This window comes from Papio anubis, chromosome 8, assembly GCF_008728515.1.
Source record: "Papio anubis isolate 15944 chromosome 8, Panubis1.0, whole genome shotgun sequence".
Classification (NCBI taxonomy): domain Eukaryota; kingdom Metazoa; phylum Chordata; class Mammalia; order Primates; family Cercopithecidae; genus Papio; species Papio anubis.
The window spans coordinates 50,223,147-50,511,504 of record NC_044983.1 but is presented as its reverse complement, the minus strand read 5'-3'; the positions used below and the strand labels follow the sequence as shown (position 1 = coordinate 50,511,504).

Below are 288,358 nucleotides of genomic sequence, written 5' to 3'. Positions count from 1 at the left end.
TAGAGAGAGGCTCAAAGGGGAGCAAAGAATCAAGCATTTAAACCCACCTGTTCAAGGCAAAATGACCAAGTAGGGCCAGTGATATAAAGAGAAAAACTTGGATGAAACAGTCAAAGTACTAGGCTGGTACCATGTGATGAAGTTCAAGGTAGGAGAGATACGTAATGATGATGATGATAGTAATGGTTAGTATTTCTTGTGGAATTATTGTATGCTAGGAACACTGCTGTATACCGTAAGTATGTCATCCTAAATATCATAAATGCATTATCTCATGTACTGAAAACAATCCTGTGGCATAAACACTATTTATCACCACTTTACGGACAAGGCATTGTTGGCTAAGGGAGGCTAGCTAATCACATCACCAAGCCAAGACTTGGTTCCAGAGCCTCTAAGAACCTGTGCCTCTTCAAATGAGACATGAACAGTATCAGTATCAAATACAGCAGAGAGGTTCAGGATACTAAGAACACACACACACACTCATACACACAGACTTTTTCACACATGCATACAGGAACATACACACACACATATACACATACACATAGTGTTACATGCATGCACGCACTCATACGCATATACCCACATGTATACGTTCTGTCAAACACATATATATAAGCATTCACACACATACACTCAAACACTCACATGCATACACACAAACACATACATGTACACATATACACACACATATACACAGTCATTTCATTCTGAACAAAGAGACTATCAGTATCCATTGGGAAATAACGTTTTCTCTCCAGTGGTGGAGGCAAAAAGAAGGTAGTTATTAGAGATACCGCGAATGCACAGAGAGAAAATTAAGACATTGGGTAAGTTCGCTTTCAAGCAAGAAAGAAAAAATACGCAGTAAGGGAATTCAGGTGCTACAAAGTTCATGATTGCTGACATCTGTTAACATAATTAGCTAAGAAGAAAGTCACATCTAAATGGTAGCAAAGCAGCTTAAAGAAAGATGAGCTGAACACACGCATCTATTCTTGGATATCCATGGTCACCTTTGAACAGACATACCGGTGTTAATCCTAAAGTCTAATATTCTAAATCGGGGGGGCAAACAACTTGAGGCCCGTGGGCCAAATCTGCCAGCCACTTGTTTTTGTACAGTCCAGGAGCTAGAATGCTTTTTATTTTTCTTAATGATTAAAAAAATCAAAACCAGAATACTATTTTTTAACAAATAAACATATGAAACGCCAATTTCAGAGTCTACACATAAAGTTTTATTGGCACACAGCCACGTCATTTGTTTCCATATTATCTATATCTGCCACCTCACTGCACTGGCAGAGTTGAGCAGTTTTCGCAGAGACTTTATAGCACACAGAGTGTGAGATATTTAGTATCTGGTCCTTTACAGAAAAAGGTGCCAGCCCCTATTCTAAATCATCTCAATTATTTTAATTTTCAATACACATCACAAAGGAAATGAAATGATATACCTGGCAAAGGTGCTTTCTTAGTTCCCATGATGGGTATTTCCTTCCATAGATCTCCATCATTTTCATTCTCAGCTATCCAGGAATCAACAGGTAAACAAAATAGCTCATTTGTGGCTATATTTTCAAGTCTAACTTCTTCCAGATACCACCTGGGATTCTTTCCAGTGTTGTCGTGTCCAATACGTATTTTATAGATTTCACCAATATCTTTGAGATTAATCTGCAACACAAAGGATAAAAGGGAACTAAAACTCCCTACATCTCCAATTTCCAAATTCATATTCCATTTTGAACTCAATACCTACTTTTCTTTTTTATCATAAATACTCCTTACTAATTTCCCTTAGAATCAGTTACTTCTAACACCATGAAATGCTGTTCTATATGGTGAAGCATGTATCCACTAACCATGGAGAAACGAATAAATTATATCCAGCTAGTTTTCATTACATCTTTTCTTTTAGCAACTCACCATTACCATCTTGCAATACACATATTTTATCGTAATTATTATTACACACTATTCATTCAGTGGTTAGACTTGAAGAATAAGACAATCTAATGCTCTGGTGTTACTAAGATTGAATTTTCCCATTAAAGTGAGATCCTGAGGAAGAGACCACATGTACACCTAGATTTAAACTAGGGTTCATGCTGTGATTCTACAAACGTGTTGGCAATGTGATTGTATTCCTTTGCACCCCCCCAAAACACATAATTATTCAGTATGACAAATATTCTAAGATATTATTCATTATTCAGAATAAGCAATATTTTTTGTCTTGAAAATTCCTACAGGGGTCATGTGAAAAAAAAATTGATCAATTATGTACTACATTAGTTTTCTATTTCTGTTGTAACAAATTACCACAGACTTAATTACTTAAAATACGACCCATTTATTGTCTTCCAATTCCGTGAGTCAAAAGTCCAGGCACCATATGGCTCAGCTGAACTTCCGCTTAAGACCACACAAGCTGAGATCAAGGTGCTGGGTGAGCTGGGCTCCTCTTTGGAGACTCTGGGGAAGCTTCTGCTTCCAAGCTTATTCACACTGTTGGCAGGATCCTGTTCCTTGTGGCTATAGGATTGAGTTCCCAGTTTCCTTGACATGTGGCCCTCTGAATCTCCAAGTTACCAAGGGCACATCAAACCCTTCTTATGCTTGGAATTTCTGCTACCATTGGGAGAAAAATGTTTGTTTTTAGAGTCATGTATAACTTAGAGTAGGCCCACCTGTATAAACCAGACTAATCTTCCTATTTTAAGGTCAGCTAATTAGTAACCTTAATTATGTCTGCAAAATCTATTTGCCATGGAACATAACGTAGTCATAAGAGTAACACCAGGGCCAAAAATCATGAGGCCAAAATTCTGACGGCCACATACTATAGTTAGAAACCATTTAATCTGCCTTCTAGTATTTCATCTGCCCTCACCCCCACAATGACCTACAACATCTTTTCTCCCTTTGGTATTACCATAAATGGTCACATCATCACAGAAGTTACACCTGTTATGCATACCTGCTACCTTTTTCTACTAAAATATTTTTCTTGATAATATAATCTTGGGTTGTCATATTGGTGATAATTGCTCTGAATGAATTCTGTCCTGTAGCCAAAATGCTCTCTCGTCTGGGTGCACAGAGACAGAATTCATCACAGGCAAGCTAAATAGTTGGTCCCCCTCCTATTATTTCTAGAACAATGTGATTATAGGAATTCTATCACATAGAAAAAATGTTAACATTGGTACTTAGTTCAGATAAGTACAGGACTCCTAACATCCTCCTCAAAGTTACTGATAGAAGGAAATATGATAGAAATCAGTAGCCAAGCTCCAACATGCACCCTAAGGCAAAATAACATGGTCTCTCCATAGAAATACGGAACCTCAGGTTTTGATATCAGACAGACCTGAGTCTGAAAGTTATTTCCTTGTTCCCTGGCTGGCTGTGTGAACTGCAGCAAGTTTTTCAACCTCTCTAAGTTTCAGTGCCCCCATCTGAATACTACAATAGTACCAATCTTACAAAGTATGATAGAAGTCAATAAATATAGCAGCTATTTTTTATGAGTCCGAATTTTGTACTAACATAAAAAGAAGTGGTCTAAATATATCTAATCTAAAGACAGGACAGAAAATGGGTCCAACGACTCACAGAAGGAAATTAAAACTATGGTTTGGCCATCATAAGTGAAATTAAAATTGATAAACCCTGTGTCTAATTCTGTTGGTAATTCACAAATATACTTGTAAATAATAACTGAATAGTGTCGTGGCATAGAAACTAAATTACCCATAGATTGTGCATGCCTGGGTTAGCCAATTAGAACCAGAACCAAAATGACTGAACTATAGCATGGCTAGTGCTGTAGACTGCTTTCTAATTGCTTCTAAGATATTAGTCAAATTAGTTTGGAACTGTTAGTTCTGGTTTAATAAATCAACCTGCGTCACTTCAGTTTTAATCAAATAAAAATGTAATATGCCTAGAAATTTTTCTTGCATATAACTGTTTTTAGTTTTCTACATTTAACTTCCTACATTTGAAAACACACAAAGAAGGACAGTGACTCCAAAATGTAGGATTTTGCTAACCAGGATACCCTAAACCCACATGAAAATTTAGTATTTTTTTAATAAATGGAAAATAAGTTATTTTTAAAACTTAAGTTCTAGAAGCAAATTTCATGTTGTGTAAAGTCTGTATCCTCTGTTTAAGACACTTTCATATGTTGGAAAAACACATTGAAACACAAATTAGCTTTGTGATCACTGAATTCCATCTGGGACATTTTATCTTAACTCAGCATCTCAAGTCATCTAGGACAGCTCATTTTACATACTGATTGCCCTTCAAGGAAATACTATAGCTTTCAACTCAGGGCAGGAATGTAGAAGTATAAACTAGAAACTTGAGTTCTAACAAGTTAGAAACACTAAAAATCATTCGGGTAAATTTTAAGAGGAAGTGACATCACAAAAAAAACAAACAAAAAAACCAAAACCAAAACAAAACAACAACAACAAAAAAAACACCTCCCAAAGCACAGACAATTTGTTATATTATACAACACGAAAAATATGATACTCTTCTCCTCTACACATCCTGGATAAAAATTCCTTATGAAAGAACTGGAAAATAAAACTTTCCTGGCTTAATGAGTAAATGATACTTAGATTTTTTTTAAAAGGGTACAGGGCTTTATGGTCTAGAGTATTCAGGCTTCCTTCTGAAACTAAACAGGGGTCCTTGGTTTAAAAAATGCTTTATTCTTTAGTCTTGGTGTCATTCACAAAGCTAAGTTCAAAAGCTCTTTCCTCAAAAATCTTAAGAAACTTCAAGAATCTAAGTGATCGCAGATTCTAGTGGGTTTTTCCCTGCACAGAGTAACATGTTCTCCTAGTCCCGAGTCCCTGACTCTGACCTTGACTTTCAGAGGGAACAGACTTCTCACGCATTTGATTATCTAGAGTTATGATGCCTCTGAAGATTTAGGAGCTACTAGCTGTAAACAATTCTGGGTACCTTAAATACCCTTGTCCTACTTTCTTGAGAAAATTTAAACTTAAGTCTTAAGTTTAAGTCTTATGTATTTAATCTTAAGTCCTTTGTCCATTTTTGGCATTCCCCCACTAGACCCTTAACTCCTTGAGGATCTGAGTTCTGTCTTTTTTTTCTCTACCCTTAGTATTTACACAAAATTTGGCAGAGAATAGACTGCTTTAATCATTTGTTAAATAAATCATATAGCTGTTGATTTTTTTTCATTTCATGTGTTTCCTTCATTCTCTTTGGCTTCTATCAAAATTTTAGTGGGCACACAAATCTGATAATAATTTGCAAAGTTTTGATGATTTGTTATAACAGTCTCCTTATAAGTATCTGAGCCCCAGTAACTGGGAAAATGTTCTTGTTAACACTTTGATGCTTGTGTTTCTTTCTTTTTTTTAATTTAACAATAACAGTTTGTAATCCAATTAGTTGCTATTTAAATGAATGAAAAATGTGGCTTATACTTTGTTATGCAGTCTGTATTTTCAACAGTGAATGATTTCTACTGGAAACAAAGTCCTGATATCTTTATGAAGGAGTTGTATGATTAAGGTTAAAGCCAATGTCCCCTAATATGGATCTTTAACTTTTTCTAACATAGCAGTCACATTTCTCCTGGATTTTGAAGTAAATCTTGATACATCTTGGCAACATATAAATGGATTATAATCAATTCTTTATGTAGGGTCCACTTTTATTATAGAAGGGTAACTTATCTTGACCTAACTTTCCAGCAACAACAATAATAAATTCTGCTTGAGGGCACTGTAAAACAAACAAAGCCGACAGCAAAGCCAGGGATTTGATCTTAAATGAGATAGAAAAGACCTTACCCTTGAAAAGAGCCGATATTTATATTTGTATAGATTTTGCCTGAGGACATTTCCAATTCTACAAGAAACAGCGAGGATAAAACTCAAGCAGAAACACATAGTCTAATCTGATGAAGAATGGGCAGAATGAATTTGGAACTAATTTGGAACTACCAGAGTAGCTGGAAATTAAGAAGGGAGATCCCAGAAAGGAGGGAACAAAAGTGGGTGATACAAATTTGTATGTAAATACCAGTCAAATCCTAGACCAATGACTACACTATTCACATGCAGGAATGACTGCAAGGAGTTCAGAGAGAAAACAAGTCAGAAGGCTAAAATAACTAAGTGGTAATTCTAGCTGTTACTTACCACAAGTGACTTTAGAAAAAGACTTTAAAGTTTGAGTTACACCAAGTTATAAAAGCATGATAAATTCCCAAGGCTTTCTATCAAATCCCCAGAAGTACCATGCATTAGAAATGACAACTACATCTCTTTACTAAAAAGATTCTCTCAAGACTAAGGATAAAGCTGAAATAGCCCTGTCCTAACAAGGCATAAAAACAAACCCCTACATTCAAAGTGATCCACGAATTAACAGCACTCAACATTCTTCAGAAGAATGTAACATAATCCAGAGTTACTGCACTATTATCCACAAGGTCTACTATGCAATCAAAATTACTAGACATATGAACAAACTGTAAAATGTCAATAAAAAAGGAGTTAATAAAAATAGACCTGCAAATAACATGGATGTTGGAATTAGCAGACAAGGATATTAAAATATAGTAAATATGCTGTATAATCTACAGGAAAGGAGGAATATAATGAGTAAAGAGATAAGCATTGTCAAGCAATATCTAGAAATTATATTTAAAAAAGTGAAAATCCTAGATCTAGGAAACACAATAAGTAAAATAATAATTAATGGAATAAAATAATCAATTAGACACAAAAAAGTCAGTAAACTTGAAGGCAGTTAATAGAAATTATCCATATTGAAATATACAATACAAAATTAGTAAAACAATTTAACAGCATCTCAGCAACCTGTGAGACAGTATCAATTAAACTAACATATATATAATTAGACTCCTGGAAGGAAAGAATAGATTGAATAGAGCAGAAAAATTACTTAAATATTTATTAAAATTTTTCAATTTTGGCCAAAAACAGCAACCCACAGAAAAAGCAATCATAGTGAATCTCAAGCAAAATATATATAAAGAAAATCACACCTAGACAGATCATAGTAACTAATGAAAAGGAAAGAAAAATTCTTAAAAGCAGCCAAAGAAAAATACTATTTTTATATAGGAGAATAGTAATAAGAATAGTGGCTATTTTTGCTTTAGAAATAATGCAGGTCAGAATACAATGAAGCGTCTTTTAAGTTCTAAGAACAAATTAACATTGTCAACCTAAAGTTTTATATCTAGCAAAAATATTCTTTAAAAATGAAGGTAAAATGAACATCTTTTCATTAAAAAAAACGCTAAGAAAATTTATAACTAGCCAACTTGTACTATAAAAAATGCAAAGAGAAGTTCTTCAGGCTGAAGAGAAATAATACAAGATGGATATGTAAATGTATACCAAAAAAGGAGAAGCATGGATATAGTAAATATACTATACATAAAAGGGTATACATAAACCACAATTTTTCTTCTTTTGTTAAATTTTATGCAAATCAATGGACTGTTTAAAGCAAATATAATGACAAATAGGATGTTTTACCTTTCATGGGGTTTGTAATATATGTAGAAATAAAATACATAATAATAGCACAAGGGTTTGATGGGATATGAATAGGATAGCACTCTTTAAAGTTTATTATAATATACATGTTAAAAATGCATATTTTAATGTGTACATAAACCACTAAAAACCAAAAAGAGGAACAGTTAATAAGCCAAAGGAGAAGATACTATTGAATGGTAAAAAAATAAAAAAAAAAATAAAAAAAAAAGAAACAATAGGTTATCCCAAAAAAGAGAAAGGAGAAACAAAATAATACAAGATTGAAATATCCAGAATATATAAAGAATTCTAAAACAACAATAAGGTGCAGCCACTATGGGAAAACATTTGGCAGTTCTCATGACATTAAATATAGCATTACCATATGACCCAACATTCCACTGCTGGGTATATACCCAAAAGAATTGAAAACAGGTATTCAGACAAATACTTGTACATAAATATTCGGAGCAACACAGTCTATGCACCCAAAATGTAGATACAAACCAAATGTCCAACAATTGACGAATGTATCAACAAATTGTGATATATACAAACAAAGGAATATTATTCAGCCATAAAAAGAAGTGAAGTACTGATATAGGCTTCAACATGGATAAACCTCAAAAATCATGATGCTAAGGGAAAGAAGTCAAACAAAAAAGACCATTTACTCAATGAGTCCATTGATATAAAAGTATCGAGAAATATTTGAAGAGGCAGAAAACAGATTACTGGTTGCCAGCTGAAAGGGAAGGGAGAATGGAAAGTAATGGCTGAATGTGTACAGAGTTTTCTTTTGGGGTGATGGAAATGTTTTGGAACTAGACAGGGTAGTGGCTGCATAACATGAACCACTAAATGTACTAAATGCCACTGAATGGTATGTTTCAAAATGGTTAATTGTATGCTATGTGAATTGCAACTCCATTTTTTATAAAAGTAAATTGATCAAATTTTTTATTTAAATGGCAGAGATTATCAGACTGGATTAAAAAAGTAACATCTAACAATATGCCATATATAAAAACTGTACTGTGTAAAGACACAGACAGCTAAAAAAGGAAAGGATGGAAAAATTAGATACCAAGAAAACACAAAGCAAAAGAAATCTGCATGTGTATATTAACATTAGATAATGGTGACTTTAAGAATAGGAGTATTACTAGAAATACAGATCATTTTATGACAAAAAGTCAACTCAGCAACTAGATATAATAATCCTAAGTGTGAAGGTACCTATTAATAGAGCTTAAAAACAGGAAGAAAAACTTGATAGAAATAAAAGGGATAAATTAATACACAATCATATTTGGAGATTTTAACACCCTTCTCTCAATAATTGACAGATATTTACAAAAAATAAGTAGGAATATAGAAGAGTATCAATACTATCAACCAACTTGCCCTAACTGACATTCAGAGTACGTTATATCCAAAAGCTTCAGAATACATACTCTTTTTTTTTATTCTGTCTAAAAACATCTAGATGTGTAGCTTTTCCAAATTAAACAGATATAAAATTTTAATTCAGATAAATTTATACTGGTTTATGGGAGCAAGTGCTGTCCTTTCCCCTCCCCCACCCAGAATCATTCCACAAGATCTATTCATACAATTAGTAAATTTTAGATCAAATAATTGAGAAATCCAGCGACTTTTCTCACCAGATAAGGGAAAAATCTAGTGAATCAAAGTCTCTCTGCTTATTCAAATGATTTTAAAATATTTACTGGGTTCAATCAGTTCTTAAGAACATGTACATTTGTTGGTCTTTCTGTATTATTTTTGGAATGATCATAGATATACTAGACGTAAAATGGTGTCAAATACCTATCCTGAACATCCAGAGAACCTCCTTATATTCATCTAGAACCCTGATTATGTAATTCCATCATAAATATATCAAAAGTTATATGTTCTCTCGATGTTCTGTCTCCTCCAAAAACATATTTGTGATTCTTCTGCTTTGTACACTTTATTAATATCATTAATATAAATTTCTATTGATTGTGTTTATAATGGATGCTTTTATTTTCTGGTTTCATCTGATTCTTTAATTTCTCAATAAACCATATTTTTAAAAATATATGCTCTATTCCCCAAAGTTCCCATGATGTTTTGGAAAACTTTTTATTGGGCCAAGAGCATATGGCATTAGCCATTGCCAGGAAGCAGAGGCAGGTTTACCATGAAGGTTTATATTTCAAGCCCAGCAAAACCAAATCCACCTCCTATCTAGAAATTACATATAGTCATGCACTGCATAACAACATTTGGGTCAATGATGGATTGCATATATGCCGTGGTCTTGTAAGATTATAATGGACCTGAGAGGAGTTTGGACTTGGGAGGAGGCTGAGGTGGGAGGATCACCTGAGCTTGGGAGGTGGAGGCTGCAGTAAGTCACGATTGTACCACTGCACTCCAGCCTGGGCAACAGAGTGAAATCTTATCTCAAAAAAAAAAAAGAAAAGAAGAAAGAAAGAAAGAAAGAAAGAAAAAAAAAAAAAAAAAGAAAGAAAGAAAGAAAGAAAGAAAGAAAGAAAGAAAGAAAGAAAGAGAAAGAAAGAAAGAAGAAAAATAAATAAAACACTTATAGAGTAAAAATATAAAGAAAATATTTTTGTACTGCTGTACAATGTGTTTGTGTTTCAAGCTGTGCTATTGCAGAAAAATCAAACAGTAAGCTAAGGTTACTTTGTTATTGATGAAAGAAAAATATTTTTTATAAATCTAGTATAGGCTTGGTGTCCAGTATTTACATAAATTGGTGTACAGTAATGTCCTAGGCCTTCACATTCACTCACCACTCACTCACTTCTTCATCCAGAGCTACTTCCAGTCCTGCAAGCTCCATTCATGGTAAGTGCCCTGTACAGGTATACCATTTTTATATTTCATATCATATTTTTACTGTACCTTTTCTATGCTTAGATACATAAGTCGTTATCACTGTGTTACAAGTGCCTACACTACTTAGTAGTACAGGTTCAAGGCCTAGAATCAATAGGCAATCCCATATAGCATAGGCGCGTAGCAGGCTAGACCATCTAGGTTTGTGCAAGTACACTCTATGATGTTTACACAATGACAAAATTACCTGCTGACACATCTGTCAGAGGTATCCCCATCATTAAGCAACGCATGGCTGTATTAAACTTTGAACATGAAGCAGGAAAAGTTTAATGCAGATCTTTTTAATGGCCTCTTTTGTAAATATTTTGTAGGGTTTGGATTGAGTGACACATATCACGAGGACTTGGTAATTTTCTTTAAGTTTGTAAAATATACATTAAATTGGAGACCGAATATATAATTGGATTATTTGATGTAACAAAATATTTCTGCAATTTTGATAGGAGTTTAAATTTTGTTGCTGTAATACTTAAGCAACTCATGTTTATATTGATGACAGAAATGCTTTATAATGGTTATTCTCTAAAAACTGAAACAACTTGTATCTTCAAAGAAATATCATGGAACAAGGAACTCCACAGTAGGCAAAGCTAACAATTTCAATTATGCATAGACTTTTGTGGTTAGACACAAGATAAATCAGTGCTACCCCTCAAAAGCATTCCTCCAGGAGGTGGCAATGATAATGCAGACAACGTGGGGGGCACAGTCATCTACATCACTCTCCAAGTACTGCATCAAGGACTTGTCCTTCTGTTCATGATACCCTTCCTTTACTTTTTTGCCTACAAAAGTTTTTCTCAGTCTTTAAGATTCTGCTCAAATGCCAGCTTCTCAGATGTGGTTGCTTATCCCATGTGTTTTAAACCTGAGTCAACTGTCAGGCTAAGTTGCCTTTTTCTCTAGTCAAACATCTCTTATTACATCTTTTTTTGTTTTTTGGTTTTGTTTTTTATTGTGAGTCAGGCTCACTCTGTCACGAAGGCTGGAGTGCAGTGGTTACAATCATGCTTCACTGCAGCCTCCAATTCCTGGGCTCAAATGATCCTACCGCCTCAGCCTCCCAAGTAACTAGGACTACAGGTGAAAGCCATTGCACCAGGCCGATTTTTATTTTTTTGTGAAGACAGGGTCTTGCCATGTTGCCCAGGCTGGTCTCAAGCTCCTGGCTTCAAGCACTTATCCTCTGCTCTGCCCCCCAAAATTGGGATTATAGGCATGAGCCATCTTATTATATCTCTTATATAGCTCAAGCAAAATATGTAAAGGAAAACTTGATACAACTCAAGAAAAATAAACATATCCACAAGATTGTTGGAAACCAGAACATCCATCTCTCAAAAATTGATGAAACAACTAGACAGAAAATCATGAAGGATATAGAACTAACACCAACAACCAACAGGGTCTAATAGACATGTATAGAACACTCCACCCAACAGATACGAGTTGTCTGTCATATACGTAGTTTGCAAATATTTTGTCCCATTTGAAGTGTGTCTTTTCATCCTTTTAACAAGGTTTTTCACATATAAAAGTTTTTAATTCTGATAAAGTCCAATTTATCACTTTTTTCTTTGATGGATCATGCTTTTTGTGTCTAAAAGCACAGTAATACATGCCCAAGAACTCTAATCCCTATGCTTTTTATTTCCTGAACTTTTACCACTGCATTGAATAAGAACGTTGAAGGCAGGCAGTTTTGCCTTGCAAAACTTTTCCCTTAGGAAAAAAGCATTCAGCTTTTTGCCACTAAGAATAGTGTTGGTCGGGCGTGGTGGCTCACGCCTGTAATCCCAGCACTTTGGGAGGCCGAGGCGGGCGGATCACAAGGTCAGGAGACTGAGACCGCGGTGAAACCCCATCTCTACTAAAAATACAAAAAATTAGCTGGGCGCGGTGGCAGGCGCCTGTAGTCCCATCTACTCAGGGAGGCTGAGGCAGGAGAATGGCGTGAACCCGGGAGGCGGAGCTTGCAGTGAGCTGAGATCGCGCCACTGCACTCCAGCCTGGGAGACAGAGCGAGACTCCCTCTCAAAAAAAAAAAAAAAAAAAAAAAAGGGAAAAAAAAAAAAAAGAATAGTGTTAGCTCTGAGTATTTATAGATGCTCTTTTCGAGTTGATAGTCGCATTTTTTCTGAGAGTTTAAAAAATTATGAATGGGTGTTGAATTTTGTCAAATGCTATTTCTGCATCAATTAACATGATCATACAATTTTTCTTTCTTAGCCTATTGATATAATAGGTTACAACTGACTCATTCTCAAACGTTTAACCAGACTTGTATGCCTGGATAAATCCTAATTGGTCATGGTATATAATTCTTTTTTTGTAGATTACTGAATTCTGTTTGGTAATATTTTGTTAAGGACTTTTGTATCTATATTCATGAGGAAAATTAGTCTGTGGTTTCCCATTTTTGGGGATGTCTTTATCTCGTTTTAGTGATCAAGGTAGTAATGGCTTCATAGAATGAGCTAGACAGTATTCCCACTTCTGATTTCCAGTAAGGATTGTGCAAAACTAATCATTCCTTAAATATTTGGTAGGATTCTCTAGTGAAACCATCTGTGGGCCTAGAGATTCTTCTCTGGGAGTTTCAAAATTAAAAATTCAATTTCCTTGCTGATTATAGGGCTATTCAAATTATCTACTTCAATCCATTTCATATTGGGTGAGTTGTACTCGTTTGTTTTTGTGAGGAAGCGATCCATTTTATCTAAGCTGGCAAACTATGGGTAGAACTGTTTGTGGTGTTCCCTTATTTTCTTTTCAACATCTGCAATATCTATAGTGATAACGTCTGTTTCATTTCTAATATTAGTAATTATCTTCTTTTTTTAATTTGTTAGTTTTACTAGAAGCTAAAAGCTCAATATTTAAAAAAAACAAAACACACACACACAAACAATCCAATTAGAAAATGGGCAAATGATATAAAAATATATTTTACCAAAGAGTATGTATGGATGGCAAACAAGCATATGAAAAGATGTTTTGAATTAGGGTAATGCAAATTAAGACCACAATGAGATATCACTGCACAACTATTAGGATAGCTAAAATAAAAGTTTAGTGACTGTCAAATGCTTGCAGGGATGAAAAAAAAAAATCCAGATCTCTCGTATGTTGTTGATGGAGATAAAATAGCACAATCTGGAAAATACTTTGACAGTTTCCATAATACACTACCATACAACCTAGCAATTGCATTCCTGGGAATTTATCCCAGAGAAATGGAAAATCAAGTCCACACAAAGTCTCATACATATTTATTTTAGCATCTTTATTTATAACGGCCCCAAACTGGAAATGAGCAAAATGTCCTTCAATAGGTGAATGGTTAGACAAACTGTGATACACCCATACCATAAAATATTACTCAGCAATAAAAAGGAGCAAACTGGCTGGGCGTGGTGGCTCATGCCTGTAATCCCAGTATTTTTGGAGGCCAAGGTGGGTGGACCACTTGAGCTCAGGAGTTCAAGACCAGCCTGGTCAACATGGTGAAACCCCATCTCTACTAAAAACACAAAAATTAGCTGGGTGTGGTTCCACATGCGTGTAATCCCAGGTACTCAGGAGGCTGAGGCACAAGAATTGCTTAAACCTGGGAGGCGGAGTTTGCAGTGACCCAAGATGGTGCTACTGCATTCCAGTCTGGGCAACAGAGGGAGACTCCATCTCAAAAAATAAAAAAAGAAAAACAAAAAGGAGTGCCAGTCTCAAAAGGTCATATGCTATATGATTCCAATTATACAACATTCTAAACATTATTGAGATATAAAACAGAAGCATGTTTGCCAGAGATGATGGTAGGTAGGGTGGAGGTGGGGGAGCTGTGACTGTAAAGGGGCAGCACCGGGGAGGGCTTTCTCAGGATGGAATAGTTACAGATCTTTACTGCAGTGTGTGTGGTGTGGGGGGAGTCACATGAGTGCTATACACCTGATAAAACAACATAGAACTATGCATGCACATTGTACTAAGGCTTAGATATTGAACTATTACTATGTGAGATGAAACCACTGTGGGAAAAATGGGTTAAGGGTACACAAGACCTCTCTATTATCTTTGCAACTTCTGAGGAATACATAATTATTTAAAAACAAAAGTTAAGAAATTTACTTATTACCATTTTGTTACAATTAGCAGAGCCACCTAGAAGTCCCATCCTAGGAGATGAGAGATTGCATGTGTGTAGTTAGCTCCCCTCTAGGTATTTGGCTAATTCACTATTTTGGGACACATGGTGAACTCTTCTTTAGTTGGCTAATGTTGATGCCTGCAGGTTTGAGGCAGTCCTTCCTCATCTTGGTGTAATACCTGCTTTTTCACGGACTACTTGGATTACTCTGCATAATTTTCTGTATTTTTCCCTTCCTTTCCACAGAAAAAGAAACAAGTTTGTTTTTTGTACTCATAAACAGATACATAATTAAAATGAGAAGCAAAATAATCATATATTCAAAATATCCATAAAATAAATGTGCAGTTTGAATTTTAATACATTTTTATCTATAGAAGATATAAACAATTTACAAAATGTAAAAGAGATCCCATCATTTAAACTAAATTGTTAATAATTTGTTTTTTCTAATTTCTTTCTTTCATATTCCAGGTAATAAAGAACTATGCTATACTGAATGACATCAGTAATATTATCCAAAATCATAGTAGATACACTGAAAGATAAAATTCCTACAATCAAATATGCTACTCTCTGGATAAATTTTCTCAGTAGCATTTTGCAGAATGTTTCAATCTTTTATAGAAGTGAATTTATTAAAATTTCAAATGGCACAGTGCTTTACAGGAATCTCTTTCCACAGAGGTACCAACATTTTATGTTTCTCCTTTATTTATTAAAACTAATAAATAATTAAACGTAAACTATTATGTATACCATTCTCTGCATTACAACTACATTTTGTACACTTTATATTCACTTTTCTCTTTCAAATATAGTTACTAATGCATTACTTTTCACAGTCTCAACTTGTTTCAATTAACTATTATGATTATTATCACTATTATGATGATGGTCTTTGCAGCTTAGCCAATGGAAGCCTTGTTAAGTTTGCTCTTCTGTCCTTTAGCACTGCTCCTGACACTTTTGAAGCAATAGTTGATTTCAGACAACAAAAGGATATTCCAGACCAATCCAGTTTTTTTCCTGCTTAAACGCTGGAATCAATTTTCCTCCCAGATACCCTGATTCTTTTTAGTGGTGTGCATTATCGGGGCAAATTTGGGGCAGTATAGGATGCAGAAGAACTGGTGGTAGATGAACGAACAGCTGCCGTTGGGATAATTAGCAGTGACAAATTAGAAAATAGGTATCTTTTTAAGGTCATGAGTTCATACTAATTTTTTTCCAATTTAACACATTAAGTTGTTCTTAGAGTGTGAGACTTCAGCAACCACTGAGGATGACTAACTGTTAATTTCATCTTCACAACCAACATAAGAGGTAAATGTCTGTGCCCGTTTTCTACATATCAGAGTACCCAAGTTTAGAAAGTACTAAATTGGACTCTGTTATGTAGAGTAAGGCAGAATGTGGAATCAAACCACCATAATTACTAGAATTTATTTTAAATAACATAAACCTATTGAAATCAGTGTAAATATGTTCATGTAAGTCATTTGTATGGTTTGTCAAGCATCTATTTTTTTTTTTTATTTTGATGTCCACCTGTGGGATTATTCTTAGCTTTCCAAAAAGCTATCAGGGTGTATCTGGATGTGTGCATCTCTTTCTACTCATTTCAAGCCATTTCATTTCTATATGATAGTCTTTCTAGAACTACCGAAGGTTGTTTCCATCATATTTTTGATGGTTATTACTGTATTTCCCCTTGTTTTTTTCTTCTAAAACACCTTATTTACCATCTGTTCTCTGTCTTCTACACCTACCTTCTCTTCTCTATTTTTCTATCTCTTTTTTTTCATTCTGGGAGGTAATTTCTGGTGTGCTCCTCATCACTGAGTCCACCTTTGGCAATGCTATTCTATACTCGTCTGCTTTAAATATGGCTTTTTATTCTGCTTTGTGTTTTTGTTTCTAAGCCATCTCCAGCTTCATCCCTCATCTTGCTGCTTCGCCTAAGGATATCCTCTCCTCCTGGATCCTCCTGCGGATTCCTGGAGGCCATGTCTTCTTTCACTTTTCTGAGGACGCCAATTTCCTGAGTGTGCTCCGGGGAGGAGGTGGAATTGGCCGGGCGCGGTGGCTCAAGCCTGTAATCCCAGCACTTTGGGAGGCCGAGACGGGCGGATCATGAGGTCAGGAGATCGAGACCATCCTGGCTAACAAGGTGAAACCCCATCTCTACTAAAAAATACAAAAAACTAGCCGGGCGAGGTGGCGGGCGCCTGTAGTCCCAGCTACTCGGGAGGCTGAGGCAGGAGAATGGTGTAAACCCGGGAGGCGGAGCTTGCAGTGAGCTGAGATCCGGCCACTGCACTCCAGCCTGGGCGACAGAGTGAGACTCCGTCTCAAAAAAAAAAAAAGAAAAAGAAAACACCATCATAAGAACCAAAAATCAGGTGAGTGATCGCAGTACCTGGTTTTAAGATCATATCAGGGAAAGGGGCACTGAAGACGGCCAAAAAGACAACCTTGCACTGCCCACACCAGCCCTCCACATCCTCCAGAGAATGCAGAGAACCCTTGTGTTTGAGGAAGGGACAGTGAAGTGACCATGAGACTCTGCCATGGAACTTATTGCTGCCCTGTCACAGCAGAACACAACACAGGGCAGAAATTCTTCCTGTGCCCATGGAGGGAGCATTTAGAGTAGTCCCAGCCAGAGGGGAATCCTCCACCCCAGCAGTAGAAACTCGATTTCCAGCTAACTCTACCACCAGCAGACTAAAGCAGTCTAGGGTCCTGTATAAATTTGAAACGCAGTCAGGCCACAAGGACTGCAATTCTGAGGCAAGTCCTGGTGCTTCACTGGCTTCGAAGCCAGTGAACTTGCAGTGTATACAACCCAGTGCAACACAAGCTGGAGTGGCCAAGGGAGTGCTTGCCTCACCCCTCCCCCAACCCCAGGCAGCGCAGCTCAAGAAGAAACTCCACTGCCTGGGGAAAGGAGAGGGAAGAGCACAGAGGATTTTTGTCTTGCAGCTTGGGTACCAGCTCAGCCACAATAAAATAAAACACCAAGCAGATTCCTAAAGACCCTGATTCCAGGTCCAAACTCCTGGATGGCATTTTTAGATCCATCCTTGACCAGAAAGGAAGTTACCCTGAAGGGATAGACCAGTCCTGGCAGGATTTACCACCTGTTGACTAACAGCCACTGGGCCCTGATAAAAATCAGTGGTACTCAGGCAGTAGTCACTATGGGTCTTGCGTGAGATCTAGTACTGTATCAAGTACTTCTTGCACATCCCCAGCTGAGAAGTTCTTGTGTCACCCCTCTGTCAATTCCACGCAGCCCTTCATGGAGAGAGAGGCTTCTTCTGTTTAGGGGAAAGTGAGAGAATAGAGTGAGAGACTCTGCCTGGTATTCCAGAGAAATTTTCTGGATCTTACCCAAGCCCACCATGGTGGTACCTCCATGAGTTTGCAAGAGTTGTAGCATTACTGGGCTTATGGTGCTCCCTAATGCAGATACTACCACAGTGCCCAAAGACTCAGATCACAACACTCAATTCCCTTTGAATATCTGGAGAGCCTTCTCTTAAAAAATAGGTACAGAGAAGCTCAGACTGTGAAGATTAGAATGAATATGTAATTATTCAATGCCGATACATCAACACACATCTACAAACATGAAGAACATCCAGCAGAATGTGACCTCACCAAGCAAACTAACAAGGTACCACGGACTAATCTTGGAGAGAGAGAGATATGTGACCTTTCAGACACAGAATTCAAAATAGCTGTTTCAAGGAAGCTCAACAAACTTCAAGATAACTGACAGAAGGACTTCAGAATCCTATCAGAGATATTTAACAAAGATATTGAAATAATAAAAAAGATCAAGCAGAAATTCTGGAGCTGAAAAATGCAAGTGGCATACTGAAAAATGCATCAGAGTCTCTTAACAGCTGAACTGATCAAGCAGAAGACAGAATTAGTGAGTGTGAAGAGAGGCTATATGAAAATACACAGAGGAGAAAAAAGAATAAAAACGAATGAAGCGTGCCTACAGGATCTGGAAAATAGCCTCAAAAGCACAATTCTAAGAGTTATTGGTCTTAAAAAGGAGGAATAGAGAAAAATGTGGGTAGAAAGTTTATAATGAATGTGTTCTGGGCCCTCCAGTGCATTTTACCTCCCCCTCGTCTTCCCAACCCCAGTCTCCACTGCTCCTCTGTAACATCCTGGCACTGGGAGAAATGCACACTGAGTTCTCTTCTCTGCCCCTGCTTAAGCCTTCAGATCTGAAGACTCTCCTCACATAATGCACTCCATCATTGCTGATTTCCTTCTTTTGCTCTGTGGTTTCTGGGATTTGCAGTATTTGCCTTGTTCTGAGATCCTGTCAGTAAGGTTTTCTCGCTTAAAGAAAATGCAGGGCAAACAGTAATTCGTCTCTCAAAGTAGATCCACAGGACAAAGACAGGGAGTTGCCTTTCTCCAGTGGACATAGACCCTAAGACTCAAGTTTCAAGAACTAAGGCAAGGACACTCTGACACCCCTTCTTGCCTTTCCTTAGACAGGCTGTCTCATTAAGTAAAGCTGAGCCCGACATCTTGACTGAGCTTCACTTAGAAGTCCTTCTGCATCAAGAGGTCTGTCATTAGCCTTAGTTTTCTATGTTGGAATTTTTCATTATTTCTGAATCTGTGTGTTTGCTGTGTTATAGCTGCTACTTTGAACAAAAAGTCTCAAGCTAAATAAATCTGATATGTTTTTATAAAATAGCACCTCTTAGGGTTGATGGAAGTGAGAGGACAGGAAATCTCCTGTCAGAACAGGCCATCATTAGCATAAGGGTTATTTCAGTTACAGTTTGCATTTTTGCAAAGACATTATTTATTGAATCCATTTCACAGTTGAGGAAATTGAGCTAAAGTAGCTAGTTTGAGGTTGCATAGGATGCATGCAAATGAAGAATGCAGGACTTCAGTGAACATTTGGTTTAAAACTGTCAGTCAAATTCATACCTAGCCAAGGCAGCATAAGATGACCTTGGCTTGAAAAATAGCCTAAGCAGTTGTTGTTAACATACCGCATCTTTGCAATGTTAAAAAGGGTTGAAGATTTTGGGGTTTTTTGCTGTTTTTCTCTAATTTTATAGAAAAATTCTGGTTGTGGGCATTTCATTTGGTCAAGTTTTGTGACAGGAAATACAAACTCTGTAAGAGACAGTCATATTTCCCAATTATGCTTTCATAGTTCCTTTGTGAAAATAAAATTAAATAGGCTACATATTAATTATGATTTTCTCTGCTCGTGGAACTTTGCAATACTACCACCCGAGTCTAATAAATTAAAATGAAGAGTGCATATTATTTTTAGAGAAAAATGCTTTCCTTTATGTATATCATACATGTGTGAACATTAATAGAATTAACAGATGGAATAATGAGGTGTTCTAGAGTCATTTAACAAAAAGAAAGTCTTCCTACATAAGTGAGGAAATTGTTTATTCCTCACCTATATTGTAACACATTTTCCTCTGTATTAAATATCGTTTTATTTTGCTCACAGAAATATACTCTTCTTTCCACAGAGGTACCAACATTTTCTGTCTAGTTTTCAAACACTCCCCACCATTACTCTGACTCCACCCATTCGGTTTCATTCCCTACCACTCTCTACCTTCTGGACAGGCTCATTTGTCACCATTGCCAACAGCTATGGGCTTTCCCCATCAGTATCTTCTCTCCTAACATTTCCCTGGCTCACAATGTGTGCCCAAGTCTCCCTCCCACCTTTCCAAGCCTTGGGCAGAGTCCAGCTTGATCCCATCTTCTCCAAAAGCATCCCCAAGACACCAAACCTAACCTGATCTTCTTTGTCTCAGTTCTCCCAGTTCTTAGCCATTTATTCAGTCTGTCTCTCAGTCATCTAAAAACGTGTATTGAGTGCTTGTAATCTAACCAATCATTGTTCTAGGGACTGGGAAGAGACAGCAATGAATAAAATACACAGGGTACCTATCCATATGGAGCATACTTATGGAGATGTCTAATGAGATGAGACAGACAATGAACACAAATGAGAAATAAAGCAATGACATGCTCAGTCCTCTGAAGAGACTGAAGGGGTGGTCATTCTAGACAGAGTGGCCAGGGAAAGGCTCTCCAAGAAAGTGATATTCAGGCTGAGATCTGAATGACAAAAAGATACTCTCCTAAGCTGGTGGATATCAGGGGAGAAAGCACTGCAAGCAGAGGGGCTCGCTACCATAACCATTTCAAGGTCCTACAGTGGAAATGAGTTTGGAGTGGTCAAGCTTGGAGCAGAGAGAAGCTCCCTGGGCTGTTGGGACCTGGGGGAAGCACAGAATGGATGAAGGATGAAAAGGTAGCTGGTTCCCTCAGGCAGGGATGTGAACCCATGTGGGGATTTAAAGCAGGAGATAACATGTTCCAGTTTATGTTTTTAAAAGATTTCCTTGACTGTTCTGCAAAAGAAGAATGGCAAGGAAGTAAAAGTAAAAGCCAGGAGAGACTATGTAAGAGACTAGTACATGAGTCTGGGCAAGAGAAGGTGGTGACCCTGATGGTAATGTTGGAAATGAAGGCAAGGAGAGTAATCCTAAATATTTGGGGTACATTCTATGCCACATATTTTATCTAACAGAATCCTCAGTTTCTTAGATCGAAATTCCACCTTATTTGGCTTTATATTTCCAAGTTAGAGACTTTTCATTAAAAGTCCAGTCAAAGTTTGGTAGTTCTATTTTTTCCTTGCTTTTTATATCTATTTGATCAAAGCAGGGGACTCCTTCCTTTGTCTTTGCTTTTAATGGCCATTAGCATTTTCCGTGTCTGCAGTAGTATGGAGCTTTTAGCCTTACAGAGACCTTTTTGGAAAGCTCCTGCTATTCATTTTTATGCCTTCTTAATTTTGCCCCTTTATGCATTTTAGAATGCAGCTTTCAAAATTCTAGTTCATCAAAGAAATCTCTATGTAGTCAGTAACTTTATTAAATACTTCTCCCTTTTCACTCATTGGGATTGTTTATAATTGGAGAGTGAGGGTTTTATTTTTAAGAATCTACCTTCCTTGTAAGCTGAATCCCCTAAGGCTTCACATTTACACCTGTGAAAGAACAGTTAGGACTCAGCAATCATCACAAAGCTAGTAGGTAAGAGATCTGTAAGGCTCAGAAAGTGTTATAGTCAAATTGGGATACATCAGTATGCTACAGGTTCATATTCATGGTGTATTAAAATTTTTCAAGTAATAATACCACTCAGAGCAAAGGCAAAATGTTCATGTCTAGACATAAGTTAATCCCTATTATAATAATTACTTCAGCTGAGCCAAATATGAACTCTCTTTCTGAAAATTATTAACATTAGCAAACAGAACAAATAGTCATCTATTTTTAAAATCTAAAATATTGGCCTGGTATTTTGCATTCTCTCTCTCTGCACACACACAAACACCACACACACACACACACACACACTCTTTTGTTTTTGTAAAAATGCTCTAAGAATTAAAGGGTTGGAAAGAAGTTTCTAATGCTATCCGACCCATCTGTCTGCCATTAAGAGGTTTTAAAGTGTGCCATGTTAGATTTTGAAGAAAATTCCAGCTATCTTAATATTCACATTTTATGTAAGGAATATTGTTACCAAGCTACATTGTCTGGAGTACAACAAATCAATATTAGTCCTATTCATAGTCTTGAATATTTAAAGTGTACTCTTTCCTTGAGTTGATGCCAATATTAAGTATTGGTTAATTGATTATTTTGGTATTTCATTTAAGAAAAGTATAAGAAGAGAGTTTTTAATTTATTTTATTTCTTTTAATAGCTTTATTGAGGTATAACTGATTTGCAAAAATTGTGTATATTTGATGTATACAATTTGAGGGGTTTGGACATGGTATGAGGCCACAACCATAATCCATGTAACAAACACATCCATTAACTCCAAAAGTTTATGCATGTCTCTTTGAAGAAGAGAGCTAAGGGTTGATTTTAACTTAAAAATGAAACCAATTTTTCTGTGACTAAGAGTTATTCAACAAGTACATTATAAAACTATTTCAAAAATAGTTATTAAACTACTTGACTTATAAAAGAATAGCTCAATCACAAAAGACAAAATTATTTTTTCATTAGTTTTTTGAGACGGAGTCTCACTTTGTCACCCAGGCTGGAGTGCAGTTGTGCAATCTCAGCTCACTGCAACCTCCACTTCCTGGGTTCAAGCCATGCTCACAAAGGACAAAATTCTATGGCAGTGGCCAGGTGGTGGCATTGGGTGGGGAGAGAGTGTGTGCATGTTGGTGGTTTCCAAAAACATACTGGACCTTTTTTTTTTTTTAAGGCAAAATTTGCACTCTTTAATGAGCCCATGGACACTGTCATTCTGTGATCAGCAGCAAATCTCTCCAAAGAGGGACAAAATAACTGAAGTGATGTGAGTGGCATCAAATGTCAGCTTAACAGAGTAAACAATTATGAAAGAGCATTAAGTAGCCAGCACACCTGAGAGAGAGCTTTGAAAACATAATAGTCAGGGGGAATTGGGAGACTAAATTCTATGTCCAGTGTTCCTTGCAGAGACGCTGAGTTCCATACCAGGACAAATTCTCTACAGAGTCTAATCAGTGAACTCTAAGAAAACACCAGATTTTATATGTTTCAATGATTATCCATTATGGCTTCTTGTTCTCTACAGAACAACCAGCAACCACTCCATGCTATATAATACTATGGTCTGAAATACTTTCAAGGGACAGTACAGTTACTTTGCATTATTTTTATTTTTGTTTGTTTTTTACTTTTGAGTGCTCATTCATTCTCTGCAGATATCACTTTAAGGCTCATATCTTGTGAACTTTGTGGAGATTTTCATGGGCCCATTCATTTTCAGAGTTACAACAAGAAAATGTCTTAAATATGTGCCTAACATATCTAATAATTTTGACTTTTTACTTAAAACTAACCCAATCTTACATCCAAAACCAAGTCAAAAGTCAAGAGTCAAAATTTGGGGGGCACCCAAGATGGCTGAATAGGAACAGCTCCAGCCTCCAGCTCCCAGTGTGAGTGACACAGATGATGGGTGATTTCTGCATTTTCAACTGAGGTACTGGGTTCATCTCACTGGGGCATGCATGTCAGACAGTTAATGCTGGTACACGGGTGCAGCCCAACCAGCGAGAGCTGAGGCAGGGCAAGGCTTCACCTCACCTGGGAAGAGTAAGGGGGAAGGGAATTCCTTTTCCTAGCCAAGGGAAACTGAGACACACAACACCTGGAAAATTGGGTAACTCCCACCCTAATATTGCGCTTTACCAAGGGTCTTAGCAAATGGCACACCAGGAGATTATATCCCACACCTGGCCCGGAGGGTCCCACGCCCACAGAGCCTCCCTCATTGCTAGCACAGCAGTCTGAGATCTAACTGCAAGGCAGCAGCAAGGCTGGGGGAGGGGCGCCCACCATCGCAGAGGCTTAAGTAGGTAAACAAGCTGCCGGGAAGCTTGAATTGGGTGGAGCCCACCACAGCTCAAGGAGGCCTGCCTGCCTCTGTAGACTGCACCTCTGGGGACAGGGCATAGGTAAACAAAAAGCTGCAGAAACCTCTGCAGATGTAAATGTCCCTGTCTGACAGCTTTGAAGAGAGCACTGGTTCTCCTGGCATGAAGGTTGGGATCTGAGAACGGACAGACTGCCTGCTCAAGTGGGTCCCTGACCCCTGAGTAGCCTAACTGGGAGACATCCCCACTAGGTGCAGACCGACACCCCACACCTCACACGGCTGAGTACACCCCTGAGACGAAGCTTCCAGAGCAAGAATCAGACAGCAACACTTGCTGTTCAGCAATATTCTATCTTCTGCAGCCTCTGCTACTGATACCCAGGCAAACAGGGTCTGGAGTGGACCTCAAGCAAACTCTAACAGAACTGCAGCTGAGGGTCCTGACTGTCAGAAGGAAAACTAACAAACAGAAAGGACACCCACACCAAAACCCCATCAGTATGTCACCATCATCAAAGACCAAAGGCAGATAAAACCACAAAGATGGGGGGAAAGCAGTGCAGAAAAGCTGGAAATTCAAAAAATCAGAGCGCATCTCCCCCTCCAGAGGAACGCAGCTCATCGCCAGCACTGGAACAAAGCTGGACAGAAGATGACTTTGATGAGATGAGAGAAGAAGGCTTCAGTCGATCAAACTTCTCAGAGCTAAAGGAGGAACTACGTACCCAGCACAAAGAAACTAAAAACCTTGAAAAAAGAATGGATGAATGGATAACTAGAATAATCAATGCAGAGAACACCTTAAAAGAACTGATAGAGATGAAAACCATGACACGAGAACTACGTGACAAATGCACAAGCTTCAGTAACTGACTCAATCAACTGGAAGAAACAGTATCAGTGATTGAAGATCAAATGAATGAACGGAAGTGAGAAGAGAAGTGTAGAGAAAAAAGAGTAAGAAGAAATGAACAAAGCCTCCAAGAAATATGGGATTATGTGAAAAGACCAAATCTACGTCTGATTTGTGTGCCTGAAAGTGACTGGGAAAATGGAACCAAGTTGGAAAACACTCTACAGGATATCATCCAGGAGAACTTCCCCAACCTAGTACGGCAGGCCAACATTCAAATTCAGCAAATACAGAGAACGCCACAAAGATACTCCTTGAGAAGAGCAACTCAAGACACATAATTGTCAGATTCACCAAAGTTGAAATGAAGGAAAAAATGTTAAGGGAAGCCAGAGAGAAAGGTTGGGTTATCCACAAAGGGAAGCCCATCAGACTAACAGCAGATCTCTCAGCAGAAACTCTACAAGCCAGAAGAGAGTGGGGACCAATGTTCAACATTCTTAAAGAAAAGAATTTTCAACCCAGAATTTCATATCCAGCCAAACTAAGTTTCATAAGTGAAGGAGAAATAAAATCCTTTACAGACAAGCAAATACTTAGAGATTTTGTCACCACCAGGCCTGCCCTACAAGATATCCTGAAGGAAGCACTAAACATGGAAAGGAAAAACCAGTATCAGCTATTGCAAAAACAGGCCAAAATGTAAAGTCCATCAATGCTAGCTAACAAGCAAAATAACCAGCTAATATCATAATGACAGGATCAACTTCACACATAACAATATTAACCTTAAAGGTAAATGGACTAAATGATCCAATTAAAAGACACAGACTGGCAAATTGGATAGAGTCAAGACCCGTCAGTTTGCTGTATTCAGGAGACCCATCTCACATGCAGAGACACACATATGCTCAAAATAAAGGGATGGAGGAATTCTACCAAGAAAATGGAAAACAAAAAAAAGCAGGGGTTGCAATCCTAGTCTCTGATAAAACAGACTTTAAACCATCAAAGATCAAAAGAGACAAAGAGGCCATTACATAATGGTAAAGGGATAAATTCATCAGGAAGAGCTAACTACCCTAAATATATATGCATCCAATACAGGAGCACCTAGATTCATAAAGCAAGTCTTTAGAGACTTACAAAGAGACTTAGACTCCCATACGATAATAATGGGAGACTTTAACACCCCACTATCAACATTAGACTGATCAACGAGACAGAAAGTTAACAGGGATATGCAGGAATCGAACTCAACTCTGTACCAAGTGGACCTAAAAGACACCTACAAAACTCTCCACCCCAAATCAACAGAATGTACGTTCTTCTCAGCACCACATCGCACTTATTCCAAAATCGACCACATAGCTGGAAGTAAAGCACTCCTCAGCAAATGTAAAAGAACAGAAATTATAACAAACTGTCTCTCAGACCACAGTGCAATCAAACTAGAACTCAGGACTAAGAAACTCAATCAAAACCACTCAACTACATGGAAAATGAACAACCTGCTCCTGAATGACTACTAGGTACATAACAAAATGAAGGCAGAAATAAAGATGTTCTTTGAAACCAATGAGAACAAAGATACAACATACCAGAATCTCTGGGACACATTTAAAGCAGTGTGTAGAGGGAAATTTATAGCACTAAATGCCCACAAGAGAAAGCTGGAAAGATCTAAAATTGACACTCTAACATCACAATTAAAAGAACTAGAGAAGCAAGACCAAACACATTCAAAAGCTAGCAGAAGGCAAGAAATAACTAAGATCAGAGCAGAACTGAAGGAGATAGAGACAGAAAAAACCCTCCAAAAAATCAATGAATCCAGGAGTTGGTTTTTTGAAAAGAACAACAAAATTGATAGACCATTAGCAAGACTAATAAAGAAGAAAAGAGAGAAGAATCAAATAGATGCAATAAAAAATGATAAAGGGGATATCACCACCGACCCCACAGAAATACAAACTACCATCAAAGAATACTATAAACACCTCTACGCAAATAAACTAGAAAACCTAGAAGAAATGGGCAATTTTCTGGACACTTACACTCTCCCAAGACTAAACCAGGAAGAAATTGAATCCCTGAATAGACCAATAGCAGGCTCTAAAATTGAGGCAATAATTAATAGCCTACCAACCAAAAAAAGTCCAGGACCAGACAGATTCACAGCCGAATTCTACCAGAGGTACAAGGAGGAGCTGGTACCATTCCTTCTGAAACTATTCCAATCAACAGAAAAAGAGGGAATCCTCCCTAACTCATTTTATGAGGCCAACATCATCCTGATACCAAAGCTTGGCAGAGAAACAACAAAAAAAGAGAATTTTAGACCAATATCCCTGATGAACATCGATGCAAAAATCCTCAATAAAATACTGGCAAACTGAATCCAGCAGCACATCAAAAAGCTTATCCACCATGATCAAGTTGGCTTCATCCCTGGGATGCAAGGCTGGTTCAACATACACAAATCAATAAACGTAATCCAGCATATAAACAGAAACAAAGACAAAAACCACATAATTATCTCAATAGATGCAGAAAAGGCCTTTGACAAAATTCAACAGCCCTTCATGCTAAAAACTCTCAATAACTTCGGTATTGATGGAACATATCTCAAAATAATAAAAGCTATTTATGACAAACCCACAGCCAATATCACACGGAATGGGCAAAAACTGGAAGCATTCCCTTTGAAAACTGGCACAAGACAGGGATGCCCTCTCTCACTACTCCTATTCAACATAGTGTTGGAAGTTCTGGCCAGGGCAATCAGGCAAGAGAAAGAAATAACGGGTATTCAGTTAGGAAAAGAAGTCAAATTGTCCCTCTTTGCAGATGACATGATTGTATATTTAGAAAGCCCCATCATCTCAGCCCAAAATCTCCTTAAGCTGATAAGCAACTTCGGAAAAGTCTCAGGATACAAAATCAATGTGCAAAAATCACAAGCCTTCTTATACATCAGTAACAGACAAACAGAAAGTCAAATCATAAATGAACTCCCATTCACAATAGCTTCAAAGAGAATAAAATACCTAGGAATCCAACTTACAAGGGATGTGAAGGACCTCTTCAAGGAGAACTACAAACCACTGCTCAATGTAATAAAAGAGGACACAAACAAATGGAACAGCATATCATGCTCATGGATAGGAAGAATCAATATTGTGAAAATGGCCACACTGCCCAAGGTAATTTGTAGATTCAATGCCATCCCCATTAAGCTACCAATGACTTTCTTCACAGAATTGGAAAAAACTGCTTTCAAGTTCATATGGAACCAAAAAAGACCCTGCATTGCCAAGACAATCCTAAGCCAAAAGAACAAAGCTGGAGGCATCACGCTACCTGACTTCAAACTATACTACAAGGCTACGGTAACCAAAACAGCATGGTACTGATACCAAAACAGAGACATAAACCAATGGAACAGAACAGAGTCCTCAGAAATAATACCACACATCTACAGCCATCTGATCTTTGACAAACCTCAGAAAAACAAGAAATGGGGAAAGGATTCCCTATTTAATAAATGGTGCTGGGAAAATTGACTAGCCATAAGTAGAAAGCTGAAACTGGATCCTTTCCTTACTCCTTATATGAAAATTAATTCAAGATGGATTAGAGACTTAAATGTTAGACCTAATACCATAAAAACACTAGAAGAAAACCTAGGTAATACCATTCAGGACATAGGCATGGGCAAGGACTTCATGTCTAAAACACCAAAAGCAATGGCAACAAAAGCCAAAATTGACAAATGGGATCTCATTAAACTAAAGAGCTTCTGCACAGCAAAAGAAACTACCATCAGAGTGAACACGCAACCTACAGAATGGGAGAAAATTTTTGCAATCTACTCATCTGACAAAGGGCTAATATCCACAACCTACAAAGAACTCAAACAAATTTACAAGAAAAAAAAAACAACTCCATCAAAAAGTGGGCAAAGGATACGAACAGACACTTCTCAAAAGAAGACATTCATACGGCCAACAGACACATGAAAAAAGGCTCATCATCACTGGCCATCAGAGAAATGCAAATCAAAACCACAATGAGATATCATCTCACACCAGTTAGAATGGCGATCATTAAAAAATCAGGAAACAACGGGTGCTGGAGAGGATGTGGAGAAATAGGAACACTTTTACACTGTTGGTGGGACTGTAAACTAGTTCAACCATTGTGGAAAACAGTGTGGCGATTCCTCAAGGATCTAGAACTAGAAATACCATTTGACCCAGCCATCCCATTACTGGGTGTATACCCAAAGGATTGTAAGTCATGCTGCTATAAAGACACATGCACATGTATGTTTACTGCAGCACTATTCACAATAGCAAAGACTTGGAATCAACCCAAATGTCCATCAGTGACAGACTGGATTAAGAAAATGTGCTCAAGCCTGTAATCCCAGCACTTTGGGAGGCCGAGACGGGTGGATCACAAGGTCAGGAGATCGAGACCATCTTGGCTAACACGGTGAAACCCCGTCTCTGCTAAAAAAATACAAAAAAACTAGCCGGGCGAGGTGGCGGGCGCCTGTAGTCCCAGCTACTCGGGAGGCTGAGGCAGGAGAGTGGCGTGAACCCGGGAGGCGGAGCTTGCAGTGAGCTGAGATCCGGCCACTGCACTCCAGCCTGGGCGGCAGAGCGAGACTCCGTCTCAAAAAAAAAAAAAAAAGAAAATGTGGCACATATACACCATTGAATACTATGCAGTCATAAAAATGGATGAGTTCGTGTCCTTTGTAGGGACATAGATGCAGCTGGAAACCACCATTCTCAGCAAACTATCACAAGAACAGAAAACCAAATACCACATGTTCTCACTCATAGGTGGGAATTGAACGATGAGATCACTTGGACACAGGAAGGGGAACATCACACACCGGGGCCTATTGTGGGGAGTGGGGAGTGGGGAGGGATAGTACTAGGAGATATACCTAATGTAAATGACGAGTTAATGGGTGCAGCACACCAATATGGCACATGTACACATATGTAGCAAACCTGCACGTTGTGCACATGTACCCTAGAACTTAAAGTATAATAATAAAAAAAAATAAAGGAAACGCTCAAGATTAGCTTAAAGAAAAATAAGAGTCAAAATTTACATGGTTTAATACTAAAAACATGGACAAGAACAACAGGTCTGTTTGTTGCGGTAAGGAGATTCTCTGCCAGACGCTTTCTGTAAGTTATTTTAAATCCTTACTGGAGCCATATGAGATACACATAATTCTCCCTATTTACAAAAGAGGACACTAAGATTCAGAGAGGTTATATCATTTGCTCAACTCCCCACAGCCTCTCAGATTCAGAGCAGGAAATTTTAATTCCAGATGACTGGATTTCATATGGCCTGTCCTTACCACCACACCACATGCTAAAACATTTGGACAATTCTATTCTGAGAGATAAACCTGATCCACATAGGAAAACAAAAAAATAGAAACAGCAAACATAATTTCAAATAGTTCCTTATCTTTCCAGCCCCTGCATTTTCTGCATAATCTCCCCCTGTGTAGACACAGCCTGTGCTTATCCAGTGCATGTGTGTAAATGCTGTGTGCACAGGGATGTCCATGTGACTGTACATATGAGGGCTGGCTCTCAAATATTTATAGAATATTTCCAGGGAATTAGATAATATCTTATTTGCAAGAGCAAATGATGAAGCAATGTTAAAACCAATTGATTTTAAATGTCCTTTATATCCATGGAGTGGAAAAGTTTTTCTCATTCTGCTGTAAGTTTCAGTAGGCCTGCAGTATCCATTCAACTACTCTCCTTTTTCTGGGCAATGGCCTGGTTTCACCATCACACGGATTTCTATTTGCATTCGGGGCAAAGGTTAACCACAGAGTAAAGGTGAGGCAAAGTGCTGAGTAGGTGCATCCCTGGGTGCGCGGGCAGGCTGTTCATGGAACTCTGTCCCCTAAGACAGTGTGACAAACCTGAAAGCCAGGATTCTTTTCCTAGCATGCTATCTTGCTGTCAGTTAATTCAGTTTCTGAGTCCAGGTAAAGGAGAGTGAAAAGTATCCCATGGGAAACATGTAGATGTTGATTTGATTGGCTACTGTTACTAGACTTAGGAAACTGCTCGAGACAATTTAGGTGTAATTAGAGTTCAATGCCTAAGGCTTCACTTTCTGCAAAGTATAAAAGTTGGACTGGGTTCCCTTTAACACCTCCTCACCATTACCCACAATAAGATTCTTACAGAAAATGAGAGCAGAAACTAAATTTTGACTTGTGGCACAGAAGTGTTAATACCAATAAAATCTGTTGGCCAGATGGATTAGTAAGAATGAGTTACCACAGGCATTTAAGAAACTGAAATAACTAGAGCAGTGAGCTGCTGGAATCTTCAGAGGAGTCTCAAGAATAACATTCCTGCTTCCTTTACTTTTTAATTCAATAGATAAAAGATAGAAGATGGATGGATGGATGGATAGATAGATAGATAGATAGATAGATACACACATACATACATGGATACATAGATACATAGAAAGAGGGAGAGATATCTCGAATCATGTGAATGAGAATCTGCTGTTATGCTTGAGACCCAGTAGAATTTTAGGAAGATAAAATTAACATGTGCTTATGAGGCAAAGGAAAACAGAATTGGAAGTGAATGCCTAAAATAAAATTAAATAACTTTACGGATCTTTCTAAGATTGGTTATTGAGAAGCCATGCATGAGGATGACATGTCTGAACCGAATCTATATATTACCATATCATAGGAACCAAAACACTGACAGAAAATGTTAATATATGCATTTTAAAAGCAAACAAAGGTCAAGCACAGTGGCTCACACCTGTAATCCTAGCACTTTAGGAGGCTGAGGTGGGCGGATCATTTGAAGCCAGGAGTTCAAGACCAGCCCAGTCAACATGGCAAAACCCTGTCTCTATTAAAAATACAAAAATCAGCCAGGCATGATGGCGTATGCCTATAATCCCAGCTACTCGGAAGGCTGAGACACAAGAACCGCTTGAGTCTGGGAGGCAGAAGTTGCAGTGGGCCGAGATTTCACCACTGCACTCCAGCCTGGGTGACAGAGTGAGATTCTGTGTCTACATAAATAAAAGCAAACAAAATTCTGACAAATGTACACATTTCTTATTGTATAGCTGACATCTATAGGTTTTTCTCTTGGTCTTGATATAGTATGGTTGTGCTCACTCTGTAATTTATAGACTAGTTTTAGAGAAGAAGATACAAACTGTTCTTGAAACTGAGTTGACAAACATTGTTCAATTATACAATGTTTTTATTTAATTATAACTGAGCTACCACCACAAGACCCCAAGTCAGAGCTTTGGTGAGGAACACCCAGAAACCAAGTCTTGCTGAATAGTGTGAAGGAAGGCAATATGCGGTAAGTGAGCTTTCAGTTTGAAATTATCTGTGCAATCCTGAGTTCAATGAAAAGCATCAAAATGTCAAGATCAAGATATGAACTTGAATCAGTTAAAACCTGGAATGTTAGTGAATGTTTCCCACACCGCAACTTTTGAATCCCTGATTCTACCAATTTTAAAAATGGCTGGGAATATCTAAACTTCGAAATATGTAATTTGAAGTCACACTTAACTTTATCCAATTCACATATATTTAAAGGCCTATGTCTGTCCGGTGCCATGTGCTGAGGAGGAAGTAGCATACCTGTGACACGACTTCTTCCCTCACGGAGCATACAGCTCAGAAATGGTTGCAGATCTTAAAATGTTAAATACTAATGTGATTAGTGCTGCAAGAGGAGGCTGTGCAGGTATAGAAAATGTTGACTTAAAATAGTTCAGGTTGGAGACTGATTTGAGCAATAATAAAATAGTCTAGGATGGCAGGAAATGTTACATTTTATTATTAAAATTACAAATAGTGTTGATGATAATTTGCTAAAGGTGGGTTTGGGGATAATCATTCCAGGAAACAGCCTGGCAGGAGGACCCTATAATAAGGATACTGGTGAAGTGCAGACATGGGAAGACAGGCCTGGCTTGAGTTGGCAGCAGTAACAATTCCAAGGAAAGCTGCAAAGCATACCACAGCAAAACAAAATGGACAGAACCTCATACTATGTACTTGTTCAAGATCAGGGGTTTCTCCCTTCTCTACACTAGGCTTTATTTTGTTTGTTTTAAAATAAGCAAAGATGAGGATGCTTTAGGGTAGCAAAAGACCTAGAAACAACCAACAAGGGTTTATTCTGTTATCTCTTAATTCTCTATACGAAACTATACTTCACAGCATTTAAAGATCACCACCCCGGGTTTGACCCTCTGTATGTGTGTCCCCTATTTTTCCATGCATTTGCACAGATTTGAACCTCTTACTACTTGGGGTGGCAAAAACAAAACTTGGCCTGCTAACAGGTTCTGCCTCAAAGCCAGCAGAATGGAATGGTGCCACCTTTTACGCCCTTTTCTATCATCGACAGTGGGGATCTGCAGTTGTGAATCTTCTGTGGCATGTTGGACCGAGCCTTCCCTCTTCTCCAGGAACAACATTAAACAGTAAGCGGGCACAGTGTTGGAACAGGGATTTTCCACAGAAACAGTGCAAACATTACATGTTTCATTTCTCGCCATAATGTGACATTTATCTTTCTGCAAAAGGAACACATGGACCTTGGTGGAACTTGCTTGGGAACAATAGTTAACAGTCAATTTATTTCCAGCTGTTTCCCAATAGAAGGAAAAAAATAATTCAATATATCGTGAGTTTCAAGAGACATCATGCCTATGAAGGGGATCTGAATGGTCTCCGGGAACAGCACTTTGACAATCAAATTCAATCATAACAAAGGCAAGAAGCAAAAGATAGAGTGATGGGACTTAAAAAATCTATTTACAAAGTGATCACCTGCCATGTGTAAGGAAATAAGTGCCCAAATAATAGGATTAAGTATTATGAATGTTCAGAAATACGCTTTCTAAAATCTTTAAGCTGGGATCAAAACAGCCTCCTGAGTTATCGTCTCTGGCTGATTGCCTTATGAGAAGCAGGGCACTCTAGAACCCCAGTCATTTTGAAACATTGTTTAGTATCTTTTTTATTCTAAAATAAGTTCATGCTGGTGCCCAATGTAATTATGTTTATTTTTTCTGAAAAGCCAGCAGGGATTGTAATGGCATTCACTAGAGCATATGGTCAGGCGTGTGCATCATTCTGAAAGGATTCTCATATATGTGCTCTAGACACACAGGCATACTGTTTCCAGTGGTGAAAGCGTTCATTGGCCTGAGCTTTCATCAATGTATTTCACTTTCAGATGAGCTTTTACCTGGACTCTCGGCAACACTGACTTATTAAAATGGTACCACTTGCCAACTGGCATACTGTCAAATGTTTTTCAACTCTCTTTCACATACTGCAATTCAGAGAAAAAAAATGCTTTCGCTATCACACAGCATCACAAATGACTTTCTTATTGCCACCTTAAGTAATACAGCTGAAGTCACCACTTACTTTTCAGCATCAACCTAACCATGGCAAATGGCATGCATGTAGTCCTTGGGATCAGACTATGTTGCAAAAAGTTGTTCTAGGAGAGAGTGCTATTTTTTCCCTAGCAAAGCCACCAAACAAAATAGAATTTTATTTTCTTTACAGTACAATGGCTGTGAAAGAAACAGTCATTTTTATGTACAGCATGTCTTTCTGGCATATGATTGAAATAAATACAGAGAATTTGTTTGAATTTAAGGCTTTTATGAACAACACAGTCTGCTACTACTAGCATACTGCATGAATCTAACTTTTATTAATACATAATTCAGGTGCCAGCAGTCGACTCCATCTCTGCCACTGAACCCCCATTGCTGATACTATCTCACTAGGCTATTTTGATATCCTGTGAGAATTTGGCCTCTTTTGGAAGCATATACATAACTCCCACAGATACCAATCCAAGTTTTGCATCACAGAATGAAGAAAGAGAATGTATGAGTAAGAATATGAGTTGTTTATTCATGATGGCATACGATGTTAGCAAGCTATGTACAACTAAACTTTAGAAAGAGCTCCAAGTTAATAAAAGCAAATTCAATCTTGTATAGAGCCACATTTCTTTCTAGGTAAAGGCAGTGAAGGAAGCAAAAGTTATTGCCCAGAGTATATAAAGACAGGAAAATATAGCTAAATTAAGGAATGTAGGTTGAAGTGCCAAGTGAAATAATTTGCATAAATACTACAACTATGCAAATATTTGGTAGAACTAGAGCTTTTAGCTTCACTGGTAGCTTATCTTCTTCATTAGCATTATAAAATTATATGTGCTAATTGTTTATGCTATGCAACAGATAATGTTGTTAAATATAAGGAACTTAACAAACCTCAGTGGACTCTGTGAAGCCGATCTAGGTAGAATGGGGTGTGACCATCAAGGGCTACTCTAGTAACACAATAGGCAGAGTTTCCAGTGAGAAAAGATGAACAAAGAGATAAGCAACTATACACCAATATCTGTTCATCAGTCCCTTCCAAATTCTATGGGATTATACCCATGTGAGAGTAACACTTTTCTTTTTATTTCTGACTTACAGTTGGAAGCAGAAGAAACATTTTTTAACAAAGAAAGGGTACAATAATGGTCAAGTGAAAAATGAGAGGAAGGGGAGATTTGCTCACATCTTCTAGAGTCATGCTCTGTAACAACTAGCCGGGTATTCCAATCCTATAACATAGACTAAGAGTTCTTAAGAAGATCAGGATTCTAACTCCCATTTCCTGTACCCCACATGCTAGCAACCTCAGTATTAAATCACAACTATTCAAAGCTCAGGCTGATGGCAAATCTGTGGAGAATGCCAGGGGATGCAAAGATGTCCACTTCCACACTCTGGGCACCTGAGGGATCCTGGACAGTGGGCTAAGGGAAGACCTTCTTCTTCCATTTGCTCCAGGCATTTTAAGACAGCTTCGTGCAGAGCCATGGGGAAGTCAGGTGGTTAGAGGGCAGTGGGCCTCCATGCAGTGGACTCCAGTTTACTGAGGGTAAAGGGCTTCTTGAAGGATCAGGGAGTAACCACCGTTTTCCTGCTCCTGATTCTGGGAGGAAAAAGACTTTCTTGCACCTCAGTGAACCCCATATTCTAAAAGCCCCTGTTCATTTGGTTGTTGAAAGAAGTTTCATGATATGATGGTTCCATGCTACGATGATTATGGCATGTGTCTACGTGACAGGGCCATGGGGCCCAAATATTTGGTCAAACAGTATTCTGAGTGTTCCCGAGAAGGTGTGTGGTTTTTTTGTGTGTTTTTTTTTTTTTTTTTTGGATAAGATCTGATTTGAATCTGTGGACTCTCAGGAAAGCAGATTGCCTTCCATAATGTGGGCGGGCCTCATCAAATCTGTTAAAGGCCTCAACAGAACAGACTGACCTCCCCAAGCAAGAAGTAATTCTACCAGCAGATGGCCTTTGGACTTGGACATGGACTGCAGCTTTTCTTTGGGTTCAAGCCTGCCAGTCCACACTGAAGGAATTTTGAGCCAATTCCTTAAAATAAATATCTCATGATTGATTGATTGATTGATTGATAAGATAGATAGATAAGATAGATAGAGATAGATAGATAGATAGATAGATAGATAGATAGATAGATAGATAGAGATAGCTAGATGATAGAGATGCACACACATTCTGGTGGTTCTGTATGGTTAGAGAACCATGACTAATACAGTGCCTACATCCAGGTACCTCTCTAAGTTAAAGGAAAAGCTCAAGTACAAACAAATAAACAGACAAGCATCAGAAACACACATTGAATACAGCATGCATTTACACATATGTGGTCAAAGGAGTGAAAGGATCTAGTGAGATGTCAACACAGGCTCTGGAATATTTTAGCGAGGTAAGATTCTAACCATGTAACTACCATGATTTCTTCTAACTAAAAAAAGGAAAATATAATTTCCAGTTCAGAAGAATTTGTTCTTTGAAGGACTAGTGATACCCTTCTTTCTGTTTTTTGTGATCTATGAGACTACTTCAGTCTCTAGTTCAAACATGATATAATGAAAGGCTGATGGAGCTTAACAGACCTGGCCTCAGAAAGCTGTGTGCCCATTTCTCCTTACAAGTCACCTGTCCTTTTGCATTCTACCTCATAACAGGTGGAGGAGATTTAATTATATGACACAAGTAGAATACCTCAAACAAACATTGCCCTTTGCAGGTGGTCAATAGATATTAATTTTGACATTCTCATACAAACAAGAATGAAACATTTCTGTCACCTAGAACGTGCTTGTTTTGTTCAATTTTTCTTTTAGAAATCTAATTTTGTGGCAAATAAGACTTTAAAGACAAACGTGACTTAAATTGATGCACTTTCAGCTTATTTTGGGGACAACATAGTTAGCATTTGGTAACCTTAACAATGGTATTATCTCAGGGTGAAGATAATTGTCCATCTCCCCTTGAGGTACTAAATGTTCCTCTTCACCCATTACAATTTGTTAAAAACAAATAATATTTTTCATAAAAATACAAAGAAAGAAATGAAGGCAAATATATGAGCCATTCCTTAAGTTTTTATGATGACCAATACTCCAATTCTGTCTTCAAAACTATCACCAAAAAAGTTGTACGCCTAATTATCTAAGTTGTGAGCTCTTAAAACACTTATGTTCACATGTAGCAAGGTATATAACTTTATGAACTGCATTCATGAAACAAATGTGGGCTTTGAAAAAAAATGACAATGCTGTGAAATTTCAAATGTAAAGCTAGTGCCACAATGCTTGCCAAAAAGCAGTTATGTCACTTTGCTAAGATGTAGACAGGGAAACCTTGTAAAGAGAGATGGGTTTTTAGTGTTTTAAATCGGCTCCAATTAAGATAAAAGTCCATGATTCCACACTGAAAGGCTGTCCATCATTAAGCTCTCCAGTTGACTCTATACTGAGGTTAAAGAAAAACCTGGCCAGATGCAATGGCTCACGCTTGTAATCCCAGTACTTTGAGAGGCCAAGACAGGTGGATCACGAGGTTAGGAGTTCGAGACCAGCATAGCCAACACAGTGAAACCCCATTTCTACTAAAAATACAAAAATTAGCTGGGCATGGTGGCAGTTGCCTATAATCTCAGCTACTCAGGAGGCTGAGGCAGGAGAATCGCTTGAACCTGGGAGGCGAAGGTTGCAGTGAGCCGAGATTGCACCACTGCACTCCAGCAGGGGTGACAGAGCGTGACTCTGTCTCAAAAAAAAAATTAAATTAAATTAAAATTAAAATAAAAAAAAACCACTGACAGTAAATTTATTACCTTGGTCTCTGGTATTAGATACAAACATTCTGCAAAAGAGAAGGTGGACTCACTCAGAGGAATCAAAGTTTAACTTTTAGCACCTAACACATCCTGAAGGCTGCTGGGAAACACACTTGATCACTAGCCATAAGGAGCCGTCATTCACAAAGCTTCAGATGCCATATATAATGGCTGGATTCTCTAATAGCCTGGAAATCACCAACAGCATTCATTTGCCTTCCATGGCACCTTCAGAAAATGAAAAAAAGTCTACAGAAATGGAAAACATTTCCACTCCATGAGCATGCACCTGGTGCTATCGCCAGAATGTTTTAACTAATGTACCAACAAAACATCCAGGGTCCAACCAGGTCGCTTGCATTTTCCAGTTGTATAAACTCAGTCACTTTTTGGAACAAGCTCCAATCAACATGGCATAGTTTCACGGGGTATAATATATAACTGGTAAGCCATTTAGAATAATAGGATTCAAGTCATGGGTGTGAACTATGCCACTGTTTATTTTGCATTATTTTATTTTATTGTGGTATCTCTATTTCTGTGGACAAGTTGAGAGCACAAATTTTATTTACTGTGATGCTAGAGACCAATATTCAAACTTGGTGCAGAATGTTAATAATTCTGCCATAATATACATATTTCATCTGAAAGATAGCTTCGAGATAGAAATAAATAACTAGCCAGGCATAACTAATATGTACTATATAACTAGTAAATGAGCATATTTATTGAAACGATATTCAAAAAACAGTTAAATGGTCTTGGCAGAGAAAAATCAGGGATGTTTATAAAAACTCTCTGTCCAGGATGACCTCAAGCAATCTCAGTATCAAATATTTTGTTCAGATTTCTCTCAAAATTCAGGCACTGCCAATGTTGTTGATTCTGTCTCCTTTGTCAGTGACTTCAGATGCTGATGAAAGTCAGAATAACATGAGCAGCTTTTCAGACCTTGGAATCGTATGATCCCAGGTGAAACCCAAGCATCTGTATTTGAAAGCTACACCAATATTTACATTGTCATCCAAATTTGAAAAGAGAAAATATTCTCCACTATTAGGGTATAATGTATACAAACAAAAGAGCTACCTTATTGGTTATACTGCTTAGACTTTTAAAAATATAATTGCTTACTTTTGGAACACTTGACCTGTCTTGAATTAAGAGTCATGTTTTAAAGTCTCTTATATGACTAGGTTTCTACCCAAATCCTTGCATCTATGTAGTTTTTGTTTCACATGAGTGCTGTGTTATTTAATGTATTGGTGTTGCATCAAATGTAGCTTTTAACATTACAAAGTGTCCTTTATCTCATCTTATACTTTTCGATTTTGATGTTTTGTTGTTGTCAGAATTGTAACTCTTGCTTTTCTTACTGCTTCTTTTTGCCAGGTAAATTTTTGTCCATATCATTTTTTGTTAGCCTTTTTGAAATCACTGAGAAAAAAAAAGTGGTTCTCAATTACAGTTGTGTGATTTTTCGTGTGCTTTATCCCACATTACACAAACAACAGTCTCAGGTTATCCATATCAAAACTAGCACCAGCTAAATGATGAATGTCTACCCTATAAGGGTTATGGAGTCAAACCTTAATGCTGGCCCTTAACGTCATTTGGAATAGTTCAAGGTTGTGTGTGCTTACATCATCTGGTTATTACAGGTCTGGCCTTTGCTCACTTCCTACTTGAAGTTGTCTTTAAACTGCTACGCTAATCCTCGCTATATAGAACTACAAACCAGCTGCCTGCGAAATAAAAAGAGATTGGCCAAACAAATGGAGAACATACCATGCCTGATCTGTAGCCAACCATTATCGTGAAATGGCTACCGTCGCAGTAATTTATAGATCTTCAATGCTTACCTCTATCAAGTTTTCAATACCATAATGATTTTCACAGAATTGAAAACCGTTTTAAAGTTCAAGCATGGAACCAAAGTGCTAACTCACATTTCAAGACACAACTTGTGTCAAAAGAATAAAGCTGGAGGCATCACACCACCTGACTTCAAACCATACTACAAGACTACAGTAACTAAAACAGTAAGGAAAATTGGTACCAAAACAGAGATATAGACCAATGGAACAGAACAGCGAGTCCCTCAGAAATAATACCACACATCTACAGCCATCTGATCTCTTTGACAAACCTCAGAAAACAAGAAATGGGGAAAGGATTCCCTCATTTTTAATAAATGGTGCTGGAAAAATTGACTTCAGCCATAAGCAGAAAGTTTGAAACTGGATCCTTTCCTTACTCCTATACTAAACAATTAAGATGGATTAGAGACTTGGGAAATGTTAGACCTACTACCATAAAAACCTAGAAGAAAAACCTAGGTACCACCATTCAAGTTGTGACATAGGCATTGGAAGCAAGGACTTCGTCTAAAAAACACCAAAAAAAAGTAAATGGCAACAAAAGCCAAAATTGGCCAAATGGGATCCCATTAAACTAAAGAGCCGCACAGCAAAAAGAAACTACTATCAGAGTAACAAAAGCAACCTACAGAATGTAGAAAAAATTTTAAATCTACTCATCTGACAAAAGGGGGCTAATATCCAGAACCTACAAAGAACTCAAACAACCCATAAGAAAACAAACAACCCCATCAAAAAGTGGGCAAAGGATATGAACAGACACTTCAAAAGAAGACATTCACAGCCAACATGACGGTGAAAAATGCTCATCACTGGCCATCAGAGTAAAATGCAAATCAAAAACCACAATGAGATATCATCTCACACCAGTTAGAATGGTATAACCATTAAAAAATCAGGAAACAACAGGTGGTGCTGAGAGAGGATGCGGGAGAAATAGGAACACTTTTACACTGTTGGTGGATTGTAAACTAAGTTCAACCATTATGGAAAACAGCGCAGCGCCATTCCTCAAGGATTCAGAACTAGAAAATAACTATGACCCAGCCATCCCACATTGGGTATATACCCAAAGGATTATGTAAATCATGCTGCTATAAAGACACATGTATTAATGCATGCTATTTATGCACTATTCATACTGTAGAAGTAAAGATCCTTGAATCAACCCAAATGTCCATCAGTGACAGACTGGATTAAGAAAATGTGGCACATATACACCATGGAATACTATGCGCCATAAAATGGATGAGTTTGTGTCCTTTGTAGGGACATGGATGCAGCTGGAACCATCAGCCTCAGCAAACCATCGCAAGCATCAGAAAACCAGCTAATCGGGCATGTTCACCATAGGTGGGAACTGAACAATGAGATCACTCTGGACTGGGAAGCGAAACACGCCACACCGGGGCCCATCAAGGGGAGGGGGAGGGGGAGGGGGGAGGGATTGCATTGGGAGTTATACCTGAGGTAAATGACGAAGTTGATGGGTGCTGATCGTTTATGTATGCAGCACACCAACATGGCACACAAGAAGGATAAGCATATGTAACAAACCTGCACGTTATGCACATGTACCCTAGAACTTAAAGTATAATAATAATAAAAAAATTATATAAATGATTATATGTTTTAAATCAAAGTTGCAAAACAAAGTGTATTCAAAGAAGCTTAGTTTTTCTTACTAACCCCTCTAACCTAGCCCCTCTCTCTCACATATGTAGTCACTTATCTTATAGTTTACCTTCCATTGTTTATTATTATTTTTTATTCTTTTATTTTTTTGAGACAGAGTCTTGCTCTGTTGCCCAGGCTGGAGTGCAGTGGTGCGATCTCAGCTCACTGTAACCTCCGCCTCCCGGGTTCAAGCGATTCTCCTGCCTCAGCCTCCTGCGTAGCTGAGATTATGGGCGTGTGCCACCACACCCAGCTAATTTTTGTATTTTAAGTAGAGATGGGGTTTCACCACGTTGGTCAGGCTGGTCTCAAACTCCTGACCTCGTGATCTGCCCACCTCAGCCTCCCAAAGTGCTGGGATTATAGATGTGAGCCACTGAACCCAGTCCATTTTTTATTTTTAAATTAAAAACCATGTGTACATGCAATATTTATGTATATATAAATATGTGTATGCATATATTCCCATAACACTTCTTTTCTTAAATAAATTGTAGCATACACGTTTTTACCTTTTTTCACTACATAATATATCCTGGAAATCTTTTGTAATGGTAGATAAAGACATACCTCACTCATTTATACAATAAGCAATTCTTTTAAGGAAATCATTCAACAACATTGTTCCCTGAATAGCATCTGAAGGATGATAGTGTAATACCATTATTTGTTATACATTTTCCTGGACCCTCAGTTTTCTTAGGGAAGTCTTCACAGTTATTTCAAGCCCATTAACTGTTACAAGAGTCAAAATAATTTTCATGGTCCTCAGGAGATACGTCATAATCCCTCATGTTACAAGATAGTGTTCATCATTTTTCCCCTATGTTCATCTGTGACATCTAATTGTATTATCAACAGCTCCAAAATTCTGTCCATGTGTCTCTCTCCGGTCCTATCCATGACACAGTGAGGAACATGTTCATACAGAGTCCCAGTCCATTTATCACATAGACTCCAAAGTACCTATGAAAATTAATTTGAAAAACAAACTGATTAGACTGAAAAATAAGACAAAGTTTTTAATGAGATTTTAAAAATAATATTTTGTAGTCTTGGTTTCCAGGCAAGTTGAGAAGATGTAGAAAATACTCACAAAAGGGGTAAATGTTGCTGTGACTGAGTTTGAGAATTTTATGTGGGAAGCACAAAGACACATAGAAGAAATAAAGCTATGAATCCTAAGAAAGACAAAGCTTTTTTCTCCCTTGAGCTTAGTAAGCTACCTTGCTTCTACAGAACACACTTCCAGCACACCCTGATCCCAGCTGAAAGGTCCACTAGTCAACAGCTATAGAAGATTTTGTTTCATCCAGTCCCAAGAGTGAACTGTAGATGCTTTCTGTGAGCCCATAAAGCTTTTTGCATCTATCCTGCTTAATGGGGCACTAACTCGTAACACTTCTGGCATCTTGCCTGTGTCACGCGCATATGTCCTTTCTCTTAGTGGGATTTTTTCTCATTTCATAGCTCTGTACCCTTCAGAGACCTCAGCACAGTGTTAAACTTATTGCGTGTACTGTAGAAGTACTTGCTGAACGACATTGAAATGAATAGCAGCCTTTGAAGACCTTACCTTTCAGAAAGAAATAACAATTTGGTTTTCCTAAAATGGTTTTTGAGAAAGTGGATAACACATTTTATTTAGATTTCATCATATCTTTCCTAAGAACTTTGATAGAGGTTTTCTTGTCTCTTCACATCAAATTGAAATTTGAAGGTATTTCTCATTTTGTTTTGCTCTATCCTCACTAAAAAGCCGATATTCTCAAGCATTTAACATTTTCTATTGAATGCCATGATTAAACAGTCTTTTATGGATCTGTTCTCTTACTTACAGGTTGTATTCATCTGAATCAGGACATACAGAAAATGCCTCAGTTGTTGTTTAATATTGTCACATGAAAAGAATCTATAATAAATAAATTACAAGGCTATTTTTACCTTTACTATTTAGAAGGTCTTTCTTAAATATGTCTTTAAGTTGCCTTTTTTACAGTCTATATTATTTATTTTCTTCTCAGAGAAAATGGAGAACAGTGGACTTATAGCATCTAAATAACATCTTATTTACTGGATTATTGAGCCTTTATACATTTTTAAATTTTATATATTATCTGCAGCTCTTTAGTGACTACAATTCTATAGAAATCTAATAAAAAGAAAATAAATAAATCCAACTACACATCTAAATATTCATAGTTTGAGCTCAGAGATATAGAGAGTTGGAAGAGAGAGTCACTTTTACAACAAAGAAAAACCTGGAAAAACTGCAAATCAATGACTTTCCTGGAGAACTAGATTACAGGGTAAAAATCTAACCAAACTCTGGGGAGAGAGAGGTTTCCTCAGGGAGAAACAGGACCTACGCATGTGCTCACCTGGAGTGGATGCCTACAGATGTCCTGTATACCAATAAAGAATGCACCTAGAAATTTCCAACAAATTGCTTAAGGCTGGATGTGGGAAGCGTAAGAGTTCGCACTCTCTTGCAGACTTTTCCTCCAAGAACCCCACCAGGCACTTGCAGGGAAGATTGGGGTGAACAGTGAGAAAGAGTCCTTCCTCGTGCTGGCTGGGGGTAGGAACAGCAGCCAAGGCTGAAGCCCTGAATCTGTCTCCTCTATCTCACCTATGGAACAAAAGATGTAATTTGCAGAGGGAAGAGAAACAAAAACTGTTATCTGAGGGGCACTGATGGAAATACATTGCAACTGGGAAAGGGCAACATGAAAAAAAAGTCTGTGATTCTGAGGGGAGTGGCAGAAACACATCCGAGGCCCACTACGCCTGGAGGAGAAGCAGGAACACCTGTGAAGGTTCACAACACCTGACTGAGACTGAAGCTTAATCAGAACCTCTGAGAACATACACCTGCCCCACCCTCTCAACACTAGAGGAAAAATAATAGTGGAATACAGCTGTGAGCTGCAACAGACAAACCAGAAGAGCCAAAGCCAGGTAGACAGACCCAAGCCAACTGGGAAGCAAATATTGAGAAAAACTCTCTAATTAGACTATATCCTAAACATAAGGTGTTACTAAAGGAACCTGAAGTTACACTGAAGGTTACCATAGCAACAACAGACTTTAAACTCAGCTCAAGTAATGGTTACATTAGTACAAATTCCTCCACTAAATGCAGAGCAAAAGGAAAGTGTGCTTATCTCCAAGTATTAACAGTATTTATTTCACTATCTACCGTTCTATACAACACATCCAGCTTCTAACAACAACAAAACCTACAAGACTTGGGAAAAGGCAAGAAAACTACAATCTGAAGAGTCAAAACAATAATCAAAATCAGACTCAGATATGACACAAATGTTAAAACTATCACATAAGAAATTTAATATAACTATGATTAAATGTTTAAACCGCTAATGGAAGATGTGGACAACATAAAAAAACAGATGAGTACTTTCAGTAAAACAATTGGAAGCTATAAGAAAGAACCAAAGAAATCTCTAGAAATCGAAAACACATTACAAAGATGGAGAATTCCTTTGACAGCCTCATTGACAGATTCAACATGGCCAAGGGAAGAATGAATGAATATTTAGATTGGTTAATTGAAACACAAAGATTTTGTTAATGGGAAAATATTAGAACAGAGCATCTGAGAACATGGGACAATATCAAATGTGTAGTCTTGTATACGTACAGTTGGAATCTTGAAAAAAGAAGAAAGAGAACAGGGTATGAGAAATATTTTCAAAAGATAATGGTCAAAAATTTTCAAAATTAGATACAGAAACCAAATCAGCTAAGAAGCTCACCAACCAGGATAAATACTAATACACACACACCCACCCACCCACACACACACAGAGGCAAATTATATACAAATTGCTATAAACCAAAGACAAAGAGAAAATCTTGAAGGTGGTTAGAGAAAAAGATACATTATGAGGAGAGGGAAGAATAAGAATTACATCAGCGTTCTTGTTGGAATAAATGCAAACAGAAGACAATTAACTGACTTCTTCAAAGTACTAAAGAACAAAAGAACTGGCAATCCAGAATTTCATGTCCAGTAAAAACACCATTTAAAAATGAAGGATAAATAAAGACATTCTCACACAAACACAAACTGAGGAAATATATTTCTAACAGATCTATTCAACAAAAAATATTGAAGGGAATTCTTCATACAGAGGTTTGTGGCATAGGCCAGAAACCTTGGTCTACACAAAGAAATAAAGAATGTTGTAAATGGAATAAAAGTAAAATAAATATTATTTTTCTCATTTTTAATTCTCTAAAATATAACTGACTATTTAAAATAAAATCAGTTATTATATATTGTATGATTACCCATAAATAAAGGTGAAATATATGACAACAATGCTATAAGAAATGGGAAGTAGAAATTTGGATTATTCTAAGACCCTTATACTGCACATGGGGTATTATATTATTTGAAAGGAGACTCAGGTTATTTTAAAATAGACACCCTAAACCATGGGGAAACCAGTAGAATGTTTTTGATAAAAGAAAAAAAGTATAAATAATTTCAAAAAAGGAGATAACACTGATGCATTTACAAAGTTCAGTTAAATCCTGAGAAGGCAGAAAAAGGGGAGAAAAAGGAAAGAAGGAATAAATAGAACAAATAGAAAACAACTAGCAAGATGGTAGATCTTATTCTAGTTATATAATAATCACTTTAAGTGAGAATGGTCTAAACATAGTGAAATGACAGATTGCCAGGTAGGATAAAAAGCAAGACCCAACTCCGTACTGTCTATAAGAAACCCATTAACTATAAAGATACAGAGAAGTCAAAAGTATCCATAAATTTTAAAGAAAGTAAAAGCTGTTGTCATGGTATTTGGTAAAGAATAGATCGCAGTAAATGTTTTTTGAACGAATATATTTGGATTTGTGGGAGATTTATTTCTTTTTAAGTTAAAATGGAAAATTATTACAAAATTTGTAGAGTATGAAGTTTAATCACATATAGCTTTCTATTATTTTGCTTTTATATTATAGTAGCAAATAACATCACCAAGATATTTCAGGGTTTCATCTTTAAAACGAAAAGCTTTTCTAATTAATTAACATAGTCTCAAAATGCATAGACATTTATTTTCACTATATTACTTACATATTATGCTGTAGGAAAAACCAAATCCAAAAAAAAGTTGAATATAATAATTGTATATAAAATATTAACATTTTTGCTATCACAGTTCTATAGAAAAAGAAATGTAACAAATATTGTATATGTTAACATTACATATGTTAAGAGAAGATGAAGATAAAAATAGAGACTAATATAGATGTACAAGTATATGTGATATTGTCAAGCCAGGATAAGAACAACTTTATAATTTACTTTTTCTTCCTTAAGTGGCAACTAAAAAGATGAAGAATGTTTCCTGTATACGTTACAATAATTGAAATATTCTGAGGACAAATCACTTCAAATTTATGTGGCTCAACATGCAATAAGAACACTAATGCCCTCAAAATAAATCATCTGAGGATAATGATCTTTTGCCTCTATTGTCTTATGCCTGAAAGTTACTTGAGCCATAAGCTCAATTTATTAATTGACAACCTACATGATACAATTTGTGAATTTTTTGATAATTAAGTTTCAGGGAACAAGTAGATAATGGAACCAACAAAATTAAGACAATGTGAAGACTTCAGTTTCCCTTGTTTCCTTAATGTATTTCTGGAGTCTTCATAGACTTTCTAGTCTATCACTCTCTTTGTTCATTACCTTGGGGAAATGAAATTCCACTCATAGAAATATTGCTGGCTTCTTCTATATTTTACAAATCGAACCACCGGCTGGGTGCGGTGGCTCATGCCTGTAATCCCAGCACTTTGGGAGGCCGAAGCAGGCAGATCGCCTGAGCTCAGGAGTTTGAGACCACATGGTGAAACCCCCTCTCTACTAAAATACAAAAAACTTGTAAAAATACAAAAAACTGGGGCATGGTGGCGTGTGACTGTAGTCCCACCTACTCGGGAGGCTGAGGCATGAGAATTGCTTGAACCCAGGAGGCGGAGGTTGCAGTGAGCCAAGATCACACAACTGCATTACAGCTTGGGCTACAGAGTGAGACTCTGTCTCAAGTAAAAAAAACAAAATGAAAGGGAAATCAGATCATCCAGGAGGAGCTCCTGCTATATGTATAACCAGTTCTATAATGTGACATGTGTCCCTAAAATCACCACACTGAAAAATATTACAATAAAAACCATAGGATTATGGTAAAAAAAAAAAAATAAGTTTGGAAACAACACTTGGAAACTTCATCAATGACATCAGAAAAAAGATAGGAACCTAATAAAAATGGTAGCACAGTTATATACATGTTAATGGTTAAGAAATACATAAATACTATGATAAATATGATATTTTATTTTGAAAAGATACAAAGTTTTCTCCTGGAAGGGGTGTGGAAACAATTGTAGCTTGTAAGTTATTGTCAGGTTGTGGAAGAAGGGGTATTTGAAATTGGAGGGATAGTTTTAACATCAGATGTGAATAAGTATGGTTCCTAACACATGCAGTGAACTGAGGTAGCTGGTAGGTGTTTGAGGTGTGTGTGCGCGCGTGTGTGTGTGTGTATAGTCCTATGTGACTCAGTTCAGCTAGTGGTTCTTATGGATAAAATGTGCATAAGCAAATGTGAAATTCCACTTATGCTCACTGTTCTTTAATATATTGATTATGTTGGAACAAATTCAAATTTCCAAAGCAACTATTACAGCCAAACTGATTGTACTTTATTTCCACCTTAACGTCTATTATTACAACTATTTCCTAGCTTAATTTCTAGTCTCAAAGATGATGAAGAGGTGCCGTCCTCCTCTATAAAACCTATTCTTCCAACCGCATCCTTGGTAGCTGTTACGAGAGTAGATCTCTTGACTTTTGAAGGATCTGACTCTAACACTTACTCCAACTGTCTTCAGCAGTCTTACATACAAAAATGTCTCTCCACTGCCACCTTCTTCTCATGCAAAACTGGATAATTTTTATATTCCTAAAAAGGGTCCTACTCTTTACACTGTTGTGCTCTAATACCTGTTTCCCTCTCACAAATGTAATGGGCAAGTGGCTCTACATCCAGAACCACCATTTCTCTTCACCCCATGATAGATTCTATCATTCCCTATAATATCTCTCAGCAAGATTAGTAAAACGGCTCTTTTGAAAGGCACTAATATCCTCTTTGTTGGCAAATTTATCCATTTTCTTTCCATTTTTGTTCTTCATTTCTGTGAAGCATCTGACTGTTGGATTCTATATTCATTTCCTAGGGTTTTCATAACAAATTGGTGGCTTAAAACAACAGATACTTATTCTCTCACCATTCTGGAGGCTGGAAGTCTGAAATCAAGAGGTCAGTGAGGCCATACTCCCTCTGAGACTCTGGGTGGAATCCTTCCTTGCCTCTTTCTAGCTCCTGGTGGTGACTGTCAATCCTTGGCATCCCTTGGCTTGCAGTTCACCAATCTAATCTCTGCCTCTGTCACTAAATAGTGTTCTCTCTCGATGCTTCTCTTCTCTCTCATAACACCAGTCATATTGAATCAAGGCCCTGTCTACTCTAGTATGACCTCATGTTAACTTATATCATAATTAAATCTGTAAAGAGCCTATTTCCAAATAAGGTCATATTCATAGGTATCAAGGATTTCAACATATCTTTTAGAGGAACACAATTCAACCTATAACTGTCACCTACAGTTTCCTAAAACATTTTTGTCTCTTTGCTTCCCAAACATAATAAAAATACTTTTAAAAATTTTTAGTGTTGACTACATGCCCTTTTATATGCTGAAAATTTTATGTTGATTTTATATATCCACATAATCCTCACAACAGTCCTCTTAGGTACTATTATTTTTAATAATTTTACAGAGAATAAAATGGTAAATAATTGTGCACAAACACACAGGTGGTCAAGAAGCTAAAATCTGAACCCAGGATATCTGGTTCCAATACTCACATCTATCACTGCACTATCTGTTCACCCAATAATTCCTTGGCTACCAATTGAGAAAAATAGTTGAGGAAGAATCAGAACCTCACTGCTGATCCTAGAAAATGTGGTTTAAATAGAGTGATGAGATAATATTCCAAATTGCAAGATTAGGAGAGAATGGAAAGAGAAAGAGGTAAAGGAATGAGTATGGGTTAGTACTTTGAAGATCTGCAAAGAGAAGGAAAACTGTAACTTAAGAGTAGAGTAAGGGTCATATTTAGAACAGGAAAAACAAGCCTGCTGCCAGGTTGAAGGCAAGGGTTAAACAGAATTATCCTGAAGATGCAAGAAAAAATAAGGATGGCTAATGGCACACAATCTTGAGAGATAGAGGAGGATATTATCAAGTCCACAAATAAAGACGTTAGTCTTTCAAAAGAAGATGTCAACAGAGAGAGTTTAGAGAAAGACATTTTTTCTTTCATGTTTCAGTTTTGCTAAATATCTGTCATCCAGCTCAGAGCAGACAGCAGCAAACAACCTTAATCTTCCCTCTCCACAAAGGCTTTTGGCTTCTTAAGGAGTAGGCCATGCCATATTCTTTCAGTTATCTTCCAATAAATAAAAAATGATTGATATCTGAAGCCAATAATATTTTTGTTCTAAAATTTAGCCTGTCTGAGAAAATTTAACCCTTCTGAAAATCAATGATATGTTTTTCCATAATATATTCTGCACCTGTATTAGGGTTTTTAGGTCTTTTTTGGCTTTATGTTTATTCATTCAATGATGGAGAAATAAGTTGTTTTCATGTCTTGGCTATTATGAATGACTCTGCGATGACCACAGGGGTGCAGATATCTCTTCAAGATACTGATTTTGTTTCCTTCAGATATATACACAGAAGCAGATCATATGGTAGCTCTATTTTTAATTTTATAGGCCTCTCCTTACTGTTTTCCATAATGTCTATAACGATACATTCCCACAAACAGTATACAAGCATTCCCTTTTCTCCACATCTTCACCAAAACTTATTATCTCTTATTTTTTTGATGATAGCCACGCTAACAGGTTAAATGTGGTATCTCATTGTGGTTTCAATTTACATTTCCCTGAAGATTCGTTATTTTGAGCACTTTTGGTGTACATGTTGGCCATTTCTATGTCTTCTTTGGGAAAATGTCTACTGAGATCTTTTTACATTTTTAAATTATATTATTTGGGTTTTTCTACTATTAAGCTGAACGAGTTCCTGATATATTTGGGATATTAATCCCTCATCAGACATTTGGTTGGCAAATATTTTCTCCCATTCCCATTTCATTTCCACTCATTACCTTTTTATTTTGTTGATTGTTTTCATTTCTGTGCAGAAGCGTTTTAGTTTAATACAGCCCATTTGTGTATTTTTGCTTGTGTTGCCTGTGCTTCTGGTGTCATAGCCAAAAACATCATTGCCAAAACATGGGGAAAAGTGGGTTTTTCCTATGGTTTCTTTCTCTTCTAGAAGTTTTAAGTATTTAATCCATTTCTAATCAATTTTTGTGAAAGGTGTAAGACATAGGTCCAATTTCATCCTTTTGCTCGTGGATATCCAGTTTTCCCAATACCACTTATTGAAAAAGGTAATATTTCCCCATTATGTATTCTTGGTGCCCTTGTCAAATATTGACAAATATTGTCAAATATTGACAAACAGTTGGCTGTATATGCATGGGTTTGTTTCTGGGCTCTTGATTCTCTTCCATTTGTCTTTGTGTCTCTTTTTATGCCAATAAAATAAAAATACTGTTTTAGTTATTATGGTTTTAGAATATAATGTGAAATGAGGTAATGTGATGCATCCAGCTTTGTTCTTTTTTCTCAAGAATGCTTTGACTATTTAGAGTTTTTTGTGGTTTCATATAAAATTTTGGATTGTATTTTATATTTCTGTGAAAAATGCTATTGGAATTGTGATAGAAATTTCACTGAATCTGTAAACTGCTTTGGGTAATATGTACATTTTAATAATATTAATTTTTCTGATCCATGAACATGGAATATCTTCCCATTTAATTGTGCATATTTAATTTCTTTCAACAATGGCTTATTGTTTTAAGTGTAGAGATGTTTCACCTCCTTGGTTAAATTTATTCCTAATTATTTTATTGTTTCCATGGTATTACAAATGGGATTAAACTTTTTTTTTCAGATAGTTTATTGTTAATGTATGAAAATGCAACAGATTTTTTAAACGTTGATTTTGTAGCCTGCAACTTTACTGAGTTTGTTTATTCTAACTGCTTTTTGGGGGAATTTTTAGAATTTTCTATATATATGATTATGTCATCTGCAAACAGATGATTTTACTTCCTTCTCTCTGATTTGGATGCCCTATTTTTTTCTCGCCTAATTAGTCTAACTAGCACTTCCAGTACTATGCTGAATCGAAGTAGCAAGAGTAGGCACCCTTATCTTGTTCCTCATGTTTGAGAAAAAGCATTCAGTTTTTCACCATTGAGTATAATGTTTGCTGTGGTATTATAATATTTGGTCTTTATTAGGTTGAGATACATTCCTTCTATATTAAATATGCTGAGAGTTTTTATCATAAAACCATGTTGAAGTTTTTCAAATGCTTTTTCTGTATCTGTTGAGATGATCATATTATTTTTATCCTTCCTTCTGTTAATATGGTGTATCACAATTATTGATTTGTACATATTGAACCATCCTTGCACCCCAGGGATAAATCCAATTGATTATGCTAAAAGATACTTTAATCTGCTTTTGAATTGTGTTTGCCAGTATTTTGTTGAGGAGTTTTGCCTCTATGTTCATCAGGAATATTGTCCTGTAATTTTTTTTTCTTCTAATATCCTGTCTGGCTTCGGTATCAGGGTAATGCTGGCTTCATAAAATGAGTTTGGAATTATTCTCTCCACTTGAAATTTTTTAGAAGAGTTTGAGATGGTTTGGCATTAATTCTTCTTTAAATGTTTGGTAGAACTCAGAATGAAGACTAAAGGTCTTGGTTTTTTCCTTGCTGGGAGACTACTGATTCAATCTCCTTACTCATTACTGGTGTATTCAGACTTTCTATTTCTTTATGTTTCAATATTTTTAGGTTATATGTTTTTATACATTTCTACATTTTCTCTAAGTTATTCAATTTATTGACACATAATTGTTCATAGTAGTCTCTTATGATCCTATGTGTTTCTGTGGTATGAGTTGTGATGTCTTCTTTTTCATTGAAAATTTTTTTATTTGAGTTTTCTCACTTTTTCTCTTGATTAGCCTAGCTAGAGACTTGCTAATTTTATCTTTTCCAAAAACTAATTTTTGGTTTTATTGATCTTTTCTATTGTTCTTCTACTCTCTATTTCATTTTTTTCCTACTCTAATCTTTATTGTTTCCTTCTTTCTGCTAACTTTGGACTTATTTTGTTCTATTTTTCTAATTCCTCGAAGTGTATAGTTAGCTTGTTTATTTGAGATCTTTATTGTTTCATTAAGTAGCCATTTACAGCTATAAACTTTCCTCTCAGCACTGCTTTTGTATCACATAAGTTTTGGTATGTTCTATTTTCATTTGTGTTTGTCTCAAGTTATTTTCTGATTTATTCTATGACTCCTTAATTATTGAGGAGTATGTTTAATCTCCACGTATTTGTAAATCTCCCAATTTCCCTCCTGTCATTTACTTTAAGTTTCATACTATTGTAGTGAGAAAAGATACTTGATGTAATTTCAATCTTCTTGAATTTGTTAAGACTTGTTTTCTGTCCTAACATGTGATCTATCCTGAATATTTTATGTGCCCTTGAGAACAGTGTGTATTCTGCTGCTGTTGGATGAAATGTTCTGTATATGTCTGTTAGGTTCACTGGGTTTACAGTATTGTTCAAACCCATGGTTTCTTCATCAATTTTCTATCTGGATGATCTCTCCATCATTGAGGGTTTAATACCAAAGACTCTTACTATTATAATATTGCTGCTTATTTCTCCTTTCACTTCTATTGTTGTAAATGTACTCACTTTATATATTTAGCTGCTCAGTGTTGGGTACATAAATATTTATAATTGCTCTACCTTCTTGATAAATTGATCCCTTTATCATTAAGTAATAATCTTCTTGTCTCTTGTGACAGTCTTTGGCTTAAAGTCAATTTGTATGATATAATTATAGTCACCCATGCCAATATTTGATTATCATTTCATGGAAAGTCTTTTCTATCCCTAACTACAGCCTATGTGTGTCTTTAAAGCTAAAGTGAATCCCTTGTAGGCAGCATATTATTGGATCTTGTTTTTGAATCCATTCAAATGCTGCACATCTTTTCATCAAAGAGTTTAATCCATTTATATTTAAAGTAATTATTGATAATTAAAAACATATCCTTGCCATTTGGTTAATTTTCTGATTCTTTATATTTCCTTTACTCCTTTCTTTCTTGCTTACTGTCTTCTTTTGTAATTGATGACTTTTGTGTTGGTATTCTTTGATCTCTGTCTCTTAATCTTTTGTGTATCTACTGCAGGTTTATTCTTTGTGGTTACCATAAGACTTGCATAAAATATCTTACAACCAGATAATTTAAATTTAATTGTCTATAAAATGATACTTTTAACTTATATCTAATATTTTATGTTATTGATATTACAATTTATATTTTATGTATTCCATTTCTAATAGCAAGTTATTGTTGTTATAGTTATTTTTAATACATTTTTAACTTCTCTACTAGAATTGAAATGAGTTATGCATCACCATAATAAAAATTTAGAGAATTCTGCCTTTGACTATATATGTTTATTTTTATAGCCAGTTTCACACATTCATATATTTTAGGTTGTTAATTAGTGTCCTTTCATTTCAACTTGATGAACTTCCTTTAGCACTTCTTGTAAGGAAGGTAAAGTGATGAACTTCTTCATCACTTTGGGATGGAAAATCTTTATCTCTCCATTTCTGAAGGACAAGTTTGGTGGGTACAGTATTCTTGGTCGGCAGTTTTTTTTCTTAGTATTTTGAATATCTGATCACAGTCTTTCCTGGCCTGCTAGTGTTCTGCTAGAGATCCACTGATAGTCTTGTGGAGGTTCCATCGTATATAATGAATCATTTTTCTTTCATTGCTTTCAAAATTCTCTTTGTCTTTGACTTTTGACAATTTATTTATAATTTGCTTTGTGTTTAACATTTCAGATTCAACACGTCCAGTGACCCTTGGGGTTCACAAATCAGAATGTCTATTTCTCTCTCCAAATTTGCAAGGTTTTCAGTAATCATTTCTTTAAGTAGGCTTTTTGTCCCCATCTTTCCTTCTTCTCCTTCTGGAATTTTCATAATGCATGTATTGTTTCACTTGATGGTATCCCATTAACTAATAACCTTTCTTTGCTTTGAAAAATTATTTTGTTTCCTTTTTGCTCCACCGACTGGATATTTTCAAATGACCTGTCTTCAAATTCACTGATTCTTTCTTCTTCTTTATTGAGTCAAATGTTGAAGCTCTCTACTGGATTTTTCATTTCATTCATTGTATTCTTCAGCTTTAGAATTTTAATTTTGTTTAATGGTTTCTATGTCCTTGTTGAACTTCTATAATAGTTTTGATCATGTGTTGCTTATCTAACTTCATTTAGTTGTCTACCTGTTTTGTTCTTGAAGTTCACTGAACTTGTCTAAAGGGATTATTCTCAATTTCTTGTCAAACAGTTCCTAGATCTCCATTTCTCTAGGATCAACTATTGCAGCTTTATTAGTTTTCTTTGGTAGTTTCATGTTACCATGACTCTTTGTGATCCTTATATTCTTGCATTGGTGACTGTGCATTTAAGGAAGCAGTCAGGTCTTCTAGCCTTTACAGGTTCACATCGGCAGGGAAAGACCTTCGCCCATCAGCCCAGCCTGGGGTTTTAGACAGACCAGCTGGTAGCATTCACAGGTAGGTGATGCTTTCTGTTAAGGTCTCCAACTGGGCAAGACATCTGTCCATGCTCTGATGTTGGGTGGAGCTGCAAGGTGGTCTCTGCAACCAGTAGGTCTGCTGACCTGGCTGTGGTCAGGCAGAACTTCTGATTGGGCTCCTGGCAACGTGGGGCCACTGGTTGGGCTCCACAACTGCCTCTGGTTGGGCAGAGTTATAGGCTGCTTTCCCTGGCCAAGCAGTGCTGCTGCTTGGACTTATGATTAGGCAGGGCTATAGGCTGAGTTCCACAATCACTCCTAGTCAGAGACCTAACCAATCTCTCTGGCCAGACAGTGCTCATGGCTGGTCTTCACATTTACGCAGACTGAGCTCTGCAGTTGGGGTTAGCTGCAGCCTGGGCTCTGCAACTGGGTAGGGTCACAGGCTGTGTCCCACAGTTGAGCAGGGTTATTGGGTGGGTTGCCTGATAATGCAGAGTTGTTGGCTGTGCTCCACAGTCAGTGAGGACCTCTACTGGGCTCTCAGGTTGGGAGAATCTGTAGATTGTGCCCTGCAGTTTGATGGGGTTATTGGCTGCACTCCACAATTAGGTGGGTTTGCTGTCTGGACTCCCTGCTCCATCAGGCTATGCTCTACAATTTAGCAAGACCATAGGCTGGGTTTTATTATCAGGTGGGGCTGTAGGCTAAATTTCACAGCTGAGAGGGGCCATAGACTGGGCTTCATGGTAGGCTGGATTGCTAGCCTAGCTCCCTGGTCAGGCAGGGACACAGGCTTGCCCCATAGTTGCGCAAGGTCACTGGCTCTGCTGCCAGTGGAATCACAGGATGGGTTCTATGTCATGGCAGAGTCTTTGTCTGGGCTTGTTGATCAGGCAGGGCTGCAAGATATGCTCCAGAGTCAGGCCGGGTCTTTGGCTTGGCTCATTGCTCAGGCAGAGCTGTAGGTTAGGCTCCATGGCTTGGCCTGACCACTGGCTTGGAACCCAAGACAGGCAAAACTGCAGACTGCATTCTCTGGCCAGACAGTACCACTAGTTTTGCTCCATAGTTAGGCAGAGACACTGACTAAGCTCTCTGGTTAGTCAGTGATAATGATAACAGCAGGGATGCAGTGCTATCGCCAAGTTCTGTGCACTGGTTGCTGTGAACCCTGCCATGCTTCTTTGTTCCTGGCTGACCCCATAGAATCTAGCCCTGCCAATTCCCCCAGTATACCCTGTAGGGCAAAGCAGAAGTGAGTTTCCCATGAAGCACCCCAAAATGTTGGAAAAGCTGGATGTCCATCTAGGACTAGCTTGGTATGATGCCATGCCAGCCTGAGGGAGAGGTGAAGCAGTCAAAGTGTAACTGCTTCTATTACCCTTTTAATGAGACCTTTTCTCATTTCTGTGGGGTGCATCAACCTCACCCCCAGTTTCTGGGATTTTCACAAAGGTGCTCTTCTCCGTAGATAATTGTTAGTTTGTCTTCCTGTGAGGAGTACTTAAGCTAGGCAAATTTCATTCTATTATCTTGCTGACATCATCTGAGCTGGGGTTTTATTTCTGCAATTTATTTTCTATTTAAGGGGAGCAACATTATTAACTTTTCTTAATAAGTATTTATAAGTGAGAATTTGTAGAAGATGTCATTTTAAAAATATTTCAACTTTTGTAACTAAGGAAAAAGTTTAAGTTAAATTGTCCCTAGGATCTGCCATCCACAGGAAAGTCAATCATGTCAACAGGGAACTGCTTAGTGCGGCCACTCCTAAACTTCTGAATGAAGTCAATGTAAAATATCACCAATCCCCAAGTTTTAGGATTCCAAGAAAAAAAAAAAAAGGAAACAATGGAAAAGAAGATAAAGAAGAAAGAGGACAAGAAGGAGGAGAGAAAAGAAAGTCATACAGAGTTGTGCCGAAATCAAAATGACATGCTAACACCCACCTAGCTAATAATGGCTAATAGTTTGTAGGTCCACATGGACATCTAACCTTTAAACATCGAAAAGACCCAGATAAACATTCTTGATATTACATACTCACTGACTTGCTCTAGCTCAGCCAACCTAGTCTTGTTTTCCTATGTTTCTTCCTCCCACTCCAGCCTCCAGACATTTCTACACATACCCCCATGACAGAAATAGCCACCCACCAGCCATCTGCCAAGCTGCCTTCCTGCCTTCATTCATCTGAAAAATTATCTTAAACCCCATCCTATCAGGAAGTCTCCAACAATTTGTGGGCAGTATCATAAGAGTCAGCCTAAAGAGCATAATGATAAGAGTGTTTTATACTTTATATAAAGTGCATTGATTCTTAACTCTTTCAATCTGCATAGATATAAAGTATTGTTGCACGCATTTTACAAAGGAGGAAATTAAAGTTTACAAATGTTAAGTGCTTTATCCATATTTCCTTATATAGTAAAGGGCAGAGTTGGAGGTCAAATATAGGTCTTCTCTTTGCTGCTGATATAAATTGTTTTTACAAAGGCAAAACTGTATTATCCATTTCTGTTCTAAGAAGCATAAGGGATATTCAATGATTAGGCAAGTGCCCTAGGAGTTCACAATAAATATTAAACCTATTCATCTACAAAATTAATTGACTTCATACAATAGTAAATCAGAAGCAGAAAACGACTTTCTAGGAGTGAATGGCGTAAGCACTAACTTTTTCCAAGCAACAGAGACTACTACTTAGATTTCAATTTGCAAAAATGCAATAAAAAGCTCAACTAAATCTCTGGGCAGGTTTATAAGTAAATAATATCCATATAAGATACATGGATGCTTTTATGATTCCTTCAGAGAAGGATCACAAGAAAAATTCAACAATGAACGCCCCCAAGATAAAGCAGCCAATATTAAACGAATTTCAGCCAAGTAATTTTTATTAAATTTTTATGATTTCAACAGCTATTCATGAGTGTCTAGTCTATGTCAGGCAATGAACAGATTCAAGGGTTAGCAACTGAACTAGGTCTAGTCCCTGTTTTCTAGAAACTCCTCTCTGCCTACTCTCTCCAACTTTCTGCCATAATGGACATTTTGCTCTTAATTTTGCCTTGATTGTTTTCCTGAGGATGTTTAATTTCCTTCATTTTGGCTCTCAGTGACATTCTAGGTGCAACCATAGAGCTGAACTGTATAGTCTATAGAGGGTATATATCAAAATTGCTACAAAGCCACTGACACCATTTTGCAAGCCCTTTTTGAAACTAGAATCCCCTTCTTTTATGAAGTCCTACAATCAAGTTCCTCTTCGAGGCCTATGATTGGGTCAGGAGAATATTACAGTTACCCTACATTGTCACCTACCATATGAATCAGTTATATAAAAGGAAATTTTCACTTTTCTGACAATAAGATAGTCAATGTCTCAAGAGCCACTTGGATGGTGGTTCTTCTATTCCAAGGATTTAGTCACATGACATAGCCTCGAATCCAAATTTATATTGGGCCAGTTCTTGTTTATCTTCAGCAAGTTATGGAAATCGTGGAAGATTTCATGGAGAAACAGAAACTTGAATTCAAAATAACAAAATATGACCAAGATAGTAAGAGGAGAGCAGGACTTCCGAAATGGCAGACTGAGACCCTCCATAAATCCAGTGCTCCACAAAAGCAATAAAAAAATTATTGAAATGAAATTATCTAGAACTCTGAAAATTAGTCAAAAGATTATAACAAATTGAGGAGCATGTATTCAATGAAAACGATGAACATTGGTAGAAACATAAGGATTTGTGTATTGTACGTTGATCTACTCTCTACCACCCTCCCCAACTCCACAATAGGCTTGAAAACTGGCAACCCTGCAACCACAGTAACTATTAAAACCAATAGTAAGGTGATCTACACCTAAACACAACACAGTAAAATTTTTGAAAGCCAAAAACAAGCAGAGAATCTTGAAAGCAGCAGAAGACAAACAACTTATCATATGTACAGGATCTTTAATAAGGTTAACTCCTGACTTCTCATCAGAAATCATAAAGGCCATAAAGAGGTGGGAAGACATATTCAAAGTACTGAAAGAAGAAAACTGTCAACCAGGACTTGGATATGCAAATTAAGACTTTCCCAGAAAAACAAAAATAGAGAATTCATCACTAGCAGACCTGCTCTACAAGAAATACCAAAGGGAACTCTTCAGTCTGATTTGAAAGGACACTAGAAGGTAACTTAAATCCATACCAGCAAGAAAGTTAAAAGATAACTCAAAAAACGGGAGAAAAAATTGTAAAGCATATATATGATAACAGATTCATATTCAGAATTATAAAGAACTCTTAAACTCATTAATAAAAAGACAAATGATCCAATTAAAAATGGGCAAATCATTGCTTCTCAGCCGTTTGGCTAAGATCAAGTATAAAAATGGGCAAGTCATTTGAATAGATATTTTTCCAGTGAAAACACATCAATGGCCAACAAGCATGTGAAAAGGTGCTCAATATTATTAGTCATTAAAGTAATACATATCAAAATCACAATAAGATACTATTTCACATCCACTAGGATGGTTAGAAGCAAAAATCATATAATATCAAATGTTGATAAGGATGTGGAGAAAGATGAAACCTTGTACATTGCTGGTAGAAGTGTTAAAATGGTGCAGCTACTTTGGAAAACAGTTTGGCAGTTTCTCAAAGTGTTAAACATATGATTCAGAAATTCTACTCCTAGGTATATACCCAAGTTTATGTGTGAAATGATACATACATAGTGAAACAATAACATGTTCACACAAAAACTTGTACATAGATGTTCATAGCTGCATTGTTCACAACAGCTGAAAATGAAAACAACTCAAATCTGTATCAACGGATAAATGGATAAATAAAATGTGGTTCATTCATATAATAGGATATTATTTAACCATAAAGAAGAATAAAGCACTGATACATGCTGCAACACTGATTAAGCTTTAAAGCATTCTTTATTCTACATAAAGAAGTCAGACACAAATACTCCATATTGCATGATTCCACTTATATGAAATGTCTAGAACAGGCAAATGTATAGAGACAGAAAGTAGATTACTAGTTTCCTAAAGCTGGGAGATAGAAAAATGGAGAGTTTCTGCTAATGGGTACTGGCCTTCTTTTTGGAGTGATGAAAATGTTCTAAAATTAGATTGTGGTGATTGTTCAGTACATTCACAGGGTTGTACACTTTATACACTTTAAATGGGTGAATGTTTTTTACCCTGATTTGATCATTATACAATATATGTATGTATTGGAACATCACACTGTACCCCATAAATATATAAAATTATGTACTCAATGTATTGCATTTAAAACGAAACTTTAAAACATAAAAAAATTTTAAAATATTAAAAATGGATGAATGTTATGATATGAATGTTAGGGTGAATTACATCGCAAAAAAGCACTTTTAACAAAAAGAAATGAAGACAACTTCCATAAGTCCACAGTCATATACTCTAACTTGCACAAAGAAACTGATAAATTTTAATTGAAATTATTAAATATGTTGTATGGCACAAATAGACAACATGACTTGGGATGTCATAGGGATTTAACAACCATTAAAATTTACCAGTGTTTACTATGTTTTGGGAGGCAATGTGCTATGTAAATCAGATACTTTTACAAAGTAGTTTTTCAAATGGCTCAAGAGTAATACCATTTCTCAGAGTTTGTCATAGGAAAATAGGTAGCTTTGGTTAAAAAAAAACAAGAAGAAAGCTAAGGTCAAAAGTATGTTTGTTGCAGCATTATTTATAATAGCAAAAACTTAGAAGCCATTTAAATGTCCAACGACACCAAAGTGTTCTATTTGTCCATAGTATATTACTTAGTATCTAATCAATAAAAATTTTAAGTGGGAAGACTTTGTAGCTCCTTTCATAAATGGCCATATTGCATGTAATACAGGGTGCTACAAAATTGCCTATGTAGTGTAATATTAATAGCAAACATTTATTGAGCATTTCAGATACTACACTGAGGATTAATTAATTTAATCCTCATTCTAACCCTTTGAAGTAAAGATTATTGAGGAAAGTGAGGCACAGAAATGTTAAGTAATATGGCCAGGTCACCACGCTTGTAAGTGGCAAAGTCAGCATTTGAATGTTGACCATTTGACTCTTTCGCCCATGTCTTAGTCATTAGGCTGCACCACCATTCCATCATACCATCATGCTCCATCATATGTGTTAGTGTGCTTGTGGAAAACATGTATGGGTATGAACAAGGACTGAGACAGATATTCAAAAATGGAAATACTCAGCTTGATGATAGGATTAGTAGTAAATTATTCCACTCTAATTTTTAAATGTTCTAAAATGCCTTTACTTTTTTGCCTTTATACAAATACAAAAATGAAGAAGAAACAAAAATCTTATGTCCCAGTTGTTATTACTGTTTCCCAGCTCCCATGGGATAAAACATGCCACATATACCAAGCAAATTTAATGTGAATGCAATACCAAAAGAACAACAAAAAATTACTCTCCATTTCATCTGCGGGGATGTACATCACAATATATCTTAGCAAACAAATTATAGCTATATCATTTCTACCTTGAATATATCTGCAGTGTTAGAGTTAAACAGCTGGTATTTCCCAGATCCCAAAATAATAGGACCTGAACATTTTGTTTCTCCATAGACATAAAGGAACACTGTTGCCGTGGTGCCAGCATTTTCAGGATCCCCAGTGACAATGATCACCTTCCAGTCTCCATCTGCAAAGGAAAAAGGAAATCAATATAAAAGTATAGAGGAAAAACACATTAATATTAGGAAAATAAATATTTCTACTTAATTTACTCGGTTATGAATAGTTTGTGAAATCAAGTACGAAAATAATTGCTTATCATGGATTTCCTTCTTGAATGCTAGAATATAAAAAGGTTTTGGAAATATTGTAGCTTAATTACAAAACAAATAGCAGTGGGCTTTTGAGAACAATACATATTTTGGGCAAAACAATGGAATTGGAGGCATTTAGAATTAAGTGTTTAGCTGAAATACTTAGGAGTTTATTTAGGCAAATAACTGTCAAATTTGGGGATGGGAATGAATGACAGGCATCCTGAAAACCTGACGTTAAGGCATCATCTGTCCTAGAAAAGAGTCCTATCAAGCTACACTAGTAACACAGTTTGGTGATCCTAGCAGATAGTGCTAAGGATGTAGAAGACATAAAAACAAGGCAAAAAAATTGCTAACTTTCTTTCTCATGAAAAATTGCTGGAGTACCCTGAGAGCTGGAACAAACCAACAAGTAAGGAAAAAAATGCTGTGCTGGACAAATAGGTCTTGGCAGAAGGAGTTGGGCTTGGGGAGGGAGGATGAAGAAAAGACACGTTTGAAGCAGAGAAAGACAATACATCGGGAAAGCATAGGAGATCACTGAACTTCCTGCTGCAGTGATACTGAGAGCACAGAAAGGCGAGACAAGCAGAGCATGGCAGGAAACAACTTAAAAAGATCTATGAGTTGTTTTATGATTGGTTTAGTTAGAAAGACAAAATAGGTCTTCATTTTATTATTTTGTGCACTTCTTTGGGAAACTACATCATCAAACCCACAGCAATGAACCCCTCTCACCCCGAGTCCACACCACACAGCCAAGCACAGCAAAGGACAAAGTCCTGCCAGTTAGAACTCTGTGCAGCGCATGCACCTCTACTCATCATAGCTTGTCCCTAGGGTGCAAGGGTAATCTGAAGATGTTGTTACTGTTGTTTTCCAAGGCTCCATAAACCTCCTACCTTGTAAGTAATTTTTATATTTCCAAAATACGATTAAAACCACCACACTCTGCCCACCAAGTTCTCAGCAATTCTTCCATTAAGATGTGATTTTCTTTTGAAAAGAACAATGCCTCTCCCCACCCGCCACTGTCCGTATATCCATAAACATCATTTGAAGATCTCTAAACAGTTTGATAAAACTTGCATCAAGTAAATTTGGCATAATGTCATCTTTGTTAAGAAAGATGGACCCAGTACCTCAAATGGGCAGCAGAACTCAAAAGGGTACACTGCTACTTCTACCTTGCAGCCAGCCAGCTTTCAGGATCTACAGTTCATGTGGGAAAATAAGAAACATGCAAATCTAAAGCTAAGTCCCATTGAGAATCCTATCATAATTTAGTTCTTACAGAAAACCTCACACCTGTGCTTTGATGCATAATTCAAGAAGTGGAAGGATCTCTTTCCTTTTTTGTAGGTCTTCTTTCCTATCTCATCCTTATCTCCTTCCCGGGCCATCTGAACCTGCTGTCTAGTACTATCATGATCCCCCCTACTATCATGGGGGCAAGGACAGGAATAAGTTTGCACAGAAGCTTGGATATCTTGTTTACTGAAATAGAGGCAAATAGCAAGGAACCACTGATTCATATAATATGTCTGTGTTCCTCCTTTTTGGAATTAGCATGTCACGATGACACAGGCCTTAAGGGTGGGATAACTAATGAAACATCTTCTACAGTTATTTTTATTCACTTTCAAGTTTTCCTAAGCATGTTTTTCTCTTTGCAATTGGAAAAAAAATAAATTTTATATTTCATGCTTTAAAAATCTAATCACTGAACTTCTCTAAGAATGTTTCACTACCTAAAATACAAAATAGTTGAGAACACTTACAGAAAATAATATTCTGAGTTTATTTTTAAATTAAAAGTTCCACTGCCCTATGAAATAATTTATTTATAACAGGGCTAAAAGTATGTGTACAGTTTTTGTATTGCTTGTATATGTGCCAAAATTACAAGTATTTTCTGTAATTTTCTATTGCAAAACTTTTTTCACAAAAAAAATCAAAAGAATATGCCTTCAGATATTTTATCTATGTTTCTTTTTTTTCCTTTGCCTTATAGCTACTGTCTATTCAACTCCAAGAACTCATATCAAAAAATGTTGTCATCTGTTAATCCCTTTGGAAAATTACTTCTATTAGAGTTTTCAAAGGAAGAAAGAAAATTCCATGTAATTGAAGTCTAAATATTTATCTTACATTTACCAATGTTTTGAAGGATTTTTTTAAAAGTTCGTTGACTGTGCAATAAGCCATTACTGACAATCTACCTCAGGCTGTGCCCTTTCATTCTCTTTTCCAAGCTTAAATTGGGGGAGATACTATAGCAATGTCTTTCATTTAAATAAACCCTACTGCAGATAAAAGGAAATTTTCTTGGAAATCACAGCCTTAGGAGGCTTACTTTCTTTTGTGTTAAAAATACTTTTAAAGTAGTTTGGATATACTCTATGATCTCCAAATATTCCATAATAAATTCAGATTTCTTCTCAACAATGAAGTAAAGTCTAACAGGATCTTCCATATTTACACGGAGAAGTATGTGCTCTGCCATTTCCATTCTCATGTAACCAGGTGCAATCAGTATACATAAAACTGACCTAGAGAATTCCAAACTTTAGCCTACAGTTGTTCCTCAGTATCTGTGGAGGATTTGTTCCAGAAATCCCCGTAGATACCAACGCCAATAGATGCTCAAGTCCCTGATATACAATGGTGTAGTATTTCTGTATAATACACACACATCCTTTTGTATATTTTAAATAATATCTAGATTATTTCTAATACCTAATACTATATAAATGCAACATAAATAGTTGTTAGAATGTATTGTTTAGGTAACAATAACATGAAAAAAGTCTGTACGTGTTCAGTACAGACACTACCTTCCTTTTTAAAAATATTTTTATCTGCTGTTGGTTGAATCCATGAATGTGGAACATCAAGTGTAATGTAGGCCAACAATTGGAATTAAATTAATATCTGTTGACAAGTTGACTTACAGATATTGTGTCCACATTATGCACAAACATTGTGTTCAACATTCGAGAGACTCTAAGGAACAAATGAGTTCGATGATCAAATCAAACTCCACACAGTTTATGCATCTTACCTAATACCGAGTTTACTAATGATTCACTAGCAGGACCCAGGACAAGCATTCTTCCCTGCAGAGATCATAGCCCAGGGGTTGGCAAACTATGGCCCATGGGCCAAATCTGGCCTGCCACCTGTTTTTGTAATTAAGTTTCATTGGAATGAAGCCATGCTCATTTGTTTATGTATTGTCCATCGATGCCTTCACACTACAACAGCAGAGTTGACTAGTTGCAACAAAGACCATATGGCCTGAAAAGCCTAACCCAGGCTCATCAGCTGGCAGCATGGGAGAGCTATCTCTTCAGATGTCTGCAATTGCAGCACTAACTAAAGTTGTGTGAGAAGTTCCAAGCAAAAAATCACCTGGCTGAGTCACGTTAACTTGCTGAAAGGTAGAGATAATAACAAATTATTGTTTTAAGCCACTGAGTTTGGGGGTGGTTTTTCACACAGCAATAGATAACTAGAATAGCTGCTGAAAGTATTTCACAGATAAGGACTCTCCATTATCTTTTTACTTATAAAAACATTAGCATTTTTATCAGGATGTCTAGTTATTAGCATGTATGCACAGGGATTTGACTGAGTCACCTCTTTCATGTATCCCAGGTAGAGGAAAAAATTAGACTGCAGACTTGTCATTAACTGTTTCCTTCCCAATGTTTTCTTATCAATTGGAAATGCATTCTCAGGAAAGCATGGCTGAGTTATTTTGGTGAGCAAAGTTGCTACAGCTAGTAAAGTTCAATAGCCCTTCCTTAGATTATAACATTTTTTCTTTACCTTATTCTGTGTATTCTGTTACAGGGGTTACATGCATTTGACTTTGCAGTTCAGAAAATTAACCCTGTTGTTGAATATAGAAACATCTGTGTCTAGACACATTTTCAGTTACTTGGCAACTACCCACTGAATACTCAAAGAAATGCAGAGAGGATGCATGTAAATTAAGCTCTTCCATGCAATTGTTAGTTGGGCATACTGAGGGAAAACACTCTTCACATCTGCTTGCCTTAAGTCACTGCAATGCAATAAAAAAAACGATGGGACAGTCTGCTTTGCCTCATTGGACAGCAAACGTGGTCCCCATGACTCTTACCTTAACAGAGTAGGACACAGGAAGATTGAGTGAAAGAGAAAAAACCCAGCGCGTCTCTGCAGACTGCAGTCTCTCACTTCCCTGACTATAATAATCAAGGGTAGATTGAGACAGCCTAAAAAGACCAAGAGCCCTATGCATGAAATGTTTGTTTGGCTCTTACTTGGTAGAGAAGTTGAGGGTTGTGGCAGGGAAAGACGGAGAAGAACTGCAGGTGACTTGGGGGATAAAACTCAAAAGTTGAACAGATCTACCTCCAAAAAAGTCCTGGAGAGCACCCCAGATTTTAGGTGGTGAGGAAGGGTCAGAATTAATAAAACTTTCTCTATCATTACATCCATGCTGACATAATATTACATACAGGTTGGTATGCCTGTCAAATGTCTAATCTAGCTCTTTTTATAATATTGATGCCCACTGCCCATAACACCCACCTCCAAGTAGCCACTGGACCCCTCTACAGCCTCCCTCTCACACGGTGACCTTCCCTTGTGCCAGCCTTCAGCTATCCTGAAAGGCTCCTTTCTTCCTCCAGGACTTGGACTAAAATCTTTCAGCCAAAATGTCCTCTCTTTCAGCTCTCTTCTCTAACCTGGTGAACATCCTAGCTCAAAGGTCAGCTTCTCTTAAGAAGCATTAACGTGGCCAGGTGCAGCGGCTCACACCTGTAATCCCAGCACTTTGGGAGGCTGAGGTGGGCAGATCACGAGGTCAGGAGTTCGAGACCAGCCTGGCCAATATGGTGAAACTTCATCTCTACTAAAAATACAAATATTAGCCGGGCATGGTGGTGCATGCCTGTAGACCCAGCTACTTGGGAGGCTGAGGTAGGAGAATTGCTTGAACCGGGAGGTGGAGGTTGCAGTGAGCCGAGATCGGGCCACTACACTCCAACCTGGGCAACAGAGTGAGACTCCATCTCCAAAAAAGGAAAAAAGAAGCATTGACAAACATTCCTCCCTGTAACCAGAATGAACCACTCTCCCTCTCATGCCTATACTGGACCCTGGCGCACTTCAACATTTGGACATGCAAGTAAGTGCCTTGACAGATCAGGACCCTCTCCACCCAGATTGTAAGCCCCTGAAGGGCAGATTTTGGCCTTAAATGTCTCTGTATTCCCAGTGCCTAATACAACATTTGGCACATAACAGCCTTTCAAAAAATGAATGGGTGATTTATGAAACGTTTTGGGATCCGTTAAAATGTATTTTGAAAAGCAAGGCTGCCTGTATGAGGAAGGATATTCAAGATACTATTAAGATTATTTCAGCACAATATATAACTACTTATCAATTAACAAAAACAAGTCCTTCTGATGATGTGTCATTAGTGTCATTTTTCATACAAAGGACAAGGACATTATTATTTGCCTCATAATTGATCTTATTAGCACAAAGATAATCGAAACAAATATTGACCTTGTATGATCCACATTTTCAAGGTCATATAAATATATTTATATGAGATTTAGCAAAGATACTGTAAACAAGACAGATTATTCTAATTTTTATTAATTTTATCTCCAAATAATTCTGTGTATATAAATTCACAAGTCCTTCAAAATACAACCTGATAAGAGGATCATGAGATTTTTTTTTTAATTTTAAGTGCTTTACAAATATTTTTATCCTTTCAAGAGACAAATATCATTAATCCTATTATACATGTAAAGCAATAGAGAAATTCTGTGCTGACTACCACAGGAGTTGGGATAAATTTGACACCGAATTAGAAACAGCTATGCTTCCTAGAATAAAATGGTTTTGAACAGTGCTCAATTTTCTCCACTTTAAGTCCAGAAAACAACCATAAAACATTATCAGAAATGAATCTGTTACCTATTTTATCTTGATATTGGTCTAAGATGAATCTCTTGTTATTCCTGTGATTATTTACCACCGATTATTGTATGATGTCGTAAAGGACACTCCACTTTACAGGGCTAAAGAGAGAAGACTAAGAAGAGTGACAGAGTCAGCCAACCAGGTGGGAAGTGCTTGCTGTAGTCCAAACATGTGCACAGTGGGACTACAGCCGCAGCACTTAAGACAGGGATAGGTTCCATTACAAGTGAAACATACAGTTTAAAAGCTAATGTTTATTGGATACATAAGATGTACTAGGCTCTGTTCAAGGTACTTTATGGATATTATTTAATTCTCACAACAATCCCAAGAGTTTCTACTATTACCTACATTTTATAGGAAAGAAACTGAGGCACAATGTATTTTCAAAATGTATTTGAAAGAAATACAGTGATTTCCCAAGCCATGCAGTGAGTAAGTGGTGCAGTCAAGATTCAGAATCTAGTACATCCGATTCCACCTCAAATCTTGACCCTTAACAGGGAGAAAAGTGTGAAAATTAAATATCATATTCTTTCCAGGTGCCCTAGGTTCCCTGTGATGATTTTCAACCTGGATTCTAGCAGCTCAGCCTTGGCATTTCCACCTTGTCCTCATCCCAAATTCCCTTCCATTGTATCCTTGATACTTGCTGCCAAACCTCTTCCATGTCCCATTGCCTCTTTAATCACTTGGCTTACATGGAAAACTTGACTTGCCTTCCTTTGACTATAGTCATCCTTCGGTGGCTTACATGGAAAACTTGCCTTCCTTTGACTATAGTCATCCTTCGGTGTTCCAGGGAGATTAGTTCCAGGATGCCCCCTCATATCAAAATCCAAAGATGCTCAAGTCTCTTATAGGAAATGGCCTAGTTGGCCAAGAATAGTAGCTCACATCTGTAATTCCAGTGCTTTGGCAGGCCAACGTGGGAAGATCAAGCCCAGCCTGGGCAACACAGTGAGATCTTGTCTCTACAATTTTTTTTAATTAGCTGGGCGTGGTGGCATATGCCTATAGTCCCAGCTACTCAGGAGGCCGAGGCAGGAGGATCCCGAGGTGAAGAGGTCAAGGCTGCAGTAAGCTATGATCATGCCACTGCACTCTACCCTGGGTGACAGAGCAAGACCCGTCTCTAAAAAATAAACTAATCAAACAAAAACAACAATAAAATGGCACAATATTTGCATATAACCTATGCACATCCTCCCATATACATTAAATCTTCTCTAGATTACTTATAATACCATATAAATGCTATATAAATAGTATTTTTTAAATGTGTATTACTTTCTGTTGTTATATTGTTATTTTTTATTGTTTGGGTTTTTTCTGGAACTTTTCGATCTATGGTTGATGGAATCCGGGGATGTAGGACCTGCAGGTACGGAAGGCCAACTGCATTTGCTAACAATTCCTGAGTGCTTTGTGTCCCAACATCCTAAGCAATCTACTAGGTTCAAATCTACTTTTCAGACCCACATTACTGTGTGCTGGTCATTAGGAGAGCAATTCATAATCTTCAATATATTTAGAATCCAAGTCTTGACCTATGTATGCAGGTCTATATGAGCCTATCCACTACCAATTCTACTGCTACCATGATCTATTGCCGCATAACAAACTATCCTAAAACTTAATGGTGCAGAACAATGACAATCATTTCTTATGCCATTGAAAGTACAATTTGGGCCAGGCTTAGCAGGGAAGGATTATCTTTGCTCCACATAGTGTCAATTGGGGCAGTTCAGCTGTGGCCAGGAGGATTTGCTTCCAACATGACTCTCTCAATGTGACTGGCAAGGTGGTGCTGTTGGCAAGCACAGCCAGGGGTCAGAGCAATGGCCTTAGTTCCTTTCCATGCAGACTTCTCCATAAGGTCCAGGCTTTTTCACAGGACAGTGGCTGGATTCTAAAGACTAACATTCCCAGGCAGGAGTGGTGTCATCTTTTATGACCTAATAGTGTATAGCAAAACCGTCACATACTATCATTTCTGCTTTACACAGTTAGTCAAGGCAGTTTCGAATGTCTGCCCAGGCTGATTCCACCTTTTGTTGAGTTCAGAAGAACACAGAAAATGCTGCAGTTACAGACGTTTTCAGCAAACAGTTTCCCACACCCTCCTTTCCAGACTTCCCCATCTCCACACCTCTCTGACCACTTTTCCAGCAGAACCACTATTTTCTAGGTCAGCAGTTCTCAACTGTGGGTGATTTTGCCCCTTAGAGACATTTGTTGATGTCTGGAGACATTTTTTTTTGTCATCACAACTAGGTGCGTGCTATTGCCATCCAGTGGGTGAGTAGAACCCAGGAAAGCTGCTGAATACCCTGATATTTATGACAGTCCCCCACAACAAAACATTATCCAAGCTGAAATGTCAGTAGACCCAAGGTTTAGAAAACTTGCTTCAGACTAACAAGACATACCCTGATTAAGTCTACTTCACCCCAAACCATTCTATGCTTTCTGTGAATTATTTATAAACACAAAGTGGTTGAGGTGTAGGCTGTTGATGGTGATGTTTCTGCATGGCTTTTGGATATCTGAAGATGCTGAGTGAGTATTACTGTTTCAGTGTCAAATCCATTCCATTCCACTGCTATGTTGAGTTACGGTTATTTTGTCTCAAACCAAAAAAAAAAAAAAAAAATGTGAGCCAGTGTTCTAGAATCAAACAAAAACTAAACACTAGCTATTTAATTTGGGAGCAAATGAAGCTAAACCCAGCCAGGGCATGAGAAACACTGCACTGTCTTCCTGGTTGCTCACTTAACACTTCCTGGCATGCCCATACCAAAGGTTTCAGGCACTAAACAGTAAGTCACAGCATCTGGCCTCTGCTGGGAGAATTCCTCTTGGCTCACCTTCTCTCCTTTTGATTCTAAACTTGTTCACAAGTTGACTTCTCTTTTCCCACTTAGCCCTGCTGGAATTCATTAACCTAGTTTCAGGCTCTGTATGTTGGGACTGACGAGGCAATCTTGAAAATGGTTCCTCTGGCATCTCAGCTTCACAAATTATGCACACTCATCTGAGACACTGATTCCTGAGGCCTGCCCAGGCTCCCTAGTGCCACAGTGTGTCTTCCTGTGGAGGAAATGAGGCTGACACAACAGATAGAAGGCTCCAATACAAGAGGTAGGCTGTTACTCTGTCATTATCCACACCACCACAGGAAATTGTACCCTGAATGATCAGAGTAGAAGGCAATACAAAGCCATCTATAGTTGACTCAGAATGCATGATGATGTGATAGAATATTTTATGTTCTTAATCATGTTTAGCTGAGACTAATCATTAAATTTAATTTTCTTTCTTTGAGCAGACACTATTTGGGAAGTGAGGCCAGCCAAGCATGTATAGGCAATAGAATTGAGAGGAGAGAGAAAATATTTCAATAATCTTTACCACACAAAATCCACCAAATTGTTAATGATACTACAAAGAGTTGGCATTGCCTATAAATAAGTGCTCCAAGAATTTTTAAATCCCTGAAGTCAGAAATCCTTGAGTACATGTAGGAAGCTGAGTCATTAAAATCAAGCAGCTTTGTATAATGGTTAAGAGCTGAGTTCCAATATCAGTTCTTTCATTTACTAACTGCTTGACTGATGACAAGGTTCTTAGACTTCTGAGCCACAGTTTCCTGAGATGGTATTTTATTTATTTAGTTTTTTGAGACAGGGTCTTGCTCTGTTGCCCCAGCTGGAGTGCAGTGGTGCCATCTAGGTTCACTGCAACCTCCAAAACCTAGATTCAAGCAATTCTTCTGCCTCAGCCTCCCGAGTAGCTGGGATTACAGGCATGCACTACCACGCTCAGCTAATTATTGTATTTTTAGTAGAGACTGGGTTTCACCATGTTGGCCAGGCTGGTCTCAAACTCCTGACCTCAAGTGATCCGGCCACCTCAGCCTCCCAAAGTGCTGGGATTACAGGTGTGAGCAACTGCACCTGGCCCTGAGATGGTATTTTTAAAGCCATTTCACTATAATACAATGAGATTCTGGATAAATTACACAAAAAAATTGTTTTTAGTACATTATTCTAATCTCAAGGAAGTAAGAAAAATTATCCACTGCATGTTAATAATAAAAGGGGCCACTAGCTGAAAGTGAGTGGTGAGCACTCAGCAAACAAGAAGGCGAGGACTGCAGGTGTGATGGATGCCAACACTCCAAGCCAGGAGAATGAGTGGCAATGGCCACACGAGGGTGGGAGCTGGACCTGAGACTTCTGAAGTAAGCCAAAGGGGGATACACCCTTAGTGAAAGGTTGGACTCCAAATAAGGGGTAGTAAAAGGAGCTTATCAAAAACCCAACCTGTCCCCACAAAGGTTCTGGTTGAGAAAAGAGTAATATGAAATATAATAACAATAATAATCTCCCCTGACAATTAAAAACATCCTTTCACTCAGATTTTAAACAAGGCTAAAAGCTAAATGTAGCTTAATATGTTAAAAAATAACACAACAAGATAAATCCAAAGACACAGAAGATAAATACTCTCTCACGCACACATTTTTAGTGACTGGGGGCAGGGGGCAGTGAAAATCAGTCCCTCTAAAGCAAGAACAGTACAGTCCCCGAAGTCGAACCACTTGCATTCAAATTCTAAATCTGTTTGTATGACTTTAGGCAAGTTATAAAAACCTCTCTGTCCTTTAGTTTCATCACCTGTGAAGTAGAATAATGATACAACCTACCCCATAGGGTTACTGGAGGATGAAATATATAAATTTTTCTGGAACACTTAGACTACACAGCAAATAATATACGCATTCACTATTAATGTTACCATCACTGCTTCTATTCCACATTGTACCAGGGAACTAGATAGCATATTAGGATAAGAAAAGGTGTTGTAATTCACATATGATATGGTCTTCATAGATCATTCAAATTGTATCTTGGAAAACCTTCTAGAACTACAATTTAAATTTATTTTTTATTATATAATTAATATAAATTTATTGGAATTAGTGAAGGGGTTTAGCATAGTGGCTGGATATAAGAGCAATATGCCAAAAGCACTGATAACAATGAAGAAACTCAATCCAGCAATGGATACTGAAAATATTCTCTCACAACCAAGTTCAGTCTAACTCAGTTATGTAGTTATTTTTGCTATGAAGAATGATTTTACCTATATGAATTATAAATATTTAAGATTATAAGGTGTCAAAGTTTAGAAAACATGTCCTAGATGATTGTAGGAATTAATAAAACATGGCTAGGAGTTAGTAATGGTGCACAATTGTACTTAGTGTTGATCACCTCAAAATGAAAGTAAAAATAACTTAGTTGAGTCCTTTTTCCTTTTCTCCTTTAAATTTAAATAGCATTTTGGTCTACTTTCTTCCCCCTGAAGCTACATAGAAAGGCATACATGTGCTTCATATACTTTCAAAATCTAAGACTCATGTTTGCTTTTCAACATTCTTAACCACAATGTAACACTGCCTTAATAGATTAGACTGCTTAACATTTCAAGGTTCTTTCCACACCATAAATTAGCTCATTCACATAACTATGAGATCACTAATGTATTTCCAGAATCATATCCCAAGAAATATTAAAGGTCACATTATTTAGAATTTAAAAATGAAATAAGACAGAACCATTCACAAACAATGACAGTGTATCATAAACTAACTAAACTCATTAGCCTTTGACTAATCCACTTTTGAACTATAAAAAATATACATTTTAATGAGGCCATAAAATAAGACAACAGAAATAATTAATTACAAGCAAGTATTTTAAAATAGCTTATTTTAATCAAATTTGATGAAGTATATCTAACAAAGTTCTAGGTCAACACATTCCCTGTACATTGCAACTTCATGTTTGACATCACTGATGTTGATTACATGGCTTACATTATTGGCAAAGGACTTCTGATATTTTCAGCCTTAATTATAACCTTCATTTTAAAACTATTAGCCTTTATTACCCACATATGCCCCACCAAGTTCTGGTATTAATGGATAATTTTTCTACTTAGAATATCATTTCAAGCCTTATTACTTGATGGTTTATTGTAAGACACAGACCTCTTGAGGTCTTTAAAATTATTAAGAAATTCTGGAACATTAGTAAAATTATGACCATACTAAGAATCTGACACATGAACAGACTTTTCCTTACAAAATAAATAACAAAAACTAAGCTGAAACACAGTTCCTAATATAAATAGATAAGAATGCTAGTTTAAACTTGAACTGTTTATGTCTCAGCAGCCATCTTCATCATTATAGGACTTCATGAATAAAATAATGTTAGCACTAATCTTTGCCTAGTTTCACACCATTGCAGAAAGTATATCCATTTTTGAAAACATAGAGATATGGTAACCTGGTATGCATATTAGTAAACAGTATTTATCAATTTCATTCAGATCAACTTTAGAAATGTAACATATTAATACTATAATTGCAGATTGATTTGAAGAGGATCTAATAGAAAAAGATAATTACAAAAACTTTAAAAGGAAACTAAGAAACCAATATGCAAATAAGTTTTTTAAAAAGTACAATTAAAAGAAGTTAATATAATTTAACCATTCAGAAAATAATTATTTTCCCCATATATTTAAATTATTGAAGAGAAGCATTAAGGAAAAAAGCATTTGGGCCTAAAGTTGCTGTCAGTTTCTTTATAAATCAACTATACTTTAATGCTTATTCCTGTATTCATTTTAAGTATTTTTCAATCAACAGTTAAACTCAATAAGAATGTACTATAAAAAATGTGTAAGGTTGGTAATCTTGAAACAGAAATGGATTATTTCAGATGATTAAAAGATGAAAAGTGGCAACAACATTTACCATTTGCTTCCTCTTGTATTTTAGGTTGATGATTTATTTGCATTTCTGCAAAAATAAAAGTGAAGTGCAGTTAATAATAGATCTGTCTGATGACATCGTAAGTGGGAAAAGAAGAAACATGAGTTTAACTCTTTAACAGTGGCAAATCCTTACGTTGATTTTTAACTTCAAGTAGGGCATATAACATTTCTAAGACACAGATTTACATATGTTTTTATTTCACTGTGAGGAATACTATAAATCCAACAATAAAAGATAAATGATCAAAGGGACTGTTCTGAGGAAAACTGGGGAATAGTGTTGCATGATGTCCAGATGTAACAAAATCATCTTGTACTTTCTTCTACCGATGGTTTCAGTAATCCTCACCTTGAAGATAAAGTTCAATTTCTGAATGAATTATGCCCTGAGACATAAAAGGAAGCCATCTGAGGAAAAAGAGAGAGAGAAAGAAAGAGAGAGGAGAAAATAGAGAGAAAATTAATTTCTGATTTTCTCAATTTTAAAATGAGGTTGATTCTGCATTAATTTTGCACACTAAATGTTAACTATAAAATTGCTTTTTATATAGTCAAACACAACCCATCCTATTACATACTCATCATAGCACTAAGAATGGTATCATACCTGTGGCTTGAAGAACGAAATATATATGTTGCTAACCCTGCTAACCACCCACCTCTCCAGGTTTGTCAGTCGTCTATCACTATCACCTGTAAAAGCAAATGGGGCTCCAGCAGAGCACTCCCAGTACCAAGCTGGAGCAAAGGGCAAGGGCGGGTTTCAGATTTTGAGCATGGTACCTGGGCCAGCCTAGAAAACATGGCCTGCACATTGGTTGCAGGGAAACTTGGCACAGAAAAATAGACTCCCTATTTTAATATTTCCTCTATGAGAGTTTCTGTCTTGCTTTCACCTGACTTCCTCTAAAATCTCTTCCTCAGTGTTTGCGAAAAGAATATTACCATTGGCCAAGCGTAGTGGCTCACACCTATAATCCCAGCACTTTGAGAGGCCGAGGCGGGTGGATCACAAGGTCAGAAAATTGAGACCATCGTGGCTAACATGGGGAAACCCGGTCTACTAAAAATACAAAAAATTAGCCGGGTGTGGTGGTGGACGCCTATAGTCCCAGCTACTCGGGAGGCTGAGGCAGGAGACTAGAATGAACCTGGGAGGTGGAGCTTGCAGTGAGCTGAGATCACGCCCCTGCACTCCAGCCTGGGCAACAGAGAGAGACTCCATCTCATTAAAAAAATATATATATATATGTATATATATATATATACACACACACACACACACACACACATATATATATATAACCATAAAAGTTGGTGAAATATTATCATGTTGGAAAACGTGCTTCGGGTGAGCTAATAGCTGATCCTCCGGGCAGCTTCCCCCTAAACCAGGTAAACTTTAGAGTTAGAAGCTCCCTTTTGAAGAAAAGTTCAGAAAACCAGCTTTGCCATTTACTGGCTTTGTGATCTTACCCTCCTGAAGCTTACTTTCTTTGACTAAATTACCTGCCTCATAGCAGTGTTGTGAAGCTGAAATGAAAAGTCATGTACAAGCATTTTTTTTGTAGTATTACATAGTATATCAATTTTATTATTGCCCACAAAAAACATGGTTATTGCTATCTCACACACTTACGCATACTCTCATTCCTTCCATCCTTCCATCTATCCATTCAATGGATACTTAGAAAATGCCTTGTGTGTGCAGGCATTTTCCTAAGTGCTGGAGCTACAAGAAAAACAAAAGAGAGAAGAAACCTGACCTGAGGAGCTTCCACTGTAAAACAGAAGAAAACAGATATGTAAAGATATAAATGTAACAAAGTGTGACGAGTGACTTAAATACAGATGTTATAGGAGAAGAAAGAGACTGACCAACTCAACGGCAGGAATGGGGAAGTGCAAAGGAATGAAGAACAAAACAATTCAACAAAGAGGTGATACTTGAGCTGAAGGCTGGACAATAAGTAGGTCACGAAGGGCACTGTAGAGGGAAACAGCAGCACTGGCAAAGGTCCAGAGTCCAATGAGATTCCATGAGGCTGACGCACAGGAGGCTGCTGGACAAGATGGGGTAGGGGCAGGGGTTGTGTGTGGGTTACTCAAGGATCTGACAATCTCACAATCCAATGTGAGTCTGAGCTGTAGGACTGATGCCACCACACTAGCCTTGCAATCAGCAGATAATGGGAAGGTGTGGGGTATAAAGGCGAACTGTGAGCTCACAGTCCTACCCAGCTGTCAGGGTTGCTCATCTCTCCATTTTTCCAGAGCTAAGAGAAATTCCATTTCCTTCTGACCACTTTAGCTCACAGTGTTCTTTCCTCCTCTGGAACCTAATAACACACATACAATATATTTTGCACATTTAGTCAGCCCCTAATTATGCAATCTTACTTTATTAGTTATGTTTTGGCTTATGTATCCCATCTTTCCAGCTACATTGTTATATATGTAGAGTTTACTTTATATGCCTGAATAAAGGCAGTCAGCTTCATGTTTAAAAATACAGACTTCAGGGCCCAGCGCAGTGGCTCGCACCTGTAATCCCAGCACTTTGGGAGGCCGAGGCGAGTGGATCACCTGAGGTCAGGAGTTCAAGACCAGCCTGCCCAATATGGTGAAACCCCATCTCTACTAAAAATACAAAAATTGGCCAGGCGTGGTGGCGCACACCTGTAATCCCAGCTACTCAGGAGGCTGAGGCAGGAGAATCACTTGAACCTGGGAGGCAGAGGTTGCAGTGGGCTGAGATCGCTCCACTGCACTCCAGCCTGGGTGACAGAGCAAGACTCCATCTCAAAAAAAAAAAAAAAAAGAAAAAGAAAAAGAAAAGAAAGAAAAAAGAAAACAGATGTTAAATTTCAAGTAGAGTCAGACTGCCTTGTTTCAAAACCTGGCTTCAACATCTACTGCTTGTGCAACCTTGACCCATATTCTTAATCTGTGTAACCCTCATTTTCCTCATTTGTAAATTATGGATAATAATTGTAGCTACACAAAGGACACAGAATTAAACATACATAAATGTACTACAGTATAGTAGTTCCTACTGCATTTTCTGACTGCCGAACACAGTGCCTTGTACACAGTTGGTGTTACAGAAAATATATTTGGGGTGACTGCCAGTCAACCAACAATCACCCTACTTTTCTCAGATGTGCCATAAAACAGTAGGCCTTGCATAGTGAAGGAAGTTTTTGCATTAGGACAAGAAAATTTCCCCAAAGCCAGTGAACAGATGGGAGAATTGGAGCAGTATGGCTTGAGAGGTGCAGTGATGATATTAAAGGAGTGGAATGAAAAGCAAGCAGCAGAAGGTTGCTTGACCAAGAACACAATCCATTCTCTGCAGCCAGCCATCAGCTAAAGAATGCCTAAACCCCTTGGTCACCAGGGAGCTCCCTTTCACTGGCCTAGCTAGGAAACACAAAGACAGGGGCAAAAGTTCTCTCAGTGTTTTAAGATTAGACAACTGTGGAATGTGTTGGGGGTGCTCCTGCCTTAAAACATGCAGGGTGTTTTGCTGGGGGAAGATGTATAACAAGGTAAGGAGTAGTACAGATTATATTTAGTCTGAGATATATTTTATATTTGTCACACATTCACATTGAAAATGGCAGAAGAAATATTTGAAGATTCTATGTCTCCACCCCCATCCCAAAAAAATGAACAAGACTCATTCCTGCACCTCATTCTGTCAGGTTCCCACCATCACTACTTGTCACTTTCGCACCAAGGAATGGTGCAAACTGACAAAGAAGAGCACAGAAATCTGCAGCAGCACAAATACATGCTCAGAATAGCAAGAAATGATTAATAGTGGCCTCTTTCAGGAAAAAAAAAAATCAGCAAAGTTAAATGATTGCTCACTGCCTCATGATAATTTTTATTATTCCCTTCTCCCTATAAAAATTGTATTTTACATTTCTGTACTTTATCAAAATTTCAACATCTTTTTTATCTATATCATTCATCATCTCCCCTCACCCTTCCCACCCCCGCTTTTCCCAGAAAGGGAAAATAAAACCATTTGTAGACAGGCTGAATTATTTTGAAAATAAATAAATGCATAAATTATTTGTAATGAGACATCTGAGTATGTTACAGAGGGAACTCATGCAAAGATTAGGTGACCTCTAAGGTTTCTTCCAACTTAGGATTCCATTATGTTTTCCATCCATCGTCCTTACCCCCCTCCCTCCTTCCTTCCCTTCCCCATTCCTATCTATAAATATTTGCTAAATCCATACTCGGTACAAGAAACCATACTGGAAAATAAAGAGAAATTTATGAGACCCTACCCTTAAGAAGCATATCATCTGATATGTGAGACAAATACGTTCACAAACAATGGCAGTGCACTGTTTGGCAAGAATTGCACAAAGGTCTAAGTCAAGTGCTGGAGGAATTTAAAGAGGGTAAGGATGAACACAGTTCTGACTGGCAAGCAGAGAAAGCTTCATGGCATGGATAACATTTTGTCCGGGGCCTTAAGGGATAAGAATTTCAATAAGCAGAAGAAAGAATAAAATGAGCTAAAACAAATGAGGGAAAAGAGTAACAATATCCCTGGAGAACGTCTAGGGACAGAAGCAAAACGTACTCTACTCAGGAGAATTGGAAGAAAAGCCTAGAAAGGTAAATGGCCAAGGCAGGGGGATAATTCATTTTTAATTCACCACACACTAACACCTTCAGCCAGAGCTGGCCTAGGTGTAAAAGTTCTCTTGCCAGCTATACTTACACAGAAGAAGGATGCTGTTCAAACAGGGCTGCCCCTGCTTCTTTTCCTGACCCTCTCCACAAATGATATACTCAGTCCTGTTCTGTATAAGGCTCAGCTCATGATTTACTCACTAATTCACTAATTTAGCACACACTTTCTGAGTACCTATTATGTTCTGTGTATTTGTCCTGTGGACACCGAAGGTCTTCATTACAACCTCCTAAGAACACATGCCTTATGTTTGCTTTTCATGGAATAACCGCCAGAGTTGCCACAAGGCAATTAAGCAAGGAGAATGCTTTGTGAATAATAATGACGGGATGGTAGAGGGGTGATTATCAGCCTTGCTTCCACGTAACAATCTCACGCATGGAGATGCGGCCCTGCTGGTATGTGAGGCTGCAGTGACAGACCAGCAGAAACGCAGCTCTCTGCCAGGCCGTCAAGGTGGAGCCCCCTTGCGGTGTGGTTGGTCAACTAGCCACTTCAGTTTTTCAAGAGTGAGATCCTGAGACAAGTAAACTGCGTTTTGCTTAAAAATCTATACCAGTAGCTGGGCGCGGTGGCTCACGCCTGTAATCCCAGTACTTCGGGAAGCCGAGGCGGGCGGATCACGAGGTCAGGAGATCGGGACCATCCTGGCTAACATGGTGAAACCCCGTCTCTACTAAAAATACAAAAAATTAGCTGGGCGTGGTGGCGGGCGCCTGTAGTCCCAGCTGCTGGGGAGGCTGAGGCAGAAGAATGGCATGAACCCGGGAGGCGGAGCTTGCAGTGAGCCGAGATCGCGCCACCGCACTCCAGCCTGGGCCACAAAGCGAGACTCCGTATCAAAAAAAAAAAAAAAAAAAAAAAAAAATTCTATACCACTAGGACACGTCTTTTTTTTTTTTTTTTTTTTTTTTTTAAACTTATGCTAATTCTAAGAATCACTCTTTGGCTTTTTGTTGTCATTAACACTTAAAAATGGGTATTAAGTGACAATTTCGTTTATATATGTCTTAGTGAGATTAAGATGCAATTAAACCTTTTAAATTTTATGTTCTAATTCCAAATCTGTCTTTTAATATGATTTCTCTTTGGGCTTATAGTGTCTTGATTAATGCATGCATTTTGGTTGAATTTATTACACATGTAAATTTAACCTATTCTATTTCAAAAACAATGATAGGAGCTGAAAGTAAAAATATAAGACATCAGGCCAACCTTGGGGAAAAGTGTACTGAGCTGGAGCAGTAGGATAGACACATAAACACATACATATAATTTAATGTAGTAAGTGCTGAGTTAATGTCAGATGCCTTGTGAAACGTGTACAGGAAAATGAGTTTCCCAACCTGTGGCTTCAGGAAATATCTCCTGGCAGAGGTGACACATCTTTTGTCAACTCACCAGTAAATATACACATGAAAGCCTACAGGACTCCAGGCACCAGGGAATGGCCAAGAGTTAGGTAAACTCAGATCCAACAGCACCAGCTGAGAACACAGTGAAGGCCCATGAGGAGCAGAGAAGAACCTGTCTGCCAGGCCCTGGCTGAGCTGTAGGCCTGCTGTGTGCCCAAGGCCAGCTTTTGGCTGCAAAGGTTCCCCTAGAGAGTGATTTCAAGGATGAAAGGAAGGCCTTTAATTTGCCTTGCCCAAAGGCCTGCCTCACCTGCCTGCAGGGGGCCCACAATTGTTTCGGTGGAACAACAGACTCTTTTTTTTCAACAATTAGTAAGAAGGTGCTGAGGACAGTGAAAAGGGTATGGGTCTGGAGTGGAAGTGGCATTCCACCTACCAGAGGTATTCAGGATTTGCTGATAGTCTATTCTATCCATAGTGGAAAGCTTTTAAAGTCTTCTTTTCTTATACTTTGCACAAAGGAGATAATCTCAACCTCTCTCAAAATAAATAAATAAATAAATAAATAAATAAATAAATAAATAAATAAATAAAATTTAAAAAGCCAAGAATCCTGAATAGAAATGAGACGGGAACACTTTAAAGGTATTAGCTGCAATGTCAACTCTAAGGAATGCTGTGCAGCATCACATCCTTATTCCTCAGGTGAATGTGCCTCAGGGTCACTCCACCTATCTGACCACAATTTGGTTTTGAGAGGACAAAGCTGGTCATGCTGCCTTGCCTTGACAAGTCAAGTTAGATCATTATATTTGTTTATTTGTTTTTGAGACAGAGTTTTTGCTCTTGTTGCCCAGGCTGGAGTGTAATGGTGCACTATGAGCTCACCACTACCTCCACCTCCTGGGTTCAAGCAATTCTCCTGCCTCAGCCTCCTGAGTAGCTGGGATTACAGGCATGCACCACCACGCCTGGCTAATTTTGTATTTTTAGTAGAGACAGGGTTTCTCCATGTTGGTCATTCTTTGTAGTTATTTGCATTTAACTGATTGATTTCTGCATTTATAAGTTCTCCTTCTATTTAGAATTTCCCTAGATATGGCCTTTATTTCAAATAACTTGCTTCTGCAAGCTCGTGTCAATGTCATTTCCCAAACCAGTTAGGAGTTACGGAAGGCAACATTGAGAGGCTTTTGACGCTCCTTGTTTCCAGGCCCTCTCAGGTCAAGCAGGTTATCAAATAAATATTGTGAATGGTATTGTTTCTATTAAAAGATAGATGCTAACTTATTTTTAATAATTTCACATTAAAGTCAAGACTCTCATATACACATGCATACACAATAGTTCAAGTTTGTTAACACAGAAAAATCTGGAGATTCCCTAATTTAATGCTAAACAGTACATTACAGAATCCACTCAAAAAGTATACTGGGTTAAATAGTGTTCCTCCAAAATTCGTGGCCACCTAGAACCTCAGAACATGACCTTGTTTGGAAACAGGATTTTTGCCGACGTAATTAGTAAAGATGAGGCCATACTGGAGTAGCATGGGCCTAGACCAATGACGACAGTGTCTTTACAAAAAGATAAGAAACACAGAGACACAGACACACAAAAGGAAGACAGCCGTGTGACAATGGAGCAGAGGCTGGAGTGATGCAGCTGCAAGCCAAGGAAACCCAAGGATGATCAGCACCCAGCAGAAGTGGGGAGGGTGAGGAAGGACTGTTTCCCAGGCCTTCCGAGACAGTGAGGCCCCGATGACACCTGGATCGTGGATCACTGGCCTCCAGGAACTGCAAAAGGATATATTTCGGTTGTTCAGTGCAATCAAGTCTGTGGCAATTTGTTACGGCAGCCACAGGAAGCTAATATAAATACTAAATAAAAATATTTGCATTAATTCATAAAGATAGTTGAATGTCTGCCTTATTCAAATACAAATTTTGTTTGCTGCAAACCTCAAATAGCCAAGCCTGCAGTGTAAATGGTAGAAATTCAGTGATGTATACCCCTATCTATATTAAATGTACAAAAGACAGAAAAATAATACCTTCAGGCATAGAAATAAAATAAAGCCATAAGGACGTGGGTGTTCAATTGAAGAGGGAAAAAGGAAAGGAGGATGCACACACTCGCAGGCAGCCTCTGTGATGCACAGAAGCAGTCTCCTCCCGCGGCTCTGCTTTGTGTCTCACCTAAGCATTTCCCCTGAGCCCACAAAAGGAACAAGCACTCGGTGGTCTTTCTCTCTGCCCTAATTCAGCTGTGCTGTAAATTCTTGTTCTCTGAGGAAGCTCCAAGGAGCATGACCGAGATTTTCTTTCCTTTTCCCTTCTGTGGTGTGCACCTGCGCATTTTGGATGCCTGCACCCCAGAACGAACTAGCCACAATGAACATGTCCAGCATCATACCCTACCCATCTCCCCCGCCAGGACTGTCCAGTGCAGCTCCTGTGTGCACCCGCGGGTCTCCTTTCCCCTCAGAACAGCCTTCCAGGCTCCGTGGACACAGACCTTGACCTCATATGCACAGAAAAGGCTCTGGGAGCACAGAAGTAACTATAAGTGGCTTCAGAATGGTCTTTTTCTGCAGTAGAAAGAAACCTGCTGTGCCACAAGTTCTATTCCTGGTGCCACACTCTTCTGCTTCTTTAAGAAGTAAGGAAGTAGGACCTGTCCCATCTCTTTATAGCTACATAGTAGAAAGGAATTATTTTGGCAACTTACTTTCTTTATCAGGGTATTATATGAATGAGCACTAGCCACCATTTATTTAGGACCTACTATGAGCAGGGTATTAAATATTAACATTTAATATTTTATATCTGTTACATTATTTATGATTGTTCAATATATTTTGTAACTAAAATTCTTTCAGATACAACCCGTTGAAATTATAATAATTAAGGTATCACTTATGTTCCTTCCTTCCAAAGGATGCCATGGTAGCACAGCACAAACAAGAAGTAAGGTAGTGCAGGGGCCGGGTGCAGTGACTCATGCCTGTAATCCAGCACTTTGGGAGGTTAAGGCAGGCAGATTGCCTGAGGTCAGGAGTTGGAGACCAGCCTGGCCAACATGGTGAAACCCTGTCTCGACTAAAAACACAAAAGTTAGCCAGGCATGGTGGTACACACCTGTAATCCCAGCTACTTGGGAGCATGAGGCAGGAGAATTGCTTCAACCCAGGAGGTGAAGGTTGCAGTGAGCCGAGATCAAGTCACTGCACTCCAGCCTGTGTGACATAGCAAGACTCCATCTCAAAAAAAAAAAAAAAGTAAGGTAGCGCAATAAATGATGGGTGACGAAGTGAAATGTATGTGTAGACATGGACAGTGGCAGTGAATGCATCTAAATTATCCACCAGGAGATTTCATATTTAAAAGAAATCAGCTAAATTAATGTGACAAAGTATATCAGAACATAAGATGAAAGTCCTGGATGAAGCACACTCTACCTCTTCTGATGCAGGGAATAAAACAGAGCTGCCCCCAGTGCCCCAGAGATGCCTGTGTGCTGTGGGTGGGAGCAGGCTGGGAAATGATACCCAAGTCCTCTTCAGTGCTACGTGTTACTCATCAGATGGGGGTGCCTGTGCTGTGCTAAGTTCTGAGTACACATTGAGAAAAGAGAAAAAATATTTGTAGTTTGGCCAATTAAGTCATACTACAGGCCAAATTGGAATTGGAACTTGAGGATGGATAGGATTATAACGGGGAGAATAGACCAAGGAAAGGTCCTCCTGAGTGAAGACTAGCACTCCAGAGGACAGAAGCAGAGTGGAACAGAACTTGTTTAGGTAATTATAGGGGTCTAATTTCACTAAGATCTTGCAAGAGGACTGCTATAAATGCAAATTGGAGGGGGAAATATAGAGTCAGATGTTACAAAGCCTCGAATGGAAGTTATGTTTTGCTTTGCTTTTGTGGTAGGCAATGAGGATTACTGAAGGTTTTTAACAGGGGAGTGATGTGATTAAAATATAGCTTTTAGAACATTATTTTCCCCCACAATTTTTCTTGAAACATTTTCAGGCAAAGCGATACAATAAAATATTAAAGAATAAAATTCAAAATAAAAGAAAGGAGAAATGAGAGAAGAAAAGATAAAGTCAGAACGATGCTAGTTAGTACCATAGAAGAGCTAGCTTGGAAGTTGTGGGCAGGTAGGCTGGGAAAGAAAGACACAGAAGACAATTGGGAGACGACGGGGATGAGCTAGTCTTGATGAGCAAGGGCATCAATCAGGGCAGAGGTAGTAGTAAGAGAAAAGAAAGGATGAATTAAGCAGACACTCTGAACAAGGAATTGACTGAATTTAATGACTAAAAGGCAAAAAAGACGAGGGCTACTGTGGATCTCACCGCTTCTGTTCATCCGCAGTCCGCTCCAATCATCTTGGGTGTTTGCAGTTTTTAGCGGCATGCCTTTAGGTCTTTTAGTTGAATTGCCTCATTATTTTTACTTTTTGCTTAGTACTTAAAGTTGCAATTTTCTTGGCTAAATTCAGACCCTTGAATTTCCCCTCTTCCCTATTCTGCCTGCACTTTGTTATCTCATTTCCTGTTGATTATCTATTTGGAAAAAGAGGCTACAGGGCAGCCCTCGATATTGAAGATTCAAATTTTCAAAATGGAACCCCAAGTTTCTCATTCCCATGCCCACAACAGATTGGGTTTTAAATCAATTCGTAAGTCTGGGGCCCAGCCTATTCCCTGTGACTGAGACACCAAGCAACAATAAACATGATTGCCCATCTAGCCGAAGCTAAGCGTTTTCTTGAGAAATAGCAGGGCTCAGTAAAGATCCAGAGAACCAGCCTTCTTGGAAAAACAGGTGACACTTTCTTAAGCAAGAAGGTGTGGGATTTCTATGAGGAGATTTGAAGAAGGAAGTATATGTGGGACCTGCGTCTCAAGCCTAGGCAGTACAGGGCCAGGTCAGGAATTTAGAGAGCTGCTTTCAGGACTGACCCTCATGGGGCTCAAGGAAAGTCCAACTTATCCATAATTTAATGTTTGTCTTCCTTACGTTCTGTTCTGAAAGTTCTTCTCTGTAAACTTCTCCACACTTAATTTCCTTATGAAACTGTTGTAACACTACAATTTTAGTAATGTAAAGAAACCAATAGTTAAGCAAATTTTCTCACTATTTATGTAATAATTTCCAGTATTAAACTTTTAGTCCTTCTGTGACACACAGAACATTGTGGTAATAAGAAATTATAAGATAAGCCTTCCTTACAATGCTTAGCAAAAGATTATTTAAGCAATCAATGAGTTATGCATGATGTGGAATCTGAGTTAAGGAAATAAATCTGTGACCTAAAAGATACACACCACACACACACACACACACACACACACAGCGTCATCCACAGTGCAGCACATTCTTTTGAAGTACCTTGGAGACCAGCATTACCTTTGACAGGTGAAGATGGACTTGGATGTGGTGCCGGGCTCTCTGACTACGACTTGTTCACAGTACCAGTACTGTGATTTGTCACTGGCCTCACAGCGCAACAGCACCTTCTGCAGTTTTCCAAGCGACACTGCTGCTACTTGAAATTTATCAATCTGGTGTGGGAGACAGAGAAAAAAAACTCACAGAAATAACTAGAGTCCGAGGCATGGCAAATGCAGGCAATAGTAATAGCCCAATGACTGCCAGAAGCAGCACAACACTTTAAAAGAGATAATGTTACTATAGTTAGCATCAAAAGGGGCAATATGGTAAGAAAAATAAGCAAATTACTTTTTATCTATCAAGAATATATTTCTGGCTGTTTTTTTTTTTTTTGCTTTCACAGTTTTATTTTCTCCATTTGTAGTAGCATCCAGAGTAATAAACAAAGAAATCCCAACACAAAGACTTTTCTCATGTTAGACCCCTACTCGAGAAGCAGTTCATTAGGGCATCAGGTTGACAACCATGCAGCTAATGTACAGCACATTTCCTTTCTATGAGCACTGATATGCTGTGAGACATGTGGGACAAATTTTCTTTCCTTCCTTCCTTCCTCCCCTCCCTCCCTCCCACCTTCAATACATCCTTCCCCTGCACCTTCCTCTGTAGATGAAAATAGAGCACATTCTTGGGTTTGTTGTAAAAGAGCAGCCTGGACTCCTAAATAGAATTAGTTTGTTATATCAAAAATACACTGACATTTCCAGAACAATTCAGGACCTGAAGTCAGTGCTATACTGATTAAAATAAAAAGAACTCCTTCACACATTACTTCCTCGTAGATGGTTGTTGAGAATGACTGTCCTAAAGTTATCTGAGGAAAGGATCATGAATTTAAGTAAGTCTGAAAAATTACCAGAAATGATAGTTGACTGTTAGCTACTGGCACTCTATGGTAAAACATGTGACTCTAGTATCACTTGTATTGCCTATGTGGGGAGCTGTCTTAACAGCTCCCTGCATTGTTACCAGGTTGAATTTTCGATTTGATATTTGAAGACACACTACCTGGGTCTCAACTATTGGCTCCATGTTGTTGATGGAAACCTCCTGTAGAGTCCAGACCAAAACCATTACTAGTTCAGTAATGACGGTTCTGTAAACCAGGTGATGAGTATTTGTGCATCTTCTCATGTGTGCATGGATCATCTCATTGTCACTATCCTGCATTCTCAGCATGGCTTTACAAGGGACGTTCACGAGGTGCATCACCTATTGTAGCAAATGCAAGTGATGCCCCATCCCATGTCCTCTAGATCCATTTCTAGGTGCATCTGCTGCTTTGATAAACAGTTTAGGTGTGCTCATAACTTTCTATCTCAATCCCCTGTCTCCTGCTTCTGTGTCTGAGGGCTTCCCCTGGTGGGACAAATCTGAGGGATGTTTCACAGAGTTTCTCTGAAGCTCTCAGCAAGAAGAGAGAGCCATAATAGTAACCAGCTCACAAATGTCCCTATATTGCTTTTCTCCTTTCCTGTCTCACTGTTCCCACTCCTTCACTTCTCAAGTGCTTACTGGGATTATCTCCCAGATAAATTACCTTCACTGAAGTCTTTTGTCTCTCAGTCAGCTTTGGGACAAACCCAAACTACAGTACCTTGAGGTCTGGAAAGATAGGCTGAGTCAGCTTTCTGGTCTCTTCTTGTAACTCAAAGTAACTTTAGGTTTGAAGACGGAATTAAATTGGGTCTGTTACATATATTGCTACGTTTTATTATCCTGCTAGGACACCTTGTAGAGAAAATGACAAGTAGCCCAATGAGTGGTTTATGACGTGAGATGTGGCTGGTGTGCACGAAGTCTGATAATAAAACTCTCAGACTCTTACCACAGTTTCTTGACTACAAAACTCTTGAAATTATTTGGCATTTCCATTACATCCCAAGCACTGAGGAAAATAACAGAAAATGTAAAATCTAAAATGAACCAGGGAAGAAAAACACTTTTACATCTCTGATTCTAAACTTAAAAACGGATACCACTAAGCCCTCACTGTACTCTTCTTCATAAACTGATGGCAACTATATCTCCTACCCAATTTTAATTTCAGTCCATAACACACCCTCCCTACTGTCTGGAAAATGCTAAACACAATGATGAACTGAGGAAGATCAATCATGAAGATGACTTGCAAAATCTCAGCAGGTAACGTCCCATGATACAGCACTGCTGCAAAATGATACATGCTGGCGTCCAACGAGCAGGCAGCCAGGGGACACGGAGCCTCTGCCATTTATCCTCAAGTGGTAGGGTGAAAGAGTCTGGGGCTGATGTAAAGCCAGCAGGGTTCTGCAGGAGATCACTTCACTGATTACTTAGCATAATATTAATAATAATACCATGGTATCTAAAATTTTGTTTCTGCTTAAAATTAATAATTCATTCCTGATAGCAAAAGTTAGGCCTAATTTTGCTTTTGACTCACTCAAAGCAGAACTAGCTTTCCTATTCATTCTGATGAAAGCTTTTGTGTAATCAACAGTGACAAATGTATAGGTGAGCTTTAAGATATCCAATGTTTCAAAATATTTCACAAACTACAACAGTCTGAGAAACAGCACTCTAACTGGTTTAAGGAGTCTTCTTTCTTAAAAATATGCCTTTAGATTACATAATCCCCAAACTTAATGTCAGACCCTCAAATAGTACCTTCTCTCCATATACAACAAAATAACATTAACAATATCCTACTGCAACTTCTCAAAGATCTAATGTATAGAAGGACTTATGCTTGTCCATAAGGACAAAAGGAAATAAGGAGGGGCTTAGGTGTGAAAATAACACAGTTGGCCCCATTCAAGATGTTATATAGATTAAAGGTCATTGTGTTATTATATGAAATATAGTATAATGGCATTTATATGGCCTTATCTTTTAAAATAATGCCTTGTATCTTTCGAGCCTGAGAGAGCACATTCAAAAACGTTTTCCTTGTCTTTTCAGTTCATTTTTTTCTTTCTCTCACACAATCACTAAACTTAATATATTTTCTTTGTTCTATTATTTATTGTTGGTTTAGTATGTCCCATTTTTCTTGTAAGAACAACTTCTAAAACAAAGCACACTAGAAAGTCAGGTCAGGAAAACGTGTTAGAGATGTCTTAAAACTAAAATTTGAAGAGGGCCAAACACCTTTTAAATTTTAAATCATAGATGGCCATCTTCAGAGAGATTGTTAAGAATCTGGGAAATTATTTGTATAGACTCACCTGTCCTCTTTGAAATTTTACTTGCATGTTAGATTTGCACAGCAGTCTGAGGCCAGAGTCTCCCCTCTCCCCAAAGAGACAGAGGAAAACCTCAGACTCCGTTTCTGCATGCTTCAGCTTCCCAGTGTAGACGTCAACCTGATATCTCACTACTGGCAAAGCAACAGGGAGAGAAAACAAGAGGAAATACATTACCTTGAAATCCATATAAACAGAACCCAGATCCATAGGTTTTTAGGCTACAGTGAAAAAAGAAAAACATATATGAGAATTCCTCTAATCTGGATTTTCTGTGTCTATTGAGAGGCTTTTGAGCTTCAATTATTTTTAATCATACATGGGCATTTTTATACCATGAACAAAAGGCCAGAAGGTTTATTGCTTTTTCAGAAAGAGAAATAAAAGATTTTTTAAAAGGTTGTTCTTCTATATATGACATAAGAGGACATTTTATGCTCAGTATTTTAGTGGTAAGGGTGACTGTTATTGTACATTATATTTAAAGTTTAAAATGACGTAAGGTTTGATGAGGAAAGAAATCAAGCAAGGAGGTAAGCTGGCCCCAGGCAAAGCTAAGGTGAGTTGCAGTCACGGCATTTCTTGTCTCTCATAGCCTCAGCCTTTGTGACTGTGGCTGGGCCACAAGAACAATTTTGAGATTACATTTAATCTAAGATCCACCAGCAACTCATGCTGTGACATTAAAAACGTCACTTCTCAGGAGTAAAACAACTCTCCTAGAAGCAGGAAAAATATTCTGTGACTAAATAGCTTAGAAGCAAATTTAAGTAACTACCAAACAATTTGTCTATGGAATAGATGCTACTGAAGATTAATAACACACATGGAAAAATAGCTTGTCCTCCTTTTACTACAGGAAGCTCACAGACAACATCCCCATCTGCCTGAATCCGAGAGAGCCGCACGTTTGCTGCAAAATCTAGGATCTTCTTGCTTTTCGTATGTTGCATGGTCACCTGGAATTAGAAGAAAAAAATGACCAAATTGTGTCATCTCCAATTTCTCAAAGAACTTGGAATTCAAAATGCATCCCAGGGATTTCAAAAATGTACTGCATACTCTGATGATGGTGATAGTGGTGATGGTTCTTAGTAGTATTAGCAATAGTAGTAGTAGTAGTAGTAGTAGTAGTAGCAGGTTGGTGCAAAAGTAATTGCCATTTTGCCATTACTGTTAATGACAAAACCACAATTACTTTTGCACCAACTTACTAGCAGCAGTAGTAGTAGTAGCAGTAGTAGCAGTACCATCAGCTGTTTATTAGGCAATTTTTATTTGCCGTGTATTATGCTAAGTGCTTTATTTTAATTATCTTTTAACCTTAACCAACCAGACTTGTAAAATTCTTTCAATCTAATAGATAAGAAAATGGAGGCATGAAGATTTGAAATGGACTCTAGCAGATTCAAAGCTCTCAATTTCACCTGTCGTAGTGATTTGGAAAGAAAAGCAATCTCAGAGAATTTGAAAGGAGGTCTTGTGTTCCTATCAGTCACCAAAGCAAGACATACATCAGAACTTGAAAAAAAAAAAGTGAATGCCTTTTGCCAGGTGCTGTGGCTCACGCCTGTAATCCCAGCACTTTGGGAGGCTGAGGCAGGTGGATCACGAGGTCAGGAGATCGAGACCATCCTGGCTAACACGGTGAAACCCTGTCTCTACTAAACACACACAAAAATTAGCTGGGCGTGGTGGCAGGCGCCTGTAGAACCAGCTACTCGGGAAGCTGAGGCAGGAGAATGGCGTGAACCGCCTCCCGGGGCGAGATCACGCCACTGCACTCCAGCCTGGGTGACAGAGTGAGACTCCGTCTCAAAAAAAAAAAAAAAAGTGATTGCCTTTTAAGTGTATTTATAACATCTGTAGGCTCTAAATAAACTCCCAGTTGCCACAGACCAAATGCCTGCACCTTCCAGCATGCAGGCAGCTGCCTTTCCCTGCAGCCCAGTGACTCCTCCATAGACCCTTCGTCAGCCCTTTTGGTGGCTGTTCCACACAAAGGCCCCTTCCCTTTATCTTCCCCTTCACATGCCAGCAGACTAGCAGAGGACTTCCAGGCATAAGCCCACAGTTGTTTGCCTTGCCTCCTATCACGATAGATAAAAATGTCCTTATACTTTTAAGATTCCAGCTAATCTTCTAAATAAGTCCCCATCCCTCCTCAATTTTCTCTGCTTCCTGGTCTTTGGAGCAGGTGCCACCATTTCTCAGATGGCTTATTCTTCAAGCTTGCTGCCATAACCCATTGTCTGCTGTTCTTGCTCTCTTCCAATCCTGCCTTTAGCCTGTTTCAAGAGAGACTATTTTAAAACAGAAATATGATCATTTTGCACACTGCACACAACTTTTTTTAAACAGTCCTTCCTATAGTATAAAATCCCAAATCCTCAATACAATGAGCACTTCATGGTTGGGTCATAATCTTGCTAGATACTTCTCCCTCACGTGCTATGTTCTAGTTGTACTGATCTGTTCATGGTTCCTCAACCTGGCTACATTCCCTCTCATGTCAGTTTTCACATACACTCATAGCTCTGCTTAGAACAGTTTTCATCCCGACTCATTACCATGATGACTCTGCCCATCCTTCATAGCTTACACGTAACCTCTTCTAAGGAGTTTTTTGTGAGCCCCCAGTTTGGTTCAGCAACCCTACTTTGTGATCCGCGACAGCCTCCCCATTCATGATTTAGGAGCTAATATTTGACTGACTTGAGGGAAGAAACCATGTCCTATCCATCTTGATACTACCACAAGCTTTCACAAGGCAGTCCTTGGGTCGTTTGTTGAATGAATGATCAAATGAATAACTACGTGAAATGTGTATTTGTCAACACAGGTTACAGACTAACTCAGCACACCTGATTATTAATGAGTGACGACTGTATCTTTACTTGTTCCAGGCAAGAGGTCTTGAAAAGAACACTGGACAGCTAGAAAAACTGTGCCCAAAGTCCAGCTCTGGCATTTCCAACTGACCATGAGAAATCATGTAACCACTTTGAATATCAGTTTTCTCATCTTTAAAATAGAAATAATGACTATCTCATACGGTTACTGTGGATATTAAATGAGATTATACGTAATGTATAACATTTTATATAAACTATATAAATACTTCATATTAACATTAGTGAAATGTATATATGTATACATACATTAATATTAAAAAGGTTAATATAATATATTCTGCTGAAATTGGAAATGTTCTCTTTGGATTATATCATTCTTTATTTAGACAGGGGCCAGTGTCTGTGTGGAATTTGCACATTCTCCCTAAGTCTGTATGGGTTTTCTCCAGGTCCTCCAGTTTCCTCCAACATCCAGAAGTTCTGCATGTTAGAGGAACTGGTGTGTCTACACGGTCCCAGTGTGAGAGTGTGGGGGGTGTGCAAGTGTGTGGGTATGAGTGTGCCCTGCAATGGGATGATGGCATGGCGTCCTGGCCAGGTCAGTTCCCGCCTTGCACCCTGAGCTGCCAGGACAGGCTCTGCCCACCCACAACTCTGAACTGGAATAAGCAGGTTGAAAAATGAACGAATGAATACAAATGATTGTCAAATAAAAATTTGTAACGTCTATAATAATCATACAAATGTACAACAATAAACAATTAGGGGACGAAAGCACTCAGTGAGTTGTCATGTTTGTGATGGTTTTTGAACTGCATGGTGGGAGGAGGTGGTCCTGACAATTTCCCTTCGCAAACATTTATTCCTTGATTTAACTCACCAAAACTACGACTGCTATCACTCACTAATTCACCAAATATAGGGTAAAACTTTCTTACTTGTTTTCATTAATCTTTATTAAATTTATGTATAGCTCACATTTATTTCAATGGTTAATATGTGAAGTGTTTTGGACTTTATAAGATTGGTGATGTTTTTGGGACCAGAAATATGCACTAGAAATTTAACTCTTGTTTGTATCGGTTAGCCTGTGGTAAATTAGTTTCGTTATGCCAAGTTTTGTTTGAAGTCACAGTTTCCAAGAACCTAAGAAAAGGTTAAGCGATTACAAGGTCATACTACCTAAAACTTCAACAGGTTCTTCCTCTACATTAGCCTCTCCATGTAAACTGGCAAGAAGCCTCTGGTTTCTAAGGCCCCATCATCCCTTCATCCTTAGAAGAGCCCACTGATAAGAAAGCCTCACTGATTTGACTTAAGTGCAATCCCACCAACACCACTGAAAAGCCTCCATGGCGAGGGCTCTAAATGAGTTCCATTTACCTTCCAAGTCATGATGGCTCAAAACAGAAAAATAAAGAATCTAGGTAATCTCCAGTTACGTTTGTTTTTATTTTCACAAAAGTTTTTTTCAACTGTTAAATTAGTAAGAAGGCAAAATTCCAGGACAACCACAATGTTTAAGCCCAGTTACATGATAGCTAATGGCAGGACTCAGTAAAATGCATGTGGCAAGTGAAACAAACCTGGATTTGAATTAAAAGACCTTGGTTTATGTACTGGCACTGCTACTTACCAGGTGTATGGCCTTAACCATTAACCACTGAAATAAATGTGAGCTATGCATACATTAAGAAAGATTAATGAAAACAAGTATGAAAGTTTATTTTACCTCATTTTTTGGTGGATCAGTGAGCAATAGCAGTCTTGATGGTGAGTTAAATCAAAGATTAAATGTTTGCAAAGTACAAATTGTCAGAAGCACTTCCTCCCACCATGCAGTTCAAAAACAAACCAGCACAAACATGGCAGCTCACCGAGCACTTTTATAAAAGTTCCACAAGAGGACCTGTCATCTTCAGGCCCTCATTTGCAAAACTGCCATCGCATCTCAACAAGCTGAAAAGTGCCTTATGTAATAAAATGAGATTAAAACACCTTTTAGAAAACGGTTTGTAAACTATAAATGATTACACATAGGAAGTTATTTCCCAAAGCAGAACTGTCTCAAGAATGGGTGGCGGTGTGTCGGGAGTGGGTTCCTTCTGGTGGTTTCGTGGTCTTGCTGACTTCAAGAATGGAGCCGCACACCTTCACGGTGAGTGTTACAGCTCTTGAATATGGCACAGACCCAAAGAATGATCAGCAGCAAGATTTACTGTGAAGAGCGAAAGAACAATGTTTCCACAGCATGGAAGGGGACCCGAGAGAGTTGCCACTGCTGGCAGGAGTGGCCAGCTTTTATTCCCTTATTTGTCCCCTCCCATGTTCCATTGTGTCCTATCAGAATGCCCTTTTTTAATCTTCCCTGTGATTGGCTATTTTTAGACTCCTGCTGATTGGTGCACTTTACTGATTGGTGAGTTTTACAGGGTGCCGATTGGTGCATTTTACAATCCTCTTGCTAGCTACAGAGCACTGATTGTTGCATTTTACAATCCTATCCACATAGTGCTGATTGGGGCGTTTTACAATCCTCTTGTAAGACAGAAAAGTTCTCCAAGTCCCCACTTGACCCAGGAAGTCCAGCTGGCTTCACCTCTCAGTGATACCTAAGAACATTGTAAAAGAGCTTGATTTCAGAACATCTAATCTTCCAAGTTAACAGTAAGAGGTTGGTTTTTGTGCCTAGAAGTAAGACTACTTCTTTCCAGATCCACATGCTAGCTATGTGATATGGGTACTGCCTAGTTCTCAAAACCTCAATGTTCTCAATTGGGATAATGATAGTATCTACCTTGCTGTGGTATAAACATTAAAAGTGATCATGTATATACCCTGAGTGCTCAACACGTTTATTGTTATTAATAATAATAGTGTCAAAATTAATCTCAGAGATTAGAGATCAGAATTCTTAACAATTATTTGGGATTGTGGTTCCTCACTCTTTAACAACCTCCTAGAGGCTGCACAAGGAACACTTCAGCCAAATGTTCAGTTCTCTATTACCAGAATGAGAAACACTAATCCAATTCCCTGACTCCTACTGTACTTGGGAGAGCTGACCACGACCATCTGGGAAGACAACTAATGGTCTCCTTTGGCTCTCTTCCCCTTAGCCAGTCTGAAGTAGCTTCTCCTGCTTCCTCTCTCCTGGGCCCCTCCATGAATTCTCTAGCCCATCAGTCAAGGAGTTCATAAACAAAAGGCAAAACCTCTAACTTCAACAAAACAAAAAAAGAAATCTCCAAAGCTTTGGAATCCCAAAGCTGTCCTCTGAGCTAGGTCTCCCACTCATCCCATCCTCCCAAGAAAGCTCTCCAGCACTTCTAGTCTCCTGGGCCCCTAGATCACTGTGCAATCCTTGCCTGCTTTCCCTAAAATGGCTCCCATTCTGGTCTTTTGTACCTCAGGCACGAGCTTTTAAGAAAAAGGAGGCCATTCCTCTCTAAACTATAAGGACTAGCACTGTCCCAACTCCTCTCAAAGGCTTTACCTCTTCTTTCATGTCCTCCCCGAGCCCCTTCTCTAACTGTTCTTAGTGCCTGCATTTAATGTCAACCTAGATATCAATGGAGCAAGGATCAGGTCCAGTTGGGTCAGAAGAAAGGTCATCACTGTGGCCAGAAGACTCGGGGTTGCGAGGGCAGAATGAGCCAACTGCCCTTTGCCATAGCCTCACTCCACATCCTGACTAAATGTAATTAATAATCAACAACAATTGCCACCATCTATATTTGTATTCTACCTTTTTAATAAAACACTCTTCACACATCTCATTTAATCCTAAACAAAATAAATAAAATAATCTTATCTTTTCCTAGTAGAGAAATGATATAGAACCAGAGTCAACAAATACTTTCTGAGAGCTACCCATGTGGCCAGTTGTCTGCTTAACAGTGGATGCAAGATAAACACTGGTTAGAACACAAAGAATACATTAGGATGAGAAAGGATTTAGAAAAAATCCTTTTAGAAATCCTACTCTGAAATACCATAAACCTTTGTTCTATAAAACAAAACAAAACAAAAAATACTTCTACTTTCATTACAGATTCCATACACACAAAGCTTTTTCTGAAAAAGTAAAGGCAAATAGTCACCAACACGTTTGTTAGACACAAAGTATTTACAGTACTCTATAAGATCTGATACTGGGGATGGTGGATGGGGCAGTCATGTCAGTCATTAATATTTTCTTTGTATAGCCAGAAATATGAAAATATAATAAGGTTTAAATGTGTTAACAGAGAACATTTTAAGTGTTCTTGCAAATCAGACACAAAGTCAAAGCTTGACTCTAAATGTCCTTATTTCTCATCCTGTGCCTTGTGATAACACCCTATTTGTTACAAGGACTGTACAAGGGGAACCAACTATGGTGTTTACAACTGACTGAGGGACTATCAAATACATGAATTTATCTTTGGTTCAAATAAGCTGGCACAACTTTGAGAATGTTTCTATAAACTACTGGAGTCTTTTGAGATTAAACATTTGCCTGGAGATTTTGTCAAAAGAAGCTGGTGCTTCCTGCTGTTCACTGAACTAGAAAATCCTCAAAAACAAACTATTTTTCTTACTGCATTTCAGAACTTGCTCTTTCCTTTATGCAGTTCTTTCTAGAACCCTGAAGTGAAGAGGTAACTGGAAATGAAAAGGAACTAGAAATATTTATGAGATACTTTAAAACTTCAAAAAAATAAGGCATTTCTTACCTAATTTTGCTAATCTCAGGACTGCCTTGGGCTCATATCAAGTAGGTTACCATATCATATTAACCAGCAGTAGGTTAAAATAATAACAAATTCACCAAAACCTATGACCCACTTCAATTCAAAGACTTAGAATGATCAAAAAGTTTCGAGAGAATTCCTATTCTATTTGAGCTTATTTATCCAGTTAATGTATAGCACATGTGCTGCAGAGGCAGCCCAGACATTGGAGAGAGCATTAGGCCATGGGCCAAGAGAAGGGGCACTGGCCTTATCTCGCCGCTAATTCTGTGTGAATGGGTCAAACCTCCAAGACTCTCCAGGCTATATATTTGAGACAGGGTCTCACTCTGTCACCCAGGCTGGAGTGCACTGGTGCAATCTCAGCTCACTGCAGCACACCCAGCTAATTTTTTGCATTTCTGTAGAGACAGGGGTCTTCCCATGTTGCCCAGGCTGGTCTTGAACTTCTGGGCTCAAGAGATCCTCTGGCCTTGGGCTCCCAAAGTGCTGGGATTACAGGCATAAGCCACTGCACCCAGCCGTACTTCACATATTATAAATACGTGTTAAATAAACAAAATGTGTTTTATTTGTTCATTCATTCCACAAATGTTTATCTAACATCTACTGTATGACAGGCAATACTCTAGGAGTTGGTATTATAACACTGAAATACAAAGCTCCTGTTCTCAAGTCACTCACTTTCTAGTGGAAGTCAGACAATAAACAAATGTAAAATATCAGATAAGGGATGTGTTATAAAGATAATAAACCATGCTGATGTGATCAAGAGTAAACGTGGGCTCCCTTGAGATTGTATAGCAAAGGACCTCTAAAGCAGGAGGAGACCAGTGTGGCTTCCACAGCATGAGAAGGGGCAGAGAAAGAGGTGGGCAGGGGACAGATTACATGAGGGGACATGATCTGACTGATGTTTATGAGAGATCACTCTGGCTGCTCTTTGAAATCTGGATACTGAGCGGCGGGAGGGGCGGGGGGCGGAAAGAAGCTGGAAGGCTATCACAGGAGACCTTTACAGCAGAGAGAAGAGAAAAAATTGCAACTTGGAGTAAAGTGATGGTAATAAGATGGAGGAAAAATAGACAAAATTGAGGTATGTTTCAGCAATAGAGTCAGCAGGAGATTCCTGAGGGATTGGATTTTGGAGGGAAGGGAAATAAAACAATCTAGGAAAATTTGTAGGATTCTGGCTTATATAACTAGGTAGACAGTGACACCATCTACTCAGACGAACAAGACTGAAGGAGAGCAGGTTGAATGAGGGAATCAAAAAGGTCTGATTGTGTTTTATTTACTTTTTTCACCGATATTCACAACTTGTGAGATACCAAGTACCGTTGAGCCCTATTTTACAACAAGAAAAACCTAGAGAAAAAGTGATTTTTTAACTTTTTAGAAATTAAACATCTTTCGAGTCTTTTGACTTCAACTGTAAAGTTTATTACCTCAATTTGAAAGAGTCAAAGTCAATTCCAGAGAGAAAAAAATAGAAAACTTAAGATTTAAAAACAATTATTAGTTTTAACAGCATTTGCTAAAATGTATTCTTATCTTTCTTTCTTCAATATTCAAAGTTAATTACTATCTGTCTATGTTCAGTTACAGCCATCTCGTTTTGAGTCCAAGCTACCCATTACCTGAAATCAGTATGGTCACTTGGATTAATATTCTACAACTGTATTTTGAATGCTAGACAGCACAGTTGGTTAATGTGTATTAATATGGCTGAAATAGCAAGTCAGACCTTCTCAAAGGCCTCTGAAGTATGATCAAGGAATACAAGTTTAAGAGTCTGAATGACATCACATGACCCACCACTAGATCAAAAGCCCCAAAGTACCAGAGTATCATGAAATGGGCAGGTGCTCCCTGCTCAAAATGCTATGTCAAAAACTAGATTTTCACCCATTTTAATTTGGGACACTGGGAAAAATTTCAACAAACACTTGTTTAGAAACAACAGCTTCCCCCAAACAATAGCATTCCATAAGTGCTTGCATTGTTCATCACAAGATGAACAATAGCTATTGGCTATAAACGGTTGATCATTAATGGGGGGAACCCTCATGGCATATGTCCTAATAATGGCAGACTTTCAGATTTTCCAAGTCCACAAAAGGCAGCCTTTGGTCACTGTAAAACCAATCATTTTCCTTTTTGGAAATAGTATTTTCTTTTGGCTTTCAGACTGAAGCATCATCTAGTATTATTCTGTCAATACTAAAAAGACCCAAAGCCTTGACTTTTGCTTTAGCTCTGATACAGAATTGCCAAATGTGAGTACTATGAAAGAGTCGATATGGCTGAGAAAAAGTGCACTAACATTAAACTTCAAAGCCAAACTTTATGGTGGGATAGATGAGAAATAGAAAAAGGGTGAATTTCCAAAACCATTTTTTTCACTGAAACATGCATTCATTTTCCTTGCAAACAAACAAATAAACAAAGTGCTTGGGGAAAAAATAAAGGAAAAGGAAACAGCAGTGTCTTTATCACATAAAATATTCAGCATTTGTTTTAATTTCCTAAATGAATAGGAATAATTTTAGGAATGCCTTCAATAGAAACTAAAGTTCATTTGCTGAGCTCCCCCTACTGATTTACAACAGCAAATATTAGTTGTTTCACAAGAGAACATTACCATAAAAACTCATTATTGTTTCTTAGAAACTTAAAATTCCTGGATTACTTTAAAAATTTTCAACCAAGTGGTTAAATACATATCCTAAAAATAGTTGACTGGAACAGACAGATGGTGGTACTTACAATGTCTGAATTAACATGTTAGAATTCAGTAATGAGAATATAACATCTAGGTCAGGTTACCCAACCTTCCTGCTCAGAACCTGAGAAAAGGGAGAAATCAATTTAGTTCTCTCCATAAATCTTTTGGAAGACAGATGTAGAGACAGTGTGTGCCATTTTCACTGGGACAATTACAATGACAACTTTATGGATAACTAAGCACAATCTGGTTTATAGTTAGGTTAATGGTGGGATGTGTTCTTTGAAGACAAGAACTGCATCTTAGTCATGTTGGCATGCTCAAATGACCAACAGAACTCTTCCAACTCTTATCAACTCTTCTAGTAATACTTGATAACATACTTTGAATACGAGTACAATTGTTTTCTGAATGAGTACAAATGTATACTTTTATACATCTGTGCTATTGTTTATTCTAGCACCAAAGTCCAAGGAGAGACTTGATGTGCTCTCTCCCACCCTGACACACTTAAATCTATGTATATAAAAATTGCCTTGGTCCTAATCTGTCCTAAAATATAAAGCTAATTTGACTAGCATAGTTCATACAATATAACAAAAGGGAAATACTGATTAAGAAGACTATATAAAAGACATAAAGATTACTGAACTTTGCCACTGAGCAAATGCATGTGGAGGAATAAAATTTTGTACTGTATAGCAATAAACTTCCAGTGTATTTGTGAAATACTGAGAGAAGAAATAATGACTGGAGTTTAATTATCAGACAGAAGATGGTAGTCATCTATACAGAATTTTTTCTATATGCTTGAATGGGACCGCAAGAGACGGTAATAAAATATTTGTAGGTCTATGTATTCATCAAGCGAGTCTACCTAAACAAGGTCAAATAGCTTGTGTCTGACAAATTCCAGTCTATGTAAAGATCCTTCAAACACAAGGAAACTATTTCAGCTTTGCAAATAGACACTTTGCTTCTCATTGGGGAACAAATTATTTTACGTATTTAGGATGCAATATTTCATAACCATCCCTTTGGGGCTCTCTGACACATGTCCCCACTGTGCACTCAGAAGCATCACCTAGGCTCCCTAGGGAGCTCCCTTGCCCTCTTCCCCTTTTGAGTATAGGCCTGCACTGTGGCGTGGGAACTTCCTCCATATGCAACCTTGTCACACCATCTTAGGTGATGTTGTGTGCTAATAAAATGTGTGCTACTGCCTCTGCACCATGGTCATATCTTTTTCCTAAATCAAACCCCAAATGCCTCGAACCCCTACAGTAATGCACAGTATTCCTTTCATAGAATGTTAATAGATTTTACCTGAAAAATATGGCCCCCTTGGTGAATTTAGTTTTGGAAATGCTGTTAAACAGATTTCCTTACCACAGGGCATCCCAGAGTCTTTACTATATTTATTTGCATTGTGACCCTCCAAGAGAGGAATGAAAAAGTCAGTGTTTCCAAAACTCATGTGGGAAACTCAGTGTTTTCCACACTGGAAACATTTACTGGGGAGCATCTTGGGAAAGCAGAAGCATGGCTGGCTTTTCACATCATGGGAAGTGGCCTCAGGGCTGAGGTGAGTGGGCATTAGTGGGGAAAGTAACTTATCTGAATGGCTCACATAAATACTGGTGTCTAAAAGACATTCTCTACTAAATTAAGCTAGGGCTCCTTGAGAAATACGTAATTCCAGGGCTAGGGAAAAGAAAGTGCTAGATAAGCCTGAAACAACTTTTCAAATCAGAAAGTAAAGAAGTCCTCGTAGAACGGACAGTGACAAGTGAAAAGAATATAGGAGCTTACAGGAAAAAATGAAGGATGGTTTCAGCATCAAAGTAAATTATGTTAATAAAGATTAGCCCATCAAATAAAATAAGGATCTACAAGTACACGCTGGTATAAATAAATAAATGAAATTTTGAAATGGAGAGAAGGAAGAAGTTCTACCTTGTAGTAGAATGCCAATTAACATGTAGAGAAATAACAATAGAATATAAAAATCACCATTTGGCAACCATCATAGTAATAACTGACTAAGGTAAGAATCATCAATGGATCCTAAAATTAGTGGGTAAAAATTTTATGGTGAATAAGATATTTACATAGCCTAAGAATCAGTGGACATCATGTCAGTAAATATTTGTCAAATGATTAAAACACACACATAAACACACATACATATATACATTTTAACAGGGAATGGCAAAGTAGATGGGGTGCAACCTTAACAATGGGGAATCTGGGTGAAATTTGAGTTCTTTTTTCCATTCTTGTAATTTTTTAAATAAATTTGAAATCACTTCACAGTAAAAAGTAAAGTACGCTGTAGGAAAAGTCCCTTCTCTTACACTGCTTTGGTAATGACAGTTTGAGCTGCTCAATTCAATCAATTAATTAGTGTTCTACCCACTTTACTCTTCACAGAAGCCTTTACCACTGACCAGAGGAATGGATGACCCCTCCCTTGGTTCCCAGGACTGAGTGCTCCTTCCTTGGATGGCTTCTGCTGGGGATGTTTTTTTTCCTCCAGTTGAAGAATCACTACGTAGTGATGTTGCTATACCTCTCAACCACTTTTTCACTCACAGGCCCCAGAGAAAGCACAAGCCATACTATTGACTTCAGGCCCACTTAACTCAAGGGTAAGTTTCTTTTAAAATGTTCTGACTCGCCTTTCCCAGTAATTCACAGGCACAGAGTTTGTGATTTTACTACACTTTGCAGGTTCCATGGTTTTTGCATCTTATTAAAAGGTGATTGCTTTTCTCTTCTTCAAATTCTTTCAATGCTTCTAAATAGAAAACTTTAAAGTCACCAAATGGTTTCCTCAAATCCTCCATATCGTCTAGCATAATGCAGGGCATATATTAGGTGCTAAGTAGGAATTTCTTGACTTACTGACTGGAACATATTTACCTGTTCCTGTACGACTAGAAAACATTTCACTATATAGGCATATGCTAAGAAATGTTACAATAAATATTTCAGCTAAATTAACATTTTTCTCAATTACTTTCATTATACAACCAAAGATACAATAATAAAAATCACAGATAAAATTAAGAAACACTTAAAAAGAAAGAAATATTTTGCTAGACTCTATCAGTGGTATTCCAAATTTTAAACCTCAAGCATTTTGGAATAACATATCATGTACTGTAAAGGAACCAGTGACAGATACCGTATTTAAAGCCAGAAAGATGTTCTACGATTCAAACCATTTCATCTGACTCCACTATAATCTAGTGCTTCCATACAGAAATCTCAAGGCTTTTAAGATTTTAATTACCATCTATTTTTGAAAATAAACTTAAGGTCCAATGATAGTGCTTAAGATCTCAATCTCTGGAGTCCAACATACAATAAGACCACTTACTGAGGAACCTCAGGCAAATAACTTTATCAAGCCTCAGTCTCCTCATCTGTAAAATAGAATATTAATGGTACCTAAAACAAAGAGTTGCTATCACGCAGAAATACAATGGTATTTGTAAGGTAGGTGGCATATGTTAAGCACTCAACAAATACTCAGTATTATTATTATTATTATTATTGTTATTACTGCCATGATTAAATAAAAATAAAAAATAAAAAAACCAGGATCCCAAAGTGCATACATAGAATGATTCAATTTCACTAAAAGGGCAAAGCACATCTAAACATATATATATACATGTATTTATATGTATATACTTAAGGTATTTATACATATGTTTTTATATATATTCATGTGTTGTTTAACAATGGGGATACTTTCCAAGAAATGCATTGTTAGGCAATTTCATTATTGTGTCAACATCACAGAGTGCACTTCCACAAACCTAGATGGAATAGCCTACTACACACCTAGGGTATATGGTATAGCTTATTGCTCACAGGCTACACACCTGTATAGCATGTTACTGTACTATAGGAAATTGTAACACAATGGTAAGTATTTACAAATTTAAACTTATTAAACATAGAAAAGGTAAAGTAAAAATAGAACATAAAAGATTAAAAATGGTACACCTGTATAGGGCATTTGCCATGAAAGGAGTTTGCAGGATGGAAGTTGCTCTGGGTGAGTCAGTGAGTAAGTGGTGAGTGAATGTGAAGGCCTAGGATATTACTGTACACTACTGTACACTTCATTAACATTGTATACTTACGCTACACTAAATTCATAAAAAATTTTTTTCTTCCATAATAAATTAAAATTTTAATTTTTAAAAAACCCTTTGACTCTTTTGTAATAATATTTGGCTTAAAACACAAACATACTGTACAGTCATACAAAACTATTTTCTTTATTTATATCCTTATTCCATAAGTTTTTTTGTTTTGTTTTCTTTTTTTGTTTTTGAGACAAAGTCTCGCTCTTGTCCCCCAGGCTGGAGTGCAATGGTGTGATCTTGGCTCACCGCAACCTCCGCCTCCCAGGTTCAAGCAATTCTGCCTCAGTCCCCCGAGTGGCTGGGATTACAGGTGCCTGCCACCACACCCAGGTAATTTTTGTATTTTTAGTAGAGATGGGGTTTCACCATGTTGGCCAGGCTGGTCTCGAACTCCTGGCCTCAGGTGTTCCGTTCCGCCTCCGCCTCCCAAAGTGCTGAGATTATAGGCGTGAGCCCCCACACCCAGCCCAGAAGCTTTTTTTCTACTTATTTTATTTTTTTAAAGATAGAGTCTTGCCTTGTTGCCCGGGCTGGAATGCAGTGGTGAGATCTCGGCTCACTGCAACCTCCGCCTCCTAGGTTCAAGCGATTCTCCTGCCTCAGCCTCCCGAGTAGCTGGGATTATAGGCGCGTACCACCACGCCCAGCTAATTTTTGTATTTTTAGTAGAGGCAGGATTTCACCATGTTGGTTAGGCTGGTCTCGAACTCCTGACCTCGTGATCCACCCACCTTGGCCTCCCAAAGTGCTAGGATTATAGGCATGAGCCACTGTGCCTGGCTCTCTACTTAAATTTTCTTTTTTACTTTGTAAGTTTTCTTGTTAAAAATAAAGACATAAACATACACATTTGCCTAGGCCTGCACAGTGTCAGGTTCACCCATATCACTGCCTTACACCCCCACATCTTGTCCCATTGGGAGATATTCAGGGGAACAACATGCATGAAGCCGTCATCTCCTATGATAACAATACCTTCTTCTGGAATACTTCCTGAAAGCCTGCCTGAGGCTGTTTTAGAGTTAACTTTTTGTTAATAAGTAGAATGAGTATACTCTAAGTGATTAAAAGTATATGGTATTATATGTATATAGAGAAAATATATTTTATATATATATATAAAAACACATCCCAGTAACAGTTGCTTATATTAGCAAGTATTGTGTACTGTAGATAATTGAATATGCTATACTTTTATACAACTGGCAGCACAGCAGGTTTGTTTACACCTGCATCACCACAAATACATGAGTAATGCATTACACTAGGACATTACAACAGCTATGACATCACCAGGGAGTAAGTATTTTTCAGCTCCATTATAATCTTATGGGACCACCATTGTATGTGCAGTCCACTGCTAATCAAAATATCACTCTGTGGCACATGGCTATATTTTACATTGATATTTACATAAATATATGTGATATGTGTGTGTGTGTATGTATCTATATCTATACTGAGAGAGAGAAAGCACATGAGACTGCAAGGAACCATGAAAGAGATTCATAGAAAAAAGATTTGAAAAAAAAAAAAATGCACCACCAGAGGGGTCATCTAATGATCAATGAATAACAACTCATTTTTATTCTTACACTTCACTGTATTTTTCAGATTTCTTCTATGAACAGATATTACCTTTGCAAATATAACCATAAATATGCTATTTAAAAAAGAAAAAAAAAACCTTTCACAAGGATGAACCATATTTGTTTACAGTGTTATGTCCACAAAAATTTTATTCACATTATTTACGATACGGATGGTCCTCAACTTACCATAGTTCAACTTACAATTTCTTGAGGTTATGATGGGTTTACTGGGAAGTAACCCATCATAAGTCAGAGAGCTCTGTATGACCTCTATGATGGGTTACAGTTTCTACTGAGCTTTCACGCCATCATAAAGTCGAAAAATCTTAAGTCAAACCATAGTAAGGAGGGAACCATCTGCTATGTCACTGGCATTAAATTCGTTTTTGACTTAGGATATTTTTTATTTACCATGAGTTTAGAGAGATATAACTCCACTGTAAGTCAAGGGGCATCTGTAATTAGGAAAATACCATTTTCACTGCTTTACATAGCCTGCTTGCTTCTTTTCATCAGAGAATAACTATGAAGAAAAAAATAAGTGACATGATTACCCTCTGCAATTTCCACTCGGGTTGCTCACTGGTTCCATCATGTCCTATCCTTATCTTATATATGTTTCCAATGCTTCTTATTTCAACCTAAATGAAATGCAAAGAAGAAAAAAATTATCAGAATGTTTTAAATTAAGCACATTAAAAAATTCTTTCTCTTTACACTAAATGCATTTTTTGTTCCTAATAGTTAAAAAGCTCTCAGGAATTCTTTCAGAGTCTAGAAAAGAAGTGCCCTCAAGAAACAATCAGTGAACTTCACAGACACAGAGTATGAGACAGAAATATCATGAGACTTGACTAAAAATATGCAGAAGGAGTCAAATGAGAGAACAGGATGAAGAACACACATATGCTCAGTTCTCCGACTACCACACATTTCTCACTGGAAGCCAACACTTTCTGAGTTCCAATGACAGAAAGATGGGTTCGTATTTTAAGAAATAAAAAAAAAACAATTTTCACCAAAGAAAAGCTAAATATGGTGATTTCTACAAGCTTAAGCAAAGTGTGAGTCTAGAACTTCCTTGCACTCTGAAAATCCTGTCGTCTTTGATGATACCTAGGTTAAGATATAGATGTTCTACGTTCAAGGAAGAGAAGCAAACCTGCCCACAGAATATGGGTGCTGCTTTAGTTTTTGATGAGGACCAAGAGTATTTGTTAATCCAGGTAGCATTGTAGAGAACTGGCTTTGGAATTACTTGGAGCTCAACTGGGAACCTGACTGTTGTAAACTGAGTAAAATACGTTTTTTTACTTCTCTTATCTTCAATTTCTTTATCTGTAAGAATGGTCACATAATGCTTATGGCATAAAATTTTCAGTTCAACTAAATAAATGTATATTGAAACAATAAACAACATGCAAGTCCACAGGTATGCAAAGATGAAAATGACGGCACTGTCTCTAACTTAGAGAAATATACAGCCTAGCAAGGGAGACAGACTTATAAGCAGATATTTTTAGTATAATAAAATCTGTCCAGGTCACTGAACTGTGAGAATTTTTTTTAATGTAATATACCACCTTATTACTTAATGGCTTACCTAACAGCCACTGTCATTATTTCTGCTATAGGTGCCAATCTACCTCTGCAGACTAGAGATATAAATAGGTAGGCACTTGCATATTATATCTGACTAGACATTGCCTACCTATGGACTAGACCCTGAAAGAGCTGAGACAGTCAAATCACGAAAAAACTATCAGAACTCCTCTTTCATACCCAGTTCCCATGCTTACAATTCTTTTTTTTTAAGTGCCCACCACCACTTTCCCCTACAGACTGCAGCAGCTAGAACAGAACTGGGCCTGTTTCAATACCAGGTCAAGAGAAATTATGCTGGTGTCAACTGGGAAGAAGGAAAATAGGGATGTTAATCCCCAACAGCCAATTTCCCCCACTTCCTTATTCCCAGAGCTGGTTTCAGTGGCAGAACTCAGAGGCTAGCTCTTCCTCCCAGAGAAAGCAGGAAGTTATGCTCCAGTTTGAGGCTACTTTGTCTCTAAAAGGTAAATCACACTTTAAATATCCTTTCATTGTCCCAAGAATCTATTAGCACTTAAGTGTAAACTTCCTTTCTGCACAATTTAAGTGAAAATAATAAAGGGATATCTGAACAGTCTGGTTACCAAGCATATGTGACTTGATACCTATGTGCCTGTCACTGCAGAAGAGCAGAACTAACTGCTACTCAGCTCTGTGCCAGCCAGGCGGGAAAGACTTGATATTCTTGTCCCTGACAATTCACACAGTCACCCTGTGAAGGGTAAGGCTCTTTTAAGCATCTACTTTAAAAGATGAATAAACTCAAAGAGGTTAAGTCATTTGTCTAAGGATACACAGCTGGATACACAGAAAGTTCCAAAAGTAAAATTTGAACCCAGGTTTAATAAAATATCCCACATTGTCCTCAAAAATGGCTATATGCTCACTTCAGGACTGGAAAGAAGGAAAAGAGAATGAAAGACAAACTTAAAACTGGCAAATGATGCCAATTAAAAGGAACAAGAGAATCAATACTCACAGAGGAGAGAGAGTAGAAATGTGTCAATTCATCCTAATTTAGGATTCTCAAACTATCACAAGGCCCCAGTCCCAGAGCCCATTAACCCCTAGGCCAGTGCTTCTCAAACTTTAGCGCACACACAAATTACATGGGGATCCGGTTAAAACGCAGATTCTGATCCAGTAGGTCTGGGATGGGAACCAAAATTCTGTGTGTCTCACAAGCTCCCAGGCAATGCCCATCCTGCTGGCCTGGAGTCCACAAGACTCTACGCTCCTGGGAGCTTCCACATGTAGCCCCAATCTCCACCACTGAGGTAATAATCTAGAGCTATTCACTCTTCACAGTAAATGACAGAGGCGGGTAGAAAACATATCCTGAGCCATTTACCAGCAGAGCGAGAGTCCTTAGTGCCTGCAATCTGTCACCTGTAGAGCACTTCCCATCTACTGGGTACAGTGCACGACACACACCTTCCCAGGCATTCTTTAAATTTCACAGCAAGGTTTTTAAGTATTATTACCTACCTTGTACTAAGTAGGAAACTGAGGATTAGAAAGGATAATCAGTCTATTTAAGGTCACAAAACTAGTGAAAGGGTGATTTGAACCTGGTCTCTGACTCCAAGGCTTCTGTTCTTAACCAGTTTATGAGTTTTACTATATGTCAATAGGATTCCTTTTTTAATTTATACACATTTTCTCTTTTTGTCATCACACTACCTTAAAATTTAGAAAGAAAAGATATTATTGCCTGTATTCTATACCTAAAGATAATGCTGGCCTGGAGAAATAAAGTGGCATATTCAAGGTCACATAACTAACATGTGGGAAGCAAGGACTCTAATCTAGCTTACCTGATTTGCAGTCTAGTGCTATATCTAGCATTCTCAACCTTGGTTGCACTTTAGAATCAGTTGGGGAACATCTGAAAACCTCAATACCCAGACTGCACCTCAGGCAAATTAAACTAGAATTTCTAGAGGTGGAATCAGGCATCAGTAGTTTTTAAAGCTCCCTGGGTAATTCCAATGTGCATCAAGACTGAGAATCTATACCATTCATTCCAAGATTTGACCATAAGTAAATTTTTCAGAAAAACATTGATAGGATTTATCAGCATATAAATACATATACCACAAGGTATATTACGGGTAAATTAGACTTTTGTGGGTTGACTTAGGGATCTAACCATACACACACATTCTGAATTCTAAACAATTATCTTCAAATAATCTTTTGAAATATGTATTTATATAAGGTATGGCTGCCTATGCAAGGAGCCAAAGTGCTCTTCCACAACTGCAGACAATTGCTTTTCTTCAATGAAAATTAACTTTAATGATTACAAAAGTAGAATGACAGGCCTAGGTCTGAAAATCTAGAAACCATTTGGGTATTAGTGATTGCCAGGTACCGTAGCCCCAAATAGCCTTGGGTTCCTGGCAACACGAGTTGTCCTCAATCATTCTCTATTCTCTAGTCAGCCTTAGGATGCAAAAGGAATACCCTCCAGAGAAAATGACTGCTGTTTAACAGTGCACCAAAGGGCTTTCACAGGCAGTGGGGGTGGAAGGGTGGATTAGTGAAGTAGAATGTAATTGTCCTAATTGAAACTTGGCCAAAGCTCTGAGGAACTAGGAGAGGCAACCAGCCACATGCAAACTTAAGCAGCCCAGTGTTCTCTGACTCTAAGAAGTAAAAGAGAGAGAAATTAGAATGGGCGTGGGCAGAGCTTCAAAACATGGCCTGTGAAGATGCCAAGGAAATTATTTCATTCTTAAGACTTTTTTAATTAAAAAGATGAAACAAATTTTATAAAAAGAAAATAATTTCACACCTGTATAGCTCAGCTGAGCAACATCTATAAGTATATGCAAGTATATAAGAGTTTTCATTACCAGAAGAATCTCTATACAGCATATAAGTTGGTTATAAATTGAGTTGAAGTTGGTAGTTTATAGGGCCAGTTCCAAACCCATGGTTTGAAAATATACTAAAATAAACTGTCTTTAAAGAAAGCAGTTTTTTCTACAACTTTCCTTGCTCGAATAAGATATGTGAGCAAAAATATTTCCTTTGATTGTTACAATAAGCATTATTAACTTACAGGCATTCTAAAAGACCAGAGATCCATTTTAATAGGAGACACACACACACACTTCTACATTACAGAAATGTCTTTGAAATGTTCACAGGAAAATATCACAGTGTTGTTTACCTGAAACTCATCCTCCTGTCCTGGAAGGAAGAGCTGCTCTGAGCTGTCCTTGCGAAGACTTATTGGCCCAGTGACTCCTTTATCTCCATACACCCAGAGAGTGACATTGGCTCGAGTTCCTGTATTTCCCGTCAGCACTAACACCTTCCATTCATCTTCTGACAGAAGAGTCTTACCACTTTGGAAACGTCTGATTTCTTCTATGGGGGAATAAAGCATTAGTGGCAGATGAGATACAACATCAGGCTGACAGAATCCTTTGTCACATTGGAGCCAAAGGACATGAAAACTGGGCAGGGTAGGGTGAAGCAAGCAGAAGGCACTGCACTGTGAGGACTCCAGGGAGCTGATTTGTGCTTGTCTCCTCACAGCAAGGTTCTGGTCAACTGACACTCAACCACCGAAGTAAACTGGATTTGAACAGTAAACATCTGACCTACCTGGCAATCTTTCACTTACCCAGGAGGGCAAACTGGAGTTTCTGTCCTATGTCCACAGATTTTTCATAAAGCTGCCTGCTTGACTTACATATTTATATAGAACTACCACCACATAAAGTAATAAAAAGGGGGAATTAAAACTTGTTTTCACATACGATAAGTAAGTGACAAATTGAGGGCAGAGAAAAATTTTCTGAAATATTTCCAAAAAAATAAAAAAATACCTTACTGGAGTGGGCAATGGAAAGGATTTGGAACTAAAGAGAATTTTCACACATACAAATTGTTCCTGAGGTGCTCAGAGCAGTTGTCCACGAGAGCAGGGCTGCACAGCACTTGTGTTTCACAATGCATTCTCTAGCAACCAGCAGTGCCCAAACACAGCCACTCCTGTTTGTAAAGAATGCCATGACATCCCAAGCTAGAATGGCTGTCTTCTTCACACTCCCTTTCGCCTGTGGTCTCATCTGAGGAGATACTGGGCCAGGCAGTGCTGAGGGCATCTCCCATGCTACTCTGCACTGGTTGTCTGAAAGTACCCCAACAACTGCACTTTAATTCTTCACTGATATTTCCACTTTGAAATCGTATACACCCAAGATGATGAGGTAAAAGTTCTTCATGTCAAATGGTTAAAAGGTAGCCAGAGCTGATCTCCTTCCTTTAATTCTGTAGCTTGAAACTATACGCAGCCCTAGGCAGCACTTAGGATCTTACCGACAATGATGAAAAGCCCAACAAATATGAAATTATTCCTGCTAAGCTATAATGAACTAATTTTAAAATAAAAACCATGCAAAAATATACAAATAAAAACAAATGCTATGAAAGAACTGATATTCATTTTTTAAAGTTTTCTCTAGAATGTGCTGGGTAATCTCTGTCAGTATAACAGCTCTGGGTAATCTCTGTCTCTGGGAGTGACTGAACAATTTAATTGTTTTTAAGCTCCTAATATATGCAGGGTTCTGCGTTGCACCTTTTATATGCATTTCTCATTCAATCCTCATTCCAAACTCATAAGGTGAGTCAAATTATGATGTCCCTTTTAAGAAGAGGAAAAGAAGCAGGGAAATTAAATAATATGGCGGAGTCACATAATAAGCAAACTATGGGATGTTTAACTGCAAAGCACCTGCACTTAAACAAGCTTGATAAGCATTCTGTATTCACCTAAACATAATTCACCAGGATGCAGCAGTGCTGCTAGCATGTGAGGTTTTCTTCTGCGCTGCACACTATCCTAAGCACTTAACATTCATCATCAAGTCACTCTCACTCAACCCTCATACTACTCCTATGAGGTGCTGTCCCCTATTAAGCAGATGGACAAACCGGGACTCAGAAGTGAAGTGACTTGCCCAGAATTACACAGGAAGTAACAAGGAACCAAACTTCAAACCCAAGCAGAGCAAGTGTGAATTCCACGTCATTTACATCAGAAATAGCTGACCTGGAAATGATCACAAAAATTGGTCCAACAAAATTTTATGACATGATCTAATTTTTAAAACTCAATGTTACATGTGAACATTTGGCCACTGTGCCTGACATTTCTAGTCAAATACACTTGGAATTTCCTCAGGCCCAGGCAACTGCACTACCAGGTCTCTACTGACAAAGACTCCACAGCACATCCATGAGTTCCAGAGAGAAACTGGTGATCCTAGGTCAATGGTGAACATTACAGGATGTCAATCATTCACTCACTTACTATCTTACGGATATCTTAGTCATCTAAAAGAATCACTTTTACACAATTCGAGAAGACTTTAGTTCCTATTAATTGCTGGGCATTGTGTTAGGCTCACTGCTCTCATAATAACAGAACTGATGAAAAGTTTGAAAGATAAATAATGACAGTCACACCCTGGAGATACATGCTATCCAGCGGTGAAAACAGACATACAAATATCTGGATTTCAAACACTCAAATACCTTCATGGAAAACCAACAAACAAAAAAAATACTGAAAAGTTCCGGTGTAGCAGAGGGCAGGAAGTGAGTAATTAAGGAGTGGGCAGAAAAGGCTGCACAGAGGAAACCTCAGTGCTGGATGTAGGAAGATGGCTCAGAATTTTGCAGAAAGACAGGAAGAGCATTCTAAACAGATGGGACAGCATTCCCAGCATGTACGTGGCTTGAAGCAGCAGGCATGCTGGAAGAACTGCAGGTGCCAATGTTCAGTTGAACATAAGATACTATATGTGAAGAGGAGAGACAGAAACATGAGGATCATGGAAGGCACTGGTCAAGCTGGAAGGGAGTTGGCACATCCTTTTGCAAGCAAGAGAGAACCAGTCACAATTTTAAAGTATGGTGGTGGTATGAGCTAAGTATTAGAAAGATAGGTCTGAAACAGGGTGAACTATAGCAGGGACAGACTGAGGTAGGAAGGCCAGTGAACAAACAATAGACACAAGACAGTGAACAAACATACAAAGAAACAAACTCTGAAATGAAATCAAGAGACCACGGTTATTTAGTCTGAATTTTTTTCCATGTCTGTGCATGGATGAACACAAATCTATGTGTGTATGTGTTTAGCTTGTTTGTTTGATTTAATCTGCAAATGAGTTGATGTTTTCTAAGGTCCCTTATTCCTGCATTAACATGTTCTTGCATCACTTGCACAAAAATAACACATTGTCAGGGTACACTCATATTATAAAAATTGATGGCTAAATATGATATAATCTATAATACAGAATGATGTATTAAAGTTTGTACTGTTATCAATTAAATATGAATACCATGTAATACTACGATCTTTTGGAAATGAACCAACGTCCATTAGTCTCAGACTATAAATTTCTGCTGAGAACTGAGAACCATAAAAGCAGTTGCTTTTGTTGACCAGAAGTTTAAAATACTCTAAGCTAGGAAAATATTTAATGGGGACCCTGGATTAGTCAATAGACTTCTTCACGGTCACCCTGAATAAAATCAATGGTACCTAAGATGTATTCATACGACTCAAAAACATCCTCTGTGAGGGTGACTGAACAATTTAATTAAACACCAATCAGGTTGACTCAAACCAAAAAAAAAAAAAAAAGTTATCTACTTTGTGCTGCTGCTAGTCCACTGAAGCTCTAGCGGAAAAAATAAATTACTCATAGAAATAAATAACAAATTAGCTGATTCTAATAGTTCATGGGTTGATTAAAGTTGAGGTCAGCATAAGCATGAATTACCATCAGAGTGTGGCCATAAAGGGACAGCTTGTATAGCCTCTGTATGCTATTCCAAGATAGTATTTGAGAAAGTCGATTTATTCTAACATGTCATTGAAAACAACTGAAAACAAATGCTTCCTAATACCTGATAGTGTAATATCAGATATTTAAACCCTAATTTCAGAACATATAAATCTGAAAAAAAATAAGACAGTGAAAGCATTCCCCTATAGTTATCTTGCAATGGATGAAATCTATTTCTACAAAATTAACATAGTCTTGTTATATTCATAAATTTCAGTTTCTCAATTAAGGGATACAAAGCACAGGATGCACAAAGCTGGTACGGATAACTAACATAGAAAACAGAATCAAATAATCAAAGGCATCCTAACATGCTTGCACACTGGATTAACACCAAGAAGATAAAAACTAACCAGTATCAAGGTAAAGGTCTGTGGCTTGGTTGAAAGATCAGTTATATGTTTTACACTGAAAGGATATTATGAATAAAATATCCTAATGATGTTAATATAAACCAGAAATGCAATAAAAATGCCCAAAACATGTATTCCAAGCTGAGACTGTATCAACTGATGTATAAGGTCCCATAAAAGGAATACCATTATTCTAAACTGTTCAGATTATATGAGAAGACAGGTTCCTACTTGGAGATTCACACTTTAAGAGAAATATTCATAACGGTGAAGAGTCTAAAACCATACATAAAAAGAAACTATTAAAGCAATACATTTGACACAGATGAGAATATACTAAAAAGAAATACTGAGAATCCACTTTTTGGTATATTTATATACATATAAGATGAATATACTAAGAGGAAATGAGAATATACTAAGAAAAAACAACAATGGTTATTTTATAGAAGAAGATAACTGACTTTTTTATAAGCCAAAAGAATTTATGGGTAGCTTTTCTGCTCAACATAAGGAGGTACTTTCAAGTGATTAGGATGATTTGAAATGGAATGGTTTATTTCTGCACTTTTCCTATGAATCTCTATGTTGCTTATGATGTGTCAAAGGTCTCTTCAAATCCTCAATCTATGATGAACGAAAACTTACACTACCTTTACAATATAATTTACGACACCACGAGCATTAAAAAAATAAAACTATGTTTCACTCTGGATGCCAAGTGCTATTTTTTATATTAAAAGGGACATAAAAATTACGATGAGAATAACCATTAATATAATTAATATAACTACTTTGTAATTCCATTTATGGGAATTATTCTAATGAAATAACGTATAGATGAGCATCCATTACAAATTATAAGAAAATAGGTAAATATGTTATGCTACATCAACACAATGGATTATTTATAGCTATTACATTTTATTAAAAATATTTATTATGAAAAATCCTTAAATGATTAATACCTTCTATTAACTGAGAAGGTTACAAAATGATATATTTAATATAATCTACAAGTGTGTATACATACATATATACACAAGTATAAATACATTTTTAAGTGATCTTTGGGGAAGTAGCAAGATGATATAATTTTAAGATTTTCCTGTATGCTTTACGTATTCTAATTTCTTTCAGAATGAAATTATTTTTAGTCAAAGATGACTACCCAAGATTTTTCAGAATAAATTTACTGACTACTGTTTTTAAGGAAGACTTCAACTAATAGATTTTTTTCTGCCCAGGTTTGTTTTTAAAGTATTGGCACCTAAACACATTTAAGAAAGAAAATGCCACGGCTGAGACTTTGGCCCAGATGAGGATTTGCCTGGCAACACTGTGGAGCATGCCACCACAAACAGATGATGGACTGGCAGGATGGCTGCACTGCACTGTTCAAGTGTCCATGCACAGAGACAAGTGACTGGAGCTGAGACTTGCATAACATTCATCTTCCTGGGTCTTGATTTTCTCATTCATAGAAATAGGTAGTTGCTGGAAAGATATCTCAGGGCAATTTCAGTTCAGAGCATCAAATCATAAGTCTTCTCTTTTTATATTCGGTTTGAATGTGTTTAAATGCAGTGTTTCCAAACTTAAAATTATGCAGAAGTAATGTATATTCTCACTTAATTTTTAAAATATGAATTTCCAAAGTATTTATGAATAATATGGTGTCTTAGATTTGCTTTAAAATAATTAAATGAGGACATTGTAGGGCATAGCAGGAAGGACCATAACTAAAACAGGACTATGCCTATGTTGATCATTATTGAAGCTGAGTGATGGGTACATGGGGGTTCATTTGTCCATTCTCTCTACCTTTGTATGTGTTTAAAATTTTCCATAATAAAAAGGTTATTCTAAAAAAAATAAGATTCCTTCCTCAACCCCCCCACCCTAACAAAATTAATATCATAATGCAGTTTAGACCTAAAGGAAAGCCTTGCAAATTTAATGACACTATCTCTCTACTTAACTACTATAAAATAACTATTTATCATATATGTGCTATTTTAAGTTCTAAATTCTCTTGCCCCTTTGATGTAGATGAGAAAAGTTCCATCTTTCTCCTTAATAAATAAGCATTTTGAATGGAGAGAGAACCATTTTATTTTTTCTATAATTCCTCATTTCCAAAACTATACATCTTGCCCTATCCCAAAAGTGGATGGACAAATATAGTCTCATTCTTAAGGAACTGAAATTTGGTTTTAGATATCTATAAAAGTAGAAAATAAGTTTTCTAAAGTATTTTTCAACGAACATATTTTAATATGAATGGCTAATGTAACCCAAATCTATCTTGACAGCTAAGCTGCAAAACCAAGAGGAAGGTATTTCTTTCAAGAGGCCACTTTTAACTATTGCAGTCCTTTGATAGAGGTAGAAGAAAGACAACTAAAGGGAATCATGATCTAATTACTCAGTACCAGATGAGAGAGAGCCTTCTAGGGAAATATTCATCCATGAAGACATTTTTTCCTCACTTAAAGTCATGGATGCTATAAAACCACTCCGACTACAAACAGAGAAGGCAAAATTTAACCATATCATGGGCATTTTATAGGTGGCATTTGCCTTCCAGGAGCCTCATCATCTGGACTTCCCAGATTTCATATCCAAGGCCAAAATCTGTGACAGATCAATGTTTTAAAAAGTTCTTGAAGAAACTGAGCTTAGTCTCCATTTTCTCAGTCTTTGGCCCACTCTCCATTTCTACTGTATTGCCATTAACCAAATGAAGAAACTTATAGGTCTTTTTACAATTAATTAATGATTTAAATTTTATTTTGTGTCTCATATGCCCTGGGTATTTCCTTCATCTCAATTATCAGGTTTTAGCCTTCCATTTCTGTGTGATAGTTTAATGTTTATCTGAACAGCTCACCTATCAAATTCAAGAGGGCAGAGACCAAGTCTGTTTTAGCTACAACATCTGACATTTAATGGGCACACAATTCATATTTAATGTTTAATTAAATGAAATAATTATTTGAAAAGGTCTAGGTTTATCATGAAGCCTAATTTTGTCATTTTTACAAATTACTTGGCCTGCCTCAATAAAAAAAAAATTCTTAAAAATTTCACAATGGTAACATTTTAAAAATATTTTTGTCAGAACAAATTTTCATAAGACATACAGAAGGTTTTCTCATAAGCATTTTGTCACTCATTTAAAAAGTATTTATCCCCCAGGGATTTCGGCTAGCATGCTATTTTCAACCAAGTCAAATTTTACTTGAGGTGGCCATCCCTGATTTAGATACCATTACTTCCTGACACAAGACTGAATTCTGCTGTGAGAAATTTTAACTAAGCACATATTTCTCATTCAGTGTGATTCTTCACACTGCTCCATGGATTCATGACATGACATGGAAATAAAAAACTGAGACTAGTCCTTTGCAGCAAAAATCAAAAGGCTAATTTATTTTCCCTATGTTCATGTGCTAATAGCTTAGGATAATCAACAAGAGACGTCTATTATATTACTATCTGAAAGAAAAGCTAGCATACCCAATAACTAATTTTTAAAAATCACTTTTTTAAAGGTAACATTATAATTTATCTGTCTCCCAAGACGGGTTTTAAAAAAATGGTCCCCCAGAGACGGTCCTCTATTTCATTTTACCCAAAGATGACTAGATTCTGATACACAGAATTTGTCAGATATCATGCATTACACTTTCCCGCCAGATAAAAGTTAATACATTTAAGAGCAAGAAAAATGATCAAACTAATATAGAAACTAGGAATTTAAGCCTCTGGGACCGAGAGCACTTTCTTTCAAGCTTCACTTTCTATACCAGAGAAATAGAGATTATTTTTGTCGTTGCTTAGACTTTGGTGAGAATTTACCATTTTTCATAAAATATTGTGTAGGTAATAGCTCAATTGATGTTATAATTTAATACTATCTTCTTTTCAACACATTGTTCTGGATGAACATTAAATTTAAGACAAAGAAACACATTGAAAAATATATGTATTCTTTATAATATAAAATTAAGGCATAAAAAAGCAAGATAACAGCCTACAAGCAGTCCATGTGGTATAACATGATATAGGCTATAAAATAATTTCATAGTCTTCCTGCGATGGCCGCAGGAAGAAATAATGCAGTCAAACAAACCAAAAGCAGGAAAGCAAAAGCTGTGGCTTACTTGCAGTTGAAGAAGGTAAGGGACTCCTATCCTCAGATTCTGGGGGTATTTTTTTCTGTTTTTTTGACTCATGGATCTTTTCTTCTTCTTGGCTGGGTGTTGCAGACATTCCCATTGGGTTTTCTCTGCCAACTGAAATTAAGATTTTAAAAGATGCCATCCTTTCAAAATCACTTGCTGCTTCTCAGAATACTCACCATATGTTCAGCTATGCAAGTTTAAGTTTTGCCATTGTTTCCATTTCAATGCCTAGTCAAATCTCTTTACTCAGAATTATGTAGTTAACAGAAAATGACTTCTTATTCTTACCAGCAGGCTGTGCATAGATGGCATCCCTATAAAACCTACTCATTGCTTTGCAAATCTGAACGATCGTTTAACATCACAATATGAATCAAACAACTTATTCAAAATGTTTTTCTTATAGATTCTAAATGGGAACTTCCTTAACAATCTTTTACTTTGCCTTCCTCAAAAGGGGAAACTAAAACGTCATTCAAACAGGATTTCATGTTACCTTACTGAAATATGTGAATCAACAAAATATACACATATCTATAAGCAATGAAAACATTAGCTACTTTTCTACCTTTTACTTAGAAGCAAGTTGCTTTGGAGTCTTGTTTAAGAATAGGTATCTCTAAGTTAAATAATGACTTCAGCTTTATAGTATATGCTCCTAAGTGCTATTTATATTTAGGATTTCAAATTCAAGTTGTTTGTGTTCATTTTCTAGGATCAGGCATAGGCATATTGTTTTTAAATGGTGGTAATTCACACTATGAATGGCTTTAGGTTCTCATCAGCAACAAAAAATTATGTAAATTTCTGATTCTATATGATAAAGAGTAATAACAACTACTTCTTAATACCACAATTGCAGTCAACGATGTAAGATGACTCACAAAGTAAGAAAGCATAACAACCTCAAAGGTATGCTTAGTAGAAATTAGCAACACTTATCACACAGGGTGATGGTGCAGACTCTACAATACTGGTGGCTGAAGAACTGTCCATGATTACACTGTTATTTATATCCTTCAGGTGTTATAAGATATCATTTCAGACAACAATAAGCTTTTAAATACTAATCCTTATAAAACATAGTTTTTCCATGTGGTTTATATACAATGCAATGCTGAGACACTAAAAATTGATAATAAAGGAATTTTAAAACATTAAAAAGAAGATAGAAATAACTAGAAATATGTTCATGGAGAATAAATAAGTAATTGTAGAGGGAAAAAATTAAGATTCTTATATATAGCTAAGAGTTCATTTACCAATGTAATGTAGAAATCCAGAATCTACAAAAAGATAAACTATCTTCCAGTCACTGCATAGCACTAGGAACAAATCAATGTATAAGAAATGGCTTCTGACATTGATGGCGTTACAGCCCAGAGAGAGAATACATAAACATGACCTCTGATAGATACTGATGAGCTCTTTAACTGACACAAGCACAACGTGCATAGGGAGCACAGAGGAGAAAACAATTAATGTGCCAGTCCATTAGAAACAAGCCCAAAAAGGGTTGCACAACAAGGCCAGTCTATGCAGAACTGTGAAAGGAGAATGAGCATTTTACCTCTCTATCCTTCCCACACTGGCTTCTCATTAATTCTACCTCTGCTTCTCAAAAAGTACACCAATATCTCTTTATACGACACAGTAGTAGGGAATTCAGAAAGTGGAAGACATTTTCTGGAAATGTTATCCAGCACCTTCCTATCCCTCTGTAGAGAAGGCTTCCCACTTTGTCTTCAGGCCAGGTGGGTTACAGAAAGATGTTCAAAAGCCAAGTACCAAAGTGACCCTCCAATAATACAATACTCTGAACTGGAGCAACCCTTAGTAGCTCTTTGTCTGACTTTTACAATTAAAAAAAAAAAAGTGAAAACTCTATCACTGGCAATGTAAAACAAAACCTGTGGTGAAGGTGAAAGAACCAGAGCTGTCTAGGTAGACATGTTATCAAAAGGTATATGTTACCTATACAGCTGGATTTGGATGATTAATGACTCACTTCAGGTAGTACCTCATTATATCTAAAATTTAAGCTATATCAAGCTCTACCAGACAATAAAGGCAGTAACTCTACAAAATCAACTAGGAAAAGTCCTTTGTTTTATTGAATACCTTCTATTTTAAAAGTAAAACAAGTGAAAACTTACATAATAGCAATGATTATAGTGTCACATTAGTGCATATATATTTTAAATCCATATAGTCATTTTATCATCTGAAACATATTTTGTCATATTTTTCTAAGACTGTAATATACATAGTCAGAATTTTATGAATTGGATATATGACAGTATTTCATTTAGATTTTTATGCTTGAATGATCTTAGCAGACTAGAATGAAGCAAAAATGAAATTTCCAAACATATTTTAAGGCAAACTTCCATAAAACTTGAACCTGAAAGAAATTCTTATTGTAATAAAAATGTAACATCTGAACCATATCTTCAGTCCTGCATTTTTGAGGGGTTACTAATAGCCAGAGTCTCATGATCTATATACAGAGGATGGCTCATACCATAAAACTGGGCTGGAATTAGAGCAAGAGGAGGTAAATTTCTGTGCAAAAGTCAAGTCTCTGTTAAAGTACTTCTAAAAACTTATAGGTTCACTCTTTCCTAAGTATTCTATAAAAGTAATAGTACACTGAAGTTAGTGAAAAGTTACATGTTATATTGATCTACAGTTCTTTAAAACGATACCTAGCAGTGTGGTCTTACTGTATGGAATTATAAATGCAGGTTTATTATCTAGAGGAACAGAATGAAGAAAACTTTCAAATTATCCAAATATCCAGATAATCAATGGAGAATCTTCTCCATAGGCTCAATATAATAACTAATCACATAAGCCCAAGGGGAAAGATCTTTTCACACTTTCTCCTGTATATACTGTGAATATAAATTCATGAAAATAGAGAATGAAGAGGTTTTACTGCACACACTAGCAAGAACAGCTAAATGGTAGTGGGATAAATGACTTTTATTATAAATTCCCAATACACAGTAAATTAAACCAAATCCTTGCCAAACTGTAGATGAAAAAAATCAATCACAGAGAAATGAAATATGCAAAGTGATTAAAAGAGGTGATGAGACAGAATCTCTTGTCTTTCAGGAATCCATCGACTCTATTTAAGTGATAAAAGAAAATATGCCATGAAGTGCTCTTCCTCTCTTTAATAATCGTAACAGCAAACACTTGCACAGCACTTGCTGAGTACCAGACACTATTCTAATCATCTTACATATGTTAATTCATGTAATTCTCACACCACAACTGAGTGAAGGCACTCTTGGTCCTCATTTGACAGAACAGAGGCAGGTGGTCCAAGAGCTGTGAGAGCATACCACTGGCAAAAGGCGCCCTCCCAGGACCTGCAGTCTGGCTCTCAAAGCCTGTGTGCTGAAATCCTACCCTTGTCCCTCTACCCTGCTATACTTCTGAGCCTCTTGCTGTTTGGTGGGTGGAACCTGTCAATGAGACTGCCCTCGTCCTCGGCTGAGCAGAGCTGTGCCCTCCACGTGATTGTGTGCCACGTCAGACCAGGCAGCTTGTAGACATTTACTTGAGGTGCAGCAGCTTCCAAGGAAGCCAGGACCAGTCATTCAGGTTGCATGCCTGGGGGCAACAGGTGGAGTCTCTTGAGAGTAACCTTATGATTCTCTTCCTACCACGATCTCTTACCCTATCCAAGTCCCCTTATCATTCAGGGTACCTCACAACTTTAACTCTGCTTTCTAGACAACTATGAGGAAAAATTTACACTGAAAAAAAAAGTTTCAGCTTAACATTTTGGGGGGCTGCTCTATCTCTGTATTAGAATATAAACAATTCAAAATTCCCAAATGTTTTTGGGAGTGAACTTTTTTGGCATAGAGTAGGTTCAATCTATCATATGTAGATAGTCTAGTTAGAAAACATTCTATCGGGAGGCCGAGGCAGGCAGATCACGAGGTCAGGAGATCGAGACCATCCTGGCTAACATGGTAAAACCCCATCTCTACTAAAAATACAAAAAATTAGCCGGGCATGGTGGCTGGCGCCTATAGTCTCAGCTACTTGGGAGGCTGAGGCAGGAGAACGGTGAGAACCTGGGAGGCGGAGCTTGCAGTGAGCCAAGATCGCCACCGCACTCCAGCCTGGGTGACTCAGCGAGACCGTCAAAAAAAAAAAGAAGAAGAAGAACAAGAAAGGGAAGGGGAGGGGAGGGGAGGGAGAAAATGTTCTAAAATAATAAAATGACTTGGGGAATTACTGTAACCTTTTTTTTTTTTTTTTTTTTTTTTTCAGCTAGAGTGCAGTGGAATGTTCTTAGCTCACTGCAAACTCCACCTCCCAGGTTCAAGTGATTCTCCTTCCAGTAGCTGGGATTACAGGCATGCACCACCACGCCCAGCTAATTTTTGTATTTTTAGTAGAGACAGGGTTTCACCATGTTGGCCAGGCTGGTCTCAAACTCCTGGCCTTAAGTGATCCACCCGTCTTGGCCTCTCAAAGTGCTGGGATTATAGGTGTGAGCCACCGTGCCTGGCCCTACAAACTTTTACATAAACATTCTGTCACTCTTCACAAAATCCCCTAAGACAGAGTTTTTAACACTCAGAAATCCCAATGGAATGCTCTTCTTGTAAAATTGGAAAGTATTATTTTGTATTTTGAAGAAATGTTGATGCTTTCAAACCCTTCCTCAGAATTCCTAGGATTCATGAATCTTCAATAAAATTTCTAAAGCAATGTCTCTTGCATTCTTGCCCTTGTTAAAGCAGGAGGCTGCCTCTAGTAAACAGAGAAGAAAACAAACCATCTATGCTTTAGTAACAGAACTAAATTGTAGGAGCTGTAAAGAAGAATGGCTTTGTTTCTATTGGTTCTTTTAGTACTAATACCCTAACGTTGACAAATGTGTCCTTTTATTATCTCTCTCTTATGTCTTGCCACAAATTACTTTTCTTCTTCTCATTTCTTTTTCTATTGTTTCAATCTCTTCTTTTTCACCTTTTCATCTCTACCTGCTTCCTGGTCATTTCTCTTTTCTCCCTGTGCTCTTCCAGCATGGCAGCTGACCCCTGCTAGCTATTTCCCACTGTTCTTTTTCTACTCCTGTATCCTTCTGCTGGCTTTGAAGTCACCTGTTTCCCTTCAGAGCTCCAGAGGCAGATGGCATATGCATTGTGTCGAGGCAGAATGCCACTCTGGGCCAGCCTGTGGGAAAATGAAGGGTAGAGGGAGTGGTGGTATGGATGGCAGTAAACTCAGGTATACTAGTCCAACAGTTTACAAAATTTTTAAAAAGGCAACTAAAGGCTGAAAAGGAGTTGATGCAGATAGAGTGAAGAACAGGGCCAAATATACCATCATGTTACATCAGGATCATTTTATTCCTATTCTAAGCTATCTTCTGTGGGATATTATATATACACATACAGTAAATATGGACTCTCATAAGCCAACAGAAGCTAAACAAAAGTCAGACCAAGAAAATGACACAGATATTGAGTAAGCCAAAATTCAGGGAACCTCACATCAAGCAAAAATTAGATAGCAAACTAAACTTCAAGATAATTGAAAAATACAATAAAGTTACTTTATTAGCCTTTGTGTTGAAACATATTTTAAGGTTTGAACACAAATACATGATTAAATAATGTCCTCATATCTTCATTTCGATTTGCTAGAGAACGTGAACTTAGATATGAGAGAAACCAGTTTCAAAATATTCACATTTCTGTCCTATCTTGAGATTTTTCCCCAAATCCTATTTTTAATCCAAATCCCATTTGTGTTGATCTTTATTCCATCTCTTTTTATACTGCAACCATTAAAAATTAATAGCAATGAATCTGAGAATATTTCTAACAGCCTCATTCCTCTCGGGGTATATGAAGCTATCCTTAAAAAACAAAGATTCAAACATGAACATGTACACATACACACGAATGCACACATAACTTTCAAAGTTACAAAGAAGTTCAATGTAGCAAAACTTCTATACCTAATATTAATTTATCTGAAAATTTGAGGCAACCGTCTTCATTATGTTTTCCTTCCATTGCTTCTGGAACGACAACAAACAAAAAAGCCTAACAGCAGAGATTTGCCTAGTAAAAATGTGATGAAATTTTCAGACACTGTACACAAACCATCATAAAGCAAACCAAAAAGCAAAGTATGTCAGAGTAAACATACATTGGATGACCTGTGGATAGAAGCAAACATTCTCATCCTTGGTATAAATCATTGGTTTTGCCTGCCCATCTGACTGAAGTCCAACAAACAATCCTGGGCTCTTCGTAGATTCCAGGCTTATGGATGCATTCTCCAAGTTCTTCCTAATTTTAAAATGACAGTCGACATCTCCTGTACCCTACAATCAATACAAAATGATTCAATAAATATGAGCAAGTCGTAAAAGACAGAATTTAAAACCAGTCATTTTACAAGAATATAATTTTGTCTCGTTTCACATCACTATGATAAATCAAGAGACTTTTTACATAAATTGCCCCGTGTGCTTCATCCTATTTCACAAGATCCAGAAACAGAGATCACATGATGGGTTGAGGCAAGGACACATGCCTTTGGACAAAAAGCTCTGAATAGTGTAAGAGCTTCAACTAAGGAGAGTGTTGTGTATGCTGTATTTCATTTTAGAGTTGCTCACCTCTATGGGTGAATGTAGAACATTAAAATGTGGAACTTTTCTTTTAGAAAATACTCTAAAGTGGTGGGAAAAGGGCTATTCTTACCATAGGTCAATTTACATTTAAATTTAAACCAATTTTCTGTGCTACTCTGCATTTTCCAGATTGAATTTTCATAAACAGCACGCACACAAATGATGCAAAGACTGTAGAGGAAAATATTCAAGAATTGAATGCCTAGCAGTAATCTACACACTCTCAGATTATTATAACACTTCTCCCTTCTTTAAGCCATTTATAATCTAATATTAGAAAATATTTCGCCTTTCATTGTTTTAAAAGTTTCCTTACAGGATTTCAGTCCTAACTAATGAGTTTTATAAGCATGGATTAAAATTTCCACTAGTAACTATTATTTTATTTGTAATACAAACGATATTCTAGTCTCCACTCAAATGTGAGCTTCTTGTCAGTAAGAACCAAGGCAGTCTCTCTCTCTCTTTCTCTCTCTCTCTTTTTATAAATAAAAAGTAAGCAATTTCTGTCTTCTGTTCTTGTTCTAAATTCAGTAAGATTCTGGCCTTGCATTGTTCATGGTCGAGTAGAGAAGACAAATCACGTATACAGATAATAAGTAGGGAAAGATGAGCTGGGGGTAGGGATAGGAAATTTCAGGTAGAGGGGCACCATAAACTAAGGCAGGTAGAGGGGCACCATAAACTAAGGCAGATTCCCAAACCTCCTAAATGATGTATTTGCATACATTAAGGTTTACTCTTTGTGCTATACAATTCTGTGGGTTTAAACAAATCTATAATGTCTTGTATCCGTTATTACAATAGCATACAGAATAATCATACTGCCCTAAAGATTCCCTATGCTTCATCTATTTATCCTTTCCATACTTCCCTCAAATCCCTAGCAAACAGTGATCATTTTACTGTGTCTATTATAGCTTTGCATTTTCCAGAATGTCCTATAATTGGAATGGGGTAATATGTAACCTCATCATACTGGCTTCTTACACTTAGCAATATGCAATTAAGTTTCCTTAATGTCTTTTCATGGCTTATTTCTTTTTACTGATGAATAATATTCCATTGTATAAATGCACCAAAATTTATACATTCACCTACTGAAGGACATCTTGGTTGTTTCCAGTTTGGGGTGATTATGAAAAAAGCTGCTATAAACATTCATGGACATGTTTAAGCTCTGGGTCTAGATTCATTTGTAGGCATATGGACATCCAATTGTTCCAGCACCATTTGTTGAAAAGTCTACCCTTTCTCCATCGAGTTACCTTTGCTCCTTTGTCAAAGATCACTTCACTGTATTTGTGTGGGTCTATTTCTAGGCTCTCCATTCTGCTCCACTGATCTCTGTGCCTTTTCTTTCATCAATACCACACTGTCTTGATTTCTGTAGCTTTATAGTAAATCATAAATTTAGGTAGTTTCAGTCTTCTAACTTTGTTCTTCTTCAGTATTACGTTGGCTATTCTGGGTCTGTTGCCTTTCCATAGAAACTCAGGACCAGCTTATAGATAGTCACAAAATAGCTTGCTGGAATTTTGACTGGAATTGTATTGAATCTATCGATCAAGTTGGTAAGAACTAACAACAACCTTGAGTCTTCCAGTATATAAACGAGGAACATCTGTCCATTTATTTAAATTTTCTTTGATTTCTTTCATCAGCATTTTCTAGTTTTCCACATAGAGATCCAGAATATATTTTGTTAGATTTATACATTTTTGTACTAATATGACTGGCATTATGTTTTTAATTTTAAATTCCAATTGTTCATTGCTAGTATATAGGAAAGCAATTAAAATTTGTATATTAGCCTCATACATTGCAACCTCACTATAAACACTTATTGATTCTGAAATTTTTTTGTTGATTCTTTGGGATTACCTACATAAAAACTAATATCATCTGTGAGCCAAGGCAGTTTGATTTCTTCCTTCCCAATCTGTATACATTTTGTTTCCTTTTTCTGTCTTATTGATTAGCTAAGACTTTCTATATAATATTGGAGTGGTGAGAGATGTCCTTGCTTTGTTCCTGATCTTAAAGAAAAAGCATCCAGTTTCTCACTATTAAGTATAATATTAGTTGCAAGTTTTTTGTAGGTATTCTTTTTTTTTAAATTATACTTTAAGTTCTAGGGTACATGTACACAACGTGCAAGTTTGTTACATATGTATATTTGTGCCATGTTGGTGTGCTGCACCCATCAACTCGTCAGCACCCATCAACTCGTCATTTACATCAGGTATAACTCCCAATGCCACCACCCCCACTCCCCATAATAGGCCCCGGTGTGTGATGTTCCCCTTCCCGAGTCCAAGTGATCTCACTGTTCAATTCCCACCTATGAGTGAGAACATGTGGTGTTTGGTTTTCCGTTCTTGCATAGTTTGCTGAGAATGATGGTTTCCAGCTGCATCCATGTCCGTTTGTAGGTATTCTTAATCAAGTTGAGAAAGTTCCCCTCTATTCATAGTTTACTGACAGTCTTTTTATTTCATCATCAATATTCAATCAGTCATTAATATTCAGTAATTCACATGATCTATCAAATTTGACTCAAACTCTCCACTTTTGTCATTAATTCCCAGACTGTAGGCCCCATCACCTCATTCCTAGATCTCTACAATCACTAACTCAAGTAAAGATAATATTTGTGAATTCTTTAACTAATATATTTTCATTGCTAATTCTTCCAAGGCTCTCTTACCCACTAAATCAACAATACTCATTGTGTTGGTGTAAGTAGAATCCAGCCTAGAGCTAAAAAATCTTTGCTCAGCTTTGAGCTTCCAAATGAAAGGGTTTTAACAAATCTGCAGTAAATTAAGATTTAAAAAGGTGCTTTTTATTTGTAAAAGCAAGCTTTATTGAGAGAGAAAATGGTTGATAAAAGAAATTCCAAAATTGAACTTAATATTCCTAGAACCTGGAGGACTGGACACCTGAGAGTTTAAATGATGAAGCCACTGAAAAGGTAGATACCATATATTACATAGAGAAAACTGCTACCCCACAAGAAGAGAGGTGCATCCAGTTCTGAGAGGAGGGGTCTGGGATAAATGGCTAGAAGAGAGACATGGATTTCTTACATCAACTCCACTTGGAGTTGATTCTTGGTGTAACAAAGAAATAAGGGGCATTAGAATCATCCATATATTTTGGAAGAGAATCTCAACAGCTGAGGGGTTATCCCAGGAAACTTACACACTCCACTTAGAGCATCCCAGTGTTTAGCATAGTACTAGAGCACAATGGGGACATCCAGAAGGTGGATTAGAAATGTTCAAGGAAGGAGTCTGAGAAAGTAACACTGATGCAGCTTCCTAGTTTCTCTGCAGCTCACATGGAGACATCAGGGGATCTAGAAGTTATCCCATGCCTTCATGGCAGACTCAATTATTGAGAGGACTAGTAATCTGGGAGAGAGCTGGATTTGCTACAAGCTGCCCATTAAGTTAGGACCGTTAAGACCAGAGGTTATGCAAGACCCTCAAGCCCTATGTTGCCCAAAATGCTCTGATTATAATATCAGTCATATTTGAAATTAAACACAATTGGTATACCCAAGTTCAGGGACAAACTAAATCAGCCACACTTCAGTAAAGACTAGTGTGGACCTAAAGAACGGTCTATGTCCTGTGGCCTTTTTCCATGACTTTTTTTTTAAGTCTTTGTGCCAAGATATCAAACAAGGATGAGGGAAAGGAGAAAAAAAGAATAAATAATTAAAAAAAAAAAAAAACATTACTCTTGACCTGTAAAGGACTAATCTTTCAACTAGATAGAAACCAAGATATACAAGCATATTCTGACAGAAAAAAAAAAAAAAATCCATCAGTCGAACTAAGCACACTGGAACACACTAGAAGTACTAGTGCACTTTAGATAAATTATAGGCTTTTCAGTCAAATTGTGTTTCATTATAGTAATCTCATAGTTATTCTTCCAAACTTCTGGTTCTCAATAAACTAGTGCATCTTCTACAGTGAGGCCAGATTTATGAACTTGAATATTATTCCCAAACCACTATCTCCCCAAACTTAGAACAGATAACATATTAAAAATCAACGTCATTTTACATTAAAGATCTCAAGCAATTGCTCATGACTCACACAACAGAAAATTCTTTCTCAGACATATCTTTTTCCAAACCAACACTGAACTTGGTACTTACTCCTGGTATTGCACTTGGCACACTATGGTGTATTTGTCTATTTATGTTCTTCTTTTCCCCTTTTAAATCACAAATTTCCTGAGAGCAGGGAGCATGTCTTAGTATATTTACTGTAGCACTAGTGACAAGCAGTTTCTGCCTTTCAGTAGAAACTCAGTATCTGTTAACTCTAAATTTCTTTTTACTAATTTCTAATCTCATAATTTGTTCATGTAATGTCCTCTCCTCTCTTTGATAAAGAAAAGTGGAATTATTCTCTCCCTCTAAAATTCACCATTCCAGGAAACTTCTCTTACTCACCCACTCTGCTCAAATCAACCTGCCTCTCCTGAGCGTTCGCAGAAACACTTGAACCACAACTTGGAAAGGATTACCAATTAACTATTGTTTTCCAGATCAGTGTTGCATGCGTATTTGTCCCGTCCCCTCTAACGGCACCTGAAGAAATGGTATTTGTAACCTCCACTAAGTATAATTAATGAAAATAATAAAAGTAAAATGGAATATAACTACATTTCAAAATAAACCTTTAGTTTCCTTTGTTTCCTTTTTCCTGCTTTCATTTAAAAATCTCTGCTTCATCCCTAACCCAAATACAAACTGATTAAAGAGATGTAGATGGGAAACAAAACTTGAGTTCTGAATGCAAAAGGTGTGCCTTCCTACACATCTGCAGCAAACAGCAGCTAGACAAAGCCAGGTTAGAATATCTGATGCATGCTCACACCACTGCAAGCTACCATAACATCTAATGCCCGTTTCCCTCTATTTGGCTCCTTTGCAGTAGAACAACTCCTAGTTACCATCACTCAAGTGATATTTTAACTTCTCATACTTAATATTTGTTAAGCACGTATCAAATATCAGTTCTTGCTGTACAGTTTGGGATATTTAAATAAACAAAGCAAACAAAACTCTCCCCACTGTGGTGCCCGCATCCTAGTAGTATACATTCTATACACTGGAGTATTATTATGCCTCCTCTTTTCCAAGATGAATCACTCAACAATTTATTCCTTTCTTAAAGCCTATTTTCCCCTAATAAGAGCAATCTTTGTTGCTGTCCTTAAGGCCCACTGTATTTTCTTCAAATCTCTGTATCTGCTGTAAATATTAAATACATAGACTGTGATCTACAACAATGTAACCACTGACAGCTGCCCAGATAGAGCTAGTTTATGAAGATGGAGGAATTGCAATAGAGAATGCGTTCAACACATGCAGAGCAGGCTAAATGGGAGACTGGAGTTTTATTATTACTCAGATTAACCTCCCCCAAAATTTGGAGGCCAGGGTTTTTCAAGACAGTTTGGCAGGCACGAGGCTAGAGAGTGGGGAATGCTGACTAGTTGGGTCAGGAATGAAATCATAGGGAGTTGAAGCTGTCTTCTTGCTGTCTTCAGTTCCTAGGTGGGTGCATATAACTAGTTGAACCAGTTTACTAGTCTGGGTGGCACCACCTGGTCCATCAGAATGCAGGGTCTAAAAAACACCCCAAACTCCAATCTTAGATTTCACAATAGTGATGTTATCCATAGGAGCAACTGGAAAGGTCAGGAGTCTGGCTACATGACTCCTGAGCCATAATTTTTTATCTTGTGGCTAATTTGTTAGTTTTACCAAGTCTGTCTGGTGCCTAAAGAAGGAAGGAGTTTGTTACAGAGAGGCACTGTTATTATCTTTGTTTCTAAGTTAAACTACAGGCTGGGTGTAGTGGCTCACACGTGTAATCCCAGCACTTTGGGAGGCCAAGGCGGGTGGATCACCTGAGTTCAGCAGTTTGAGACCACCCTGGCCAACGTGGTGAATCCCCATCTCTACTAAAAATACAAAAATTAGCTGGGCGTGGTGGTGGACATCTGTAATCCCAGCTACTCGGGAAGCTGAGGCAGAGAATCACCTGAACCCAGGACACAGAGGAGGACAGCTTGCAGGTTAGAAGCAAGATGGAGTCTGTTAGGTCAAATTTCTTTCACTGCCATAATTTTCCTGTGTCAGATTTTTCCCACTAACATAATTTTTGCAAAGGCAGTTTCAGTAATAGTGAAATGTAAGACCATTTTTTAGAAAATTCAAATGACTTATCTTGCATGTAGCTATGGAAGTAAACACAATTTTGTTCACATCAGGTTTTTAAAATTTTTTGATTAGGTAAAACATGATTTACAATTTTTACATAAAACTAAGACTTTCACTGAATTTTATACTTTTCAACCCACTGGTCTAGCACCATGTAAACCTAATTCCATCTATATGCTTTCATGTGTTTTTTATATTTCAACTTCTTATAAATATGAATTACCTTTCATTTTTAAATTATTTGCATGCATAGAATGTATTTTGAATGAAGAGGAAAAAATTAGACAAATCCACAATGAGAGAATCTTTCTTAGTTTCTGCAAACTAAACTCTTGCCCATAGACAAGCATCCTGCCAGTGTGGGGTATGTCTGTGTGTGTATCTTGGATACGGTAATCACACTTGAGCTTATTTTTCCTACAATTCCTACATCTTTTTTTCCTTTGTACTCATGCTTAGTGAGTTCCACCCGTGTTATTCTGAAGTTTATTTTTCTTCTTTAAATTAACACCCTTACAAATGTCCCTAGTGAACTGCATGCTGTTTGTTGCTAACCTGAATTTCGATTACATCAAATCTATTAAAGTGATTTACTCATACAGGATAAAAACTTCATGGTAACAGAAATAGAAATATTTGTTATAGGATCAATGTCACTTGATTTAAATGTATTTGCCTATAAAAATGTTTCCAAATTTACAACAGCAGACATGTTGGGACCATTAATGTTTTTATTCAATTCAATTTAGTACAAAAAAAAAAAGCATTTCTTGAGTAGCTACCAGCACTGAGGCACTGTTGGGTTTTTAAGGTATAGCAATATGACCATGCATTACCATTTACCTTTGAATGCATCTTAAATCCCTTTGGAAATTATAAGCATGCCTTACCATAGCCTCTAAACATACACAAACTAGGGTAATTAAGAGGACTGTTTCCATTCTGTTTTCAAGGGTAATGTCATTCCAGTCTAGTGATTCCTAGTCAGATATAATGAAAGTGAAAAATAATATGCTTCATTGTTATGTATCAACACTATTTCTTAAGAACAAGGAAGCACAGGCATTTTGAGTAAAATGACTCACTACCAAAATTTCAGATGGAGAATTTTAAAGTAAGACAACGAAATCAATGAGTCATTAAGTCAAAGAAAACACTACAATGGAAGTAGCAGAAATAAAACATAAATGAGGGGTTTTCTGTGGAGGCTCTTCTCTATAAAAGTACCAGAGTAAAGGTTAAAAATCAATGTTGTCTGAGTGGCAGACACTATCAGGAGGTAGCCTCAGAGTGCTCCCTTAGGCCTCTGCTAATAATATGTTGTTAATGCACAAAACAACTGGCAACCCACAGGAGAACCCTGATGTTCAGTGACAGCATGTGTGAGAAGCCACACTCAAGGGGCAGATCCCAATGAAGAGCTAGGACACCATGGCTCTGGACCAGGCCTGATACTTATAATGGAACGCAGGAAACACTAGCCTAAAATATGGCAGCTTGGCACAGTGAGTATTTTAAGCTGAAGGAAATGAGAAAACTGTGGAAGCAGGAAGGTCTCCCTGACCCTCTCCAGCCCACTCTCTCCGGAAGCAGGCCATAGAAACTGAAATTCCCTCTCCCCTCTCTCCCCTGGTGTAGGCCACAGAAACTAGAATTCCTCTTGCTTCTTCTCCCAGGAACCACACCCAAAACCTGGAAAGGGCACCTCTCTGACCTTCCCTCTCCTTGTTTCCCCTAAAGACCTTCATGTGACAGCTGTCTTACTTTATACCTGGAGGAAAGAAAAACCTCACAGTGACTCCAAGAAAAACCTGGACAGACAGGCCTTACTAAGTTCCCCACAGTTCGTTACCACTAGATCACACCCTTTGGTTCTCCAATCACACTTAAGTGTCTATAAAAATACAAAGTTTTCCCTAGGTCTTTGGATCATCATTTCTGAAGGCTCCTGAGCTACACAGAACTTATTTAGGTGAATTCGTACGCTTTTCTCTTATCAATCTGTTTTTTTGTTATGGGGTCTCAGTTGGGAAGCTTGCAATGGGTGAAAAAAAAAATCACATTTTGTCTCCTGCATTTACAAGCATTAAATTTAGAACAGAAACTCTGCAACCCTGGCAAATCTTTTAATAACTACACAAAAGAAGTCATAAGATCATTTACATGGGTCAGTTTTAGGTGAAGACCTGCTGTAGCTGTTTGCTTTCCTGTTTGTTTGCTGTGTGAGCTTAGGGTTAAGGGGCATTACTACAAACCTAAGAGAGCTCGCTCAGCCTTGGAATGCAGTAGACACTAAAAATACAGTCAGCCTCCTCCCTTTGTCTTGCAGATCTGGTTATATATCAGGGAATTCACCACTGGCCAAAGCAGTGCCACACTTTCCTATGATTTACAGAGTATTCAAGAGCTTCTGGCTTTATGGACAGCCTGTGTAAAATTTCAAATCTTTTAGCAATAACTTTTTAATGCAATAACTTTCCCAAGAACAGGATTGGAATTTTTAACAGAAATAACAGGAAGCTAGAAACCTCTAGAGAACGTTTGAGCCTCTGAGCCTCTGAGTTTAGGAAGCAGAAGGGCGAAAGTTACTGATGTATAGTATGATATAGGCCAGGAAGAACTTCAAAACCTTAACCTTAAGCTAAAGATTTTTACAAATGTCTATTAATAAAAAAACATAGTAACAGTATTTCCTCTGTAATCCTCAAAGATTACACTCACCTCACCTTATTCTGAGGATTGATGCTGAACTGATACACATTGATAGAGCCAGACCCATTTTTTAAATACTGAAATATTGAGAGCGACAGGAGTCGGTCTCCTAAAATGCTAGGCAGATAGGAGCATGCCCCTGGCAAAACTCCTCCTTCGAGGTGAAAACCCTGAAACCCACAGCCCAAAGTGAAAACTTCCATCCTTGTGTGTCGGCTCTCTCCTGATTAGTTCTTTCTGAATAATGTCTTTTTACCAGTCTAATGTTGCCTTTTCCAAAATTACCTATGACCTGCCCCACCTCCCCATCCTGTGCCTATAAAGACCCAGACTCAGTCGGTAGAGAGGATAAGCAGCTGGACATCAGGGAGAGGTGACTTGACTCCAGAGACAGTGGCTGGATGAGGCAGGGAGTTGGCTTAACTTCAGGGTAGAGTGACCTGCCCTTTCCATCTTTTTTCTAGCTCCCCTCTCCGCTGACAGCCACTTTCATTGCTCAATAAAATTATCCGCATTCACCATCCTTCAATTTGTCCATGTGACCTCGTTCTTCTTGGGTAGTGGACAAAAACTCAAGATGCACCAAGTGCGGGTACCCAAAAAGGCTGTCACACTGGCCCTTTGCTCTCACTGGTGGAGGGCAGCTAGCTGCCCTATGCAATGAGACAAAGGGCCCACAAAACTGATAACACACTGCTGTCTGCAGACGGTGGAACTAACAGAGCATTGTAACACATCCCTTGTGGGACCTTGGGGTTGCAGGCACTACCACCTGGATGCTGCCATGGGGCCTGAAAGAGTTTGCTCCTGCTGGTGCTAAAGCAGCTGGCCAGTTTTTGCACTCACTTGCTCCAGTGCCCACACTTGTTTGCTCACATGCTGCCTCCTATAAGGGGTTGAGCAGGGTGGGCTAAGTAAATAGGCTCCCCTGTTGCAAGACCTGCAAAGGGGTCAAGAAAATATCCTGCATCAATATTTTCATATTGGATGATGAAGAGCCATCATCTGAGCCCCTTTGTGTCTCCCTCATGTTCTGGTTGCCCTAGAATGGGAGAACCCCTAGAAGTCACAGCCCACTGCCAGGGTTAGGTGTCAGGGCCTGGATCCCAGCACAAAAACAAGGCGCCCTGACGGCATGGCCAGCCAATGCCTCATCCACATCTTGGGCCCTCAAGGCTCCTTGCTCCTTGCTCATCCTGAAGGTTGCACTCTAGGAGTTTCAATGTACCAAACTGCTTGTTAAATACAGTATTTTGAATATCACCCCAGCATGTATGGACCTATTATTTCTGGTTTGCTCCTTTACACAGCTCCCCTTACCAATGTCTTTTGCATTTAGCCACTACTTTACACACATGTGTTGCCTTCAGAGGCCTCAGAGGAGTGACCTTAACCCTCTGGACAAGCCTCATGTAACCTAGCTATGGTGTGCTTATCTCCAAAAGGCCTAGGGAATCTCTGCCTTATGTCCAATATTTCTTATTTTAATGTTCTGTATATCAAATTCTGTGTAACAAACTCATTTATGCTCTTTCACCTTTATCAATCAGTTTCACTGGGTTCTCCATTTTGGCTATCTCTTCCCCAAAGCAAACAGAACAAATGTCTCTGGCTTTTTTCAAATTGCGAAATATCTCTAAGAAGAAGTGATACTTGGGTTTGAAACTCCAGTGCACGATTGCCTGCCTCAGCTCAGCTCAGCATGATTGCCTTCCAGCATACATGGAAGTCCTGAACCTGGCATTTCATCATGAGAAACCCTTCAGGAAGGGAAAACAGAAGGGGCTCCCAACATTGATGCAAAGCAGCACAATGTAGGCTGGCGCGGCACAGAGTGTTGTCCCACCTATTTCAGAGCCACTCACTCACCTGACATACTGCCAACAAGGCTGGTTCTTGGGAAATTTCTAAAGAAAACCTTGGTTTTGTGTTTAGAGTCACCTCTACCTCATGTATCCTGACTCTGGTCTCCTCATGGGTGCAAGCCAGTTTCTCCATCCTGTTATTCTCAGTCCTCCACAACGGAACCTTAGGAAGTGGGCAAGCCTGAATGAAGCCTCAGCTCTAAGGCCACCTGGGGACTCTGGGTGAGCTACTTAACCAGGCTCACACTCAGCTTCAGCATCTGAAGAATGAGCATGCCAATAGTTTCTTTGTGGTAGGATAATACTTCTGTGTTTTAATCTGTACATCTCCACCCAACTTCCTGTGATCACCAGATTCTTTCAATTGAATGCCAAGGACTTCTTCCAGTCCCTCAGCCCCATCAGATAGAGCTGAGTCACCCATAGCACAAATAGGAAGAAAAAGAAAAAGCATGAATATTAAGTGTAGGACAAAAAAATTCTGCTAAAAACTTACAGAGGAAGTTCACTCAATGGGAAGAACAAAACAACCAGCACACTGAGAAAAAAAAATGGAAGAGTCAGAGAGAGGCACACATGCTGAAAGTGAAGAACCAAGAAATCACCATTAGGCTAGAGTATGAGGCAGCTAAATAGAAAGTGAGCAACCACTGAGAGGTCCCTTTGGTTGCTACCCAGGGAAGATACACATTTCCAAAGTTGACCCATTTTCAACTTTGGAGTGACACTTACCTGTGCCTCCAGAAACTCAAACACAAACACTAAAGCATGTATTACATAGTAACACATTATTTCATGGTTCTGAACACTCCTATGAGCCCCAGAAGGGACAGGCTTGTATACCTTGTGAATGTTGAGGATAGGAAACCTACTTACTGATGTTCCTCCTAGGACACCCCATCCTAGGGGGTGACTGAGCATTAGATGAGATTGTACTCCTAACTAGTCTAGTCACAGTAACAATGTTACCCATTTTTATCTCAATTAGTCCACTTACCAGTGTAAAGACTACAAGCATGACAGTTTGTCTCTTAAGCTTGGCTTCATCTTCTGTGAAATGGTGATAAAACCTACCTCATTATGCACTTGTGAGTAGATCAGGGATATTAACTACACGTGTATATGTGCATGTGCTTCACCTTTGCATTGTAAGCATCAGTGCAGCTCACCTGACACAAACTCACCAGTCTGCAGCACAGACAGGGACCCTGGGAACCATGAAAGGTTGAAGTCCTCCCTCCTCATACCCCAACAAACACATGCAAGTTCTCCCTTATGGCTAGACATCATGACTGGTAAGAAGAGAGACGGGGGACCTCAGAATTTATCCAGAAGACCAAATTTAAACTAAACTATTTTAAACAATAATAGATGGAGAGCATTAACAGGAAGGTTAAATGTGCACTCTTACTTGTTCCTCACCCCACAGAAGAATTATGAATATATATAAGCTGTTATGTTAGTTGTCTTCCACATCCCCTCCTAAGGCTCAAGGTGTTAAAGAAAAACCCTTGTCCGGGCACAATGTCTTAGGCCTATAATTCCAGCACTTTGGGAGGCCAAGGCAGTGAATCTCTTGAGCCTAGGCGTTGGAGACCAGCCTGGGCAACATGGCGAGACCCTCTCTCTACAAAAAGTACAAAAATTAGCAAGGCATGGTGGCAAGTGCCTGTAGTCCCAGCTACTCAGGAGACTGAAGCAGGAAGATCACCTGAGCTGCTGTGAGCCAAGATTGCATGACTACACTCCAGCCTGTGTGACAGAGTGAGACTCTGTCTCTAAAAATAAAAATACAAAAAGAAAAACCCCTAATATTTAGAATTTAAAGTAAAGTACAGGGTTTCCAGTGGTGGAAATTCAGGCACCAAAAGGAGCAGTAAGGAAACACTGTTGAGCTGGCCTTTCTAGAACCTTGGTTCTCAAAGCATCATTCATGGACCAGCTTCAGTAGCCACAGCTGAGAGCTTGTTAGAGATGTAAACACTCACGTCCCACGCCAGCCTTCCTGAATCAGAATCTACTTCCTAACACAATTCCCATGTGATCTGTACATACATTACATTTCAGAAGCCCTGTCTAGAGGGTCAGGATTCCTCTCTTATCATACCAGGCATGTGGCTGCTCTCCTCACTTATTAAAAATACCAGTCAAGGGAGACCACCACATGTAACATTCAATTTCCAAAACCCACTCAGAAAGTGCTATTCTCATGTCTACAACTGGCAAATGTCTTAAACATTTGCTGAGAGAAACAAGAGCAGATGCTTACCATTCCATCGCATCGGCCATCCTTGATTCTTAGATACATTTGTGCATTTTTCACACTTTCAAACATGCAAATCCCAGAGCTGATTTTATGCACTTTCCAGTAGGATTTTTCAGACTGGCTTCCCACTCCAGTGCAGCTTCCATCAGGCTGTAGACATAGGGCCTGACACAGGCTTGTAGCAAGTAGAACCACAGCACTGTTGAGGAACACCCCCTTCAGAGCAACAAACAGAACAGAAAGGCAGTCAATAACAGCCTCGTGTTTGCTAGAGGGAGACGGCTATAGGGGCGATTCTCTTTAGAATTGACCAGTGACCAGGAAGCTTGGTGGCTGAAAATGAGCAAAAGAAGTAAATAATTTAACTGCTATGAAAAGGTAAACAAAACTAAAGGAGGTTGATTTACTTCAGTTATCATTTGTTGACAGTATAAAGGTCAGCATCAGATGCTACAGAGATTTTTAAAAGATACAAAACACAAATATTTCTCTTAAGGAATTTACTATCACCTTAAACAAATAATGGTAATATTAAAATAAAGCACAATAAAAAGTATGCTATAAGAGTAACTGAATTACGGAATACCCTCTATGGATATTTAAATGTATGCATATAGGAATGAATGTAAAAAGATATCAAATACAAATAAGATATATTTAAGAAAATAATATGTAATCATTAACTTAAGAGGAATATATAAAAGACTCTTGAAAGTTAATTAGAAAAACACTAACACAGTAAAGAACTGATAATAGATAAATACTCAAATCACAAAAGAAAAATACAAATGGTGAATAAACATAAGGAAAGGTAATCCACACTAGTAATACAAAAAAAAAATAAGCTAAAATTGGATGTTTATTCCTCTAGAAAATTGTCAAAGCTCTTCTCCTTAAGGACCATACTCAGTGACACTGAGGGCAGTGAGATGGATGTTTTTCTACACTGCTGAAAGTAGTTGGGAACTAAGAATTTAACTTTACCCAGAGAAGTCTGACCTTCGCCTCAGCTTCTGAGTGGTAATCTCTTTATCCTTGGAGTGTCATGCCTGACAGGAGTGTCGTTGTTTGCCTGCAGACCTTGGGCCAGCCAGATATTAATAATGTGACTTAGGTTAGGGGGCTTTGAGTCAGAAAGTGTCAAGTGACCTCCTCAGAGGCTGGAGACTGAGACCAGCCACATGGACTCCCTACAGGATGGAAGCCCATTAAAGACTCTGAATACCAAGGCTCGGAAAGCTTCCTTGGTTGGCAATACTCCATGCATACTGTCACACACCAGTGCTGAGAAAGTACCTCCGTCTTGACTCCATGGGGAGAGAACCGTGCACCTTCCATATTTGGTGCTTTTCCTAGACTCTGCCTTATGTGTCTCTTTGCTTAGCCAATTTTAATCTGTATCCTTTCTCTATAATACACTGTAACTTTGAGTATAACAATTTTCAATGGGTTCTGTGAGTTCTCCTGGTAAATTATCAAGCCTTGATAGTGGTCTCAGTGTCCCCCAAACTCTGTGGTTGATGTCAAAAGTGAGGATAGTATTACCCTAACTTTATAGTTGGCTTAACTTTCACAGGAGTAAAAATTGGGACATCTGAAGAAATAAATTTGGCAGTATGTTCCCAGAGCCTTGAAAGTTTCACATTCTAACCCTTAAGTTCAATTTTTAATTTTCTAGGCTAAGAAAATAATAAATGGTGTGGTCAAAGGCATATGTCAAAATATACATTATAGTATCATATGCAGAAGTGAGAAAAGAGAGAGATTAAATGTGCAACAACAAAAAGACATATACGTGTGTGTGTATACATGTAATACTTACATTTGAGTATTATGAAACCATTAACTTTAAGTTTAACCTTAAGCTAAATAACATGAGATGTCTGAGTTAAAATTATGTTGTTTTGGGAGAAATAGTAATGTGAGAAAGTGTTTATTATAGAGTAAGTACAGCCATACCTTCTTTACTTGCACTTCACTTAATTGTGCTTCACTTTATTCTCTTCACAGATACTTTTTTTTTTTTTTTTTAAGAAACTGAAGGTTTGTGAGAACCCTACATCAGGCAAGTCTATCAGCGCTATTTTTCCAACAGCATGTGTTCACTTCATGTCTCTGTGCCACATTTTGGTAATTATCACAATATTTCAAGCTTTTCATTATTATTATATCTGTTATGGTGATCAGTGATCTTTGACGTTAACCATTGTAATTATGTTGGGGGGCATAAACCATGCCCATATAAGACAGTGAACTTAATCGACAAATGCTGTGTGTGTTTTGAATGGCTCCACTAACCAGCCATTCCGCTATCTCTCTCCCTTGCCTCGCTATTCCCCCAGACACAACAATATTGAAATTAGGCTAATCAATAACCCTATAATGACCTCTAAGTGTTTAAGTGAAAGGAAGAGTCACATATCTCCTGCTTTAAATCAAAAGCTAGAAATGATTGAGCTTAGCAAGGAAGATCTGTCAAAAGCTGAGACAGATCTAAAGCTAGGCCTCTTGTGTAAGGTAGCCACGTTGTGAATGCAAAGGAAAAGTTCTTGAAGCAGATCAGAAATGCCACTCCAGTGAATACATGAATAATAAGAAACCTAAACAGTCTTATTGCTGATATGGAGGAAGTTTTAGTGGCCTCGAAATAAGACCAAAACCAACCACAATATACCCTTAGCCAAAGCCAAACCCCAAGAGCAAGGACCTAACTCTCTTCAATTTTACGAAGGCTGAGAGAGGTTAGGAAGCTGCAGGAGAAAAGGCTGAAGCTAGCAGAGGTTGATGAAGTTTAAGGAAAGAAGCCATTTTCACAACATAACAGTACAAGGTGGCAAGTACTGATGGAGAAGCTGTAGCAAGTTACCCAGAAGATCTAGTTAAGATAGTTGATGAGATTATCAACAGATTTTCAGTGAAAATAAAACAACCTTCTATTAGAAGATGCCATGTATGACTTTCAAAGCTAGAGAGGAGAATTCATTGCCTGGCTTCAAAGCTTCAAAAGATAAGTTGACTCTCTTGTTAAGGGCTAATGCATTTGGTGACTTTCAGTTGAAGCCAGTGCTCATTTACCACTCCAAAAACCCTAGGGCCCTTCGGAATTGTACTAAATCTACTCTACCTGTGCTCTAGAAATGGAAAAATAAAGCCTGAAGGACAACATATCTATTTATAGCATTGTTTACTGAGTATTTTCAGCCCACTGTTGAGACCTACTGCTCAGAAAAAAACAATTCAAAATGTAACTATTCATTGACAATGTACCTGGTCACCCAAGAGCTCTGATGGACATGTACAAGGAGATTAATGTTATTTTCATGCCTGCTAACACAATATCCATTCTGTAGCCCATGAAACAAGAAGTAATTTCAACTTTCAAGCCTTCTTATTTAAGAAATACATTTCCTAATACTATAGCTGCCATACAGAGTGATTTCACTGATGGCTCTGGGCAAAGTACATTGAATACCTTTTAGAAAAGATTCACCATTCTAGATGCCATTAAGAACAATTACGATTCATGGGGATAGGAGGTCAAAATACCAACATTAACAGGAGTTTGAAAGAATTTGATCTGAAACCTCGTGAATGATTTTGAGTGGTTCAAGACTTCGGAGAAGGAAATAACTGCAGATGTCGTAGAAATAGCAAGGGAACTAGAATGAGAAGTGGAGTTTGAAGTTGTGACTGAATTGCTGCAATCTCATGATAAAACTTGAACAGATGAAGGGTTACTTCTTATGGATGAGCAAAGAATGTAATTTGTTGAGACAGAATAAACTCCTGATGAAGACACTGTGAACATTGTTAAAATGACAACAAATAATTCAGACTATTAATAAACTCAGTTGATAAAGCAGCAGCAGTTTGAGAGAATCGATACCAACTTTGAAAAGTTCTACTATGGATAAAATGCTATCAAACAACATTGCACGCTATAGAGAAATCTTTCTTGAAAGAATGAGTCAATCAATGTGGCAAACTTCATTGTTGTCTTATTTTAAGAAACTGCCACAGCCACCCCAACCTGCAGCAACCACCACCCTGATTCATGAGCAGCTGTCAACATCGAGGCAAGACCCCCACAACAGCAAAAAGATTACAACTTGCTGAAAGCTCACATAATCGTTAGCATTTTTTGGCACTAAAATATTTTAAAATTAAGGTATGTACATTTTTTAGACATAACTCTGTTGTACACTTAATAGACTACAGTGTAGTAAATATAACTTTTATAGGCAATGGAAAACTCAGGAATTTGTGTGACTAGCTTTATTGAGAAATTCGCATTATTGCAATGGTCTAGAAATGAACCTATAAAATCTTTGAGGTTTTAAATCTAAGTAGACTTTAGCCGAATACTGATTTAATAACTATGCTATACTAGTTAAGATAATTATTTTCACTGAAAATCTTTTCCTTTGCCTTTAAAATACAGATAGTATCTGTTAGTGTTTTTTGATGTTTATTTAGTCTCATGGTGTGGTGAAATTCTCAGTAAATGCTGGAACAAAATAAGAAACCTCATAAATGCTATTATATTTATATATCATTTTAAGATAGATTCACAAACACATAAAGAAAAAAATAAGTATTATGAAAAGATCAAATGTATGCAACACTCAAAGGGTATAAATTCTAATTGTTAGAAAAGTTCAATATACACATTTGTTTGACTTCCAAATGCAAGGTTCTTTAACTTTTTATTAAGAATTCCCACATTCGTAGTTTAATCTCCAACTTCAATTAGAGGATATTAATCCCCTCGGAGTGTCATTGCTACTAAAGCTGTCATCCCTATTGCCTTTCAAAGTCTGGCAAACAGAATGGAAATAGGCACCAATGCCACCTAGTGGGAAGTGATTTGATTACTGCATTATGACTCAATTTAAGATTTTTCCTCAATAGAGCAAAAGAAAGTTGGGATTTAGCAATATAAACTTTAATAACTTTCCCCATTTTACCTTGACAAAAATCACAAATTCTTTTGAAAGGTTTGCATAGCCTGCTGGTGATGCATCAGCTATTTTGCCATGACGATCAAAAACAACTGTGTGACCAGGAACCAGTGCCGACTCAAGAAGTGCACAGCGATTAGGCTGATAAAGCACCCGAAGCTCAGTAGTGGCTTCACCACTAACCTAAAAGGAAAAACAAAAAACCCTCTAAATTAGCAAGAGAAAAAGTTTTTTAATGTAATCACATTATATACATATACAGGTGTCTACTTCATTTCATGGAAACTTTGTACTATTTATAAAATCTCATGATTTTGAAATTCAATAGATTTTATTCCCCAGAGTTATTTCCAATGACTTGCTCCAAGGACTTCCTTCTCTTGATTTCTCAGAATCCATAGGAAGAATGCTGGAAATGTTGGAACAATAACTTCATTGGCAGGATAATTTAATAACATGCTAATACGTATCTTATCTTTTTTTTTTTCATTTTCTCATTTGTGTCCTCCCAATTTAGGAGCATTTGGGACTAAAAACTGAAATTGATAGAAATTTTATCTCATTCCTAAATTTTGCTTTCAAAAACAAAACAAATTGAGAAAGTTATTCAACACTGAGACATGACTATTGTTCAAGACAGTGTTTTAAGTCCCTCCCCATCTCCCTCTAGTTCCCCAGGGAGGCAGTAGGGCCTGAAGAAGAAAAGTCATTGGTGCTTCTTAAATGGTTAGATCCAAAACACTAAATCTATCAACCTCAGCAAAATTCCATTGCCCAAGCATGGCAGGGAGGCAGCAGAGCTATTGATCTGCAAGAAACCATCTGACACTGGATAAGTACATCTCAGTAACCAGTGTGGTTCAAAGCTATGACAGCTGTCACCAGATATTCTGAGGCCCACCATACCAGGTGAAATCTTCTGTGAAACAAGATGAGTCCCATAGTAACTAAAATGAAATATCCCACCAACCTAGTGCAACCTAGTAGAATAAGGGCTTTAAGGTAGCCTTAATTTGATTTTAGAAAAATACAGTAATGAGATATTTCTTCAACTCTTAATTCAATGGAGTAGATTCCATATCCACATTCGTATTTCTTAAGCATTTACTATGACCAGGTTCCATGCTGATCAGAATGTGCCGTGAACTATAGTGTAGGTACCTTAGCAAGTCCAGAGCAGAGAAGAAAAGATTTCATGGAAAAGTCTGACTGATTGATCACTAGTCAGAATTTCAGGCATACAAATTACACAAGGTGGGTTTTTTTCTATAAACATTCTTTTCCCTTAAGTTAAACAACATTCCATGAGTTGAAATCAGCCTGTAATGCCAGTATTTGGGGAGGCTGAGGCAGGAAGAATGCTTCAGCCCAGGAATTCGAGACGGCAGTGAGTTCTGATCATGCCAACTGCCCTCCAGCCTGGTTAACAGAGCAAGATCTTGTCTCCAAAAAAAAAAAAAAAACAATTATTGTATAGCGTTATATGAGGAAGCTGTAGCATGAGTGTTAGTGCCAGATTGCCTACACTAAATTCCTGCTTTCACACTTACTAGCTTGTGACTCTGTGCACTCACTTAATCCTTCTATTTTTCATGTTCCTCTTCTGTTAAATACAAATAATAATGGATTCTCTCATCTAGTAGATTGAAGAATGAAATATTGTAATACATATTAAGGACTTAAGACAGTACATTAAAGTTATTCTATATTGTATTATTTTAAAAAATAAATAACATGTATGCATTATATTAAATGCTACTTTTCAAATCTAAACTAAGCAATACAAGGTATAATTATATAAAATTATTGTTTTTTCCCCAACAATATGGTCCCCAAAACGGCCATTGAAAAGTCAGTCTCCTTTTGAAAGCTCATTAAAATTTTGAATGTTATTAGAGAATTGGTCTACTTTTTCTTGTCTAAATTCCAATTGCTGAAATTTAGAACCATTTATGCATCACAATCTCAAAAACTAATGAAACAAAACAGAATGAAAAAAGCACTAGTACAAGCCAAAAGGAAATGGTAATCTTATAAATGTATATTATACAAAAATATATACAAACATAATACTATTGATATATGGCAAAAAGAAAATGTATTACACACCATTCCAGTGACAATGCCATTGTCAAGAGCAAGAGAAAGATGCCTTATCTCATGACTTTGGAAAATGCATATATTTCTTTCGTTGAAAATAACATCAAAGACACCTGGAAAACATATTTTAAGTATTAGAAAGCAATTTTTGCTTTTAAAACTTTTTTTATTCAATATATACTGAAATCTCTTAATATTTTACATTTCTCTATTAAATGTTTTCAGTCAAAGGTAAAATGCTTCTCCATAGTATGTTCAACTTGTGAAAAGTCATAGTATAATGTATGCACTTTTCTCATCTATATCTATGTGAATAAAATGATTTTAAAAACTGGTGATTCCTTGATCCATGACCTATTTCATTTCCTAGTCTGTGTCATATATATTTGAGTATGTATGTATATACACAGCTATATCTATATACATATGCAATATACTAATATATAAAATATATCACATATATAACATGTAATGTACATTATATAATATTTATAAAATGATTTCATAACAAAGTTAAACTTTTTTTATTATACTTTAAGTTCTGGGGTACATGTGCACAACGTGCAGGTTTGTTACATAGGTATACACGTGCCATGTTTGTTTGCTACACCCATCAACTCATCATTCACATTAGGTATTTCTCTTAATGCTATCCCTCCCCCAGGCCCCCAACCCCTGGCAGGCCTTGGTGTGTGATGTTCCCCTCCCTGTGTCCATGTGTTCTCATTGTTCAGCTCCCACTTATGCGTGAGAACATGCGGTGTTTGGTTTCCTCTTCTTGTGTTACTTTGCTGAGAATGATGTTTTCCAGTTTCATCCATGTCCCTGCAAAGGACATGAACTCATCCTTTTTTGTGGCTGCATAGTATTCCATGGTGTATATATGCCACATTTTCCTTATCCAGTCTATCATTGATAGACATCTGTGTTGGTTCCAAGACTTTGCTATTGTGAACAGTGCTGCAATAAACATATGTGTGCATGTGTCCTTACGGTAGAACGATTTATAATCCTTTGGGTATATACCCAGTAATGGGATTGCTGTGTCAAATGGTATTTCTAGTTCTAGATCCTTGAGGAATCACCACATTGTCTTCCACAATGGCTGAACTAATTTATATTCCTACCCACAGTGTAAAAGTGTTTCTATTTCTCCACATCCTCTCCAGCATCTGTTGTTTCCTGACTTTTTAATGATCGCCCTTCTAACTGGCTGGAGGTGGTATCTCATTGTGGTTTTGATTTGCATTTCTCTGATGACCAGTGATGATGAGCATTTTTTCATGTTTGTTGGCTGCATAAATGTCTTCTTTTGAGAAGCATCTTTTCATATCCTTTGCCCATTTTTTGATGGGGTTGTTTTTTTCTTGTAAATTTGTTTAAGTTTTTTGTAGATTATGGATATTAGACCTTTGTCAGATAGGTAGATTGCAAAAATTTTCTCCCATTCTGTAGGTTGCCTGTTTACTCTGATGATAGTTTCTTTTGCTGTGCAGAAGCTCTTTAGCTTAATTAGATCCCATTTGTCAGTTTTTTCTTTTGTTGCCCTTGCTTTTGGTGTTTTAGTCATGAAGTCTCTGTCCACGCCTATGTCCTGAATGGTATTGCCTAGGTTTTCTTCTAGGGTTTTTATGGTTTTAGGTCTTACATTTAAGTCTTTAATCCATCTTGAGTTAATTTTTGTACAAGGGGTAATGAAGGGATCCAGTTTCAGCTTTCTACATATGGCTAGCCAGTTTTCCCAGCACCATTTATTAAATAGGGAATCCTCTCCCAATTGCTTGTTTTTGTGAGGTTTGTCAAAGATCAGATGGCTGTAGATGTATTATTTCTGAGGCCTCTGTTCTGTTCCATTGGTTTACATATCTGTTTTCCTATCAGTACCATGCTGTTTTGGTTTCTGTAGCCTTGAGGAAACGCTGGAATTTTTTCCTTGGAACTAGACTATGAGGAGAGGTGCTTGCCATGAACATAAGCTACTGTATTTTATTTTCTTTTTTTGAGATGGAGTTTTGCTCTTGTTGCCCAGGCTGGAGTGCAATGGCACAATCTTGGCTCACCACAACCTCCGCCTTCCAGGTTCAAGCGATTCTCCTGCCTCAGCCTCCCGAGTAGTTGGGATTACAGGCATGTGTCACCATGCCTGGCTAATTTTTGTATTTTTCGTAGAGACAGGGTTTCTCCATGTTGGTCAGGCTGGTCTCGGACTCCCGACCTCAGGTGATCTGCCCGTCTCAGTCTACCAAAGTGGTGGGATTACAGGCATGAGCCATCATGCCCGGCCAGGTACTGTCTTTTCTTTTGACCCTTCCTTTCCAGTTTTTGAAAATAACACGGGAAATAATCTTCCCTGAAGATACTCAATAAAAATTCCCCCCCAAAAAAACAAAAACACATGCTTCCACTTCATTGATAAAAATTTACTACAGTTTGGCACCTAGGTCTAGTTCAGTTGGCAGATGAGCAGATTGATGCGTTCACCCCGATAACCCGGTGTGCCCATCTCCTTGAAGAAGCCCACTCTATTTTTGGTAGCGTGACGGGCCACTAAGAGGTATTAAAATTAAGCTGAAAACATCTGAGCAATCAGCAGCAACAGAAAGAAGCATTAGGCAGATACTCCAGGAACTACAGCTGTATTCATCCCCTTCCTGAAAATACAGGTGCCACTGGCTCCCACATTACTGGAAGTCCAATAGAACGTTCCATACTTTCCCATGGAAGCCCTAAACACACTCCCTTTTTTGTTGTGAAGTTGGCATATAAACCTTTACCTCTACTATTCAGTAAGTTACTCATTACTAAGTACTTCCACCTTACCTATGGTGTGCACATGTAAATAAATCTTGTATTTTCTCCTGATACATGTCTATTGTCAGTTATTTCTCAGGGTCCCAACCATTCAAACCTAAAACAGTAGAGAAAAAGCTTTCTCTACAACATGAATCTGGATGTATGATTTCTAGTTCTGGCTCTGCCAATAAAGAGTTCAATCACTCATTCAACCATCATTTATTGAACACCTATGTTGTGCAAGGAATATTTTTAGTTATAACCTAGATAAAAATTATCAAAGTTCTTATATCTAAAATGTTCTGATCTTTAAAAATAAGGGTTAAGGCTACATTATCTTAAAGTTCCCAGCTAATACTAACATCCATTGGATCTAGTCACATTCACCAAAATAAACTTGAATTGGTCAAATCCAACAGAAGTATTTCAATCCTTATTGCACTTTGCCTCTTTACTATGTTTGAACCTGTGGATGCCATTTGAAACTCCACCATCTCCCACCTCACTAGCTTCCTTCTTGGTCTCCCACTTCATTCTTTGTTCTATTGTAGGGTCCCAAAAAACAACATCCCAAAATGAAGTCCTTCAGAAGCGGTCTCAGAAGCAAAAGCTTTTTCTGACTTTCACCTGGCCCCTCATTCTCCCTGGAGGCTAGCCACAGAAACTAGACTCTCTCTTTTCAAAGGCAGGTCATAGAAACCAGAGCCCCATCTCCCCAAAGCCAGTCATGAAACCTAAAAATATTTTTCTAACATTCTTCCTCCCTTTCTATGGAAAAACTGGCCATGAAGAAATGATCTGACCTGCCTTGACTATAAGTCATAAGACCCCTAACCAGAGAGGGTCCTGTCCCACACCCAGAAGGAAGGAATGTAGCACAGTGAGGCCAAGAAGAATCTAGAAAGACAGGCCTTGCTAGGTTTCCCCACTCAGTCTATTAGTACTAGTTTATACCTTTTTTGTCCGATCCTATTTCTACATGGCTGTTCATATTTTGTTAAATATATATATTTTAAATGGAGAACTTCCCCTGTATCTGTGGGTCTTCATTCTGAAGGCTCTTGTGTTATGTAAAACTTGTATGCTTTTTATTCTATTAATACTTGCATGCTTTTAAATACAAAATACTTGTATGCTTCTTCCGTTATTAATCTGCATTTTATCAGTGATTTTTAGTGAATCTTCACAGGGGAAAGGGGAAGTTTTCCCTTGGCCCCTACATGCTCTTCACTCAAAGGTGTCCCTAGGCTTCTATCTTTAAATGACTACCGTTCTCACTCTGCTTCTCGCTCCCTGGGAAATCTGCTTTAATAATCTATAAATTGAGAAATCCCAAACCTATATCTCCACCACTCATCTCTCCCTCAACATCAGGTTTATATACTGTTGAATGTAAACAACTGGATGTTTCATGAACACTCAAAACTCAGTATGCACAAACTAAAACTCATAATTTTCCACACATTCCTAGCTTCCAAATCTAATCCTACTAAATCCTTCTACATTTCTTAATTCAGTTAGTGACTCAATGAATAACTCAATTACCCAAAGCAGAAACCTTAGAGTAATCCTTTTCCCTTAACATTCCTTTTCCAATATATCATCAAGCCCTGCCAATTTTGCTTGCTTGAAATTCTTCAAATTTTTCTTTCTTCTCCATCAGTACTCCCACTGAAGTACTCCAAGCCCTCATCACCTTTTGCTTGACATATTACAAAACCCTACTGACTGGTCTTTCCTTTTCTAATCTTCCTCCATATGCCTCAAATCTGGCCTCCACTTACCTGCCAAAGTGTTTCTACTCTACTTCAAATCCATTCATGCCTATCTCCCAACCCAGGAGGGAATAAAGGAAGCTGATTTTAGACATGCAACTTCTCTCCCAGAGCCTTTTGTAGTAGGCAAAGAGTAGCCACGGAAGAGTAAAGGTTTAAATTACCAAATGCAGTTGACAGCTTTGGGTTGCTAGTAGACTGCTTTTAACATGAGATGATTATGTTTGTAGCGGTGGGGGAAAATGTTTAAAACTTGTTTTACAGCTTCTAGAGTAAAACAGAAGATTAAACACTCCCTGTTGCAACCACATGCAGTACAACACTTGAAAGTAATGTTAGATCTCTTGCGAGATTCTGAATTGAGAAATTCAGCAATTTGATACAAATAGCCCCGATTTGCTGCAGCTCATTAAAGGTGTTACACTTCATACTATATACGTAAGTCAGAGAGTTACAGTATACATCCCAGAGAAAAATCAGCAGCCACTCCCCTACTATTAATATGTACATGTATTTCTAAAACATCCAGAATCCTCTTCTCCCCTGACATCACCTTTCCCCAAGGTTTCTTTCTGTATATGGGGATTGAAGTTCTCAGTGAAGGGGGCTGAACCAGACAACCCCCAATTTAGAGCACATTCATTTCCAATCTAAAACAAAGGAGATCTTTCAAACTCTGCTCAGAAAATAGAGGGGTTTGATTTCAGAGAAGTATAGTCAAGATGTGGTAAGAGCTGGGCAGTAGAAAAAGTGGACCTTGTACAGTTAGTGTTATACACTAATAAACCTTTTTTCAGATTCTTAATTAAAACCAAGTACAGAGAACCAGACAGAGACAAGAATAGCAGCTAATCACCACCAGATATTCACTAGAAATAGGGCCTAAAACTATATAGATTAACTATTAGCGATGATCTCAGAGAGGAACTGGAATTCCATTAGGTACAAAGGAGATATAGGTAAGGAGACCAAAGAAAATCTACACAGGTGGCAGGTATTGAAATTAGCTATATTTTTATCTATTCAAAGGGAATTAGAGAACAACCGGCACAATAACATTTATTTTTAAGTCAAAGCAAAGGGAGAAGAGGTATTACACTCTTCAATACACCATACAAATTATTTACTGAAGCAGTAATTTTTTAAATTTAGAAAAGTTTGTCTTGAAAGCACAAAGAAGATTTAAGAAGCTATATCCCCTATGAAATAATTCTCTTTAAATTGTCACTTCACTTAAGTTGAAACTGGAACTGGAAATTTAAAAAGTATGTATTAGAGATATGGTGACTGTATAACTGACTGTCATCAGGGCACCACTGACAGTGAAAGGGGATGCCAAGTAAATAGAAAAGTGTTTCACAAACAAAAGTGGGTAGAGTATACAGCTCCATTAACTACTTATGCTTTATGGAAAAAAAACCTATATACATATACAAGTTTATGTATTTGTTATTACTTCTACTTTAAAGGCAAGAGTGTAGTGAGTCTAAGACTCATGCACCACTGATGACAGTGAAAACTGGTATAACTTCTGGAAAGAGATGTGGCAATATTTATAAAGAGACTTAACATCCTTTTTAACCTAGTAATTGACTTTGAAAGAAGGAGCTGTGTATGCCAACTTAGGCCTCAAGAAAGGAAATAACTTTTCATCTGAGGAATACTAGTCCCTTTAAATTGTCAGGCCCAGAGAGGCATTTAAAATGTAACAAGACAAAGATGCCCCCTCTCACCACTCCTATTCAACATAGTGCTGGAAGTTCTGATCAGGACAATCAGGGAGGAAAAATAAATAAAGGGTATTCAATTAGGAAAACAGGAAGTCAAATTGTCCCTGTTTGCATATGACATGACTGTATATTTAGAAAACCCCATCGTCTCAGCCCCAAATCTCCTTAAGCTGATAAGCAACTTCAGAAAAGTCTTAGGATACAAAATCAATGTGCAAAAATCACAAGCATTCCTGTACACCAATAGCAGACAAACAGAGAGCCAAATCATGAGTGAACTTCCATTCACAATTGCTACAAAGATAATAAAATACCTAGGAATACCACTTACAAGGGATGTGAAGGACCTCTTCAAGGAGAACTACAAACCACTGCTCAAGGAAATAAGAGTGGACACAAACAAATGGAAGAACATTCCATGCTCATGGATAGGAAGAATCAATATCATGAAAATGGTCATACTGCCCAAGGTAATTTATAGATTTAATGCCATCCCCATCAAGCTACCAATGACTTTCTTCACAGAATTGGAAAAAACTACTTTCAAGTTCATATGGAACCAAAAAAGAGCCTGCATTGCCAAGACAATCCTAAGCCAAAAGAACAAAGCTGGAGGCATCACATTACCTGACTTCAAACTATACTACAAGACTACAGTAACCAAAACAGCATGGTACTGGTACCAAAACAGAGATACAGGCCAATGGAACAGAACAGAGGCCTCAGAAATAACACCACACATCTACAACCATCCGATCTTTGACAAATCTGACAAAAACAAGCAATGGGGAAAGGATTCCCTATTTAATAAATGGTGCTGGGAAAACTGGCTAGCCATATGTAGAAAGCTGAAATTGGATCCCTTCCTTACACCTTATACAAAAATTAATTCAAGATAGATTAAAGACTTAAATGTTAGACCTAAAACCATAAAAACCCCAAGAGAAAACCTAGGCAATATCATTCAGGACATAGGCATGAGCAAGGACTTCATGACTAAAACACCAAAAGCAATGGCAACAAAAGCCAAAATAGACAAATGGGATGTAATTAAACTAAAGAGCTTCTGCACAGCAAAAGAAACTACCATCAGAGTAAACAGGCAACCTACAGAATGGGAGAAAAGTTTTGCAATCTACCCATCGGACAAAGTGCTAATATCTAGAATCTACAAACAACTAAAACAAATTTACAAGAAAAAAAACAAACAACCCCATCAAAAAGTGGGCAAAGGATATGAACAGACACTTCTCAAAAGAAGACATTTATGCAGCAAACAGACACATGAAAAAATGCTCATCATCACTGGTCATCAGAGAAATGCAAATCAAAACCACAATGAGATACGATCTCACACCAGTTAGAATAGCCATCATTAAAAAGTCAGGAAACAACAGATGCTGGAGAGGATGTGGAGAAATAGGAATGCTTTTACATTGTTGGTGGGAGTGTAAATTAGTTCAGCCATTCTGGAAGATGGTGTGGCAATTCCTCAAGGATCTAGAACTAGAAATACCATTTGACCCAGCCATCCCATTGCTGAGTATATACCCAAAGGATCATAAATCATACTACTATAAAGACACATGAACACGTATGTTTATTGCAGCACTGTTCACAATAGCAAAGACTTGGAACCAATCCAAATGTCCATCAAAGATACACTGGATTAAGAAAATGTGGCACATATACACCACAGAATACTATGCAGCCATGAAAAAGGATGTGTTCATGTCCTTTGCAGGGACATGGATGAGGCTGGAAACCATTATTCTGAGCAAATTATCACAAGGACAGAAGACCAAACACCACACGTTCTCACTCATAGGTGGGAACTGAATAATGAGAACACTTGGACACAGGGCAGAGAATATCACACACTGGGGTCTGTCATGGTGAGAGGTGAAGCCAGCTGGGCTTCTGGGTCAGGTGAGGACTTGGAGAACTTTTGTGTCTAGCTAAAGATTGTAAATGCACCAATCAACACTCTGTGTCTAGCTAAAGGATTGTAAATGCACCAATCACCACTCTGTAAAAGGAACCAATCAGCAAAATGGACCAATCAGTGCTCTGTAAAATGGACCAATCAGCAGGATGTGGGCAAGGCCAAATAAGGGAATAAAAGCTGGCCACCCCAGCCAGCAGTGGCAACCCACTCAGGCCCCTTCCACACTGTGGAAGCTTTGTTCTTTTGTGCTTCACAATAAATCTTGCCGCTACTCACACTTTGGGTCTGCACTATTTTATGAGCTGTAACACTCACCACGAGGGTCTGCGGCTTCATTCCTGAAGTCAGCAAGACCATGAACCCACCAGAAGGAAGAAACAACTCTGGAGGCACTACCTTTAAGAGCTGTAACACTCACTGCGAAGATCTGTGGCTTCATTCCTGAAGTCAGCAAGACCACAAATCCACCAGAAGGAAGAAACTCCAGATACATCTGAACATTGGAAAGAACAAACTCTGGACACACCATCTTTAAGAACTGTAACACTCACCACGAGGGTCTGTGGCTTCATGCTTGAAGTCAGCGAGCCCAAGAACCCATCAGAAGGAACCAATTCCGGACACAGTGGGGTGGGGGGGAGGGGGAGGGATAGCATTAGGAGAAATACCTAATGTAAATGGCGAGTTAATGGGTGCAGCAAACCAACACAGCACATGTATACCTATGTAACAAACCTGCACATTGCGCACATGTACCCTAGAACTTAAAGTATAATAAATTAATAAAATCAAATGTAACAGTAGTCACATCTCACTCCCCCTTGAGATAAGTAATTACCTCTTGAGGCCACTTGCTATTCAGGCTCTAGACTGACACCAAGTAGCCATAAAATGTCATAGTCATACACCCTATAGTTCAACCACTTACTAACCAATGTTATTTCTGTAAACCTACAAGAATTCCTGAAGAACAACTTCTGTAGTGAGCCCTCTTTTGCTCTCCGGAGCACCCTCCAAAGGCAACCTTGAAGTGTGAAATGTGTCCTGAGCTGTCGCCCTCAACCTTGGCCCAAACAAATGCTCCATATTTTTTCTCATCTTCTTTCCTTTAGGTTGGCATCCCTAAAGGGATGGCACCCTCCCAGAGAGCCCTCCTGTTATGTTCCCTGTCACTGGTAAGGGGCCGTAACCAAAGGGGAGCCTAAGGTTGCCAAGACTGCCTACATGTGGGTGGGCTATCTTGCTTCCTTGTTAAGACGAGGAAATATATGTCTGTCAACTTTGTTATTCTTCAATATTGTTTTGGCTATTCAAGGAACCTTGAAATTCCATGTGAAATTTATGATTAGCTTCTCCATTTCTGCAGAAAAGGGTGTTATGATTTTGATAGCAATTTCAGGCCAGGTCTTGTGGCTCACACCTGTAATCCCAGCACTTCCAGAGGCCAAGGTGGGTGGATCACCTGAGGTCAGGAGTTCGAGACCAGCCTGGCCAACATGTTGAAATCCTGTCTCTACTAAAAATACAAAAAAAAAAAAAAAATTGTCCAGGTGTGGTGGTGGTGCATGCCTGTAGTACCAGCTACTTGGGAGGCTGATGCAAGAGAATTGCTTGAACCCGGGAAGAAGAAGTTGTAGTGAGTGGAGATCACGCCACTGCACTCCAGCCTGGGTGACAGAGTGAGACTCCATCTCGGGGAAAAAAAGTGATAGCGATTGCAATGAATCTGTAGATTACTTTGGGAAATTTAAGATTTCCAGTTTACAATCATGGACTATCTCTCCATCTATTTAGGTCTTCTTCCTTTCAAAAATGTTTAATAGCTTTGAGTATACAAAGACTTGCATTTCTTGAATTTATTGCTAAGATTTTGATGCTATTATAAATAGTTCTCCTAAATTAACTTTTGGATTGTTCATTGCTACTTCATAAAAATACAAATAATTTTTCTGTGTTTATCTTGTATCCCACAATCTTTATGACTTTATGTATTAGGTCTAATATTTTTGTGTGGATCCTTTAGGATCTTCTATATATTATATCATGTCATCTATAAATATAGTTTTACTTCTTTTTTTATTTGGATGTCTTTTATTTCTGTTTCTTGCCTGTTCTACCTAGAACTTCCAGTAAAATGTTGAATAGAAGTGGCAAAAACAGACATCCTCATCTTGCTTTTTATTTAGGGGTATAGGGGCAAAGAAGGAAAGCTTCCCCCTTCACCCTCTGAAGGTTCACTGAAAATGAACTGAAGAAATGCAGATTAATAGGAGAAAAAAAACCAAATTTATTCTAATGTGCATGCTACCCAATAACCAGTGGGGTACAAATGCTCCATAGCGGAAGATTAGGTGGGGTTGTAGCAGTAAATGATTTTGGGGAGGAAATGAATGACCTGGAGGCAGATATTATCTTATGAATGATTCTTTTTGGAAACTGAATGAGATAGGACCAGAGAACAAATACTATTAATAGTTGGGACAAAGTTCAAATTTCATCTGGGCTGTAATGGTGTTAAATTTTCAGTGTCTTCCTCTGTGATATCAGTTTTAATCTTCTCTGATTGATGAAATTTCAGGGAAGGAATTGAAGGCAATTGTGTTCCTCTCTGGGGTCCAGTTTTTAGGTAGAAAAGGAAACTTCAGAGAATAGCCTCATTCTCTGCTTTGGGAGAGACAGAATATTAGAGGGGTAGGGGTCAGAGAGACCTTGAGACTGCTTCTTTAGTTCAGCATGTCAAAGCACCATATTTCAGGACATTGTTTGCTGAGTTCCGACACAGAAAGCTTTCAGTCTTTAACCACTGATTACATTAGCTGTGGGTTTTTCATAAATGCTCGTCGCCATGTAGAAGAAACTCCCCTCCATTACTAATTCATTGAATGTTTTTATCATTAAAGCGTGTAATTACTTTTATATTAGAAATATTTTTTCTAATGCTTGCAATGCCTTCTACAATGAATATTTTTAAAAATGCATCCATCATTAAATAGGCATCAATATTAACACTGAATATTCAGGACTTCCCACTGCAGAATGTAGAAGTGAAACAGCAACATGAGAAAAAAAAAAAATGAGGATTACAATTAGAGATTAGAGTGATATTGCTCTTTCCATTCCTGGTCATAACTTAGTGTGAAAGGAAGGTGGAGCCCCTCCTAATGTCCAGAGTAGCAAAATATTGTAAGCAATTACCTTACAGAACAGTTTATGAACTGCTGTAGTTAGCGACCTAATGTTGTGTAAAATATTACTCCCAAACTTCCCAGCATTAAAACAAACATTTATTTCTTGGAATTTCTGCAGGTCAAGAATCTAGGAGCAACTTATCTGAGTGGCTCTTCATAAGGTTGCAATCAAGAGGTTGGTTGGGGCTGTAGATATCTAAAGGCTTGTCTGGAGCTGGAGGATCCTCCTGCAAGATGACTCACTCAAAGGGCTGTTGGCAAATGGCTTCTATTCCTTGCAATGTCAGCCTCTCCACAGGGCTGCTTGAATGTCCTTATGACATGGCAGCTGGCTTCCCCAGAATGAGCGATCCGAGAGACAGGGCCAGCAGGAATCTGTAATACCTTTTATGACCTACTCTTGAAAGTCACACAGTCATCTCCACCATATTCTATTTTTTAGAAGACAGTCACTAAATTCGGCTCACGCTCATGGGGAGAGGAATCAGCTTCCACCCTTTGAAAGGAGCAGTATCAAGTAATTTGTGAAATATTTTAAAACCTCAACATTGAAAAATGCAATTATCAGGTGGCTGGGAAGACGGCCGAATAGGAACAGCTCCCGTCTGCAGCTCCCAGCGAGATCAACGCAGAAGGTGGGTGATTTCTGCATTTCCAACTGAGGTACCCAGCTCATCTCACTGAGACTGGTTAGACAGTGGGTGCAGCCCATGGAGGGGAGCAGAAGCACGGTGGGGTGTTGCCTAACCCGGAAAGTGTAAGGGGTCGGGGAACTCCCTGCCCTAGCCAAGGGAAGCTGTGAGGGACCATGCCATGAGAAAAGATGCACTCTTGCCCAGAAATTACACATTTCCCATGATCTTCACAACCTGAAGACCAGGAGATTTCCTCTGGTGCCTATGCCACGAGGGCCCTGGGTTTCAAGCACAAAACTGGGTGGCTGTTTGGGCAGACACTGAGCTAGCTTCAGGAGTTATTTTTCATACCCCAGTGGCACCTGGAAAGCCAGTGAGGCAGAACAGTTCACTCCCCTGGAAAGGGGGCTGAAGCCAGGGAGCCAAGTGGTCTAGCTCAGCAGATCTCAGCTCCACAGAGTCCAGCAAGCTACAATCCACTGGGGAAATTCTTGTGGCCAGCGCAGCAGTCTGATGTCAACCTGAGATGCTCCAGCTTGGTGGGGGGAGAGGCATCTGTCATGTTATTACTGAGGCTTGAGAGTAGGCAGTTTTCCCCTGACAGTGTAAACAAAGTTTCCAGCAAGTTTGAACTGGGCAGAGCCCACCGCAGCTCAGCTAGGCTGCTGTGGCCAGACTGCCTCTCTACATTACTCCTCTCTGGGCAGAGCATCTCTGAAAGAAGGGCAGCAACCCCAGTCAGGGGCTTATAGATAAAACTCCCATCTCCCTGGGACAGAGCACATGGGGGAAGGGGCAGCTATGGGCACAGCTTCAGCAGACTTAAACTTTCCTGCCTGCTGGCTCTGAAGATAGCAGCGGATCTCCCTGCACAGTGCTCAAGCTCTGCTAAGGGACAAACTGCCTCCTCAAGTGGGTCCCTGACCCTTGTGCCTCCTGACTGAGAGACACCTCCCAGGAGGGGTCGACAGACACCTCATACAGGAGAGCTCCAGCTGGCATCTGGTGGGCACACCTCTGGGATGAAGCTTCCAGAGGAAGGAACAGGCAGCAATATTTGCTGTTCTCCAGTCTCTGCTGGTGATACCCAGGCAAACAGGGTGTGGAGTGGACTTCCAGGAAACTCCAACAGACCTGCAGCTGAGGGGCCTAACTGTTAGAAGGAAAACTAACAAACATAAAGGAATAGCATCAACATCAACAAAAAGGACATCCACACAGAAACGCCATCTGAAAGTCACCAACATCAAAGACCAAAGGTAGAAAACTCCACAAAGATGAGGAAAAATGATCGCAAAAAAGACTGAAAATTCCAAAAACCAGAATGCCTCTTCCCCTCCATAGGATCACAACTCCTCACCAGCAAGGGAACAAAACTGGACAGAGAATGAGTCTGACAATTTGACAGAAGTAGGCTCCAGAATGTGGGTAATAACAAACTCCTCCAAGCTAAAGGGGCATGTTCTAACCCAATGCAAAAAAGCTAAGAATAACCAGTTTAGAGAAGAACATAAATGACCTGATGGAGCTGAAAAACAGCACAAGAACTTCGTGAAGCATACACAAGTATCAACAGCCAAATCGATCAAGCAGAAGAAAGGATATCAGAGATTGAAGATCAACTTAATGAAATAAAGTATGAAGACAAGATTAGCAAAAAAAGAATGAACAAAGCCTCCAAGGAATATGGGACTGTGTGAAAAGACCAAACCTACTTTTGATTGGTGTACCTGAAAGTGACAGGGAGAATGGAACCAAGTTGGAAAACACTCTTCAGGATATTATGCAGGAGAACTTCCCCAACCTAGAAAGACAAGCCAACATTCAAATTCAGGAAATACAGAGAACATCACAAAGATACTCCTCAAGAAGATCAACCCCAAGACACATAATTGTCAGATTCACCAAGGCTGACATGAAGGAAAAAATGTTAAGGGCAGCCACCGAGAAAGGTTGGGTTACCCACAAACAGAAGTCTATCAGACTAACAGCAGATCTCTCTGCAGAAATCCTATGAGCCAGAAGAGAGTGGGGACCAATATACAACATTTTTAAAGAAAAGAATTTTCAACCCAGAATTTTATATCCAGCCAAACTGAGCTTCGTAAGTGAAGGAGAAATAAAATCCTTTACGGACAAGCATATGCAGAGAGATTTTGTTACCACCAGGTCTGCTTTACCAGAGCTCCTGAAGGAAGCACTAAAAATGGAAAGGAAAAACTGGTACAAGTCACTGCAAAAACATACCACATTCTAAAGACCATCGACACTATGAAAAAACTGCATCAACTAATGGTCAAAATAAGCAGCTAGCATCATAATGACAGAATCAAATTCACACATAACAATATTAACTTAAATGTAAATGGGCTAAATGCCCCAATTAAAAGACTCAGACTGGCAAACTAGATAAAGAGTCAGGACCCATCAGTGTGCTGTATTCAGGAGACCCATCTCATGTGCAAAGACACACACAGACTCAAAATAATAGCATGGAGAAATATTTACCAAGCAAATGGAAAGCAAAAAGAAAAGCAGGGGTTGCAATCCTAGCCTCTGATAAAACAACTTTAAACCAACAAAGATCAAAAAAGACAAAAAGGGCATTACATAATGGTAAAGGGATCAATGCAACAAGAAGAGAAAACTATCCTAAATATACATGCACTCAATACTGGAGCACCCAGATTCATAAAACAAGTTCTTAGAGACCTACAAAGAGACTTAGACTCCCACACAATAACAGTGGGAGACTTTAACACCCCACTGTCAATATTAGACAGATCAATGAGACACAAACTTAACAAGGATATTCAGGATTTGAACTCAGCTCTAGAACAAGCAGACCTAATAGACATCAACAGAACTCTCCACCCCAAATCAACAGACTATACATTCTTCTCAGCACCACATCACACTAATTCTAAAACTGACCACATAATTGGAAGTAAAACATTCCCAGCAAATGCAAAAGAATGGAAATCATAACAATCAGTCTCTCAGACCACAGAGCAATCAAATTAGAACTCAGGATTAAGAAACTCACTCAAAACCACACAATACATAGAAACTGAACAACCTGCTCCTGAATGACTATTGGGTAAAAAATGAAATCAAGGCAGAAATAAGTTAAGTTCTTTGAAACCAATGAGAACAAAGACACAACATAACATAATCTCTGGGACACAGCTAAAACAGTATTTAGAAGGAAATTTATAGCATTAAATGCCCACAGAAGAAAGCAGGAAAGATCTAAACTCAACAGTCTAACATCACAATTAAAAGAACTAGAGAAGCAAGACCAAACACATTCAAAAGCTAGCAGAAGGCAAGAAATAACTAAGATTACAGCAGAGCTGAAGGAGATAGAGACATGAAAAACACTTCAAAAAAACCAGTGAATCCAAGAGCTGGTTTTTTGAAAAGATCAACAAAATAGATAGATCGCTAGCCAGACTAATAAAGAAGAAAAGAGAGAAGAATCAAATAGACACAATAAAAAAAGATAAAGGGGAGATCACCACTGATCCCACATAAATACAAACTACCATCCGAGAATACTATAAACACCCCTACACAAATAAACTAGAAAATCTACAAGAAATGGATAAATTCCTGGACACATACACCCTCCCAAAACTAAAACAGGAAGAAGTCAAATCCTTGAATAGACCAATAACAAGTTCTGATATTGAGGCAGTAATTAATAGCCTACCAGCCAAAAAAAAAAAAAAAAATCAGGAGAAGATGGATTCACAGCTGAATTCTACCAGAGGTGCAAAGAAGAGCTGGTACCATTCCTTCTGAAACTATTCCAATCAATAGAAAAAGAAGGAATCCTCCCTAACTCATTTTATGAAGCCAGCATCATCCTGATACCAAAACTTGGCAGAGACACACACACAAAAAAATTTCAGGCCAATGTCCCTGATGAACATTGACACGAAAATCCTCAATAAAATACTGGTAAACTGAATCCTGAAGCAAATCAAAAACTTATCCACCACGATCAAGTCAGCTTCATCCCTGGGATACAAGGCTGGTTCAACAGATGCAAATAAATAAATGTAATCCATCACATAAAAGAAACAATGACAAAAAACACATGATTATCTCAATAGATGCAGAAAAGGCCTTTGACAAAAGTCAACATCCCTTCATGCTAAAAACTCTCAATAAACTAGGTACTGATGGAACGTATTTCAAAATAATAAGAGCTATTTATGACAAACTCACAGCCAATATCATACTGAATAGGCAAAAACTGGAATCGTTCCCTTTGAAAACAGGCACAAGATAAGGATGCCCTCTCTCACCACTCCTATTCAACATAGTGTTGGAAGTTCTGGCCAGGGCAATCAGGCAAGATAAAAAAATAAAGGGTATTCAAATAGGAAGAGAGGAAGTCAAATTCTCTCTGTTTGCAGATGACATGATTATATATTTAGAAAACCCCATCGTCTCAGCCCAAAAGCTCCTTAAGCTGATAAGCAACTTCAGCACAATCTCAGGATACAAAATCAATGTGCAAAAATCACAAGCATTCAAAGACACGAATAATAGACAAACAGAGAGCCAAATCATGAGTGAACTTCCATTCACAATTGCTTCAAAGAGAATAAAATACCTAGGAATATAACTTACAAGGGATGTGAAGGACCTCTTCAAGGAGAACTACAAACCACTGCTCAAGGAAATAAGAGAGAACACAAACAAATGGAAGAACATTCCATGCTTATGGATAGGAAGAATCAATATTGTGAAAATGGCCATACTGCCCAAAGTAATTTATAGATTCAATGCTATCCCCATCAAGCTACCACTGATTTTCATCACAGAATTAGAAAAAACTACTTTAAATTTCATATGGAACCAAAAAAGAGCCCGTATAGCCAAGACAATCATAAACAAAAAGAACAAAGCTGGAGGCATCATGCTACCTGACTTCAAACTATACTACAAGGCTACAGTAACCAAAACAGCATGATACTGGTACCAAAACAGCCATATAGACCAATGGAACAGAACAGAGGCCTCAGAAATAACACCACACATCCATAGCCATCTGATCTTTGACGAATCTGACAAAAACAAGCTATGAGGAAAGGATTCCCTATTTAATAAATGGCGTTGGGAAAACTGGCTAGCTATATGCAGAAAAAGGAAACTGGAACCCTTCCTTACACCTTATACAAAAATTAACTCAAGATGGTTTAAAGACTTAAACATAAGACCTAAAACTATAAAAACCCTAGAAGAAAACCTAGGCAATACCATTCAGGACATAAGGATGGACAAAGACTTCATGACTAAAACACCAAAAGCAATGGCAACAAACGAAAAAACTGACAAATGGGATCAAATTAAGCTAAAGAGCTTCTGCACAGCAAAAGAAACTATCATTAAACAGGCAACCTATAGAATGGGAGAAAATTTTTGCAATCTATCCATCTGACAAAGGTCTAATATCCAGAATCTACAAAGAATTTGAACAAATTTATAAGAAACAAACAAATAACCCATCAAAAAATGGGCAAAGGATATGAACAGACACTTCTCAAAAGAAGACATTTATGCGGCCAACAAACATATGAAAAAAAGCTCATCATCACTGGTCATCAGAGAAATGCAAATCAAAAGTACAATGAGATACCACCTCCGGCTAGTTAGAATGGCAATCGTTAAAAAGTCAGGAAACAACAGATGCTGGAGAGGATGTGGAGAAATAGGAATGCTTTTACACTGTTGGTGGAAGTGTAAATTAGTTCAACCATTGTGGAAGACAGTCCACAATGATCTAGAACCAGAAATATCATTTGACCTAGGAATCCCATTACTGGGTATATACCCAAAGGATTATAAATCATTCTACTATAAAGACACATGCACACATATGTTTATTGCAGCACTGTTCACAATAGCAAAGACTTGGAACCAACACAAATACCCATCAGTGATAGACTTGATAAAGAAAATGTGGTGTATATACACCATGGAATACTATGCAGCCATAAAAAAGGATGAGTTCATGTCATTTGCAGGGACATGGATGAAACTGGAAAGCATCATTCTCAGCAAAGTAACACAAGAAGAGAAAACCAAACAATGCACGTTTTCACTCATAAGTGGGAGTTGAACAATGAGAACACATGGACACAGTGAGGGGAACATCACAAACTGGGGCCTGTCGGGGGATGGAGGGCTTGGGGAAGTATAGCATTAGGAGAAATACCTAATGTAGATGATGGGTTGATGGGTGCAGCAAACCACTATAGCATGTGTATACCTATGTAACAAACCTGCATGTTATGCACGTGTATCCCAGAAATTAAAGTATAGTAAAAAATATTTTTTTTAAAAAATAGGATTATGCAGAGGCATGTCAAGTCAGTGACTACTAGGGCAGAAAAAGTAGCTTAACTAATAACCTTCATTAACCTACACAAAATGCTCTGTTGCAGCCTTCCTGTTCTTCTTCAAACCACTGCTTTTTAGACTTTTACTTTCCTGATTCTTTCTAGGAATTGAGTAATACAAAAGATTATTTTTAATAATTAAAAAAGAAAAATGCAATTATCTTTTCCATATGCAATAGTCTGACATGGCATGAATAAATACTCCAAAAACAAAAAGCAAAAAATCCACACTTAAAACTTGGTAAAATTATTTACATAAATCAATATGGAGATAATCTAGGACAGAGGAAAACTTCCAGTTGTGTAATATATTTTAAATATTTAAAAATCTTTTAGTAGCATAAATCAATTATATCCAAATCCAGATTATAAATTTTTCTCTTGAAAGGTTATTATAAAATGAAAAAAACCATATGAATCTGTATTTTATAGTAAATATTTTGACATTTCAAGGGATGTAAAGTTTGTGAAACTAGCCCTGACATAGAAGTAGCCATCAAGGGTTCATTGTTAAAAACTGAATAGCTTTAGTTGTCTGGTCCTTCCTTTTAGTGATAAGATCCCACAATAGAGACAACACTTGTTTGTGACTGCCATTGTCAATGTTGGCTACAGTATTGTTTCTAGTACCTAAAGAGTTTATTATCATATAATGAAGTTCCCTGTGGCATTTCAAAGAACTTATTGTGTTATGTGTCTACTTTTAGGCCTAGTATTGCCAAGAAGTGGTTCAGCAGAACTCAGAAATGAGCACTCTAACTCTCTAAGTATGGAAAAAACTAAATTCACAAGCAGCTGAATAACTAAATAGAAATATTGGCTCATGGTGGCAAAAAAAAAAAAAAAAAAAAAAACCAACATTGTTTTCTGGAGTGAAAATTATAAGTCAAAATATCTCAGGGAGATAGTCTTAAAATATTTTCTTGAAAAGATGTCTACAGGTCAGCATTGTTCATCAAAACACTTTCCAGGCATGTGAAAACTGATTCATTAGTGTGAATTTATGGGACACTGAGCATAACATCAGGAAATAATCCTGCAAGTAATTATCACACATAAAAGACCTCCTGTTGCAAAAATGTCAGTTACACTGAGGAAAATTACTCATATTATTCTCCACCTGCCTTTTTTGGAATTTCTCATTCTGCTTTGTATATGGCAGGACTAGCATATTAAGATGCTAGAAACAATGAAGGGTAAAAAGTTTTTCTATTTGCATCATCTATCAGTTAGTTTGATCCACACAGAGGCTCACATGCTAGTGGTTGGTGATGGTTGCTTGTTGGAGATTCAGCTGGGGCTTTCAGGGCCAGTTCTTTCCTGAAGGACCTCTCTGCATGGCTGCCTGGTTTCCTTTCTACCTGAGGGCTGGGTTCCAAGAAGGATTAATTCAAAAAGTGAGGATAGAAGATACAGACCTTAGAAGTTCAAGTGTTGAATCAGCTGCATTCAATTAGTCATAACACCGAGAACAGGGGTGTCCAATCTTTTGGCTTTCCCAGGCCACATTGGAAGAATTATCTTGGGCCACACATAAAACACACTAACACTAAGGATAGAAAAGAAAAAAAAATCTCATAATGTTTTAAGAAAGTTTATGAATTTGTGCTGCATTCAAATTCATTCTCTGGCTCATTCTCTAGAAGGAAGGATGGACAGCCCTATATAAGATCAGAGTTTCCACTCCTCAGCAAATGCAAAAGAACTGAAATCATAACAGTCTCTCAGATCACAGTGCAATCAAATTAGAACTCAAAATTTAGAAATTCACTCAAAACCACACAACTACATGGAAATGGAACGACCTGCTCCTGAATGAATCCTGGGTAAATAATGAAATTAAGGCAGAAATCAAGAAGTTCTTTGAAACTAGTGAGAACAAAAAGACAGCATACCAGAACTCTGGGACACAGCTAAAGCAGTATTAAGAGGGAAATTTATAGCACTAAATGCCCTCATCAAAAAGTTAGATCTCAAATCAACAACCTAACATCACAACTAAAGGAACTAGAGAACCAAGAGCAAATAAACTCCAAAGCTAGCAGAAGATAAGAAATAACTAATATCAGAGCTGAACTGAAGGAGACAGAGACATAAAAAACCCTTCAAAAAATCAACAAATACAGGAGCTGGTTTTTTGAAAAAAAAAAATAATAATAAAATAGACTGCTGCACCTATCAACCCATCACCTAGGTATTAAGCCCAGCATGCATCAGCTCTTTTCCCTAATGCTCTCCCACTTCTGCCCTCCCACAACAAGCCACAGTAAGTGTTGTTCCCCTCCCTGTGTCCATGTGTTCTCATGTTCAGCTCCCACTTATAAGTGAGAACATGGAGTGTTTTGTTTTCTGTTCCTGGGTTAGTTTGCTGAGAATATTGGCTTCCAGTTTCATCCATGTCCCTGTAAAGGGCATGATCTCATTCCTTTTTAGGACTCCACAGCATTCCATTGTGTATATATACCTGCACATCCTGCATATGTACCTCAAAACTTAAAAAGTGAAATAAACCACTAGTAAGACTAATAAAGAAGAAAAAAGAATCAAATGGACACAATCAGAAATGATAAAGGAAATATCACCACTGACCCCACAGAAATACGAACAGCCATCAGAGAATACTATATACACCTCTATGTACATAAAGTAGAAAATCTAGAAGAAATTGATAAATTCCTAGATGCATACACCCTCCCATGACTGAACCAAAAAGAAACTGAATCCCAAAATAGATCAATAATGAGTTCTGAAATTGAGGCAGTAATAAATAGCCTACCAACCAAAAAAAGCCTACGACCAGAAAGATTTACAGCTGAATTCTACCAGAGGTACAAAGAGGACCTGGTACCATTCCTACTGAAACTATTCCAAACAACTGAAAAGCAGAGACTCCTCCCTAACTCATTTTATGAGGCCAGCATCATCCTGATACCAGAACCTGGTAGAGATACAACAAAAAAAGAAAACTTCAGGTCAATATCCCCAATGAACATAGATGCAAAAATCCTCAATAAAATACTGGCAAACAGATACAACAGCACATCAAAAAGTTTATCCATCACCATCAAGTTGGCTTCATCCCTGGGATGCAAGGTTGATTCAACATACGCAAATCAATAAATGTAATTCATCACATAAACAGAACTAAAGACAAAAACCACAGGATTATCTCAATAGACACAGAAAAGACCTTTGGTAAAATTCAACATCCCTTCATGTCAAAAAAATAAAAAAACCTCTCAATCAACTAGGTATTGAAGGAGCATACCTCAAAATAATAAGAGCCATATATGACAAACCCACAGCCACTATCGTACTGAATGAGCAAAAGCTGGAAGCATTCCCTCTGAAAGCAGGCATAAGGTAAGGATGCCTTCTCTCACGACTCCTATTTAACATAGTGTTGGAAGTCCTGGCCAGGGCTAACAGTAAGAGGAAGAAATAAAGCGTATTCAAATAGTAAGAGAGGAAGTCAAATTATCCTTGTTTGCAGATTGCATAACCCTAGAAAATCCCATTGTCTCAGCCCAAAAGCTTCTTAAACTAGTAAGCAACTTTAAAGTCTCAGGATACAAAATCAATGTGCAAAAATCATAAGCATTCATATATACCAACAACAAGCATGCAGAGAGACAAATCATGAATGAACTCCCATTCACTATTGCTACAAAGAGAATAAACTACCTAGGAATCCAACTTACAAGGGATGTGAAGGACCTCTTCAAGGAGAACTGCAAACCACTGCTCAAGGAAATCAGAGAGAACACAAACAAATAGAGAAACAGTCCATGCTTATGGAGAGGAAGAATCAATATCACGAAAATGGCCATACTGCCCAAAGTAATTTATAGAGCCAATGTCATTACTATTAAATCACCACTGACATTCTTCACAGAATTAGAACAAAAGCTATGTTAAAATTCATATGGAACCAAAAACAAGCCCATATAGCAAAGACAATTCTAAACAAAAAGAACAAAGCTGAAGGCATCATGCTACCTGACTTCAAACTATACTAAAAGGCTACAGTAACCAAAACAGCAGGGTACTGGTACAGATATATATAGACCAATGAAACAGAACAGAGGCCTCAGAAATAATGCCACATATCTACAGCCAACTGATCTTTGACAAACTTCACAAAAACAAGTGATGGAAAAAGGACTGCCTATTTAATAAATGGTGTTGGGAAAACTGACTAGCCATATGCAGAAAATGGAAACTGGATCCCTTCCTTATACCTTATACAAAAATTAACTCAAGATGGATTAAAGACTCAAATGTAAAACCCAAAACAATAAAAACCCTAGAAGAAAATCTAGGCAATAACATTCAGAACTTCGGCAGGGGCAAAGATTTCATGATGAAAACACCAAAAGCAATTGCAACAAAAGAAAAAATCGACAAATGGGATCTAATTAAACTAAAGAGCTTCTGTACAGTAAAAGAAACTATCATCAGAGTGAACAGACAGCCTAGAGAATGGGAGAAAAATTCTGCAATCTATCCATCTGACAAAAGTCTAATGTCTAGAATTTATAAGGAACTTCAAAAATTTTACAAGAAAAAAACCCGTTAGAGAAATGTAAATTAGAGAAACATAAATCAAAACCACAATGAGATACCATCTCACGCCAGTCAGAATGGAGATTATTAAAAAGTCAATGACTTTGCTACTGTGAATAGTGCTGCAATAAACATACGTGTGCATGTGTCTTTATAATCGAATGATTTATATTCCTGTGGGTATATACTTGGTAACGGGATTGCTGGGTAAAATGGTATTTCTGGTTCTAGATCCTTGAGGAATTGCCATACTGATTTCCACAATGGTTGAACTAATTTATGTTCCCACTAATAACCTAGGTGATGGGTTGATAGGTGCAGCAAACCACCAAGGCACATGTATACCTATGTAACAAACCTGCACATTCTGCACAAGTATCCCAGAACTCAGAGTAAAAAAAAAAAAAAAAATTAAATTTTTAAAAAGGGGAATAAAAGTCAAGAAACAACAGATGCTGGTGAGATTGCAGAGAAAAAGGAATGCTTTTACACTGCTGGTGGGAATGTAAGTTAGTTCAACCATGTGGAAGGCAGTGTGGTAATTCCTCAAAGATCTGGAAGCAGAAACACCATTTGGCCCAGCAATTCCATTACTGGGTATATACCCAAAGTAATATAAATCATGCTATTATAAAGATACATGCCTGTGTACATTCACTACAGCACTATTCACAATAACAAAGACATGGAATCAACCCAAATGCCCATCAATGACAGACTGGATAAAGAAAATGTGGTACATAACTACCATGGAATACTATGCAGCATAAAAAGAAATGAGATCATGTCTTTTGCAGGGACAAGGATGGAGCTAGAAGCCATTATCCTCGGCAAACTAATCCAGGAACAGAAAACCAAACACTGCATGTTCTCACTTATAAGTGGGAGCTGAATGATGAGAACAAATGGACACATCGGGGGGTGGGGGTCCATGGGAGGGACAGCATCAGGAAGAATAGCTAATGGATGCTGGGCTTAATAACTAGGTGAAGGGTTGATCTGTATAGCAAACCACCATGGCACAAGTTTACCTGTGTAACACACCTGCACATGTACCCTGGAACTTAAAAGTTGATTTTATATATATATGCACAAAAAATAAAAATAGAAAATATAAGATCATAGTTTCCTAATTTGCAAATTTCTCTCTTTTAATGTACCTGACTGCGTGTGCTGGTACCATTGGGACCTCACATCGTGATACTGCAGGACTGGAGTTCAGGGAACCCAACACAAGAAACTGCTCTGGCTGGTGCACTTGATGTGAGAAATAAATGGTCTTGGTCTCTGACCCAGTGGTTTCCTACAAGTGAGGTACAATTTAGATCCTTCACAGTTTCTGATTTAACAATGGGAGATATTTTTGTGGCCATATCTGCAAATAAGAGATACTAATAAAGAAAAAGAATAACAACAGTGGCAGCAGAGAACCCAGGGAATAGGATGAAGGGCCACTTTGACTGATGTAAGTGGATAAGTAATCTCAAGTGGGCACTAATTTTTGCCGAGGTAAGGAAAATGTCTAAAGAATAATTTTGGAAACAGAAGCTCCTAGGAAGTATTTTTAGACAGATGCTTATTTTCATACAGGAGAAAACTGGTTGTTCCCTAGGATCTCAAATACGAGGCAGAAGAGGTTACATTTTGAGACATGCTGTAGGTTAGTAGCTCCAGCACATCCTCGAGACTGAACGGCACAGTTTCCAGCATAGTAAAGTACAGTTAAATTCATAGGTGTAGCAGGCAAATATGGTTTAAATAATAAAGGTCCAAATTCAAAAAGAGTTGGAGGTTTGGGTTTATAGTCAAACATCTACCATCATCAGTTTACTCTTTTGTTAATTCTCATGGTTATAGCTTCATGACATGCAGATATTAAACATCAAATCTAGTTTTTCCTAGCCTTGTTTTCCTTTGTACATTTATTAGGACACTAGCTACAAATAACAATTATTAGAATTGTTGTATTTGTCTTCTTCATTAGATTATGAATGTCTGAAATTTAGAATAATATTTTAGTTATTTCCTCTGGCCCTCAAATTATTTAACATGGTGTTTTGGTAACTGCCTACATTTTATTCTTCAATTAATTAATGCCAAATATACATATTTTTCACAGTGTCCAGATTTAAAGCCTGTCATCTATTTATCATTTTTATTAATGCAGAGAGTAAATTATTTAAATGGCCTAACACTTGTGTAAAGCTATCTGTAAAAAGAACAATACTATAAATTAAACAGTGTCTAGAAATCTACATTCCTTTAACTCCCAGAACTGTCCAGCACCACAAGCTTTGTACGATGGTTTTACCATATTTGTCTGTCTTCTCTCCAATGGCATCAACTGTGCCATCTGGATGCAGACGGACAAACCCTCCAGTCAGCTTGTTATAGAACTGAAGAGTATTTCCTTTTGTAAACTTCCAGCTTTCTGCAGTCCACTAAAAAGAAAAACAAAACAAAACAAACAAAAACACCAGTATGAGAAGAAACAAAGAAAAGAAATTGCTAAGAAACAGTACTTACTAGACACTATAGGCTGTTTTGTTTTAACACATCAAATAGTCATTTGAACATTGTTTATATGAAATAATCTTAAAGCCCCCAAAAAACTTACTGTTTCTTTTCTTTTAAGTTCCAGCTTCTGCCCTGAGAAGATAAAGGAAAGAGAGGGTCATTAATTTCAGAGTGTCATGCTTTCTCCAGTCATCATAAAATATAGTTTTCCAGGAAATGTGTATACATGACACCTACTTGCAAAGAAGATACTGTTATCCCTGGCATACAGTTCTCTGACAATTTTACAATCATCTTCCCCCTGATCTAGCCATCTGTGAAAAGAAAAGTGCATCGATTATTTTCAGACTTTGTATTTACATTAACCATTGGCAATTATCTTCCCAAGTCAGAAATACAAGATAGCAGGAATTGGAAAAGACGTGACCATCTGGCTCTCAAAGGCAGAGCAGTACAGAATGGGAAAGAAAATCCTAAAATGACTACAAGACTGCAAGGGAGGTAGAAGAAGCAGTTACTATCTGGAAAGGCTAAAATATGTTTTTGCCTAATACACAGGTGAGTAACTCAATCGGTCTGCTAACTGTCAAAATCATAGATGTTATAGTCACTGGATCAATTTATCCTGTCCTTTGATCACTAACTATAGTTTAAACTCTGATCAGTTATTTCATAAATGGTTATTATGGGTTCCATAGGAAAAGAGGCAGGACAATGTCAAAAAAAAAAAAAAAAAGCAAATCTATCACCAAAGCAAACTAATCACCACTGCTGGGAAAATAACTCAAAAATCAAGGTCCATTGACAGTGAGTAAGCTACTATCATCTTTGTATAAAAAGCTACGTGAAACACTGTGTACATTTATTATTTTTGAACCGAATTTGGGACCTAGTCCAAAGGGAATATGTTTTCTTGTCAGAGACTTTCATTTTTCTTTCTGATATGAACAGAGAAGTCATATTTTTAAAAATCTATCTTAATTTACCATTAAATATTAAATTTGTATCATTAGGAATGATGATAAACATAATAAATGTCTTTCTCAATAGCATAAAGAGCCTCTAAGGTTAATGTTCACAGAAGTTAACCAACAAAGCCTCAGTGACTAGGAACAACTAAATAAGCTACCCAGTTCTCAATGCATAAACTTGGAATGGATTTTTTCAATGTAAAAGTACACCTACAAACCTGTGACAGAAGAACGCATATTCGTAATTTGTTGTGGGATCCTTGATAACAACATCATCAAGAAACCAGCCATTTCCTAAACACAAATTAAAGAACGAAAATGTAACATGAATAAATACGGTCCAATATTATTTCAAGTTTTGAGAAACAAGTTCTAACTTCCAAATATACATAAAGGCCTTGCACAATATAAAGCTTTAGTACTTCAAATAAAGCAAAGTATAACAGAAGTAAACTGTAAGGAATGTATTTCTTGTACATATAACAAAAGCAAAGCATTATTTTAAGGCTTCATACTTTATGATATCTATTTCAGTGTGCTTTTCCAAACAATTGAAAATAGAACAATTCTGTAGCTGCTTTTAATTTCATAAACTGCATTCATAATCCCAAACCTAACATGTTCCAAATAATATATACTTGATGAGTTACCAACACTTTCTATTTCCAGGAAGTTTTTAAAGTTCAAATTTAAACAAAGTCTGCATAAAATACATATGTTTTGATAGACTAAAAATGAGTAACCATTCAGAAATTCTGTCCAAGCACATAGACTCAGCTGGTATACATAAAGGTAGACATTTCTTTTTAAATGTTTAATTTCATATTAATTTGCAAACTAGAGTTAGTTAAAATCATTTTTACTTACACATAAAATATTTTAATTAGTCATAGTTGTTTTGTCTATGCAAAGATCCAGCTCAAAATATATTCTACTCTAATTAAAATTATTGAGTTGGTGAGTGTATACTCATCAGCTATAAGATAAAATTTATTTTTTTTCTTTTATTTTTTATTTGTATATATTTAGAGACAGAGGCTCACTCTGTTACCCAGGCTGGAGTGCAGTAGTGCAATCACAGTTCACTGTAGCCTTGAACTCTTGAACTCAAGCAACCTTCCAGCCTCAGCCTCTCAAGTAGCTGGGATTCCAGGTGTGTGCCACCATGCCCAGCTAATTTTTAAATATTTTTTGTAGAGATGGGGTCTCGTATGTTGCCCAGGCTGGTCTTGAACTCCTGGCCTCAAGCGATCCTCACACCTCAGCCTCGCAACATGCTGGAATTATAGGCATAAGCCACTGTTCTCAGCCAAATAAAACTTTTTAACACAGCATACAAGACCCTTCAGCTTACTCTTCAGCTTCATCCCTCATCACATACTCTCATTATTGAGTCATGTTAAACTCCTCACAGTTCCCTAGACCAGTGGTTCCCAAACTTAGCATGCATCTGAATCACCAGGAGGGATTACAAAAACACAGACTACTGAGTTCTACAGTTTCTAATTCAGTAGGCCCAGCACAGGCAGCCTACAGTGATCAAATGTCCCAGTTTGCCCAGGACAGAGGGGTTTCCCAGGATGCAGGATTTTCAGTGCTAAAACCAGGACAGCCATAGGTAAACCAGAATAGCCACAGGCAAACCAGGATGGCTGGTCATCCTAGATAAGATCCCAAGCATTGAATCTTCAACAATTTTCGCAAGCAATGCTGATGGCCCAGGAACCACACTTTGAAAACCACTGCCATAGATGATTCATATGCATAATTCTATACCCTTACATATGCTGTTTCCTTTACCTGAAACAAAATCTCCAAAATGTTATTTAATTTCATTTTTAAATGCTATCTCCCAAAAAAGAATAACTTGTTTCCTTTAAGGAAAAATAAAATGTTACCAGAATTCTAAACTGAGTTTTAAGAGCTTCTGGGGAGGCTGTAAAGAAAACTCTTAGAGGTAATGATACATTAATTTTAACAATACTTTGTAAGCTAATAAGTTAGTTTTTAAATTGTTGATGTAAAAATATATTGTCTACATTTTTGTCATGTTTTTCCCATAAGAAAGAACCAGAACTGGATTTAGAAAACTAGAAAAGATGGGTTCCTGAAGAAAGCTAGGCTGTTCCTGCACGGATTAGGGAGAGGTAAGAATCTAGAAGTCTTATTAACCAGCATTGTTTACATATGTATGTTGGTGAGTAGGTATTTGGAGCTGGAATCATTTGTCTTACTATCTTCTCCGATTATCTGCCTACAATTCTACTCCGACTGTTCTCCAGACTGCCCTTTCTTTGTGGCCAAAGGCAACTGAGGAAGCCTGCAGATTTTTATTCAAGTGAGGGTCATGTAACAAATTCTAGATGGCACATGTTCTTCAAGTGGTTTCTTCACAACGGAAAAGCCCCTTCTACCCCCTCCTATTACTGGCAGTTGGTGTATAGGTATCAAAGCAACAGCCAACCTACTGCAATGAAAACTTGTAGCTTTCATACTCAGTGGTGAACCCATAACTTGCCTGTCCCTTCCTTCATAAGTCCTGAATATGTAGCCTTGTGCCTACATTTAGGATGGTGCTGGGATAGGTCTAAATGCACGTGTCCCCCTAAAATTCATCTATTGGAACCTAAGATCCAATGTGATAACATTAAGAGGTGGAGCCCTTAGGATGTGATTAAGTCATGAGGGCCCTCATGAGTGGGATTAGTGCCCTCATAAAAGGACTTCAGGGAACTAGCTAAGCCTTTTTGCCCTTCCACCATGGGAGGACAAAGCAAGAAGCCCCTCCCAAGACACCAAATGCCAGCACTTTGATCTTAGACTTCTCAGCCTCCAGAAGTATAAGAATAAATTTGTGTTCTTTATAAATTGCCCAGTCTAAGGTATTTTGTTACAGCAGCCTCAAACTAAGTAAGACAGATGGTGAGATCTTGCTTCTATTATTTTATTCTAGTCTTTTGAGACCTCAGCAGAAAATGAGACAGAAAAAAACACCATCATAACATTCTGTTAGACTGTACTTATAGTTCTGATTTTCACTTTGGCCCAAAGTCATGAAGAGGACTGAAACACCTTAAATGACTTTTTTTTTTTTTTACTTTCACCCTTTTAATTAAATTTTTGTTTTACTAAATTGTAGCAGAGAATGTGGCTTGTTTGGAGAAATTTAATGAGATTTTCTTTTTGGCCTAATATCTGAGTCAAATTATAAAAATGTTTCATGAAGTTTTGAAATTAAAGTGTTTCCCTATCTACAAAGTACAAACATCTGAGGAGAGTAACTTAAGTATCCAACTAACCTACCAAAATCTGAGACATATGATAAAATTCTATCCTATCTTCTTTTCATTTCTTCTTGACTATCCAAGAGTATTTTACTTTATTTATTTGCCATATTATCAATGGAATAAAGGCTCATGACTCTTATAATCTCGTTGTGAATTATAAACTTCATCAAAAAATTACCCTTCTTGTAACTTTTCATGCTTGTTGTCTTGAATTTTACTTTATCTTACAACAAGGTTATAACTAAGATTGTTTCTTTTATTTACATATTTCTGATACATCATTGCCTAAACTTTTATTTTTAATATTACTAGGTCATTTATTTCAAGTGTCTCTTTCATAGAGCATATAGTTGGACACGGAGATTTTTTAGGTTGAAAATTTTTGCCTTTATTTCTGTTTAGAAAAATTAACAGAAACTCAGAAATAAGGCTAAAAGATGACATATGTCCTTTCAATATTGTAGTAGAACACCAACAAGCTTGTCTGAGAATCATTTGACTCACTGTGGGAGTGTGACATTATTTGACTTAATATCTACTATGGATTCAGGCCTAGACTCTGTAAAATTAGCTATCAACTGACAAAAAATAATATGCAAATAACTTACATCTGTTCAAAATATAGATATATTTTGTCTGAGAGAGAAGACAACCTCCAAAGTATATTTGTATTGTCTATAGAACATTGGTCATATTTTTTATTAATCTTATTCATAATTATTTTTTTCATGGATTGTATGTACATATTTTTTAGTTTCTTGCAACCTCCTTTCAACCAGCTTTGTCAGCCTCCTAATTCCTTCATTAATTATCTAAACACATTGTCTATTCTGTATTTGTATAACAATCTTGTTCTTACTTTGAAAATTATAATTTGACACATTTTAGTAAGAAAGTTTATCACCTTGTTTGATGCATTTGGGTTTTTTTCCTTTTTCTTTTTTTGTTTTGTTATGTGCCCTTTAGTAGTCTGTCTTTTGTTAAATGGATTTTGTTTATCTTATAATTGTTTTATACAGTAGCAGAAAATAAATTTATTGGGAAGATGTGAGTCATCTCACAGAGTTGATGAGAAGACTGAGGAAAAGCATGAATAAAGTGGCAGCTGAAAACAGCTGAGACGTCACTGCCATGACAGTCTCCTTAACATGCCACTGTTGGACAATCAGTAGCCTTCAAGGAATATCACCGCCAGGAGATATGACTGCTGCCTCCATCACTAGCATGCTGGAATGCCGCCACATGTCACAACATATAAATCCCCAGTCTCTTCTATTTTTTAAAATTATTCTTTCTAGCATTTAGGCCCATCGTAGATTATCCCCTATGTCATTTTGAAGAAAAATACATCTAGTTAAATTTTAAACGGTATTTGGAGACAATATTTTGATTTCACATAGTCAATACATAGAGATCCATTTTCTACCAATTTTCCACAGTATTTTCTAGATTTGAACAGAGCTTCACAAAAACAGAGTGAAATCAAACCTTCGTGAACTCTCTGTGGAAGAGCCTTACCTGGGCCAAGTCCATCATGGCCTATCACAATCTTACACAAATCTCCAAGGTGCACAGCCTCCAGGAAAAAGGTGTCAGTCTATAATGAATCAAAAAGTATAATTAGATCTAGACTATCACTGTGATTTATACCAAGAGTATAAATTAAGATGCAGTGTTTTTTGTTTGTTTGTTTGTTTGTTTGTTTGTTTTTTGAGACAGGATTTCCCTCTGTCACCCAGGTTGGAGTGCAATGACACAATCTTGGCTCACTGCAACCTCTGCCTCCCAGGAGCCAGTGATCCTCCTACTTCAGCTTCCTGAGTAGCTAGTACTACAGGCATGTGCCACCATGCCAGGAGAATTTTTGTATTTTTTGTAGAGATGAGGTTTGGCTATGTTGCCCAGGCTGGTCTGGAACTCCTGGGCTCAAGCAGTCTGCCCACCTCGACCTTCCAAAGTGCTGGGATTACAGGCATGAGCCACTGCACCCAGCCAGTAAAAACTGATTGTAAAAATTAATTTACAATTAAAAGGAGCCATAGTTGTGCTCCAATGGTTTACATATTCAGAATATAGATAAAAAGTGAAAATCACAGAATACTTTTGATAAAATCAAAGATAACGCTATAGGTTTCAATCCAAGAAAAATACACGATGTAGCATATCCATTAAAAAATGATAAGAAAACAAAAAATAATCTTTGTATAGTGTATTATGTTTCAAAATATTTTCATATGCATTTATTTTATTCTCAAAAATTTGCTAAGTGAAAAAAAAAAATCCTTTCTACAGATAAGAAAGTTGACGCACATATCCAGGATTAGAGCTCAGCTCCTCCCTCTGACACATAATAAGACTACTTTCTTTTGAACCTCCTTGTCTCTGTGTAAATGCACTGTTAATAATATAAATAATGAGAAACAAAACCATTAGCATTCATTGACAAAAAATATACTGTTCATGCCTGGTACAAATTAATGGATAACATTGTTATCCCTTTATCCACCAAACAGAACAGTTAGAAAAGCAGAACTTTCTATGCAATAAAAGAAAATTATGAGTTATGATATTTATAATAATATAGAGAACTCTAAGGAAAAGAGAAGAAACATATAATGAAAATATGTTGACATGTTCATTAAGAACTAGTTGGGTCATCAAGGAAAGCTGAGATAAATATACTATGAAAAAATGTCTATAATTTACTCAGTAAAAGAAAAAGTTAAATATTATATGCATATTAATATTAGAGATAATAAAATAATGTATCTGGCTTCTACATTCAACAATAATATTTGCTGTATATAATTATCCACATTTAACAATATACATACAGATTTAAACATCAACAAAGATGGGAGAGATGTCAAGAAGATGGCAGATAAGGAAGCTCCAGGCTCCAGTTTACACATGGAGACACTAAGTTAACAATAACATAAGAACTAGAATACTCTTCTTTGAAAACTTTAGAAACCACTTGAGAGATGCAGCACCCAGGCCAATGCATAACCAAGAAAGGACTTCATCCAAAAAGGGCAAAAAAGTTCAAGCCATTTTATATGCCCCTACCTGGCATAGTGCAGTACAACAGGAAGGAAACCACCCACACTCCAGAACCTCCCTCAGGACAGAAACCAAAGAGTGGACCATACATCCAAAATTCTGTCTTGTCTGAAGGCTGCCTGAAAAACCGGTTTTTTTCTCCCCTGACAGAAATAGCAGATAGTCTGGAAGGCTAAAAGACAGAGGCCAGCCCTGCAGCCTGTCTTTTCAACAGAGCTTCTTCAGTACAGCAGACAGACAAGGCAAGCAAGAGATTGTGGGCTCTGGATAAGAAACAAGAGCAAGCAATTAAGAAAATTAAGATACTTAAAATCAAATAAATAAGCCCAGGGAAGACACATTGTCAGAAAAGGTTTGAGAGGTCCCAAACCTCCACCAGAGCTGATCAATGCAAGTTTTCCCCTAGTAAAGCCTATGACTCATAATGACTGTGAAGTATAGTTGTATTTCTAAATGTTCAAATCTCAATAAAAGATCACAAATCCTACAAAGAAAAGAGGAAAACATGGCCCAATCCAAGAAATGAATGGTTCCATGAAATAACCCTAAAGAAATACAAATCTCTAACCTTCCTAATAGAAATTTAAAACAACTATCTTAACATATTAAATGAGCTAAAAAGAATACAGAGAGACCAACTAAATGAAATCAGTAAATTCAGGCATGAATACAATGAAAAAGACAGAAACTATAAGAAAAAAACAAACAGAAATTCTAAAACTGTTAATATAATAACTAAACTGAAAAATTCACTAATGGGGTTTAACATGAGATTAATAAGGCAGAAGAATCAGCTTTCTTGAAGGTGGGTCACTTGAAATCATCAAGACAGGAGCAACAAAATAGAAGGGTGAAGAAAAGTGAAGAGAGCATAAGAAACTGATGAGACACCATTAAACAGGCCAACATATGGATTACAGGAATTTAAAAAGGAAAAGAGAGAGATAAAGGGGCACAGAGCTTTTTTGAAAAAATAATGGCCGAAAACTTCTAAAATCGGAGGAGTGAAATGCACATGTAAATTCAAGAAGCTCAATGAGCTAAAACTAAAATAAACGAAAAGAAATTCATACTTAGACACATTATAATCAAACTGGTGACTTTCAAAGAGACGATCTTGAAAGCAGCAAGAGAAAGGCAACTCATCATATATGATGGAGATTCTATAAAATCATGAGTAAATTTAAGTAGAAACCATTCCAGCTAAAAGGCAACAGGATGATACACTCAAAATATTAAAAGAAAAAAAAACTCTCAACCAAAAATTTTACATCAGGCAAAACTGTCAAAAGTGGAGAAGAAATTAAGACTTTCCCAGATAAACAAACTGAGTAAGCTCACTACCACTCGACCTACAATACAAGAAATGCTAAGGAAGTCTTTAAAGTTGAAATAAAAGGACACTAGATAGCAACATGAAGCCATATGAAAATATGAAGTTTGAGCCCGGGATACAGAGGCTTGCAGTGAGCCGAGATCAGTACACTGCACTTCAGCCTGAGCAACAGAGTGAGACCCTATCTCAAAAAAGAAAAAAAAAAAAAAAAGGAAAAAGAAAAAAGGAAGGAAGGAAGGCAGGGAGGGAGGGAAGGAAGGAAAAAAAATAAAGTTCTTCAGTAAAGGAAATAAATAGACAAACATTAGTAACTTGTATTATTGTAATTTTGGTGCATAAATCCACTTTTACTTCTTGTATAGAATTTAAAAGACAAAAGTAGGTATGCAATATATAAAGATATAATTTCTGACATCAATAACATAGTTGGAGGGTGGAGCTGTAAAGGGTGACAACTTTTGTGTGCAACTGAAGTTAAGCTGTTATCAATCTAAAATAGAATATTATAACTTTAAGATGTTTTATATAATTGCAATAGGACCCACAAAGAAAATATCTACAGAATACACACAAATGGAAAGGAGAAGGGAATCAAAGCAGGTCACTACAAAAAGATCAGTGAGACACAAATGAAGGCTATAAGAGAGAAAAGCAGGAGAGGAAAGCTACAAGACATATAGAAAACAATTCACTAAATGACAACAGTAAGTCCTTCCCTATCAGTAACTTTTTAAGTGTAAATGGATTAACTCCATACAAAAAAACATAGATGGGCTCAATGGATTTAAAAAAAAAAAAAACAAAAAAAAAACAAGATCTAACTATGCTATCTACAAGAGACTGATTTTAGATCTCAGGATAGACACAGGTTGAAAGTGAAAAGATAGAAATTCTATGCAAATGGGAACCTAAAGAGGGAGACAGTGGTCATATTTATATCAGACAAAATAGAGTTTAACTCCAAAACTGTCACAAGAGACAAAGAAAGGTACTATATAATGATAATATGGTTAATTCACCAGGACTTAACGTTTAATATATATACATATATATATAACAGTATTATATATATAACATATCTATGTGTTATATAACATATCTATGTGTTATATATGTTATACATGTGTTATATATGACAATACTTGGACACAGGGTGGGGAACATCACACACGGGGGCCTGTCATGGGCATGGGGTAGGGCGGCATGGGGAGGGATAGCATTAGGAGATATACCTAATGTAAATTAGGTATATGGTAATTAGGCATATGGTAAATTAGGTAAATGGGTGCAGCAAACCAACATGGCACATGTCTACCTATGTAACAAACTGGCACGTGGTACACATGTACCCTAAACTTAAAGTATAATATATATATAACTTAAAGTATATAATATGTTATATATATCATATATATTATTCATAAATATATATGCACCTAACATCAGAGTTTAAATACATGTATGTATACACATATATGGATACATATATATGCATATATACATATGTATATGTGTATATGTATGTATCCATATATATATAAAGCAAACTTTTACAAAATTGAAGGGAGAAATAGACAGCAACACAATAATAGGAGATTTCAATGCCCCACTTTCGATAATGGATAGAAAAATAAAACAAAAGATCAATAAAGCAAGAGGACATGACCAACACTATAAACCAATTGGTCCTAACAGACGTATACGGAACCACCAACAAACATGGAACATTATCCATGAGAGATCACAAGTTAGTTCACAAACAAGTCTTAACAAATTTAAGAAAATTAAAATAATATAAAGTATCTTTTCCAATCATGGTGGAACAAAACTAGAAAATAATAGTAGGTGACTAGAATATTCACATATATGCGGAATTAAACAACTCACTTTTTTTTGTTTTTATGTTGTTGTTTTTTTTTAATTATACTTTAAGTTCTAGGGTACATGTGCACAACATCCCGGTTTGTTACATAGGTATACATGTACCATGTTGGTTTGCTGCACCCATTAACTCATCATTTGCATTAGGTATATCTCCTAATGCTATCCCTCCCCCTGTCCCCCAACCCCATGACAGGCCCCCATATGTGATGTTCTACACCCTGTGTCCAAGTGTTCTCATTGTTCAATTCCCACCTATGAGTGAGAACACGCAGTGTCTGGTTTTCTGTCCTTGTGATAGTTTGCTCACAATGATGGTTTCCAGTTTCATCCATGTCCCTGCAAAGGACATGAACTCATCCTTTTTTTTTTATTGCTGCAGAGTATTCCATGGTGTATATGTGCCTCATTTTCTTAATCCAGTCTATCATTGATGGACATTCGGGTTGGTTCCAAGTCTTTGTTATTGTGAATAGTGCCACAATAAACATACGTGTGCATGTGTCTTTATAATAGCATGATTTATAATATTTTGGGCATATACCCAGTAATAGGATCACTAGATCAAATGGTATTTCTAGTTCTAGATCCTTTAGGAATCACCACACTGTCTTCCACAATGGTTTAACTAGTTTAACACTCCCACCAACAATGTAAAAGCATTCCTATTTCTCCACATCCCCTCCAGCATCTGTTGTTTCCTGACTTTTTAATGATGGCCATTCTAACTGGTGTGAGATGGTGTCTCATTGTGGTTTTGATTTGCATTTCTCTGATGACCAGTGATGATGAGCATTTTTTCATGTGTCTGTTGACCACATAAATGTCTTCTTTTGAGATATACCTGTTCATATCCTTTGCCCACTTTTTGATGGGGTTGTTTTTTTTCTTGTAAATTTGTTTGAGTTCTTTGTAGCTTCGGAATGTTAGCCCTCTGTCAGATGGGTAGATTGCAAAACTTTTTTCCCATTCTGTAGGTTGCCTGTTCACTCTGATGGTAGTTTATTTTGCTCTGCAGAAGCTCTTTAGATTAATTACATCCCATTTGTTTATTTTGGTTTTTGTTATCATTGCTTTTGCTGTTTTTGTCATGAAGTCCTTGCCCATGCCTATGTTCTGAATAGTATTGCCTAGGTTTTCTTCTAGGGTTTTTATGGTTTTAGGTCTAACATTTAAGTCTTTAATCTATCTTGAATTAATTTTTGCATAAGGTGTAAGCAAGAGATCCAGTTTCAGCTTTCTATAAGTTTCAGCTAGCCAGTTTTCCCAGAACCATTTATTAAATAGAGAATCCTTTCCTCATTTCTTGTTTTTGTCAGCTTTATCAAAGATCAGATGGTTGTAGATGTGTGGTGTTATTTCTAAGGCCTCTGTTCTGTTCCATTGGTCTATATCTCTGTTTTGGTAACAGTACCATGTTGTTTTGGTTACTGTAGCCTTGCAGTATAGTTTGAAGTCAAGTAGCATTATGCCTCCAGCTTTACTCTTTTGGCTTAGGATTGTCTTGGCAATGTGGGCTCTTTTTTGGTTCCATATGAACTTGAAAGTAGTTTTTTCCAATTCTGTGAAGAAAGTCATTGGTAGCTTGATGGGAATGGCATTGAATCTATAAATTACTTTGGGCAGTATGGCCATTTTCATGATATTGATTCTTCCTATCCATGAGCATGGAATGTTCTTCTGTTTGCTTGTGTCCTCTTTTATTTCGTTGAGCAGAGGTTTGTAGTTCTCCTTGAAGAGGTCCTTCACATCCCTTGTGAGTGGTATTCCTAGGTATTTTATTATCTTTGTAGCAATTGTGAATGGAAGTTCACTCATGATTTGGCTCTCTGTTTGTCTGTTATTGATGTATAGGAATGCTTGTGATGTTTGCACATTGATTTTGTATCCTGAGACTATTCTGAAGTTGCTTATCAGTTTAAGGAGATTTGGGACTGAGATGATGGGGTTTTCTAAATATACAATCATGTCATCTGCAAACAGGGACAATTTGACTTCCTCTTTTCCTAATTGAATGCCTTTTATTTCTTCCTCTTTCCTGATTGCCCTGGCCAGAACTTCCAACACTATGTTGAATAGGAGTGATGAGGGAGGGCATCTCTGTCTTGTGCTAGTTTTCAAAGGGAATGCTTCCAGTTTTTGCCCATTCAGTATGATATTGGCTGTGGGTTTGTAATAAATAGCTCTTATTATTTTGAGATACATTCCATCAACACCAAGTTTATTGAGAGTTTTTAGCACGAAGGGGTGTTGAATTTTGTCGAAGGCCTTTTCTGCATCTATTGAGATAATCATGTGTTTTTTGTCATTGGTTCTGTGTATGTGATGGATTACATTTATTTATTTGCATATGTTGAACCAGCCTTGCATCCCAGGGATGAAGCTGACTTGATTATGGTGGATAAGCTTTTTGATGTGCTGCTGGATTTGGTTTGCCAGTATTTTATTGAGGATTTTTGCACTGATGTTCATCAGGCATATCGGTCTAAAATTATCTGTTTTTTGTTTTGTTTTGTTTTGTCTCTGCCAGGCTTTGGTGTCAGGATGATGCTGACCTCATAAAGTGAGTTAGGGAGGATTCCCTCTTTTTCTATTGATTGGAATAGTTTCAGAAGGAATGGTACCAGCTCCTCTTTGTACCCCTGGTAGAATACAGCTGTGAATCCGTCTGGTCCTGGGTTTTCTTTTGGTTGGTAGGCTATTAATTATTACCTCAATTTCAGAGCCTGCTATTAACAACTCACTCTTTAAACCATCATTGGGTTGGGTGATGTCAGCAACATGGCAGACTAGGAGGATTCTGACTTTCATTTCTTCCATGGACATACCAAATAAACAAATACAAATACATCAATTCACTTGGAGAGATATCCAGACACTTATTGCAATACACACACACTGGGAAACTGAGAAAATATCCACATGGAAACAGGTAGAAAAAGCTGAGACAAGCTCCTGCCACAAACCACACCCCAGAAATAGCACTGCACAGTCAGGAGCTTCTCCAGCTTCAAAAAGGAAGTGTTTGTTTTTTATCTGGAGCCCACAATCTCTTGCTTGCCTTGTTGTCTGTCTGCTGTACTGAAGAATATCTGCTGCAAAAAATAGGCTGCAGTGCTGGCCTCTGTTTTTCCAGGCTTCCAAACTATCTGCCATTTCTGTCATGCCTCCAAGTTAGGGGAGACATAAACCAGTTTCTCCAGCAGCCTTCAAATGAGACAGAATTCTGGACATAGGATCCACTCTTCTGTTTCTGTCCTTTAGTTATCCTGTTGTGCTGTGCAATTCTGCAGTCTTCCTGTTTGGAAGGAAGACCCCATTGAAGCCCAGCTCTACCAAACCAAAGGGCAAGTTCCTTTCCTTCAGAATGTTGGCTCCCATGGGCTCCTCTTCCAAGGTATGGGGACATACAAAAACAGAAAAATGAAAGTTAAAAAGAAAAGGTGGCATGTCTGCACCTTCTCTATATGTGAGGAGTTCCCGTTCCTGCCTCCTGAACCAGAACTAGAGGGCTTCTACTGAGCCCCCGTATCTGAGGTCCAGTGCCTGTTTCCAGGTTTCTGGTGCACTGAATCCAGGCTGAGGGATTGTGGAGGAGAAAACCTAACTTTATGGTTGCTATCCAAGGGATTGGCTCCTACATCAACTGCCTCTGAGAGCAGATGGGGCTTGGCATATGAAAATCCCCTGGGATCACAGAGAACTAGGAGGTGGTTTTAAACAGGCAGCTATACCCCTAGACTTAGTGCAGAGTAAGCAAGGAAAATTATCTAACTTCCAGTTTCTTCCCAGAAGAGGTGTGACTGCACACAATCCCAGCTGCTGTCTGGGGGTCAGGGCTTCTAACTAGAGTATATCTGGAAGCCTAGAGGGCAGGAAATTAGTAAAGTTCCCAGACCCTCAATAGGCATGTGGGTACTTCCCATGTCTTCTCACTCTAGCTCACTCCAGCAATAAAACCAAGTCCCCAGCTTCTCCCTGAAAAGAGTTTCTCTACACACTGAGCGTCGCAACTTTCATAGCTCCCACCTAAACAACTGGCTCCTAAATCAACTACTTTTGGAAATGTGGGGGCTCAGCATTTGAGAATTGCCTGGTACCACAGAGAACAAAGAGGCAATTTCAACTGGGTACAAGAACACTTCCAGCAGCTATCCCACATAAGGCTTAGCACAGAGCAAGCAGGCAAAAATACCCAAATCCCTTTTTCTCACTACAAAATGTTGGACTTACACTTTCTCAGATGCTGCCCCAGAGTTGAGCTTCTGGTTAGCCTGCATCTGGTTGGTGATAAGTCAAGTAATTACAAGTCCTTTGTGAACCTGAACAGACATGCCTTCTTCCCCACCCGGCTCCAGTGATAAAGCCAATCTCCATCTTCTCCCTGGAAGGAGTTTGTCCATACATTGAATGTCCCATATTTTACAGCTTCTACCTGAGGGACTGGGCTCTAAATCACCTACCTGTAGGAGCTGATGGGGATAGGCATTCTTTTTTTTTTTTTTTTTTTTTTTTTTTTGAGACGGAGTCTCGCTCTGTCGCCCAGGCTGGAGTGCAGTGGCCGGATCTCAGCTCACTGCAAGCTCCGCCTCCCGGGTTCACGCCATTCTCCGGCCTCAGCCTCCCGAGTAGCTGGGACTACAGGCGCCCGCCACCTCGCCCGGCTAGTTTTTTTTGTATTTCTTAATAGAGACGGGGTTTCACCGTATTAGCCAGGATGGTCTCGATCTCCTGACCTCGTGATCCGCCCGTCTCGGCCTCCCAAAGTGCTGGGATTACAGGCTTGAGCCACCGCGCCCGGCCGGGATAGGCATTCTTAAGTACCCCAGGGACTGCAGAGAATGAAGAGATGCTTTAAACAGGTAAGGAGCACTTCCAGCAGCTTTCTCCTGGCTTCATGCAGAGAGAGCAGGCAAAAAACCCCAGCACCCAGTTTTTCTTTGAAAGGGGTTTGATGCACACCTAATGTCAAGTTTCCCAGCAATTTCCATGGGTTACATTTTTAATTATCTTGTATCCAGGCAGTGACAGAAAAAGCAATCAGTAGTCTACTGAGTGTCTGCACACTTCATACAGCATTTTCCCCTGGTTCATTCCAGTGATAAAACAAGTCTCCAGCTGACCCACCTGTCTCTGAGAACTGATGGAACTGAGCATTTGCTAGGCTCTTGGGGGGCAACAGAGAGCAATGCAACGGTGTGGTCTGAACAGGAGTGCAGGCATTTGCCACAGATCCTCTCTGCAGCTTAATGCAGAGTGAATGGGAGATAAACTCCAGGTTCTGCCTGAGGAAAAACAGAACTTGATCACACATCTAGCAACCCAACTTTTCCAGCTGCTTCTCAAGAGACTGGTTTCTATCTTACCTATCTCTAGGGCACTGACAGGACTTGGCATACCCTAAACTCCTGGGGACCACTAAAAACAAAGACAGTAGTTGGGACAAATACAAAAGTTTGGAAGGCACTTAATCTCTGCCAAGTTGATCAGTGAGGTTCTATTTCCTATATGAAGCCAGTCTCACAAGATTGGGAGAGGTGGCTGTCTTATCTAATTCATAGAAACTAATAGAGAAAGTCAAAGAAAATGAAGAAAAAAGGGAAATATGTCCCAAACAAAAGAACAAGATTAATTTCCAGAAATGGAACTAAGTGATTTACTCAACAGAGAATTCAAAATAACAGTCACAAAGATACTGAGGTCAGGAGAGCAATGAATGAACCAAGTTAGAAATTCAACAAAGAGGAAATACAAAGGCTTAAGTTCCAGAATAAACAAAGAATTTCTACAATTCAACAACAAAAAAGAAGAAATAACCCAATTTTTTTCTTTTTCAACTTTTATTTTAGATTCAGGCAGTACATGTGCAGGTATGTTAACTGGGTATATTGTGTGATGCTGAGGTTTAGGATATGAAGGATCCTATCACCCAGGTACTAAGCCTAGTACCCAACAGTTTTTCAATCCTTGCCTCATTCTCTTGCATCCCTCTCCACACCCCAGTATCTATTGTTGCTCTCATTGTGTCCATGAGTACCCTATAATTAGCTCCCACTTATAAGTGAGAACATACAGTATTTGGTTTTCTATTCCTACAAATAACCCAACCCTAAAATGGGCAGAGAATTTGAACAAACATTTCTCCAAAGATTATATACAAGTGGCCGATAAGCATATGAAGGATGCTCAACATCACTAATAAATAAAGAAATGTAAACCGAAAGCAATGAGATATCCCCTCATAGCCATTAGGATGGGTGCATAAAAAAAAATTAACAAGTCTTGGCAAGGAGGTGGAGAAACTGGAACCCTTGTGCACTGCTGGTGGGATTGTAAAATGGTGCAACCACTATGCAAAACAGTATAGCAGTTTCAAAAAATTAAAAACAAACTACCATATGATCCCTCAGTCTCACTTCTAAATATGTATCAAAAACAATTTGAAAAGATGAGCTCAAAGAGATAACTGCACCCCCATGTACACAGTAGCATTATTCACAATAGCCAAGAGGTGGAGGCAACCTAATTGATGAAATGATAAATGAAATGTAGTTTGTTTGTTTACACACAAGGGAGTATTATTCAGCCTTTAAAAGAAAGGAAATACTGTCACATGCTATAACATGGATGAATCTTGAGGACATTATGCTAAGTGAAATAAGCCAGTCACAAAAGACAATTACTATATTATTTCCCTTACATGAGGTATCTGAAGTAAAAATACAGAAATAGAAAGTAGAATGGTGGTTACTAGGGACTGAAGGGAAGGAGAAATGGGGAGTTGTTAATTACTAGATTACCAATTTTGGAAGATGAAAAAGTTCTGATGATCTGTTGCACAGTAATGTGAATACTTAACATTACTAAACTGTGCACTTAAAATGCTCTTAAAATAGTTACAACAGTAAATCTTATTTTATGTGTTTTACCATGATTAATCTTTTTAAAATCAACAGGTATTTTGCTTACTTGTCCTCTTAAAAAATTGAAAGAGCTCTTCGATCTAAATAGTTGTCTGGATCCTGTATCTCCCTTTTCCCCATGGATAGAAATGTAGACGTTTGCTACTGTTCCAGCATTCCATAGCTCACCCGTTGCCACATTCACTTCATATATTGTCACTGACAACATAAGAAAAAAACCTTTTTAAGTGCCAAGCAGTGCTCATATAATAGAAAATTACGTACAGAAATCTCCCCTTATCCATGGTGGAAAAGTTCCAAGATCCCCAGTGGATGCCAGAAACCACAGATAGTAACAAATTCTATATATACTATGTTTTTCTCTACATATACATACTTATAATACAGTTTAGTTCACCATAAGACATTAACAATAACAATAAAATTGATTAATTATAACAATATACTATTCACAATTTCACAGACAGAAAACTTGTTCTTACCACAGATCTTACCAAATTTGACATACTTTTTTTTTTCTTTCCATATTAATTCAAGAACTTTCACCTTTTCACTTAAAGGAAGTACTTTATGGCTTCTCTTTGAAATATCCAAATTGCCAGCATCACTGTTCTTGCACTTTGAGGCCATTATTCAGTAAAATAAGGGTTACTTGAACACAAGCACTGCGATACTGTGACAGTTGATGGCTACTAAGTGACACACAAGCGGAGAGCATATACAGCATGGATTCACTAGAGAAAGCGGTGATTCACATCAGGGCAGGATGGAGCAGGACAGCAGGAGATTTCATCACACTCAGAACGGGACACAACTTAAAATTTGTGAATTGTCTGTTTCTGGAATTTTACATTTAATATTTTTGGACAGCAATTGACTTTGAAGAACTGAGACCAAGGAGAGAAAAACCATGGACAAGTGGAGACTACTGTACAGAAATCCAATCAAGAGTTCTAGTTCCAGGTAATACGGAGTAACATGCACCACCCAGTCTCTCCTACTGAATGCAGCTGTAAAACTTTGACAGAATGCATAGAACAGCTATATGAAGGTCAAAACGTGAACAGCGGCAGGAGGAATGGGGAAGAAGACCAAAATTTAAAGTAACACCAAGCATCTGTGAGTTTACCATTTTTCCTCCTCCACAGTCCCCCAGCCTAGATTCAATGCACCAGAGACCTGGAAATAGGTACCGGGACCTCAGATATGCGGGCTCGGTAGAAGCCCTCTAGTTTTGGTTCAGGAGGCAGGAAAGGGAACTCCTCAAATATAGAGAAGAGAAGATGCAGACATGCTACCATTTTTTTACTTGCATTTCTCTATTTTCTTATATCCCTGTGCCTGGGAAGAGGAGTACATTGGAGCCAACATTTTAAAGGAGAGAACTTTCTCTTCTGTTTGGAGGAACTAGGCTTCAATAGGGTCTTCCTTCTCAAACAGGAAGACTGAAGAAGTGCACAGCACAACAGGATAACTAAAGCCTCAGTTTTCTAAGCAAAGCACCAAAAGAAAGATCCAAGAACTGTAGAGATTTTAAGAACTGAACTGACATTGGAACCACAGCCCACAGAAGGCAGGTTAGAATTTACAACCTGAAATTAACCAGTAGTCAACTGTATACTAAAACAAAAATATCAACATTCTCCTTAGGATTTAAGTAAGAGTTACTGTCTCACATAATAATATGTAAAATGCCCCAGATATAATATGAATAATCAGAATATTAAGAACAAGAAAAATATCAACTCACATGGGAAAAGAGAACGGAGACATCACCATTGAGATGACACGGGTACTGATTATCTGGCAAATATTTTAAAGCAGTCAGGATACAAATGTTACTACAAACAATCATGAACACTCTTAAAACCAATGGACAAACAGAAAATCCCCACAAAGAAATAGAAAATTTAAAGAATAACTAAATAGAAATTTTAGAACTGAAAAAAAGCATCATGAGCAAATTTTAAAACTCACTGAATAGGCTCAAGAGCAGACTGGAGAGAAGAGAGGAAAGCACAAATGAGCCTGAAGACAGATAAACAGAAATCATCCAATCTAACAACACAGAAACATACTTTTTTAAAAAAAATGAACCTCAGGGACCTGTAGGGTAATGACAAAATACCTAATATTCATGGGCATGAAGTACCAGAAGAAGATAAAAAGATTCTAATTCAAGAGTTCTGTGAATTCAAACACATTCCTGCACTGCCCTCCCACACCAGCTCCATCCTCTGGATTTTCACATCAGTTGATATTCCTTCATATTCCATTCCCTCCTCAGCTCATGCAGAAGGTTTATAAGTAGGAATTATTGAGGGAAGTTTTATTTACTTTCTGGGATTGTAAACTTGATAATCCTTTTCTAAAGATTAATAACTTTTCTCCATTCTTTTTCATTTTTTCTTTTTTTTTATTCAGGGTCTGGTTCTGTCACTCAGGCTGGAATGCGGTGGAACAATCACGGCTTACTGCATCCTCAACCTCCCAGGCTCAAGTGATCCTCCCTCCTCAGGCTCCTGACTAGCTGGGACTACAGGCATGTGCTACTATGCCCAGCTAATATTTATATATGTATGTGTGTGTGTATATATATATAATCATGTGTATATAATAACATAATTATATAACATTATATTACATATTCATAATATATAATTTTATATATTCTTTTTAATAGAGATGGGGTTTTACCATGTTGCCCAGGCTGGTCTTGAACTCAAGAGATCCACCTGTGTTAGCCTCCCAAAGTGCTGGGATTACAAGTGTAAACTACCACACCCAGCCTTCCCCATTATTTTTCTAAACAAACTCTCATTTTTCCTTTTTTAAAAACCAAATAACTATGATACAATTGGAGAGAGAAAACAAGAGGAGGGGAATCAGAGTAACAGTGGTCTATCATCTTTGTGCTATTCTATTCAGAGGTATTCTTCTTTTATTGTCCATGTAAGAACTTAAAAGACAAATATATAACAAAAATGAATTGAAGTTTTCTTAATTAACTGACACATTTGTCCAGGGTTCTACTGGGTAAACTAAAATATAAATAGTTGTTTCATTAAAAAGTACCCATAGGAGAGGATATGGAGAAATAGGAACACTTTTATACTGTTGGTGGGAGTGTAAACTAGTTCAACCATTGTGGAAGACAGTGTGGTGATTCCTAAAGGATCTAGAACTAGAAATACCATTTGACCCAGCCATCCCATTACTGGGTATATAACCAAAGGATTACAAATCACGCTGCTATAAAGACACACGCACATCTATGTTTATTGTGGCACCATTCACAATAGCAAAGACGTGGAACCAACCCAAATGTCCATCAATGACAGACTGGATTAAGAAAATGTGGCACATATACACCATGGAATACTATGCAGCCATAAAAAAGGATGAGTTCACGTCCTCTGTAGGGACATGGATGCAGCTGGAAACCATCATTCTCAGCAAACTATCGCAAGAACAGAAAACCAAACACTGCACATTCTCACTCATAGGTGGGAATTGAACAATGAGAACACTTGGTCACAGGAAGGGGAACATCACACACCGGCACCTGTCATAGGGTGGGGTGAGGGGGGGAGGGATAGCATTAGGAGATATACCTAATGTAAATGACGAGTCAATGGGTGCAGCACACCAACATGGCACATTATACATATGTAACAAACCTGCACATTGTACACATGTACCCTAGAACTTAAAGTATAATTTTAAAAAGCATATTTAAAAAAGTACCCATAGGGCATCAGCAAGATGATGCAAACCCTAGACCCACATTTGCCCACAGAGATACCATCATAACAACAATACTTGGAACATTTGCCTTTGTGAGAACCCCAGAAACCACCTAAGAGGTTCCTACACCCAGGCAAGACCAAAGACAAAAAGAACCTCATCGAAACCAGTAGGAAAATTCATGGCATTTTACATGCCGAAGCTCCCCCTCCTACCCCCGGCACATACAGCATGACCAAGTTGCATTTATACCTAGATATACAAGGATGGTTCCACATACAAAAATCAATCAGTGTAACATGCCACATTAACATAAAGAAAGACAAAAAACAAAAAACTTCACTGATGCAGAAAAAGCATTCTTATAATCCAACATGCTTCCTTGATAAAAACTCTCAACAAACTAGGAATAGAAGGAAACTATCTCAACATAATAATGGCAATATATAAAAAGCTCACAGCTAACACAATACTTATTGATGAAAGGAAAAAAGCTTTTCCTCTAAGATCATGAAAAAGACAAGGATGCCCCCTCTCATCATTTCTATTCAACATATGACTGAAAGTTCCAGGTATTGCAATTAAAACAAGAAAAACAAACAAAAGATATCCAACTTGGAAGAGAAGAAGTAAGATTATTGCTGTTTGCAGGTTATATATGTAGAAAACTCTAAAAGGCTCCACACACACAAAAATTGTTAAAACAACAAAATCAGCACTCAAAAAGCAGCTGCATTACTATATACTAACAAAGAATAATACAAAAAGAAATTAAGAAAACAACTGCATTTACAATAGCACCAAAAACAATAAAATGCTACACTTAATACTAAACCAAGGCAGCGAAAAATATGTACAATGAAAACTACAAAACATTGTTAAAATAAATTAAAGAAACAAATAAATGGAAAGACACTCCATGTTTGTAGAAGACTTAATATTGTTAAAATGTCTACATTACCCAAAGCAATCTACAGATTAAATGCATTCCCTATCAAAATGTCAACAGCAATTTTTACAGAAATAGGAAAAAATCCAAAAATTCCTATAGATTGCCAAGAGATCCCTGAATAGTCAAAACAATCTTGAGATGAACAAAGTTATAAGCCTAACACTTCTTGATTTTAATACATATGACAAAGCAACAGTAATAAAGGCAGTGTGGTACTGGGATAAAGACAGACAGACTAACAGAATAGAATAGAGAACTCAGAAATAAATCTTCGATTATACAGTCAAATGATTTTGACAAGGGTGCCAAGACCACACAAGGAGGAAGATAGTCTCTTCAATAAATGGTGTTGACTAAACTGGATATCCACATGCATGCAAAAAATAATAATAATAAGGTGGAATCTTTATCTTACATCAATATAGATATTAACTAAAAATGGATTAAAGACCTAACCATAAAAATCTAAATCCATAAAACTACTAGATGAAACCTTAAGAGAAAACCTTCGGGATATCAAATTTGGCAATTATTTCTTGGATATGACACCAAAATCACATGCAACATAAACAAACAAATGGGGCTACATCAAACTTAAAAACTTCTGCACAGCAAAGGCAACAATCATTAGTGTAAAGAGGCAACTTATGGAGTTGCAAAAAATATTTCCCAGTCACGTATCTGATAAGAGGCTAATATCTAGAAAAAATAAGGAACTCCTTCAACTAAATAACAACACATGGAAAAGAGACAATCCAATTTAAAAATAGGCAAAGAGCTTGAATAGACAATTCATCAAAGAATATATACAAATGGCCAAAAAGCCTACAAAAATTCAACATCACTAATTATTACAGAAATGCAAATGAAAACCACAATGAAAAACTACCTCACACCCATTAAGATGGCCAGTATCAATAGAAAAAAAAACAAGTGTTGGGGAGAATGCAGAGAAACTGGAACCCTTTGGGATGTAAAATTGTCCAACTACTATGGAAAAAGGTATGGAGTTCCTCAAAAAATTAAAAATTGAATTACCATAAAATTCAGCAACCCCATTTCTAGATACACATCCAAAAGAGTTCAAAGTAGAATCTCAAAGAGATATTTAAATTTGCACATGCATGGTCATTACAACATTATTCACAATAGGTAGAAGGTAGAAGCAAGCCTAATGTCTGTTGTCAGATGAATGGATAAAGAAATTGTGGTATATACATATGATGGAGTAATACACAGTCTTAAAAAGAATAAAAATTCTGTTAACATGCTATACCACAGACATTGTATTAGGTAAAATAAACCAATCACAAAAGGACAAATACTGTACGCTTACACTCATATGATGTATCTAAAGTAGTTAAAATCATAGAAACAGAAAGTAGAAATGTGGTTCCCAAGGGCTGAGAGAAGTGTGGCGGGGTGGGGATTAGGGGGAATTAGTATTTAATGGATATATAGAGTTTCAGCTTTGTAAGATGCAGAAGTTCTAAAGATCTGTTGCATAGCAATGTGAATACACTTAACACAAGTGAACTGTACACTTAAAAATGTTTAAGGTAGTAAATTTAATGTTTGTGTTAATTATCACAATTAAAAATAAAATTTTTTTAAAAGTAGCTCACACAGCCTGTGAGCCCACTTTTGGTGTTTTCTTAGGAACCTTTATCCTTCGCAGGAAAGTAACTCCATAATTACAACAAATTTCAGGTACACATGATGGTATACTGGTAAACTGGGCAAACACTTTTAGAGTTACTGTTGTCTTAAATGACAACTACCATTACTTTTTATAAACTTAAAGGAATAAAATATAGCCAAAAAGACATTAATCCAGCTTTAGTTATTTGTACCACCTAGTACTTACGTGTCTACCTTTAGCAAAGGGTGTTACTTGTTTGTAAGGATATCATTTCAGACACAGTATCAATCTTAGCTAGAATATTAGATAAAAATATGGCAAGGGTAAATCAACATTTGCTATATTTACCATTGACCTAGATAACTAAAGGCTTATCAAGTTTACAGATAGCATATGATAGGGTATGGTTAGAATACCAAGCCATGTCCTGAAACTGAAAAGAAAAATGTTGATTAATAAACCATAAGGGTCAAGCCCTACACAAAAGACAAGTAAAATCAGAAGATATTTGTAGAGTGTGCCTTCTTTGAGTAGAACTTTAACAGTTAAAAATGGAGGGAAGTAGCAGCAGAAAGTGACCTCTGCATCATTACCAACAATGGGTAGGAATAGGGCACCTGGCAAACATCTCCTCAGGTGAAACACGTGGGCTGATGAGGAAGAATAGTGATAACAATGCTGCTAAATGGTGAAAAAAAATACTTATGAATGGTGAGAACAATGCTCATGCTTCACTTTTCAGTAACTAGGGCTATTCACGTCTTTTCAAAAATATTTTAACTTCAGAAACTTAAGAAAAGTGATCGCATCTTAATTTAAAACCATAAAGGAATCATCAATCTGTGCAAATGTTTTGCCAGTCTATGTTCCCTCAAAAAACTACACAGGTTGGTATGGACCTAAGCCTAATGTCAGATAAGACTTACTATTACTTATTTATTTATTTAGAAAATTAAAACATGACATTTTTAATAGAACACACTCTGGATTGGAGAAAAATCCATTTATTGCCAATTGTCTATTTAATAATCTCACATGCCCTTATCCCATTCTTCTCCAAGGCAGAGGCCAGCAGACCCAAGAGCAAATAGTTCTTATGGACAGCCACCCTGAATTCTTATGCTAGGGAGCAGTGACTACCTAACCCTGAGTAGAAAAAGAGCCTATTATCAGCCATAAATTTAAACAAGGCTTGAATACATCTCTGCTTTTGGCCAGACATTTAGAATGTCATTGAGCAGTTGTGTTTTTATTTCCTAATCAAATAGTTAAAGTTTCAAAAATGAGGGAGAGCCCGGTGGGAAAAGTATATATTGACTTGCATTTCTTAGCCCTGGAGGAACTTCATTTGACATTCAATTTTTCTCATGACCGCCTAAGAATTAATTTCCTTGTTTTGATTAAGAAGCATTTCAGCCGACCTTCCTATAGGGCTGTTGACAAGAACATATTCCTGAATGTTGGCATGTGAAACAACTAAAAAGCATTTAGATGCAGCTGCCACATCAGAGAGGTAAGTGATAAGAAACTGGCAGTCCTTAATCATTCATTTACTCAACATGTGTTTATTGGTTCCCTGTCCTTCAGTATTTAGGCAAACAAGTTTTATCTGTGCTGCCTGGAGTTGACGCTTTCCTACCTGGAAGGATGGGTTGTCCTTTACTTAAAACAGGAAATTCTCGACAGATTTCCCCATCCTCTTGATCTCGTGCAAACCATCGTTGAACAGGTACATAAAACTGTTTTCCAGAATTCATATTATGCAATTGTATCTACAATAACAATAATATTACTTTCAAAAATGTAGGAATGCTTTATCAAAGTGTGAAATAAGTTTTGGTTCAAGACTGCCACTTAGCTCAGAGAACTTTTTTTAATATGAGAAACTGTTGATAATTTGACAGTGCTAATTTCTTCTTTTCCTGCCATCTCAAGTACAATGGCATTTCTTTCCTCTATCTAAAAATCTTCCTATTTCTATTTATTTCTTTATTTTTTTGAGACAAAGTCTTGCTATGTTGCCCAGGATGGTTGCCAACTCCTAGGCTGAAGTGATCCTCCCACCTCAGCCTCCTGAGTAGCTGGGTCTACAGACACATGCCACTGCACCCAGATAAATTTTCTATTTCTAGCGTCTCTATTTTGAAATGTTTATTTCCAACATGGCAATTTCTTCCCAAATCTTATGTCATTAATATTTTCCTGTTTAGAAAGAAACGTTTACATTTTTAGAAATATATTTTTCCCTGTTTCAACTTCTTAGAAATTGATGTTTTGGTTTGAAGTAATTTTATAAACATTAGCATAAGGTCAGATTTCATACACCACAGATTCAAACTGATATGGTTCCCTCCTTGGATCCTTAGCAATGAACAAAATTCAACCAGTAATCATTTATATGGTCACCTATTACACCTAATCCATTTATCCTGGAGTTAAACAAGAATGTTAATAATTTCTGGTAGGAACTGAAAAATATGAAAATCATCAAAAAGTAAAAAACTATATTTTCTGATACTAAAATCTAGCCTTTTCTGAATAGAGGACAATTATTCTTTTACAGTATCTCTTGGAGTTCCAGTAATTGATGTCACAAAATAGTGAATAAGCATGCCAGTGTGCAAGGGTAAGGTAAGGATTGTTAGCCTATCTAAATATTCAAAATTACTTTAAAACTTCACTATGCTTTCTGATGTTTAAGAATTCAGAAGTGTTCTGTAATGGACTCAGATGTTTCATTTGTAGTATAATGAAATGTTTACAGAAAGATAACTTTTTCATTAAAATAATTTTAGAAATAAAAAAAGCTTCAGCGAGGTGTTATTTTAACTATTAAGTTAATCTTACTCTTTTGAAAATTCCTTAAATCAGAGATTTTCAACTTTAATGATTTTAAAATCACCTTGTTAAAAAGGCAAATTTTCACCCAGGCACAGTGGCTCACACCTGTAATCCCAGCACTTTGCAGGCCCAAGGTGAGCAGATTGCTTGAGCCCAGGAGTCTGAGACCAACCAGGGCAACATGGCAAGACCCCGTCTCCACAAAAACTTAAAAATTAGCCAGGTGTGGTGGTGCACGCCTATAGTCCCAGCTACTTGAGAGGCTGAGGTGGGAGGATCACTTGAGTCTGGGAAGTTAAGGCTGTAGTGAGCCACTATCGTGCCACTCGACTCCAGCCTGGGCAACAGACAAAGACCCTGTCTCAAAAAGGAAAAAAAGGCAGATTTTCAGGACCTGCTCCTACTAAGGTCTCTGGGTCTCAGACAGGTTCAGGAATTCACATTTATAAATGCATATTAAGTGTGATTCTGACACAAGGTAATGTCACTTTTAGAAAGGCTTCCTGAGAACCAGTGAGAAAAACTATTGTTTGCAAGGTTACTACTGCCAAGACTGTCTGATTTGACCATTTTAATTAAGGCCCAAAGCTGATCATTTGAGAAGCAGAAAATAACCTAACATTTTGAACTTTTTATTTTGTAAACTTCCTTAACTGAACTTGAAAAAAATCAAGATTAAGTTTCTAAAGCAATGTGGTTATTTTATGGAAATGTATTATTGTTGCTATTATGGAATCAGTGATTCTGTTCAAATCCCCATACAAGTTGGCTTACTTAAAATTTCAAATTTTAAACTTCTAAACTGTATTATAAGAATTAAACAGAAAAATTTCAACTAATTTTGCAAAATGGATAAACTGGATAACAGTTTTTGTACATTCATAATGAAACTTTGAATCAAGAATGTGTCTCTTCTTCACAGGTACTCAACAAGAGCCAAAGTAAACCTTAGGCAAAGTTCTCTTGCAGTGAGAGAATACTTGCCATAGAGAGAAAGACAATAGAAATTTTCAGCCTGATTTTTATATCATTCCTCTATAATACAAAATTTTTTGTCTCAGCATCCCAAGTTCATAATGAATGTAATCTTGCTTATTGGCTATCAAATGAAATAGCAGGAGGATTAATGATAATTTTCATATGTTAGTTTACCTCACTGAGAGGGAAGAAAAAAAGATATTATTGTCACATATGATCACTTAAGAATCAATTTGAATATTATACTTCAAAAGCTCTATATAGCATAAAAGAGAGCATTTCACATAGAAGCCAGGTAGTAATTTTGGATTTTAAAATATAACCTCAACATTCTGTATTTTCATAAGGTAAATTTTTTCATTCTGCTTTCAGAATCCTTTGTAAACTAACATAAAGAAGATGGTATTAACAACTATATACTCCTGCTAATGGAATTTTTTAATGTTTTTAAGGAATTACTCATCTTCTATGAATTTTTCATTAATTCTTCCACATGTTAAAACTCAAGAAGAGTAAGTTTGCCAAAAATATCAGGAATATGACGAGATTTTCTTCACATTTTGAGAACTTGTTTAAAGAGCGTTTATTTTGAAATGACAGAAGATGTAAATACACCATACACAAAAATGGATGACAAGCTCTATGATTTCCAGTGTTGGAGATCTGCATTTACTGACAATCATGGTAATAAGTGGATGTTTCATGCTGAACAATGTAGAAAATTTAAGCCTTCTTTTTTAATCTTAAAAACACTCAAGGGGCATTTTCCTGCTTAGCATGAATAGACTAAATTTCAGAGCTGGCATTCAATTCTAGTAGACTATTATTTCATCAACACAGTGGTCTATCTTTACAACATTTCTGAAGCAAATAACATACAGCTAGTCATCTTTTTATCAGTAATGCAACTATATCAAGAAGCTATATGAGTTCATCCAGAGTCCCAGGCATTTTTTTCTTTGCAAAGAGGTGAAAGAATTGCTTGGTTAAGGTGCCTCCCTCAATCAATTAAGAATTAATTAATTATTAAGGACATATGATACTTCTGCCTTGAGGAAAGCACAAGCTAAAAAGGTACAGGACTCCATCAACTCATTATAGGCATGATGAGTTGACTCCTGAGAGGAATATGCAGAGGATTTTGCAAAGCATGGGAAAGTGTTGATACATCCTTACCTCCTTGCAGTGCCAGGAAGGGGAGTGTCCAGAGTTGGTATGCCCAATACGAATTTTAAAGAGTGTTCCAATGTCTCCAACTGTTATCTATGAAGAGCCAAGGGAAAAACTTTCAATATAATTTCACAAAATCCACTTAAAAACAGCTCAGATTAGGACATGATATGTTGATAAAGGGGTCAATTCATTAAGAAGAGATAAGAATTATAAACATGTACACACCTAACAAGAGAGTACTAAAATATAATAAGCAGGCCGGGCGTGGTGGCTCACGCCTGTAATCTCAGCACTTTGGGAGGCCGAGGCGGGTGGATCACGAGATCAGGAGATCGAGACCATCCTGGCTAACACGGTGAAACCCCGTCTCTACTAAAAATACAAAAAAATTAGCCGAGCCTGGTGGAGGGCGCCTGTAGTCCCAGCTACTCAGGAGGCTGAGGCAGGAGAATGGCGTGAACCCAGGAGACTGAGCTTGCAGTGAGCCAAGATCCTGCCACTATACTCCAGCCTGGGTGACTGAGCAAGACTCTGTCTCAAAAAAATAATAATAATAAAATAAATAAAATATAATTAGCAAAATTTAACAGAACTGAATGGAGAAACAGGCACTCTTTGATAATAGTTGGAGACTTCAATACCCCACTTGAATGATGGGCAAAACAAGTACAGAAAATAATAAGAAAATAGAGGACTTGAACATTACACACCACCTAGACCTAACGTCTACAGAACACTCCACCCAACAACAGAAAACAGTCTTTCCAAGTACACATGGAACGTTCTCCAGGATAGAACATATGTTTTGCAACAAAGCAAGTCTTGAAAATTTAAAAAGACAAGTCATACAGAGTATCTTGTCCAAACACAAAGGAATGAATCCAGAAATCAGTATTATAAGGCAAACTGAAAAGTTCAAAGTATATGTAAATTCCAAGGCAGGTGGATCATGAGATCAGGAGTTCAAGACCAGCCTGGCCAACACAGTGAGACCTTGTCTGTACTAAATATACAAAAATTAGCTGGGCGTCATGGCGGGTGCCTGTAATCCCAGTTACTTGGGAGGCTAAGGCAGGAGAATTGCGTGAAGTCAGGAGGCAGAGGTTGCAGTGAGCCAAGATCATGCCACTGCACTCCAGCCTGGGCGAAAGAGCTAGACCCCATCTCAGAAGAAAAAAAAAAAAAAAAGTGTAAATTAAAGAACATACTTGTAAGCAACGAATAGGTCAAACCACAAACTGCAGGAAAATTTAAAAATACTTCGAGATAAGTGAAAGCAAAAATATAAGATACAAAAAATATGCAAAAAGCAGAGCTCTGAGGGAAATTTATAGCTATATACACCTACATTAAAAAAGAAGAAAAATCTCAAATAAATAACCTAACTTTACATCTTAAGGAACTAGAAAAAGAAAGGCAAACTAAATCCTAAGCTGGTAGAACAAAGAGATAGATGATAAACAAAAGGGAGAATATAAAAACAACAAAATAAATGAAATTAATATTTGTTTATTAAAAACATCAATAAAACTGATAGACTTTAGCCTATCTAGATTTTAGCAAAGAGAATTGCTAAAATCAAAAATAAAAGAAGAGACATTACTATTGACTTTACAGAAATAAAAAGGATTATAAAAGAATGCTATGAGCAACAGTATGCCAACAAATTAGATAACCTAGATGAAATGGACAAATCTATAGAAACACACAGACCACCAAAACTGACTCAAAGAAATAAAAAATATGAATAGACCTATAAAGGGTAAAGAGGTTGAATCAGTAATCAAAAACCTCCCAAGAAAAAGAAACCTAGGACAGAAGGCTTCACTGGTGAATTCTATCAAATATTTAAAGAAGAACTAATTCCAAACACTTCCAAAAAAGAGGTGGAAATACTTTTTAACTCATTCTGCATGGTCAGCATTATGCTGATAACAAAGTCAAAGACATAACAAGAAAACTATAAACCACTGTGCCTTATACAGATGCAAACATCTTCAACAAAACTAGCTAATGAATCCAGAAGCATATTAAAAAGATTACACATTATAATAAACTAGGATTTATCCCAGGAATGGAAATTGGTTCTACATACAAATATCAATCTAATATACCACGTAAATAAAATAGAGGGGAAAAACACAATCATCTCAACTGATGCCAAACCACCCCCCCCACACACACACACACATATTTGACAAAATCACATGCCTTTTCATGATTAAAAAAAAAAAAAATTCAACAAACTAGAAATTGAAAAGAACTTCCTGAACATGGTAAAGGACACTCATCGTGAGAAAAACCCACAGATAACATCGTACTAAATGGTAAAAGATGGAGAGCTTTTCCCCCAAATCAGGAACAAGACAAGGATAATAATTTTTGCTACTTCTATTCAACACTGTACTGAAAGTTCTAGCTAGAGCAATTTCAGCAACAAGAAAAAATTTAAAACATCCAAATAGGAAAGGGAAGGGGAAGGAAGGGGAGGGGAGGGGAGTGAGGCGATAGAAGCGGGAGGGGTAGGGGGAGGGAAAGTGGGGAGAGGAAGGGGGGAGAGGAATCGGGGAGAGGAAGGGAAAGGGAAGGGAAAAGGAAGGGGAAGGGAAAGGGAAGGGAAGACATTAGAGGTTGCTAGGGGTTGGCAGAAAGGCAACAGGGAGTGACTGCATAACAAGGTTTTCTTTTGGAGTGAATAAAATGTTATAAAAGTAGATAGTGATTGTTGAATAACACTGTGAATGTACTATATGCCACTAAATGGTACAATTTAAAATTTTTTAATGGTAACTTTTGTGTATTTTACAATAAAAAAGAAAAAAAGAAAGGTCTATACAAAGAAAGTACAAGGAAAAAGGAAAGGAAGATGTAAAACAGTCTGCCTAAGAACCCTCACAAGAAAACAATTCATTAGAACAAACGAAACTGTGATCAAAATTGGCGTGAAATTACTGCATTTAATGAAGCTATCATCTCTACAACAAGAGATCAATGTAGCCGTTCCAGAACTCAAGCAAGAGTGACAACAGAAAGAGCTGAAATGTAGTAGCAGCATGAAGAAAAAAGAAGCATCAAACTATGAAAATGAGGGGTTAAGGGTGCTCCTTTCTTATTACAGAATTGAAAATTATTTAGCCCTATAAACTATGTGAATATATAATTCAATTTAAAAGGAAACAGAAACACTAAAATAGCAAAACAACAACAACAGCTCAGACTATTTTTATTTCTTACTCATGGAAAATAACGACAAAATCTTTTACTTTTAGTGACTATAAACACAAGAGTGTCTTTAAATATTGACTCATATAGGATGGAAAAGTTAAATCAAACTAAACTAATGGGAACAACGTTTCCAAATGGTTCAGCCTCTCCTGTGGTTGTAGTAAACCAAACACCCAGGATCACATGGAGGTGGCTGTCCAATGAAGACTTACAATACTTAAGGACACTCTTTTTTCATGGTGATTTTACTGTCACCACCTGGTTCAAACCAATCCTTCTGTGCATCCATTAATTTATTCAACAGACATTACTAAGCACCTGTAAGTGCTAGGTGCTTGACCCATTTCAAGTCTTGCCTTCGTTTGCTAATGTATCTGACTTCAGTTTAACAACATGGCACTGGTCTCCCTGCTTCATCTTTGTTACCTCTGTTTCCCTCTAGATATTGATCTCCATGTGTCTAGCCATGATCTAATAACTTGATAACTAATAACTAATAAAAACCAATAATTAACAACTTGATGACAACTTTTTTGCCTTCCTTGTTTGATAATTTTATTTTTCGTTTTTTGAACTTGACTTGGAGCCTTATCTGGAGAGCCAGAAAGGCATAAGCCCTTGCTGCTGATGTCTGTCCACATAGAAATAAATGCTTACCATCTAGTATTTCTCTCTAGCTACTGTCTCTTCCCATATTGCAGATTTACTTGTGTTAAATCTGCTTGAGCAAAAACTTCCATAAATTACTTTTGAATGATCTTCTACAGGGCACATGGTATTGTTAAAGGGATAGACTACGTTCTTTCCTAAGTACCTACTAGCTGTATCTCTTATATTAACAGCTTGTACTCAGCTTTATTACTTACAGTAAATATGTCCTCATGGCCGTCCTGAAATCGAGCCCCATCTGTTCCATAAAGATATATGGGGGCTGAACTTCTATGTTGTCCATACAGAATAATATAAATCTGTGAGCTGGTCCCTGCATCTGGCAAGTCACTGGTGATTATAAAAACTTTCCAGTTACTACCTATAAAAGAAAAAATAACATACAGCATTATGGCAACTGATAGAAATGGAAGACTCAGAACAACAGGTCATCATAAAAGTAGGAGGGTTCAGGATAGACAAAACTTATTCTTCATCTCCTCTGAAGAAGTGCCATAATAGAAGATTTATATTTGGAATTTAAAATACTCAATAAAATCACTATTTCCTACAATGTGACAGTGAGAATATTTCCAAAAAGATCGTTAGTGAGGCTAGAGTGGTACCATTACCATATTATTGTTGGTCATACCTGGACTCCAAGAGAGTCACTAAACAACTTCTTTGAAGCTCCCAATATTTTGACAAAAAAAATCTCCAATATTCTCAGCTCTGGCATGTAACATGTGCATTGAGAATTAATGCCTTTTAGGATATTTTTTGAGTTTAGATATTTATTTTCCAAAATAAAAATTTATATGATAATTAAGAATATAAACTGGAATTGGTGAGTAGAATTTGGGAGTTATCTGCTATAATTTATTCATTTATTATTTTAAGTATCCTCAATTAATAAAGTAACTAAATCCTACAAACAGAAGCATATTTTGTATCACCTACAAACAAATGAAAACAATGCTAGAAAACATATGGCTCATTGTGAACAAAACTGAGACTGACTAAACATTATAGTACATTCATGGTGGTATGATACAATATCCTAGGATTTTGATTTAATTTTGCCAGGTTTCTGTGCGATAAACATCAGTGTATTATTTCATTTTCACATTGCTATAAAGTTACTACCTGTGACTAGGTAATTCATAAATAAAAGAGGTTTAACTGACTCACAGTTCCACATGGCTGAGAAGGCCTCAGGAAACTTACAATCATGGCAGAAGGCGAAGGAGAAGCAAGTACCTTCTTCACAAGGCAGGAGAGAGAGACAGCGCATGAAGGGGGAGCTGTCAAAAACTTTTAAAACCATCAGCTCTCATAAGAACTCACTATCATGAGAACAGCATGGGGGAAACCATCCCCATGATCTAACCACCTCCCCTGCGATCCTCCCTCAACACCTGGGAATTACAATTCAAGATGAGATTTGGGTAGGGACACAAAGCCAAACCAAGTGAATCAGAAAGTTGATCTATAAGAAAAATGAAAGCCAGATGTGGTGGTGCATGCCTGCAGTCCTAGTTACTTGCAAGGCTGAGGTGGAAGAATCGCTTAAGCCCAAGAATTTGAGGTCACAGCAAGCTATGATCTTGTGACAGTACACTCTAGCCTGGACAACAGAGCAAGACCCTATCTCAAAAAAAAAAAAAAAAGGAATAAAACAAAAGTGAAGTAATGAGAAATTAGGGAACACCCTCAAGATTACATAAAAGAATTAAGAATACAAAGCAATAAAATTAAGAATGACTGACTTAAATGGCATTCTTTCTACTCATTAAACTGTTTTCCTCTCTTCCAACTTCGAACTAAAATGTATTTCCCATTTTCATCATCAAAATAAATAACCAAAAGCTAGATTTAAATTTTATTTATATGGTACAATAAATACACATTAAATTAATGTGTTTGTATTTGTATTTTTTTATTTTTATTTATTTTTTTGAGAGGGGGTCTCACTGTGTCACCCAAGCTGGAGTGCAGTGGTACAATCATGGCTCACTGCAACGTCCACCTCCGGGTTCAAGCAATTCTCCTGCCTCAGCCTCTCGAATAGCTGAGATTATAGGCACCCACCACTATATCCCACTAATTTTTGTATTTTAGTAGAGGTTTCATCATGTTGGTCAGGCTGGTCTCGAACTCCTGACCTCAAATGATCCACCCATCTTGGCCCCCCAAAGTGCTAGGATTACAGGCATGAGCCACTGCACCTGGCCTGCTTGTAAAAAATCTACTTTAAAATATAAAACTATATTTTGTTTGCCCTACACATAGTGGAAAGCCACGTTAGTCTATCAAATCATCTTGGTAGACAATCACTAAGTAAAAACATAATTTTAAAAAACTAGTCAAGGATGGTCTGTCTTTAACAGTGACAGAAAATGTTAAATTGCAATTACAAACTATAGAGGTAGAAAAATTCTAGCTATGTTCTGTAGGATAACTGATATGTTAGTTCTTCTTTGAATAAATTGAAATACTGCACTTCTGTCTTAGAAATGCAGCAAAAAGAGTTCGGGGGAGAATCAATACTTGCTAGAAGTACAAGGACTAAATGAATCAATCAAGAAATTGCATTTTCCAACAACTAGGATGGAAAGGCTGAAAAGTGAGAGAATGGAAATAAAAATAAAAATAATGAAATATGATGTCCATTTACTGTAGGTTTTTGCACCTCCCTAAATCATTAAATTATTAAAACCTTAACCCTGCAAGGGAGTACCATAAAAACTGGAGTAGACTCTAAAGATCATGAACTAAGGTTCATCTTTCAGTTTATAACTTACATTTCAATCAATACAAAGCCAACAAGTCATTGGGTCATTACTAGTTGACCACTGTCTAGGGAATAGTAGATGAAAAACATAAGATGATGTCATTGTCTTCTGTTAGCTTGTAATCTATATGAGGTAATAGGCCAACATACCAAAAGAGAAAAACATCAGAATATTCTTAATGTAATATTTTGTGAGGTGAGGTCAGATAACAGAAAAACTAACATAATAAATAAGAAAAATTAGAAGGAGACAGAAAAGAAGGGAAGAACAAGAAGAAGAAAGTAGGGAGGAGGAAGAAAACAACAAGAAGCCAAATAAAAAGAAAAAGAAACATCAGCAGAAAGAAAGTATACAACTTTGGCCTGGCGCGGTGGCTCAAGCCTGTAATCACAGCACTTTGGGAGGCCGAGGCGGGTGGATCACGAGGTCAGGAGATCGAGACCATCCTGGCTAACATGGTGAAACCCCGTCTCTACTAAAAATACAAAAAACTAGCCGGGCATGGTGGCGGGCGCCTGTAGTCCCAGCTACTCGGAGGCTGAGGCAGGAGAATGGCGTGAACCTGGGAGGCGGAGCTTGCAGTGAGCCGAGATCGCGCCACTGCACTCCAGCCTGGGTGACACAGCGCGAGACTCCGTCTCAAAAAAAAAAAAAAAAAAAAAGGTACACAACTTTATGCCATAATCTTTTAACGTAGAAGTCAAAAGGCAAGTAAGACAGAAGATTTCAGGAGTTTGTACAGCATCTAACCCAGTTTTCTCAGAAATGCTGTGGGAGAAAAAATGTGAATAGACAAAATTCTAAGTCTTTGAAATATACATATACCACGAGGCCTCAATTTGAAAAACAGTGAGTTGAAGGGGTGAGTAAATGAACTGGAGAAAAAAAGAATGCAGGTAGTGGAAAAATAGCACCTTTTTTCTTTATATAAACTATCCACTCATTTAATGAGCAAACAGACTGGGGAAAGACTCAATTTACTAGAACAGACACAAAACATAAAGAAAATTTGAATAGTCCTATATCCTCTTAAAAAAATAAATTTATGCTGTAAATATTTTTCACAAAGAACTTCAGGCCCAGATGGCTTCAATGGTGAATTTTCTATCAAACCATTCTAAAAAATAGTATCAATCCTATATAAGCCCTTTGGAATAGTTCCCAACTCATTGTATGAGAAGAATATTACTCTGGTACCCAAATCAGAAAAGCCATTACAAGAAAACTACAGAGCAATAACCCCCATAAGCATCAATGAAAATATTCTCAACAAAATATTAGAAAACCACATCAACTATACTCTTCAAGTTTATTCCAGAAATGCAAGTTTTTTTAACATTAAGCAGCCAATAAGTGTAATTCACCGTATTAACAGAACACAGGAGAACATAAAATGATACTCAGGATCATTCCTCATTAGAGAAATGGAAATAAACTAAAACCACTATGGGATAGAGCACTACATATAATAACTAAAATTAAAAACAGTGAAAATACCAAGGTAAGGATATAGAGTAACTAGAACTCTCATGCATAACCAGAGGAAGTGTGAAATGGCATAATACTTTGGAAACAGTTTGGCAGTTTCTTGTAAAGTTCAACAAACTTACCATATATTCCTGAAATTCTATTCTAGTAATCTACCCAAAGAAATAAAAACATACAAAAACTTGTACATGAATTTTCATTGTAATTTTACTCACAATACCAGAAACTAGAGTAACCCAAATGTCCATCAACAGGTTAGTCATGGGTTAAATTCTCTCTTCAAAAAAGATATGTTGAAGTCCTAACCTCTGGTACCTATAAATGTGACCCTAATTAAACATAGGGTCATTGCAGATGTAATTATGATATAAATTAAGATGAAGTCATGCTGGAATAGTGTAGGCTCTTAATCCAATACAACTCAGAAAAGAGACACCCAGGGAAAATGTCATGTGAAGATGGAGGCAGATATTAGCATGATACATCTACAAATCATGGAACACCAAGGACTGCTGGAAATCACCAGAAGCTAGGAGGGACACACAGAACAGGATGTCCCTCAGAGCACTCAAAGGAACTAACTCTGCTGACACCCTGATTTCAGATTTCTAGCCTACAGAACTATGAATGAATAAATTCTGTTGTTTGAAGGCACCAATTTGTGGTACTTGTCTTACAGCAGTCCCAGGAAACTGAAAAAGATTTGGTAATAGGAAGTAGGGTGCTGCTGTATAAAACACCTAAAGCTAGTTCTAGATAGGCTCTGGAAATAGGCCAAGGGTGTGCCTGAACAACCTCTTGCTAATGTGATTCACTGATCCAATCAGCCATCTCAGCAGAAGCCATAAATAGATGGAGTTACCCAGGAAAGATCTGTGGAGAACAATTGTGTCTAATGGTACAGACCCCTTTGGCATCCACAGAAGACCAACAAGGTTTTTGGAGAATATTATTTCATCAGATGAAAGAAACAGAGATGGGACAAATGACTGTGAGGGCCAGAGAGGGTAAAGCCACTGCCCTTGGGGGCTGAGTGGGTGGGCTGCTGCCTGAGTAGGGCCCAGAGAGCAAAGCAGTAAGCCACTGAGGATTACTCTCAGGCCTTGAAATCTAATGAAATTTGCCCTGCTAGGTTTCTAACTTGCTTGGAACACGTGACCCCTTTTTTCCTTTCAGTTTCTTCCTTTTGGAATGGGAATGCTTATCCTATGCCTGTCCCATCATTGTACTTTAGAAGTAAATAATTTGTTTTCTAGTTTCACACATCTGTCAATGGAGAGGAATTTTGGTCCAAGATGCATTATACCCAGAGTCTCACCCACATTTGATTTTGATAATATATAAAATGAGATTTGGGACTTTGTGAAATTATTATATTTAGATGAGATTTTGAATTTAAAGTTGATGGTGGAATGGTTAAAACTTTTGGGAATATTGGAATGCAGTAAATGCATTTTGCACATAAGGACATGAATTCTCGAGGGCTAGAAAGCAAACTGTAATGGGTGACTAGTGTCCTTATAAGAAGAGAAGAGATACAGAGACAGAGAAAGAGTGCTACGCAAAGATGGAGACAGACATTCCAGCTATCCTGCTGCAAGCCAAAGAATGCCAAGAACTGCAGGCAACCACCAAAAGCCAGAGAAGAGGTGAGGAAGGATCTTCCCCTACAGTCTTTAGAGACAGCATTCAGACTTCTAGCCTTCAGAACTGTGAGAATAAATCTGTTGTTTTAAGTTAGTCAGTTTGTGGTAATCTGTTACAGAAGCCCCAGCAAACAAAAGATGACTCTACAGTAAAATGTGTTACATAATGAATACAACTCAGCAATGAAAAGGCACAAACTACTCATAGATGTAACAATTTGGATGAATCTTAAGCTTCATGCTGATCAAAACCCTAGTCACAGGAGTATGTACTTTATGATTCCACAGAACTGCTAGGAAAAGGCAGTATAACTGAAAGCAAATGAGTTCTTTCCTAGGGCCAGAAATGGTGGAATTATCTTCAGAGAACACAAAGAAACTATTTGGGATAGAATTGTTCTGTATTTTTATTGAGATGTTAATTATACAGGTGAACACGACTGTCAAAACTCATCACATTTTACATTTAAAATGAGTACATCTCTTTACGTAAATTATACCTCAATAAGTTGATTTTTTTAAACATTAATAAACAAAACTTGTAAAAGTTATAACCCAAATGGTAAAATTGTTTTAAACTGCCACACAAATGAAAAAGGAAAAATTTCCTTTATTTGCAAACAATTCATATAATCAATAAAACAAAACTAAACTAAACATGGATATCACAATGGAAAAATGGACAAGAATATGAATAGGCAATTTATTTAAAAAAGAGAAAGAACACAAGTGATCAAGAAATAGAAAATATGCTCAACCTCCCTTATACCTAAAGACAGGCAAATCAAAACATTGTTTTTCATCTATCAGAGTGACAAAAATCTTTGGTTTTAAAACACCTAGTGTTATAGGAGTGTGAAGAAATGGGCTTTCTCACACAGTTTGACATCAGTGAAGTTTCATATACCTTTATTGAATGGCAGCTTGAGAATATCTATGAAATTTTACAATGCACATATTCTTTAATGTAACTATTTTACTCTTGTAATTTACTATACAAATATACTCAGAAAGACCCCAAACTATGTGTACTAAGAACATTCTTCAAAAATCTCTTTATCTAAGTAGCAAATATTTAGATATTGTAATGTAATGGGGAGCCGAGCAAGAAGATACGAGGCAGATGAGAACAGAGGTAGCCTTTATTGGGCTTGTGGGCAAGGTTCACGGTCCCCTAGGAGGAGGGCCAAAGAAGTCGTGCTCGGGGTGGGTATCGGGGGCCTTTTATAGGGCGAGGTAGGCAGGGTTTGTAGGTTTCGGTTTTCCTGAGTTAGGTTTCGATTTCTGAGGAATGACATGAACAGGAGCTTGTGCAGAGTGGGGTTTTTTGGCGGGCACGGGCTTTTTTTGCGCGCTGAGAGTCTTAGCAGGAAGTGAAGGGCGGGAAGTCCTAACAAAGGGCCTGCCATGCCAGGTGATAATGCCATGTTGGGTCTAGATTCCTGCCTAACATTCCGACCTCTTTCTAATAAGAAAAAGGGGCGACGTATTCATCTGGCTGCTTCCTGCTGATATAGGCTGTGGTGGGGTTCTTCGGAGGTTGGAACTCGGGTGTAGGGGTGGAGTAGCATCTGATTGACAGCAACCCGGGAGGCTTCCTTTATGCAGTCCTGGACGAAGAGGATGACACAGGGAGCTAGACTTGGGAGGACTAGGTGGCCAAGGAAGGTCAGGCAGAGGGTCATTTCCTGCACATGTGAGTTGTAACTTGGTAGGTGTAACAACCTGAGTGGTCCAATTGGAATCATGTTGGGTGGGTGACTTTTTCAGCTGGGACAGGTGATACCAGGAGGGAAGACCAAGGAGCTTGGCAGCAGTGGGGGTGGCGGGGATTAAGGTGTATGGTCCTCTTCTTTCAGACGACCATTGATAGTGGGGAATGTGGAGTTTCTAGGAGAATGGTTGCCACCTGCACCTAAGGGTTAATGGGGACCAAAAACCAGGAATGAGGTATGAGCCTGGCGGGGTTTATCAGGAGGGGAAAGAGAAACACGCAAGGTGCAGAGAGGGGTTGGGCCGGAAGTGAACTGAGGCCCCTAGCTTGGAGAGAGGGTCTCGTTCTAACAAAGGGACTGGGCACAAAGGAATGATGAGAAATGAGTGCGAGATAAGGGAGCCATCCAGGCGGCAAGACAGAGGAGGAGCCTGGCGGTAGGTGGAGGGAGTGCCATCAATTCCTATGACCGTGACAGCGGAGGGATGGCTGGGCCACTGGAGGAAGGCAAAACAGAGTAGATAGCCTCCCGTGTCCACAAGGAAGGATATGGACTTACCCGCTGCCTGGAGCCTAACCTTGGGCTTGGCGAGAGTCGGAGGGATTCTCCAGCCTGGGCCTTTTAATCTTTGTTGGTGTGGAGGAGCTGGAAGAGGCCTCCAGTACCTGGAGGAGGCTCCTCAAGTAGTGGCGTAGCAACCGTCCTCAGGTTGGGGCAGTCTGACTTCCAGTGGCCCATCCGCTGACAGCTCGGACAGGGACGAGTTGGCTCCTCAGGGTTGGGGCACTGCCTGGCCCAGTGGCCTTCATTGCCGCACTTGAAACAGGCACCAGGTGGCGCTTGGGGAGCACCTCCTCTCTGAGAGCTCCTGGAGCCAGCGGGCCTCAGGGCTGCTACCAAGACCTGGGTTTGGAGTTGTACCTTCTGTTTTAGCCTGGCCTGTTGCTGGGCCTCTGCTGCTTCCTCCCTGGAGTTATAGACCTTGAAGGTCAGTTGACTAAATCCTGGATGGGAGTTTGAGGGCCGTCCTCCACCTTTTTTAATTTTTTCTGGATATCAGGAGCCGACTGAGAAATAAAGTAGGTAGCCAAGATGGTTTCTCCTGCAGGGGAGGCAGGGTCAAGGCAGGTGTACTGAATGAGTGCCTCAGTTAGTTGGCTAAGAAAAACGGCCAGATTCTCATCTGAGTCTTGGACTACCTCCTTTAATTTATCAAAGTTGACTGACTTATTTATTGGAGGCTGCCTGCATGCCAGCAAGAAGGCACTGGACCATCATGTCTCAGCGGCGGCGGCCTGCCTGCCCAACCTGGTAGTCCCAGTCGGGCTCAGCCGAGGGCACCGCCTGGATGCCAACTGGCATGGCGGGGTCAATTAAATGAACCTGGTCAGCGTGCTGCCTGGCTGCCGCTAGGGTACATTCCTGTTCCTCAGAGGACAGGGTTGAGGTCATAATGACATGGAGATCATGCCAGGTGAGGTCATACGCCTGGCATAGGTATCTGAACTCTTTGATATACAGAGTGGGGTTGGCCGAGAAAGAGTCTACATGCTCTTCAATCTTAGACAGGTCTGCCAGTGAAAACGGCACATGGACTGGACCACTCCTTTGGCGCCTGCCACTTCCTGCAAGGGTCCTGGACCAGGTATGGGCTGAGGCAGGCGAGGAGGAAGAGGAGGTAGGAGAGACAGGGTCCGTCAGGTTTGGTGGGGACACAGGAAGAGTGGAGAGAAGGGGTGGCGCTGACGAAGACCGCGAGGGGTCAGAGTAAGGGGGGGGCAGTTGAGCGGGGGACTAAAGGGGACGCGGAAAAAAAGCATTAGGGGGCTCAGAGAAAGAGGGGAGATTGTTCCTCTTCTGGCCTGAGGAAGATGTCGGGAGCAAGACCTGGGCCAACAAATATTGGGCACAGACGTCTGGGCGGGAGCGCAAGTCCTAAAAGGCCTGAACATAGGGTACCTCGGACCATTTGCCTAGTCTCTTGCAGAAGTTGGTCAGGTCTGTGAGGATGTTAAAGTCTAGAGTGCCCTCTGCAGGCCACTGAGACTGATTATCTAATTTATACTGCAGCCATGCCACTGTGCAGAAGAAAATAAGCCGCTTTCGTTTTAGGTCTTGGCCAAGACCTAAAGTCTGGAAATTAGCCAAGAGGCACCCCAGAGGGGATTTTTCGGTCTGGTTTGGACTAGGCAGTCCCCATGATCCTGAGGTGGGCAGTCCAGAAGCAAGGGGAGCATCCTCCCACTGCCACGCGGAGTGTGGGGGTATGGCGGCTTCTGGAGAGGTTGGACGTCTCCTAGTCCCTGGGTGCCGAGGTCACAAGTGAGGGACGGGGGAAGCCCTGACGCGGCCTCATTTTCGGGCAGGGACTCCCAGAGCCTGCAGGACGGGGGAAAACTTACCCAGCAGTGATCAAATTGAGTCTTGGATTTGGTGAAACAGCTCCCTGCTCAGAGAGGAGGTCCTGGCTTGGGGAGAGGAGAGCCTGCCCAAACCGGCAGGGGTCCGGGGAGGGGTCTCCTCCCGGGTTTCGGTACCAATGTAATGTAATGGGGAGCCGAACAAGAAGAGACGAGGCAGATGAGAACAGAGGTAGCCTTTATTGGGCTCGCAGGTGAGGTTCACCGGTCCCCTAGGAGGAGGGCCCTTCGTGGAGCTCTCGGCAGTATGGGGGGAGGGGCCTTTTATAGGGCGAGGTAGGCGGGGTTTGTAGGTTTCAGTTTTCCTGAGTTAGGTTTCCATTTCTGAGGAATGACCTGTCCAGGAGCTTGCGCAGAGCCCGGGTTTTTTGGAGGGCGCGGGCTTTTTTCGAGCACTGAGAGTCTTAGCAGGAAGTGAAGGGTGGGAAGTCCTAACAAAGGACCTGCCATGCCAGGTGATACCACCATGTTGGGTCTAGATTCCTGCCTAACAGATATGATCATGTATCTTTAAATACAGAATGAGTTAAATTTTGACTCAGTGCAATACACAACTATTTCAAAAGAATAAAGCTAAATGTGGTACAATTTGGATACTAATACCTCAGTTTTACAAATAAAAATGATAATATGTACACATGCTGCTATGCACATTTAAAGTAGAAAAATCACCTTAAGATACCTTTATAAATAAAGTTTAGAAGTTGGAGATGAGAGAAGGAAGACACTTTTTATTTTATACCTGCCTACACTATCTAATATTTTTACTACATGCTATATAAGTTTTACCTTTCTAAATTGGTTAAGTATGTAAAGAGAAAAATATATATAGTGAACCAATGAAAAGTTCTTTGGGAGTATCACCATATAGGAACTCTGTGCCTACATTCTTTCAAAACAAAAAAAAAAAATTTCACCTTGTGACTGTAAAAGTCCTCTCTAGAATTATCATTTTATATTTAGAGTTCCTAGTAATCATATGTAAACTGTTCTTCCCAGTATTCACAGGCTAGAAAAATCTTTAATAATCTTCAAGTGATGCCAAACAGAAAAGACTGAACCATTTCTGCAAATCAGTACATTGACATTTAGTGCCACAACTAATTGTGCATCTCTAGTCAGAAATGGCTTGACTTTTCTATAAATGTGAATAGTATCTTTGTGAGGAGAGGAGAGTAGTACATCTTCAAGGTCACACAGAATCGTTTTGAGATCTAGTCTCTGAAACTTGATTTTAGATAAGTTAAACTTTCTCAGTTTCTTCATTCAGAAAACAGAAATAATACATTCCTCTTATGGCCTTTAGGAGAGCTAAATCAGACAACATGTGTTAAGCACATAGTACAGTGCCTATTACATAACAGCTACCCAAGAAAGGAAAGTTATTATCATTGTAATTGTTACAAAATTACCTCTTTTGCATCAATTAGATTATGTGTTCTCATGAGAGCAATATTAATCCCAAAGGACAAAACCTGGTTTTTGGAGGGCAAAAAATCTTAAATATACAATGGTTTGGGGCCCTCTAAACTCAGGGCTATCTGGCGAAACATTATTCCTTAGTATTTAATTTCTCTCATTAGCAGAAGGCAATAACAGAAAAAAAGTTGAGAAGTTAATTAAGCTACTTAAGAATTACATGTAAAAACCATTATCAACCTTGGAAATTTCAGAGGACAAATTTATTATATAAATGGAAATTAATCTCCTAATATACAAAATTAGAGAAACAGTGCCTGTGTCTGTCTACATGCCTGAGTGATTGTAATTCATATACACAACAATAAAAAGAAACAGAAAAGGATCAGCCTTCATGATATAGGTATGTAGCCACTGGATTACAATGGTGTCTATAAGGAGATTTATATTGGTGGGCAAATATAAGTCACAAATACTTGGGATTAAACCATTGGAAATCAAACTCCAAGCAAGGCAATAAGAGAATTCAATCTTAGCCACCGTTGTTTGAAAAAGATTGTGTGAAATCAGAAGCAGCCATAAAATAACTTATAAGTAGTATATGTTACAGAACTAATGGAAGATAACTGGTTCTCTTTTCATGCCAGAAAAACCTAAAGTAGCAAAATACCAATATGAGTGTCCAAGATAATGATGGACTGCTTTACAGATGGGCAGGGTCATTTTGTGTAGTTCTCTCCAGTACTCTTGTGCACGCTGCCTCTAAGCACCAGACGACTTGACTCCATCTTTCTATGGTCTCTCTTTTCACCCAGGAATATAAGGCCCAAGACTACTTTTCCAGTGTAGATAAAATTTACATAGCAGGGGGAAATTCCAAGCCAGGCACTCAAAGCTTTAGTCTCCAGCTGCTGGTTTAGCAGTTTAAAAAGAAAAAATGAAAGAACCTAAATTGGCCAAAGCAATTTTGAAAGAGAACAAAGTTGGAAAAATTTACACTATCTGGTTTCAAGGCTTACTATAAAGCTACAATAATCAAGATGGTATATTGTGGCATACAAATATATGCACAAATCAATGAAACAGAAAAGAGAATGCAGAAATGCACCCCTACACATGTGGTTGATTAACTTTTGACAAAAGACTATCCTTTCTAATTCAAAGTATTCAATGAAGAAAGGATAGTCTTTGGAACAAAGAGTGCTGGAATAACTGGATATCCATTTAAAATAAAATGAATCTCAACTCTTACCTCCCACAGTATATTTTAAAAAAAAAAAAGAGCTCAAAATGGGACAAATAGACCCAACGTAAGAACTAAAATGATGAAACTCCTAAAAGAAAACACAGGAGAAAATCTTGTCATTGACATAGGCAGGCAGAGATTTCTTAGGTAAGACTTGAAAAGCATGAGCCATACAAAGGAAATAAACAAACTGGCCTTACCAAAATTTAAAACTTGTTCATTCAAAATCCCACCACTAAGAAAGTAAAAAGTCAAGCTATTAGACTGGGAGAAAATGTATGCAAGACATACATCTGAATGTATTGTATATTGTATTATATATATAATTGATTCTCAGCCTTTTGGCTAAGATCAAGTGAATATATTGTACCCAGAATATGTAAAGAACTCTTGCAGCTCTAGATTTCAAATGCCCAACAGAAAATAAATCTGAAAACACACTATACCACAAGATACATGAACAGCAAATCAGTACATGTAAAGAGGTCCAACAACAATAGTCACTTAGAAAAATGCAAATTAAATGCAGAAAAGTAAACACACTGGTATAGCTAAAATTTAAGATTAACAATAGCAAGTGCAAACTAGAATATGGAGCAACTAGAATCCTCATATATTGTTGGTAGGGATACAACATGATACAACTACTTTTGAAAGGAGTTGGCAATTTCTTATTAACATACAATTACCATACAAGCTAACAATCTCGCTCCTAGATATTTACCTAGGAAAAATAAAAAATATGTCCTGCAAGAAGACTGGACATGAATGTTTATATAACTTATATCCATAATAGCCAGAAACTGGAAATAAATGTATATTAGCTGGCAAATGTATAAACAAAGTGTGGTATGTACATACAATGAAATACCACTCAGCAATGAAAAACAAACTACTGATTCAGGCAACAATAATGAATCTCAAAATCATTTTGCTAAGTAAAAGAAGCAGATAGCAAAGATGCCAGACCATAAGACTCCATTTGCAAAAAATTCTAGAAAAAAACAGTACAGCCACAGAAAGTGAATCCATGGTTTCCAAGGGCTGGGAAAAGGGGAGAAGCAATTAGCTATAAAGGGAAATAAGAAATCCTTTTTTGGGTGATGGAAATGTTCTATTATCTTACTGTAGTGGTGATTACGTGAATACATATGTTTGTCAAAATGCATCAAATCATAACACTTAAAATTGGAGAGATTTTATCAAATGTAAATTATACCCAAATAGAGGGTGAGAGAGAGAGAGAGAGAGAGAGAAGGAAATTAAAAATTAAGGAATTATTCCAGAGGTTCATCAGGCTGAGGTAATATTCATAATAGAAATTTTAAAATGAAAGAACAACAACAACAAAAAAAAAAAAACAGAAGGGAAAGATCACAGAAATAATATAAAACAAATTCCCAGAACTAAAGGATATGGGTACTGAATGCCTCGTGTAACAAAAACAAACAAACCCTATACAAGTATGTATTATTGTGAAATTTCAGAATACCAGAATAAACAGATGGTCCTAGAATCTTTTGGGAAGGGGAGAGGGGTCACATGTATGGGAGCAGAAATGAGAATGGCTTGGTACTTTTCATGTTGGGACTAAAAAATAAAAGACAAATTTTTAAAGTTTCAAAATGTTTGACTTACTTCTAATGCATAATGCCATGTAATTTTTATCCATTAAACATGTGAGAATAAAGATTTTTTTGTGTGTGTTTGTTTATTTTGAGATGGAGTCTCACTCTGTCGCCCAGGCTGGAGTGCAGTGGTGCGATCTTGGCTCACTGCAACCTCCACCTTCTGGGTTCAAGTGATTCTCCTGTCTCAGCCTCCAAAGTAGCTGAGATTACAGGTACATGCCACCATGCCTGGCTAATCTTTTATATTTTAGTAGAGACAGGGTTTCACTGTGTTGCCCAGGCTGGTCTCGAACTCCCAAGTTCGGGCAATCTACCTGCCAAAAGATATTTTCATACATTCAATTAAAAAAAAAAAAACTCCCATGCACCCCTTATTATAAACTATAAGACAATTTTCTCCACCTAAATTGAGGCCTAAACTAAGATTTCAATAAATCAAGACATCCAATATAGAGAGAAAAAGGAGATTCCCAGGATGTTGCTGAGGGATAGCTCAGGATGACAACTGCACAGCCGATTTGGATTGAAGCAGTTCGTGTTGGATGAGGAGGGAGGTGGGTAGAGGAGTTGGGAAGGGACTTCCCCAAGGAATGCCTTCAAGAAAAATAATGTCCCCAAAGGAAAAAAAATAGAATAGATAGGCACTTTTATGCTGACAGAGTCAGCCCTTGGGAAGAGTTCAGTAATAAATGATAGTCCATTTTTAATCCAAGGAAAACAAAAAATAGTTCAAAAAAGAAAATGTAGTCAGAATATACTAAAAGGCTCAGCTGAGAAAAATATTTACATATTCACATGGTTATTAATAAAAACCCTGTAATTTAATTTAAAAAAATTATACTGGCAGAGACAGGAGGTGGGAAGCTGAAGGTGAAATATCAATAGACAAAATCTAAAATTGAAAAAAAAAAGCAGTATGTCTCTAAATACAGAAATAAACAGCAGAAAAACAGCTAAACATTTTCAAGAAAGATGCCTCTGTGGAGTGGGAATTAGGTATGTACAGGGTCAGAAAGTGACCTGGTCAGAAACTTTTATTTTGAGCCTTGCACTTCTGATTAAAACTAGTTATAAACGTATAACTTTGGTAAGAAATAAAAATGCAAATGGAAGAGTTCATCACTGAAAGAAGTACAACTTCTATGCTGGATAGCCTGCCAGTGCAGGTCTACTGTGTGATTCTAGCTCTTAATGCCTTATAGACACTAGGTGGTCAGCTGTATGCAGAGACTTGTCCAGCTAGGCACTCACTGTGGACCCCATTCCTAACTCCCTCAGGACCACCCAGGAGTTCAGTCAGTCCTGTTGAGCTATTACATAGCACTCTACATACTTTGACATTTCATGACAACCAGACATTTCATGAGACTCTATTTGTTGATCCAGATTAGGTCTACAAATTCCTAGTAGGATACCGAACAGGGCATACAAGGCTAACCTCGACATCAACCTCCTGAAGGAAAAGCACCAGATCTCCATAATGCTATACTACCCCATGCCTCCTGGAAGGGTAACAGGACAGAGCCCATTGTGCAGATTGCTGCAAACTAATAGGTGAACAGGGAGAAAGTAAGCAAAGGCATAAAATAACAAATCTAGAGAACTTTCTCTTGGTCCCAGTCATTCCTCATATAATGGCTTTTTGACTGAGAATTTCCACTAACAGGCCTATGTTGAAATACATGTCTAAAACAAACTCCAATGTCATTTAAATGACATGAAATTATTCTTTTGGATTCTCTATACCACATCCATGAGAATAAATGGGACACACATGTATGCAAGTGTGTTTTTTGTTTTTGTTTTTTGAGAGGAGTTTTGCTCTTGCCGCCCAGGCTGGGGTACAGTGGCATGATCTCAGCTCACTGCTACCTCTGCCTACTGGGTTCAAGAGATTCTCCTGCCTCAGCCTCCTGAGTAGCTAGGATTACAGGCACCCATGACCAGCCCCGGCTAATTTTTGTATTTTTAGTAAAGAAAGGGTTTCACCATGTTGGCCAGATTGGTCTTGAACTCCTGACATCACGTGATCCACCCACCTCGGCCTCCCAAAGTGCTGGGATTACAGGCATGAGCCACCGTGCCCAGCCAAGCATTGTGATTTTTGTGCTGGTTTCTTTCTAATGTGGTCTTGAGGTTTTTCTTGAGAGTGGCCATAAGCTCCAGCCTTGCCCTGGCCAGAAATTCAAAGGATTTGGTTGTGGATGTTGACAGTACGCCTTCCATGGAATGCCTCTTTATCCTGAAGGATGCCTACTGCCTAAGTGTCTGCCCCATGACTAGGTGTCCCTCTCACAGGAAACTGCTTTTATAGGCAGACACCCTTGTGGGTCTTGCCTGACTTGTATTCAGATTATTCCTGTCATACAGTCACTCTCTAAGATAGCCCTGACCAAAAAAGAAGGCTATGTTAAGAGTATCTATGCCAAATAAGACACAATGAAGTGAAATGAAAATGCATGAAACGTAAGTGTTTATTATTCACAGTTCCCAGAAAGGTTAGGGGTACCAACAGAAAGAGGCAGCAGGGAGCTCAATCAGCAAGGGGTCAGTGGGGAAAAGGAGAGGAAGAGGGAGAAACGGAAGAAGGGAGGTTGGGAGAGAGAACAGTTGGGAGAGAGGGAGGAGGAAATCTCTGGGACTGTGTATGCCTTTATTAAGGTCTATGGGCATTATCCCTTAGGCTTTCTTGTGGGGGTTGTAGATAGGCTAATTTAAAGAAATAAGTTCCCCTCTTCCCTCCTGAAGGGGCGAACCTATTTACGTGACTCTGGTGTTGACCATTACATTTTATCATGTTCAGTAACTGTGGAGTATGTTGGGTTTGGTGTCAAAGAAATGAGGAATAAGTAGGCCATACGGCAAACAACTACATGGGAAAGTAAGGTTTTAACTAAGCCAAAGGTGACAGATTAGGACTAAATTTCAAATATTATGTCAGGCCTAAAACTGGATGCTGAGGCAGCAACTGCATTAAACAAACTTATAAATATATATATACGAATATTTATATATATGAACATAAATATAGTATTTAGCTTCGTATCACCCACTTCTATTTTCACTCTCAATATAATGAATTCCTGCGATGTGCAAGTCATGTTTTCCCATGAACCTACCATCCTATCTTAATTTACTTGGTTGTATTGATTCACCTGAGCTTTAAGCAGTCTCACGTAGGTAGTAGTCTGTAGACTGCAGCCATTTATCAACATTAGAGTTACAGAAGAAAAGAACTATTTTCAAGAGGAAAGGCAGCTAAACGATTTTTACTCCATTGCCCTTTGTTTTTTGTTCTTGCTATTACTGATTGTTATGATAATCTGTGTATGAATCAAAAAGTAAACATTAATATATGAAATACCTATGCATAGAGAAAAGACTCATGTGTATGTCCTTTAGAAAGAATTTCCATTGTTAAAAAAATAATCATTGTATATTACATCTAAAGTCCATGATGGGAACTGTTTACTAATTTTTGTCTAGAACAAGATGAACATATCTTCTCTAAACCATCAAACATAGTACTTGTCTCTGTTTGAAGGTTTGCTGTTTTGCTCCTTAATTTTCAAAAGCTTTTCAGTCATACAATCTCTGCTATGACTTGGGAATATTCCCTTAATAACTTAGCACTTAAGTCACTGGAAGATAAACTCTTTTGGGAAAAAAAACTGTGAAATACCTTGAAATGGACAAAAAAGAAATTACTAAGTGCCTTGTCAAGTCCTCTTGGGGTTACCTCTGTTTTTTTCATTATCTTTAAATTATCTGAAAATCCTGCAAATTATAAAAACATAGATAATGCAAACTATTCTTGTCCATAGAAATATAAATTGGTTGTGTCCAGGGAATGTAATCTTTGTCCTGGACAGACCCAAATTCATTTCAGCATTTCTTATTGCTTATTTTTAGTGATACTTTAAATTCTTCCTTCAGCTCATTGTATATGTTAATAATTCCCTACGTAATTGGTAAGTTAAATAAAATCTTTGGCACATGATCATGTTATATCTGTATGGAATTCATGATTTTTCTTTTTAAAAACAATTATCCTTTAATACCTTAATGGACAAGACAGTAGAATAGTAGGAAAAATGCTAAGTACTTTGGATTAAAATAACTCTGGGCAGTTATGGAATCCTTCTTAACCTCAATAAACAGGGAATAGAAAGTCATTTTGTTTTCAGGGTAGATCTGTACATAGAGTATCAAACCACAAAACTCAGGACTTTTTTTGAGGATCAAATACAGATATTAAAGTAAAAGTGCTTCTTTACTAGCCTCTGTGAGTTTTAGTCCCCTTCCTGCTACATTAAAGATACTATTACCCATCAAGAGGGTTGTTGTGAGGACTAAGATAATACACATAAAGAACCTAGCCCAATATTTGGCACCAAGCAGGGGCTCAAACTGTTAGTCACCTTCACTTTCATAAAGGGCCAGATGACTAAATCTTGAAAATATTACATTTCATATACATGCACACAATAAAGCTAAAATACATCTTGGTCAGAAGAACACCAACTTTGAAAAGCGTATCAAAGATATTAACACAAATAGCTTTTTAAAGAAAAATAGCTAAAACATGTTTAACACTGTGTGCCAACCTCTGTGCTAAGAGTTTTACAAGTATTTTCTCTAGTGATCTTCTCACAACCACCTTATAAGGTAGCTCCTCATAAGTACTTTACTGAGTGCCACAAATATGGAATGTAGTTTCAATACCTCAGTTTACACTCTGAAAAATGAGGCATGTTTTTTGTCACTGAAAAGTTGCATTATAGTATTTGAAAGTGTCATGTAAAAATTACCCCATCCACTGAGCCAATGGCTCATTAACTTAGTTTCAACTTGAATGAGGCAATTTTGGTGGGTGCCATCTTCCCCAAATTGGGCTTTCCTTGGAATCAATTCTGATGATTCTTGACAGTTGGCATTTTTGAGTGCCTCTATGTTTGAACTTTTGCTCCTTGCTACTAATAGCATATTTATTTTAATTCTGAACACTGCTACTTCTTCTGGGTTTAATATTTGGGGGATGACTGCACAGTTGAACATTCAGCTTTCACTGAAGCAGAAGCACGAAGCTCAGAGACTGCCCCAATGCTTAAAGCATTGCCTTTATCCATGCAAGCCTCTCAGAGTGCCTGAACCTTTGACAGCGCATGGCACAGCTGCCATCTGGTGGGCAAAACACAATAATTTCACCACTCTACCTTGGAACCAGAGACTCTGAATTCCTGAGTAAGGGATGCTACACTTGCATACTGAGCCCTTCAGGTACTTCATCTCTAAAGCAAAAGCTAGGTCTCTATAATATTCTTAAATTTCCTCTCAAGTTTCACTTACTCTTCTAAATTTCACAGTGTGACAAGATTTTTTAAATATAAATCTTGTAAAAATAAAAACATGCTTTGAATGTTTAAAAGAAAAAATCATCTTTACAGACATTTTAAGGATGAGTAAAATACCGCTTTCATAAAATATAAAAAAAACCTAAAAAAATACAAAAAACTGAGTTCTGTCCTTCAGCATATTTGCACATCCTTCTATATGTGTGGATCTGAAATTAGTAAGAGTTAAGAAAAACTAAATGCCTTCAAAAGCACTTCTTACCCATTTAACACACATTTATTAGGTACTTACCATGTCCCAAGTATGAAGCTAGCTCTGTGAATAAGATGTGGTCTAAGATCTCAGAATTCAATGTATGTGAACATGTTCATTTTAAAGAAGAAGTATATTACACAGTCATGCATTACTAATTCATGGTTGTCACTCCAGCTTCTCCCAATTATTATGCACCAAGGACACTGTTTGGTGTAATATTATTGCCAAAAACTACATACCGCATGCCATATTTCTTGAAATCTCCTGGTTTTTATAAGTGATTTCCTCAATCTTCTTGGGTATATCTGTATTTTACACCTTCCAAATTAAAAAGAAAAATTCTTTCCTTGTCTCACTGCACTAGCAAATGAGTGTTAATTTTTAAAAAAATATCTTATGCCTGGCCAGGCACGGTGGCTCACACCTGTAATCCCAGCACTTTGGGAGGCCGAGGCGGGTGGATCACCTGAGGTCAGGAGTTCAAGACCAGCCTAACCAACATGGAGAAACCCCATCGCTACTAAAAATACAAAAATTAGCCAGGTGTGGTGGTGCATGCCTATAATCCCAGCTACTTGGGAGGCTGAGGCAGGAGAATCACTTGAACCCAGGAGGCGGGGGTTGCAGTGAGCCGAGATCACACCATTGCACTCCAACCTGGGCAACAAGAGAGAAAGTCCGTCTCAAAAAAAAAAATCTTATCCCTTCTTCCTCACATGAAAACAATGGCAAAAATGTAGTAAGCCCAGTGCAGTGGCATGTGCCTGTAGTCCCACCTTCTTGAGAAGCTGAGGATGGAGGATCATTTGAACCCAGGAGTTCAAGACAAGCCTGGGAAACATAGTGAGTATCAGCCTTAAAAAAAAAAAAAAAAAAAAGGTAGTAAAAGAGCATTAATTTTCAAGCATAAAGAACTGGGTTCAAACCCTGGCATGATACCCTACTGTAAACCAGTCATGAAAGTCCTTTACTACCTTCTCCTAACTTCTCTATTTAAAAAAAAAAAAAAAAAAAAAATTCTGGGGGAGTAATAAAGCCACATTCACAGTGCCTTTATGAGGAAGAATTACACACAAAAACCCTGCAGGTGTACCATAGTCCCTGGTACACAGTAGGCACAAAATTAATGTAAATTATTTTCTCCTTTCTATTTTTTCTCCAAAACTTTGTGCTCTTTCATTCACTACAATTTCTCATTGCTTACTACAGAAACTTACATAACATTATAACTTCCATATTTTCATTAAAAGAAAGCATCACTTAATTTTTTAAAAAGCATACTCTATGTAGAAGTAGTCTCCAGCTGATGAAGTAGCAATTCATAATTTTTATGAATTTATGACTCATGCTGAACTGACACCAACATTATTCTTGATGTAATTAATTTAGTTACCTTTGTTCCTCAATGCCAAATTTATGTTATTTTAGCATCTCCATGTGTGGCCCCAAAAATACTGACCATTCTAATTTGAGTCAGTTGTAGACAAGAGGCATAGATTTCCAAGATTTCTAAGACTTGTTTCTATACCATCATATAGTAATGGAGCAGAAGGAATCTTAAAAGCTTTCCTGGTTAACTCCTGGGAAATATACCACAGTTATTCAAACCAATTGATACTTGATAGTCTAGTCTATTAGAAAAACAGTAAATCCTGTCCCATGGAAATGCTTGCAATTTCACTGGATATTCTGAGGAACTGGACTCAACACATTTGGCACAAGAAACTATGAGACTGTTGTGGACATCTTATAATTATACCTTTTATCAAATCAGTAGTTAAAAAGAATAAGTGAAGTACTTTGAGGTTATGTCTATTCAATTTATTCACCAATACATTCAATATACATTTTATACCAAGCTAATATCATTTTTTAAAAAGGATATAGTTCTTGTCCTTAGCACATTTTGATGCCCTGAGCAAAAAAATCATAGATACCAAAAAAAAAAAAAGTAAGTTCAGAACAAAACCGGATAGACACTTCCAAAATAAGAGAACCTGAGTCTGTAGTTGTTGGAAAAACAAAGAACAGAGAAATTATGAAAGTCAAACTGGTTATCCAAAGTAAGGTTTTCCAGGGTAAGTTCATTTTGAAGAAGTGGGAAATTCTTAGAGGTTATCTAGTCCATATTTGTCACATGTGCTTCATCTCATTATGGGAAAAAATGAATTGACAAAGAATGTGCTGATATTGAAATTATAAATCTTCTTGTTCTCTACTGCTTTCAAGATCAGTTAAATTTAATATGTCTTCCTCTTCCCAAATGAAAAGATTTTCACCCTCAAACATACAAAGTTCTTCTAAAGTATTTCTGTTGCTAATATTTAAGGAGGTCTCAACTTGGCAAATATCTAAAAGGCAAGCTTGACCAAGCATTTCAAAGAAGTAATGACAGTTGGTATTTTCTCTTACTATTTGGTTGAGATTTGTTCTTGAGCCCTGGAATCCGTTATTTAATAAGTTGTTATTCTCATCGACTGCTTTAAACATTTCATTTGTCTGACTGCTGAGGTCTTGTGTATCTGAATTCATATTACTCACAACTAACAATGATGTGTGCAAGAAATTCATACAAAGCCTTTCCTTCAAATCTGGTTGGAATTTCTTTAAATTACCTTCTTCCTCTAACTCCAGAAAGTTAATTCTTTTTTGTTTTCTTCTTTTACCCATCAAGTCGAATGTGTTATTGAAATAAAACTGATCAAATATATCACCAATGGCATTATCAATATAATTTTGTCTCATACTTGCTTTATTGTTCTCTTCCCTGAACACTTTTTTGTCTGTCTGAAGTAAATATGGGTGTATTTTCATCCATAAATAAAAACCCAAGAAATTTTCAATATCAGATTCTTTGCGATATGCAAATCCTCGGTCTTCCTCATTCACGGGTTGGATAATAACAGTTAGTATTGGGCAATGTTGACCACAAAGAGCATACAGTTTATCCAAAGAGTCAGCTTCCTGAAGTGTACCATGAATCATATTACTGCCAGGCAATGGTTGGTTTTTAATAGCATCGTCAGAGACAGGGTAGACTTTGTTACTAGCAGACGTAAAAGAATGAGTGACAGATGTGCATACTCTTTCTGACTGATGATTATTACCCTTCTCCTCTGTATGGTGATTTGCTATTCTTTCCTTGGCATAGGTTTCATTGTGAACATCCTCATGAAAAGGTTCTGAGTCACTACCATGAGGCATGTTAAAGTAATTGCATTTTAGTTCAAGGGGTTGAGTTAGTTCCTCAAGTTCTGAAGAGGAGAGTTCATCCATGACTGGGACTGGAGCCAAATTACCAAAATGTGAATATGGGACCTCACTGCTGTTATTATCAAGTAGGGTGTCCACTGATGTGGTGTCTGCATTGCCACACATGCCAGGATTTTCAGATGACATCCTTAGCAAATGATTTTCTTTCAGAAGCCATTTGCCTTTGTCAATCAGTACTCCTTCCTCTATGTCTGTGAGGATTCTGCTATGATCATTTTGTTTTGTACCAGGTTCTACAATGTCACCCCCATAATAATCGTTCCTCACACCATTAACATCACACTTATCTTGTCTTTCCTCCTGGAACTCCTGCAACATAGGTGAACTAGTAGATACCTGTTCAGAAGAGCCAAATGACTGCCCTTCAGAATCATAAAGACTTGCTTTCCTGGAACACTGAAATTCCACAGAATTATAAGGACAAACCTGAGATTTGCGGGTAGACCCAGGAAAAAAAGATGGCTTGATAATATCTGCTTTACCGTAAAGTTTTTCTATTGCCCTTTTAACAAATCCTATGTTGTATTCTTTCTCTTGGGCAAGTTCGCCACTGTCATTGGGATCATCACTGGATGTTTTATATGGCTGCTCACTGTCACTGTCTGGTCGATAGTCTGACCAATCAGAAGTCACTGGACTTCTGATGCATTTTTTTAAATCAGGAGAGGACTCTGAATAACTTCCAGCTTCCATACTTTTCACCATCATTTTTACCATCTTAGTTTCTCCTTCATTAGTCTCCTTTTCACTATTTTGCTTAGAATCATAGCAAAAAACTAAAGATGGTGGTGTTGCCAGCCTTTTACTGATTATTTCATAAATTATACCATTCCTTCTTTTTTCTTCCATAACATTCTTACCAGAGATGTCTATCAATTCCAAAGTTTTACTAGCCTCTAACTCTTCTTGGATTAATTCTTCAGTGGCTTGCTCTCCTCCATTTACCACTGTATTAAAGATATCAGTGTCCTGGTTTTCTAATTCTTCAAAAGATTCCAATTCTGAAATGTTTCTTTCACTTGATGTCATGCTGTTGGTTATTGAGCCTGGTTCTTCAGAAGTCCTTGGTTCTTCCATATCAAAGGAAGTATATGCATTTTCATCCTGAAACTTCTTTAGTGAACAATTTTTAAAATCATCTAGAGAACTATGTTTCTTATCAAGTTCTGCTTCTTTTTCACTTAGGCAAAGTCCACAGGAGCTTAAATTACTGACATTTTGATGTGACACCAATGTATTAAAGCCATTTTTATATTCAGGGTCTGTCAAAATATTTAGATCTTTCTGAATGTCATCACCTCTTTCTAACTCTTCAGTTGATTCCAAGTTATCAGTATATGTGTTTTCTTTGGAGTTGAAAAAGTCAATGGTATTGCAGACACTGACAGGAACGTAGGTCTCAACAGTTGGGCAAGTTCCCTCATAGATATGGTTCTCCTTTTGAGCACAAGCCTTGTTGGAAAACACAGTATCAGTAAGTGAACAGACCTCTCCTAAGAAACAAGCCTTATTCATAGAAGTCTGATCCACACCATAACCATCACTAGGAAAATGAGTGTCACTGGGGTTACATGTCTCTTTTGGAGGATAAGTCTTATTTACAGTCCACGTCTCACATGGAAAGCAAGTCACTTCCAAAACACAGACTTCAGGGGCACATGCCTCACTGGCAGAGCAGTCTCCATCCAAAGAGGAGATTCTTTGTGTTCTTTCATTTTCACTGCACTTAGGAACACTCTGAATGCTGACTGTGGAACAATTTGCAGAAAGATCTAGTGGAACCACGTCTTGTTCTTTCTCACTGAGTCCAAACTGGCTTGTAGTTGACTCCACTAAATTGGCAACAGCAGCTTTCAAGTCATCAGCTTCCTCTGTGATGGCTATGTGCTTTAGAATCTCCAGTAACGCAAGTGTTTCTGAAGATTTGTTGATAGTCTTGTGAGCATCAACTTGACAGAAGCTATTCATACTTCCCTTTAGATTTAGCACCAAGAGCCAAGCAAGAAGGAGATTAGTGGATGAATTGCATATTGCAGAATGAAAGGGAACATTTGCAAGTGAACCTGGCATTTGAACAACTCCATTCTGAGTCTTGGAAATACCAGGAACTGAAGCTTGCAATTGGTGAAGCATCAGGACTGGTAAGAGGTCTTTTGGAGTTTCCTCTTCTATAGGATCTACTTGAATGGCAGCCTCTACACTTTGCCTTTTTCTAGCTAGGTTTATTTCCTGGTAAACAAGTTTTTTCTCTGGTCCTGATTTTTCAGCAGCTATATGATGTTTAGTATTACGATCATTAATAGCTGACTGTGACAAAGTACAATGTTCATGCAGGGAAACCAAATAAGCATCATTCAGAGATCCAACCTGTGTCTCATGGAGATCTTCTTCACCAGTATCACTGGCAATAAAAGACTTATCTCCCTCTTTACATAGATTATCTCCTGTCAAACTGGCAATTTTAGTTATGTGCTTATTACTTTCCATAACAAAATTATTTATTTTTCCAGAACTTTTATGGGGATCATTCCCTGGAAAACTATTATTGTTACAATTTACCACACTCATTTCATTTCTACATACTGGAGCTGATTTTATAGGCTTTAAAGTTGGATATGGATTTATGTTCTGCAACCAACTCTGTATATAATTTTGAACTGAATGATGAGCAATATCCTCAGGAAAATCAGGTTTTTTCAAAGAAGCTAAGGAATTTGCCCTGGTTGTAGCATGTTGTTTACTTACAACAGCACTTGCTTTCAATTTATCCCCTTTTTGTTTTTTCTGGCTTCTTAAAGTTATGTGTGAATCAGTAACTAAACTCTTCTTTGCCATTCCTCTCAAATAACCAGATGCCACTTCTGCTTGAGATTGTGGTGCATAAAAATATTTGGGTTTTTGCTCAAGGATGTTAAATACATGAAATAAACTTTTATTTTCAAAAGTACTTTTGCAATATTTGGATTCATTGTGAGGAAACACTTTATCTCCTTGACAGATTTCTCTTTTTTTAGGTGCTCCCAAGCTTACTTTCTTTAGTGATTTAGATTTTCTTTTGGTTAAAAGTCCTTGAACCTTGGAATTTTGAGTAGTATTTAATTTATTTCTGTGGAAATTCTTTGAAATCATGGAATTGAGATTACTTTTGGAACAAAAAGTATTTGATTCAATTACAGTATCACTTGTCTGGAGGTCTTCCTCACAAAGTATCCCTCCTTTAAGGGGACTATCTGAATCTTGCAAAATCATTTCCTTTCTAATTCTACCTCTTGTGTTTATTCTGTCATTCTTATTAAGAATTCCTTTGGTTGCAAGCTGTCCATCTTGATATCTGGAATTTATTGCTTGCTGTAGAGATTTTTTCTTCTTTTTGCTGGCAACAGATGACAAAATCTTCTTTTCATTTTTTGGAAGTTTTGTTAAACCACACTGAGCAAATTCATTAATTAGTCTGTCAATTCTTGCAGTGACAGTAGAGGATGTTTCTGAAGCTGTAGCCTCAGAAATATTTTTGTCAGTTCCAGAGTTGGTACTTGAAAAGTGGGTTGCATCTGCTGAAATAGGGCTGAACCTATCATTGGTGTTATCATAAGCTTTGAAGTTCTTGATACCAGTTTTGTTGTCTGATACCATACTACCAACTACATCTTCCTCCACAATTGAGTTATTTGATATAGTCGACGGCAAACCATTATTATGGGACATCTCTAACATCTTCTGACTTGTAATTTCTATAACACCAGCACTTATTGCACTTGACTTAAGCAGTCTGTTTTCCTTTTTTCTTTCTAACAATGACTCCTCCATTTGATCATTGTTATTGATCTGAACAAGTACTGGTTTGTTAGATACTGCTGACATTTTACTGCAAGAATGTGCAAACATATGATACTCAGACTTGTTTTCTCCACTTTCCCTTTCTTCACTATAGGAAAACTGTCCAATCATTTTCTCTTGAACCTCAGTTTCAGATACTAAGGTCACACTGCCTATCACAGATTTCTTTTGTCTCACTCTTCTTAGTCCAGGTGTAGGGGGCCTATAAAAACGATGCTTTGCTTGATCCTGAGTTCCCTGGGTGATATCTGTGTCCACAGTAGCATTCTCCCAACTAGCAGAACTGCAAGTTTCAGCCTCTTCATCTGTCGTTTGAATGTTTATCTCCTCTGGTAAATTGCCTTCTTGATTACTGCTTCGCTCCATAGGTGACACATCTGCAGAGAATGAACATGCTGCAAGCTTTAAACCAGATGATCGACTTTCTGTTCTTCCTGGAAAACTCATCTCACTCTTTTCATCATTATTAGAAGGACCAGTTTTACTAACAGTAGTTGTCCATTTTATGGTTTCTTCCTCTTTTATTCTGAATCGAACTTTCATCTCAACTGTCATAGTGCCATCTTGATTAAAAATAACTGATTTCTCAATATCATCTTCAGAAGGATATATTGGTAAATTCTGAGAATCACTCTTTTCTAAGGCCAAGTAATTTTCAGGAACAAAAGAATAGTCTAAGTAGCAATCATTATTATGTGTTTTCTCAGAAGAAACAGAATAAATCTGGGACCTTGAGCTTGAAGACATATGTGTGCTTACTTTAAAGATTTTAAGAGTAAAAGGTGCCCACATCAAAATATAATACGGAAGGCAGAGAAGTTAAAAATATCCAAAGGAAGAGGCAGCAAAGAAAAAAAGAGAAAAAGGGAAATAATTAGTATGAAAAGTAGCATATTTTCTGTATTTCATAGTAAAATGATACGTTTCTGAGCTCTATGTATTTTCTTTCCCCCCCCCCCCCCCCCCCCCCGAGACGGAGTCTCACTCTGTTACCAGGCTGGAGTGCAGTGGTGTGATCTGGGCTCACTGCAACCGCTGCCTCCAGGGTTCAAGCGATTCTCCTGCTTCAGCCTCCCAAATAGCTGGGACTACAGGCCCACATTACCATGCCCAGCTAATTGTTTTGTATTTTTAGTAAAGACGGAGTTTCACCATGTTGGCCAGGATGGTCTCAATCTCCTGACCTCGTAATCCGCCTGCCTCAGCCTCCCAAAGTGCTGGGATTATAGGTGTGAGCCACCACACTCAGCCTATGTATTTTCCCAATAGTTATTTGAGAAAACCTACTGTAATAGTGGTACATTTCTTCAAACCACTCTTTAGAAGAGATCTCTAATTCTACTTCAACTTAAATGAGGAGATTCAGAGAATTTTAACAAGTTTAACAAGTTTAAAATATGTATAAAGTAAAAACTGCTAAGAATTCTACCAAAGATAAAAGTTTGCGGGTTTTCATTTCGTTGTTCTGTTTACCAATACTGAAACTGGAGTCCAACCAAGTACTGCTTACCTATTCAAACAAGGCAAGCAACAATTTATGCTGGTATTCATCTTTCCACCTACAAATATCAAAAGAGGTATCCATAGCTTTATGAAAGCAGAAACATTTTTATAATTAAGACTTAATCAAGTACTAATTATTAATTTAGCATGCACTTTGTATAATCGTTGCAACTGACTTAATACAGGGCACAAGAGAGAACAGAGCTAGACATAAGTCCAGATGTCAGTTATCTTTTTAACGTGTGTCTTCAGCATTAACCTTGGCACTCTTGCTTCTTAAATTCAATCAAAATGCCTGGGCCAGGCGCAATGGCTCACACCTGTAATCCCAGCACTTTGGGAGGCTGAGGCGGGTGATCACTTGAGCCATCATAACAGCCTGGGTAACACAGCACGACCCCATCTCAAAAAGAAAAAAAAAAATTCCTGTTAGCAAATCTATATAGATTTGCACATACTTGCCATCAGGTAAGCCCCTTTAATGTTGCAGAGTATAAACCTGGAAATATTTTTTCTTATTTTTGATATGCTTTTACTTAAATTGTAAATCAAAGTGTCTCAAATTTTTGAAGTAAAATTTAACAAAGCCCTCAGATTCCCTGCAGTCATCAAAAACCATACTCGGCAACCTGTATCAGACATAATAAAATCATTTTAGTAAAATGACAAACGTGAAATAGCACTATCATATTTATAACATATATGTGGCAACCTAATGCTTACAAAATAGAAGCATTAATAATTATCTACTGAATATATCCATGAAATCATTAAACAACGATGGATTAGTTTCACCCACGTTAGCAGTAAGTAGAGATATTAATACTATTTAAAATACATATTATCCAAGTCTAAAGAGAATAAAAACTTAAATTTAAGTATAAAAAACAATCAGTACTCTAGCAAAGAGCTTGTTTTCCCTGGAAATACTAAGTACAATGAATAATGAGATTAGCCATGCTGTACAGGCAATTTACAGCTTATCCCACATCCCTGGGCCTGAAGAGGCCCTCTTCCTCCCCTATCCAAAGGATAATGCTACACAGTAGAATCTAAGGAATTATCAACCTACATTATCGTTAACCAGCATGAATTGGTTGCATGAACCTTTTTTAATAAATAAAATGTGGGTCTAAGAACGTGTAATTTTTATAGCAATAACATCAAAAGGCAGAGCACATAGCATAGATTTGAAAAACTACAGTCATTCTGCTAACCTGCTGAGGTCAGCTATGTATGCTGCATGGTACTATTTAGAGAAAACTCTGCAACAACCAGAGAAGAGACTTACACAGATTCCACTCTAAAGCAAGAAATGCTGGCATTTTTATTTTTTAACTAGGTAGTTTATGCAAAAAAAGCACACATCATCAATTTAAACAGGCATATCATTGATTTGGAAAAGTCTAAAAAACAGATAATCTCCATGATTCTTTCCAACTATAAATATAGCCAATTTCAGTTTAGAATGTTTTTCAATCCTCTCCTTTTCGTTTCTGTGGTGAAAGAACTGGTCATTTAAGCATGGATTTTTGCTGTCGTTGAGGCAAAAAAAAATCTCTAGGGCTAAAAATATGGACTATATATTAATAAGTGACTTACTCTTTCTGCTTTCTGACTTTGCATTTCCCTTGGGGTACACACGCTGAGAGATCCCTGGTAATCTAGCAGGAAGCAAGTATTTTTGGATGTCATAATTTCCTGGTTTAAATGGCTCCCTTCCTGCTGCCACCACAGCTCCAGAGCTCAGGATCACTGCCTGGAGGCTGGGAACCTAAAAGAGACCAGAGTCATTATTCTGAGATGAGCACATTTTATACTAAGTGGTAATTTTATAACTTTGCTTGAATCAAATCAACAACCTCCTAGACTTGAAAGACATCATCACCGAGCATTTTCTTAGGCACCGATGGTGTATACAAAATAAGTAGAAATACCAAATGTCAAGGTTGGTGGGGGGGGGGCGGGGGGGGAGGTCAGTTACCTCCCAGCAGGGATCCCAGGAAAATGCTTCCTCTATGAAAATACTACTCTTTGCCACTCCTTTCCAAAAAATATTGTCAAGATTGAATTCCATGTGAAAACATTATATACCTTGCGGCTCAGGGAAGACAAAGGGGTGGGCAGCCTGAGGTAAAGATGAGATTCCAGTCAGATTCTGACAAAGGAACAAAGGCAGCATTGGGTGCACACACACACATACACAGGCAGGGAGGAAGACTTCCTTCCCGGGGGCCACCATTCACACCCCACACGAACCCAATTAGTAGGGTGCCCAAAATGAGCTCAGGCTCGAGGAGCCCCCTAGAACGCTCACCCTCCTTCCGTCCGTAGCATACAGCTTGACCACCGGGCGCTGCATGACCTCTGTCAAGTGCTGTAGAAATGCCTCGAAGCTCTGGGTGACCCTCCTGCTCAGAAGAACTGTGCGCCTCGTCTTCGGGTCGCCATTCCTGAAGACCACCAGGCTCCGTGGGGCGCGGGGCTTGCCTGGAGCAGCGACGGCGACGGGGTGGGGCGGTGCCTGCGCGCTGATGGCCCGGCTGCTGAGCCAGGGCCGCGGGCGCCGACGGGCTTTGTCCAGGTCCACAGGCTGCACCTTCCTGCCGTGGGAGCATAGGTACGACTCGCCGTCCTCCAGCTCCTCCAGGCGCGTGATGCTGTGCCTGCCTCGAGGGGTGCTGATGTTCCTCACTCCAAAAGGTAGGGGTACCTTCCTGGACAAGTTATCCAGCAGAGCATCAAAGGACTTAAAGGAGCGAGGGTTGACCACCACCCTGACCCCACCAAATTGGGGGTCTCCGCTCTTGTAGAAACTGATCCGCTTGGCCACAACAGGATGAGTGAGACTCAAATGGCGAGGGGGTGGAACTTGATCTTCAGAAGAAGTAGGATGAATGATGGAAAAACCAGTAGAAGGAGTATCACTCATTTTGGCTAAGACCTAGAGAAGAAAGAAAATTATCTCCAGAATCACAGCACCATAGCGAATACATGGTAATACTAATGCATGCTAAATATAGCTGCAGACATCCAGGATATTCCTAGAAGTTTATTCTTTCATTCGTTTATTCATTCATTATACCTACCAATTTTGAAAAACAATTTTAAGGGACTTATAATAAAAAGAGATAAACAGTTAAATAAGGATATTTATAATTTAAAAGTTAAAAACAACCTAAACACACTAATAAGGGCCGAGATAAATTATCACATATACACCCATGCAATGAAAAACTATACAACCATTAAACATGACCTTATAGATATATCTTTTGGCATAGAAAGATGATCATGACATATTACTAAGTGAAAAAAATAAGTTTGCAGAACATTCTGTGCCATTGATTTAAATGTATATGTACAGTCACATTGCTTAACAATGAGGATAAGTTCTGAGAAATGCATTGTTAGGTGATTTCATCATTGTGTGAACATCATAGAGTGTACTTACACAAACAGATGGTATAGCCTACTACACACCCAGGCTTTATGGAATAACCTATTCCTCCTAGGCTATAAATCTGTACAGCATGTTACTGTTTGAATACTGTAGGGCATTGTAACACAGTGGTAATTTGTGTATCTAAACATATCTAAACATAGAAAACGTACAGTCAAAATATGGTATTATAATCTTATGGGGCCACCATCACATAGGTAGTCCACCACTGACCAAAGTAGTGTTATGTGGCACATGACTGAGTTATATGAATTGGGGAAAAGTCCAGAAATATATACAACCCAGTGTTGATGGTGGTTGTCTCTGGATTGCAGAACTCTGGAAAATATTTGTGTTTTTTTATACATTGGTAAACTTTGTGAACCTTTAAAATTAGCAGGTATTATTGCACAATTTAAAAAACAAGAGAGACACAAATCAGAAACCATCCACTGAGAAAGGTAAGAGAGTTTTGCAATTCATCATTTTAGTCCTTCATATCCTGACAATAAATAAATATGGGAGTAACAGGAAATGTTTTTAAAGTCCAAATTGTCTGGAGGAAAATGTACCTGACATTAAGTTCTAGGAGGAATGTATCACATAGAACCTTAAGTAAGAACCCTCTTAAGATACTATCAGATGTTTCTACTGCAGATTGGAGAAAATGCAGGCATATCATCTCACACACCACTTATCTTACTTTGGGAAACACTGCACTAAGCAAAAATGTTCTTTGAATAAATGGCAGCATTGCTATGGGCTGCTAAAACTAGTGCAGTCTAGTTACTGGTCCCACTAGTAGTTCTAAAGTTAAACCTTCAGAAGAGAATTCAAGAAGAGTAATATTCAGCAAAGCACCAAGGCTTTCCTTTTCCACTTCTCAGTGAAACTGGAGTTTGATTGACAAATGAGCAGCATTTGGAAGGATTTATCTGGTTCTGGCCTTGTTTTCATTTGTGGCTGTTTTCTATTGTTTGAAATTATTTTAAGTATTAGTGTCTTTTGACACAGTAAGAAAGTCCTGCAGCCTTGAAGACAAATTGAACAAAATTAATGTGATTGGTAATACAGAGATGGAAAAAGGCATGTTTATCATTGTAAATCAGCTATAAATCCGGCCCAAATCATCCACTTAAATGTTTGCAAGCTGTTATCCAAGATTCTTCATGTATCTCCAATCTGATTTGCAAATCTTATTTAAATGTAACTTAGAAAAAAACATTTGAAGATCAGCCTAGAAATTAGATGTCTTCCCTTCTTTCTTCCTTAGAGGTTTAAAGTAATTATAATACTTAAGACAAAAAAAGCAGCTGTAGCAGACATGTGCATCAGGAGCTGGGGAATCCAGCTTTGCAATGGAGTCAGCAAAACTGCAACCTCTTCTCATCCTCATCTGGTCAACTGTGGTCTGACCTTGAGCAGGCTGCTTAATCGCCATGGCCTCAGCAACTATAAGAAGGATGAGTTCCTTCGGTATTTAAATAAGACTTTAGGCCAGGTGTGGTGGCTCACGCGTGTAATCCCAGCACTTTGGGAGGCCAAGGCGGGTAGATCACCTGAAATCAGGAGTTCGAGACCAGCCTGGCCAACATGGTGAAACCGTGTCTCTACTAAAAATACAAAAATTAGCCGGGCGTGGTGGTGTGCGCTTGTAGTCCCAGCTACTCTACTCGGGAGGCAGAGGCAGGAGAATCGCTTGAACCCGGGAGGCGGAGGTTGCAGTGAGTTGAGATCGTACCACTGCACCCAGGCCTGGATAACACAGCGAGACTCCATTTCAATAAATAAATAAATAAATAAATAAATAAAAAGACTTTAGAACTCTTTCCCTCCAATTACATTTTAGGTTGGTTTACTTATATGTTTATTTGAAAATATTGTACATGAATAATATTTGAGCCACATTTTTCACCTAATTTTGGAAAATGATATTTTTCTTGGTGTAGGTGCATCATGAGGCTCTTAATGTCACCTTTTAAATGCCTGAATCTCACTATTTGGAGAGCTATTAACCTGGTGACCACTTTGGGAACACATCTGTGTGAGCCAATACGCTAATGTCGGTTTTGGCCAAAGACAAAGGAGATTTTGTGCTGGGGCCGGGAGGGAAAACATGGAAGATAAGTACCATAGGAGCAAAGAGGCAGCTCCCATTGTCCACATCCCACTGCTACCCAGCCCTGAGCATTGGTTTTGAGCCCAGTGCATGAAGGGCAGGTGCTGAAGGTACCATGACCTGGGAAGATGCCAGGTCCCCAGCAGTGGAGGAGCATTTGTAGAGAAGGTACATCCAACAGGGTGGTTGCCAGGCACCTTGTTGGGGATGCTGTAGTGAAAACAAAACAAAAATACAAGTTCGCATGATCTTCATAGTGTGTGAGAGAATCTCTGGGAACTCCTAGAAGTCACTGGGGGAACTTTTAGGTAGAGAGTTGAGATTCTGCATCCTTGTAGGTGAGTCTTAAGAGCCTATGATAAGGAGGGCCTTGTGTGTAAAACCCAGAACATGATAAAGATTAGGTATTATCATTGAAAAAAGAGATCTGTGTTCATTGAGTGTACGACGTCATCATTTGGAAAGAGGGTGCAAACCAAGTATTTCTGAAGAAAGTGAATCAGCCTTTGCCCTGTCTTAATAATGTGCATTTCCTACAGAGTCCATGGGAAGTTCACAGAGTAACTCAATAGCTCAACTGAAGAAGAGGAAGAATTGGGGTACCAAGAGAATATTAAGGAGGGATGTCTAATACAGCCTGAGGGATTGGCGGTAGGAGTGAGAAGAGAGGGCAATTTCCAGAGGAAAGCCTGTGTAAAGTTGAGATGCCAGAGGCAAAAAGTGGTAGAGATGCCCTACAGGAAGAAGGCAGAGGTGGTACAGCATTTACCTGGTGCACATGAGCAAGACTAGCAATGTGGTCATTAAGTCTTGACAATAGAGTGCCCACTTTTGTGAAACAGAGCTACCAGCCCTCCATAACTTTTTTGAGTTCTCCTATGTTAGCTGTGCTCCATTCTTAATCAGTTTTAAAAACTAATCAGAGACTGGGTGCAGTGGCTCACGCCTGTAATCCCAGCACTTTGGGAGGCCGAGGCAGGCAGATCACGAGGTCAGGAGATTGAGACCATCCTGGCTAACACAGTGAAACCCCATCTCTACTTAAAAAAAAAAAAAAAAAATTAGCCAGGCATGGTGACGGGCACCTTTAGTCCCAGCTACTTGGGAGGCTGAGGCAGGAGAACGGTGTGAACCCGGGAGGCAGAGCTTCCAGTGAGCCGAGATCACGCCACTGCACTTCAGCCTGGGTGACAAAGCGAGACTCCATCTCAAAAAAAAAAAAAAAGAATCAGAATTTGCATAGAAATTTGTCAATGTATCTTTACATACATTTTCGATAATAAGTTTTATCTTATGCCCTCTAAATTTGGAATAAGGCAGTAATATACTTAAGGGCTACCTTGGGAACAAACAAACTGAGCAGCATAAAATGGTTTAATTCTCCCAGAAGTTTAGGCTGAAGAAGAAGTGGAGGTGGAAAGAGGTAACTGTAGAATCTTGAGGCCCTCCAGTTTCCTCACCAGTGACTTCCCTATGTGTAGCAAGGAAGCTGGTTTACAAAATCTCTTTGCCTTAAAATCCACTTCTAATGACATGACAGCTTGCTACCAATATCCTCTCTTCTTCTCTGCAGAGCCTCTTTATTGCCTAAAATTAGACAATGGAGCTATCATGCATACTTTCATTGCTCTTTAATATTAAGCAGATTTTTTAACACCCTTAGGCTCAACTGTGGCTAGGCTTATCTGTGGCATCATTAGTTTTAATCAAACCCCACTTAAATCAATCATTTACAGCTGTGCTGCTCAGAACTAAATAGTTGGCCTCTACCAAGAGGGCCATGTCTTCACTCTCCCACTCACTTGACAAAATATGACAGATTTACATGCGTCATTTCACTAATTATATTTTAAGTTTAATTTTCTACCACATAGTGTGAATTCAGACAAGTCACAAATAATGAATTAGAAATAATGGAAAACTGAGAAATACAGAATGTACAGAATGTTCATTCTTTTAGCAATTCAGAGACTTGATGTTGCAAGAAAAATTAGTTTGTTTCAGATTTTCATAAGTCTATGGGGTAGAGTTGAGAGAGGAGATTCAAAAAGGAAAATCACCAGTTATTCACTGTGGTAGTCACAGCATTGTTGAATTACAAGCAGCTGCCTTTTTCTTTAATGTATTGCCCAGATGTCTATAAGAAGTATATAATGCTTTTATTGTCAGAAACAAAGTAACCATTACTCATTTGAATAAACTAGAATCACTTGATTTCCTGATACTGAAGTTCCATTCTCCCTCAATATCAGCATATTGTGAAGGTTGCTGGCATATTTAGGTAAAAGATAATTGTTAATCACATTTATTCTTTTTCTAACAGTTAAAGACAGAACACAGATCTATAATCTAGGTATAACATGGAAAACAAAATACAACTAGCAAAACATAGAATATTTTCAAAAGAAAGATTTCAAATAGTTTTGTACTTACCAGAACTTGGAACTTCCCTTATTAAGAAGAGAAAAAGATGTTTAAGTTGTTTAAATAGCTCAAATAAATGTCACTGGATATGTAACCTCATTTCGTGCAAAGAAACTAATGTCTTTGGATTTATTCTCAGTATGTCCAGCAAGGGATTGAGTACAGCCAATTAATTTAATCCACAGTGATGCTAATCACCAGACAGAGCTCACCCTAAGGAGACCACAGCCAGAAACAAACTAGTTCCTAGCATGCTCTGCAGTTCTGAAATCTTCCTCATGAAGGTTTCCCTTCTTTCTTTCTTGCCTAGTGTTATCCTCCAGAAAAAATACTTCACCAAAACACAAGCACGTCTCTCCCAGACAACTTTTAACCGTCATTTATTTATGTTAACGGGAGAAAGTTGTTACTGTGCAGCTAAAAATGAAATTGTTTGACATTTTCTCATTCTGATAAGTTTCTAAGTCAGTACTTGTTCCTGGTAATCATTTAAAAAGAAAGAATTAGGCCTTTTGTTTTATTTAGATACTCTTGCTTATTACCTCATTAATGTAATTCTGAAATCACTGTGAGTGTACACAATTTGGTGACTCAATATAACACAGGACAAACAGCAGAAGCGGCACACGATGAAATGCTATGATTTTATGCTTCTGCATACCCAGCACGCTTCCACTGCTTCGCTTACTCATACTGGGGTTTGAACATGTTTCAGGACTTTGTCACACATAAAGTCCCCAGATGGCACCTGATCCTTCTAATGACTACCTATGGTCTAATCGGACTTGAAGATGCTTCACCTAATCGGGTTTCCTACTGGGCTTCCTGCCTCAGTTCTGAACAACAAAAACAAGGTAAAGGGTCCTCTGAGGAAACAGGACCAGGTTCAAGCATGTGCACCACAATGTTGTCTCCATGCCAATCACAAAAGGAGAAAGATCATGAAACTGCACACTTTGCCTCATAAATACTGACTTTGTTACAGGTCACCTACAAGAGAGAAATGGAGAGAGGAGTGGGAGGGATGGGGAGAAAGAGAAAGAGTGAGGTGTAGATAAGAGAAACAGTAGTGTCTAGCTTTGATACAAACCTCCATTTATAATTATCACTGTCTACATAAAGACATGGCTATTAAATCAGTAAGTAAATTTGTGTTTACAGTGTAGCAATAGGCATGAATTGTATCATTACCAGCTCTAAATTGAAGTACAAATTCAAAAAGTTTGGGGTCAGATGTGATCTGCCCTTAAATAGCTAACGACTAACGCAGCATTTCTCTTGATTTTATCTTTAATTCTATAATCTATGTCTGATAAACAATTCACATTGATCAGTTCTATTTTGACATGGAAATAATTTCAATTAAAGGGATTCTTTTGGGGCACTTTTAGGAAAGGTAACATTTCTTACATATAAGACAGCACAAAATGGGCTCTCCTTTTCTGAGCATCTCCCATAGTATACGTTCCACTCCCACAACTCCAGTTGAGGACAGAGAACAGGTACCCCTGTTATCTGATTGAGCCACCATACCCTCTCCCTGGTATCACTTGTCTCTGGCACATCTCAATGTGTATCTAAACCATGGCTTCCCAGGCTTGAAGGAGCACATGAATTTCCTGGGATCTTGCTGCAGTGGTTGACTCAGTAGGCCTGGGGTAGGGTCTGAGAGTCTGCATTTCTAATAAGCTGATGCTGATGCTTCTGGCCCTGGCTCACCTTTGATTAGTGAGTCTAAGGAATGCCAAAAGCCTCATTGGCAGAGTTCATATCAGGCTTCTTCCCTGAGAATGCCTTCAATTGCCATGGCCTCTGAGACTACCTGTATGTCATGTCTGAGCTCTGTTAAGTTCTGTCTGGTCACCGCTGTTAGAGTGGCCAGATGACAGGAGTGGTGTTAAGCATACATTCTCAGCATACCACTGAGTCAGACCTCAGTTCAAATCCTGCCTCTTCCACTTTGCTATGTGAATCTGCAGCCATGTACTTAATTCCTCTGTCTACTTCCCTGGCCATAAAATGTGGAAAAATACCTGCTTTATAGGCTCATTGTGAAGGTTAAGTAAGAGAATATATATCATGTGTTTGACACAGTGCCTGGATGTCATAACAAGTGTTCAATAAATGGAAATTATTATTTTTGCCATGTTTATCTTCTTTTAACACACTTCCATGATCCTCACAGCATTTAGTAAAATGACTTCATGCCCTAGCACGCCACACAAATTGTGATCTGACTTCAGCTTACTTTTCCAATTTCATTTTGATCTATATGTCTTACTCTGTAGTTTGGATTATTTGAAGTTTTTTAAATGTGGCTCTGGATTTTTGCATATATTGTTTATCTTACTTGGAATGCCTCCTCATAACCCTAACACCCTGCCTTTCATTGCCGTACATTTCTATCCCTTCCTTCAATACTCAGTTCATCTCAGAAACCTTTCTTGAACCCCTGCCTTCCCACTACATCAACATGCTGAATGAAGTAAGTACCCTCCAATGTGCCCCCTTATCTATCTGTATAAATATACTCTCTAGCACATTTCATACTGCACAAACAACTGATGCATTAAGCACCAGAAGAGTAACTTCTTTATCATCTCTGAATTTCCAGAAACAGCTCAATACCTTATATATATTGGGCACTCAATAAATACCTATTAAAGGAATGATCCTCTTCCTGCCTTAGTACAGAATTGTTGTAGAGGTATATATGCCTGTAGAATGCTGTCTCATTGCAACTGCTAGAATTTACCTTTTCAGGCAGGCCCAAGGAACCCAGAACAGAGATCAGACTACATCAGTAAGCATAATAATTTTGTATAGCTGGTATGGAATATGGCCTTCATCCTTTGTCATCCAAGCCACATAGAATTCTGTGTATGGTCCATCCTGATGAAGTTAAATTATTGGATATTGAACCTAAGTGATCTCTACCTTAAAAATCCATTCCCCATATTACAGATCTCCTGGACTGTGGAATTGGCACCTCCCTTTAGATGTGGAGTTTTTTACACAGCCTTCCTTCTTTACTCATTTGTTCATTTGTTCAACAGATAATTAATGCACACTCACTGTGTATTAGACACACATAGCAATGAACACGACAGAAAAATTCCTTATCTTCATGGGGTCACATTATCCTGCAGAAACAAACTATTAAAAAAAATAAGCAAATCTACAGTATGTTAGATCATACAAAATGCCGTGGAGAAAAGTGAGGTAAAGTAGGAGTGGCAGTGGTAGAGGTCAGGGAAGACCTCACTGAGAAGTGACATGTGAGAAGAAATCTAAAAGTAGTCAGGGGAAATGGTGTTCAGATATTTGACAGAAGCGTGCTCCTGGCAGAGAGAGTAAGTACAAAGGTTTGTGGGAAGTATTTGAAGTATTTGAGAAATCATAAGAAGACCAGTGTGGCTAAAATAGCAGGGCACCAAATTATACAGGGTCTATAGCCCTTGGTAAATACTTTGGCTTTAACTTTAAGTGAGATGAGAAACCAAAGAAGGATTTTGAGAAGAGAAATAATGATCTCACACTTCAAAGGATTACTTTGGCAATGATGTTAAAAATACAGGTAAATCCAAGGGAAGATGGCAGAGTAGGAAGTGCCAGGAATTCATCTCCCCACTTGGATAAAAATTGTACTAGCAGAAACTGAAATTAATATTTTGGAACTCTGAAGTATATTTGAATGCTTGCAGCTTCCAGAGGAAGGCTTCGCTGGTAAATTGTAATTAATTTCTGTTTATTTCAGCCATTAGTGCTATAGTGACTACTCATTCCTCATCCCCCAGCCCCATGGCAGGCAGCTGTGGGGACGGCAGCCTGCATTCCTGCTGCAGTTTGCAGGTTCCAGAGTGAGAAATAAGAACCCCCTTCTCCAAATACTAAATTTCTGTGTTCTGGCTGCTGATGTCTGCTTCTGATTACAAAGGTGCATACAAAGGTAGGCATTGTTGCAACTCTCAGTAGCAGAAGTGGCTTCCAGGGGATTTAAAGATATGACACCTGGGACTTTCTTCTTCTTTTTAAATAATCTTCCCCCTTTTGGGAACTAGGCACTTAAAGATGAGATATTCAAAAGCAACTACATATACAGGGGAATTTAGAAAGTCATCTCATATGCCCAGGGAAAAACATATACTCAGAAAAGACCTGAAGACCATAAGCTTCTACTGTAGGCTGATCCTTGGCAAAGAGAAACCATACAAATAAATTTTAAAAAGAAAGAATGAATGAATGAAAGGGAGGGAGGGAGGGAGGAAACAAACCAACAAACCATGGAGAAGGGAGATAATTAAATTTCCAGAGTTACCAAATTATTTGATTCAAATAGAGTTTTAAACAAAAAAAGTCACAATGCGCACACATTAAAAAAGAGGAAAGTATATCCCATTAAAAGGAACAAAATAACAGAAAATGTCCCTGAGGAAGCCAGATGGCAGAATTACTAGACAAAGACTATAAAACAACTATCTTAAAGATGCTTAAAGAACTAAAGGATTACATGAACAAAAACAGGAACAAAAAGAGATGTATGAACAAAATGAGAATATTATTAGAGATAGGAAATATGGAAAGGAACCAAAAAGAAATTCTGGAGCAGAAAAGTACAAAACAGACATGAAAAATTCACAAGAGCAGTTCAAAAGCAGGTTTGAGCAGGCAAAATAATCAGCATAACTTGAAAATAGGACAATTGAAAGTTTTGAATTTGATGACCAGAAAGAAAACTATTAAGGTGAACAGAATTTGAAGAACCTGGGGATATCATCAACTAGAGCAACATACACATTATGGGAGTTCCAGAAGGAGAAGAGAAAAGGGCAGAAATCTTTGAAGAAATAATGCCAAAATTTTCCCAAGTTGGATGAAAGACATGAATCTACAAATTCAAAAATTCAATGAACTACACGTAGGATGAACTAAAAGAGCCCTGCCCTGAAATACGTTAAAGCATCAAAAGGGAAGCAATTCATCAGATACAAGGGATCTTCAATATGATTATTAGCCAGTTTCTCATCAGAAACCTTGCAGGCCAGAAGGCACAGTATGATATATTCAAAGGGCTGAAGGGAAAATAAACTGCCAGCCAAGACTTCTGTATCTGGCAAAACTGTCTTTTAAAAATGAGGGAGAAATTAAGACATTCCTTGATAGATAAAAACTCAGGAATTTTATTACCAGCAGACCTGCCCCGCAAGAAACGTTACAGGAAGTCCTTCAAGTTAAAACTAAAAGGCACTAGATTACTCAGACCAAGATAACTGCTGTGGAGGTGACAGCATTTGCAGATGTCTTAGTTATGGATTGGATATGGATTGGTTGTGGGGAATAAGAGCAATAAAACTGTCAAGGAAGACTAAGATTTTTGTCCAGTGCGTCTGGAAGAATGGAGTTGCTAATTATTTGGATGGAGAGGACTTCAAAAGTACCAGTCAAGAGAGTGGGAGGTGATAGTGAATATCATCTTGAAAAGCATATTAGACATCCAAATAGAAATATCAAGTAGGCAGTATGCTGAAGGTTCTAAAGTATACTAAAGGCATTATACTAAAGGTTCAAGCTAAAGGTATAAATATGTGATTCACTGATATACTGATGGTGCTTAAAACTTGGATGAATCTGGATGAGAACTTCTAAGAAGTGAGTGTAAATAGAGAAGAGAATTGGTTCAAGATCAGATCCCAAGAGAGTCCAAAGATAACAGCCACAGAGATGGTGAGGAACCATCAGCAAACTCCAACAAAGGAGTTTATGAGGAAAAGGTGCATCAACAGAGTAGCATTCTGGAAGCCAAAGGAAAGAAGTGTTTCAAAAGGAGGTAGTGATGAGCTGTGTCAAATGGTACTTATACATCAAGTAAGAGGAGGGCTGAGAAGTAAGCATGGGCTTTAGCAATGTGAAGTTTATCTGTAACCTCAAAACCTTTTTTGGTGGAACAGTATGGATAAAATCCTCACTGGGCATAGGGGCCAAAGAAAACTAGGAGAGGAATTGGAGTCAGCATGTGGAGACAAATTTTTTGCTAGTTTTCTTTGTGTTAGTTTTTCTGTATTTAAAATCAGATACAGTTTGAGTTGTAGTATGTGTGTATGCTGATAGGAATGATAAGAGAAGATTTAATGCTGTGGGTAGGAACGGGGAGAATTCTTGGAGCCACATTCTTGAGTGCCTAACAGGGAGATGGGATATAATGCACAACAGAGGTGTATGTCTCAGCAAAGATTAAGGAGAAGGTCATCCCCAGTAGCAGAAAGACAGGCAGTGACACTGGTGGAGGTGACTTTCCCTTCTGACTGCTTCTCCGTCTCAGCGACCTGGGATGTGAGGTCATCCACTGAGGGTGTGAGTGAGGGGGAGGAGGTGTTATGAATCTAATGAGACAGATGAAGCTGTGAAATAGTCACCCAGTGGAATGAAAGGGAGACTGGAAGAGGAGGTATAGTAGGCTTGCGGGGAGCACTGAGAACCTGCTGTAGGTTGGCAACCATAAGTGTATTTTGTTTTATGATGTTTTCTCTTTTTTGTTGTTTTTCATTTTTGTTTTTTTGTTTTGTTTTGTTTTTGTTTATTTTTAAGACAAGGTGTTGCTCTGTCGCCCAGGCTGGAGTCCAGAGACAATCATGGCTCATTCCAGCCTCTACCTCCCAGGCTCAAGTGATGCTCCAGCCTAAACCTCCTGAATAGCTGGGACTGCAGGAATGTACCACCACACCCAGCTAATTTTTTTTTTTTTTTTTAAGAGACTGGGTCTCACTCTGTTTCCCTGACTGGTCTCGAACTCCTAGGCTCAAGCAATCCTCCTGCCTTGGCCTTCCACACAAATATAAAATGACACCAAGCAGCACCCAATGCAGGCTGGCCAGGAGACTGTTCTCTCCTGGCTCTTGCTACCCAGCATTGATCTGCTATGATCTGATGGAATGGGACCATTTCCTGGTCTACACTTTGATTTTCCCTGACATCTATCCATCATAGCTTACTGCCTGTACACAACCCTCCTGAATCTGGGTATCCCAAGCCCCATCTACTGGACTTTCCTCATGCCTTAGCATACCTATCTGCAACATAAAGTCCTCCAAAACCAAAGAATCTGATCTCTATCCACTGTCAGATCCTGTCCATGTGACTACAGATAAGACAGTCCCAGCCCCCGTCTTCATGGTGCTTAGAGGTAGAGGGAAGGCAAACTCAGCCCAAATACACTTTACTAACCAGAAGATTGTAGTGTGGAATATATATTTGAAAGGAAGAGAGAACAAGCAAAGATTTGAGTATACACAAACTATTGTCATTAGGATAGCAAATATATTTAAGACTTACTCTCTAATTTTCTTTTTTTTTCTTCAACTTTTAAGTTCAGAGATACATGTGCAGCATGTACATGTTTGTTATAGGTAAATGTGTGCCATGGTGGTTTGCTGCACATATCATCCATCACCTAGGAATTCTCTAATTTTCAGTAGATTACTCTCTTCTTTTCTTATGTTGAACAAACATATGTAAGCCAACTTTTTTTTTCATAGTCAGTATATGTGCAAAACCATCTCATGCTGTTCTTTCAGCCAAGTCATTTGGTTAGTCAGGAACAAATAACTGCCTTGACTGAAAACAGAGGGTAGAGAGGGCCCCTATATGCTTCCGTACATTGAACATTCCATCATGACCATGTCGTTTTTAAAACTGCTTTGTTGATATATTATTTCCATGCCATAAAATTAACCCATTTAAAGTGGATGATTCACTCTTGAACTCGGGAGGCAGAGGTTGCAGTGAACCGAGATTGCGCCACTGCACTCCAGCCTGGGCAACAGAGTGAGACTTCATCTCAAAAAAAAAATAAAAAGGATGATTCAGTGATTTGTAGAATATTCAGAGTTGTTCCAAGATTACAATGATCTAAGTTTAGAACACCTCAGAAAGAAAGAAAGAAACTGTACCTATCCCACCACCCCCATACCAGCCCTAGGCAACCAGGAATCTACTTTCTGTCTTTATGGATTTGCCTGTTTTGAACATTTCATATAAATGGAGTCATGCAACATGTAGTCTTTTATGGCTGGCTTCTTTCACTTAGCATAGTGTTTTAGAGATTCATCCATATGGTAGCATATATTGGTACTTTATTCCTTATTATTTTCAAATATTTTATTGTATTTTACTTATTCATTCGCCATTGGAATAATATTTAGGTTATTTCCAGTTGGGGGCTCTTGCAGATAATACTTCTATGAACATTCTTATGCAAGTCTTTGGTAATATCACTTCTTTCAAAAAAATTACATATCCACATGTTGAAAATACTTTAGGTTTTCTTTTTATTTAGCATGCATTCTTATGATAGGACTTCAAAGCTTAATTTTCAGTAGTGAAGAGGTATCTTTGATAAACCCCATTATTTGCCTTTTCTTGTCTTTATGTAAATTACTTGTAGGTCATGTAAGTCAATACTCCTACATTGTAAAGTAGAATGGCAAAATGAAATGGTCAGATTAGTTGCAGAGAATTAACAGTCCAGACTGAAATTGAGGAGACCACTTTTCCCTATTCCTCTAAGTACAACCAAAAACCCCGGACATTATATATAAAGCAAATACACTGAAAGATACAGACAAGAAAGCAGAAAGGCTATGAATCACAAAACTCAAGGAATGATACAGCAGTGTGTTCTCTGGGTTTTCTTTTTGTCCCATATATCCCAAACTAAGTGCTAGAGAAGTCAGTGACCCAAAAACATCAGCAAGAGCAGATTTAAAATGCTCCAGTGAAAGTCACCTCTCTCTGGCCAAGGGTCCAGGAAAGGGGCAACCTAGTCAGACAGAAAACATTTAGGCAATACCTGCCCTACTGCAGCCAAACACCACAGGAGAAAACCCAGGCCTCACCATACTCTCATCTGCCTTGGGAAGCCTTGACCTCTGCCCTTCCCTGGCAATAATGAGGCATCCCTCTCTTCCCTACACTGGATGATATCAGTGAAGGCCAAGTGGGGAACCAAGACTTCCATCTCCACCTGGTAGTAAAGCCACCACACTCCCTCTTGTTGGTATCAGAAGCCCAGAGAGTAGCCAGAACTTTCACCACCGTTTAGCAGTAATGGGTCTGCCCCCATCCCTCTGCCACTCCCCGCCACTCTGCAGGGTAAATGAGACCACAAAGAAATCCTGTAATAGTCTGTTCTCATGCTGCTAATAAAGCCATACCCAAAACTGGGTAATTTATAAGGAAACAGGTTTAATTGACTAACAGTTCCACATGGCTGGGCAGGCCTCACAATCATGGCAGAAGATGAAGGAAGGGCAAAGGGACTTTTTACATTATGGCAGGCAAGAGAGAGAGCTTGTGCAGGGAAACTCCCCTTTATAAAACCATCAGATCTCATGAGACTTATTCACTATCATGAGAACAGCATGGGAAAGACACACCCTCATCATTCAGTTACCTCCCACCAGGTCCCTCCTACAACATGAGGGAATTGTGGAAGCTAAAATTCAAGATGAGATTTGGGTTGAAGACACAGCCAAAGCACATGAAAGCCTGAAATCCCATCCCTGCCCAGTAGTAATAAGGTGTACCTCTCCTCAGGATGTCAAATGAGGCAGTGTAAGTAGCCAGAGCTTCCATCCACGTCTGGTAGTAAAGAGGAGTGAGTTCCCTTTCCCTTACCAGCAGTGTCAGACAAGGTCTTCTAAAACACAAGATTTAAATAGGACCCAGAGTCTCATAACATAGTACCCAAAATGTCCAGAATGCAACTTTTAAAAAGCACTTATCATACCAAGAACAAGGAAAATCTCAACTTGAATGACAAAAGACATTCAGTGAGGCCAGGAGCAGTGGCCTGTAATCCCAGTACTTTGGGAGGCCAAGGCAAGTGGATCACTTGAGGTCAGGAGTTCGAGACCAGCCTGGCCAACATAGTGAAACATTGCCTCTACCAAAAAATACAAAAATTAGCCAGGCATGGGGACGTGCACCTGTAGCCTACTCAGGAGGCTGAGCCATGAGAATTGCTTGAACCCAGGAGGCAGAGGTTGCAGTGAGCCAAGATGGTGCCACATGACACAGAGGTTGGAATTATCTGACAAGGGTTTTAAAGCAGATGTCATACAACTAGTTCAACAAGCAATTCCAAATGGGCTTGAAAGAAATGAAATAATAGAAAGCCTTAGAAACAGAAGATATAAAGAAGAACCAAATGGAAATTCTGGAACTGAAAAATACAGTAATCAAAATTTTAAAACATCATGAGTGGGCTCAACAGCATCATGGAAAAGACAGGAAATAATTATATAGTTAACTTGAAGATAGTACAACAGAAATTACCCAATCTGAACAACAGAGAGAAAATAGATTGAAAAAACAACTGAACAGAACTTCAGGGACTTGCAGAACTATAACAAAAGATCTCAGAAGGAGAGGAGGAAGCAGGTGGGCCTCAAAATATTTTCCCAGAAATAATGGTTGCAAAATTCCCAAATTTAGCAAAAAAACCTACAGATTTAAGAAACTGATCAAACCCCAAAGACAATAAACCCAAAGAAATTTACACTAAGACACACCATCATCAAACTTCAGAAAACTAAAGACAGCGAAAATAATTTTGAAAGCAACCAGAGAGAAACGACACACTACCTATAAGGGAAAAAGGGGGAAACAATTCGAATGACAGCTGACTTCTCATCAAAAGTCAAGAAGTCCTGAAGGATACTGCAGCCATTTTCTTTCTAAGTGCTGCAGTAAAAGAGTTGTCAACCAGAGTTCTATGTCCAGCAAAAATATCCTTGAGGAATGAAGGTAACCAAGACATGCTCAAATGAAGGAAAACTAAGAATATTTGTCACCAGCAGACTTACTCTAAAAGAATGACTGAAAGAAGTTATCTGACAGAAAGTAAATAATAAAAGAAGGAATTTGGGAATAGAAGGAAAGAAAACAGAACAACAGAAAGAACAAAAATAAGAATAAATACAATAAACTTTACTTCTGAATTTTCTAAATTGTTTTTGACAATTGAAGCAAAAAGTATAATATTTTCTTTTGTGGCTCTCAATGAATGTAGAGGAAATATTAAAACTTAATTAAAAATTAATATAAAATATTAATTCTCAATTATAAATGAGGGAGGGTAAAGAGAATTAAAGGGCTACACTTAACACTGGTAAAATGTCCACATCAGTAGACTGATATGTATGTGTAATTTAATACTTAGAGCAGTTACTAAAAATATATACAAAGATATATGCTTACAAACAATATAGAATCAAAATAGAATTCTAAAATATGTTAAAGTATTCCACAGAAAGGCATGAAAGAAAAAAATTAAAAACCAGAGAAAGCAGAAAGCAAAAAATAATATGGTAGACTTAAACCTTAGAATATCAATAATTACATTAAATTATTGGTAATGATCTCATATGCTATACGATTTAATTTATATAACATTCTCAAAATGTCATAGAGATTGAGAATAGATTAGTGGTTGGCAGGGGTTAACGATAGCGCAGGATGGGAAATATGTATGGCCGTAAAGGGGTAGCCCAAGCAAGATCTTTGTGAAATCAAACAATTCTGCATCTTTCTTGTGGTGGTAGTTACAAATGTAATAAAATGACATGGAACTATATGCACACATTTTCATCAACCCAAAAAAAAAAACACTTTGTCCCCATTTGCAGTCATTCCTCATTTCCACCGACAGCCCAAAGCAACCACTAAGCTACCTTCTAGGCTTTATAGACTTGACTATTCTGGACATTTTATATAAATGGAATCAGACAATATGGAAGTCTTTTGTCTGGCATTGTTTATTTAGCATAATGTTTTTGAGGTTCAAGTATGTTTTAGCTTGTATCGGTACATTGTCTCTTGTTAGCGGACACTTGGGTTTTATTAATAACCTGTTTAGGCAAATAATCATGACAACATTCAGTGTGCTCCATACAGCACAACAGGCATAGCCCTTCATCTAGAAATAATTGCTAATGAAAATACATGGGAACTGAATGTCAAGGGAGCTATAATTCCCAGTCCTGTAGACTCATGTTGCCATTTCTAAAACATATAAAGGGAAGAACTGAATTGATATCAAGTTCCATAAATATAAAATGTGTATTTATGTACTCATCTAACAGTGCTGTAATAATAATAATAATAATAATAATAAAATGTATTGATTACTTACATTTTACCAGGCATGTTAATGCTTTAAGTGAATTACCTCATAACAACTATAGAAGGTATGTAATATTATTATCCCTGTTTTTCCAAGTAGAAAAACTGGAGTTGAGGAGGGAATAGTAATTTACCAAAGGTCACACAATTAGTAAATAATGAAGGCTCTTAACCACTTTGCAGTAATATTCTCCATCTAACATTGAAGCCTGTGTATGTGTGGAGACCATACTGTGGAGATGGAAAATGCCAACCTAAGGAATTTTAGTTCTATTCTATTGAACATGGAAATGCTGAAGGTTTTTGAGCAGGGAAATGACATAATCAGAACTGTAGATGTCCTTGACATTGCTACGTCAAATGATTTGGAGGGAGGACACAGTGGTGACAGACACCGGTAAGGTAGCTCTAAAAATAGTGAAATCCAGAGTTCATAAGTGCTTGACTTAGAGTAATGAGAATAGGAATAGAAAGGAAGGAAATTATTTCCAAAAAATTTCAGAGGTGGACTCAAAATAACATAACAATAGATTGGTTGTAGAAGGCAGCGAGATGGGTAATTTATTTAATCCTTTAAATGAATAATGTATCGTAAGTAAAAAATCCAACACAGAGCATAGTTCAGCAAAAGCTGCATAGAGCAGTAGTGTCACAGAGGACAAGAGTTGGCTCTTACTGAGTACTTGCTCTGTCCTTGTTTAAGTGGGGAGCTCAAGTCTTACAACCCTGTGGCACTACTAACAAAAACAGACAACAACATGTGTCAAAAACAATGTTAAATCAAGAGTTGGATAAATCCATCCTATTTTTAACAGATTTGAGGTCATAGAAAGACATCCAGGTGGTGATGTCTGAAAGTTATTAATCTAATATTGGAAATTTGGAGAGGGATCAGAATAAGAGAAGATTTGAAAGGTGTTCATGTAGAGGAGATAATTTGAGTCATGGGATAGCTAAGAGAGAAAGAATTGTGAAGGAGGTGAATATTATTGTTCATGCAATGAAACAAACTCCAGAAATTGTAGATTTACAGTTGTGATATAGATAGGGCCTATAATGGACAAGAGAGTGTAGGTTATACTGAGGTAACAAGTATACCCCAAAATCACAATGTAATTTCACATTTCCATCAGTGGTTGAACAGATGAAACTGATCTAAATGTACTCTGAATTAAAATTCACAGTGATTCTGATTAATGCATAGGACAAGAATGAAAAAGCTCTTGAAGTCTATTATAGTCTTATGGAGAAACAGAATTATTAAATAAAGTAGCATTCTATATATCCCAAGAATTTTCTAAGTAATACTAAATTAAAATGTATCATTATCATTCTTGTTGTTTGGCTAAACTTATTTTTAATTTAGACAGAATTATTGAGTTATAATCACTTGGTCAGAATTCAATAATTATTTGCTAAATGAAAGAATGAAAAAAGCTAATTCCTCCAAAGAATCTGATGATCAGGAATAAATCACTTCTTCCGTAGCAAGTCTTCCAGAGTGTTTGAAATACTGTGAAAGCATGTATTTTCTTTTATAGTAAAAGGAAATAGCTTTACTAATAATGATAGAAAATACAGCTATCCTCAAAACATAAAATCAAGTTTAAGAGACAATTCAATCCACAAAATAATTTCTAATTATTTAAAACAATAAAGCATTTTCTGCTTAGCATAATCCAGCAAGTAGACTCTGGGTTTATACTTTTCTTTTTGAGTAATAAGCAGTCCTTGAGATTTCACATAAATTATTGGAAGCAGCCAATGGAAGAAGTGATTTTGGAGAAATCTCCCCTGCTATGCTCCTAGCAACCTGCCAGAGAGAAGTATTAAGATGTTAAAAGATTGCAATTTGCTAGAAGAGATTACACAGGGAAGTCTCATTCTAACCAAGCAGTTAGATTAAAGTTGTTAGTTTAAAATGTTTGGAGGGGCCAGGCGTAGTGGCTTACACCTGTAATCCCAGCACTTTTGGAGGCCGAGGCAGGTGGATCACGAGGTCAGGAGATCAAGACCATCCTGGCTAACACAGTGAAACCCTGTCTCTACTAAAAATACGAAAAATTAGACAGGCGTGGTGGCGGGCGCCTATAGTCCCAGCTACTCGGGAGGCTGAGGCAGAAGAATGGCATGAACCCAGGAGGTGGAGCTTGCGGTGAGCCGAGATCGCACCACTGCACTCCACCCGGGGCGACAGAGCAAGACTCCATCTCAAAAAAAAAAATAAATAAAAGTTTGGAGTATCCTTCTTAGAGGAAATAGACATTCTAGAATAAAAGTATACTATTCAGAAGGAAGTATTCATTTTAATATTTATTTATTTAAATGTTTATTTATGATAGGTTTTGAGTAAGAAAAATACCTTGAAATTATTTTAAACTGACTTGAGATTTTTACCTTAAAAAGTAGATATTCTCTTCAAATAACAGTTTTATTCCCATCCTTCCCACTATATGCTGTCATCACAAATTCTCCCTTCTTGTTAAAGAGTATTTTTTAAAATCTCATATATAGTCTTTTTAATTCATTCTAAAAATGGAAATTTCTGAATTCTGATTTAAATTCCTAGCATATGTATCTCTAATGAACAACTTCCATAATAATTACAGTGCTTCTAGTGCCTTTTATTTGCCTTAGAATTCTGTGTTTCTCAATTCTTTCCATTTAAGTACCCCTAGTGAAAGAAAAGAATGAATACATAATCATAAACCAGAATTTTAATCAGAGCTTCAAATTTAAGTCTTAATTTTGTCTGAAACAGCATGCCAATTTTATCCGTGTCTATTCTGTTTTATTGTAAAAATGATTTAAATTACTTTTCATCAAACAAATTCAGATGTGTCCTAGTTGTCCCCAGAGCTTTTCAAAATATCACTTGTAGCATACCAGCAAATAATGTGTTTCTAACAAAAGGTAGGGCACTCATAAAGGCAGAGAACTAAAGGCAAGTGGAAGATGGACCAGTGCCTGCCAGATTCAACGGCTTAGCTGCCAACACTGAGGTCCAACACACAGTGCTCTTCCTCGCCAGCCTCAGATGAAGAAGAACCAAGTTCCTGGTCCCAAGTTCTCTAGGAGTTCAGGAATGATGTGTTTCCTGCTGGGCTGGACAGCAAGCCCTTGGACACCTACATTGAGGCTGCAGACTAAGCCCAAGTTCAGAGTGAGTGATTGGTCGTTGGCCCTACACTTTACAACCAAGCAGCTTGACTACCTGTCACCTAGGGTGAGCGTCTTCCCTGTCCTGGTCTTTCTTGTTCCCTTCACAGTGCAGCCTGCTCCCTTTGCATACACTGGATGTGGCAGCGTATACCAGATGGCCATGAGATTAGCTGGACTTGTGAGTGATTACCAAATAAATTGCTGATGTCAGGGAGGCAACAGACCAGCTTATGCAAGGAGTCAGATCCCAAGCTGAGAGATTGGGATTTAATAACTAATACTTTGAGAAAGAAAAGGACAAGATAAAAATGGTATTCAAGGTGATACAATATAATGCAGACAGAGGATGGAAAAGACTGGAGAGAGAAATACAGCATGAAAACAAATCTTTAATAATATACTAGGCCGGGCGCGGTGGCTCAAGCCTGTAATCACAGCACTTTGGGAGGCCGAGGCGGGTGGATCACAAGGTCAGGAGATCGAGACCATCCTGGCTAACATGGTGAAACCCCGTCTCTACTAAAAATACAAAAAACTAGCCGGGCGTGGTGGCGGGCGCCTGTAGTCCCAGCTACTCGGAGGCTGAGGCAGGAGAATGGCGTGAACCTGGGAGGCGGAGCTTGCAGTGAGCCGAGATCATGCCACTGCACTCCAGCCTGGGTGACACAGCGCGAGACTCCGTCTCAAAAAAATAAATAAATAAAAATAAATAAAAAAATAATAATATACTACAGGCCTGAAATAAAATGGTGGTTCTATAATGAAAGCAAGAGATAAGACACATTTTGAAGAAAGAATCTCCAGACCTTGATGGAGGATTAAAGATCAGTCAGTCATCAGTGAATTATGAAACCACATATTTGCCAGTTGCCTTTCTGGGCCCAGAAGAGACAGCAATGAATAAATCACAGCCCTGCCCCCCTCCCCCAAACTGTCATTCTAAAGGGGGAAACTAATCATGGGATAGGCACCTGGGTATCACCTAATTTGGCACATTCTTAAGCTTTCTCCCTGCATGACTTCCTCATAGAGGCTAGAAAGCCAGGCACTTCCTGATCACTGATGCCAGTAGGGGCCAGCCGATCGGTTTAGGCCCCCTTTCTTGATAAAAGGAGCACTTCCTAGAAACTTTTGCTTTCTTGATAAGAGGAACAGACACAGCTGGTGCCATCCCATTTCCCCCCTTCCTGCCTAGAACACAGAAGTAATACCTGGAGCTACTAAGGGGCAACAAGCATGAAAATTAAAAGTTTATACACTAAGGACAGCCATGCAGGAAGATAGGAGAGTCCTTGATAGCTGTGTGAACAACTGGACTAATTTGGCAACCACCTCACTCTTCCTGTTATGTAAGAAAAATAAACCCCATTCCTGGTGCCAGCTGCCGAAATAGAGCTCTTCATTGCAAGCAACCAAATCCGACCCTGGGGAATTACACAGAAAGGGAATCTATTAGAAGAATACTGAGTGACTCACAGAATCTTCAAGAGGGCTAAAGAATAAGTTTCAAACTTAAGATTCCAAGAACAACATATAAAACCTTTCATAGAACTGGCCTGATGAGGAAATCACCAGCTCATCGGAGCAGAGCCCCAGGTGCTACAGCTTGCACTCTTGCTACTTCCCCACCAGGAACATAATTGTACAGCAAATAAGGTGATACCAACCTGGCACAGTCATCTTCGCTGTCACCCTAACCAGAAAATGAATTCCACAGGGAGCCTACTATCACACCTTGGTCTCTTCCAAATTGCACAAGTACCTGTGCCCTTAATGGAAAGAAATTATGTAGCTTGTTCAGCTCCTACAGGAGGAAACATTCTTTGCCCTACAAAGATTCATAAGGTAATTTATTAAACTCAAAAAGGGATTCAAATTTTAAGAATCCCAAATGAATTGCAAATATATACTATTGTGGTGGGTTGTTTGCAAAAATGATTACAATTCTTCTCTCCCCATATCCACATCCCTTTACAATGTAATCTGTAGCTCTTCCCCTTAAGCAGTAGAGACTGTTTCCCCACTTCTAGTGTTTTGGGCTGCTTTGACCAAAAGAATGAGGCAGAAGAGACGTTGTGCTAGTGCCAAAACCAAACCCCAAGAGAACTGGTACATTTCTGTTCTCTCAGGAATCCTGTTATCCACCCTCTGAGTAAGCCTGGGCTGGCCTGCTGGATGATAAGAGAAACCTAGCCCCAGTGCCCAGTTACCCTAGCCAACAGCCAACCAACCCCCAGAAGCAGAGCCACCCACCTGGCCACTGACACATGAGCAAGCCCAACCTAACCCAGATACCACCCATTTGAGCTCAGTCCAATTGGCCCACCCAAAGGGTTGTGAGCTGAATAAATGTTTATTTTAGTACTAAGTTCAGAGTGATTTTTTTATGCCATAAAAGCTAACTGATACAACTACAGACAGCAAAAACAAGCAAGTTGAAAAATAAGAAAATTTCAGGTACAGAAGGAATGTGAAAAAGATCATGTAGGGTAATTTTGTAGAGGTGATGAGGGCCACTCAATTTGTCAGGGAAGTCCTCTCTGAGAAGGAGACATTTAAGGTACAAGAAATTTAAAGAGAAAAAACTATTCAAAGACTATTCAAAGATACAGAAGAAATGTATTCCAAACAGAAGAAACAGCAAGTGCAAAGCCCCTGAGTCAGGACTGGGGATACTCAAAGGATGGAAAGAAGGCCAGTGTGGCTGAAAAATAGGAACAAGATGGAGAGTCAAGGAAGACTTCATCAGAGAAATAGGAAGAGGCCAGATTGCTTAGGGTGCTCTGGACTGTGGTTAGGAGTTTAGATTGTAGTTTTTAAGGTATTTTGATTGTTATACATTTTAAAGAGATCATTGTGGTTGCTATGAGGAGGATGGGTGTTAGACCAGCAGGAGTAGAGGTAGGAGCCTTGCTGGTTTACTAGTTGGGACAAAAACTTATGGTGGCTTACATGAGGCATGTAGCCAGGAAAATAACAATAAGTGGATTGGTTGGGATATATTTGGGGTATGGAACTGTTGAGACTTACTATTATAGGTTATAGGATAAAGAAAGGGTTCAAGTTTGACCTTTAGGTTTGGGTATGAGTGAATGGTAGGACCATTTACTGATTTGGGGAAGGCTTGAGAAGAGGTGAGTGGATGAGGGCTGACATCTGTAATTATATTCGGCTGTGTTATGTTTGAGATACATGTGGATTTCAAAATGGTAATGTCAAGTAGACAGTTGGCTATCTGAGTCTGAAGCTCAGGCTGGTGGTCACATATGGAGCTGTATGTAAATTTGAGAGTAATAGGCTTGCAGATGGCACTGTAAACCACATAAATATGGTTGGGGAGGGACTACATAACTGGAGAGAATTTTCTAGGAAGAAAATTTACAAACAAAAGAGAAGAGAGCCTAAGATAAAGTCCTTGGACTTTTCAAACAAGGTCTTGTAGAGGAGGAGAGCTTCCAAAAGAAACTGAGCATGTGGGGCCAACAAGGTAAGAGGAAAACAAGGTAGGAAAGGGTCCTGAGAGCTTCAAGGAGGGGGCACTCTAAGGAAAGGTGGCAGTTAGGCTGGGTAAGCACCCCTGATGGAGTATATAAATCACTGTTTGTGCGAGAGGGAGGTTATTGGTGAACTTGACCATGGCCACTGTAGTGCAGTGGTAGAAGACAGACCAATTAGGAAGGGTTGAGGAAAGACTAAGGGATGAGAGAGGTGGGCAGCTCTTTGCTGGAATGTTTCTGTGAAGGGGAGCAGAGGAGTGGTACAATGCCAGAGGAGGGCTATAAGATCAAAGGAGGATGTTCTCTGAGATATGTAATACTAAGTTGTATTTGTGTGTTTAGCAGAATGATTCAACAGAGAAAAAGAAATGGATTATCCAAGACAGGGAAGGGATAATGCTGAGTGGAAGATGTTAAGAAGGTGAAAGAGGATGGGACCCTGAGCACAGTGGAGTGGTAGGAGCAGGGACGCTTCCTTCATAGAAGCAGAAGGAAGGCAGACGATGTGGTACCTGATGCAGGTCGTCTGGATGAATTATTGGGAACATAGAGGAAGCTTAGGAGATTCAAGGAGAAAAGGATAAAATCATCTCAGAAAGAAAGAAGTAAATTACTAGGGAACTGTATTAGGATTTTAGGGCCATGTTGGATGCCCACTTGGGACTTGAGATCATTCATTTTAAATCCATTCCAGTGGCAGAGGAAATTAGAGGAAGTGGCCAAAGATTATTCCAATGAGGACCAAAAGAGCACTAGAATGCCAGAATTGAAAAAAGATGCATATTTGTTGGAGAAAACGGAAGAAAAATTATGGAGTTGTCAGTTTTTCACATCTTGAGCTCCAATTAGCAGTGTCCTGTAGATATCTAAAAATACAAGGCTGGAAGACAAGTGGGAGGGCCAGAGAAGTGCAGACTTAACAGCCACATGATTAGGAATAAGATCAGGAAGAGCTGAGCAGCAGAAACCACCATGATGCAAGAAAGTGAGCTTCAGACATGTGGACCTGTGTTGTAATTGGGCCCAAGGAGCTAAATCATGTAGGTTGAAATGCAGCCCTTTTTTTCCCACATTCTCAGAAAAATTGGAAAATCCCTTTATTTCATGAATTTCTTAAAAACCATTATATTCCAAGAGTCTGGCTTTTAAGAATAAGAAAAAAATGTATCAACCCTTGCTTTACCCTCTCCCCCGAAAAAAATTATCCAAAATTTCCAAAATCAGGTTATTATGCTCCTTCATGAAAAGAAAGAGAATATGCAGGTGACTTTATAACCTGACACAATAACTGTATAGAGTCAACTAAAAACCTGAAAATAAAGGAGTGGACTTTAAAGAGGTTAGAAGGGGTGGAGGACAGGGAGGGAGAGAGGAAGTCAACGATTTACGGAGGGCCTGCTGTGTGCCGGGTCCAGTTCCTGGAGTCTGATCCTAGACATCTATCTGTAGGAAGCAGTATGGTAGAATGAAAGGAGTGAGGACTCTGGAATCACATACACACCTGGAAGTGAATCTAAAGGCCCCCATTTATTAATTATGCACAGTAGGGTGAGTTACTTAACCTTTGAGGTTGTGTATTGTCTGTTAAATGGAGATAACAATAACCCAGTCTCCTGGAACAGCTCGGTGAGTACATGTGTAAAGTGCTTATCCAAGTACCTTTTAAAATGGTAGATATTCTAGAAATGTTTAATTCCCTTTCACTTTACTTCCCGGATAGAGGATACAGTATCTGAACAAAAGCTGAAAGCAAAGAATATTAAAATTAAGGGATGCCCATGTATATCTAGAGATGTGAAGTCAGTAACCGTCTCTCTTCCTTTAAATCTCACTCCATGATATTCCTCCCCAATATTCTTATTTCCCTACACCTGCACCTTCAGGCTACTAACACTAGCTTCTGACCTGACACAATTATTATAGAACTTCAGAGCTCAACCTAAAAGTTGGTTTAGTGTCCATAGCCTTTCCCTTGCCAAAGCCATAGCCTGTTTGTCAGCTCCTTCCTGGGCCCAGCTTCCTACTATGGTGAGATCCTAACATTGCAGCTGCTTGTTCTAATCTTCAAAACGTAATGAATTCTCAGGGCTAGCTTCCTGCACCAGTCAGACTTTGGGCTCCTCTCTGAACCTCAGCTCCATGCTTAACCTTCTCTGGACTCCTCAATCCCACACTGATCTCTATTGACCTCCAGTTGTGTGTTTGCTCTTTTGTACCCAACTCCCTTCCGTATATTTTATTGCAATCTTCCCTGACATTCTATCCTGTAAGCATTGTCCACCATGGAAACATTGTTTCTGTAAGATTCCTTCTTCAGTCTTTATAAGGCAAAGTTCTTCTGCCTTTGGACTGGCTTCCTATCCCAGGGAATAATTTAAAATGAGATATGCACCGTAATTTGCAGTTATAGTCACAGCATAAAGTCACAAGTTGACCTGCCGATGGATATTAAGTTCCTTATCAAAGGTGGATGACATGTACTGTAATTCAAAAATAGCAGCAGACATAAGGCAACATAATGAGACAGCATTGCTCTATAGGAAGAGAAATTTGCAAGACAGGATTTTAAATGGTCTAAACTTAATAGTGTATGAAATGGCATTTTTGTTGTAATTTTAAGCTTTGTTAAGTAGAATCTATAAAAATATCTGAGAGGAAAAAATGTCAAGAAGTCTAAAGGAAAAACATACATTATAAAATACTGAAAAGAAACAGACCTTTCTATAGACGCATAGAAATTAGAAATAGAAAAATCCATCACTTCACCTTGCTCATGTCCCTATCAGTAGCTCATTCTCAAGGGTTTGTCCCGTCTAATTTTAGATGACCCAAGAGTCTTGACTTCAGGAACTTTATTTGTAAAACTATTCTCCTCTCTAGTGAACCTTCAGAAGTTGTCACCCGTTGCAGCTCTTCAGCCTAAATTTTCAACTTCCCAGTAGGTTCCAATGGTTTCCTTGGCCTTTCTTAGCTGTAACTGCAGATACAGTATTAGAGGGAGGATTTTCACCTCCTTGTCAGGTGTACCTTTAAAATGCCTAAGAAAGGTGAGACCATCAAAGCCAAAATGGGCATTCTCTCTCTCTCTTTTTTCTTTTTTCTTTTTTTTTTTTTTTTTTTTGAGACTGGGTCTCACTCTGTTACCCTGGCTAGAGTGCAGTGACACAATCTCGGCTCACTGCAACCTCCACCTCCCGAGTTCAAGCAATTCTCCTGCCTCAGCCTTGCAAGTAGCTGGGATTACAGGTGCCCGCCACCATGTCCAGCTAATTTTTGTATTTTTAGCAGTGACGGGGTTTCGGCATGTTGGCCAGGCTGGTCTCAAACTCTTGACTTCAGGTGATCTGCAAGATGTGCATTCTCTAAAGATCACTGGGACTGCTGCATAAGAATTCAAATCCTGATTTCACTGTTTCCAGTATTACAAACTATCCCAAAGGCTTAACAATGTATATGTGAGGCTGGGCATGGTGGCTCAGGCCTGCAATCCCAGAACTTTGGGAGGCCAAGTGGATCACGAGGTCAAGAGATTGAGACCATCCAGGCCAACATGGTGAAACCCCATCTCTACTAAAAATACAAAAATTAGCTGGGTGTGATTTGCACACCCATAATCCCAGCTACTCGGGAGGCTGGGGCAGGAGAATCACTTGAACCCAGGAGGCAGAGGTTGCAGTGAGCCGAGATCGCACCACTGCACTCCAGCCTGACGACAGACTGAGACTCTGTCTCAAAAAAAAAAAAACCAAAAAGTCTACATTACATTTTGCTTCTCACTATCCAGAAAGTTCATTGAAAGACATAATAAATGCTACCAGTTATTAAGTGGCTATTACATGCCAGGCATTACACCAAGTGCTTTATATACATTGACTCTGACCTGCACAGCAGTTATTCACTTCATTCTACAGATAAGGAAACTGAGTTTCCTGGGGCCTTCGAGCCAGTTGAATGTGTGTTGGAGTCACGATTTAAGTCATTTGTCTAAAAAAGCCTTGCTTTTTCTGCTGCTCTGGGCCATTACTACAGCACCTTTCTCAGGGTTTGTTGGTACCTGGTCCAGGGCTCTCACAGACAGGAGGTCCTCTCCTGACCCAGGAAGAATGTGAGGGAGCAGAGCACTGCACTCCCAGGAGACAGGCTGCGTCTACCAGTCCTGGAGAGAAGTTGGTGGACACTGCAGTTCCCTGTGTGCAGGCTGATTCTGAGGAAGGGATTGGAACATGTATTTAACTCGCAGGAATAAGGAACTTAGGCTCAGAGGCCAGGGGAACACCAGAGTACAGAGTGGGGTAGAGAGGTCCCTGCTTCCCTAACTGCAAGCAGGACAAAGGAATAGCAGCCTGATGCATAATGACCACATTTAGATTGCTGACCATTCCATGGTGGTTTCAGGGATGCTGGACCCATTCAAAGCTTTGAATCAGGATCAGAACAGACTTACAGGACCATGTGTCATAAGGATGCTGACCCAGAACTTCTCCCTCACACAGGATGTAAGAGAATGTTAGGACTCATTCCTATAGGCAACTCAGTAATCCCAAATGCCCCATCCACCGGGGGGAAAAATGCCACAAGACACCAGAGTCTTCATCACTCAAAGTGACAAGAGAGGAGTTGGTCTCCTTAGGAAGGTGAGTCATTAATACCTCCAGCTCTTCAGCCTTCAGAATTAATCCTGCATTTCAGCTTCTTGAGTCTTTATGGATCTAAAACATGCTGACTAGTCTCATCCTCAGTTTGCTTAGTTTTCTCTCTCATTTGGAGGAAAATGTTAAGAATCATTAAACGAGGCTGTCTGTTGCTACTGATTTGCAGCTGTGTGTCTACTGAGATAACACCAAGTGGAAATCTGGACACTTGGGGCCCCTAATGTCTGTTTCCTAGACAAAGACTGTGGTGATTAGATTGGAGTTCTTGAAACAACACACCAGCGCAAGTTTTTGAAACTTTGTGGCAGGTTTTGAATTAGAACTCATGTTGACTAAGCATCCAACCTTACAAGTGAAGCATTGGAACTAAGATAGTTGGAAGGTAACTAAAAGAATAGAATTTGCTTATTTGGGGAAATGGCTTTATTTCCCTCATCTTCAGGGGACAGTAAATCTGTTTTTAAGAAGGGGGATGAGGCAGGAGTGGGTTGTAATCCCAGCTTTGTGGCTTACAATATGTACGACTTTTGTTAAGGAACTTAACTGCCCTGAGACTGTTTCCTCAGCTATAGTAATGCCAGCTTACACCATGCTTGTGAAGATTAAATGAAGTACTTTACTTAGCAGGGTGTGTAGTGCTTAATAAATGCTGAAAGCTCTTCTTTGATTAACTAAACAAAAGAACATAGCAGGTCGTTTTGTGTACACATGATATAGGATATTTTTATTTGAAAGGTACTATGTGATCCTGGGACCCTCATTAGAAATTTTAAAATATTTCACTTCCAGAGTAAAATTCAGAGGCAAAAGAAATGAAATAGAGCATGAGATGTAGAACTGCTTTTGGAAAATTTCAACTAATTTTTGTCAACTAACATTCTTAAAAAATTAGGCCAGGTGCAATGGCTCACACCTATAATCCTAGCACTTTGGGAGGCTGAGGAGGGAGGATCACTTGAGGCCAAGAGTTCAAGACCAGCTTAGGCGACATAGCAAGACTCCATCTCTACAAAAAATAAAATAAAAAATTAACCAGGCATGATGGTGCACCTATAGTCCCAGATAGTCAGGAGGCTGTGGCAAGAGGATCACTTGAGACTAGGAGTTCAAGGCTGCAATAAGCTATGATTGCACCACTGCACTCCAGCCTGGGCAACAGAAAGAGACTCTGTCCCTAAAAAAATAAAAATTTAAAAATTAAAAATTAGTTGATTCCTCTGAGCTCCTATTTCTCACTCTATAATTAGAAAATGTTTGTCATGCTTTCATCTCCTCCTCTCTGAAAATGTCTACCAAACTCTCATCATTGGAAGTTGTCCAAGTCTGAAGTTATCAAGGCACCATGTGAACAACCAGTGCGGTGCACTGATTCAAAAGTGCAGTTTAACAAAAGTCACACCTGGATTTGAGCCCCTCCTGTATGCTTTCCAGCTCTGTGATGGGTAGTTAAGCAATCTAAGCCTCCATTTCCTCATCTACAATATGGGGAGGTTATGATAGTATATATCTTACAATATTATCTTGAGGATTAAATGAGATAAAGTAGCATAGCATCTAGTAAAAAATCATGTTAGCTATCAGTAGTAGTCATAAGTAATTCACAATACATGTGACTGCTTCATAACACACTAAAGAAGAGGGTGTGAATCTGATAATACACTAGTCTCAAAATTTCATAAGCAAAAAAAGTATATAAGTAAATATGAAAAACTACATAGAAGGCATATTCTTTTTTAGCGTTTATCTTTCAGTAAATATGACAGCAACATGTTCCCTCTTATGTATAAATCACATGTAAATGATTGACACTTTTTACACCAAAAATAGGCAGTTGTTTGGCATCTATTCAGATAGCTTTCCCTGATTTAAAGAAGTTTTCAGCCAGGTACGGTGGCTCACGCCTGTAATCCCAGCACTCTGGGAGGCTGAGGCGGGCAGGTCACTTGGGGTCAGGAGTTCGAGACAGGCTGGCCAACTTGATGAAACACCATCTCTACTAAAAATACAAAAATTAGCTGAGTATAGTGGCTTGTGCCTGTAATCCCAGCTACTCAGGAGGCTGAGGCAGGAGAATCACTTGAACCCAGGAAGCAGAGGTTGCAGTGAACTGAGATTGTACCACTACACTCCATCCTGGGTGACAGAGTGAAACACCATCTCAAAAAAAAAAAAAAAAAAAAATTAAATTTTCATTTCATATATACATTATTAGCATAATACATAGAGCAACTACAAATAACATCATACATTACAAAGAAACTTAAAACTATCCTGATCAATCAGCTTAATCAACCCAAGTTTTCAGAAATGTCTATAAAATTTAACCTGGGGCTACTGATAGCACCGTCCACACCTAGAATTGCCAACCAACATATTCTGGTTGGCCGGTGTTATAGGAAGTCTTATCTAGAAAACAAAACCTATGAATTTCCAGGCCCAAAGTGGAAAGAGATTAACTCTTGTCCTGAAGATAAATCACTTCCCAGTGTTTTCACTTCCAGACTTCTAATATTTTCCCTGCCTTTGACTGTAACCAGATCTGTTACATGTCTAGAATAAGGATAATTAATTACACTAGGATTCCAAATTAAAATGAGAACCCGTAGGTTAGGATCTCTTCACTGTGACCCCAATGGCATCATCCACTTTACATGACTGGTGATGACTTTGCTGACATCTACCATATCTTTGAAGAACATCTTTAAAGCGTGAGAAGAGGCTCAATATAAATTAGGTTGCCGGTAAGTAATGCAAGAGAAGTACAAACACACACTTCTGTGGCTGCAAATGAAGTTGTTAAGCGAGCAGCTGTTGCCAGGCTGATTACAGCATTAATCAGTGTTAAGAGTCTGACATGTTCTGGCTGGGTGCGGTGGCTCACGCTTGTAATCCCAGTACTTTGGGAGACTGAGGCGGGCGGATCACGAGGTCAGGAGATCGAGACCATCCTGACTAACACTGTGAAACCCCGCCTCTACTAAAAATACAAAAACAAAATTAGCCGGGCATGGTGTTGGGCGTCTGTAGTCCCAGCTACTTGGGAGGCTGAGGTGGGAGAATGGCATGAACCCGGGAGGCGGAGCTTGCAGTGAACCGAGATCACACCACTGTACTCCAGCCTGGGTGACAGAGTGAGACTCTGTCTCAAAAAAAAAAAAAGAGTCTGACATGTTCATTCTTTCTTTTTCTCCCCAGAATATGTAAATAGCACATAGGTGGGAACCTTTGAATGCAGCAACTACAGAATGATTAAGAAAGCGGTGCCTGCCTTCTCTCTGCTCACACACTCACGTGCGAAAGAACTCCACTCTCGCCCATTGATCACGGTGCTATAGAAATAGACATTATTTTTGAGAACTCATGGGAACAAAGTAGGGAACAACAAACACTGGGGCCCCCTTGAGGATAGAGTGCAGGAGGAGGGAGAGGAGCAGAAAAAATAACTATTGGGTACTAAGCTTAGTACCTGGGTGGCAAAATAATCCATACACAAACCCACGGCACAAGTTTACCTATATAACAAACCAGCACATGAACCTAAATATCCCTGAACCTAAAATAAAAACAAAAGTTTAAAAGACCTACTATTTGATAGCAAACGAGGTGACGAGTGTAATAATTCAATTGTACATTTTATAATATCTAAAAGAGAGTAAACTGGATTGTTTATAACACAAAATATAAATGCAAGGGTATGGCTATTCCATTCTCCATGATGTGATTATCACACATTGCATGCCTGTATCAAAACATATGCACCCCGTAAATATATACACCTAGCATGTACCCACAAAAACTAAAAATTAAAAAATTAATTTTTCTTAAAGAAAGAAATACACATTGTTTGTGCTTCCAGTTATCAAGTACACTGCTGTTTCCTAACACTGTTGGTTTTTCTCCATCTCGGTATCCTTGTTACATTGGGGAACAACTAAATCAGGACCCTTCGAAGCTTCCAGATCATCATAAGAGCATCTGCTGGTGCAGTGGAGTCTTGGGGTGAAGGATTTGTATCTGCAGAACCCCTGAGTCATAGTATCCACCCTCTGCTTCAAATCATCTACTAGTAGAGGACTCATTGACCTGGCACAAAGCTCATAGTTGAACAGCTCTGGATAAAAGAATGTTATTATTTGTGTTGAGTCAAGACTGGCCTTCAAGACACCCACTCTTTTGTACAAGTTCTGTACTTGACAGCAGTGGAAGTTTCAATATAAAATATAGAAATATCCCCAAAGATGGCCTTTGATGAGGAATCCCTTAATAGGGTTAGCTGTTACTTCAAACTCTTGGCAGGAGGAGAGGCACTGAACATGAAGGAGGCCTGAAAACAGGTGGCAGGGCCCCAAACACCAGACTGGGGTTCTGGAACAATTTTTTAGTTTCTGGCTAACCCAGCACAGATTACAGAACTGGAAGAAATAAGTTGTTGTTGTAAGGCAGTTAATTTTGAAGTTATCTCTGAAGTGTTTTTTTTTTTAATTCAACAATATAGATAAGTGAAACATGCACATATATTTAATTTCAAATAAAACTTCATAGACTAACCAAAGCCTCTTCCCAGATTTCTTAGACAACCTTCAGACCAAGTTTAGAATCCCTGGAATGGAATGCTCCCAGGCCCCAGTCTTACAAATTTAGGGCTACATCTCCCAATATTTGTCCCAAGTGATGCTCCCCTTTATGCCTCTCTCTTATTATTCCCTCTGCTCAGAATGCCATCTCCCACCCCCTTTCTTCTTACCCAAAACCTACCCATCCTTGAGGCCCATGCCATGCTCTCCTTCCTCTAACAGACCTTTCCTCTCCTCTGTCCTAGCGCTGCGGTCACCACCAGCAATAGCCATACGTGGAATGGGCTTCAGAAAGACCTTTGCTACCAGGGTCTCACCCCGCTTCAGCTCCCAATAGCATTCTTTCACAGTTGTTTCATGGCACCTGGAGCCTTCCTGTTATCATGATATGTACACTACCTAAAAGTGTTCCGAGGCACTGTGTTTCCCTCATCTCTGTGTGCCCTGTAGTGCCTCAGACTGTCATGGGCGCATCACCAGGACTTTTTCCAGTCCTTCTCCTTCTAACTCCATGGTATAGGCCTGGCTTAGATTAATGATGCCGTCGGAATCGGTATCACAACCAAGCCTTTGTGCTCATCTGATTCTCGCACCTGGAAAGCAGCATGAGAGCAGTATCTGCACATGTGCAGGTCCTCTTCATAGGAAAACTTGAGTTTTCTGAAAGCTCAGGACTTGAGTCAAATGATCCTGCTCCCTGCTTGATTCCTGAGTTTAGTGTTAAATACTTCCTAACTGGATGAACCTGAGCAGACTATTAACCCTCTATATTATGTTTTCTTCACGTAAACATTGGAGTTGTTCCAATCTTGTAATGTTGCTTTGTGTTTTAAATGCCGTGTATATTCAACACCCATCTAGTGAGCAACACATAACACATTCTATAAAATTTTGGGATAAAAAATGCTCTGGTGTCTGACTATTGTTATGTTACTGCAGATCCACTCTGCCTCATTATGACCTTGTTGAGTGGGACTTCTTGTATTTATTATTACCTTTTTTTGCAAAAAGTAAAATTCTAAAATAATTTACTATTTAAATTTAAATCTAAGAATTCTTATATTTGAGGAAAAAGCTACCATATTAAGAGCTCGTCTTCCTAGTTTCATATCAAAGTCTATGCTCCTCTCAAACATTAAACTAGAGCTGAGTTCATTAGTCATTCTCTTTATCTTTCTCCTGAGGTTGTTATTTTTGGTCTCAATGTTAAACGAGACTAAACACTAACAATTTAACCTCCCTCTCTTTTCACAATAGTGACGTTTGCATCCTTAAAACTGAATGCCACACAGCTGACACAGTGCCGTTAGCAGACTTTACACCTTGGTTCTGTTTGCTTTGGAAAGACCAAATGGAAAATAAAGTCTGTGCATCACTCAAGCTGTTATGCCTCATTCTTCTTGGAAAAAAAAGAAGGTGATGACTGATTTATCCAAACTTGGTTAAGACATCTGGTCTATTTTATATCCTTCTCACAATCAAGGGGCACAGTTTTATGGCCAAAAAAAGGGATTATGATACATTTAGCATTGTAATAAGCAATACAATAGCAGGAGAGGACATTAGAAAATCTCTATTTATAGTCAAGATACTATTATTAGTAAGATTTTTTATGCCAAGATTGTAAAGAGTGAGTGTCTATAGCCTGAAGACTTGGTTGTACAACTGACACTCTGATTTGGTTCTTAAATATGTTATTAGATACTTACAGAAATAACTCTTTGGAAAATTGGTTATTTTGAAGATGAAAATGGTACATTCAACCCATATAAATTCTAACACCACCAGCCCAACAGGGTGGGACCAGTAGGGTGAGCCAGGAATGGTACCCTATCAGCAGAGGTCCCATGTCCTGTGTGCTGGTTCATCTCTTGCAAGGAGTAGACATTGAGTACATAAAAGTGGATCAAAACAGAGATCTAGCATCTTTCTTCTGTGCAGAGGCAAGAACCACCTCATATCTACAATGATAATGAAGAGGAAAAGCACTTCATTTAATTCTTTTCATACTTGTCTATCCCAACTCCTTAGAGGACTTTTCTGCTTTCAACACAAAAAGAACCACATAATCCAAAGAAGGTTCCAGCCGAAAGGGTCTTCAGAAGTTACCTAATCCCAGTGCTTTACAGAGTATGTTGCTATCCAGACAACTGACTTGCCTAGGCCACACAGCTAATATGTGCTCAAACTTGAATTACTTCTAATTTCATAGGTTGGGTGATTTTAATTAAATTGTTGACAAAGTCACTTTCTCTAAATAATTGTTTATTGATCTAGGAGACTAACAACTCCTGTGATTGAGCTTCTTATGGGACGTGCAGTCAAGGGGGCCTGATGCCAGTCAGCTGAAACACTGTGTGCAGACCATGTTCCACACTTAGCAAGTAGCCCCATCACCCAGGCAGATGACCTCTTACTTTATAACCAGGATTTTCCTCTGTCTTCCAGTTCCTGCTCACAAAGAGCAACAAATAAGACTACACGTGGGAAAACAGCATGACCCCTTTATTCTATAAAGCATGGGTGAGTAGGATCATCTTTCAGCAGGGAGAATGATGTGTTATTAACTGAGTCACTGTTTAGTGCTGAATTGGGTTCCTTAAAATATATTGAAGTCCTTCTCCCCAGTACTTGTGAATGTGACCTTATCTGCAAATAGACAACTTAACTTAAGATGATCAAGTTAAGATGAGGCGATTACGGTAGGCCCTAATCCAATCACTGGTGTCCTCACAAGAAAAGGGAAATTTGGATACAGACACCCTCAGAGAGAGCGCGTGTGAAGATTGGACTGATACTTCCTCAAGCCAAGGCACACTAAAAAAGGCCAGCAAACCACCAGCAGCTGGGGGAGAGGCCTGGACAGATCCTTCCTCACTGTCCTTAGGAACCAACCCTGCTGATACCTTGATCTCAGACTTCCAGCCTCCAGAACCGGCAGACAATACATTTCTGTTGTCTAACCAACCCAGTTTATGGTGCTCTGTTTGACAGTCCTAGCAAACTAATCCTGTTGCCACATCTGAAAAGGAGGGCTTGAGCTGATGGATCTTACCAGTCCTTCCAGTTGGTCTAAGTGGAACCGTCCATGGTGCTGTACAGGATTGGGGTGCACAGGGGCTCCGAGCCCACTCCTGACTCTGAGAAACCTGACTGTGGTCCTGGGAAGGAGGAGCCACATCTCTCAGACAAGAAACCTATTCATTAAGCACATGTGATGTGTTAGGCACCAGGACACAACCATGTGCAGGAAGACACAGTCTCTGCCAAGGAGGACCCAGAGTTTCCCAGGAAGATCAGCTCTCCGCAAGTGACTGCAAGTGTGATGCATGCTGTGGAACAGAGGCTGTCCTGGGGAAATCAGTCTGTGGACCAAGGGAGACTTTCATAAGCCAACGAGGTTTACACAGAGACAGGGAATGGAGGCGAGGATTTAGCACCGAGCGGAGTAAGGAGGGGAGGGCACAGTGTGTGTGCTGCAGGCAGGGTCGGCGCAGAGTTCGCAGGGTCTCTCCTTTAAGGGAAGGGGCTGTCTAGACAGGCAGGAGGGGGAGAATGTAGGGCTGGCAACAGAAGGAGCAGGCGTGTCCTATGGGATGTGGTGACAACCAGTCACAGCTGACATGAGCCCTGCTGCCCACCTAGGCAGCCAGTGCCGAGGAGGCAGTGATCACAGCTGCAGCAGCAGTGCATGTTTCAAAAGAAACCTACACTTCCAGACTCACGGCGTGAGTCACTTCCAAACTTCAAAGATATATTTAAGACTTCTCTTGGGCCTGATGGCTGTCTTTCTGTTTTCTACTTAAAAATGGAGTCTAACAGGCTGAAAAGAGAAATTATGAATAAGCATGTATTATTTAATGTAAACCACAAAGCCGCTTTTCCTTTCCAACACTTTTTGGTTGTTAGGTTTCTGCGAGAGTGTGTTCCACGTGTTTGTTTGAAAACAGCAAAGACACGTTTGATTAAAAAATAAAAACAAAAAAAGGTCACATAGGCTGGGTGCGGTGGCTCACACCTGTAATTCCAGCACTTTGGGAGGCCAAGGCAGGCAGATCACGTGAGGTCGGGAGTTCCAGACAGCCTGGCCAAAATGGTGAAGCCCCATCTCTACTAGAAACACAAAAATTATCTGGGCTTGGTGGCGTATGCCTGTAATCCCAGCTACTCGGGAGACTGAGGCGGGAGAATCATTAGAAATCGGAAGGTGGAGGTTGCAGTGAGCCAAGATCATGCCACTACACTCCAGCCTGGGAGACAGCGAGACTCCGTCTAAAAATAAAAAATAAAATAAAAAATTTAAAAAAAATTTACGTAAAAGCAAAGATTCACAGAACACCAAATACCCATTCAGTTGGTTTCTGAAGAATGGAGACAGCATCCTGCCAGGATGAATATTGTGATGCTGTCTTTCCTTATCCCTCCCTCATGACATCCCAGGAACACAGGCTTCCTTCTGAGCAGTTGGGTTTTCCACATCTTAGGGGAGGCTGTAATATCAGGCTGCAGTGGCTACCACACACAGGGTACAAGCGTGGGGATGTTCAAAGGAACACACAGAGTGGACAGGTCCAGATTCAAGGGGACAGGGCTCATGATGTAGCTTCCCCTCTCCCCACCCAACACCCATGACAGAAAGGTGGAAGAGGAACACGCAGACTCCAGTGTGGGGCCTGTGCTGTCTCCATACTCCCACTCGTCCTCCAGGTCTCAGGTGGAGACTGAGAGGGAACCTTTCCTACACCAGCCTGTCTATGTCCGCCTCCCTGTCTTACTGCCCCTGTGACTGGGCTTCTTTCTGACATCATGCAGTGCATAGTCTGTGATGATGTAGTAATAGTTTACCAACTCTCTGTCCTGCTGGACTGTAATCTCCACAAGGTGGGGATAGCGTCCCTTTTGTTCACCGCAGTATTCCCCAGTCCTTAACACAGTGCCTGACAACCACTGGGCCCTCAATGAGTCTGTGGTGACAGCTTCCTATATTCATTACTTGGTGTAAAAACTTGTGGGAAAAAGTTCCAAAAGAAGATGCCTATGAAGCACATGGTGGGCAGAGACAATGAATGTTTTTTCACTTGGGTGGCAGACTCACGTTAACCAACCTCAAAGAGAATAATGTATAACATCAGAATGCCACTTTGTTCATCTTACAATGGGAGTCACAGCTGAATACTCAAGCCAATATGGCCCATGCATTCTTTCCCTGTACTTAGATCTACAAGGCAAGGCAAATTACAATCACAAGTTTATATACTGAATGAGGAACCAAAATCAAATGCAAAATGGCATCATGCTAATATAGCCATATATACTTTTATCCACAATTGAGGGAGCCTTTCCCTTGAGACCCCAAGAATCCAAACCAATTCATTAAGAAGGCCTCTCAGTCAGAGTGGGCCAACAGGTGGGCTGGCCTTTGTGTGTTGTGTGCTTTCCTAGGCCCTCCATGACTGCTCCCCACTTCTGACTGATACATAATCTTCCTATAATTACTTAATCATCCAACCAGGACTTGCTCTCCTAGGAACACAACTTTAGGCATTTTTCCTCTGCTCTTTTTTGCATTATTAATAAGAAGAGCTAATATTTATTGAGTATTTAGTACGTGCTAAGCACGGACCAAAGCTCTTTACATGCATTTTTTTAAATCCTCACAGCAAGCCCAGAACATAGGGATTTTTATTATTCTCATTTTAACGATGCGGAAACTGAGGCTTAGCAATGTTGAATAACTTACTGTTGGTTGGTCATACAAACACACAAGTGATGGAACCACTTATAATGCCAATGATTTCCAAATTCATGAGGGAACTGGAGGCTTCTCCAGATTTTGTCCCCTGTGGTGACTATGTGGAGGAAACTGGAGAGATCCTCAGATTGTTCTCATTTGTCACCAGAGCACTTCATTTTCACCTTACAATGTGCCTGGCACATACTGTGGAACTTGAAAGCATTTGTCTCACACCATTCGTGTTCACACCCAACTTCCTTAGGATAAAAGAGCACAAGCGTCTTAATGTCCTTGCCCAGAGTAAGTTGGTGTCAGCCAAAGATGTACTTATGTCAGCATTCTCTCTCCCAAGTCCCACACTTATCACACTAAAGGTACAGAAACTTCCTACCCCATTTTTCAAGGGGGAAGATAAAATATCTTCAACAACATATCTCAAAATACCTCAAGAACAAAATAACTCAAGAACACCACCACCAGTTCTGGCCAATTGATCCAATTCAATTCAACAAACATTATTTTGAGTGGTGTAGCAGGGATTGCTAGCTGTCTCAAAATGCATTCTTCCCTTCTTTTTAATAAAAGGATTCTGACTTTTTTCCCGAATCCATGCATATTTTCCAGTCTCTGTTGCAGCCACCTGTCACCATGTCACTGTTCCAACCACTGAGCTGGAAACAGCAGTGTTATGTGGTACCTTCAGTAAGACTCATTAATAGAGACGGGTCCCCTTTATCACCCCTTTTCCTCCTTCCTGTCCTAGAATGTGGTTGAATAGCTGTAGCTCTAGCTGCCTTCATGGACCATGAGGATGGTAGCGAATCATAGCAGAATGAAAAGACAGAAGGAGTGTGGTTTTAGCACTGTAGGTCCACCATACCAGCCCTGGACTATATATTCACTTTTTTTAATGAGAAAGAAATATATGTGTCTATTTTTCATGCTGCTTTTGTTTGAAGCCAAAATTATCGGAGAGAAGCTCCTACTATGTACCAAGCATTAGGTTAGAGACAAATCTCCTTCTACCTTCCCTAACCACAACACACACATAAACAAGAAAATAAATCATTTGGATGTATAGGCAAAGCCTGATCTAATGAAGTAATCACAGATCACACCAATCACAAGCATTTCTTCCACAGATTTTACAGAAATGCTTCAGAGGACACCAAAATTCTGTTACATGGTCTCAAATCTATGCCTTTACGACAGATTTTCTACCACAAAAAAGATGGGTGATTTTTTTTCCCTGAATCTACAAAGTGAGGTCCAGCTTCCCATTGCTTATTGCTTTTAAAGTTCATTACACTGAAAAAATAATGACCTCAAAACCAGTAGGAGTATTTTTTTCTTCTCCATCCCACCTGCTAAAAAGTAAAGTTCTAGAAGCCTGCATACCTATATTTTTACTTTACTTTTCCTCAGGAAGTCTCATAATAATAAGTGAAATTCCTGCGACTTTGATAAGCTTTGAATTATGCTGTAAAAATAAAGTCTTTTGTAGTTTCCTGAAAGGTGTTAGGCTCTGAGACTGTAAAAAAGATGCCTAGATACTGATGTCCAGGTTAAATTGGCCCATTTACCAGAATATAATGAAAGCCCTTAGCTGATGGATAACAGTGCACATTCCGTGACTGAGAGACTGACAAACATGTCAAATTGGCATTTGGATGAAAAGAGACAAAGCAATTGCCTATATTGAAGAGTTTTTCTTTTAAAAGTTTTCTTTGGACAAGCAAAAGTCAAATTGCCCTTTGAACTACAGGGACTTGAGTATTGAAATCAGCTATAGGAACATCAAGGAATACCCAGGGCTCAGGATGAGCCCAGAACTGCAGCCAGGACTTGCAAGCGAATTGGTTGGCTCTGTTTTCCAGGCCTCACACCAGGCTCTCTGCCACCAGGGAGGGTCAGAGTTCGTGGCTCACCTCACCGCCTGCCTCAGCTGGCTCCACACAGCACACTTTGGGCCTGGGTATCATCTGACCTTTTAGTGATTTCTAACTTAGCACACTTTAAAGTAGTTTTGTCTCTGGGTTACTAGTTGTTGGTTTGAGCCCTTTGTGAATAATCTGTAAGTATTAAATATCTTTTACCTTTCTTTCACTTCCAAATGACTAGGGTGGAGGCTCAAGGTCTGGTGGTAGCAGTGGCGCTGAGCTCAGCTGGGAGCCACCGTCTATAGCTCTCCTTGGCCAGCCTCAGGTTACAAAACCACAGCTAATCCTGGAGAAAAAGAACTAACCCACTAAGACAACCCTCAGAGAAGCAGCTGGAAGGAGAGAGCCACCAGGCAGAGATTCTAAAATCTGATGACTTTGACCTGCCTGGTCCATTCCTCTAGCCACTGCTCCCCCGGAGGAGAAGGACATGGGAGGGGCAGGGCTTTACCCTTCGAGGTCCTTCACTCTTCTCAGAGGACACAGCCCCAAAAATGCGAGCTGCCCTTTGAGTGATTTGGAAGGAGTCAACACAGAAGGCTTATCATTAAACTTGAACCCTCACCTACCTCTAGAATAGCTTGGGGTCAGCTCACCGCCTTCTGAAGCAGGCTCTTGAGTCTTCCCATCTCCCTCTCCTATCAGGATTGACACTGGTTGAGTTTGGAGTAGAGAGAAGCTGAAGATTATTCTTAGGAAAAAGGAAGATGTTAAGGGTTGAACTGTGCCCCAACCGCCAGCTTCACCGCCACTTCCCCCAGCTCCACTCCAGATTCATATGTTGAAGTCCAGCCCTCAGCTCCTCAGAATGTGACCATATTTGGAAAACAGAGTCATTGCAGATGTGATTGGCTAAGACGGAGTCATCCTGGAGTGGGGTGGGCCCTGAATCCAAATGGGCTGTGTCCTTATGAAAGAGGAAATTTGGACACGGACACAGGGAGAACACCATTGTTTAGATGAAGGCGGAGACAGGAGTGATGCTCCCCCAAACAAGGAACGTCAAAGATGGCCAGCAAACCTGCAGAGCTGGGGAGAAGACTGGACAGAGTCTCCCCCAGAGCCTCAGGAGGGGCCAACCCTGCCGACACCTTGATCTCAGCCATCCAGCCTCCAGACTGTGAGACAATCATTGTCTGTTGTTCAAGCCGCACAGTCTGTGGTGCTTTGTTTCAGCATCCCTAAAAGTCTAATGTAGGAAGTAAGTCTGATGAGAGACCAGGCCAGTCAGAACCCAGAACCCTCCAAGCCCCGCTCTCTACCCCGAGAGAGCAACAGTGAGGGTCCTGTTTCTCACATGCCTAACCACATGTGGGCTATTGATGAACTTTGTGGATTTTTCTCTCCTCATGCCCCTCTATGGTGGAGTGAGGCAATCCTGGTGTCTGGGTGGATCTCTAAGAGCGAATGGACCAATATAAAGGGCTTTGGGCCAGCTGACGTTTTTGGTTTTTGCAACCTCCACCTCCCGGGTTCAAGCGATTCTCCTGCCTTCGCTTCCTGAGTACCTGGGATTACAGGCACACACCACCACACCAGGCTAATTTTTGTATTTTCAGTAGAGATGGGATTTCACCCTGTTGGCCAGGCTGGTCTCAAACTCCTGACATCAGTTGATCTGCCCACCTTGGCCTCCCAAAGTGCTGGGATTACAGGCATGAGCCACCACGCCCAGCCCCAGCTAAGGTTTTGCTGCTTGCTGTTCAGCTCCATGGCTGGCCCATCTGTTTTCCTGGGCCTTACACACTGAGCAGATCACAGGTAGCACACTTCTCTCCAGGACATCCCTAAAAGCAAATGCCCCACAGAAATTCTCTGTCTCTGCCGCCCGTAAATCCCATCCAACTGACACACTCCTGTCTGTTCACACCTTCTCTCTGAGAAGCTGGGGTTCCCCTACGTTCCTGCAGATGTGTGCCCACAGGTTATTGAAATCAACAATCTTGCCAACTCTGCTGGCTTCTCACTGAGCACTTTCAATCCTCAGAGACTGGAGTAGGAAATTCACATCTCCCACCACAGGGAATCAATCAGATGAGCCGGGCCTCTGAGTCCAATAAAATTGGCTTGCTCAAAATGTATTGGTAACTAGGGAAAACCAGAATTCTAAGGTTTGGAGTGGAAATAGCTGTAGTTTTTCTCTAACCCCAAAGCACAGCCTCTCTGCTTATTCAGTGTGTGTCACAGAGTCCACCGCTTCCATGAGCCTGTTTTTGTCATCTGTGAAACGGGACTGAAAAAATCACCAAGACATCATGAAAGTGCCATGAGACAGTGGCAACAGCGAACACTTACTGAACACCTTTTATTGTCACAACAACCCTCTGAGCTCAGTACTTCCACTCCCTGTGTTTTATCCAGAGGAAACTTCATTGTACAGAGCTTGGTCACTTGCCCACATTTGCACTGTGAAGTGCTGGATCTAGGTTTCCAGCCCAAGCCCCGGCTCCAGAGTCCTCACCCCACCCCTCTGCATGAAATGAGCTCCGTAGCTGCACCTGGTAGGCACCCATAATTGGTGACATTCACTTTAGTGGCATCCTCAGACCCTGCAATGACCAAAGAGGGAAAGCTTTCTAGTAAAAAAAGCTTACATTAAGAAAGCCCTCCAGAGGCTGAAGACCACCACCATAACGGCATCTGTCTACTGTGCTGACCAGTCCCGACAATCCTGGGATCATAAATACCAGGACAGAGACAGAGGCTGCCAAGTCCGACCCAGAGAAGATCTGGGTTGGGCAACAGCTCTGCAGTGGTCTCTCACACCAGCATAACTTGAAATAGCTCCTGGGATGAGTTTACTCACATTTCTAATGAAATAGCCAACATTTCTGCTGATGCATATTAGTCCTTTGTTGCTATTTCCATTTGTTAGACAAATTTATTGAGCTTTAGGGCCAAGGTGTGAAGATTTTGGTTGTCAGAAACAAGTAGGCTGGGCATGGTGGCTCACGCCTGTAATCCCAACACTTTGGGAGGCGGAAGCAGGAGAATCACTTGAGCCCAGCGGTTTGAGACCAGCCTAGGCTACATAGTAAGATCTCATCTCTACAAAAAATAAAAAATGAAAAACAAATTAGTCGGGCACAGTGGGTTGCACCTGTAATCCCAGCTACTCAGGAGGCTGAAGCAGGAGGATCACTTGAGCAGAGAAGTTCAAGGCTGCAGTGAGCTATGATCACACCACTGCATTCCAGCCTGGGAGGAACAAGACCCCATCGCAAAAAATACAAACAAATAAAAAAACCACACACACACACAAATAGTAATAATAGCTGACACTTGTAAGCCATTCAAAATGTGCTGGCCTCTTAAATATCAAGCATCTCTACAAGGGAGCTATTTTATCTACATCACATATATGGACATGGGCACCCAGGGAGGTAACTGAGCCAAGAAGGTGAGACGGTCCCTGAGTCGCTGCCCTCCACTCACTGCCAGGCTTTCCTTCTGTGAGAGGCTCTCTTTGAGGAGCCCATAACAGAGTGAGTGTGTCTCTGAGGAATTTCCTGTGTGGTCAAGGGAACAAGAAGCCCCAGGACCCCCTCTCTCTCAACCTGTTCCCAATCTCAGATCTCCTTAGGAAGCCACCAGCAGCCAGAGTGGAGCCTGAGGTCAGGAAGCCAACCCCAAGGGCTGACTCTTCTGCTCTGGAGTGTGGGGGAAAACAAATTATGTTTTCCCCTCTCTCTGAAGAGCTGATTTAGGCTTAAGGGACAGATAATAGGATGTAAACTTAACAGTAGGAGTCTACAGTCATTACTGGGACATCTTTGAGTGTTGCAGGACTTGGGCCTACCAAGGGCCTCAGTAAAGGGTGATTCCATATGGCCTGCCTGGTTGACCAGCAGCTGCATTACCCATTCAGGGCAAAGTCTGTAGAAATAGAAGGCATTTATCTGTCTCCGTGGTCTTTGCACAGAACTCCCTGGGGAATTTCCAAGACCTTTGGAAAACTGCTTTGCTCTTCTATGTAAAAGAAGATGCCATCTGTCTAGCACCTGCTAGAAAATGTTTTTTGATCAACTAATGTGAAATCTTATGTGATAATTATAAACTTATAGTAATACTTCACCAACCCTAATATTACTTAAAATATTTCTTTTTTTTTTTTTTTTTTTTTGAGACGGAGTTTTGCTCTTGTCACCCAGGCTTGAGTGCCATGGTGCCATGTCGGCTCACTGCAACCTCTGCCTCCCAGGTTCAATCAATTCTCCTGCCTCAGCCTCCCGAGTAGCTGGGATTACACCCGGCTAATTTTTGTATTTTTAGTAGCGACGGAGTTTCACCATGTTGGCCAGGCTGGTCTTGAACTCCTGACCTCAGGTGGTCCACCCACCTCAGCTTCCCAAAGTGCTGGGATTACAGGCGTGAGTCACCACACCCAGCCTACTTAAAATATTTCTTTTAACTTATTCTACAGACTGGTTTATATACCAAATGTTATTACAGCCTCGGGCATACATTCCTTGAAATGTCAAGTAGCTTCAGATGTGAGTCATGCAATTTAATAAAAGCAATCACTGATTAGTCTTTACTTTTTTAATGAAAAGTTTTACTCCCATATTCATATTCACTAGTTTCACATGTGAACATAGCTATGACATGAAATTTTAAATTTCGAGTTTTTATCCTTTGAGTAATAGCAAAGCTGCTGAGTTTTTAAAGATTGATTCACTTTAAATTACTTTATTTTAACTGTCAGGATCTCATCTTTCTCTAGACAAGTTTGGGGACAATCTATTCATTTGACAGTCAATTTCATACACCTTCTGTAGCTACGGTACTTTGTTGTGATAAGTGACATTTATATTAATATCCCTGAAATACTATAAAAATTTGAAATATCTTCTCAAGGAAAAACAAAATTATTTTCATTTCTGTTTTACTATATTTCCATTGAGTATTGTTATTGTATGCAGGATATCACAATATTAATTCATATATTATGAGGATATATAATTAATTGAAATACAATGTTCACCAATCATGTATAGAAAGCAGTCTACTCATAGAATGTTTCAGCAATAATACTTGTTATTGGTCTTTTTTCTGTTAGATAATTATTCCAATTCTTCTTTAAGTGAGTCAACCTAGAATATAAGAATCCAACGGCAAAAGTTTGCACACTCTGCCAGTTAATCATCTGAAAAGCCACAACTCACTGTTTTACAAGCTGACCATCTGTGATGTTCACTATGACTTGGCCAGTTAAGTCACGCCTGCCAAACTTCTCTAGTATTTCCTTGTACTAAAGGAATCCTTCAACCATGGTAATGCCCAGGTCTTGATTGTGTTTACAAGTTTCTAAGGGTGCTGTTTTTGCTCTGTTACGTTGCTACTAAATGGTTCTAAGATACTCAATAAAGTAAATATAAACAGAAACTAAACACCTATTGCTGTGGGGTCGATGACAAGTAATTTAAACAATCACTTTGTTTACTTGGAATCTGAGTTTAACCTTTAAAACACATAAACTCTGGCCAAAAAGAAGAAGGAAAATGATTTCATGGTATATTCTTGTGAAAGTATTATGCCATTAATTTTGAATTTACTAAATGAAGTAAGGAGATTTACTAGGGATTTAGTTAAGAAGCTCTAGTAGTAGAAGCTTTTGATGGATTTGCTTTTTCAGTGTATAGGGTCAACCTGACAGATCCCCTTCTGAGGAACCAGATCTCCCAGGGTGGCTCATCCAGTGACCCCTCCCCAAGATATCCCACCACCCGTTTACATGGTATGGACTTTCCCCATTGGCTGTGGTCTCCCTAGCATCCAGATCCTGTGTCACACCCCCTGAGGCTGCAAAGTGGCACCTGTCTCCAATGCCGAGGGAAGCGAGAGAGCAAGCCCTCTGCCTGCACCCCCAACATGGAGGCTCCAGTCCAGGCCCCACCTAAAGCCATTGGATGCTATTGACATAGAGATGGCCCTAAATATGCTGCAGGCCATGTGGGTCTCTCTGCTTGGATAACATTGGCCTGTCAGATCTAGAGCAAATAAGATCTGTTTCTACATTGAGTGCTCACGATGTGCTAAGCACTGACTGTGGTGGCCTTAAACAGCCACAGCGTTATTCCCAACCTGCAGACATAGAAACAGAAATTTAGGTGAGAGAGGCTGCACAGGGTGAACCCGTGCAGCAGGTGTTCTGAACCACTGAGCAACGCTGCCTCCCTCGCAGAAACCTTAGGGACCTGTGACCTGCTTCTCACTTATAAACCAGTGACGTTGTGTTGGAGAGTGTGGAAGAGTGGACGCAGCGCTGAGCGAGTTACCGGGGGCTTCTCACCTGCCCCATGGGCACCTATACTAAGACCTAGGGCCTGCCTCCACATCCACATCCATACATGAGGAAGGAGGACCGGCGCGCCCCGATGCTCCTTCCAGCCCCAGCTTTCTAGCAGTGGGCGTGTGAATGCCTGCACAGCAGTCAGAGCAGCTCGAACCTTAACTGAAATGAAAACAAACTTCCACTTGACCTGCTGAGAAAAAAGCGATAGCTGACATTCAGAATGTGTTCACTTAGAATATCTCACCCAACTTCCCCGTCCCCAAAAATCCGGGGGGGGTGGAGGTCCCGACCCTCACATCAAGAGGATCTCCGAGGCACTTGGCTGCAGTCACACCCCCAGGAGGAGCTGGGTTCAAACACAGACCCACCCCCGCCTCCACAGTCCAAGCTCTTGCCATGATGCCCTGAAGCTTCTCCTCTCGAGCTATATTCTGCCGGCTGCAAATACGTTTGTGGCTTAACAGTTACTAATTCAACATGAAAAATTGTAGTCTCAACAATACGAAAAACTAATACCATCCAAGTTAGAAACCACAGAGTCATATTAAACTTCTCCTTCTCCCAGTTGGGGACTGAGTCCCTAAATATGTCCCCACTCCATCTCATCTTCCCCATACTCTTTTTACATTCTTTGCTGTGTCCCTTCTTAGTCTCTCATAGTCATTGTTTATCGGACTGTCTCCATAGCTTCCTAACGGGTCTTTGTGCCTCCAGCCAGTCCTGCCCTGATGTGACCCACTCTCCTCTGGAAAACCTAAGACGGATCATATTATTCTTCTGTTTATCACCCTCCAGGGGCTTCCCCAGGCCTTAAAGATCAAATCACGAGTCCTATACATGGCCCACATGTACAGGCCATGAGGACATTTGTCCAAACTCCTTCTCAAAGCTACAATACCTTACAAATATCTGCAAAAATGCCTCACAGGAAAAATGGTTCACTCACCTTCCCCACAGCAACCAAGACACAGAGTTATCTAGCGCAGGCCTTCCCTGCTTGCTTTACCATCTTTGGCATATTTTCCATACCATTAAGCAATTTTCCACATTTAAATGAAAGTTAAAGATCTCTTCCCTTTTAAAAAGCCTAATTATAAAAACTTAAATTTTCGTTATCATTCCGTATCAAAAAGGCAAGGAGAAAAGGAAACACATATATTTCACCTGTAATTTCCAAAACGTTTGTAGAAACTCTTCAGTTGCTTCCAGAATATCTTAATGAAGAGAGCTGGAGTTTGGAAGAGTCGGAGTGAAGAGGCTGATGTCTGGTGAGCCTGTTGCTCAGATGCTGCTTACGAGTGAGCCCTCCTCTATTTGTTCCGGACCAAGGGAATGGCAATGTTTGTCATGTCACCTGGATTATTAGTAGCGACTGCAAACACTTCACAGAGCTCCCAAACCACACACTGGCAAAGAACAGAACTAGCCTGGGGTCATGAGTGTTGCTATGCCTCTCATTCTGTGAAGACCTGCACACAAGTTAAATAGCAAACAAAATAACCTACTTTGTTCTTGTTCTTATCATTCGATTTTTTGTGGCATATCATGCGGCATGGAAACATAGGAGCTTTTTACCTTATTTTGAAGTTCACCGGTTTCAGTATTTGTCTGGAGAAGTATGTGTTTGTTTAGTTTGACACCATAAAGTAGAGGTCACATCCCCGTAACAAGCAGATCGGTTCAGTTCAACAAACGTTTGCTCAGTGCCTGCTCTCTTTAGAATATGAACCTGAAACAAAGAAACAAAACAAAAAATGACTTCCAAGAATTCACAAGCCAGTTATCTTTTCTATAGTGACAACCATCAGTAAGCATGTATTCTCTCTGCTTTTTATTCATTCTTTCAACAACCACATAAACACTTCTTTAGGCCAAGCGCAACCGGGCACTGTGCAGTGTAGGCAGCCCAGCGAGACAGGGGCCCGGGAGGGTGATACATGTATCAAATCACTCAATGTCCTCATGGCCTTAATTTTGGTCACCAGGACCCTGGGTAAAGATCTCATATTTTAAAAAAAAAAAAAAAAAAAACCGTTTTATTGAGGCATAATGGATATATAGTAAGTCCTCACTTAATATTGTTGATCATTTCTTGGAAACTGCAACTTTAAGCAAGACAACATATAACAAAACCCATTTCCCCATAAGCTGATGGATAGAAACGAGAGTCAAGTTCCTACAGCATATTTTTGGTCACAAAAACATCACCAAACTTCTAAATAAAGACTACAACACTCCTAATATTAGTCACTGAAATAAATGTGAGATATATATACACTTGAGAAAGATTAATAAAAACAAGTAAAACATTTATCCAATTTTTGATAAATCAGCAAGTCACAATGGTCGTAATTGTGGTGTATTAAATCAAGGAATAAATGTTTGTAAAGTGAAAATTGTCAGGAGCATCTCCTCCCACCTCACAGTTTGAAAACCATTACAAATAGGACAGGCTCCCAAAACACTTCATTATTTATTGTCGTGCATTTATATGATTATCGCAGATTTTACAATTTTTTTTTACAATCTTTTATTCATTCATTCATTTTCCAACCCATAACTCATTCATTTATTCATTCATTTTCCAACCCGCTTGTTCCAGTTCAGGGACGCAGGTGGCTGAGCATATCCAGCAGCTCAGGGCACAAGGCAGGACCTACCCTCGTACAGGATACCATCCCATGGCAGGGCACACTCACACACCTTCACTTATGCACTGGGACCATGTAAACATGCCAGTTCACCTAATGTGCACAGCCTTGGGTTGTGAGAGGAAACCGGAGGACCCAGAGAAAACCCCCACAGATATAGGGGGAACATGTAAATTCCACACAGACAGTGGCCCTGGCTGGAAATACATTATTTTATCCTCATCAACAGTATAATGAAACAATATTATTAGAGGATCTGCTGTATAAGGAACCGTAAATAGTTACAATTTGGTGATGTCATATGCATACACCAACAAACTATTACCACAATCAAGGTAATAGAATACCCAACACCTCCCAAAGTCTCCTGTGTGTCTTTGTTGTTTTGTTTGTTTTCGTGGTAAGAGCACTTAACATGAGATCTACCGTCTTAATAAATTTGAGAGTACAAAATTCCATATTGTTAACTATAGCCACTGTGTCACACAGCAGATCTCTAGAACATATTCAGGTTGCATAACTGAAACTTGATACATTTTGAACAACATCTCCCCATTCCCCTTCCCGTCATCACCTGGCAATCACCATTCTGCTCTCAGCTTCTATGAGTTTGACTACTTTAGAAGCCCTCACATAAGTGGAATCATGCAGTATTTTTCCCTCTGTGTCCGGTTTATTTCACTTAACGTAATATCCTCCAGGTTCATCCATGTTATGGCAAGAGCATGATTTCCTTCTTTTTAAAGGCTGAATAGTAGTCATGTATTTTATAGATAGATAGATAGATAGATAGATAGATAGATAGATAGATAGATCACATTTTCTTTATCCATTCATCCATTTGTGGACACTTAGGTTGTTTTCACTGCCTGGCTATTGTGAATAATGCTGCTATGAACATGGGAGTACAGATATCTCTTCAAGACCCTAATTTCAATTCCTTTGGATATATGCTGGGTTTTACGCTTGCTAGATCTGTTTTTAGTTTTTAATTTTTGTGGGTACAGAGGTGTATATATTTATAGGATACATGAGATGTTTTGTATTTTGAATCCTTTGAGAAATCTCTGCACTGTTCTCCTATAGCTACTGCACCATTTCACATTCCCACCAACAATATACAAGGATTTCAGTTTCCCCACATCTCCACCAACACTTGCTGTCTTCTGTATTTTTTTAAATAGCCATCCCAGCAGGTGTGGATCTCATTGTGGTTTTGATTTGCCATTCTTTGAGGATCAGTGATGTTGAGCATCTCACAATGTACCTGTTGGCCATCTGCATGTCTTCTTTAAGAAATGTCTGTTCAAATCCTTTTTAAAATCAGGATATTTGGTTTTAGGCTATCAAATTGTGATCTCTTGGTTTTAATGTTTAGAGCAGAAGTGCAATCTGTTTGGTTTTCTCCTCAATGCAGAAAATATCTTCTTTGTTAAGTGAACACACAAAAAGTAAATTTCCTTCAAATATGATCTTAGAACGTCAACTATAGAGAACAAGAAATTATTTCTCGAAGAACCCCTGCCTTTTGAAATGCCTACTGTTTCTTGACAAGTCAAGCAGCAGAGGGCAGGATGGTGCAGTGGGAAAATCTATGGCTGACCATCCAGAAATCTGAGTCTGATCCCATTCCAGCTGGAAGTCTTTTCACCTCCCTTGGCTGTGGTTAACTTACCTGCAAAGTAAGGAGCTGGGTTGGATGGGCTTTCCCGCATCTAGCATTTTCTTTCACTCAGTAGTTTTGTGTACCCTTCAGGTCAGGAGCTTGAGACCAGCCTGGCCGACATGGTGAAACTCCATCTCTACTAAAAATATACAAAAATTAGCCGGGCATAGTGGCACGCACCTGTAACACCAGCTACTTGGGAGGCTGAGGCAGCAGAATTGCTACCCAGGAAATGGAGGTTGCAGTGAGCCAAGATCACACCACTGCACTCCAGCCTGGGCAACAGAGTGAGACTCCATCTCAAAAAAAATTTTATTATATATTGCAATAATATTATATATATTTAATATGTATAATTATATATTAATTATATAATATATAATATATATTATATAATGTATATATTTAAGATATAATTATATTATATTACATATAAATTATAATTATATTATATTATATAAATTATATATATTATATAAAAATTATATGTAATATATATTATATATATATTTGTATAGTAGGTATATATACTATGTGCCAGATACTGTGTAAGGTGCTTAAAAAAGCAAAACTCACTAACCTGTTTGTCTACTGAAAGAATTTGAAAGAACTACCAAAAATAAATATGATAATTCTGTTCTAAGAGTTAACCTCAGTATGAGGTGCCAACAGATAGTGAATGAATGAATATGCTATCTGGGACTACAGTGAAGTTTCAGTATCTCTAAGAGCCACTTCACTCTCAAATATGATCAAAGGTTGCCCAAGTGTCTGGATTTAACATTGGGTAGCAGAAGGTTGAGCAGCAAGATTAATATATTTTAACTACTCCAGCTTCATTTCGAAGCTTCCCAGACACAGCCCCAACACAAAGCCACAAACATAGCACTATCAAAAGTATTTATCCTTTCTCCCCACAACTTATGCAACTGCAATTTTTCCACTTTGTTTTGGTGGCCCTGTTTTGCTCCCAGGTCTCCCAACCAAGTAAGCTTTTAGTCACACTCAACTTCTCTCTCCCCTTTCCTTCCTGAATTCAA

General features: G+C 38.3%; 2 protein-coding genes across 2 annotated transcripts; both read right to left on the bottom strand.

Moving 5' to 3' along the window:
• Positions 1–74,342: 74,342 nt before the first annotated feature.
• LOC101023047 lies at positions 74,343–212,719 on the bottom strand. Its single transcript, XM_021942323.2, is given in 23 exon segments — positions 74,343–75,459; positions 75,784–75,842; positions 86,939–87,093; positions 90,193–90,344; positions 91,037–91,169; positions 106,842–106,928; positions 111,074–111,273; positions 119,299–119,430; positions 125,515–125,692; positions 139,107–139,319; positions 144,071–144,247; positions 146,174–146,277; positions 171,527–171,656; positions 171,833–171,892; positions 171,894–171,932; positions 171,935–172,046; positions 172,922–172,997; positions 177,509–177,587; positions 189,240–189,391; positions 197,174–197,306; positions 200,530–200,616; positions 204,618–204,781; positions 212,602–212,719. Coding segments are annotated over 20 exon segments (2,445 nt in total). The 5' UTR covers positions 197,292–197,306; positions 200,530–200,616; positions 204,618–204,781; positions 212,602–212,719; the 3' UTR covers positions 74,343–75,370.
• A 13,456-nt stretch (positions 212,720–226,175) lies between these two features.
• RP1 (RP1 axonemal microtubule associated) lies at positions 226,176–287,501 on the bottom strand. The gene is made up of 5 exons (XM_031669564.1): positions 287,328–287,501; positions 284,577–284,730; positions 235,300–235,926; positions 234,585–234,756; positions 226,176–232,237 (listed from the first exon to the last, which is right to left on the bottom strand). The coding sequence occupies exons 3-5, from the start codon at positions 235,912–235,914 to the stop codon at positions 226,566–226,568; spliced, it is 6,459 nt and encodes a 2,152-aa protein (XP_031525424.1). The 5' UTR covers positions 235,915–235,926; positions 284,577–284,730; positions 287,328–287,501; the 3' UTR covers positions 226,176–226,565.
• Positions 287,502–288,358: the final 857 nt, after the last annotated feature.

What these genes read in the sequence shown, in the direction of transcription:
- RP1 (XM_031669564.1), bottom strand. Translation starts at nt 235,914, where the DNA reads ATGAGTGATACTCCTTCTACTGGTTTTTCCATCATTCATCCTACTTCT. An exon ending in ATGCTACGGACGGAAGGAGG is followed by an intron (nt 234,757 to 235,299) that starts GTGAGCGTTCTA and finishes GGTCTCTTTTAG; the next exon opens with GTTCCCAGCCTCCAGGCAGT. An exon ending in AAAGTCAGAAAGCAGAAAGA is followed by an intron (nt 232,238 to 234,584) that starts GTAAGTCACTTA and finishes AAATCTTTAAAG; the next exon opens with TAAGCACACATATGTCTTCA.